The sequence below is a fragment of the Stenella coeruleoalba genome (genome assembly GCF_951394435.1).
Source record: "Stenella coeruleoalba genome assembly, chromosome: X".
In the NCBI taxonomy this organism is placed as follows: domain Eukaryota; kingdom Metazoa; phylum Chordata; class Mammalia; order Artiodactyla; family Delphinidae; genus Stenella; species Stenella coeruleoalba.
In genome coordinates this window covers 93,366,980-93,655,337 of record NC_137152.1, presented here as the reverse complement: position 1 = coordinate 93,655,337, position 288,358 = coordinate 93,366,980, and the positions used below count along the sequence as shown (strand labels likewise).

At 37.5% G+C, this 288,358-nt stretch overlaps 2 protein-coding genes across 7 annotated transcripts; one reads left to right on the top strand and one right to left on the bottom strand.

The window, feature by feature from the left end:
* Positions 1–72,476: 72,476 nt before the first annotated feature.
* Positions 72,477–169,130, bottom strand: LUZP4 (leucine zipper protein 4). 3 transcript variants are annotated; one of them, XM_079909660.1, is made up of 7 exons: positions 169,006–169,130; positions 137,576–137,709; positions 91,594–91,722; positions 90,327–90,442; positions 86,027–86,901; positions 83,731–83,812; positions 72,477–72,913 (listed from the first exon to the last, which is right to left on the bottom strand). In XM_079909660.1, exons 3-7 carry the CDS (start codon positions 91,691–91,693, stop codon positions 72,857–72,859), a joined length of 1,230 nt encoding a protein of 409 aa, XP_079765786.1. In that variant the 5' UTR covers positions 91,694–91,722; positions 137,576–137,709; positions 169,006–169,130; the 3' UTR covers positions 72,477–72,856. The 3 variants fall into 3 exon arrangements, with proteins under 3 accessions (XP_079765786.1, XP_079765785.1, XP_079765784.1); XM_079909659.1 differs by lacking the exon at positions 72,477–72,913 and adding an exon at positions 165,542–165,680 and having other exon boundaries at positions 83,590–83,812; positions 169,006–169,129; XM_079909658.1 differs by lacking the exon at positions 72,477–72,913 and having other exon boundaries at positions 83,590–83,812.
* On the top strand, positions 169,086–272,048 carry LRCH2 (leucine rich repeats and calponin homology domain containing 2). Of its 4 annotated transcripts, XM_079909657.1 has the most exons (25): positions 169,086–169,632; positions 202,107–202,251; positions 205,626–205,752; positions 209,496–209,601; positions 209,685–209,821; positions 214,834–214,967; positions 219,030–219,117; positions 219,419–219,530; positions 219,735–219,832; positions 219,926–219,984; positions 221,630–221,737; positions 225,511–225,588; positions 227,408–227,473; positions 235,742–235,790; positions 235,869–235,985; positions 244,858–244,902; positions 247,916–247,966; positions 250,210–250,267; positions 251,029–251,141; positions 251,323–251,460; positions 251,614–251,691; positions 260,861–261,338; positions 262,650–262,711; positions 263,688–263,751; positions 271,921–272,048. In XM_079909657.1, exons 1-22 carry the CDS (start codon positions 169,212–169,214, stop codon positions 260,978–260,980), a joined length of 2,448 nt encoding a protein of 815 aa, XP_079765783.1. In that variant the 5' UTR covers positions 169,086–169,211; the 3' UTR covers positions 260,981–261,338; positions 262,650–262,711; positions 263,688–263,751; positions 271,921–272,048. The 4 variants fall into 4 exon arrangements, with proteins under 4 accessions (XP_079765783.1, XP_079765780.1, XP_079765782.1 ...); XM_079909654.1 differs by lacking the exon at positions 225,511–225,588; XM_079909656.1 differs by lacking the exons at positions 205,626–205,752; positions 209,496–209,601; positions 209,685–209,821; positions 214,834–214,967; positions 225,511–225,588.
* The last annotated feature ends 16,310 nt before the right edge of the window (positions 272,049–288,358 follow it).

Genomic DNA, 288,358 nt, shown 5'->3' with positions numbered 1-288,358 from the left:
GACCAAAAGACAACCCTCAGAATGGGCAAATATTTGCAAATGAAGCAACTGACAAAGGATTAATTTCCAAAATTTACAAGCAGCTCATGCATCTCAATAACAAAAAAACAAACAACCCAATCCAAAAATGGGCAGAAGACCTAAATAGACATTTCTCCAAAGAAGATATACAGATTGCCAACAAACACATGAAAGAATGCTCAACATCATTAATCATTAGAGAAATGCAAATCAAAACTACAATGAGATATCATCTCACACCAGTCAGAATGGCCATCATCAAAAAATCTAGAAACAATAAATGCTGGAGAGGGTGTGGAGAAAAGGGAGCACTCTTGCACTGCTGATGGGAATGTGAATTGGTACAGCCACTATGGAGAACAGTGTGGAGGTTCCTTAAAAAACTACAAATAGAACTACCATATGACCCAGCAATCCCACTACTGGGCATATACCCTGAGAAAACCATAATTCAAAAAGAGTCAAGCACCAAAATGTTCATTGCAGCACTATTTACAATAGCCCGGAGATGGAAGCAACCTAAGTGTCCATCGACAGATGAATGGATAAGGAAGATGTGGCACATATATACAATGGAATATTACTCAGCCATAAAAAGAAACGAAATTGAGTTATTTGTAATGAGGTGGATAGACCTAGAGTCTGTCATACAGAGTGAAGTAAGTCAGAATGAGAAAGGCAAATACCATATGCTAATACATATATATGGAATTTAAGAAAAAAAATGTCATGAAGAACCTAGGGGTAAGACAGGAATAAAGACACAGACCTACTAGAGAACGGACTTGAGGATATGGGGAGGGGGAAGGGTGAACTGTGACAAAGCGAGAGAGAGGCATGGACATATATACACTACTAAACTTAAGGTAGATAGCTAGTGGGAAGCAGCCGCATAGCACAGGAAGATCAGCTCGGTGCTTTGTGACCCCCTGGAGGGGTGGGATAGGGAGGGTGGGAGGGAGGGAGACGCAAGAGGGAAGAGATATGGGAACATATGTATAACTGATTCACTTTGTTATAAAGCAGAAACTAACACACCATTGTAAAGCAATTATACCCCAATAAAGATGTTTAAAAATAAATAAATAAATAAATAAATAAATAAATAAATAAATATGAGAGTTCCTGAGGCTGGGGCGAAGGCACTGATATCTAGAAGGCATTTAAGAAATGTTTCTGGAATAAAGGCATAAAGGGAGGAAATACACAAACAGCTCGTAAAACTCAATATGAAAATCAAACCCAATCAAAAATTGGGCAGAAGACCTAAATAGACATTTTTCTAAAGAAGACATACAGATGTCCAATGGGCACATGAAAGGATGCTCAACATTGCTATTAGAGAAATGCAAATCAAAACCACAGTGAGGTATCACCTCACACCAGTCAGAATGGCCATCATGAAAAATTTACAAATAACAAACTTTGGCAAGGATGTGGAGGAAAGGGAATCCTTGTACACTGATGGTGGGAATGTAAATTGCTGCAGCCACTATGGAAAACAGTATGGAGGTTCCTTAAACTGAAAAATAGAGTTACCATATGATCCAGCAATTCCACTCCTGGGCATATATCCAAAGAAAACAAAAACACTAATTCGAAAAGATACATGCACCCAATGTTCATAGCAACACTATTTACAATAGCCAAGACCTGGAAGCAACTCAAGTGCCCATCAATAGATGATTGGATTACGAAAATATACATGTATATATGTGATATATATATCACATGGAATGGACAGTGGACTATTACTCAGCCATAAAAAGTGAAATATTGCCATTTGCAGCAATATGGATGGATCTAGAGAATATTATGCTTAGTGAAATAAGACACAGAAAGACAAATACTGTATGATATCACTTATACATGGAATCTAAAAGATAATACAAATGAATCTATATACAAAACAGAAGCAGACTCACAGACATAGAAAACAAACTTATGGTTACCAAAGGGGAAAGGGATGGGAGTAAGGATAAATTAGGAGTGTGGGATTAACAGATACAAACTACTATACGTAAAATAGATTAGCAATAAGGATTTACTGTATAGCAAGGGAATTATACTCAATATCTTATAATAACCTATAATGGAATATAATCAGAAAAATAATAACTGAATCACTATGCTTACACCTGAAACTAACACAATATTGTAACTCAATTATACTTCAGTTAATAACAGTAAAGGGAGGAATGAATGAACAAATGAATATTTAACAACCAAGTTGCAGTCATTCCAGCCTGGCCTCCAATTCTTCGGTTTCTGAGGGCTTTGCAGGTCTAAGAGGTTCTAATCCTATGAATCCATATGTCTTCCAACGCAACCACAAAATAATGACACCAGAGCTACCAGGATAGCACTTTCTATTTACTCCAAACCCCATACTAGCTGATCCGATAAAGAATTTGAATAGTTGAAGCTCTGGAAATGTAAGAAATATGATGCTTTCTGCCTAACAAGGAAGAAAAAGTCAAACAAGGGGAATTTTCAGATATATTTCATCTTGGTGAGTTGGGGGTTGCACAAGGGGCCAGCATGGTCATACTGCCTGGAGGCAGCTTGCAGTGTCTCCAGACAGAAAAGGAAATGACAACAGCTTTTGACGAGAATAGAAGGACAAATAAAGATCTTATTGAGAAGCAGGTAAATTGGCTGGGCTCAGGAAGCCTGTAATGACTCAGAGCTGGCAAGGGTCCTGTCTGGCAGCCCACCTCTCCCTTACAGCTGAGCTCAGTGGATTCCACGTTGCTTCCTTACCCTGGACCTTCACGTGCAGCATGGGCTTGGGATTGAGCCTGAACATGAAGGGCCTCTTTGTTCTACCACTTTCTCCTCTACGTAGGCCACATGGCCTTAGGAAGCATTGATGACCCGACAGCAAAACAAGGCTTCAGTTCTGTGTATTTTTAAAGTTCAAGAAAACAATATTGAAACCAATGCAACACCACGCATATCTAAACCTGCCTTTCTATTTGCACATCACAGCTTTAGTGACATAAATAAATCATACTGGGAAGAAGTCTTCAAGATATTAAGGAAGCTCAGAGAGAGAAAAATATTATCGGGTTGGCCAAAAAGTTCGTTCAGGTTTTCCATAAGATGTTACAGAAAAACCCAAACTAACTTTTTGGCCAGCCCAATATTTTGAACTCCCTTGTTTCTACTCCTCATTCTGATAATAAATGGGCATGAAGTTACAGTAAAGACTTAGAAGTAAAGGACATGGTTTCTTTATTTTTTTTATTTTTAAATAAAAGTTTCATGAATCAATATTTAAGAGATACAAACATGACGTTTCGGTATACATATACATAGTGAAATGGTTACTACAGTCAAGCTCATTAAGAGAAAATGGTTTCTGAGTCTGATAGCTCTGCATGCAGAGTAACAGCTTCGCTACTTACTAGCTGTGTAACCCTGGGCAAGCCACTTAAACTCTCCAAACCTCAGTCTACTCATATCTAAAATGGGGTTTGACCAGATATTATGTATTTTGAGTGTCTAGCAGAGTCCTGACACGTAGTAAGCATTTGGAAATGTTTGTTAAAAGAATTAAGGTACTATCACAGAGTCCTCTAGTTGTATGCAAGGCATTAAGACCATGTCAACAATGGACCCCTATTCCTGCTTCAGTGGCATAACCAGGCTTTTTACCCTCTGTGTTTCGAAGGGCACCAAGGAGAATTGGTTAGTCAACATTCACTACGAGCCAGTGTGCGGGGGAGGGAAAAGCCGAAACAAATACAAAAGAAAGATCTGATGCTGTGTGTCCTCAAGGATGCTTTTAAAGACTCAGAGCTGCAAAGCAAGACATTTTTATTTCTTAGGACAGCTTCTCTGATTCTTTGCCATTATTTCCACTTGTGCTAATACCACAGCCTCTTTTCCAGACATGCTCCCCCTAGAGAACACAGCAGTAGACATTTGTGTATTACAAAACTATTCTACTTTAGTGGTAAGAACTTCTTAGGGAATAAACTCTTGTAGTATCTGCAATTATAGGTTCAGAAAAATGGACAAAATAATTGGACTATAATAAGATCTCCTATTTATAGACTACTTATTGTGTCAGGCTCCATGCTAAGTTCTTTACATATATTATTTCATTTATCTTCACATTATCACCACTTTACAGATGGCATTTAGACTCAGAGAGGTTATTTCTCTAAGGACATCACATGGCTAGGAAATAGAGCCAAGATTCACATTCATGAAGGTCTGACTTCACTTTTGTGCTCTATTATTTTTTAGCCTTTATTATTATTTTTTAAATTGTTTATTTATTCATTTATTTAATTTTTGGCTGCATTGGGTCTTCGCTGCTACACACAGGTTTTCTCTAGTTGCCGAGAGCGGGGGCTACTCTTTGTTGTGGTGCGCGGGCTTCTCATTGTAGCGGCTTCTCTTGTTGGGGAGCACGGGCTCTAGGCTCACGGGCTTCAGTAGTTGTGACACACGGGCTTAGTTGCTCTGCGGCATGTGGGATCTTTCAGGACCAGGGCTCGAACCCGTGTCCCCTGCATTGGCAGGCAGAGTCTTAACCACTGCGCCATCAGGGAAGCCCTAGCCTTTATTATTTATAAAAATGTTCAGACATAAAAAAGTAGATAATATAGTGTAACGAATCACCATGTGTTCATCACCCAGCCTCAACAATTACCAACTCATAGCCAATCTTGTTTCATCCATACCCTACCCAGCCCCTATCCAACACACACACAGAATTTCATCTTTTCATTTGTAAACATTTCAATATATATCTTCAAAAGAAATGGACTCTTTTTAGAAAAATAACAATACCTATAACAATCATTTCTTAGCACCATCAAATGTCCTGTCCATGTTCATATTTCCCCAATTGTCTCATAATTTTTTTCCCACAGTACGTTATTTGAACCATGACCCAAATAAGATCTATGTCAGAAACTGGCATTTGGTTAATACATCTCTTAAGTCTCTTTTTTAATCTGTAGGTTTCTCCTCTCTTTTTTTCTTGCCATTTGTAAAAAGAAATTGAAAGCCTCTGCTCTTAATCACATAATGTAGCACCTTATGTCCATTTTTGCAGCTATGCGTTTGGAGGGAATGCCCTTCTCCCAAACATATTTCCTGTATTTAAGTGTGACTCCCTCTTTTCCTGTACAATAGAAGGTAATCAAAAGTTTAAAATGGATCTTAGAATTGTTTCAATATTCATTGGAAACACTGATCAAAAAACCACTTGTTTTGAGATGTCCCCGGTGGTCCAGTGGTTAAGACTCCATGCTCCCAATGCAGGGGGCCCAGGTTCGATCCCTGGTCAGGGAACTAGATCCGCATGCCGCAACTAAAGATCCCGCAAGCCACAAAGAAGATCCCGCATGCCGCAACTAAGACCCAGCACAGCCAAATAAATAAATAAGTATTAAAAACTTTTTAAAAAACCCACTTGTTTTGTAGGTGTTTATTAAATTATATAGCCTGAGGGCAGAAAAGCCAGCTCTCAAAAAATAACTCCTGTCCCACCTCCCACAGGGCTTGAACTACCATCAGTAAAGATGTCCCTTCTCTTCAACAAGTGGTGCTGGGAAAACTGGACAGCCACATGTAAAACAATGAAATTAGAACATTCCCTCATACCATATACAAAAATAAACTCAAAATGGTTTAAAGACCTAAATGTAGGACACGAAACCATAAAATTCCTAGAAGAGGATGCAGCCAAAACACTCTTTGACATACATTGTAGCAATATTTTCTTGGATCAATTCCCTAAGGCAAAAGAAACAAAAACAAAAATAAACAAATGGGACATAAGTAAACTTGAAAGCTTTTGTACAGCAAAGGAAACAATGAACAAAATGAAAAGATAACCTATGGAATGGGAGGAAATATTTGCAAATGACATGACCAGCAAGGGGTTAATATCTAAAACATACAAACAGCTCATACAACTCAATATCAAAAAACCCAATAAAAAATGGGCAGAAGACTTGAATAGACATTTCTCCAAAGAAGACATATACATGGCTAACAGGTACATGAAAAGATGTTCAACATCACTAATTATTAGAGAAATGCAAATCAAAACCACGATGAGGTATCACCTCACACTGGTCAGAATGGCTATCATCAAAAAGTCTACAAATAATAAATGCTAGAGAGGGTGTGGAGAAAAGGGAACCCTCCTACACTGTTGGTGGGAATGTAAATTGCTGCAGCCACTATGGGAAACAGTATGGAGTTTCCTCAAAAAAAAAAAAAAACAACTAAAATTAGAGCTTCCATATGATCTAGCAATTCCATTTCTGGGTATATATACAAAGAAAACAAAAACATTAAATTCGGAAAGATACATGCACCCCAATGTTCATAGCAGCACTATTTACAACAGCCTAGACATGGAAGCAACTCAAGGGCCCATCAATAGTCGATTGCATTAAGAAGATGTGGTATATGTGTACACAGTGGAATATTACTCAGCCATAAAAGTGAATGAAATACTGCCATTTGCAGCAACGTGGATGGAGCTAGAGAATATTATGTTTATTGAAATAAGTCAGACAGGGAAAGACAAATACTGTATGATATCATATACGTGGAATCTAAATACAAATGAATGTATATGCAAAGTAGAAACAGACTCACAGACATAGAAACCAAACTTATGGTTACCAAAGGGGAAAAGGAAAGGGGAGGCACAAATTAGGAGTATAAGATTAACAGATACAAACTAGTATACATTAAATAGATAAGCAACAAGGATTTACTGTGTAGCACAGGGAATTATAGCCATTATCTTGTAATAACCTATAATGGAATATAATATGCAAAAATACTGAATCACTATGCTGTACACCTGAAACTAACACAGTTCTGTAAATCAACTATACTTCAAAAGAAAATTAAATTTAAAAAATTAAAGCAAAAAATTTCAGTAGGATTAGATTACATTGAACGGAGTGATGGGAAATCTTTTCCACAGTCAGGATCCTTCTACTCAAATAATTAAGCATTTGTAGACTTTGTTCATATAAAGAGCTCAAGAAAGTGACAATAAAGAGAAAAGTCATAATGCTAAAAAGAGAGAATACATTTTTTGAAAAAGTGGTCCCTAAGACCTGGTATCTTTAAACACCATAAGTAACACTCACCAGTCACTAACAGTTTCAAAAGTCAGCCTCTGACAGCTTAAATAAGTGTGTACGGTACAAGGAAGAGAAGAAAACCCTGAGGAGATCTAGCCCAGATATTACCCTGAAGTGAAGTGAAGTGAAGGATACTGTCGGGGGTAAGGGGTGGCAGGGACCATGAGGAAGCAGATACCTATTCAGGGGATGGAGCCCCCACTGTGGGGGAAAAGACAAGTGATAGGATCTACTTCACAGTTGTGCTGTTGGCTTGTCTTTATTATAAGTCTGGATGATATTAAAAATATTTAAGAAGCGGTATGATATATTGTGGCTAAACTCAAGGGGAGAGCTGGCCAGCAGTGGACAAACACCTTGTTGGCAGGGAAGGCGCAGCTGAGAAATGCACATTTGTACTATAAGGTGCCAGTCCTGCTGCTCGGGGTACTGTTTCCCATCTAATTGGTGCTATCTCAGCTCTGGTCATCTGGATGCATACAGATGGGAGCCTGCACAAGGGAGCTGGCAGGCACCAGGGCAGCCACATCCCAGAGGAACTCCCCCATGCTGGTGCAACCTGGGAAACCATTGGAAGGGCTCAAGGCAGCAGCTCTTTACCAACCAGTGCATCAGTATTTCAAGCTTTTAACAACTACTGTTGTCTAATCTAAGGCTGCATGAAAGCTCTGTCATAAGCAACATCTCTGCTTTTCTGAAAAAAGATTGGCAGTGCTACATTCCACAGAAAACTGAGTCTCGGCTTAACCACCAACTTGGGCAAGTCACTCAACCTCTTTGAGCCTCAGTTGCATCCAAAATGGGGAGAAAACTCTCTGTCTACTTCCCAGGCCTTGTGTTAAACATGTATAGATATGAAAGCTAAGAAAGTAAATCATAAGAGTTCTCATCACAAGGGAAAATTATTTTTTTTATTTTGTATTTATGAGATGATAGATACGTTATTATGGTAACAATTTCATGATGTGTATACAAATCAACTAATTATGCTGTACACCTTAAACTTATACAGTGCTGTATGTCAATTATATCAATAAAACTGGAAGAAAAAATGTTTCTAAACAAAAAGAAAAAATAAACAAGAACATGTATGTGCAAGGGTTGCATAACCGATCACACCTTAGACTTGCAAAGTGTTATATCATTCATAATTTATTATTATTTTTTATTATTAAAGCCCTAACTATAACATGGCAACGAATGCACAAAGGGAGCTGATGGGTTTTTAATTTCCCTTTTCTTGGACAAAGTATCATGGTAATTAAATCACCCCAGGACAATTTGAGCAAACATGAGGTTAACACGACAACTAGTGCCAGAAGTAAACAAAAGCGCAACGTGGAGAAACGGATATACTTTGAAAAGTCTAACCTGGTCCCAGAGTCTTGCAGTTGATGTTTTCCTACTCCACTGTTTAACTTGAACAGTGTGGCTGAACTTTCCCATTCTGACTAGAGCTTCCTCAGGCCAGAAACAAAGGCAAGTCAGTTCTGAGGCTGAGATTCAAATAAACATATCACGGGACAGCTGCAAACTGGAAAGCAAATGAGACAGCTACCGGAGTAACCAGACTAATAAAGGCCCTCCCCACAAACACCCTAGAGGCCAAGAGTAAGAAAGCCTCTTCCTTTTTGGAAAACAGTTCCTGGTGAACAACTGGAAGGAGGCGGCTCTGTTTATGACTCCCTTTGAACTCCTGTTTTTCCCCCCGAGTAGTCACTGATTAAGGAGGAGGGGAATTTTTTTAAAAGCTAAAAGAATGTTTCTGTTGTTTTTTTGACAAGGCTGTCACACATAATGATGATTATTCAAAATGAACAGAGATTTACATTCTTTTCATAAACAAGACCCATTCCCCAAACATTCTTGTTAAAGAACTGGAATCGATTTCCGAGATTTTTAATGGGAGGAGGTGACTGCTATGGGGCTAAGACTGGAGTTCAACAGCGGCTCCCAATTCCCTTCCCTGTCGGCACTATTTCCTTAGATTCTCAGGGGAAGGAGAGCTTGAGATATCAAGAGATGGCCCAGCTGTGGAAATGGAGTTAGTCTGGACTCTGTAGACCGTAATTAGTTTTTTACCCCTACTTAGTAGGGTAGACAAATAAATATCAACCCAACAGGAGACATAGAAGTTGTCCTGTCTTTAAAGCCATTCAAACGAAGGGATAAAGTCATAGGCACTTGATCAGCTTGGTGAGTTTCATGGTTTTTAGAGCTGGGAAGGGCACTAGGGATCTTATCCAACTCTCCTCTTTCACAGATAAGGCAAGGGGAATTGACTTGCCTAAATTTACACAGTGAATGAATGGATTAACTTTTGCTCACCTAAACTACAGCATCCTGGGGATTAGGTGAGCAATGGATTGTCAATGTCCACACTCCCTCTTCTTCCTCGAATGGGCTCTCAAATTCCTCACCATTCACATATTCTCCTCTACTATAGTTGCCCACACCGCTTACCCGTCCACTGTCCAGTCTTTTCTTAATATCTCCAATTACAACTCTGCTACTCTTTCCACCACTGTACTCACTGTCAACTTTTCTAAGAGGAAAGAGTCTTTTGCCCACTGGTGTTGCATGTGTTTTCTTAGGTTCTCCAAAGGTATGTGATTCTTTTTTTTTTTTTTTTTGGCTGCATTGGGTCTCGTTGCTGCACGCAGGCTTTCTCTAGTTGTGGCCAGCAGGGGTTCCTCTTCGTTGCGGTGCGCGGGCTTCTCATTGCGGTGGCTTCCCTTGTTGCGGAACTTGGGCTCTAGCTGCACGGGCTTCAGTAGTTGTGGCTCACGGGCTCTAGAGTGCAGGCTCAGTAGTGGCGCACGGGCTTAGGTGCTCCGCAGCATGTGGGATCTTCCTGGACCAGGGCTTGAACCTGTGTCCCCTGCATTGGCAGGTAGATTCTTAACCACTGCACCACCAGTGAAGACCCTGATACGTGATTCTCATATAGTTCCATCAGGCATGGAACCCGGGAGAACCATCCTGGGGCTGGGCCAAAAAGGAAGGGTCAGCAAACTACAACTTGTGGACCAAGTCTGGCCTACTGTGTTTTTATACAGCACACAATCCAAGTATGTTTTCTTTTATTTTTAATTGTGGTTAAAAAAAAACATGACATAAAATTTACCATCTTAACCATTTTCAAGTGTGCAGTTCAGTAGTGTTGAGTATATTCATATTGTTGTGCAACAGATGTCCAGAATTTTTTCATCTTGAAAAACTGAACTCTATACCCATTAAACAACTCTCCATTTCCCCTTTCACCCAGCTCCTAGTAACCACCATTCTACTTTGTATGAATTTGACTACTTCATATACCTCATAAGTAGAATCATTAACTGTCCTTTTGTGACTGGCGTATTTCACTTAGCATACTGTCCTCAATTTTCATCCATGTTGTACATGACAGGATTTCCTTCCTTTTAAAAAGGTGAATAATATTCCGTTGCATGTATACACCAAACCTTTTATCCATTCATTCATCCATGGACATTTGGGTTGCTTCCACTACTTGGCTATTGTGAATAATGCTGCTATGAACATGGGTGTGCAACTATCTCTTTGAGACTCTGATTTCAATTATTTTGGGAATGTACCCAGATGTGGGATTGCTAGATCATATGGTAGTTCTATTTTTAATTTTTTGAGGAACCACCATACTGTTTTCCATAGTAGTTGCACCATTTTACATTCCCATCAGCAGTGCACAATGATTACAATTTCTCCACATCCTGGTCAACATATTATTTTCTGGGTTTTTTTTTTCTTCTGATAGTAGCCATCCTAATAGATGTGAGGTGATATTATGGTTTTGGTTTGCATTTATCTAATGATTAGTGGTGTTGTACATCTTTTCACATGCTTGTTACCCATTTGTATATCATCTTTGGAGAAATGTCTACTCAAGTCTGCTGCCCATTTTTTAATTGGTTTTTTTGTTGTTGTTGAGTTGTTGACACTTTTTACATTTTCTGGATATTAACCCCTTATCATATATGATTTGCAAATATTTTCTCCCATTCCATAGGTTGCCTTTTCACCCTGTTGATTGTGTCCTTTGATGCACAGAAATTTAGTTTGATGTAGTCCTATTTGCCTATATACATATACTTTTGCTGCCTGCCCTTTTGGTGTCATGTCTAAGAAATCACTGTCAACTTCAATGTCATAAACTTTTCCATTATGTTTTCTTCTAGTAAGGTTTTAAATATTTTTAAATGGTTGAAAATCAAAGAAATATTTCCTGACATGTAAAAATTTTGAAATTTAAATTTCAATGCCCATAAATAAAATTATACTAGAACACAGGCACACTCATTTGTGCATTGTCTATGGTTGCTTTCGAGCTATAACAGCAGAGCTGAGTAGTTGCAACAAAGACCAAATGTGGTTCTCTCACCTCTGCACACTGTTGCTTAGTGCACTATAAATCCTATAAATCACAGTGACACATTTATAACTCTATGGCACTTAAAGCGTTATGCCTATCTTCATACTGCACCTTGTAAAAAAATTACCAAGGGAATTCTACTTCACATCGTTGTACAGTAGAAACTAACACAACATTGTAAAACAACTATATCCCAATTAAAAAGAAAAAGAAAAAAGATTACCAGTGCATACTCATGTCAAAATGAGAAAAGGAAAGTGATCTTTTTTTTTTTTAACTTTTAAATATTTATTTATTTATTTATTTGGCTGTGTCGGGTCTTACTTGCAGCATGAGTGTGCTCTAGTTGCCCCATAGCAGGTGGGATCTTAATTCCCTGACCAGGGGAAGCTGCAGCCCCTGCATTGGAAGGTGGATTCTTAACCACTGGACCACTAGGGAAGTCCAAGGAAAGTGATCTGATTGTTATGGTCTTAAGGCACACTGGAGTTATCTAGTTAGATGGTGTATCAGTCAGCTCGGGCTACCATAACAAAACATGATAAGATGTGTGGCTTAAACAAGAAAAATTAATTTCTCACAGCTCTGGAGGCTGGAAAGCCCAGGATTAAGGTGCCAGCAGGGTCAGTGTCTGCTGCGAGCTTTCCTTGGGTTGCAGATGGCTGCCTTCCATGTCTTCACATGGCCTTTACTCTATGTATGCATGTGAAGAGAAAGATCTCCCTCTCAGTTCTTCTTAGAAGGCCAACAATCTTATAGGATTAGGACCTCACCTTTATAACCTCCTTAATTGCCTCCTAAAAGCCCGGATCTCCAAATACAATCACATTAGGGGTTAGAGATGCAATATATGAATTTTGGAGCAATGCAATACAGTCCATAGCGGATAGCAAAGTATTGTATTTATTGTGCATTGACACTAGAGCTGTGCTAAAAGAATAAAACATGTCATCATTACCAGACTAAACACTCATTACAATATTCCCAACTCACAGGAAAGCAATGGTCAGAAAAATTGGAACATTTAAAATGGAATATCTCATCACAGCAGAATTTCTTCACAAAAATAATAAATAAAAACAAGGCTGCCAAAGTAAGTTGCCAAGTGGCTCACTTCTTAGCCAAGCAAAGAAAGCCATTTACTGATGGTGGCTTAATTAAATGTTTGATTGCAGTAGCTAAAGAAATGTGTCTAGAGAAAATAAACTTGTTTAAAACTATTAGCCTTTTGGTGAGAACAGATGCTCAGAGTTGAGGACAGTGGGAGCAACACCAATAGTCAATTAAAAACAAGCAAATGATTTTGAGTGGTTTTCCTTGGTTCTTGATGAGTTGACAGATGTCATCAATACTGCTTAATTGTTCATTTGAGGAGGCTAAGTTTGAAATGTTTGAAGAATTAGGCCCTATGAATAGTCTGCGTGGAACAGCTACAGAAGAGTATTTTCAAAGAGTATTTCTCAAAGTTGAGAAAACACTAATTCAGTACAACTTGAAGTAGAATATGCTAAGATGTGTTACAACTGATAAAGATACATGTGAAACAGAAAAAACAGCTTAGTTGAAATTTTCAAGACTTATGAAAATGTAAGGTGCTTATAGCCTATGGTCATTCATTGCATTATTTATCAGAAGGTACTTTGCGGAAAATATGCAAGTCTAATCATGTGTTATTGAACCAGTAGTGTCAGTGGTGAACTTCCTCTCCTGGACTTAGCCATTGACAATACCATGAATTTTTTTCAAAAGTAGAAACAATATCCTGACTGCCCTATGACACTGAAGTTCTATGGCTTGACAGTGGTAAAGTTTTATTGAAATGTTTGAGTTTGGGCCAAGATTGGAATTTTTCTGAATGAGAAGATCTGCCCTCAGTCACTATTATTGAATACTGAATGTGTGAAAATTTGTTCTTTATTATAAACACCTACATAATATCCTCAATTTCATCTCTAGGCACCCAAAGCCCTAAATATTTACTATCTGGCCACTTACAGAAAAAGCTTGCCAACCCCTATCATAGGTATTTGAATGACAGCCACTTGGATCTTACTGGAAAACAATCCCTGCAAATGAAACTCAATGTCTGTGACAAGGCTCCCTAACCCTAATCTATTTTGGGGCTTCTTGATCATTCTCGACACTACTCTCCACGTTCCCTAAGGTGGGGCAACTATGGTCACATTCCTTTGTTTAAGGGTCTTAATCTCCGTGTCACAGGAACCTACTGTCAGTCAAAAAGTCATCTTCTGTTTTATTCCGAAGAGGCCTGATGGGTACTAACTTGAATAGGATTCTTGGCTCTCAGCACTGATGCTCCAGATTTTCTGAGGCTAGCTATGCATTTCAGGGGCCCTCACTAGACAGACAGCACCCAAGCTTCCTATCATGCAAGCCAGAGACCTTGTTACTACCTTCTGCTACTGTCACCTTTTTATTCCCGTATCAAGTTACATGATATAAAGAATCCCCATAAATATAACACCCAGTGGTGAACTGGAATAGACAACCGTCTAGAGAGCTGTTAGATTGTCGCCTCCAGTTATCTCTGTGTTTGTTTATAAGAGCAGTAATTTAGAAATTGCAGATGTGCTGAGTTACTAAATACTCTTTGGGGGAGTATAAACTTACTAATTCAGCAGTATCTAATTTAGTAACTATGCTACTCTAAGACCACTTTGGTGAAAGTGATTTTAGTGGACCTAGAAAGGGCAAATAATTTGCTTTTAATAAGCTTTAGTGGCTTGAAATGACACATGAGCTTCATGTGTAGCAAATTACTTTTCATCCTTACTGCTTATATAATGCTTACATATCCTTACTCTACTATTTGTATTCATGGCTAAAAAACAGAAATAAATGCTACAAATGACTTTAAAACAAAGAGGAAGCTTAGAACCTATTTGTGACCAGGAAACAAAGGCAGATAATTAGTCTCCAGAGTGCATACTGTTGAAAAAACAAAAACCTTCCAAAAGAAAAATTCAGATTTTTCTTCTTTTGCAAAACATAGACTCAGTGATAGAGAATTTATGGCTTCATACTTGTAGGGATAGTTGTTTATTTTGATTAGCCTTCTATAGTGGTCATTAAACTGACCCTTAATGGGGTCAGTCATTTGCGAGTTACCCAAGCTTTTTGAAAAATAAAGTTTCACTCCCCAGCCCAACTGCAACAACTCTTGCCGAGAAACCACCTGCTTCATTAAATGATGTTTTATTTTTGTATTCTTCACATGGACTCCCCTTTTTTAATTACAAATGACACACCAATATCCATGTTGACTTCTAGATAAAGTGAGCTTATCTTCCAGAAAATTTAAGTGATGTCGAATATGTGATGATTTTGCCACCCAGTCATTACCAGGATGTGAGTGCCCTCCATTTTGCCCTCTTTTATACAGTATGGGAAAAATGCCAAATTCTTAGTTGAATGGCTAATCTGATAAAATTGAGTCATTCAAGTCTTGATAACCTATCTGATTCATAAGCACACTTATAAGCAAAGAACTGTTAAAAGATAAACTGAGGTGTATTAAACATTTTAAGAGTTTATTTGAGCAAAACTCAATCCGAATTGGGCAGTGTCAAACCATAAAAAGTGGTTAGGAGCGCTCCACTGACAGGAGCAAAGGAAAAGACTTTTATAGAGAAAAGGTGGAAGCGTAACCGAGCAGGAAGACCCTATGGGGCCTTCGCAGAACAGAAACCCCGCCCCCCAATATCCTCCACCTGCCTCTTGTCTGTAGAAAAACATTACCTCCTAGGCCTTCCTCAAGTTCCAAAGAGTAAATTTAATCAGAGAAGTGAGAAAATGCAGAAAGAAAGGAAAACAGTCAAGCAAGACAACATAATAATAGTTTGGCCATTAAACAAAGTCAAGGACCTTTAGCTCCTCCTTATGGGCTAGAGATAATATTCTGAGCCTTGTCCTCTGAGCTGTTTTGCAGATACGGAAACCCCCACCAGGTGGAAGAAGTTAACTGTACGCCGCCCACAAGCACGGAGACCCCAGACTGGTTGGAACCAGAAGGCTGATGATGCTGACTCCCGATGACCTCACCGCCAACCAATCAGAAGAATGTTCACGAGCTGGTCACGCACCTCACAACTCCCCTCCCCCACCCTGTCTTTAAAAACCTTTCCCTGAGAGCCTTAGGCGGAGTTCAGGGCTCTTAAGCACTGGCTACCTGGGTTCCTTGCTTTGGCACCCTGCGATAAGCACTGCACCTTCTTTCACCACAACCCAGGCTAGATTGACTTTGCTGCATGCGGGCAAAGGGACCTAAGTTCCGTTCGGTAACAGAAGCAAAGCAAGGAAATTACTTGAGTAGCTATAACTTAAGTGTTTGCCTTATTTGGAAAAGCCTCATTGGCTGGTTGTGATTGGTTGCCCTTAGGTTCTGATTTCTTAACCTTGAGGCATTTACAGGCTTAGGTTTTGGTTTGCTTACATCGGCTGCTAAGGTATTAGAGCCTCCTCAGTCTAACAGGCTCTTTGTTTAACTTAACACAATTGATAATCCATATATTAGTGCTTTCTAATTTTTCTATAAAGAATTTAGTTGAAATGTAACAACCACGTAAGGATTTTAGTCATTTTTCTCCAAAACATCCTTTAAAAAAGTACACTTCCTTATGTAAACCATACAGATGGGGTTCGTTTGGCACATTTGGGGCGGGGTGGATATTATCTAAAAATAGAGCCAAATTTCTTCAAAGACTGTTCAATTAAAATGGTTTCTACATTAGAAATAAACCCAGTTTTCCACTGTATACCACATCAATTTAAAAACAAAGCAATAGGTTCAGTCAACATTTCCTTGGTTTTGAAGTGTCCCTCTACATTTTTTTTAAACTGTAGTAATGGCCTATACCTAAAGTCATGACCTTCATTTTTGCTGACGATATGTAAGTGGGGAACAACCCTGTATTAATTTCCTATGGCAGCTGTAACAAATTATCAGAAACCTGGTGACTTAAAACAACGCACATTTATGCTCTTACAGTTTTGAAAAACAGAAATCCAAAATCAGTTTCACTGGGCTGAAATCAAGGCACTGGCAAGGCCGTGCTCCCTGGAAGTTCTAGGTGGAGAATGTTTCCTTACCTTTTTCAGCTTCTAGAGCTGCATTCCTTGGCTTGTGTCTCCTTCCTCCATCTACAGTGACTGTAACGTAGTATCTTCAAATATCTCTCCTTCTGCCTGTGTCTGTCTCTCACCCTCTGCTGAGGTCGTCACCTTGCCTTTCTTCTTCTATGTCAAATCTCCTTTTGCTTCCCTTTTATAAGGATACATGTGATTGTATCTAGGGCCCACCTGGATAATCCAGGCTACTCTCCCCACCTCGAGTCTTAATTTAATCACACCTGCAGAGTATTTTATGCCATATAAGCTAACATTCACACATTCCAGAGATTAGGACCTGGATATTTTAGGGGCCATTATACAGCCGATCACAGCCTACAAATTTGCCATTCAACATTTACTTTACAACCTGTAGGCCAATTACTAACCAATTGTGGAATTATTTCTAGGACTCCAAAAATTTTATTTAAATAAATAATATCTTACATGTACAACTACTACCATTTACAAATTCATGTACATGCCATTGTTATTAATAAAACGCAAATTCACTTCATAAAGAGATCTAAAGGGTCTACTTCAGACAAGTTATTTATAAATAAAACACTTTTAGTATAGCATTCATCCCTTTTCAACAAAAACTATCTGTATGAAATGATAATTTATATGCTTTATAAATATATAACATATATAAGTTATAGTGTATATAGCAGAGCATCTGCTATATAATAAGAATTTAATAAATGTCAGCAACTATTATTGTGTTGGGTATTCTGCAAGCAGAATGGAAGTATTTTAACACTAAAAATCTAATAGTAGTAGGCTTTTCTCATTTTGCAGGAAAAAGAAAGCAAAAAGATTGAATTCAATCACTTTTTTTTTTGGCTCATAATTTTTGTTTAAAACTTTGATACCTGTTAGGGCTACACTGTTAGTGAATGCTAACAGATGACAGAACAAGAAGCCAAAGAATATTAGGGGGAAACTGGGAACCAGCCAATCATGTTTAGTTCAAAAGTTTGTTTTGGTTACATGTGCTCAGGGCTGTGCTTTTATATTTTATACTCAAACCACAGTAGTTTCTTTGCCACTAAATTGTTCTTCATTTACATGAATCAATCAAATACATCCATATTTTATAGTGCTCTTCAAAGAGCACCATAACTTGCAGATATACCAACATCTGAACAAGTTTGAGGGCTGCTAATGGAAAACATTCTCTATTATAAAGGAGCTTACTTTCATGATGGACTAAAATTGTGGTTCTCGACACTGGCTGCACATTAAGATCTCCTGGGGAGCTTTTAAAAATCCCCATCTCCAGGCTGCAGCTAGGACCAACTAGATAAGAATTTTGGGGGTGGGGCCCAGGCATCAGCATTTTTAAAGCTCCCCAGGTAATTCCAGTGGTTGAGAATAGTAGGCTAAGAGAACACATGACCCAACGACCAGTACAAATAATGAGGTCTAAATTTTTCATGGTCATGATCAGGAATGCAATGTGAACTCAGTGTCTTGATTAGTTAAAGGAGGGAGGAAATGGGAAATGAACTGAGCCTGAAAACTGGGCTGTAAAGAGGGAAAGGGCAAAAGAGAGGCTGACAGTAAATATTGAGGATAAAAAAGCTTCTAGGATAGGGGAAAATAAAAAGTCTGAAAACTTTCACTATGGGGTTAAAAAAAAAACTGGTGGTGAAGGGAAGATATTTTCTAGCCTATTTTTTACTGGATTTTCCCCTCCCAACCCACCCAGGCTTTAACATCTCTACGTAATTAGCATTAAACACCTGAATGAATTATTGAGGGCGACACATACTTTTTAATCTAGAAACAAAGGAATCAAGATAAGCAGAATACTGAAATACGTAGTAGAAATGTGTTCAGACTCAGCATCTTTGAATAAAACGGCAACTTTATAGTCTGAATATATATGTGTGTAAATCACATATTTTTTTTATGAAGACCAGTTCCTATCTACAAACACTACCAACACACCTCCCCAACAATAGAGAAAAAATAGTCTACATTTAAGCATTGCAGGAAACTCTTGAAAAACTACCAGCTTACTTTCCTATAAACATTGCAAAACAATCTAGTTCTGGCAATTGAAGCAACCTGAAACTTGCTTATCAAGCTTGGGACTTTTAGTCATTGATAACACATTAGTTCTTTCAACTGCAGGCATATCATAATGGCTCTATAGCAACTTGTCATGCAATGATCATGATCCAGTATTAAGCAATGCAGGGCCCTGGAATTAATCAATGAGAAAGGAAAGATTTATATGTAGCTAATGCTTATATAGCACTTACTATCTGCCAGGCCCTCTTTTAAGGGTTATATATATATATATACTATCTTTACTCCTCGCAAGGGCCTAATAAGGTGCATACTATTTTTATTCCCATTTTACAGATGAGGTTATCGGTGTACAGAGAAGTTAAGCTGCTGACTGAAGATTATAGTTAAGTAAGTGGTGGAGCTGGAATAGTCTGGTTTCAGAGTCCACACTTTTTAAAACATTTTGCTATAATGATTCTTAATTATAATAACATTGATTAATTTTCTTCATTAAAGTATTTTCTGGAGAGAACACCACTAAGCTCTTCTATTTCTTTTATCAATTTTTCTATGCATTGAAGTTAAAATATGTAAAAGTGATCCATTTTCACTTTTAATTTGCTTAAATTATTTTTGTCAGAATCAGTTTCTTCATAATGGTTATAATCAAATTTATTTTTGTGCATATGTAGTTTTACTTTTATGGCCGTTGTTTCTACACAGTCCGGTTTGTCTGGGTCATACTTTATAGATCTATATTTTACAATATTTCATTCTCTTCGATTTGAAGTTAATGACATATTTTTCTTAGTGTGTTTTTATCCATTTTCCATTTTATTTCTTTTGTCTTGATAAGTTCTACCAAGTCTTAATTTATCAGGTCAATTTTTTCACTTTGTCACTGAAAAGATGTTATTCTTAGTTTTCATCTATAATAATTTTTAATCAAGTACAGTTAGTGCCTTTTTCAGCTTTATTTTATGCTAGTTTTTACCAGTAATATTTAATATGAATTGGATAAAAAGGAAAGTTTTATATTTACTTGTGATTTAATCTGTGAGAAATTATGAAATTAGATATTCCAGGACTACTCTCAGGGTCAAAATGATGACTTCACAATGTTCTGTTCTGATGAGAGTGGGAATCATGACTTCAGTTTTACAGATGTACCTTAAAAACTTAAATAGCTTGCCTGAGATAAATGTTAAAGCCAAGATTGGAAGTAATACAGTGGAATAGAATGGTTTTTGGAGTCACCGACCTGGATTGGATCCATACTCAGCCACTTACAGCTGTGTGACCTTGGGCAAATAACCTAACCTTCAAGACCCAATGCCTCCATCTGTAAAATAGGGATAATATTAGTACCTAATTCATCTGTTATTTACAGAACTGAAGGAGATAAAGCATGTAAAAGCACTTTAATATACTGCCTGGCTTATGGTAACAAATCAATAAATGTTAGTAGTTCAGCATCATAATCCATAGCCTTTGTTCTTCCATTACACTCTACACTGTACTAGGCAATGAAGGGGACGCAAAGTTTTCAAAGAGCTTAGAATATTCTTAGTGAGATAAAACAAATGCATGTGAAAATAGTTATAGAAATACTTTTGTTAACACAGTCTCAGGCACAATGTAAGTGCTGAACGAATGGTCACTATTATTATTTGTATTGCTTCTCAGCAAGCTTTCCCCAGATGAAAGTATATGGTATCCTGTGACAATTTGTTGGGAGTACCATATCTCTATGAAATACCCAGTTATACAAAGCTAATGCCAGCAGCAGCTCCCTAATTATTTCAGTCCCTAAGTGGGTTTAGCGGACAAATTGAAGACCTAGTTTTGGGGGCCACTGGAGTGCAATTTCCAAAGATCCTGATGGGGCCTGGGTCTCTCAAATTCTTTTGCCACTTTGCTTCTTTGAGGGATCTGAAATGACTCCTCAAGACATTTATGCCTTTGGATTAAGTCTAAGGTATATTTAAAATACAAATTCATCCCGGCATGGAAGTTACAAAACTTACAACTTATACCTTATCAAACACCCTTCATTTTCCAGATACTATATATATAGTGATATTATATATATAGTGACATTATATATATAATATATATACTGATATATATATGTAGTGATGTTATATATAATATATAGTGATATTATATATATATATTATATATATAATTTAATCTCACAAGATATCTTCCAGAAGTAGGTATTATTAACTCCACTTTTAAATGAGAAAATGGAGGGTAGGAGCTTGGCTATCTTGTCCAAACTCAGGTCTTATGATACTAAAGCCCTTTTTCTTTCTGCTATATTACTTTCCTCCTATGCTAGGCACCAAGTAGACACTTGTTGAATTGTCCTGTACTATAAGTTTCTTGGAGATAAGAAAGGGAACTATAATTCTGAATCACTTGTCTTAGTGAATCAATAGCTTTAAAAAATTGTGCTATGTAGTTATCCCCATCCACCCTCTAAACAGAGGCAGAATATGAATAAATTAACTGTTTCCTATGTTTATATCCCTTTTATTCCTATTTGAAGTTAGACCAAGGCTTAGCAAACTAAACCCAAAAGGGCAGACATGTCCTTGAAAATATAGATGAAGGTCTGGATCTAATAAGGGCCAAGTATTTGGCTTTTTAACTGATGGAATTTCTTAGGGAAATAAAGGATTTATAGGTCTGAGCAAATGGCCATATTGAAGTCAGCAGGGTTATGGGCATGCACAGATTTTGACCTTAAAACAGAAACCCTGTGGCACTGAGTCATTACTCCTGGTTGAGAGGGACTGGTCTCGGTTCCATCGCCTACTGGACTGCTTTTACGGCTGTCTCAGGGTGCCTCAAAGGGTCTTCAACAACCTTTTAGTCCTGAACTCCTCCCTTTTCTTACTCTCAGTGAGCTTAGTGTTGCATTCTTTTGTGCACATATGTGTATGGGAGTGTATGTGTGCATGTGAATGTGTTGGCAGGGAAGGCTGGGGCTGGGGAGGTGGTGGTATAGAGGCAAAGGAAGAGACTGAATTGACTGGGGGAGTTTTAATTGCTTTTTATTTCAAAGTAAGAGAAAAATCCTCCAATTTTTCTGAGCCTACACTAACTTGCCACCTCCAGTGTTTGGCTCTTTTTTTTCCCCCCCTGTGGTATCTACTTGCCTCTACCTTGCCCTTTGTTCACCATCTACAGATTTAAATCAGATTCCTATGTATCCCAAATCAGAGGCCAAAAGGCTAACCCAAAGCATATCCTACAAATACCTAGGCACTTGATGAAATCTTAATCTGATCAAAGGTGACAAGCTTTTTCCCAAAGCCAGATGGGGGCAGAGAGGGCCCCTCACCACAGTAGATCACTCCTGCAGTCTGAGGGCAGATGGAGATGCAATAGTGACACCTTGCTTGTCCCAGGTGCTGACAGAATCATTTGCCATTGCTTGGAGACTGCAAGGACGTGAACATGCCTCACTGGAGCCATATGCATGTATAGGTAAATGGTTTAGAATGATTTTAGTTTTAAAGCTAGTTTTCATGCTGATGACTTGTAGAGTATTATGATTTAGAATTCTCCTTTTTCTTTTTTAATTGAAAATTGGTAAATTGACTCTAAATTTCACTGGGAGGTGTAAATGATCAAGAATATTCCAGAATTATTTTGCACCCCCACCCAGGTTTATTGAGATATAATTGACATATAACATTGTATAAGTTTAAGTTGTACATATGTTGATTTGATACACATATATAGCAAAATGATTACCATCATAGCCTTAGCCAATACTTCCATCACATAACATAATAACCATTTCTTTTTTGTTGTAAGAACATTTAAGATCTGGTCTCTTAGCAACTTTCAAGTATACCATACAATATTATTAACTATAATCACAACCCAGTCTTATTCATCTTATAACTGGATGTTTGTACCCTTTAACCAATATTTCCCCATTTCCCCCACCCCCAGCCCCTGGTATCCACCATTCTACTTTCTGTTTCTATGAGCTCGACATTTTTAGATTCCAAAATTATCCTGGTTTTAAGAAAACACTTAGGGGTGATGGCCTAGAAGAGTGGCTCCAATAGGTGATGTATAGCTGAGTAAAGTAACTTAAGTATTTATTGAACTTACTTTCTGCAAAACCTTCTGCCAGGTGTTCCCAACATGTTTGGCCCTGGCCCTCTGCTCTTTCTTTGTATATTCTTTCTTAAAATGTCATCCAGCTTCCTTTTTCTTGATTAATTTTTTTATTCAGTTATCTATTTAATTTTTGGCTGCATTGGGTCTTAGTTGCAGCATGCGGGATCTTCATTGCAGCATGCAGGATCCTCTGCTGCAGTGTGCAGGTTTCTCTCTAGTTGTGGTGTGCGGGCTGCAGAGCGCATGGGCTCTGTAGTTGTGGCATGCAGGCTCTCTAGTTGTGGCCCGTGTGCTCAGTAGTTACGGCATGCGGGCTTAGTTGCCCCACAGCATGTGGGATCTTACTTCCCTGACCAGGGATCGAAAACCGTGTCCCCTGTCTTCCAATGAAGGCAGAGTCTTAACCACTGGACCACCAGGGAAGTCCCTGATTAATTTTTTTTAAAAAGAATTAAAAGTTACACACAGCAAACTCTTTTGAATCCAGAATTAGATGCATTCTAATCCTAGGTCTGCCCCTTAATTAGTTGTATGACCCTGGGGAAAATCACCTATGGTAGGGAAAATTTTAAAGATGTTTCCCTAACATTTCAATCCACTGGTTATTTAAGCAAACATTAATCTCAGTACAGCTGTGTAGGGACTTTGCAGGTGTAACTAAGTTGCTAATCAGCTGACCCTAAAATAGGGAGATCTGGAGGAAACCTTGGGAGGTGATGACTATGTCTGTATGGTGGTGATGGTTTCATGGGTATAGTATACTTATCCCCAAACTCATCAAGTTGTATATATTAATTATGTACAGCTTTTTACATGTCAATCATACCTCAGCAAAGTGGTTTTAAAAAAAGTTCATCAACAGAGGAATGGATAAAGAAGATGTGGTACATATATACAATGGAATATTACTCAGCCATAAAACGGAACAAAATTGGGTCATTTGTAGAGACGTGGATGGACCTAGAGAGTGTCATACTGAGTGAAGTAAGTCAGAAAGAAAAAAAAACAAATATTGTATATTAATGCATATATGCAGAATCTAGAAAAATGGTATAGATGACCTTATTTGCAAAGCAGAAAGAGAGACACAGATGTAGAAAGCAAATGTATGGATACCAAGGGGGAAAGGGGTGGGGTGGGAAGAATTGGGAGATTGGGATTGACACATATACACTATTGATACTATGTATAAAATAGACAACTGAGGGGAACATACTGTATAGCACACGGAACTCTACTTAATGCACTGTGGTGACCTAAATGGGAAGGAAATCCAAAAAAGAGGGGATATATGTATATGTATAGCTGATTCATTTTGCTGTGCAGTAGAAGCTAACACAACATTGTAAAGCAACTATACTCCAATAAAAATTAATTAAAAAAAGAAAGCAGAGAATAGATCACATTTCCCCCCTGAATTTCAGTTCCCTCATTTGTAAAATGGAGACAGTACAGATTCAAGAGGTTCCTGTGAGGCTTAGCTAGAATGTATGTAATATTACTTTAGCACAGCACCTGATACATACTAAGTGGTAAATCGTATTGCTTCCTACTGCCTCTGCCACCACCTTGGCTGATGACCCCCAAACTGATATCTCCAGCCCAGCTCTTTCATTTAAAGTCTGTTTCTCAGGGCCCCAAAGGGATGTTGAGTCAAAGAGACTGTAGATGAGAGTCCTGGCAAGAGAAAAGTTACTTGGACCTTGGGTTTCACTGTACACTGAGCCTGCTGTACTATGCCATATACCACAGGAAAAGTGTTTAGAACAATATATACTGAGATGTTAATAGTGATTATCCCTGGGAGATAGGACTTTTGTTTTCTCCCTCATGTTTTTCTGATATTCCAGATTTTTATATAGGAACATGTGTTGTTTTTGTAATAATAAAACAATAATCTATCTTTGAATTTTTAAAAATACCATATGTAGCCTGAGAACTACCCCAGTTCAGGATGTAAATGGACAGTTCATGATCCTGGAACTTTCCATTGTATTCTGGGGCTGCTAGTAATATTCTTGTTACAAATTTAAGTTTACCTGTGATTGAAATCAGGAATCATTTCTGGATGAGCAAAGGTGACAGTAAGAATTTTATTAAATTAGGCTGACCCAACTGCCAATCCCATTCACTTTCTTTCTTTTCTTTTTTTTTTTTAAATAGAGCATTTCTTTTTTTTTAGATGTTGGGGGTAGGAGTTTATTAATTAATTTATTTATTTTTGGCTGTGTTGGGTCTTCGTTTCTGTGCGAGGGCTTTCTCTAGTTGTGGTGAGCGGGGGCCACTCTTCATCGCGGTGTGCGGGCCTCTCACTATCGTGGCCTCTCTCGTTGCAGAGCACAGGCTCCAGATGCGCAGGCTCAGTAGTTGTGGCTCACAGGCCTAGTCGCTCCGCGGCATGTGGGATCCTCCCAGACCAGGGCTCGAACCCGTGTCCCCTGCATTAGCAGGCAGACTCTCAACCACTGCGCCACCAGGGAAGCCCCACCTTCTTTCTTGATGCCTTACACTAAAGAGGCTGGAAAAGTGAATTACACACTTTTCCAACCTAATATGTAGCTAGGGTCATTCACATGAAAAAGTCTGACAAGTTAGACATAAATGATAACATTACTATGTGGTTTTGAGAAAGATCATGCATCCTTGATACACAGGGTAAATATAGTTTACCCTGCTGATTCTGCTTATTCTTGTCTCCTGAGTGAGTGATGTGATATAAGAGCTGGAGCTGGAGCAGCAGTATTGCAACATGAAGGAAAAGACAGAAATGCTGGCTCTGACAATGCTGAGCCATTTAAGCAACACTAAAACTGCTTATTTCCATAGCCTTGCTATGTGAAAATAACAAACTAGAAAAGAAAAAAAGAAAAAAAAAGTTTTATTAAATTAATGAAGGGTGATGCCATGCAGTCAGCTGGTCCCCATTTGACCTAGTGCTAGATAATGAATTGCCAAGAGAAGAAAGCCACTTCTGGTGAACCTCAGAACCTAAGCCTAGCTGTGGAGCAGCTAAACCCATGCGCCACAACTACTGAGCCTGCGCTCTAGAGCCCGCGAGCCACAACTTCTGAAGCCCGTGCGCCTAGAGCCTGTGCTCCACAGCAAGAGAAGCCACCGCAATGAGAAGCCCGCGTGCCGCAACAAAGAGTAGCCCCCGTTTGCCGCAACTAGAGAAAGCTCACCCGCAGCAACAAAGACCCAAAGCAGCCAAAAATAAATAAAATTAAAAGAAAAAAAAGAACCTAAGCCTCAGCATGCTCTAAGATTTATCCAAACTTCCTTTTATTTTCTTGGGAGTCCACACTTGTTCGCTCTGAACTCTTCCTGTGTAGCTGTTTAAGTTGTCCTCTTATCTGTCCTGAGGCCCTAAAATACTGCAAAACTACTGCTTTTAAGACCCCCGGGCCCCATGGTCAATCTTGAGAATTTAGAAGTGCAACAGGTCACAAATTCCAGATTCCAGGCATGGTTTCCCTGGTCAGAACCCTCACTGACAGATCTTGCTTAGGACCCTGACCCACTGAACCTCTAGAACTCTGGAAGCCGACTCTGGTCTTCTCCTTTGGCCTGGGGGGCCTGGTATGTTGCCTTCTGAAAACTTACGGGAACCGTCTCATGGCCTACCTCAGAAGCCCAAGAGATTCTTTGAACTGGAGCGTCCCACTAAGAACCCTCCAAGACTGAGAAAGATAAACAAGTTTCCTGTCTATTTCAAGAGATTGTCTTGAAATAAATATGCCTAAGTAATGAATTATGCAATTAGTCACAGTGTCCTCTGATGCTTCATGAGAGCAGGGCCCATATCGGGGTTCACTGTTATACCCCAGTGCCTAGCACGATACATGGCTCAGAGTAGATAAATAATAAATATGTGCCAATGAATGAACTTATGGGTTAATAAAATAATTGCTCAAATACTTATTTAGTTACAATTTCGATAAGTGCTTTGAATGAAACTTCAGGGTGCAGTGAGAACATATAAGAAGGGACCTAACCCATTTTTGAGTGGTGAGGCAGTCATGGAAAACTGCCTGAAAGTGAACACTGGCCTAAGTGAAGGGAAGATGTTTCAGTTCATATACTCCCTTGAAACTTGGAGCTGAGGGAGGGGAGAGCTCACACAACAGGATGGTAACTGCCTAGGCCTAAGTATGATACCTGAGGAGGGCAGAAGCAGCCCCTAAATGTAATTATCACACCAGGTATTACTCGGTGATACCCTTGAGCCCTTGAGGACTAACCAGCTGTTGATCCTCTCCATAGTTAACCATAGTGTGCTAAGCTTGGACCCTGGGTATTTGTACATTTTCCTTTTCCACCATCAGCATTCGCTTTCACGCCTGGATGTATCCCTTCTTATCTGCTTTTTCACTTTTCACACAATCATCTAGCCACAGAGGGCTTAAGGTGACACACTTTTTACTACCAAGAGAAATTATAGGTCTTTCTGTACATGGCTGTATGCTAGATGATTGGATAAATGGAATATTACTGTATTCTGTTTTACCCTAAAATGCATTGATGTGTTTTTCCACTCTTTCTTCCCTGGAAACAGCCTTGAATTCTACTGAGTATTATGGCTTCCGCTTTGTTGTTCAACTCAAACCCAGTTCTCACTCTTAATCTGGGGAAATTCAGACACTAGGAGGATTATCATCAAAGGAAAGATAGTGTAACTAAAGTACAACTAGCCATCCTGAATGCACAGTACAATTCAACTTTAGGGGATTATGAAGACATAGAGGTGGAGATATAAACATCGCTATCCATTTTCAAGTCCACAACATCCACTGTCTCATTTTTTTTTTTTTCTGAGAAAGAACATTTCAAAGGCATCTCAGCTCCTTTCACTCTCATTCATTCCGGGGAACTTTCAGTCACCACCTTCACCCTCTCGTAACATTTTTTCCCCTCTTTCCTAGGTATATGTGTATGGCGGATAGACAGGATCATTAAGAAATAGAAGAAGAACAAATTAAGAAATAAGTACTTTCAATTCACCTCTAAATGCCTAAGAGGACTTAGAATGATATATTTTCATAAATGGTCATTAAAATGAATTGGCTAGATTATAGCTAAGGCACAAGTACTGTGTAGAGTCAAACCTAACTTAACATAATAATTTTTTTCTGAAAAGAGGAAGGGAATTTAATTTGCCAGTTAAACTATTTCAATTGTGTCAATCTTGCCTATCATTTAAAGGATGAGCATTTGGGGGACTGGGGACATAAGTGGTTCAGGCAAATAGCTGACTGACTGAACTACGTATATATAACTTCCAGCTCTAATATTTTCTGATTTTAATCTTGAATATTAAATATGGATTTTGCCAGAATAAACCAGAAATGTTTAAGAGTAACAAACAGGGGCCTATGAAAGGAAGGTGGTGTGTGGTCCCTTAGGTTTGGAGACAAAAGGTGCAGGAAAGGAGAGAGTGTGGGCATGATGCCTGTATGTGTGTTTATGTACTTTGCACGTTGGGAATTGCTCATATTTCCTAGAAAGGAACAGACTTCTATTAGCCAGACTCCCACTAAAGTCCAATGTAAGTACAGCTCCTTTCTTCAATATGTAGAGTTTTTCTTTTTCCTCAGAGAACAAAGTGTGTACACAGCCTCATGGTAAGAGAAAAAGCTTATACCCACTTTCTTGCCTGAACAATTACTAAGCACCGTAATTCACCTGAACAGTTCTAACCAATAAAAAGCATTTAAAATTGGCCTTTATTTTCTCTAGAATCCAATGCCAGTGATTTGTTCTCATTTAATCTGCATTTGATGTTTTACAAAACATGAAAAGTCAGGGTTAGTAGAACTTCGGGGTAAAGGGCAATTGCATGAAAAAATTTTCATTTCTCCTTTATGTAAGGCTACCAAGCTCACCTAGGAGAGGCTTTTTGCATTCTTTAATTTTTTTGTGTGCTGTTTTCTGAATTTGCACAAAATTTTTTTATTGTTAAAGCCAAGCCAAGTTGAAATTGGAGTCTCCCAGGGAATTAACTGTGGCTCTTTGTTTGACTTTATAGAATTCTAATTCTAGACTAAAGGGCATTCATCAGTAAAAATGGAAGTTAAAAAGTTTTTGCTATCTGCCGATTTTAACTAACTTTTCTTCCTCTCCTCTTTCTCTGATTTTAAATAACTTTCCATCTCCTCTGCTTTCTCTTGCTTAGGATTACTGATTATTATACCTTTGTGTAGCTCCTTTTCTGTTTTGGATCCTTGGCCCTGTCTCCCCCCATCTCTGCTTTCCCTTCTTTTAGCCCCAAAAGGCAACCTGGCTAAGAAATTGAGTTCCAAGATGTAGGGTAGCGATGCATGGAAGCGAACTGCTGAACCTTTGCCTTGTTCACTCTTGATTTATGTGTTTTAAAAAAAATCTCTGGATTTTTAAAAAAGCAAATCTGGAAATGCTGTTGAGGATAGGCTTTGGCACCAGCACTCTCTTCTAATGTGGCGTTTGCGATGACTTCACCCCTTTAAAATGTGGCTCTTATGATAGCACTCACACATGCCTTAGGTCGCTTGAAGGAAACGTCCTCTGATATTCAATAAACAATACAAGCTTTCTCCATCCTTCCATCTCCAGACACTTCTTGGTCAAAACAGTGTTTACAAAAATGGGCTTCAAGAAGAAGGGCTGAGTAGCTGGATTGTTGGGAGGAAAAAGGCAATTAGTATGTGTATGGTTCTTTTTTTTAATTTTTATTTTAGGAACATGCACCAGCAAACAAGACAGCTGTATGGAGACCCATACAGTTGTTCCTTTAACTCTGCAGTATTATCAGTGTATGAAGGTTAATTTGCCAGTTGTTGTAAAGGACGCCAAGCAATTCTGAATGTCTGCTTGGATAACTTACTCTCCCATGTATTTCTGGTTTTCTAAGTGCCATTTTGGCAATTCTGCCAAGCAATATGAGAAAAAAAAAGAGTAAACAAATTAGAACGCAGCAATAATTTTGTGCAAATCTTATTGTCAGCCACAAAGTAATCCATTTTGCGTGTGTCAGTTTCTGCATATGCTATAAAGAAGCACACGGTGTAGGGTAGCCACAACTGCCTAACAAAGTAGAAGCGGTGAAATAATATGAAACTACTATGACTAATAAATGCAGGCAAAAATGTTTATTTTCCAGATCTTAAAAAGCCCTTGCTGTATGGAGACAATTTTAAATAATGATTCTCAAGGGAAAGGCAGAGGGCACTGATATATATTGAGTTACTGCTATGTGCCAAATTCAGGACAAGGTTCTTTGCATATTTAAACTCATTAGAGACTCACAGCAGCGCTGTGAAATTTTAAAGCCAAGTAGACTAAGGCTCAGAGAAGTCAAATATCTTGACCAGGATCACACAGCTAGGAAGCAGTAGAGTTGGGATTCCAACTGATACCTGTCTGTCTGTATATACCTTATCTTTTACATATTTTGACAACATACCTCATGTGTCATTACACAGCAATTCACTGCATCATTATTTTAGTTCTTTTCGTCTATAAAATTTCCAAAACAAGTACAAAGTAAAAGATTATATATGTCAGGGCTCAAGTTCATGAACTGGCTGTCATCACAACCAACAAATTAATAAACTGTACCCCAGTTGACACTTCTGCTCTTAACCTTACTGATTTATTTAATGGCTTCTGTCTTCACCAAGGGCTTCTTAGCATAAAAAAAATGCCCCCACCCCCTATAACCAGTCAGTAACCTTGAGAATGAAAGAATAATGTTTCTCATGGGCCCCGAGTCTTTGATACGTGGTTTTGCGTATACATTCCAACTCACATTATTGCTGCAAAATGGTTCTTTACTCCTTTTTCATACTTCATAAGCTGTACTGTCTGAATGGCACACAGAAAACCAGAGGTGTATAGTAATTATTCTGGTTCCTTCCCTTATCAGCTGTGTGACAAATTACTTAATATTATTAGTCTGTTTCCTCATCTATAAAATGGGGATAATATTAATGCCTACTTCACAGGTTTTAATAATTAATGGGATAAGGAAGGCAAAGTCATTAGCACAGTGGTTGGTAGATAATAAACACTCGAGATGAACTATTAGTATTTATGTAGCTTCAGCTACTAGAAATCAGTGTGTACAGTTGTTTAAAAACCTGGACTTTGGAGTCAGACTACACCAGTTTGAGTCCTAGCTTCACAATTTGATATCTGTGGGACTTTGGTCATGTTATTTAACATTTCTAAAGAGTCAGTTTCTTAAATGTAAAGTGGGACAATAGTATTACTTTCCTTTTTCTCTACTGAGAGCATTAAAAGAGATAATGCACATAAAGTATCCAGTATGTAGTTGATATTCAGTTAGCGTTATTTCCCCTTCTTCTCTCCAAATGTACAAGCAATCACATTTACAAACGCATGAAAGATTATTGTTGTGATAACCTTTAGTGAGGATAATGATCATATATTGACTTTTTGAAAAAAATTAGATACAGGAAATTCTACCACCTTTGTAATATACTAATGCTTTGACATATACTAATTTCCCATGAAGATCAAAGAGCAAGGACATTATTAACAACAAGATCTTTAAGGCCAAAGGAAGATGATACAATTGCAAGGGATATTTCATAATGATTAAAAAATTGTAAACATGATATCCATCAGTATAGAACTATTCAATGTGGATAGAACAAGATAAAAAGATCCCTGGATCTTAATCCTGTCATTTTCATCATTTTACCACATAAGTTTGAGTGATCCTTTTAAACTCTGTCTCAGTTTTCTTTCTCACCAAATTAGGAAAATAAAATGGGTCTTGCCTACTTCACAGGGTTGTTGTGAAGCAACAATGTGGTAAAGTACAAATGTGAGACAAAAGCATGGGCCCTTTATTACACGTGATTCTGGTTATTTATTTCTGTGGCATCCTTATCTTCTCTGCGGGAGAACTGTGTTCAGAGGCAGCCAAAGTTCTGCCTCCCCCGTATCTGTTCAGAAACCATCACCTCACTACTTTGAAGAAAACCCCAACTTTTAAAAATTTAGTATTCAAAGGAAGATGCATTTAATAGAAAAACTTATCCTTGAGATATTTTAAGACAAAAAACTACAGTCTCTTTGATGGATTTATGGATTTTGACTAGCTGGGCAGACAGCTTGTATGAAAGGTACTTATTCTTTGGATCAGAGTAGGGTTTCAATTCCTCTCAAACCAGCTGTCCAGGACCATAGGCTATTATTTTCCCTTTAAACATATCACCTGCTCCAAATGCACTAGTAGGATAACCAAAGCTCAGAGAAGCATTTCTCCTGCTCTCGGCTGAAACCAAAACATCCTCTGTGTAAAGGGATAGAAGCAAGAAATATTTCTGCTTTAGCTCAAATCTGGGCTTATAAACTGAGAAGGATCTCTAGGGGTCTAGAGAAAAGATTATGAAACATATCCCCTTGCTAGCCAGGCAGCTGGGGACAAATCTGGGAGATAACTATTTTCTACAGTTACTGTCTTCTTTTAAGAATAATAGGGTAGGATGGCCTGGTGGCAAAGACTAACTCCTGGGTTCCAGTATTAGTTCTGCCACTTGGTAGGTATATGACCTTGGGCAAACCACTCCAAACCTTTCTAAAGCCCTAGTTTCCTCATCTGTAAAATGGAGGATAATATCAGACTCAAAAGAGTGATTTGATGATTATGTAATTCACATGAATAACTTAGCTCCATACCAGGGTTCAGAAAAATCTTAATTGATTTTAACTGCTCTTTTTTATTATCATCATCATCATTATTTTCACTATTATTATATAATTAGGAGGTTCTCAGTTTTGAATTTGGGTTTGTACCTGGTTAATCTCACAGAAACAAAAGTGTTATTAAATATGCCTTTTTCCTACATCATACCTTTTAGCACATGCATCTCTTTGGAGTCCTTTTGGAGGTGTTCCATCTCTGACCCTCACAAATCACCCTTTTCGTTTCACCAAATATTACTTATTTGGGGCATGAAGTAATTCATCATGCTTAGGCACTGCCTGGAGTCAACTAGTAAGGGGTTGGATTAGACGACCTCTCGGCTTCCTTCCATCCCTGAGAATCTATGATTCTATGAGTCAGTGTTCAGGAAAAAAATGAAGGGCTGTTTAGTGATGAGTGACAGTTCTGTCCTAAAAGAACAAAGAACTTACTCACTATGCCAGAAGCCATGTTGAAGATCACAGGATCATGAATTATAACTCTACTACCCTCTGGCAGGACAGGAAAGGAATCTCATAGACAAATTGCACTGGGAGAGATTATGGATTAAAGGCTCCAATATTCATGACTTCCAACCAGCCAGCCAGCACATAAGACCATATCAAGTGCCAAAGGCCACCCCTGTGCATTTGAAAAAAAATAATGGAAGTCTCCCCAAAGAGAAGCAGGAGAATGAAATTCTGGCCAAGACAGTGTTTCTGAATCTTTCTCCTTTTCTGGCTACAGCTATGATAAAGAGTTCAAGAAACAATAGAAGCCATCATCTGTAAACTTGTGGCTTTGAAGAAAAAAAACCATAATGATGGAATTTAAATGCTACCTTGTCCTATTCCACTTACCATCAACTGGGGGTTGCCCAGCAGGAGAAATGAGATCATTTCCCTCTGAGTGGCTAGCCAAGCTTGCCCACATTCATTCTTCTTCCCACATCATGTTTTAGCAGGCATCAACACGTCAGCAGCTTCTGAAATGTGCCAGATCTAGGGAAGCAAGTCATTGTCACTACTGCACTAAAGAGCTCCCCACCTCGGCAGTGGACTCACACCAGCCACATTTTCTCGTTTGCTTGTCAAATGGTGGGAGGAGGTTAAAGAGGCCCCTCTGGCTTACTGCCTGAAACACAGCTTGGTTAACCTTTGGGGACTGTAGCCCACCAGCCAGCCTTCCTGAGGCCATCTGAAACACTCCATTTCTTCTTTGCATTACTTTTAAACACCTTTTCTCTCGATTTTGTTTCTTAGGTGGCTGTGAGCCTAGAGAAGCTGGTGATCTTGGGACGAGAGAGGAGGAAGCTTCTCAGATTTAATAAACAGTTGTCTTTTTTATAAAAATGAAAAGCATGTTTATTGTTTTTTATATTATACAAGTTAATGCAGGACTAGATTCTCATTGTAAAAATTCACACACTGAACAATCTAGAGGTCAGTGTGAGTCCCTTCATTCTGATCTTATTCTCCATCCCAGATGGAACTGCTGTTAACTGTCCTATATATAACTCTCCAGACCTTTTTATACTTATCTACATATCTGTACATAAACTATATACACCAAACAGATAAGTCTAGGTTTTTGGTATGAGAAGTCTATTCAATGCCACTGCAGTCTTCCCCCAATGTATCTTTGCCAGTTCCACCAATGAACCATTCAGCTGAAATCAGGAGAGGGTGAAAGAGTCCTTATACATTTGACCCTTAAACAACTCGGGTTTGAACCGCGAGGCTCCACTTACACGCGGATTTTTTTTTAAATAGTAAACACCACAGTCTGGTGGATGCGAAACAGTGCTTATGAAGGAACCGCAGATACTGTCTGACTATAAATTATACGCAGATTTTCAACTCGGCAGAGGGTCAGGTCCCTAACCCCGGCATTGTTCAAGGGTCACCTGTACTAGTACACATGTATTTGGATATCTCTATCAGACTTCATTCCAAGAGCAAAGACTATTGTTTCTGGATTATCCATTAAACATAGTATCTACTCCTTTCTTTCCAGCAGGATACACTAAGCTGTGCTGTCTTTTGCACCTTAGGGTGAATGGAGACTCTGGAAATGGTTTCACAGCACTGAGCCAATGAACTGGGGCCATGTTCAGTACACACAGGTTGGACACAAATTGATTTTGAACTGTAGGGGCCTTTAGGGCCCTTTTGGGATTCAGAAGGAGGAGAGGGAGAGTTGAGATGAGAATCCAGGTTTCTTGACTCCTAGTTTATGTTCTTGCTACGTGACCACCTTGACCCACTAAAGTTAGTTTTACCTTCATCACAATATAAATAGGAGGGCAAGTGGAGGGAGACAAGGGTATGGGAGACCTAAGTGGTAAGGAAGCAGACACCATCAAAAGAAGAGAAAGGGACAGCCAAGAGGACGGGCAGCCAGAGGCTTTAGAATCCCAGGTCCTTCAGAGTTTCACACAAGACCATCCATACCTACTGGACCATGTTCAGATTCTCACCTTCCCATTTGAAGCCCTGAATCGAGTTTGTTTAACCTATTCAACCCTTCTGATTGATGATGCTAAAATTAGTATCTCATACCCAGGTATCTCTTGCCAGTCAACTATCTCTAAGTAGTGGATTTTTTTGGCTTATTTAATTGTCAACTCTAAGCCAAATTCATCAAATTCCCACCCTCCAAATGCACCCCATCCCCCAAAAAACAAATAAACAAAACAAAAACAACTTAGCTCCTCTGAATCGCTAAGTTTGTAAACTTTGGGTCATCAGTGAAATTTATTTTATTTATCCCCCATATCTGGCCAGTCCCCAGCCCTGTCTGATTTCCCCATTAAAGATTTCCTTTATCTGTGCAGCTTCTCCATCTTTACTGCCATTGCTCTTCTCCTGGTCCATATGACCTGGATCACTGCCATATCCTCCTCACTGGCATCCCACCCTCCATTCTCACCGCTTTCCAATCCAGCTCTACTTATTCTCATCAGACACATCTTCCTTAAACTTGCCTTTCCTTACGTTGTTCTCCAGCTCAAAAATCTTAAATGATTCTCTATTTCTTGTCACATTTAATCTGGCATGTCAAGTGGAAAAGGATGTCAGCTTATTCTGTGTTATTATCAATAGGAGAAGTAGGGCCAGTGGGCAAAAGTTATAGGAAGGTTTATTTCAGCTGATCAAAGGAAATCCCTCTAAACAATAAGAGCTGTTGCACAATGAAGCCACTTGCTCAAGTACTGAGCTTCCTGGCCCTGGGGAGATGTATAATCAAGAGCTGGGAACTACCTGTCAAGGATGTTGTAAAAAGGATTCCTGCATTAAGAGGTAGGGAAACACTGTTGACAGTAAAGATGGTGATAACTGACCATGTTTGAACATTGGCTCCATGCCAGACACTCTCGTTTTCATATGTTAACGCATTTATACTCCTCACAACTCTGGTTGATACCATTTTAATCCCCTTTTTTTACAGTTGGCTCTACCTTAGTGATTAAATGCATAGAGTAAGCGCAAGGGACACATCTTGGCTCTGGAACTTACTGGATGAATGATTTTGCACAAGATGCATAACCTCTTTTGACGTCATTCTTCACGTCTGTACAATGGAGGGAGTACTAGTACTCACTTCAGTGGGATGTTGTGGGGATTATGTTGTAAGATAACAGGAAAGGCACTATTTGACACATAGTAAGTAGTCAACAGTCACGATTTTTCATCTCCATTAGATGATATACTTTTTGAGGAAAGTGGCTCTATTTCTTCTATAGCTCCCATCTCAACTAGCTCAAACTGACCAGGTAGTACGTCTTCATTCACTATGGACTTGTGGCCAATGATGTGCTGACAGTTCCCCAAAGTTCCTCCATGACCCTTAGCACCTTGCTTCATCACTAACAGCGTACTCCTATTGACTATCGTTTTCAGTCAACCCAGGGTCAGCTTTCTCCCCCTTTCCCTTTCTGAGAACACCACTTTCATTGGTTTCTCTGGGACAGTACGTAGCCCATCATGATGAACCAGTGCCCATTTCTCTACCTGCTATTTTGAAGGTACAGAGGTGCTTGTGCTTCCTTTTTCTCTAATCCCAGTTACCAGTGAAAACATATTCACTGGCAACCTCACCAGGTTGTGAACCAGACCTCCATTATACGGATATTGTGCCACACTAAATGCCTCCCATACTGAACCTCACAAGTTCTGGTCCCAAAGCATTTCCTTAGTATAGCTCATTGTTCACTTTGTTTGAGAAAGTTGCACGAAATAAGACAAAGAGATAACTGTCTTTTGGGAGGCTCTTTTTTTAGAGCCTTTTGATATCATCATCATTTTAGTTTTTAAGCTTTACATGAACGGGGTGGGGAGGGGGAGACTTTCCTTTTCAGCATGAATAAATTGATAGCTGTCCTAGAGAGCACGCTTCTGAAGCCAGGTGCCGCCACTTAGCTTAATGTTTCATGATGTGTCACCCAGCAAATTATGAGTTGTTTGAATTGATTTCCTCCAAACAGCTGAGCTACAGCTTTTGTTCTATTGATGTTCGTCTCAATTTCTGAATGTGTGTTGCTTCCAGACAGAAAAAAATAAATCGCATGTCTTGTAAAGAAATGTCATTAACTCAAGAGCCTAGCCTATAATTAGAAGCTTTGAGGGTATGCTTTTTTCATCCAGTGGAGCTACTCTTGATGGTTGAAACTCTTTTGCCAGTTCTTAACTCTTCTCTACCTCCTTTGAATATAATACATCATGCCATTACCCTCATATCTGTAAAACCAGGTTACATTGAGTTTCAAAAATCAGGATTTATTTTATTTTTATTTTATCTATTTTTTTTTTTTGCGGTACGCGGGCCTCTCACTGTTGTGGCCTCTCCCGTTGTGGAGCACAGGCTCCGGACACGCAGGCTCAGCGGCCATGGCTCACGGGCCCAGCCGCTCTGCGGCATGTGGGATCTTCCCGGATTGGGGCACGAACATCGTTCGTGCATCGGCAGGCAGACTCTCAACCACTGCGCCACCAGGGAAGCCCCAGGATTTATTTTTACATTTAATCATACAAATATTGACTGAGTACTTCCTATGTGTCTCAGTTAAGACCTTTAGGAAATAGAAGCACCATGGATATTGACCTGGCTCTCAGAGAGTTTCTAATCTTTCTGGAGATTCAAGACAAATATTTATAAAACAAAGGCCATCCTGTCTCTAGCTGAATATAATTATATTGAATTACATTTGAATTATTACATCGAATATAATCAAATGCCCCCCAAATAATGTTGGCCTCCAGAGGTTGCTTACTTTGCTAGTGAATAGGGCAACTGGTGTGAAGTGGGCTCTTTCCCTTCCATAAGAGAATAGGGGGGTGGGGGTGGAGGGATAGACTGGGAGTTTGGGATTGACATGTACACACTGCTATATTTAAAACAGAAAACCAACAAGGAGCTAGGGTGTAGACCAGGAAACTCTGCTTAATATTCTGTAATAATCTAAGTGGGAAAAGAATTTGAAAAAGAATAGATACATGTATATGTATAACTGAATCACTTTGCTGTACACCTGAAACTAACACAACATTGTTAATCAACTATACTCCCATATAAAATAAAACTTTTTTAAAAAACTAAAAAAAAACTAAAGAAAAAAAGAGCGTAGGGACTGCTCTGAGCAAGCTGGCCCTCTGCCTCTCTTACAGTGCTCCGTTCAGTGCATGTGGCTAGGTAAGAGCAATTGTACACCAACCTCACCCCAGACACAGAACATACACACACTTATCTAGGCGTTGGAGGTTATGAATATGCATTTTTCTCCTATTATTTCATTAGCATCTTTGACCTTTTCTCAATTGGAGTGTTAAGATTTGGAATGGGTTTTAGGATAGAAAGAGAAGTAAAATGGCCTTTTGGCCTCCTCCCCTTTTTGGGGTTGTTTTGTTTTTTCACAGAAAGGCAAGCTTTATTCCAAAGCAACCTCAAAAGTAACAGTCATTAGCACCACAATTACAAACCAGTAGAAAAGAATAAACACTTACACATACATATTTGATAAGATATCAACAGGAGTCACATCAGTTCCTGTTATTTCTCCTACTCCCCATTCAGCTCCTTTTCTGTTCGAAGATGAAAAGGTAGACTTGAAATTGCTCATGTCTTTTAAACTCAAACATGCATCAATTTCAAGAAAGAAGGCATCTGGCGGTAATTGTTACAGGGAATCAGCTACATTATTAAAATAAATGTCTTCATTACTATGACAGTTAATAATTTAGTAGGTTTCTTGATTTTTTTTAATCTTTTTAAACCAGCTACAGAAGTTTCTCATGTTGAATGTAATGGACACGGTAAAAGTTCCATTACTTAGGAGGCATACTTTCAATTATTAGTCACAATTGCCATGTGGAAGGATTGATCCCTTGTTTTCAGAAGCACTGGCTGGGTGGGCATCTGTACTACAGGCCAAGAAAGTAGGACTCTGGACAGCATACTCTGGTACCGTGTGCATCGGGCAGCTGGGCACTTGTTTTCTTTTTACTTATAAGTCTACCTTACTCCACATACAGAGCTGCTAGATAGTCTCCGGATTGATTTCTGCCTTGCCCTGAAACCACTCCTGCAGAAATGCCACTGTCATTTCCGTACAGCCTGGTGATTTAAGCATTACTGGTTCCTCTCACCAAAGGCCATTCAATGCCATATTAATCCATTCCAAATCCTCAACAGACAACAAATCTTAGGGGATGCAAAGAAGAAATATCAATGAGGACTGGAATGTGTCAGCAAAGACTGCTTGGAAGAGAAGAGGAGGACTTAAAACATCGGTAGGATTTGGCTGAAGAGAAGGGGTGGGCAGGGCAGCCTGCAAATGTGCCAGAACGGGTCAGTGTGTTTGAAATGTAAAAGTTCATGCTTATTGCTAGGATATTACAGAGACTTGGGGCTCCTGTTCTGTTGATACTGAAGTCCAGCCAAGGAAAAGCAAAACTGTGTGTTTTCAACAGCTGAATTTTAACTTATTACTAAAAAAGAAGATGCAGGGCTTCCCTGGTGGTGCAGTGGTTGGGAGTCCGCCTGCCCATGCAGGCGACACGGGTTCGTGCCCCGGTCCAGGAAGATCCCACATGCCACGGAGCGGCTGGGCCCGTGAGCCATGGCCGCTGAGCCTGCGTGTCCGGAGCCTGTGCTCCGCAACGGGAGAGGCCACAACAGTGAGAGGCCTGCGTACTGCAAAAAAAAAAAAAAAGAAGATGCAGACAGAAGTGACAGCATTTAGAAAAGAGAGAATAATGCCCAGGGTTTTTGTTTAAGGGTGCATCCTGCACAAAAGTGTTGGGTGGATGGGCAAGAGGCAGGGAAATACCACTGGCACAGGAGCTTCTGGAAACTGTGCTGTTTTGTAATTGATCCGCTCGCTAAGAGGGGACTCTTTTTTCCCCCCTCAATTTGTCTGCCTACAGGAAGTGACACTTTGTAATTTGCCAGAAGTGTTATATGTGCCAATAGTGGCCCTCGCAACGCTATAGACTTGTAGAAGATTGCTTTAGACAGATTATTCTTGCCTGTCTACAGGCAGGAAAATAAACCATCAGCAATTCTCTTCCCTATTAAAAATTTTCTGTAGAAGACTCTGTGGCTTTATTGGGTAACACATTTCAGCCTTTTAATATTTTTCTCCTCCTTTCATTCTGCTGCGACTAATAATAACAATCACAATAATTAATAACTTATGCCATACTGGTAGAAAAATTAAAGCCAAAATGAAAACTAGGGAACATCCAACGAAAGTCAGTTATGGTCCCAGTAACTGGTTCATATTTAGCAGTTGTACCTCTTATAGAAAGAAGGAAAATTCAAATGTACTACTTCTAGGAACTTGTCAGCTCATACGATGTCAAATCTAAGCAGTGGAATATTTATTGCTGTAATGAGATTCAGAAGATTTGACTTCTAGTGTCAATATTTACTAAGTTTTTTTTTAAGGTCTACAAAAATACTTTATTTAAATATGGTTGTGACAGAGAATCTTAAAACAACAATTTTTTTTAAACTGAGCATACAAATTTAGGATCAAAATAACCTTAATTAAAATTTATTTGATAAACAACAAGGATTTACTGTATAACACAGTGAACTATATTCAATATCTTGTAATAAACTATAATGGAAAATAATCGAAAAAAGAATATAGATATATACATATATATGTATATGTATATATATATATATATATATGTGTGTGTGTGTGTGTATAACATCTTTGAAGCATGCTGTTTCTTTATTCTGGGATTCACACTAACAATAATCCCGTGGTAATAATAATGCTCACCATTTGTAATGCTTTTCTTGTGCTAAGTACATTACATGTATCCTCTCATTTTATCCCAGAGTCCTATGAAGTAGGTGGTTTCATCTTTTTTTTTTTTTGGAGTATATTTGCTTTACAGTGTCATGTTAGTTTCTACTATACAGCAAAGTGAATCAGTTATAGGTAGTATTTACTAAGTTTTGATCTTGGGCAACTCACTTTCTTTTTCTGTGCCTAAGTTTACATGCTATACAATGACTGAGTTATTTCTAATGCTCCTTCTGACTCCAGAATTCTCTAATTCTATTTTATTATTATACCCAATTCACTTGATGCCATAAAATAAAATAGAAATAATCACCTGGTCTAACTATCCTTCAATATATGAAATAAATGCATCCCTGGATTTTTTTTTTTTTGGTAGAGTGACCTTGAAAAAAAGGAATTCTGCTTTATTACTATCTTACATCCTATAGCTGAAGATGTATTCCTGGGACATGACTTTTTTAAAGGCCACATCCTGAGACTTGGAAAAAAGAGCGGCTTTGTTTATAGCCTAGGTGCTTAAAAATCCCAGATAGTTTGGCCATCATACTGGTTTCCCCTTCTGAAACTTCCATTATATTATCAGAGGTGCACATGATAGACCATTCCCCATCCTCTCACCCATAAAGCCCTCAATTATTGTTCTTTGGCCTTGTTCAGGTGGAACTTTCCTCTGGCCAATAGTATCATCACTGTGGATGTCCTCAGTGCAAGCAACATTTGGCAATTCCCACTCCTTTTCCAATAAAACCAGGAAGGAAGAAACAGAAGAAAGTAAGGGAAGGAGGGAGAATAACTGCAAATCTTTGTCCTGGGTTTCTCCTTTTCCCATCATAACTGCCCCTCAGATCTCACCTGAGGCCATAGGAACCACGTATTCCCACTGCTATTCTAGAGTTTGTTTCTATCTATACTTTTGATGGTACCATTAGGTAGGGGGGCTTTGAAGCATTTTGAATGAGCAGTTCTTCAATTAATGTATTTCACATTTATTCCCTACTTTATAAATTATGCTATGGAAAAATGTGGTATTGGAGTTTTCTTATAATGAGGCCTAATTGCACCATCTGGGGTAGAGTGATAGTAAATTACTTGTTCAAGGTCAAGGAAGGTATGATTTGTCCAAAGAAAAGCCAGAAATAGAAGCAAGGTCCGCTGACTTTCAGCTTAGTTTAGCATTCAATAAACCACATTCTCTTTCCTCTGCACATTTTATCTTCAGTGGTTTGCCATGGGCACAGATATTAGACAGTCTGCAAAACTAAACAGTCATAAAATGGTCAGAGATAGTAAAACAGGTTCCACAGGGAACAAAACGTATATGTCATTGTCAGTAACAGAACACAACTATCAAGTTCACGTTCACAGTAGAAGCAGTCTACGTTTACCCTTCCTCGGGTGTCTTTTTCTAACAGAGAACATGATTTTTTTGTTTCAGTCAAAAACATATTTTGAATGAAAAAGTCAGTGTCTTCTGGGGCCTCCCTGGTGGCGCAGTGGTTAAGAATCCGCCTGCCAATGCAGGGGACATGGGTTCAATCCCTGGTCTGGGAAGATCCCATGTGCCGCAGAGCAACTAAGCCCGTGTGCAACAACTACTGAACCTGTGCTCTAGAGCCCGCGAGCCACAACTGCTGAGCCCACGTGCCACAACTACTGAAGCCTGCACGCTTAGAGCCTGTGCTCCACAAGAGAAGCCGCCGCAATGAGAAGCCCGCGCACCGCAACAAAGAGTAGCTCCCGCTCGCCACAACTAGAGAAAGCCCGCGCGCAGCTACGAAGACCCAACACAGCCAAAAATAAATTAAATTAAATCTTTAAAAAAAAAAGTCGTAGTGCCTTTATATTTGTGCCTGCAATTGAGGTAATGAAGTATGGAGTTCATTTGTGAATGTTTTGAATGGCAGCATCTCCTTGAAATTATTTTTGCTGGGAATTCAAATGAATATTCTTTCAAAATAGTCACACTATTGTAATTGGCAAACCTCAGAGTCGGTATCTTGGGAGGGAAACAACATGCATTTGGATAGGAATATAAAATTCATAGACTTGCAACCTGAATTATCCATTTCATCTACCGTATTTTCATGTTAAAACCATCTCCAGATGGAAAGGCAAGATTTTTAATTGTGAAAAACACCTATTAATGTTAGACACTGGAAGACCATTTTTTAAAAAGTTATAATTTCATTACATCTTTATGTGCCTGTATCTTATTACCTGTTATTCAAAATATGTCTCATTGTTTTTATCATAAAACATACTTGACTATTTTTTAAGTTTCTTTAAAAATCTTCTGGAGGAAATAATGGGTTTGTCCCCCACAGGATCATGGCATACTTCTCAGTTGTGGCTCCAGGCCTCAAGTCTATTTAAGGATGCTTGGATTACTAAACCCTAAAATTGCTGCCTAACTCCTGATCAACTCTGGAGATTTTAAGCAATTGATTTCAAAAACTAGACTTATGCCTCATCTTTTAATAACAAATTCACCCTTCTGGGAATAATGTCTTTTAATGATAGAGAGAAGTCTTTCAGTTATAACGGGTAGTGGAAATGAGGTTTACTTCTTAGAATCACTGGCTGTATACAGAAAGATGAACTCTCTGAAAAGAACTTGATTCTAATATGTTCAGTCTTTGCAAATGCTTTTATGTTTTTTTACAAAATGCCATCATTTTCTCAAAAAATAACTTTCTCCTAACCCCTGGAAATATGCCCAGGGGTAATTGCCTGGGTCAGGCTAAGACAACCTAGAGACCAAGTGCTGCTGTGAGTTTTTCTAATCATGCAGGGCTGTAGGAAGAGAGTATGGTTACCTCCACTCAAAGTCAAGTAATGGGGACACGCAAAGTGAGTGCAATTTCATTGGAAAGTTAAATAGAGGGAGTTTTGTTTTTTTCCAGATTAATTTTCCTAACCCAAAGTTCATGAATTGAAATGGGATGCGATGTTTCCACCACAGCTCTAGTGTGTCAAAGACCATGAGACTATTGTTTCCTCATGCTTCAGAGGAAACATGCTTCAGTTCATATCAAACTTAGAAAACAACTTATTCTCAATAATGTGCTCAGTTTTCTCCCTTGAAAACTGAATTCATTGGATAAGCTTCTTGCTTCCAAATTTTATTTTTGATGATTTGTGTCTTCTGTTTCTAATAACACATTTCATCCCAAAGGACCAAAATATTTTCGGTCTGCCAGTCATCATAATATTAACTATGTAAAAAGAAAAAAGGCGCAGGCTGGTCAAATACTTCACCCAGTTTCAACAATTTTAGAAAGGTTGATATAAGAAAGAGTTATGCTACTTGGAAGTATTTCTCAAAGTTTTACTCATTTGGGGCTGCTAGCAGATCAAAAGAAAATTTGTTGAATTTAGCAAATAAATTGTGCTTGCATTTACTCTGATGATCCGTGAACCAAATTCAGTAGGGCTATGATATTTAATGATTCACTGATGAGACAGTTTAATGACAAAGTTAAGAAGAGATATGCCAACAAAACAAGTACTAGATTGTTAATTATCAGTAGATATTAGCTGGAGTTTGCTGACATTAGGTTATTTCTACATACATCGTGGAAGTATATAAGATAATGCATATTCTTCTCTTTTGATTTTTTTCCTTACAGGTCAAAATTACAACCAGATTTCATTTACATATTTTCCTACTCCCTCTTCTCTGCCATCTTTAAATGCCCGTATTGGGCGGAACTTCTTCCTCAGGTATTTCAACCCACCCTTATTATCACATCCAACAAATAGCCATTAAGCATCTCTATGGGCCAGACACTGTGTTTGGTGCTTGACATGCATTAGCTCATTTAATCTTTGCAACAAACCTGCAAAGGATGTTCTACAATTATCCTCATTGTGCAGTTGAGGAAACTGAGTTACAAGGAAGTTAAGCAATAGGTCCAGGGTCACATAACCGGTAAGCGGCAGAGAAGGTTTTAAACCCAGATCTGACTATTTTAAAGACAGCTCTTTCCATCATTGCAGTGTTTCTCTTCTCTTACCTACTGTGGTACCATAATTGGCACTATGCAATTTTATTGTGAACTGTTTTAAAATCATCCTTTGTGTAATTAGTCTTATCTCCCTACCTACATGCTAATCAGATTGAGGAGGGGCACCATATTGAGGAGGGCTAGAAATATAGCAGAGACTCAGTCATGTGTGATTTGATTTTTGTCTTCACCATTCTTTTATAAAATAGTTACTAATGTATCTAATTGTAAAAGTTCCTGTTGTTTTCTTTTGCTGACTTGTTAAAGAGTATTAATTCTTTATGTAAAAGGTGCTTTTTCCATTTCCTTGTGATTAAGGCCAAAATCATTCAACTGGGCCTTCTTAGCTTTCCCATTGACGTAGGTGGTAATGCTAGTGAAGGAAACACTTTGATAAGTAATTACAGTATCTCTGTTTTGGGAAGGGAAGTCTTTTCTCCATGAAAAATGAATTATCAATCATAGAATGTTTAGGCTGAAGGGATCTGCGAGATCATTACATACTTTATCTGTACCTATTTCATGGTTCTTATGCCTGTCTACCTTGTATTTCAGTCCTTTGGGTACATAGCTTTGCTTTCTAGATTTATAATCTTCTCAAGGACAGAAACTCATGTCTGGTTCATGTTTCTATTCCTTAAAGTGTCTTGTACCATGCCTATCATGTATTCAACAACCATCAAAGGTTTGTGAAATGAATGAATCAAATCCACCACCCCTTTGTTTGATAGATGTGCAGATAGATTCATAGCAAGTATTTATATGCCTCTAAGATCATACTGTTAGTTGCCGGCAAAACCAAGTCTAGAACCCTCTGATTGCTAAGCCAATGGTTTTTCCATGACACCTTGTTTCCCATCTGGTTAAAAATGAGTATGGAATTTCTCTGAGTGACCATAATCCATCATTTGCCTTCAGCTAAAACTGTTGACTCCCTATGGATCCATTGGGAATATACCCACTGTGGGAACTAGTGCAAAGAACAAACACAAAGAACAAAGAGAAGGGAGAGTTATTTGTTCCTCTTAATATTCTTGGCCAGGATGGGTTGTATATTTAGTAGTGATAAGACAGATTTAAGCTTAAATACTGGGAGACAAGTCAAATCATAACAGTGTAGGTGTTTGGGACACATATTAAGGAATTAGGTCAGTCTCTGACAAAGCTTGACTTAACTCTATGTGAATGTGTGTAATATTATAGATAATATGAAATATTATTCTGAAAATTAATGGTTAGAAAGATTAAATCAAATAACTAATAACAAAAGCCTTTAGCAAATGCAGAAACGTCTTCTGTAAATTTGATTATGGGCATTAAATGAAAATATTTTAATATTATAAGAAGTGATCATCATCAGTAAGAAACACTTACTGAGTGCCTAATTTGTGCTTGGATACAGGAATTGAAAGACAAGAAGCTAGAGTCCCTGCCCTTATGAATTTATAATCTAGTGTCAGGAACAAGGCATGTCCATAAACAGATAACTACAAAGGAGGACAAAAGGGGTGACTGTGAAGTCAGTATAAAAATTTGGCCTTTAATCTTGGTCAGCGGGGAACATTAAATGCTTTTGAACAGATTTGTGGTGTATGTACATAAAGTGATGTTATAGGAATATTAATCTGACATAGGTGTGCAATGATTGAAGGACAAGAGAAAATAGGTATAGGAATACCAATTTAGAGACTATTGTAATAATCCTTATGAGAGGTGATGAGAATGCAGACTAAGGTGAGAATGAAGGCTATATAAGTAAAGAGCAGACCTGGGAGACATTATTAAGACAGAATCTACGTGACTTGATGACTACATGGCTCTCGAGAGGGAGATGTTTAAGTTGATTCCAAAGAGAGGAGTTAGTTCTTTATAATTGGCTCTATTATATGTTACCCTGATTGATTTGAATCTACTGTAAGGCAGAGACTTTCGCTCATTACCTTTAGATTCCAGTGTCCCAGCACAAGTTAGGAATGTTGCTCATGTGTTTTGGCTTTCACAATAAGAAGTCCTTATTACAAAGAAAGGAAAATGGAGGACTTTATGGTGATAAAAGACCTTAAATGGAACTTGAACTCTCAGCAGTGTGAAGCACAGTGCTGAGTATGTAGTAAATGCTTAACAAGCACTCGAACTGAATTTAATTACTGGTGTGGTAAAAAGATTAAAGTTCTGTTGATTTTATTTCTAGCTCAACCAAGAAATAGTCATATGACCTTGGGAAAGTCACTCAACCTTCCTATAGCTCCATACCCTATTGGCATTAAGGGCATGTAATAATCCTAACTCTCATAGTCTGTAACTTGATTCTAAATTTGACTTCTTCACCAAATACTTTTCTGCACCTATGTATATGCTTCACTTCCAGCTCCTACCCCACTTAGGACCTGGATCTGCAGTGAGCTACCCAGACTGGATTTCCCCTCTATTTCCCCACGCTCCAAAACACTCTCCTCTCTCTTAATTTGGCACCATCTCTCATCCTCCCACCTCTTTAGTTAAAATTCTTTTCTCCTCATTGCTAATCTCAGCTGGGTGTTAAAACAGTAGAGCAACTTGATCCAACAATGTCATAGTAAGATATGAAAGACTGATGACCAGGAAGGTCCTCTAAGATTCATGAACTTTACAAAAGGCATATTATTATCTTGAGATCTCAGGCAAGAGGACAGAATAAAATAATGAAGTTTAAGAGAGAGAAACTTAGCAAGATAGGCTCTTTAATCATATTATATAAACCTGGCCCTGTCATACAGATGGGCTCAGATTCAGGAGTATAGATTTTTATACAAATCATGGAGAGCAGAGTAGAAAGTGTGCAATTTTTTTAATGTTCATTTTAGGCCACCTCCCTGCCCAATTCTCATTTGTCCCACTGCCTGACTTCCATCAACAGTTTAACAAATATTTATTTAGCACCTACTTTATGTTGGTAGTGGTGTTTTAAATATGGGCAGACTACAGTCTCTGCTCTCAAGGACCTTACAATGTATTATGAATGACAGATACCTAAACAGGTAAGTACGTAGACATATATTGGTGGACATTTCGCCCAACTTGGTGGGTTCAGGGAAGGCTTTCTAGAGCTCAAGCCTCACCAAATTTTTTTTTTTTTTTGCTGTATGCGGGCCTCTCACTATTGTGGCCTCTCCCCTTGCAGAGCACAGGCTCCGGACGCGCAGGCCCAGCGGCCATGGCTCACGGGCCCAGCCGCTCCACGGCATGTGGGATCTTCCCGGACCGGGGCACGAACCCGTGTCCCCTGCATCGGCAGGCGGACTCTCAACCACTGCGCCACCAGCGAAGCCCTCACCAATTGTTTTTTTAAAGTTCTATAAACCAGGGCCAGCGCATATCTTCATACCAGTGTATACAGTCAGGATTTCTGAAATGTACATCCTGGACACAAGGCATAGATGATTTTTCCAAACCATACTGTTGCATGTAACTTGCTGATGATTATTTTTAAAATGGTGTATAGGGCTTCCCTGGTGGCGTAGTGGTTAAGAATCCGCCTGCCAATGCAGGGGACACGGGTTCGATCCCTGGCCCAGGAAGATCCCACATGCCATGGAGCAGCTAAGCCCGTGAGCCACAACTACTGAAGTCCACGTGCCTAGGGTCCATGCTCTGCAACAAGAGAAGCCACCGCAATGAGAAGCCCGCGCACCTCAACGAAGAGTAGCCCCCGCTCTCCGCAACTAGAGGAAGCCCATGCACAGCCACGAAGACCCAACACAGCCAAAAATAAAAATAAATAAATAAATTTATTTTTTTAAATGGTGTATATCACTAAAGCCAGTTACTTCATTGTATAACCATGAAGTATGAAAGGATATGCCTTTATTCTCCGTTTCACTGGGTATTTTTAAGAACCTGGCTCTGATAAATAGTTCTGTCCTATTCAGTTTGTCTCCAAAAGGCAAAGCTATTAATTTCCATTAATTCTAGCCTTCTTTTCTGGCCTACTATAAACCCTGGCTTTAGTTCATTCAAACTGTACATTTGTCGAAGAATTAAAGAGATTTTATGGTCTAGTAGAAAAATCCTGAAAGCCTTTTTATTTGGTGGTTGTCTCCCAATTAGGTGCAAAATAATCAGAATGAAAACGTATTTCATGATGTCCTTCTGTTTAAGTGACTAAACTGAACTTTGTCTGTATAAAAAGCTAGTCAAAGTTCAACTGAACTGTGATTTTAAGAAAAGCCTTCGGTGTTTTTGGAGGCTGCAAAATACAAGAAAAAAAATCCTCCAAGTTCAATGTACTCTGCAAGGGACTATCCAATTCCAAGGGTAAAATGTGGGAGCTTCATGTGTACAAAAAGCACAGTAGCCAAAGCAGCTCCTGCAGCCGCCATCGCCCTCTAGCCTAGCAGGACTTGGGTCCAGGCCAAACAGACACTCATTGGGGAATAAATGGTCTGATCTGTGAACAGTTTGCACTATGTAACTGAACCTGTTGAAAGAGAAAGCCAGGAATGGACTTATCCTTCTTACATCATTTTCATGAAACTGCCAGTTACTGAAAGATTTCTATGTGCAAGTGTGTTCTTTAGATGTGCATATGCACCTAATCAAAGACACAAGCCTTTGGACCTCCATATTGATACCACTGCTCCTAGCCTTTTGAATTTTTTAAGTGCTAACTGGCTATAATTGATACCAGACAGTTAGGAATATAAGTATTTTATGTTTGTCAGTGTTTTCCTTTGCACTTCAACCCAGGCTACTTGCTGGTACCTTGACACCTTGTTGGCTGTCTGTCTGTCACATGAGCAGCAAAGGTACAGGTGAATATACCATGAAATGACTTGGGGGCACTGAAGTAGATGTGCCTGTGAGTGTGAGTGACAGTACAGACAGCAGGGAGCAAAGCTTCTGGTAGGTGGGCTGACTCAGGCTGGAATGAAACTGCTTTCCCTGTGAGACATGATGTGTTCCAGAAACTTCTAGATTCTGGACACAGTGCTAGACCCTCCCTGTCTCCCACCATCCCTTCTCAAAAATTCTCTTCTCTTGCTTTCCATCCTCAACCCCCACTCTCACCCAAAATATATTCACATCATTGGTCTCTGTCTTTATCAACTTCTCTCTTTCTCTCTCTTTCTTCCAACCTCTCTCTCTATTCCTCCCACTTCCCTCCAACTCACACAAACCCCTATACCCTAGGGTCTTCAGACATCTAATACACTTCCTATAAATCTACCAACTTTGAAACTCTGCCAAAATCCCCAAATATTACCCATCAGCAAATTCTGCAAAGCCAGTCTCTGGATATAACATCTATAACCAACCACCATGCCATACTGGGCAGCTGACTGAGGCTGTGTCCCCATAGGCCATCCTCATACTCTTAGAGGAGCCTCAGTGTCCTGGTATCTCCATCATCACCGTAATCATCCTTTATCGTGTATGAGATGGAAAAGTTAAATGAGGAATAACAGCATTGCACCACAGTGTTTTGAATGCGCGCTCTGTTATCTACTGACACTGACCAGATTTGTATTCAATTCCATTGAATAATTTTTTAAGAGAGAGAAAAAGTATTGTGTTTGGTGATCAAATGTCTCTTTGCCCTGTGGTGCTGCCACTTGAAGCCCCATGTCTCATCAGGATTCATCTTTTAGTCTGGAAAAGGGACTTAGCTGACTGCCACAATAGTGCCATCTATGGCTCTTCAGAGGCACAGCCATGAAAACCATGGAAATGACTGATTCTAGGCACAAGCCATTCTTTATTAATTGCAGCTCAGCAATGACTCGGGAAAATTGTACTTAACAATAACACTATTACTGCTTACTAGATGCCAGCACTGTTCTAAGTGGTGTACATGTGCTATTTCATTTAATCTTTACAACAACCCTATGAAATATATAGTGATTTTATCTCCATTTTATCAATGAGGAAACTTTTATCAATGAGGCATGGAAAGGTTACATGACTTGCCCAAGGTTACACAGCTAATAATTGGAAGAGGGAGGATTCAGACCCAGGCAGTTTGGCTCCAGAGTAAAGAATCTACCAGCTGTGCTAAAAAATACCTGAGGCTCATGTACATCTATTCTATTTACCTAGAGCTGCCCCATGCCACGTTTGCAAAGTCCCTTTCTTTGGCCATTGGCCCCATGTCTCAGGGACCAGTTTCCAAGATATCCTTATCTTCCAAGGATTCCTTTGATGTTCATTTGACTCCACTTTCATGTGGAAAAGGGATTTTGGAGGGAGAGAGTTCGGGGAGCAAGTGTCCTTTGCCAAAGACAACATCTACTCTCTTCTACCCCCTCATCTCATGGTCCTCTTAAGAATAGCCCTGTTAGCTTTCTTCTATTCCTATGTGAACTTTTAATTAACAGATTATCTATAGAGATTTAAATGAAATATCTGAACAGCTCAGGGCTTATGGATTCACCGTCATCTAAGGTACAGCCCAAAGACCATTTATATCAGAAACATTTGGAGACCTTGTTAAAAATGCAGATTCTGGACACCTATCCCAGACCTACTTTACTTCTGACAGTAAAATCTATAAACCTGCATTTGTGAAATGCTTCCCAGGTGATTCTGATGCACCTGAAAATTTCAGAACCAATAACCCAAACCAGCATGGTTTGGCATATAAAAGGAGTAACAGCCTCAGGAACTGATGACCTAGTGGCTCTGGCTCTACAACTAACTTCCTGTGTGCTTTGAGCACATCAATTAATTTCTTTGGGACTCAGTGTTCTCATCTGTAAAAAGGGACATCTCTCCTTTCCATCCTTTCAAAGTTGCATAGGTCAAATATAAATGTGTGTGAAAGTTCTTTGGAGTTTTATAAAAATAACACACATTATTATTATTATGGGTGGGGTCAGGGAGAAAACACTGGAGAAAGAATGCTGTTGGCAAGGACTGAAGGGAGGAGAATTCAGTTTCTTTCTTTTTCCCATCAGAGTCCAGACAATGGAATTTCAAGGTTCTTTCCAACTCACAACTTCCCCCCACTCCTTCATGTGTTCACAGTTTACTGTTAACAGCAAAGAAGGCTCCTCCCTTCCAAAACATTCCTTTAGGTAAAAAACCTATCTGAGCAGGTTGAGGTCGGCACTGTCAGTCAATAAGTCACTGGATCTTTCCCCTTAGTTATTAGGGGCAAAGGTAATTAAATAATAGTTATCTACATATTTGCAGAGATGGAGAAACAAAGCAGATATATTTGCGTTCATTCATAATTAGGCTTAGAATGGTACATACCTGTCATCTTAAAAGACACAGAAAATATTGTTCATTCTTCACGTGTAATGAGTCCAAACATTTGTTTTGTTTCTGATATAAATGGGTGATCTATTTATTTTCAAGGTGAATTACCCTACTTAGGCCCCCTTCCTTACCATCCACTCTCTGAAGTTTTAGTCAAAGGATTTCAACACTTCTAAGATTCAAATTGGATCTAGGGTTTTGTCCAAACATCTGGCTTTCAATTTCTGAATGCCTAGGTCATTCCTGCCTTTTGGAAAAGAATGTCTGCCCATTCTTGTCCATTCCCACTGAGTGACTTTCCTCTCTGCTATTTTGACTTTCCAACCAGGAAATGGATTTCATTAACTTTAGCTTGCAGAGCAGAGGCTGTACCTGAGGTGACCCCAAAAGTCATTCAAATATTTCATCCAAAGGCAGGCAAATGCTGTGTGGGAAATCACACAGAGGAGGAAAAAAAGAGAGAGGGAGAGAAGAGATGAAATCAGGCTTTGATGAGCATTTCAGCCAGGCCAGCCCCTTGGAAAGGTGCCAGCGTTGGTGAAGCAGCAGCAGCTCTGGGTTTCACAGGCAGTCTGGAATGCACTGCAATACAGCCCAGCCTCCCTCTCGTTAGAGGCCTAGCGTTTGATGATTCAGCTGCTTCCCGGCTGCCAGGAGAGATTTGGCCAACTGTTTGAAAAACACTGTCTGCCCCAGACCACACTTGTTTTTATTCTCTGCCTGTTGTCAGGGGCCTCTTCTGAAATGGAACACCTCAGGAAATCAGACCCAAACTCTGAGGAGTTTATGCTGCCTCTTATACCCCCTTTTCAAAGGCAATTATACCAAAATAGGGATTGTTTGTAGCAAAGTGCTTTCCTAGTGATGTTGAAAGCAGACAATGTATTATCAGGAAATGATCTCTCATTAGATCTTCTTCAGATCAAATGGAAAACAGTGTGCTAGCAGACTCATCAGACATTAAAGGCACAGCTGAATGTGCCACTACTGAACTCCGCATATATCAGTTTGTTCAAAGATGCAGGTTAAAGGGTAATGGAGACATGCATTTGGGGAAGGAATTGAGCAAGAGCCTCCGCTGAAGGCTGGACTCTTGAACTCTGCTGTTTGCTTCTGAGAAGTCCCCTAGAGCTACAGGTCCACCTTTCTAACAAAGGAAGCTGATCCTCAAAGTGGATTGGGCTGCCTCATTCAGAAATGAACTTATTACCTTCAATACAGCTTAGCGATTAAGAGGATGGTCTTTGGCGTTGGACTGCCAGAATGTGTAACCCAGGCTACATTAGTTTTGTGAATGTAAGAAATTTAGTTCTCCATGCCTCGCTTTTCTTATCTGTAAAATAATAGTACCTTCTTTATGAGGTTGTGAGATTTAGAGGATAAATGAGTTGATACATGTAGAGAGTTTAGAATAGGGCCTAACATATGGTAAGCCCTCAATAACAGTGTTAACTATTAATATTATTAAGGCCCTGAAAGTATTCAAGCCAATATCTCTCATGTACTGTGTAGCACAGTGATTGAGAACACACCTTTTTAAAGTAAGACTGTCTTGGGTTTGGGACTTCCCTGGTGGTCCAGTGGCTAAGACTCCGTGCTCCCAATGCAGGGGGCCCGGGTTCGATCCCTGGTCAGGGAACTAGATCCTACGTGCCACAACTAAAGATCCTGCATGCCACAATTAAAGATCCCGCATGCCGCAACTAAGACCTGAGGCAGCCAAATAAATTAATTAATTAATTAAAAAAAGACAGTCTTGGGTTTGAATCCTAGTTCCACCACTTCCTAGCTGGACTTGGGTAAGTTATCTAATCTCTGTAAGCCTCAGTTTCCCCATCTGTAAAATGGGGATAATAACTGTAGCTACTTCATAGAGTTATTGTGATGATTAATAGATGATGTAAAATGCTTATTGCAGTGGCTGGCCCATAGTAAGTGCTCAATAAATGATAATCATATAATACGCCAAAGACTCTGGCTCTAGAAAGCCCACAACTTTTTTTTCTAGTCTTGGCTCTATTTAAATATTAGATAATATTTTAAAGATTCACTCTCTGCTAAGAGGTCCTTATATTCAAGATAAAATAGCGATGGTGTCTTAATTAGCTCCTTGCTTAGGAGGAAACAGAGTTATCCAAGCCAGTAGGAAATGAAAAATCAAACTCCTCGCTCCTCAACTCTTAGATGCTTTAATGATCTCAATAGTCACTTGAGCCAGTCAGCTGAAAAGGGAACCAGCTGGAAGCAAAACCAGGGTAAATTGGCAATTACCAAACTCCTTCATTTTATGAAAATGGCCTGGTTATTTGTCAGACTTTTAGCCCACTCAGGATCTCTCAATCTCTCCTTTATTCCTCTTGAATGGTGAAAAACTGGGTGAGAAGGATGGCAAGGGAGAGAAACAAATCCCTGGCCCTCAAAACCTCACCTGTGGCTTGGCATGGAAAGTGGGCTTGCCTTTCCAGAGAAGACAGTGTGGCTTTGCTGAGAAAAGAAGCCAGTCCAAACAGTTGCAATGATTCTTTACTTCGCTCACGCTCCAGCTTGTTCCTCAGCTGTGAAACATCATGCTTTAGAAGAAAAAACACGATGCTTCCTTTCTCTTGCACTTACTGTGTGAACACGCAGAAGGTCCCATGTTCTTCCCTGTTCTTCGAATATACTGAATTTGCGGAAGACAGCATTGCTTTAGCTCCATCTTGGGGCATGAAAAGAAACTAGATCTAAACCGACAGATTCTCAAAGAACGATTTAATGTATCACTGGAGAACTTGTCTCCGCAGTATTGTAACCTGACTTTTTGACTGAATCTACAGAATTGTACGTATAAATCCTGGCAAGGAACACCCTTGCATGTGGCTATGGTTCTGCAAAGTCCAAACCACTTCTCTCCTTTCTCTTCCTTGATTTCTAGTGTGGTTTCAGAGTAGCTTCAGGGGAATTCCTGATGTCTGAGTAACTATGCTGCCCTCAGGCCCTCCTCAACCCTCTTGCCTCCACCCCTTTCATCTTGAGCATCTTCACCAGGTCTGAGAAGATAGAGGCACACACAGTTAAAACCTTTTGGAAGTTTTGCCTTGCTTCCTACAGACACAGTCATGAACAACCACGGTTTTTAATTTTCAAGAAGGAAACAAAAATATATGCAGGAGCCATTTTCTATTACTGTATAAGAACAGTAAAATACTATAAAGTGGATTCTCAGCATTTTAACAATAAAAGGCAGTGAACAATACTTTAATAGTCACTATAAAGAGCAGCCCACTGGACTGTAATTCTTAATAGTTATTTATTGGGCACAACAGAATATAGAACAGACTGTTCTGGTTGAGGGATTTCTATAAGAGTCAATTCCAAAAACCAATCTGGGGTGCAAAGTAAAGCTTGCTGGGCTGTGGTAGAACAGCAGAAGCAGGTCCTGTTGGCAGTGGTTTAAGGGAGAGCAAGGCTGGATAGGGGCTTTATAGATGGTCACACTAGTCCACATGGAGTGGGAGAAGAGGAGATTGGTTCTCAAAGGTGAAGTGTCTTCTCTCTCAGCTCTTGTGGGTCCAAAACCTTGAGAGTCAACTTACTCAAGGACGACTGAGTTCCAGATGACTGGCTTATACCATTCCAGATCTGAACTGTACCAAAATCCAAGCCTGAACTGCCTGTTTTTTTGCATAGGGTATCTCCTTGGTCAGGAGATCTATTCAGAGAAACAACTTACTGGATAGATTTTATGTCACAGTACAATTTAATGATGTAAAATCAGAATAAAGAAACCATGGTAGCTCTAAGAGGTCTTGTCATCTCCCTAATGGAACAACCTCTACTGCCTAAATATTCCTTGCCAGAGCTGTGCCCAGTTATCTGAAGTCAGAACATCCTGTCCCGGGAGAGTGCTGGAGATACTTGATGCAAAGAGACGTATAGTAACTAAGCAAAGGGGGATCCCTTTTTGAGCTTATGCCTACCTCGACTTGAGAAGTAGGCAAAGATGAAAGGACCGGTAGGGACTTGTGAGAGAGCGACAGCTTTATAAGAGGAGCTGGAAGTGTCCAGCCCATCTCAGTACTGCGTATGCAATAGGTCTTTCTTTGACTTTGGGTGGACTGGTCAATGAGTTGACCTACTAATTAATTCCTTTCTAAACCATTTCTACCCCAACCACATTTTATTCATCATTTCTTATCACCCCTTTTTCTTCCTCAGATATTTATTAACGATAGAATTAGGCGCTATTTTAATTACTCATTTGTGAATCCAGAGGTTTGTAAGCATCTTTTTGTCTTACTATTTCCGACTCTGTTTATGTCTTTTTAAGCCAATGCACACCCTAGGTCTGAACTTGGCTCTTTTCCAAGAGACATCAATCTTTTTACATCACAGAAGGACCTTTTCCTCAAGACTATTTAAGTGAACACACTTGTACTGTATTGCAGCTTCTCAAGATGTCTAACATACTCTCCCAACGTTCCTTAGAACAGTTAGTATGGCCACCTCGATACTACGGAAATGTGAATTTCAAATCAATGGAGTATAAAATTTATTACACCAAAACATTAAGACTTTAAAACAGCATTATCAGATAAGGAGCCCAAATAAAATTATTAAATCAGAAAGACAAACATAATTTATCTAATTCACATGAGGGAGGAACTAGATTCTTCTGCTTAGGTAGCCAGACGTGATGGAAAGAGAACTAAAAGTAGAAGTGGAAAGGGAAAGAGACATCAATATAATTCATTACCTATCCATTATGTTCCATGTCCTTTAATTTATTAATTTCCACATGAAGGCTGATATTTGGCTGGGTAGCAATTATGCATCAGTATGGTCAAGCCAGTTGTTTTCAGCAGGTGTTTCTCTGATTGGGCAGTGCCCATGCTCTACCAGTTGTTAAATACTTGGACTATCATTTAAAACCACACCAAGCCTCCAAGATAGGTATTAATCCTACAAAGTAGTTATTTTTGTCTATATTTCAAATAAAGTCTCAGGAAAACTAAGAGAATCGACAGCAAACAGTGGAGCTTTATGTGAATTATCTCATTTACTCCTTTCTGAACGCCCCTTATGAGGTATTGTACCAGTTTTACAGATGAGGAAGCTGAGGCTCAGAGAGATTAAGTAAACTGCCCCCAGGCTGCACAGGTGGAAGAGCAAGAGCTCCAATTCAAGTCTAGATCTATCTGACTCAGAGGTCCATTCATTTCATTATACCACGCTGCCTTCAAAGGTCTTTTCCTAAATTGCCACTGAGCCAGCTCTATGTCCATAGGTAAAATGTTCTGGGTTCCTAGTCTTGCATTGTTGGTCTCGGTGATCTCTAAGTTTCCTTCCAGTTATAAGCATGTATGCAAATGTCGAAGTTACGGTCTTTGTGTAAGGATTCAACAGGCATTTGTGTATACTCTAGTCATTCGGATATAGAGAGTGCTTCCATTAGATAGTCAGCTGCATCATTTTCCTTGACAAGTTCTCTCTTGTACAAAGAGAGGAAAATCGGCTCAACAACTCTGGCTGGGTATGTACAAGTTTGGCCTGCAGGAATTGAACTTCCCAGGATGCCAGGGACCTTTCTGGCTTCAGTGTTTACGGTGCACACCATCCCTTCTGAAGAACTTTTCTCTGTTGCTGTTTTTTTTCACTAGAACCAAATCTTGAGAAGTCTTGTCATATAGTGGAACGGAGACTGGATAAGCAATCCACACGAGAAGACCTGGGTTCCAGGCACAGTCCTATTACCTAGCTGCGGATGCCCAGGCAAGCGTTTCCCCTTCTCTTGATCTTTCATTCTTTAACCCTCATAGGGTTACTTTGGATATCAAATGAGAGAATGATGTCAAAGTGGTTTTTAAGCTATTTTCCTTCAGAAATACATTATGGCATTCAACATTTGACTAGTTGCAGGATTCCTTTAAAACCACAGAACTGTAGCATGGAAATAGGTCTTAGATATCTACTTCAGTGATTAAAAAAGTATTTTATAAATAAAACCCTTATTTCAATAGAAACCTTATTATAAACAGCAATAAATAAAAGCAGGATTTAGCAGCTCTAGTTAAGCAAAGGTGCATGTTCTCAATTCTGCTCTTCTTGACCCTCATAAAGTCCCATGAGACCCCTGCTCAAAAACCTAGGTTCCCACAGAAACTCCATTTGAAAATCATTTATATGACCACACCTTCATGTTCAGATGGGCCTGAGGTCCAGAGAAGGAAAAGGACTTGCCTAGTGCCATCCAACTCTTAGGAGGGAAAGCTGGGACTAGAAAGCAAACAACACACATATAACATGGCAATGTATTTTTTCTTATGTAGTGGTAATTTCAATCAGAACATAAGCAAGGATATTGTATCGGACATAAAGTATCTGAATTAGGGTAAATACACTTTAAGTAGGTTGTGTAGATTCAGGTATTTTGATGTGAAAATATTTTGGCCATAAGAACAAACAAGTGAACAAAAACCTTTCAGCTTAAATAAAATATTGGTCGAGCAGTTTTCCCAAGGCTTACTTCATCCCAAACCCTAGTTGTATCAAATAGCTGGTCAAAATGGAAATAGAAAATGTTAGGTTCTCATTTTTTGAAGTCAGTTTCATATTTTATTAATTTTCTATGAACTTTATCAAAGTAAGCTCAAAGTATAATAATATATGCACACAGTAATAAATCAAGGCATGCAGAAGAATTTGTGATGAAAAGCAAGTCTCCCTTGGGCTTCCCTGGTGGCACAGTGGTTAAGAATCTGGCTGCCAATGCAGGGGACATGGGTTCGAGCCCTGGTCTGGGAAGATCCTACATGCCGTGGAGCAACTAAGTCCATGCGCCACAACTACTGAGCCTGTGCTCTAGAGCCCGTGAGCCACAACTACTGAAGCCCGTGCACCTAGAGCCTGTGCTCCGCAACAAGAGAAGCCACCACAATGAGAAGTCCATGCACTGCAACGAAGAGTAGCCCCTGCTCGCGGCAACTAGAGAAAGCCTGCGTGCAGCAACGAAGGCCCAATGCAGCCAAAAATAAATAAATAAAATAAATAAATTTATTTTTAAAAAAAAGTCAGTCTCCCTTCCCATTCCCCAGTGCCACTCCCCAGAAGCAATTTATTTAACAGTTTCCATTTGTATTTCCTGGATGGAGCCAAGTTCACAGCATTCATTACGCGCTGGAATAGAAGGGCTTACAAGCAACAGTCACCAGCTATATTTACCATAGTGCTCTTCCTGTTTATACCTCTCTCTGGTCTCCCAAGATTGAGATCCTTGAGGTTGAAGCTGTGGTCCTCTGTAATACTCGAAGAAGAGCCCCACCTTAATCCTTGAGAGGCAACAGTTGAACTAAGTCCTGGACTGTCTTATTTATTCTTAGATTCTGAGGACTTAGCACATAGTTCTCAATAAATGTTGAGAATTTAATTGATTAATTGATGAGTTAACCAGCAAAGGTCTTAAGAAAATAGTACACTATCACTTCACTAAAGTATGTGCCTCAATTCCATGACTGCAGCTCTGTTGGCAACAACTGGGAGTGACCAAGACAGAGTAGTCATATATTATCATTCCTATGGCCCTAAGCAACTAGCCTGAAAGGAAAGACATAGAAACCTGTGTGTGGGGGTAGGTATTGACACTGGCCTTGGCTAAATCCAGAAATCAATCAACAAGTAATAACTGCTATAACAACATTCATTTATTGAGTGTCTAACACAGCACATACAGGATCTGGGATAAGCATTTTATGTGTGTTACTGACTCCTATCCACAACTCTGTGAGATAGGTACTATTGTTATTCCCATCACTGATGAGGAAACTAGATGCAGACAAAGAATGGATCCTGAGCAAGGTAATACAGTTAGTATAAGTGATGGAGGGTGGGGGGTGGGTTCAAGTCTAGACAGTTGGAATCCGGAGCCTATGTTCTTTATGTTTTAAGAGCACATACCATAGTGTCTTTCACATAGTAGATGATAAATATATGTTAATTCTCTTCTGGTCTTACTGGAAACAGGAAATATTTGGACAATTATAAGTCAGGGAGGTAAAGAAAGGGGAGGAACTCAAACACTTAAACACAGAATCAGATCATACTGAGGGGAATACATGTTGTTAATATTACTATTTTTAGTCACCTTCCCCACTTGCCACTCTCCTTAGCATACCCCTCCACTCTTGAAAGTCATCCAGTTTGATCGTCACGTCAGTGTCCTAGACTGGCTGGCTGCCTTCCTGCCATAGGACTTCATCCAAATCTACACCCACACAAGCCATGTGTCTACTCCCTCCTGTATCTTATTAAAGGCCATGCTGATGATCCAAAGAGAATGGTAAAATTATGTTTTGGAGAGAAGACTGCCTGGATATACTTGGCTAGGGCAGAACTTGTCTGTCTGCAGAAGTTTTCTGAGTCTCCTTCCAGTAAAACAGTGAATTCTGCTTCCTATCCTCTCAGGATATAATCTGTAATAAAGCTGCATTTTGTTGCACTTTATACTCTCTAATGAACTTTTGCAGATGTTATCGCATGTGATCCTCACAAGAGCAAGAACACAGAACACAGAACACAGAACATTCATTCAGTAAGTATCTAATTCATCCTACTATGTGCCAGGCCTTAGGCTAGGCCTTGGTGTAAGCATATGAATAAGGTTAACTCCTAGTCACGCTTCCAGTCTCAACATAAATGTCATATTTTTCAGAGAGGACTTCGCTTTTTTCCCCCCACTATCATCATATCCTGCTTGTATCCATCATAGGACTTAACACAATTTAGCTATAGATTTATTTATTTATTGTCTGTTTTCCCTACTTGCATCACAAGCTTCAAGAGGGTTGAGATTTTGTCATGTTCCTCTAGTGAAGCTTCACACATAGCACAGTGGGAAAGAGTTCACATTCTGGTAAAGGGAAACAGACAAGTGCACACATAATCATAATAAACTAGTGCTGATGCCTTGGGAAAAGTCTGTTTAGAGTAGGGGCCTAACAACAAGAGGAACAAATTCTATTTCTATGTCAGAAAAAGCTTCCCTGATGGGGTTACACTTAAGCTGAATGTTGAAAGATTATAAGGAACCCATGATGAGTAAGTATCCCCCCCAAAGAGAAAGCAACATAGACAGTAGCTTGGAGAGATAAAACAGCACACCACATTATAGGAACTATAAGTATTTTGGTAATTTCTAGAGCAAGTGAGAGTGAAGTGAAGGGTGTGAGTTGGTGAGAGGTGAGCTTGAAGAAGTCAGCAGGAGAGAGATTAGCAAGAGGACCCTAAATGCTATACTACCCAATTTGAACTTTTTTCCATTCACAATAACAGCTACCATTTGTTGACTACTTCCAGTCACAATAATAGCTACTACTGATTGACTACTAACTTTGAGCTGCGTACTTTACACATTTTTTTAAAAAAACCCTTTGTTATGAAAATTTTCACACATATATGAAATAGCATGATATAATGAACTTCCATGTACCCATTATCCAGCTTCAACAATTATCAGCTCATGCCAGTCTCTCTGGTTATCTGTTACTGAATAAAAAACTACCCTCCACACCTAGTGCCATAAAATAACACCCATTTGATTATATCCCATGATTTGGGGGGCCAGGAATTTGGGCAGGGCGATTCTGCCCTTTATAGCACTGACTGAGGCCCCTCAGTAGTACTCACCGGTGGATTTGCTGATCTGGAGGGTCCAAGACAGCTTCACTCCTATGTTTGGTGGCTTGATGGGAATGGCTGGAAGGCTGAGATGAGCTAGAATGTGGACTGGAGTATGTAAATGTAGCCTCTCTTGTATGGTGATCTCAGGGTAGTCAGACTTCTTGCTGGTTTCTCCCTGAGCAAGTATCTCAAAAGAACTAGGTGAGGGCTTCCCTGGTGGCGCAGTGGTTGAGAGTCCGCCTGCCGATGCCGGGGACGCGGGTTCGTGCCCTGGTCGGGGAAGATCCCACATGGCGGAGCGGCTGGGCCCATGAGCCATGGCCGCTGAGCCTGCGCGTCCGGAGCCTGTGCTCCACAACGGGAGAGGCCGCAATAGTGAGAGGCCTGCGTACCGCAAAAAAAAAAAAAAAGAATGGGCAGAGGGCTTCCCTGGTGGCGCAGTGGTTGAGAGTCCGCCTGCCGATGCAGAGGACACGAGTTTGTGCCCCGATCCGGGAGTATCAGATGTGCCGCGGAGCGGCTGGGCCTGTGAAACATGGCCGCTGAGCCTGCGCGTCCGGAGCCTGTGCTCCGCAGAGGGAGAGGCCACAACAGTGAGAGGCCCGTGTACCGCAAAAAAAAAAAGAACTAGGTGAAAGCTTCAAGACCTCTTCTGACTTTACCTTAGAAGTCACACAGCATCACTTCTGCCATGTTGGTTATCAGTGAGTTATAAGGTTATAAGCGCTAAGATTCAAGGGAAGTAGAATTAGATTCAATCTCTTAAATGTTGCCTCTGGCAACCACCAATCTGCTTTCTGTTTCTACATTTTTACCTAATCTGGATAGTTCATATAAAGGAATCATGCGACCTTTTGTGTCTGGCTTCTTTCACTTAGCATAATGTTTTCAAGATTCATCCATCTTGTAGGTGTATCAAGTTATTTATTTCTTGTTATGGCTGAATAATATTCCATTGTATGGGTATACCGTACATTTTGCGTATCCATTCATCAGTTGATGGACATTTGAGTGGTTTTTTTCCCACTTTTTGGTTATTATGAATAATGCGACTATGAATGTTCCTGTATAATTTTTTGGTAACCTTTTGTGTCTGGCTTCTTTCACTTAGCATAATGTTTTCAAGATTCCATGAGTGTTTGTTTAGGCTCTCATTTTAAAGTGGGGAGATATCAAAGACACATGTAGAAGAGCATGTGGGATGGGAGATACTGTTGCAGCCACATTTTGAAAACACAATCTGCCACTCCAGTCTTGTTTCATTTGCATCCCCGCCACACCCTCCCCACTGTCATGGACTATTCAGAACTAAATCCCAGACATCACATTTTCATCTGCAAAAATTTCTGCATATATGGACTAAGTTAATCCTCACCCGGCCCCTATGAGATTAGACATTTTTATTGCCATTTTATGAATGGAGAAACTGAGACCAAGAGAAGTTTGAATCACTTGTCAAAAATCACAAAACTTGTAGGTGGTTCAAGCAAGACATGCCTATTTCATAAGAGGGAGGAATTTAATATAGGGAAGTAATATAATCAGCTTGGCCTATTGAAAAGATCTTCCTAGTTGCAATGTGGAGGCGGATTGGAAAGGGCCACCCACAGCTGAGACAGAGAAACCAGCTAAAAAGCTCTAATTAGCTTAGGTCACTGCTTCTCATATTTTAATGTACATGTGAGTACCTAAAGAACTTGTTAAAATGCAGGTTCTGTTTTGGTAGATTTGGAGTGTAGCCCACGATTCTGCATTTCTAGCAAGCTGCTGCTTTGCTGCAGACCATATTTTGAGTAGCAAGGGCATCATAGGCTAAGGATGATAAAAGCATTGAACTAGGGAAGTGATACTGGATCACTTCCAGTAGCAGAGGTAGCAGAGAAAAGAAAATAGAATCTACAGAGATTGTTTATCAACAGGTATACCATCCTTATTTTCCAACTGATTCATAGGGAGGGTTAAGGTAGCTCACAAATCGTATACCTAGTTAGCAACTAAAATTATGACCAGAACCCAAGCCTGCTGACTTCTCATCACATTGATTTGGCCCCAAGGAAAGCCACACAATACAGGTACAAAGCATTAGTGTTCCAAGTAAAATCAAACAATGAAGTTCTTTTACTAATGCATTACACACAAAATGTAGTTCACATTTGCTCCATTTAAAACTTATCTCCCTTGTGGGATAGGGAGGGTGGGAGGGAGGGAGACACAAGAGGGAAGAGATATGGGAACATATGTATATGTATAACTGATTCACGTTGTTATAAAGCAGAAACTAACACATCATTGTAAAACAATTATACCCCAATAAAGATATTTTAAAAAACCAAAAAACAAAAAGAAAAAACTTATCTCCCTTAAAATGATGTATTTAACTATATTAATTGAAAATATAGCAGCATTTATGGTGTTTAGTTAAGAGTACTATGATATCCAGGAGTTATGTTACTGGGTCACTGGGCACTTCTATCCTGAATTTGATTGAGGGAAGACTTTATAGAGGGGTGAGATTTAACCTGGATCTCACAGGATGGGAAGGATCTAGACAGATGAAAAGAATGAAAATAATTTGGTATGTGTATATATATATATTTTTTTTTTTTCCCTGCGGTACGCGGGCCTCTCACTGCTGTGGCCTCTCCCGTTGCGGAGCACAGGCTCAGCGGCCATGGCTCACGGGCCCAGCCACTCCGCGGCATGTGGGATCTTCCTGGACGGGGGCACGAGCCCGTGTCCCCTGCCTCGGCAGGTGGACTCTCAACCACTGCGCCACCAGGGAAGCCCTGGTATATATATTCTTAAAGAGAAGTAGTAAGATACAGCAAAACACAAACAAACAAGCATAAAATCTACACTGGACTGAAGGTTGGGGCCTAGGCCTAGTTTCACTCAGCTCTGCCACTGGTCACGGGGAAGTTGTTTAAGCCCTTAGTCTCAGATTTCTTTCTCCAAGAAAGAAAAAACGAGATTTTATGACTTTATAACATTGAAATTCTGTGACTATTCAAATTCCTCTGGGGATGACCAAGTTTTAAAAGGGGACAAGTGTTTAATGTACCTCAGTTACCTGACAAAGGGAAGTAATTTTGAGGAGCATTAGTTAGAGCTGCAGGGATGGGAGAGTAATGGTTCAGAGGTCTTAAAATTACTCTTTGAAAGCAGCTGCCACAGAAGGCTGGTCTTGACTACAGCTACCAAGTGTGACTCCGGGAAATGTAAAATTATGCCATCATTCCTCTTCAGGATAGCTGTTTAAATAGCCTGAAGATCATCTTTCTGAATTAAATTGGGAAACTGTGCTGTAAGGATAAAATGTTTTCCAGCTTCAAACAAATGTTCATTTTCTGAACTATCCAAACACTACAGAACTTCTTTAACCGTAAAGGTGCCTCCCTCCCCCCATTTCCTTTCTCTCTCTCTGTCTCTCTTTTTCTCTGGGGTTTGCAAGTTAGTGAAAGGCTATTTTTTGACTACAAGTTGAATGCTGCCATCTGCTGGTTGAGAGGGCAACACTCAGCTGGAGCAAGGAAATTTTTCTGCCAGATTTACAACCAAAAAAACACACACAACTACAGGTACCAGATATACAAACCGAAAACAACTTAAACATTTTTATGACTTATTATTTTACCCATGAATGTATTTTTTATGATATAGCTAAAATGTGATTATTTTAGAAAATTTGTAAAATCTGGAAAAGTGGATGTAGGAAAACACCAATTTCCTGTAGTTCCCAAATTCTAACACATGATAACGCATTTTTGCCAACTTTGTTTAATGCATTTTTTACACTATTCTGATTTTCATTCAAAATGCATTTTTTTCCATGACGCTGACTTTCATTCAACAAATATTTATTAGCACCTTCTATATACCAAGTATTTTGTTAGGCACTGGAGTGAGGGGAAAAAAAGAAAGTCCTTGCCCTGTCCCTTGTGCTTACATTTAAAGGTAAGGGTGACAATAAACAAATGACGATATAATTAAGTGTTAGATAACGATAAATTGTGTGAAGAAAAAGCAAATATGATAAGGGGACAGAGTGATTGCAATGTTATTTTAGATAGGGTAGTCATGGAAGGTCCCTCTGAGATGGTGGAAGAAGTGACTTTTGAACTGAAACCTGAATGACCAGAGGGAGGAAGCCATGCAAATGTCTAGGGGGAAGAGTCTTCTAGGCGGAAAAGTGTTCTAGGCTGATGGAAAGGCAAGTGCAAATGCTCTGAGGGGGAGCATACCTACACTGTTAGAGGCATAACAAGGAAGCGAGTGTGGCTGGAATGGTGTGTAGGAAAAGAAAACTGAAAGGAAGGAAGATAAGAGCATAGCCAGGGATCAAATCACAAAGAGGTGAAATCATGTATAGACAGCTTTGTAGTGTTTTCCCTCATTTAAGCCCATTTAACGTGACAGAGCTGCAGTTTGAAGAATGGGCAGAATCCACAGTCAGCAAAGGAGCAAAAGAACATCCCAAAAGAGACAATAATATTGAAGCAAAGACCTGAACGATAAGGAGGTTAAGAGTATGGGCCCTGCAACTTGAGAGATCTGGGTTCAAATGCAGCTCTGCCACTTCTAGTTCTACCATAATTCCCCCTTCCTCAACCAATAGACTGTAATCAGTTGGTACATCCCAGGCTCCATCTCTCAGAAACCTGAGATCAGATGAAGGTGGCTGCATTAATAGAGCGCTGTAGATGCAGCCCAGCAGAGGGTCCTCCAGCATCTACTATTATATGCTGGATAGAGTATTAGAGTGGACATGTAGAGGGGAGAGAGAGAGGGTGTTTGACATATGTAGAAAGTAAAAAGCAGAAAGACTGAAACAGAGGGAGAGAGGGAGATGGGGATAGGCTCTATAATTTCACCTGTTCTTCAGTAGGAACTTTAGTTACCACTAAGGAGTGGTATACTGTACAACCTGAAACTTTAGCATGCATCACAGATTGCTGGGGCCCACACCCAGAGTTTCTGATTTAATAGGTCTGGGGTGAGGCATGAAAATTTGCAAGTTCCTCCTTTTTGCAAGTTAATACTATGGTTGGCGCCAAATGGGGCAAAAATGGAAAATTCAGTCAGCCTCTTTCTTTGTTCATGCACTGACAAATAGCTAGAGTGTTATTCTCTTAGCATTGATCAAACTGGTTGTTTATGCTCCTGTACTTCAATGTTACTCAAGGTAGAGAGGGAGAGAGTTGTGAGTTATACAGCTGCTGTGTAATATAGAAAAGAGACCATTTGGTTCTTAGAAAACATTGCTAGGTTCATTGGCTTATGCTGTTTCTCTTTACCCATTATTATTCATCATTAAGCAAGACACTGAAAACAGTATATATCTAGCCCATATTCTCTGTTGATAAGGGTATGAGAAGACAAGACTTTTCCTATTCTGTACATATTCTGTACAGCAATTTATCAATATGTATAACATTCTAAATAAGTACTATTTTGTTTAGCAATTCCACTTCTAGAAAATGATCATATGGAACGAATTGGGATGTATTGCAAAGATATAGGTACATGGATGCTCATCACAAGTTTAATTTATAAAAATTCAAACTAGAAACAGCCTAAATGTCTAGCAATTGGGAACTGGACCGACACTGTGGAAAGCTTTACTGTGGAAGAAATCTTAGTGTCAAGAAAAGAAACATGGAGGTAGATATTACAGCTGTTACATGTATTTTGGGTATTTTGTGTTTTCTAAAATTTCTTCAATGAACATGTATTGGTTTTGTGATCAGAAGAAACATTCTTTCTCCAAATCACTTAATACAAATTACATTACAAAGGTTGTACATTGTCATTCTCTATATTCAAAATTAGGAATTTGCAGCAAAACTACAGCAAAGTATACCCACTTTAAATCAAACTGATGATTGTTTTGTTTCCCAACATAATGTCATTAGTAAGAGAATCTTTACCATCTGCTAATTTGGTTCAGAAAGCAATGCTATAAATGAGCCAGATTAGAACCCAACTTCTTCTATATTTCTATACTGTATTTCATTTTCCTTGCATAAACAACTATTAAATACGAAGACAGACTTTATGAAATTAAGCTAAAACCCACCAACATAATTATAAATACCAAATAATTATAAACCAATTTTTCAGTGTACTATAGCAATAGGCTTAACTGGACACAGATGGGGTTCAAATTACACTTTGATAATCTGTACCAAGATCATTATTACTTTGGACCCAAGCATCAGTGAACAGGAAAAAGGTCACATTTTAATTTAAACTTTATTGACTTTAATGTGTTCACAAAAAATGACAGTAGGACAGTTTAAAATTCTTACAAATGTTTGTCGAATGTAAAAGCATAAATTCCTAGAAAAATGTATAAGCTCAGGTACAAATTTATCATTTTAAAAATCATTTTTAAATGATTATTTTAAATCATTATCATTTTAAAATTTAAAAAGAGTAGAATTTAATCTTACTGACTGACTTTTGAGGCACAGAATATTTAGTTAAAAAAGATATCAATTACTTTGCTCTACTGTCAAAATAGTCTACTTAGGTGTCATATGTGGGTTCTAGAGCTCAAAGAATAAATCAAACCAAAGCAAGAAATTCTCTAATGTTAAAAAGACATGTAATTCTGAAAAAATAGCTGTTTTCCTAAAATCTCTCACTGTAAATCACCTTCCTTCTTGCTCACCTGTCTGTTCTTTTATGCAAACAAAGCTAAACATTTTTTCTTTTATGTAGACACTTAGTTTTGACAGATTACTCACATCAAAGCTTACCTAAGGAAAAATACATCAACAAAAGCAATAAAAAGTTAAATATTGAAAAAATATGTATGCTCTTGCATAAAATTCACTACAATATCTGTTAACAGCAAATCTTTAAAAGGAAACAATACTTTGGTCTTCAAAACTGACAACTGTTCCTGGTGTTTTGTTCCTTTTCAGCAAAGAGAATCTCTCATCGAGTGAAAGCCTAGTCTGTGAAGGAGAGAAAAGCTGTATGACCTCAGGACGTTAACAATGTTACAAAATACTCATGAAACATGGTTACTAAAAGTAGACAGGGGATGGTTGGAGAAGACTGTGAGTGACAGAAGGAAGAGTGAATTTGAAGAAACTGCACAGAGCTCTTTTCTGTGATCCCGGAAGCAGGAAGTAGTTTGATCAATGGTATATCACTGAGGCCACCTCTTGGTCTAACAGTGGCATCAAAGAGCTTTAATTGAAGAGGTATGGAAGAAAGCATACTATTACCCCACAGAATAAGTGGGTAAGCTTCCACAGAGGAATGAGGGTCAGGTTTACTTCTATGGAGTGGAGATTAAATGCCTCAACTATGCCCAGGAATTTGGTAATCTGCCTTGTGAAGGTACCCCTATGCCCAAGTGATTTCCAATTGGTGTTATTTAGTCTATAACCAGATAAAATATCTCAAAGATCTCCCAAGACTTAACTTCTAGTTTCATCCTTTTATAGACTGCCACTGAGCCTAAGTTTCTTTCTCCATCTTCAAGAAATATCCTTTTCAATACCACCCCAAAACCTAAGTCAGAAACCAGATTGATACTGCTCTGAGGCCCAAGTGGGCTATATCCATTACTCTATACTGCCTATTTTACATTTATAGGTCATATACTTTTATGCAAAACACAATTAATCTGAATGTGTATGGAATAGGATGCTCTGGTTAATTTAACCTGTTGCTAACTGAAGGCTGGCAGATAACTCTTTTGGTTTCAACCCCCACTGTGAAAATCACTAAAAATACATTAGTATATTATTTTGCTTTAGTACGTAGCCTGGTAAACATGGTTGTCTTCTTGGCAAGCGAGAACCATGTTGAGCCTGAAGGCCACCACAGACGTAAACATATAGTACATTGAGCTAAATCCATGTGTAACTTGAAGTTCATTTAAAAAATAAGTAATTGAGGTTGGCTTATTTCATTGACCTCTGTGTCTTTTACGAAGATGGAATACAGGGAAGAAATTTCTTGTGTATTGGGGGCTCCAAATAGGCTCTGGTTAAACACATTTTTTCCTATACATAAAAGATACCCTTGGATATACCTAAAAGAGACATGAATTCTTTACCATCTCATGAACAACATTATCGTGCAACTCTATTATATTTACCTGATGACAGATTTTGTTGAAGTTATATTTCAGGTGTATTTCTTTGGTCCAGTAATGAGGACTCTTGGTTGTAGCATAGTTAGTCTTTAGGAATGAAGCTTTAATCTCATGTCTCATGAGTCTGTCAATTAAGCATAATGTTTCAATTAAAATATATTTGACAGCCATTAATTAGCTGAGTAATGTTAAGCCATTCAATTTAACGTCTCTAGGTGTCATTTTCACCAGCTATAAAATTAAGAAAGTATATCCAAGAAACTTCAAGGTTCCTTTTAATAGTATTAAGATTACAAGTACTGAATCTGGACTATAGCATTCAAGAGGATCACATGTAGGCATTAATCTAGCCTTTTTCATATTGTCACTTCAAAACCACTAGATGAGGTTTTCTGCTGTTTAAATGCCAAAGCAGTTTTGCTATTATTTAAGTACGGTCATGCCTATAGGCATTTTGGAACAAAAGTAGCCAGTGCCTCCATATACAGAGAAAATGGATTAGTAGTTACCTTGGGCAGGGGGGCAGAAAGGGAAGGGAGTGAAGGGGGAGTAACTATTAATGGGTACAAAGAGTTTCTTTTGGGGATAATGAAAATGTTCTAAAATTAGATTATGGTGATGGTGCTACAATTCTGTTAATATACTAAAAGCCACTGAATTGTATACTTTGAATGGCTGCTAGTGGGTGTGGTTTCTGCTTTGTATTATTATAACAGCTGTTCATGTAAATAAACAGTACAGAAGTTTTTGGTTTTTAATGGATGGCTAAATAGTTCAAGGGGAAGTGTTTACCACATGTAATGTCTTAGTTTTTTGGGGCTGATATCACAAAATACATAGACTGGTGGTGGTGGTGGGTTATAAACAACAGAAATTTATTCCTCACGGTTCTGGAGGCTGGGAAGTCCAAGATCAGGGTGCCAGCACGGTCAGGTTCTGATGAATGCCCTCTTCCAGATCGCAGACTGCCAGCTTCTAGCTGTCTCCTCACAGGGTGGAGTGGGCAAGGGAGCTCTGTGGGGGTCTCTTTTATAAAAGCACTCATCCCATTGGCTCCACTCTTACGACCTATTCACCTCCCAAAGGCCCTACCTTCTAACACCATCACATATGAATTTTGGAGGGACACAAACATTCAAACCATGGCATGTAGTCACATTCTATCAGAGGTAGAGAACAAAAGCCCAAATGCTATGTGGTTATCTCGATAGTGCCAGCTAAGTTGCTGTGATCGGTGGCCTTAAATAAGGCAAGTATTTTTTCACTGTTGCTTTTTTTTCTGATTATAAATACTGCTCCTACTAGGACCCAACTGGACCAAAAATAGTGTTTGATTTGGAAAAAAGAGAGTGCTCTGAGTGATTAAATAAACATTGGTTTCCTAATTAACTTTTAATTATAATTTCTCTTTCCCTTTCTTTACTTTTTGGATAGCATATCATAGAATGTGTGCATGTTTTTTGACTTATTGAACAAAATAGGTTGCATTCTTAATTTTAAAACCAGGTAAGTGTAACATTCTGGATGTGGTAGGCAGAATTCTAAAAATGGCCCCCAAAGAGTTCTCTCAGGACTGTGAATATGATAGCACATGCATGAATATAATACCTTATCTGGCAAAAGAGATCTTATAATTTGTAAAATTACTAATAAATTGACTTTAGGTAGATTATGCTAGGTTATCCGGGTTGGCCTAATCTAATCACATAACAAAAACAGAAGAGGGGGCAAAAGAGGAAGTCGGAATAATTCAAAGAGTGAACCAAACATGACATGCTGTTGGTGGTTTGAAGATGGAGGAGGCCCCACGTGAAAGGGAATTCAGGCTGCCTCTAGAAGCAGAGGGGCTGCTGGCTGACAGCAGCAAGGAGATAGAAACCTTATGCCCACAACCTCAAGGAAATGAATTTCCCCAACAACTAGAATAAGCTTGGAAGCAGATTCTTTCCCAGAGCTTCCACATAAGAGAGCAAGCCAGGGCCACAACTTTGTTTTCACCTCCGTAAGACCTTAGGTAGAAAACCAGCCAAGCATACCTGGATATCTGAACTATAGAACTGTGAGATAATAAATGGGTGCTGCTTTAATCTGCTGTTTGTGGTAATTTATTTAAGCAGTAGTAAAAAACTAATACTCTAGGCTTTTAAAGAATTTAACCTCATCTTGTACTTGTAGAGAGACAGTATCGTAGAATAGAAAGCCCACAGGTTTTGTAGCCACACAAGCCAAATTTGAACGTATTATTCAAAATTTGAATTATATTATTAGTTGTATGACTTCAAGAAAATCAGTACACTCTATTGAGCTTATTTTATTCATCTGTAATATGGAAATGTTCATACCTGCTTCACAGGATTGTTGGGGATTAAATTAAATCACAAATGTAAAAGTGCTTAGCACAGTGCCTAGCACATAACAGGCACTCAGTAAATGCTAGCTATTATTATTAATCTGCTTCTATGTCCACAGCTCTTTCAACCCTTCCACAGATGCCTTTGGTTGGACCCATTTTAAAAGGAGTGTAATAGCATTCTTCCCTTCCCTGTTGTAGTTCTGAAAGGATACAGAAATGCTCCTAATAATCAATCACTGGCCAAAGTTCTCCATGATTAAAGGTAAGATCATTTGGAATATTGAAATTTACTTAATATATATTATTATTAAAGAGCAGAAGGATTTTAATCTTAAGATTGAAAATGAGGAATGGCACCAAATTCTTCCAGGTGACAATTCTTGCATGCCTTAAGTAGAAAGGGCACAACATCAAGACATTTATACTCACCATAGGAAAATGATGCAGGGGAATCTCAAACGTAAAGGCAAAATCGAGCCAGAATTTTCTGGTTCTACATTAGGATTGTTTACAGAAATGTTATGGATTGTTCAGAATCAGATTCTAGAGGCCCCTACTAGAAGTTATATTTATTCATTTTTGTTTCATTTTTCTCCTAAAACGAATTAAAGTTAGTAGTACAGATGTCTGTCTGCAATTACCTTTCAAGTCTTCGAAAACTTTCAAAGGTGATGTACTCATTTTCCAGTGATATCTAAATGGGAAAGGTTGAAACCGATCATGCCAAAGCTTTCTTTACTCAGCATAGGTGCTTATTTTCTATACTTTAAATTGACTAACATTTCAGTGACAGTAGTCTTTTTGCTTGATCCTCAATCTAACATTCAATTTCAGATTTTTCTCCCCTATTCACAGATGCAAGAATGTCAAAGACAGTGGACCCTTAGAGATCAAGCAGTCCAACCCCCTTACATAATAAATAAGGAAACAGAGATTCAGAAAGATCAAATGACATCTAGTAGTGACCCAGAAGAAAACTCTCAAGATCTAGATATAGCCTGGATACACACACTACTTGTCTGCATCAAGGAGAAACATAATGACTGTAGATAAAATCCACAAGGTGTCCTTATAATCTTTACATAATAGACTTGTGACCTTGAGTGTACTCAAGATAGCTAAGTGAGATGGAGAACTGTATTATCCTAACAACTTAATTTTAGAAAGTCTCACTTCTACCCCAACAGACTTCTCAAGTGAAAGTTAGGATTTTTTTTTCAATAATTAACTTAAATCCCTCATTCCTGTAATTACTTTGTGACAACATAGTTTACACCTACGTGTGGTCAATGAGAAAAACCAAAGCATAATCAAAACATTCCATTCAAATGTTAATTGGCCCAGTTCACTCCATAACTAAACTGGTTTCAGTGCATCCAGTTATATATATCTGGTATTTGGTGGTCCAGCTGTTTTTATATGAAGTCCTAACCACAGTTACAGTTTGGACGTGGATTTGGTATTAAGAGCCTTACAAATAATACAGCAGCCAAGAAATCTGTAGAGCCAGTAGATTATAAAAGCAGAATAACACATGGAGGTATTCTTAAAAGTTAATGTTTACAGAGCAAATATTTTCTTGTTATTTTCTTGTTAGAAAGTTCATGTTTATGTTGGAAGCAGATATGTTTACTTGTAAACATGCTACTGAAGGCAGCCTTGAATTCAAGACGCATGTGTGTCTAATGACAATGACTCCATGAGTTAAACAGAGCCTCACATACCCTTACCCCATACTCTACTGGCAACACTAGTTAACAGGGTCCTTGCCAAGAACTTAAGAAAGATAAGAATGCCACTAGAATGGATGTATAATGTATATGGAAACCAGTAGTAATCATGGCAGATTATCCAAGAGCTTAAACTAGGTGGTAGAGAGGCCAAAGTTGGAGAAGTGAGAATAGGAGCCATGGAAATACAGAAAAAAAGGGTAGGAATTAGAATTGGAAACTACTGGGAGAGATATTAGCTAATGTGATTATTTCTAAAATAAGTTGGTCAATGCCATTTCCTTCCTTAAAGTCCCCCAGTAGTTCTGCATTGCGCTCTGTATAGAATCCCTACTCTAGCATGGCCCATGCTCCATGATCTGGCTCCTGACTCTACCTCTCCACTCTCACCCCTCAACAGTTCTGCCCACACACTCTACACTTGAGCTCAATGAGTTTCAAACTAATTTTTAAAGTGAAAGAATCCCTAGTTCCAACAAAATCTTACTTGGTATCCCAATATGTAAAATACTGAAAAGCAAAACTGCCTTCTTTGGCTCCTGAGGCACCTCTTCACAACCTCTAGAACCCTGAAGTACAAAGTTTAAAAACCACTGCAGTCTGGCCAAACTAAACTAATTGCAGTTTACAAAATATGCCATGCTTTCTTTCACTCCTATACCTTTACATATGATGTTTCCTCTGACTGGAATGCCTTTTCCACCTTTGCTGCTTTGCTTACTCCTACTCAGCCTCTAGGACTCAACTCAAACACTATCTCCTCTACGATGTTCCTTGACTTCCCTAGCTGGTTTGGGATTCTCTCCCCCATGCTGCCATAGTACCTTGGGCATACCTCTAAGTATTTATACTATGCTGCTCTCTCTCTCTCGCTCTCTCTCTCTCTCTCCCCCTTCCTTCCTTTCTTTCTTACTTTCTTATAAAGATTCTTTCTCAAGTATATAGCATATATCTGGCAAATAATAAGAGCTCAATAAATGCTGAATGAAGAAATGAAATACTACAAAGAACTAGAGGAAGAAGGGGACTGAGAAAAGGCCATTGAATTTGACAAGAAAGTAATAAATTTTTTTTAACATCTTTATTGGGGTATAATTGCTTTACAATGGTGTGTTAGTTTCTGCTTTATAACAAAGTGAATCAGTTATACATATACATATGTTCCCATATCTCTTCCCTCTTGCGTCTCCCTCCCTCCCACCCTCCTTATCCCACCCCTCCAGGCGGTCACAAAGCACCGAGCTGATCTCCCTGTGCTATGTGGCTGCTTCCCACTAGCTATCTACCTTACGTTTGGTAGTGTATATATGTCCATGCCGCTCTCTCGCTTTGTCACAGCTCACCATTCCCCCTCTCCATATCCTCAAGTCCATTCTCTAGTAGGTCTGTGTCTTTATTCCTGTCTTACCCCTAGGTTCTTCATGACATTATTTTTTCTTAAATTCCATATATATGTGTTAGCATACAGTATTTGCCTTTCTCATTCTGACTTACTTCACTCTGTATGACAGACTCTAGGTCTATCCACCTCATTAGATATAGCTCAATTTCGTTTCTTTTTATGGCTGAGTAATATTCCATTGTATATATGTGCCACATCTTCTTTAGACATTCATCCGAAGATGGGCACTTAGGTTGTTTCCATCTCCGGGCTATTGTAAATAGAGCTGCAATGAACGTTTTGGTACATGACTCTTTTTGAATTATGGTTTTCACAGGGTATATGCCCAGTAGTGGGATTGCTGGGTCATATGGTAGTTCTATTTGTAGTTTTTTGAGGAACCTCCATACAGTTCTCCATAGTGGCTGTACCAATTCACATTCCCACCAGCAGTGCAAGAGTGTTCCTTTTTCTCTACACCCTCTCCAGCATTTATTGTTTGTAGATTTTTTGATGATGGCCATTCTGACTGGTGTGAGATGATATCTCATTGTAGTTTTGATTTGCATTTCTCTAATGATTAATGATGTTGAGCATTCTTTCATGTGTTTGTTGGTAGTCTATATATCTTCTTTCAAGAAATGTCTATTTAGGTCTTCTGCCCATTTTTGGATTGGGTTGTTTGTTTTTTTGTTATTGAGCTGCATGAGCTGCTTGTAAATTTTGGAGATTAATCCTTTGTCAGTTGATTCATTTGCAAATATTTTCTCCCATTCTGAGGGTTGTCTTTTGGTTTTGTGTATGGTTTCCTTTGCTGTGCAAAAGCTTTGAAGTTTCATTAGGTCCCATTTGTTTATTTTTATTTCCATTTCTCTAGGAGGTGGGTCAGAAAGGATCTTGCTGTGATTTATGACATAGAGTGTTCTGCCTACGTTTTCCTCTAAGAGTTTGATAGTTTCTGGCCTTACATTTAGGTCTTTAATCCATTTTGAGTTTATTTTTGTGTATGGTGTTAGGGAGTGATCTAATCTCATACTTTTACATGTACCTGTCCAGTTTTCCCAGCACCACTTATTGAAGAGGCTGTCCTTTCTCCACTGTACATTCCTGCCACCTTTATCAAAGATAAGGTGACCATATGTGCGTGGGTTTATCTCTGGGCTTTCTATCCTGTTCCATTGATCTATATTTCTGTTTTTGTGCCAGTACCATACTGTCTTGATTACTGTAGCTTTGTAGTATAGTCTGAAGTCAGGGAGCCTGATTCCTCCAGCTCCGTTTTTCATTCTCAAGATTTCTTCGGCTATTAGGGGTCTTTTGTGTTTCCATACAAATTGTGAAAGTTTTTGTTTTAGTTCTGTGAAAAATGCCATTGGTAGTTTGATAGGGATTGCATTGAATCTGTAGATTGCTTTGGGTAGTAGAGTCATTTTCACAATGTTGATTCTTCCAATCCAAGAACATGGTATATCTCTCCATCTATTTGTATCATCTTTAATTTCTTTCATCAGTGTCTTATAATTTTCTGCATACACATCTTTTGTCTCCTTAGGTAGGTTTATTCCTAGATATTTTATTCTTTTTGTTGCAATTGTAAATGGGAGTGTTTTCTTGATTTCACTTTCAGATTTTTCATCATTAGTGTATAGGAATGCAAGAGATTTCTGTGCATTAATTTTGTATCCTGCTACTTTACCAAATTCATTAATTAGCTCTAGGAGTTTTCTGGTAGCACCTTTAGGATTCTCTATGTATAGTATCGTGTCATCTGCAAACAGTGACAGCTTTACTTCTTCTTTTCTGATTTGGATTCCTTTTATTTCCTTTTCTTCTCTGATTGCTGTGGCTAAAACTCCCAAAACTATGTTGAATAAGAGCGGTGAGAGTGGGCAACCTTGTCTTGTTCCTGATCTTAGTGGAAATGCTTTCAGTTTTTCACCATTGAGGATGATGTTGACTGTGGCTTTGTCATATATGGCCTTTATTATGTTGAGGAAAATTCCCTCTATGCCTACTTTCTGCAGGGTTTTTATCATAAATGGGTGTTGAATTTTGTCAAAAGCTTTCTCTTCATCTATTGAGATGCTCATATGTTTTTTCTTCTTCAGTTTGTTAATATGGTGTATCACGTTGACTGATTTGCGTATACTGAAGAATCCTCGCATTCCTGGAATAAACCCCACTTGATCATGGTGTATGATCTGTTTAATGTGCTGTTGGATTCTGTTTGCTAGTATTTTGTTGAGGATTTTTGCATCTATGTTCATCAGTGATATTGGCCTGTAGTTTTCTTTCTTTGTGACATCCTTGCCTGGTTTTGATCTCAGGGTGATGGTGGCCTAGTAGAATGAGTTTGGGAGTGTTCCTCCCTCTGCTCTATTTTGGAAGAGTTTGAGAAGGATAGGTGTTAGCTCTTCTCTAAATGTTTGATAGAATTCGCCTGTGAAGCCATCTGGTCCTGGGCTTTTGTTTGTTGGAAGATTTTTAATCACAGTTTCAATTTCAGTGCTTGTGATTGGTCTGTTCATATTTTCTATTTCTTCCTGATTCAGTATTAGCAGGTTGTGCATTTCTAAGCATTTGTCCATTTCTTCCAGGTTGTCCATTTTATTGGCATAGAGTTGCTTGTAGTAATCTCTCATGATCTTTTGTATTTCTGCAGTGTCAGTTGTTACTTCTCCTTTTTCATTTCTAATTCTATTGAGTTGAGTCTTCTCCCTTTTTTTCTTGATGAGTCTGGCTAATGGTTTATCAATTTTGTTTATCTTCTCAAAGAACCAGCTTTTAGTTTTATTGATCTTTGTTATCATTTCCTTCATTTCTTTTTAATTTATTTCTGATCTGATTTTTATGATTTCTTTCCTTCTGCTAACTTTGGGGGTTTTTTGTTCTTCTTTCTCTAATTGCTTTAGGTGCAAGGTTAGGTTGTTTATTCGAGATGTTTCCTGTTTCTTAAGGTGGGCTTGTATTGCTATAAACATCCCTCTTAGAACTGCTTTTGTTGCATCCCATTGATTTTGGGTCGTTGTGTCTCCATTGTCATTTGTCTCTAGGTATTTTTTTATTTCCTCTTTGATTTCTTCAGCGATCACTTCGTTATTAAGTAGTGCATTGTTTAGCCTCCATGTGTTTGTATTTTTTACAGATCTTTTCCTGTAATTGATATGTAGTGTCATAGCATTGTGCTCAGAAAAGATACTTGACACATTTTCAATTTTCCTAAATTTACCAAGACTTGATTTGTGACCCAGGATATTATCTATCCTGGAGAATGTTCCATGAGCACTTGAGAAAAATGTGTATTCTGTTGTTTTTGGATGGAGTGTCCTATAAAATCAATTAAGTCCATCTTGTTTAATGTATCATTTAAAGCTTGTGTTTCCTTATTTATTTTCATTTTGGATGATCTGTCCATTGGTGAAAGTGGGGTGTTAAAGTCCCCTACTATGAATGTGTTACTGTCGATTTCCCCTTTTATGGCTGTTAGTATTTGCCTTATGTGTTGAGGTGCTCCTATGTTGGGTGCATAAATATTTACAATTGTTATATCTTCTTCTTGGATCGGTCCCTTGATCATTATGTAGTGTTCTTCTTTGTCTCTTCTAATAGTCTTTATTTTAAAGTCTATTTTGTCTGATATGAGAATTGCTACTCCAGCTTTCTTTTGGTTTCCATTTGCATGGAATATCTTTTTCCACCCCCTTACTTTCAGTCTGTATGTGTCTCTAGGTCTGATGTTGGTCTCTTGTAGACAGCATATATATGGGTCTTGTTTTTGTATCCATTCAGCCAATCTGTGTCTTTTGGTGGGAGCATTTAGTCCATTTACATTGAAGGTAATTATTGATATGTATGTTCCTATTCCCATTTTCTAAATTGTTTTGGGTTCATTATTGTAGGTGTTTTCCTTCTCTTGTGTTTCTTGCCTAGAGAAGTTCCTTTAGCATTTGTTGTAAAGCTGGTTTGGTCGTGCTGAACTCTCTCAACTTTTGCTTGTCTGCAAAGTTTTTAATTTCTCCATCAAATCTGAATGAGATCCTTGCTGGGTAGAGTAATCTTGGTTGCAGGTTTTTCTCCTTCATCACTTTAAATATGTCCTGTCACTCCCTTCTGGCTTGCAGAGTTTCTGCTGAAAGATCAGCTGTTAACCTTATGGGGATTCCCTTGTGTGTTATTTGTTGTTTTTCCCTTGCTGCTTTTAATATGCTTTCTCTGTATTTCATTTTTGACAGTTTGATTAATATGTGTCTTGGTGTATTTCTCCTTGGATTTATCCTGTATGGGACTCTCTGTGCTTCCTGGACTTGATTAACTATTTCCTTTCCCATATTAGGGATGTTTTCAACTATAATCTCTTCAAATATTTTCTCAGTCCCTTTCTTTTTCTCTTCTTCTTCTGGGACCCCTATAATTCGAATGTTGGTGCATTTAATGTTGTCCCAGAGGTCTCTGAGGCTGTCCTCAGTTCTTTTCTTTTTTTTTTTTTTTTTTTTTTTTTTTTGCTTTATTCTGCTCTGCAGTAGTTATTTCCACTATTTTATCTTCCAGGTCACTTATCCATTCTTCTGCCTCAGTTATTCTGCTATTGATCCCTTCTAGAGTATTTTTAATTTCATTTATTGTGTTGTTCATCATTGCTTGTTTCCTCTTTAGTTCTTCTAGGTCCCTGTTAAATGTTTCTTGCATTTGGTCTATTCTATTTCCAAGATTTTGGATCATCTTTACTATCATTATTCTGACTTCTTTTTCAGGTAGACTGCCTATTTCCTCTTCATTTGTTTGGTCTGGTGGGTTTTTATCTTGCTCCTTCATCTGCGGTGTGTTTTTCTGTCTTCTCATTTTGCTTATCTTACTGTGTTTGGGGTCTCCTTTTTGCAGGCTGCAGGTTCGTAGTTCCCGTTGTTTTTGGTGTCTGTCCCCAGTGGCTAAGGTTGGTTCAGTGGGTTGTGTAGGCTTCCTGGTAGAGGGGACTAGTGCCTGTGTTCTGGTGGATGAGGCTGGATCTTGTCTCTCTGGTGGGTAGGTCCACGTCTGGTGGTGTGTTTTGGGGTGTCTGTGGACTTATTATGATTTTAGACAGCCTCTCTGCTAATGGGTGGGGTTGTGTTCCTGTTTTGCTAGTTGTTTGGCATAGGGTGTCCAGCACTGTAGCTTGATGGTCATTGAGTGAAGCTGGGTGCTGGTGTTGAGATGGAGATCTCTGGGAGATTTTCGCCGTTTGATATTATGTGGAGCTGGGAGGTCTCCTGTGGACCAGTGTCCTGAAGTTGGCTCTCCCACTTCAGAGGCAGAGCCCTGACTCCTGGCTGGAGCACCAAGAGCCTTTCTTCCACAGCTCAGAATAAAAGGGAGAAAAAGTAGAGAGAAAGAATTAGTAGAAGTAGGAAGAAGGAAAGAAAGAAGGAAAGAAAGGAAGGAAGGAAGGAAGAAAGAAAGAAGAAAAGAAGGAAAGAAGGAAAGAAAGAAAGAAAGGAAGGAGGGAGGGAGGGAGGGAGGGATGGTGGGAGGAAGGAAGGAAGGAAGGAGGGAAGGAAGGAAAAAAGAAAGAAAGAAGGAAGATAAAGTAAAATGAAATAGAGTAAAATATAATAAAGTTATTAAATTAAAAAATAATTAGTAAGAAAACAAAAATATCAAAAAAAAAAGAAAAAAAACACAAAAAACGGACGGATAGAACCTTAGGACAAATGGTGGAAGCAAAGCTATACAGACAAAATCTCACACAGAAGCATACACATACACACTCACAAAAAGAGGAAAAGGGGAAAAAATCATAAATCTTCCTCTCAAAGTCCAGCACCTTAATTTGGGATGGTTCGTTGTCTATTCATGTACTCCACAGATGCAGGGTACATCAAGTTAATTGTGGAGCTTTAATCTGCATTTCCCTTTCTCTTCTTTGTTCTCACAGCTCCCAGGGGCTCAGCTTTGGATTTGGCCCTGCCTCTGCGTGTAGGTCGCCAGAGGGCGTCTGTTTTTCGCTCAGACAGGACGGGGTTAAACGAGCCGCTGATTCGGAGGCTCTGGCTCACTCAGGCCGTGGGGGAGGGAGGAGCACAGAGTGCGGGTCGAGTCTGCGGAGGCAGAGGCCGGCGTGACGTTGCACCAGCCTGAGGCGCGCCGTTGCACCAGCCTGAGGCGCGCCGTGCGTTCTCCCGGGGAAGTTGTCCCTGGATCCCGGGAACCCGGCAGTGGCGGGCTCCCCGGAAGGGAGGTGTGGATAGTGACCTGTGCTCGCCCACAGGCTTCTTGGCAGTGGCGGCAGCAGCCTTAGCGTCTCCTGCCTGTCTCTGGGGTCCGCGCTTTTAGCCGCGACTCGCGCCCGTCTCTGGAGCTCCTTTAAGCAGCGCGCTTAATCCCCTCTCCTCGCGCCCCAGGAATCAAAGAGGGAAGAAAAAGTCTCTTGCCTCTTCGGCAGCTCCAGACCTTTTCCCGGACTCCCTCCCGGCTAGCCGTGGTGCACTAACCCCTTCAGGCTGTGTTCACGACGCCAACCCCAGTCCTCTCCCTGCGCTCCGACCAAAGCCCGAGCCTCAGCTCGCAGCCCCGCCCGCCCCGGCGGGTGAGCAGACACGCCTCTTGGGCTGCTGAGTGCCAGTCGGCACCGATCCTCTGTGCGGGAATCTCCCCGCTTTGCCCTCTGCACCCCTGTTGCTGCGCTCTCCTCCGCAGCTCCGAAGATGCCCCGAAAGTAATAAATTTTTGATAGTAAAATTTAATAGAAAGGTAGGAACTGAAGTCAGATTCAAGAAATGAATGGACAAATAGAAACACCTGTGAGGTTTTAACTGTATCTGGAAGCCTGTTAGAGGTTTTGTTCCTATTTAAAGAATATTCGTATTTGCCCCTATATTCCAGTGGGGATTTCTCACTTCACATTGAAAATCCCTTCAATAATGAATGAGTGTGTATACATACATATATATGTATGTGTGTATATATACATGTGTGTATATATATATTTATATATATATTGAATCACATAAAATTAATTAGAATGTAAGAACTTTTATGGTTATCATGTTAATATTGCCACAATGAACACTGAAGGAATGATTATAATAAGTTTATATAATCATCATCATAGTAATGATAAAATAATAGGAATTCCAATGTATAGAATACTTACCACAATCCTGTTTCTAGCCTAAAATGTTTACATATATTTCAATTAATCATCACAACAACCTAAGAGGCCAATATTGTTCCCATTTTGTAGCTGAGAAAATAGGCTCAAAGGAACTTGACCAAGGTTCCTCAGCCACCATGTTTCATCAAATCTAAGATACCATGATTGTAACATGTACTGTTATTTTATGTACCACTAAAAAGATTTTAAGTTTTCAATTTAACTATACCATTAAATGCAAGACATTTCCTGATTTCAGAGATATTGAAAATTGAAAAAAAAGCATGTCTTAGAATTGATTAAATATGAAATTAAGTGGTAGAAACATGATTCTATCCAAGTGTGAATCGGAAGCCCCTGTCATTAGCTACTAGACCATAATACTTAGATTTCTTTAACCATCTCATAGATATCTTTCATTCTAATCTCATTCACAGGGGAACAAAACTAAGATTTACAAAAGGGGAGGTGACTTGCTCATGGTCATCCACACAGCTACTAAGGGGATTAGCCAGGCAGGGAAGCCAACTCTCTGAGACCCAGACTAGACCGCTTTACAGTATATCACATTACTATTTAAGCTAGCCTGTCTTTTCCTGCAGGTAGAAGTACTGGAAGAAATACCAGAGTGTCATGTGTAGGGATAAATATTAGGTGTTTCAGGTAGGAGCTACATCTACTCAATTTCATCTAAACACTTATGTCAAACACACATGTTCTGTATTAAAGATGAAAGTTGCCAGCAAAATGGACTTAATTGGCTTGCTCAATATACTATTTACTTCATTTCTTGTAATTGCTGTTCATAGATCTTCAGTAAAATAAAGACAATATCCTGAGGATTCAACGGTTGTAAAAGATTGTTTAAAATATTAAGTACGTGCTACAGGTAAGTTTTATTTGTATCATTCTTTCTCACTTTTATCTAGTGAGAAAGAATGATACAAATAAAACTTTTGTATCATCTCACTTTTGTCTAGTGCCCACTTAGAAGCTAAATAATGTAAGGTAGGATGGGGGGTAATGGAAGAGGAGCAGGAAACTTTTTTGTGCAAGCAATTATCCAAAAGGCTGGAAACACTTGACTCATGAAGACATGTATGACATATGTGGCTTCTTCCTACATTTGATGTTGGTAAACAGGTTTTAAAATATATTAATCATCAATGTAAGTAGATGCCAACAAAGACACAGGAAGAAAGCCTATTCAAATGAAAATCTGTAAAATCACACAGTTTCTCTGCTATATATTTGAAAGTGCTGATACTTACACTTGGACTCATGTTCATTGTATCATTTCTTTGCTGCATCTGTTTCTGTAAGTATTCACTCCAATTTTTCTTTGCAAAAGTCCTGATATGAATCATAAATGGTGATATTTTAAAAAGCAATCATTTATTTTGAAAGATCCAAAGATCTGATTTGTTGATTATAATCAGATTTGAATTTACTTCAAGAATTACTTTGAATGATGTAGTGGTAATGAGATATATCAGTTATCACTCTATAATTGGAGTTTAAACGGCAAGCACTCCAAAACTAAGCACCTCATTTTCTCTGAAGCTATTTTCTGTGTTTAGAAAAGCTTTCATCAGGTAGACAGCCCAGCTAATGCAAAGATATACAGATTTTGCCACTCATTTCTTGTAAGCTACTTAGCTGAGGTTACGAAGAAGTTTTTCTTTTGTTAAGCTTTACTATTTACATATTACTCTAGCCAAGGAAAACATCTGACTGTGGATATAATTACCAAATCAGGAAAAAGGAGCAAAAGCTGAAATTGTTATCAGGTATCTTGGGGGCGTTAAAAATACAAATTCACACCTTGTTTACAATAATAAATCCTCTTTAGAATTTTAAAGAATCATACTGGTTTTTCAAAATTGAAAAAAGTCATTGTAAGTCCCCATAAATAAATAATATTCCGAATATGCTACCATATTTTATTCCAGATGCTTGCCTAGTTACCTGTCTTTTGTTCAGACCACATTGGGCTTCTACATTGGTGACTTATTTTTTTTTTTAAGGTAGAAATGCCTTAAAAATTAAGGCAGAAGTTTAGCATTTCTGGTTTGTCTTTTGGTGAAGCTAGCCTGAGTGGTGCATAAGCCAACTCCAGGTCTTAAGGATATTATTAAACCTAACTGGTCAACATATATATATATATATATATATATATATATATATATATTAGAATGGAAAGTTATGGAGTAGAAGAATTAATCTCCAAGGGATCAATTATCAAAGTATATTAATTTTCTGTACTTTATGTGTTCTTTAGTAAGAGTTCTACATTTGATAACTTTAACCAAGCAAGAATTACTTACTTGTGCTAAGGATACAAAAAAAATTATAATAATAGAAGATAAAGGAGAAAAAACTGAGCAGAATTGTTCATTATATTTTAAAATGCACTTGTAAAATGACAGAATATGTCATTGGAAAACAGTAAGTGGAATTTCAGTGCCTTAGTGGAAGTGTTATACCACTTGACAAACAAAAATGGATGTGTAAAATGAAGCAAAACATGAAAATCCCTGATAAATGTAGAAATAATTGCTTACCATCAGTGTTAAACATATGTTAATTTTTTTATAGGAAACTGTTTGTATACTGCTAATATAAGTAGGGTGGGGCCTTTAGCATTAAAACGGTGCCTACATCAGACATTGTCTATATACACAATAACCCACATATACATTGTGGAAATAATTTTTTTAGCTGAAAACTGCAACTCTATGCAGTTAATATGACCTAAAGTATTTGACTAGACATTTATAGGCAATGCAAAATGAAGGCAATCACTGAGAAATTTAAATTAAAAATAATGTTTTTACTCAATTACCTAGCCAATTACAATAAAAATGTCTTGAGGTTTTTAAAACTCAAACAATCTGCAATACTATTAAATTTCTCTGGTCCTTTTGTTAGGGCGGACAGACCTAGCCTAACAGTTTTATAAGGCAATAGTGAATATACACAATATTCAAAATATATTTAGGTTAGGGTTGCAACTATGCATAAGCTAGACCTCTCCTATGTTCTGATTTGTGGAAAGCAGAAAAGTTCAGCTGCCCGAAGATACACCTATTATTTGTCTGCTGAGGGCTCCCTGAAGACTCTTTAGAAAGGAGGTAGAGGAGGGAAACAGAGGAATTCATTATCAGAGATTATATATTATCAATCTAGCATAGTTCATTGTTAGATTAGCTAGCCTAGCAGGTTGGAAGGTTCAAAGAGAATGGGACACTGAGTCAATATACTTTGATTGTGGGAAAGGCTCAGTAGGAAAGATTGAGTACATTGGAGCTCTTCCAGGGAAGCTGACCTAGATGGAACAACTTAATTAGGGTAATTAGGAAACTGGATGATAGCTAGAGGGCATCAGTAAGTTGAAAGAATATTGATGCCATGAATACATCACCTCTATTCTATTAATATCTTTGTCCCAGTTCAATTCTGTTTCAACAAATACATATTTAGCCATTAAAATATAGATATATAAAGCATGCCTTTACATTTCCATATCACTCAACACATTAATAGTTAAGTACTCATTGTTTTTACCTGTTAAATTCAATTTCTACTGATGAGTATCTTTTATATCTCCGTGATTGGTCATGAGATCTCTCTGATTGACCATGAAATCTCCCTGTTTGGCCATAAGATCTCCCTGATAGGACATTAGATATCTTTGAATCGTCATGAGATCTCTCTGAGTGACTGTGGAATCTCTCAGAGCAGTCAGGCGATCTCTCCGACTGGTCATGAGATCTTTCTGTATAGCTACGAGATCTCTTTAATTGGCCATGAGATCTCTTTGATTGACCATGAAATCTCTCTGATCGGCCATGAGATCTTGCTGATCGACCACGAGATCTTTCTGATCGACCACGAGATCTCTCTGATTGGCCACGAGCTCTTTCTGATTGACCACGAGATCTTTCTGATTGACCACGAGATCTTTCTGATTGACCATGAGATCTCTCTGATTGGCTACAAGATCTTTCTGATTGACAATGAGATCTCTCTGCTTGGCCATGAGATCTTTCTGATTGACGATGAGATCTCTCTAATTGGCCATGAGATCTTTCTGATTGACGATGAGATCTCTCTTTTTGACCACGAGATCTTTCTGATTGACGATGAGATCTGTCTGATTGGCTACGAGATCTTTCTGATTGACGATGAGAACTCTCTGCTTGGCCATGAGATCTTTCTGATTGATGATGAGATCTCTCTTTTCGGCCATGAGATCTTTCTGATTGACGATGAGATCTCTCTGCTTGGCCATGAGATCTCTTTGAGTGGCCTCGAGATCTCTCTGAATAGTGTTGATTTTCTTCTGATTGGCCTTGAGATCCTTCTGATTGATGTTGGTTCCTCTCTGATTGGCCTTGATTCATCACTGCTTGGGCTTTAGAATTTTCATTGCACTTCTCCTGCAAAGAACCGCAATTTTGAAAAACAAATGAAACATATACCCTATTGATTTCATTAACTCATAATGATATTTTATTAAGCCCATTTCTATGGGAAACTCTTTTTTTAGAATTCCACTGCCTCTACTTTTTTTTTTCTTTTTTGCGGTATGCGGGCCTCTCACTGTGGTGGCCTCTCCCGTTGCAGAGCACAGGCTCCGGACACGCAGGCTCAGCAGCCATGGCTCATGGGCCCAGCTGCTCCGTGGCATGTGGGATCTTCCCGGACTGGGGCACGAACCCGTGTCCCCTGCATCGGCAGGCAGACTCTTAACCACTGCACCACCAGGGAAGCCCCACTGCCCCTACTTTTAAAGACTAAACAGTTTTCAGGACTAATATGTAGAAAGCTCTGATCTCTCATGGCATTGGCACAAAGAATATTATGCATATAAAACTTTAATAAAATGTTTTAAATATGGAAAATTAACTGCTTTGTGAATTTGAATATATTCCAAGGTCATACTCTACCTACCATTTTCTGGATCTGTGTTTTACCTAAAGAAACAACCAATTCTTTGACTTTATAGTTGAGAGACAGAATATTTAATATTTTGTAGCACAAATCCTTAGAACCACAAGAAAGTGTTCAAAATCATACTATTTATTCTTCACCTGTTCAGAATCAGGTGAAAAAGAAACTATCAACTAACACAATATTGTAAATCAACTATACTTCAATTTTAAAAAACTTACAATAAATTATCTATCTCTTCTATATAAATTAATACTTAATTCTAGAGGGAAAGACAAATAAGTGAGGGGATAGGTAGCTATAAAGAAAGCAGAAGGTAGGCTTAATACTGTTAAAGTAAACTGGCCTGACAACAACTCAGTCTTTCTACCTTTTCACTTTTTAAATCAAAAGGGCAGTGGAGTGAATCAGTCAAATGGAAGTAATGAAACCCTTGACAAATCTCTATGATGCTACATAAATGTAAGTGGACAAAGTCATATGGACCATGCTAAGAAATCAAGCTTTCCACTAGCAAATAGTGCCTGGCAAACAAAATATGCCCTAGCTCTGACATTGTGACTTTGTAGTATAACACTACCAGAAGCTGAATGCAACTATTAAAAGGAAGGGGAGGTATTGGTATAAAGAATATTATTCACATAAAACTTTAGTAAAATAAAAAATATGACAAATCTGCTGCTTTGCTAAAGCATAAAGCCATAGTCACACTCCAGATTTTCTACTGTAAAACATAAATAAGGAGATTGGGTGGAATGCACATGTACATTTTCTTTTCTAAGTGACTAGTGTTGGGAACACAGTGGGTCAGCAGGAAGGATTGAGACCTATCTCTTAAAGACCCATATGCATCCAAGTACCTTTCCAAAGGAACTTGTGGTCTTTTTGCAAATGTTTATATAAAAACTAATTTCGTCAAATTGGATACCACAGATTTCTACCTTTAGAAAACAACAGAAATTATCAAAAACAGAAACTTTCCTTATAAACAACAGAAACTATCAAAAAGAGTTGTGTTGAATAAATACAATCGTGTTTTACTGATATTAGGATTAAATCTTGTGAAATACAAAGCTAGCTTATTAGAATTTCAAAGCATGATTGAAAGCTGTAATTGTTATTCAATTTATTAGTAGAATAATTATGTTTACATTTTATCACATTTCTATATTGCAGAGTACTTTTTTCCAGTGAGTTCTGCTATAATGACAGTCTCAAATGTCTGAAAAGTATGAGAAATAGAAAGATGCTTTCAGGGCTTCCCTGGTGGCGCAGTGGTTGAGAGTCCGCCTGCCGACGCAGGGGACATGGGTTCGTGCCCCGGTCCAGGAAGATCCCACATGCCGCAGAGCGGCTAAGCCCGTGAGCCATGGCCGCGGAGCCTGTGTGTCCAGAGCCTGTGCTCCACAACGGTAGAGGCCACAACAGTGAGAGGTCCGCATACCATAAAAAACAAACAAACAAACAAAAAAACCTCTAAAAGAAAGATGCTTTCAATTTGAAAATACTATTTTACGATATTCTTAGTTCATTTATGCGTTTCATACTGTAACGTAAGCTCATGTCCTTCTTTCCAAACTTTATCAAAAACTTTCTCACCTTACAGATTAAATACCATCTCCTCCGTCAAACTTTCACAAATCCCCTTAATCAGAATGAATTGCTGCATCCCCACAATATATAACTTATAACCCTGTTAGAACATGTATTGTAAACTGCCTGGCATTAAATTTCTTTCTTATCTTTCTTTCCCACCACCACATATAATATTTGAAGCAGGGCTGTTCTGGTACCTTGCATAGTGCCTAGAATAGACATTTAATTAACATTTGCTAAATCAATCCTCTAAATATTTGAATATGCAACATGTTCTCCTTCCCCCCAAATTTGCATTTATATAATTTGGCAAAAATGGTTTAAGCTCCCAGAATCAACATTTTTTACTAAATGACCACATAACACTTTAAGAAGAATCACTTTATAGGGCAAGCTGAAACCGTAGTATCAATGTTAACTTATGAATCTGGATATGAGCGCCTCTAAAATTTCTGTCCAGTGACTGGCTCATCTATACAAGTTTAGAGGTGATGGATTTACCACCATAAAATGTACAACTATAGTAAGTCCCATCTGTTGGTTCCAGAGTTTATGTCATACACTAATGTCATCTGACTTTTAGTTTTTACAATTCTTTCACAAGTCTACTAAAACTGTTTTTATACTAAAACTTAAGATCAACAACTCTTATTATATAAGGACAAAAATGAGAATGATTATACAAGACAAATCATGAAAACAGTCATCTCTTTTGGCATTTTATAAATTCAAAATTTCTAGCAGTGATTGAAAATAGCAAAAATAAATGTTTATTAAAACAGTTACAGGGGCTTCCCTGGTGGCGCAATGGTTAAGAATCTGCCTGCCAATGCAGGGGACACGGGTTTGAGCCCTGGTCTGGGAAGATCCCACATGCTGCAGAGCAACTAAGCCCGTGTGCCACAACTACTGAGCCTGTGCTCTAGAGCCCGCGAGCCACAACTACTGAGCCCATGTGCCACAACTGCTGAAGCCCGCGTGCCTACAGCCTGTGTTCTGCAACGAGAGAATCCACTGCAATGAGAAGCCCACTCACTGCAACGAAGAGTAGCCCCTGCTCACCACAACTAGAGAAAGCCCGCACACAGCAACAAAGACCCCACACAGCCAAAAATAAATAAATAACTTAATAAAAAAAAACAGTTACAGAGGAAAAATCAATTAACAAATATTGAAGTTAAATTATGCTTCAGGCAGCATGGGGGAGTACTAAGAAACAATCCCCGCTCTTAATAGAATTTTAAATAATCCTTAATATTAAGAAATATATTAAATTTAGGACCTTTATATTGGTTAATTCTTGGTATTTATTTACCTGCTTCTTTAAAGGCTGCCTGTTTAAAGAGCTTTGTCCAGACTTGAATCCAAAAGTTTCTCCGTTTGGCTTTTCATCATTTCTTTCCTCAACGTTGTTTATGAATCTTGAGTATCCTTTAAAAAATAATTATTTTCTGTATTTTCAGTCAGTAAATTCAACATATCTTTCAGAAGTAATACCTGTGATCTCATTGTTCTCAAGCTATGCACTGGTATTTGCAAAACTTTTGATATATCATTAATCTGATATCACCTGAGAGTCTCGGTGAACTCTAGAACAGTCTTTGCCATACTATTTCTATTTGTATACCTTAATATAGTAGTCTTCTCTGTATACAGCACCTCAAATTTGGTTTCATATGCCACCAAAGTTGGACATATTATCTGAAATTCATTGAAAGAATACTCTAATAGAATAAAGAGAGATGCAGAGAAACTGTTTTGTATTAATCATGTGAATATTTGCCTCAACCATCTGCTTTGATCTGGGTGTAAAGACAGCTTAAGGAATGATCAGAGAATATAGTTCTCCAAAGGCTCACGAAGATCAATTTTATGTTTAGTCAGAAACATGAGATTGGCCCCCTTACCATTCTTAGCAGCTTTGCCCCTATAATAACCACCATCCCTCCTTTTCTCAGAAACTGCTAAGCCACTGAAGGATTCAAACAAATACTGTAAGGAACATGGGTAGACAGCTGGAAGGGGCTCAGAGTACACACAATGTCAAGACGGTTCCAACCTGTTCACTAGACCATGGAGATCATTAATTGTTGAAAAGAATTCTCTACTATGGCGATACACAGCACGTTCACATTAAAATATGCACACTGCATTGACCAATGTGATTAGGGATACAAAAGTCTTTCTTCATGTTCTTCTGCACTCTCTTTGTCCTACAGCATTTATTTTTTCAAAATGTGGATGCCATGGTGCTCAGGCTATTAACCATACTCTTAACCCTTCTGTATTGCCTCCTTAAAGTGGAACTGGACCATCTAGACACGCTTGGGAACAAGTACAAAACATTTCTCATTCTTATCCTGCTCTCTCTTAAGGAAGTAACTCATATAAATTAAAAATTTTGTTTTCATTTGTCATGGCATAAATTTTTACCAATCCTGTATGCATACATTTCCAGGAAAGATAAAACTAGCAACACAGTGCAACTTTAGAACACATTCCAAATTTGTGAGTTTGCTTTCCCAGTTACTCACAAATATTTCAGACTCTTTTTACCACGTGTGATTTTTTGTATACTTTACCTCTCTGCTGGTGATGCTTATCAGCATTTGATTGCTGTCTTGAAACTGAGGTATTTTTTTTATCGTTCTGTGTCTCATTCTTTATTTCTTCAGTGTCCATACCTATCTTTCTAAGTATTATAATGTCATCTGTATTAGAAAACACAGAAAAAAATAAAGACAATGAAAAAAGCTGAATTACAACAATGTGTCTCAAGAGAATAATCTATATTCTTACCTCATCGTATTTTAGAATATTTAAAAAATTGGTAGCCCTGAAAAATAACACTATAATAATAATGAACTTGTAAAACCATAACAAAGATCAAACAATGCAGACATTTTAGGGTTAGTTTCCTGGAACAATAAAGAGAAAAATTCCTGTTAAACAGATTTATAGTAACTTCATTTATGCAAAAATAAAATGCTCTCAGAATATAGTAGCTTAAGGGGGAAATCATTTAAATAAATGATTTTACTAAACGTTATTTTAGTTTCAGAGAAATGTAGAGCAGTAGTGTCATCCCTATATGTAAGATGACACTTTTGTAAGACTATATGTAAGAGCTAGATAATTAGTTGCATTTATTTTCTTGAAAAGTAAGAAGGAAAACAAGGGCAATGGACATTCACATTAGTTACCAAAGAGGTGAGGAACCAAGATTAGTGTAATAGTAGGAAGCAATCAGATTTTACTTTGCAGTCAGGCATGTTCTTATGCACTCATGTGAAGAGCACTTACATGGCATGATTTGAAGGATGAGAGACAGGTACCACCTGCTCTAAAGTATCTCTCCTAAACTCTGGGATAGAAAGGTCTAAAGGTTGGATGTTTTATCGGTGGATCAAAGCTTACTTAGGTCAAGGTATCTTTAGAAATAAGCACAAGTTAGGCATTTGGAAGGACCCAGTGAAACTAGAAGAAAGAGGGGGAGCTGAGATGGGTGCAAAGAGGAAACAGATACCAAAGATTAACCACTCCTTTATTATTTTGCTTAATACTAGTCCTACCTCAGGTCTCCAAAAACCTGATTCTGATTTTCTTTGAAATAGTTGATACTTCCAAAGGTAAAAATCAGGGTAAAGCCCAATAATCAACTGAGTATCATTTCTTGACTATCCTATTTTAAGCCTTTGTTCTGTCTGTCTCTCAGCAGCCATCGGCTGTAATATTTCCTGCAGACATAGTCTTTAATTTTCTGTTCCTTGTATTCTTTTTTTTTAATTTATTTATTTTTTATTTATTTGTTTTTGGCCAAGTTGGGTCTTCGTTGATGCGCATGGGCTTTCTCTAGTTGCAGCGAGTGGGGTCTACTCTTCATTGTGGTGCTCAGGCTTTTCATTGTGGTGGCTTCTCTTGTTGCAGAGCAAGGGCTCTAGGCACACGGGCTTCAGTAGTTATGGCACGTGGGCTCAACAGTTATGGCCCAAGGGCTCTAGAGAGAAGGCTCAGTAGGTGTGGCGCACGGGCTTAGTTGCTCCATGGCATGTGGGATCTTCCCAGAGCAGGGATCGAACCCGTGTCCCCTGTATTGGCAGGCAGATTCTTAACCCCTGTGCCACCAGGGAAGTCCCTGTTCCTTGTATTTTTTATGCATTCTCTTTTCTTTTTAATTTTTCTTCTGTTGTTTCTCCTGTATTCTACATTTAAAATCTGTACAAACCTCTGTATAGACTTTTTTCTCATTACCTTACAGTCGACCCTTTATCAACATGAGGGTTAGGGGTGCTGACTCTCCCTGCAGTTGAAAATCTGCATATAACTTATAGCCGTCCCTCCCTATACATGGTTCTTCTGTATCCATGGTTCCTTCATATCTGTGGCTCCGCCTCTGTGGATTCAATCAACCAGAGATGGTGTAGACTATAGTATTTACCATTAAAACAAATCCAAGTATAAATTGTGAACAAAGAATGTTGCCTGCCATATCAGTAAACAAAGGATGTTGCTGCCAACTAGCCATCAGCTACTGCAGCCTCCCTGTGCACCCTGAGGGGATCCAGGATAGAAAACAACCCCAGATACTGGCCCTAGATAGTTAAGGTGCATATCAAAGGAATCACTTCAATGAGCTCAGATTCTTGCATCTTCCCATATATAGAAAAGTGCTAAATTCATTAACAGCAGATGGCTGGTTTTCTTTAATTAACTTTATTATCTTTTGATTAATTTAATTATCTTAATTAGATAATTGAATTAATTATCTTTTGAGTTTCCGACTGCCTGTTTTTTCCATATATCCAGGCTCCTCCCTTACCTCTTTGTTACCAAGTCCAAGCTCCCTCTGCTTCCCGCACAACAGGCCAATAAATCGGGAGACAAGGTGCTGAGGCAAGGAATAGCGACTTTATTTGGAAAGCCGGCAGACCAAGAAGATGGCGGACTAGGGTCCCCAAAAAGCCATCTTATCTGGATCTGAATGCCAGTTTCTTTTATAGAACAGAGAGGGAGAGGAGGTGAGGAAGTAAAGTAAAAAAGCCATTTATCTTGCAAAATAGGAGGGGATGTGTAATTTCTTCTTTTCTGCAGCCATTCACAGGTGGGCAGGGTCACAATGTCTCTCTGTTGAACAAAGGGCTTTTAGTCTAACAGTCAGGCAGAGGGGCAGGGTTCCCTATGGCAGGTCATTATGTATGCTTACAGCTATAGAGAGTGATTATAATAACAAAAGCAACAAAAAGCAAAGGTTAAAGTATAAGAAACAGATTCAACATGGAGTCAGAATTGGCTCTTCCCTGTTACATCTTCAGAGCAGTCCCTCAGAGCTATCTGAGAGGCTGTCTTCTGGGCTTAAGTCCTCAGAAAGTCTGCCAAATTAAACCTAATTCTCAACTTTTAGGTTGTGCGTTTTTTTTTCAGTCAACAAAGTAGACTCGCATAGTTCAAACCTGTGTTGTTCAAGGGTCAACTGTATAAGGGAGTGCACTGTCAGAACATTTTACAGGACACCACAGGAAGATTTTTGAATCTCCAACCCTTCTCCCTCACCAGCCCTGAAACAATCACTACCCAGCCTACAGAGACCCAATGAGATAGGTGACTTCCCATATAGGAAAGCAAAACTTCCAGAGAGGAGAAAATGAAGCACTGGTATCTTTCACAATGAAGTAAGTGCTTTCACATGAGGGAGTGCTCTGCCTTGTGGCACTCAAACACAATTTGCAGTGCCTTTAAACTTTTCCTGTCCTCAGAGTGACCAAAATTAACATCAAGCTCTGTCTTAGAATTGCATAAGGATTAAACAAAATAGAAAATTTCTCAAGGCTCATGCTGACCTACAGCTACAGTTGAGAAATATTTATCCAATGCTTTATGACAGGGATGGCTCAATGGGTAAACCATGTGGATTAATAATAACACTTTTAAGGGAGTTCACTGGTGGCCTATTGGTTAGGATTCCGGGCTTTCACTGCCTTGGCCCATGTTCATCCCTGGTTGGGGAACTGAGATCCCACAAGCTGCACAGTATCACCAAAAATTTTTTTTAAATAAAATAACACCTTTAAATTGAATAACACTTTAAAGTTTACAGAGCATTTCCACATAAAAGCTCTTGGCACAGTACCTGGCATATATGAGACACTCAATAAATAAGAAAATAAATGAACAAACAATTACTAAGTGTCTGATATATACTGTGCCCCCACACTTAAAGGTCAGCAGAGATTAGCCTCACTTTTAACGAAGAAAACAGGAATTTCCTGGTTGTCCAGTGGTTAGGACTGTGCACTCTCACTGCCGAGGGCTCGGGTTCAGTCCCTGGTAGGGGAACCAAAATCCCACAAACCATGTGGCATGGCCCAAAAGAAGAAGAAAACAGGCTCAGGAAGATTGCATGACTTACTTGAGGGCAGAAAATTATTCTGTTAACAAGCTAGGACAGATTCTAGTCCAAGACCCTTGCCACTACATTACACTTCCTCCTTTGAAAGCTCAGCTATTCCCCAGAATTAAAACAGCAGCACCGAGGCTAGTGACCATTCATTTGAATGTGGTATTCCTACTAAAATAGCATTTTCCTTTCAATTCTATTTGAAATTAATTGCACAAAGTCAAGTTTAGCATTCAATTAGTGTAACAGCAACCTCTAATCCAGTATTCAAGCACCCATTTTGCCCTGTCCCCCTGATTCCTTCAGTCTAAGATTTGGTATGCAACCATTTGGTATGCTTGTTTTGAACCACAGAGTGCTATACAGGAAAACTATGGCATGGCTTTAAATCCTGTCTGTGGTCTTATTTGCCCAAAAGGACTTCAGCCATTTGAGCTTTGAATCAAACCACCCTGCAACTCACATAATTCTTATAAACTCATGAGCGAAGTACATAAAATGGCTCTGGAAATACCTAGAGTCCTCTTCCCCTAAATTCAAATCCTTCTCCATTAGTTTAGCTTACACATAACATTATAAAGACTTCAGTTTTAAGGTCATCCTGAGAGTGCTACATTAATCCCACAGGATTTTTTGAATCCTTTCCTTTTGAATATATTACTGTATGGAAGCATTTTCCCGTCTCAGTTTGACTCAATCCAAATGTCATATAACTCCTTAGTAATATGAATGAACAAACGTCAGAGAAAGAGTAGCGAATAGCAGTAGTAATACAGAAAGCAAAAAGTTGTACATTTCATACAAGACGGGATTTTTATAAAAATGTCATTCGCAAATAGGCTTTACAGAGATTGTCAAAGTTCAACAAATGTGTATAAGTTTCATATCTGCTACCTGGCCAACAGCATCAAGATATTTTGACTCATGGTAACTGTTTTAGAAGAGAGAAGGTAGAAATATGCTCTGGTATCCATCCAAATCTACAATAAGGAGACTCTTTGAGTCAATAATACATTATTTTCCCACTTATTTAGCCATACCTTAAGGCCATTCATTGCCCTAGACTACAAAGGATTTTGTTATGGTGTTGACATTTAAATTTTCTTAAAAATGGTCACTGCTTTCATCTAATTTAGACTCATAAGTGATAGTACTGGCTTCTCTTTAAAATATAAGCAGCCCTGTAATATGGGTTCGGGTTTAATGACTACACCCACAGCTGCTATATAAAATTCATTTAACTAATAAGAAATTCAATTTTCTCTTTGTTATTTTTCCATTTTTGTTGTACTTATCCCACAATTGAATTTCACATCAATTGTGCAAAAGGGTCACTTGTACAAGGGAAGATAAGCACACCAAAGTAGAGTACAGGAAAACAAGCTACACAATAGACAGTAGAAATTTGTCCTGACAGTCTGTAACACAGGTAAATGAAACTCTGTTTAAAAGATGAAAAGGGGGGGCTTCCCTGGTGGCGCAGTGGTTGAGAGTCCGCCTGCCGATGCAGGGGACACGAGTTCGTGCCCCGGTCTGGGAAGATCCCACATGCCGCGGAGTGGCTGGGCCCGTGAGCCATGGCCACTGAGTCTGCATGCCCGGAGCCTGTGCTCCTCAATGGGAGAGGCCACAGCAGTGGGAGGCCCGTGTGCCACAAAAAAAAAAAAAGTTTTGCCTGTTCCCACTGAAAAGATCAAAACCCGGACTCATTTGTTGGAGAACCAATCTTTAAGAGCATGAACCAGTGACGTCTTAAATATTTTTTTACAACCCTAAAATTATGAAATTTTACTATCATATGCAGCCTCCAACTAACTTACCATATTCAATTTGACATCTTTCCTCGGCCTTCCAACCATGATTTGAGCCTATCTTTTCCAAATTACATTCTCCAGTATCCCCCTAGCTCTAATCATCTACTGAAATGACAGTGCCTCCTAAATCCGTTGAATCTGCTATTGTCCAAGTTAAACCAAACAAACACCTCCCTCAGTCTCCCAAAGCTTGACATTATCTACCGTTTAAACCCCATCCCTCAACCAAATGATTTTTAATCCCTCTCAAGTTGGCTACATCTCTAAAGTTTGATATCCAAATCCAGAGAGAGAGAGTAGGTAACTACTCCAGCTTCCCAAATTGCTAGCTACCCAAAAGTGAGGCTGTAGGTCCACTTTCTGAAGGACATATAGCCAACATTTACTCAACTTTTTCCACAGGTTTGTGCACATTACCTGTAGTATCTCATTTAATCCTCAACAACTCTATGATGCAGATACTACTCAACTGAGGAAACTCAGGCTCCAAGAGATAAAGAAACTTGCACAAGTTCAAACAACCACTAAATTTGGGGGACCAGGCTGCTCTGCAACTGTGACCCCTAATTCTCTGAATTTTGAGAGAAACTCATTGCTTTGGCTATTTACCAGTTTATATTTTTACCTCTATAAGCATCTGTTAAACACCAATCAATGAAATCAACACAAAGAAAAGTGCAGAAAGCATTTGGATTTACCTAAGTGCTATAAATTGCCCTCAGTTCTGGGATTTTCCCCCCACTCAGAGTCCCTGTGACAGGGCGGGGCCTAGAATAAGGCAAGTGAAGCACTTACCTCAGGCATAAAATTTAAGGACGCTCCAAAAAACTCAGTATGCAAGGTAAAAGTAATATTTAGCACAATATTTTCAAAAATGAAAATCAGTGCAAGAACAATCCCTGATGAACAAAATATCAACAACAAAAAAAGACCATATCAGACCCTGTACTTGAACAACTTTGCCTTACTTGCCTCACTCCAATTCCTTTATTTACAAAAGGAAAATACTGTTTACCAAAATGGGTGACCTACCAGACGGTTGTACCTTGGTTTTTAAAAATATTTCACTAAAATATTATTTATCTTGGGGGGTAGGGTAAATTGGGAGATTGGGATTGACATATACACACTACTATACATGAATTAGATAACTAATAAGAACCTACTGTATAGCACAGGGAACTCTACTCAGTATTCTGTAATGACCTATATGGGAATAGAACCTAAAAAAGAGTGAATATATGTATATGTATAACTGATTCACTTTGCTGTTCAACAGAAACTAACACAACATTGTAAATCAACTATACTCCAATAAACATTAACTTTAAAAATGTTATTTATCTTCATCACTGAAATTTTGGTGCCTCTTTAAATTCTGCACCCTTGGCAAGTGCCTCACTTGCCTGACCATAGTCCCAGCCCTCCCCAGTGACCAAATACTATTTTTTAAAAGTCATTTTAATGCCACAAAATGTTTAGGAACTCATGTTGGAGCTGGGGGTGGGGAGCAAGCAGTAGTGTGGAATCCACAAGGTCTATGTCTTAGAAGAGTAAAGCCTGTTGATACCGATCATGAAATAGATTGTTAGAAACATGTGAAAGCAGAAAAAAAGAAAAACAAGAAAATTTCTTAGGTACTATTCATGGCCATTCCCCCTCAGAAGCAAAGGGGGAGGTAGGAAACTTCCTCAACCTCATAAAAGGCATCTATGAAAAACCCACAGCTAAAATGATGATTAATGGTAAAAGACTGAAAGCTTTGCCTCTGAGATCAGAAACAAGTTAAGGACATTTGCTCTCACCACATCTATTTAACATTTCATTGGAGATTGTAGCCAGGACAGTTAGTCAAGAAAAAGAAATAAAAGGCAACCAGATTTGAAATAAAGAAGTAAAACTATCCCTATTCTCAGATGCCATGATCACGTATAGAGAAAATCCTAAGGATACACACATACACACACACATATTAGAGCTAATAAACGAGTTCAGCAAGGTTGCAGAATACAAGATCCATACACAAAAATAAATTCTATTTCTATACCCTAGCAATGAACTACCCAAAAATGGTTAAGAAAACAATCCCACCAAGAAGACCATTTAATAGGAGAAAGAATAGTCTTTTTAACAAATGAACTGGATATTCACATGTAGGTAGTTAGATCCTACCTCATTCTATCTGCAAAAATTTAACTCAAAATGAATCAAAGATGTGAATGTAAAAGTGCAAACTAGAAAACTCTTAGATGGAAACACAGGAGTAAATCTTCATCATTTCTTAGATATGATACCAAAGCATGAAAAACAGAAGAAAAAAATAAATTGTACTTCATCAAAATTAAAAACCTTTGTGCTTCAAAAGGCACTGTCAAGAAAGTGAAAAAACAACCACAAAATAGGAGAAAATACTTGTAAATCATGTATCTGAGAAGGTTCTAGTATCCACAACATATAAAGAACTCAACAATAAAAAGGCAATCCACTTTCATTTCAAAAGTCCACCTTCCCTGTTTTGCTCTCTCACCCTCCTTATTTCTATGGTTCATTCTGCCTGCTCCCTACCACTTCTGAGGTTTTCCTGGCTGCAATGCTCTGCTCATTTCTGAGGTCTGCCCTCCCCGTTTCCTCTTCCACTCTCTTTCCTAAAGTCCACTGTCCCTACTCCTTGCTCTCCCCACTTTTTTCCTCCCCACTTCTAATGATTGCCCTTACTGCTGCTCCCTGTCTCATATTTTAGGTCTGAACCCCTGTCCTTGCTCCTCATTTCTGAAGTCTGTCATTCATCTCTTTCCTCATTTGTAAGATCAGCCCTCCCTGCTCCGTGCCCTTCCATTTCTAAGTTCCGCCGTCCCTGCTCTGCTCTCCCACCCTCATCTCTAAGGTGAAACCTCTTCTTACTGCTCTTCCCATTTTCAAGTTCGGCCCTCCTTTGCTCCTCCCCTCCATATCAAGTCGGCCCTCACTGCTCTGCTCCTCCCCCTCTCATTTCTAAAGTCCCTGATGCTGTGCTGCTCCTTCCCCCCGCCCATAGCTAAGGTTTTCTCCTCCTCTGCTCTGTGCTGCCCTATCCCCACCCACCGCCAACCCCGCCTCATTTAAGCAGTCCGTCCTCGCTCCCTCCCGCTGCCCATGTTTAAGTGGATGAGAGCGAGTAGAGCTCTGAGGTGAGACACTAGACAGCACCAGCAGAAGGGAAAGGCGGTCTATGCTGAATCGGCACCAGTCAAGCAACCAAATAAACCATCCCTTTGCCCAGTCTGGCTGCTCGACCACCACTCCTCACAAATTAGCCTTAGCCTTAGCCTTGCTCCTCCAACCCCTGGAATCCAGTCCTTTGTGACACCCTGCGAAGAGTGAGGGACTGTGAAAGGGCGGGTAACTTGCTATCATTCCTTAAGAGGGTAAAATATACAGACACAGCCGGCTTTACATTTCCCACACCGGGCCCTTTCCCGCAATCCCTACTCCGTGATTTCTGTCAGCTTTGGCCAGTTTCCCACCTAAGAGGTCAGGGCTAGCCTGAGGCGGTCTGGTCAGGGCTAGCCTGAGGCGGGAAAATGGGAACAGAGAGGTGAGGCAGGGGCCAGCAGGCTGGCCAGGTGCTTTATCTACATGGGGGCGGGTGCTGGCACAGAGGGGAAGCCTCCCCGCCCAGGGGGTGTGCCTCACAGCACCGCTTCCAGCCTGCCTTTCTCCAGTCAGCCCTGACTAGCGGGGGCTGGGGTCCGGGATCTACATACCTAGAGACAAGTCTAGAATGTTCATTTTTTCTCTATTGTTAGTGCCTGTAAGCACCTTTACAGGAGCCAGTTTGGAAACCGAAGCCATCTCCTCAGCGAGACAGCGCTGCACTGTGATCTACTGTGGCGCCCCCTCACGGCTTCCTAAGGCAGGCGAAACTTGTCAGCCAATCACAGTCCTTTGCTTCTCTGTTGCTAACGCCCAGGGGGTAGAGCTTGGAATCTACCAATCAGGAACCTGGCTCACCAGAAAAAAAAAAAAAAAGACCTGTCCATTTCTTTCCCGCGCTTTCTAAAAACTGTCTCTTCTCAGGTGCATCGACCGCTCAGTCAGACACTTTTTTTTTTTTCTGTGACGGCTTGATCCTTGCTTTTCATAGCTCTTAGAAGAACCCCGTTTCTCCTCTTTGAGGTTGGCATTCCTTGCGAATAAAACCTTATGTTTTTGACGTGATGGACTTGTTCCCTGTTTCTCTCAAATTTGAAGAGCTACCACAAATCTAGCAGTTAAGACTCATCCACAGACATACAGTGCCACATACTTTTTCATGACTTCCCTATAGGTGCATCCATGACATTCTTTAAGAAAAATGTAATTGTTGCTCTTATTGCCTAATACTGCTCAGTATACACTACTTTTAAATGTTAGAGGAATCCTGTGTCACTGGTTCTTCAGGGGAAATAAAAATCAAATTAATAATTTTCGAGAGCTGAAAACTTGTTCAAGTTGTTACAGAAACCACAACATAAATGCAGAAGAGATTTAAAATTGTAAATTATTTAATTATTTGTTGTATTTAAGTCATTGCTTAGCACCAGGGTCCTAAAGATTAATAGGTCAGTCTTTTTCTCAAGGCATATACAGTTGCCTGAAAACAATAAATATATGCAAAATATTAATTTAGGTGCTATAATTCAGTCCATACAACAAATACCGAGCTCCTTACTGTGTTAGTTAGGGATACTGGTAGCTACAAAATATATGTATGAGACAAAGGAGAAAATTCACCTTGTGTATCAGGAAAGAATCATTTAAGACTTGAAAAATTAGGGAGTAATTTTAGGGGTGGGAAACGTATTTCCTGGCAGAGGAAGCATCACTACCAGCACACTTCGGAAAGTGCAAGCCATTCCGTGTGGTGAGGTACTGAAAGATGAATCTGAAGAGATCAGCAGAGATTAGATTATGGAGGACTTTTATATTATGTGAAAGATTTGGAACAATTTTTTCCTATCAGATTTATTGAGTTATAGAGCGATAAGGGAAGAGGATCAAAGACAGAACCCCAAGGAAATTACAAAGGAAATTGAATAGAAAATATCAGAGTTATGGGAAAAAACAGGAAAGTGGTATCCAGGAAATAAAGGGAGAATTCCAAGAGGAACTTAATGGTCCACTGGGTCAAGTGTTGCTGGAAGGTCAAATTAGCTAAGAACTGAATTCATTAAATTTAGCAATTAAGAGGTTTTTTTTTTTAACCTTCAGCAGAGTTCTAACAGACTATAAGTTGAGGATTGATCAATTAATTAATTAATTTTTATTTAACAAATACATATAGCATTTACTATCTGCCAGGCACTGTTCTAAGAGCTTTATTAGTCATTCATTTAATCTTCATGATAACCCTGTATCCTAGCAGGACCCCATGAGGACCTTCCCAGGACAGGCCTTCCCCCATATCCTCTGCTTTAGGTCCTCTCTGAAGTACCTAGATAACAGTATTTGATGCACATTTCCTGAGTTGTTTTGCAGATGTAAACCCCCACCACCATCCCCCACCCCCCAACCCCACCCCCCCACCCCCCACCCCCCCCCACCCCCCCCACCCCCCCCCCACAACAAATGGAAGATGTTAAGTACTTGATGACCACGAGCACATAGCCCCAGGCCTCCTGGAGCCTAAGGACTGATGATGTTAACCCCTGTGACACCACCCAGCTGCCTCACCATCAGCCAATCAGAGAATTGTGCACAAGCTGATCACATACCTGGCAACCCCACCCTCACTCACCTGGCTTTTAAAAGTGCTTTGCTGAAGCCCCTTCAGGGATCTCGGGGCTTTTTAGGGCATGAGCCACTGCTTCTCCTTGCAGGGCCTTGCAGTAAAACTTTCTCTGCTCTAAATTCCGAAGTTTCAGTTTGTTTGGCCTCACTGTGCATTGGGCACATGAACTTTCATTAACAATCCTGGAGAGTCAGTCAGGAGATCTTGCCCATGGCAGGTCGACCTCAGCCTGGGGCAGCCCATTCCGAGACCCCAGCAACTCCCGGAGCCCATTTCGCTCTGGGGATCTCAGAGGGATGGTCCCCAACAGGTGCCGGCCACCCATGGCATGAGGCTGTTTGGAGCCAAGAAACGACTGGAGCTGCAGTCCACATTCAGTGTTGTTGGGTAAGTCACTAAAGTTTGTGCAGGCTTGGAATTCTCTCCCCTCCATATGGGTTGTTTCCCTTGTGGGAAGTGAGCTACTTTGCTGGAGGGTAAGTAGCTCTTGTGTGTACAACTGGGAACAGTTTCCCCCCTCAGTTTGGGCTTTCCCTCTATGGGACGAGCCAACTTGTTTTGCATTTGATTGGGGTACCCTGTTGGAGAGGGGAATTGTCAGACTCTACCTGATTTGGGAACTGGTTCATTTCAAGAGCTGGGCCAATTTGTTAGGAGGCCTCCATTTGGGAGTGGAAGTGGAATTCTAGACTACACCTCCACTGATTTTCTGTCTGTGTGACTGTAGCTTAGTTGCTGTTTGTGTTTTTGTGTGTATCATTTTGGGGTGAGCCACTCACGGTCCATTCTTTTTTGGGAGCCAGGCTGCTCTGGAGCCTCAATCTGGGAATGGAGGTGGAATATCTGGGCTATGCCTCATCTGATTCTTTGTTTGTGAGACCATATGTTTGTTGTTTGTATGTGTGTTAATACTTGCATTGACCAGTTGAGATGCCTTTGGTGAATAATGGGACTCGTGTGTGATGACACCAGGGTATCCTTCCCTATTGTGTTTGTTTCACCTGCAGCAGAGCATTGGTTGGGATTTCCTTCCTTTTTGGGGCTAGGGAACTGTGACCCTAAAAGACTGATTTAAATTGCTGTTTGCTTGATATTTGATAACACCGGCTATGAATAATTAAGTATGGATGATCCATCTCTGTTCCATCTTACAGTCCCCTGGGGTACTTTTGCAAAACTAAGAGATCTTTAGCTATGCTCCCTAAATGAAAGAAAATGCCTTAATACTCCCTGAGATCTGGAGGGCAAATGTCCTAATGCCTCGGCTATTATATCAAAGTAGGTCTTTTGCAATTGCTTTTATCTTACAGGTGTATGTGTGTATATGTGAATGAGTGTCTCAGTACTTGAGTCCAAATCCCTTTTTCTCTTCCTGGTTTTGCTGAAAGAGGGGCATATAAATGTGAGCGGGTGATGCGTATTATTTATTGTATTTATATATTACTGTTATTTATTTGTTTAAACTGAAGTGGATATTTGGGAACTGGAAAAAAGAAAGTTCCCTGAAAATAGCCCAAGATGGATGGGTTTTGTATAAGTAGTTAGAAGAGGAATTCGCATTTCTCTTCCTGTGCGTTTGAGATGTAAATGATCTACCTGGGCTCTCTGGAGCTTATCTAATCAATCTGTGTTGCTTGGAACTGAAGAAAAAAGGGATTCAGAAATAACATTAAAAGAACAACCCTCAAAACTTCTGGGAATGCTCCCTCAGCCAAACTGTAATTCATAAGCTTCATAAGGGATCATCAAGAACAAATAGTAAAGCCTTAGTCATCTGAGCAAGCAATTTTAATGTATTCCAACTGTTCTTTGTAAGCTAGTAAGTTTATATTGTAATACCTGATTCATAACTGAGTTTTTTTTTTTAAGTGCAGCTATGAAATCTCTAGTATTGATCTCGGGTGGCCTCAGCCTGAAGCGGCTTGAAGCAAGGTTTCGGTTCCCAGACAGAGACTGAAGTCTGGTCGCAGCAGTGAGAGCACCAAATCCTAGACATTAGATCACAGGTCAGTGACAAGGCCCTGGTTCTTCCACTCTGCAGAAAAAGAATTCCCACAAAGACGGAAAGTAGGGAAACAAGTAAGGTGTTTATTAGGAGGAAAAAGAGTACAGTACGTGTGGATAGGCACGTGGGCAGGCTCAGAGAAAGAGTTGTGCCCTCATGGTAGTTTGAATCACTTTTATGGGGCATTTCTTCTGGGTTTCCTTTGAGTCATCTTGCTTTGCCTGGTTTTGAGTCTGTATTTGGTATATCTCAGGGTCTTCCCCTGTGTGCATGTGCATCTTTTAGCCAAAATGGATTCTAGCAAAGAAGCCTATGGGTAGTTGATGTCACTTACTATGGGGTGGTGCCCCCTCCCTTTTTGACCTCCAAGGAGCCTTTCTGCACATGTAGTCGGGGAAGTCTCCTTGACTTTGAGAATGAGGACTATGCGGTCCTTTATCTCTTATCTGGGCAGGGCCCAGCCTCCTCCATCATCCTGCTTTTATGGAGTTTCTGCTACTATGGAGTTTCTGTTCACAGGGGAGAAACTGTCCAGCCTGGGGCTCATCTATCTCTTGCCTCACTATTGTTTGTTTATATATCTGTGTACACATTATACATATGAGATATCTCTATTTCTGGAAAGTATTACCAAAATTGAATTTATAAACAGCTCTATTTAATTGACTTTAAGTGCTTGCAAATTAAACATTAAAAAAGCTAGACAAGGGGCTTCCCTGGTGGTGCAGTGGTTGAGAATCTGCCTGCTAATGCAGGGGACACGGGTTCGAGCCCTGGTCTGGGAAGATCCCACATGCCGTGGAGCAACTAGGCCCGTGAGCCACAACTACTGAGCCTGCGCGTCTGGAGCCTGTGCTCCGCAACAAGAGAGGCCGCGATAGTGAGAGGCCTGCGCACCACGATGAAGAGTGGCCCCCGCTTGCCACAACTAGAGAAAGCCCTCGCACAGAAATGAAGACCCAACACAGCCCAAAATAAATAAATTAATTAAAAAAAAAAAAGCTAGACAAAATAAGCTTCAAGTTCACGTGAATGGGGAAATACTCTATTAAGTTAATACCTGGTATTAAGGTTAGTTTTTTTGTTGATCTGATCAATATAGCCCTGTCTTTAGAGTCATCAACATTATGTATAATACTTTCACTGCAACTAGGTTTAATAGAAGTTAAACGAAATCTTGTTATATCTGTTTCAAATTTGTCAGCAAGAAAAATAACTTGGTTTGATGAAATTTTTATGAGTGAACTAAATGCAAATGGGATAAGAGCTTTTAGGTAAACTCTATAGGAATAATTACTTTCTGAAAATTATCTAAAATAGTCTCTCCAGATTTTGGTAACTATTACTTGCCTCTTGGTTTTCACTAGAAATTAAGGTTTTTAAGAGTTGGGGATTCTAATTTAAATGTGTAATTAAAGCTACTAAAAATTATAAAGCATTTCACTATACAGCAGGAAAGTGGGATATATATTTTGAGTAAAAAAGGAGTTTTATTCATGGTCAGGCTGAGATTAGCTTAAACTTAATTGGGTAGATGGATTTGTTATTAAAAGTAGACTGGTGCAGGACTAGACTTGGTTCCTCTCTGCTAAGAGAACAAGTTTACTTAGAATGCTGCTTTTGATGACAGATTGTGTGAACTTCCTTGCCTTTCAGTGATCTGTATTTGTTTTTAAATATTCACAGTGACCTATGATTCTATCTGACCAAATGTTTTTTTAAAAAACTTTTTGATATTTTTGATGAACTTCCTATCAAATTCTAATTAAAATTCTTTTGATTTCAGCTAGCTTTGGGATGCTCCAGAGGACCCCTGAGGCACTTCAGAAAAAATATATATACATATTAAACTGACTAGAATTGGTAGGTATGCTAAATTACATGGAAAGCATTGTCAAATGAGTGATAAGCCTCCTCAGATTATACGGTATGAATAAATGTTATTAATATAGACATTCTAAAAATTATATAAAGTTTCTGAAATTTGTATATATCCTGATATAATGTTATAATTTTAGTTGTTATCTTAAAATGTTGCATGTCACAACAACTTGGATAAGCTTCTTTGCTAAGAAGAATTGTAATCAGATCTTTAACCTTGCCTTTTTAAGAACTTTGTCATTCATAGGCAGCTAAGCTGATGTTTTGCAGAACTGCCACATCTTCAAGAAGAGTCATAGAAAGGACGTTTTGACAAAAATAGGTTTCTGATAACTTTTAAATTATATTGCTAAACTAGGTAAGATATTTTAAAAGTCTAATGGAAACCTGATTTCATAAAACTGTTAGTAAAAAAGATTAATTATACAAGACTGAGTAAACTGATGAATATGGTTGTAATTTTTTGATTTTGCCTGAAATATTACTGGCTTTTAATCTGTGTTTATCCAGATGTAAGGAAAGCTTTCCCCCTAAGTATAGTTATGACACAGTCAGAAAGTTAAAATTAATAGATAGGTCCAACTACAAATTAGATAACAACATCGCTAAGGGGTTTAATATTCCCTGCCCAAGGTTGATCAATTCCATTCCACAATCCCTTGTGGAAACCCTTCATCACCCCCATACAGCAGGAAGTAGCCAAGAGTGGTCATCACCCCTTTCCCCACAAGATTGTGGAATGGACGTTGATGGGAATAGTAATAGGGAAGAACAAATCTGACTCCATATTAGACCTGTTTCTTTTACTTTAACCTTTATATTCTATTGTTTTTGCTATAAGTTCATCACTAAAGTGATGTTGCTTATAGCTTAAAGTATACATAAGGCCCATCTCAGGGAACCCTGCCCCCCTGCTTGAACGTTAAACTAAAATACCTTGCTTCAGCTCACAGGGAACATCCTGACCTGGCCCACCTGTGAATGGATGCAGGAAAGAAGAAATTAACACATCCTCTCCCAAGTCTTGCTGAAGTCAGGAGATATTTGCAACAACTTATAACCTATATTGTCTTTTTTGTTGTTTCTTGCTTTAACAAATGTGTGACTGAGCCTCTGATAACATGATAATATATAGTTCCATATGAGATCAACGATTGTAATCATGTAATACTAGATATGGGAAGAAGCAGCAAGAGGGAATATTTTCCTGGATCATAAGAGACTAATAAGATAGATGATCCAGAGATTTTTGCACTGTTAATAAGGTTTAGTCCAGTGATAGCACATTGAGTGGCCTATCAATGAAATCTTCACCAGACCTGGGAATGAGCATTACTAGCACCGTGGGATGAAATGGTCATGAAATGCCCCCAAAACCATGGTCAAATTTATGACCATGAAGGGGCCCTGCTGGCTGAAAATTGGCACTTGCCATCTACCTCTCCACTGCAGCTGCTGACCTTCAACACCCCCTGAAAGGAGTTCAGGGTGGAGATCAGGAATGAGGCACTCTGTGCTCTGGGAAAAACTGGCAGAACAAGGCTTCAGATAGTTAGATATTTTCAGAAGATTTTATTCTGAATTTTATTCTTTTTTTATAAAAAGATATAAAGATTTTTTATAAAAAGATATAAAGATTTTTTATAAAAAGATATAAAATCTTTTTTTATAAAAAGATTTTATTCTGAGCCCAAATTCTTGCACCTTCTCATATCTAGAAAAGCATTAAAATCACTAATAGTGACATCTGCTTTGGCCATTGAGGAGAGAAATGCATTTGGAAGTAAAAATGGAGTAGCTGTGTGAGACTCAGATGCCACCAGCCATTCTCAAAGCAGTGTCTGCTGGAATGTGGGTACCTCTGTCAAGTTTATGGTTAACCTCCTTATCTGAACCTTTATTCCTTTTCTTGTCCAAAACTTGTTCTCCTCAAGATTGAGGAGTACCAAAGAAAAGGGGGGAATTGTAACCCAGCAGGACCCCATGGGCGCCTTCCCAGGACAGTTCGTCCCCCATATCCTCTGCTTTATCTCCTCTCTGAAGTACCTAGATAATAGTATTTGATGCACATTTCCTGAGTTGTTTTGCAGATATAACCACCCCCCCCAACAAATGGAAGAAGTTAACTACTTGATGACCACGAACACATAGCCCCAGGCCTCCTGGAGCCTAAGGACTGATAATGTTAACCCCTGTGACACCACCCTGCTGCCTCAACATCAGCCAATCAGAGAACTGTGAACAAGCTGATCACATACCTGGCAACCCCACCCTCCCTCACCTGGCTTTTAAAAGTGCTTTGCTGAAATCCCTTCGGGGAGCTCCGGGCTTTTTAGGGCATGAGCCACCGTTTCAGTTTGTTTGGCCTCGCTGCGTATCGGGCACACGAACTTACGTTAACAATCCCATAAAGTAAGAGCTAGTATTATTTTTTTTTACAGGTAAGGAAATGAAGGCACAGAGGCATTAAAAAATTTGCCCAAGGACACATGGCTAGTAAATACTGGAGCTACACTCAAACTCATGATTTTAACAGCTACTTCCACAAGGTGAAATAGAGTGTTTCTTGTTGATGGAAAAGATTTAGTTCAACATGTTTTAGGTTATGGGAAAGGAGGTAGGGAAAAGAGAGGCATTAAAAATAAAGGAAAAAGAATAGGAAATAATCAATGGACACATTTCCTATGCTAGAGGAGACAGAAAGAATGGAATTAAGAGTGCAATTGGAAAAATGAGTCTTGAATAAGAGAAGAAGTAAATGTATAATAAAGGTAAAATCTTAACGAATGAAAAACTTTCTGTGTATTACACAAGCTTTCTTAGACCTCACCTTCAGCCTGTGGGTATTAATAAGACTTACATTAATAGCAATAACTCAAATTTCAATGGTTTCTATTTCCGTATATTCTTGAAATATATCCACCTCCCTGAAGAATGTTTCCCTTAATATTTCCTGGAGGGGGGCGTCTTTCATAATGTAACCACAAACAATCCAGTTAGGTGCCATACATAATCTGCTATTTCTTTCTCTTTCTCTTCCTCTGGACTCCTTTTCTTGATGTCTTTCAGTCTCCATCATCTCCTGCTACAAATGAGGAATTTGGAAACCTTAAGAAGTCAAAAACCACATGCTAAAGTGTAGAACTTCTGTCTCTTCTTCTGGGTCACATTTATTAGAGGGATACCAAAGTGATACTTCTAGAACCCCAATGTATTAAAGACTTTTACTGGAACATTTTTTTCCAGTTTTTTTGTTGTTGTTGGCAGTGCTGGTGGTGTTTTGTTTTGTTTTTGTTTTTAAATTTGCCCTCCCCACTCTCTCTATGTTTCAGAATTGAGCCTAGTAGAAATTGGGCCAGGTGACAACGTGAGAGAGACCTCTCATAAAATTACTTTGCATAAAAATTGCTTCTGTCCTCTGACAAGAATGTCATTTAAAAAGCAGAAACTAACACAACATTGTAAAGCAATTATATTCCAATAAAGATGTTAAAAATAATTAATTAATTTAAAAAATAAGAATGTCATTTAATAAGTCTGGCCTTGTGTAACTTTTTCTCTGCTTTCAGTCAAATAGGCTTAGGTTCAAACTAGGTCCCCTGCTACATAAGGATAAATGTACAGTTCTGAATGTTGTTTCTCCAAATCAATTGTAGGACAATTGGGTATTTTTAGTCAAGGATCTTTTGGTTGGAAATAATAGAAGCCTATTTCAGCTAGGTTAAACAAAAAGGAAGATTTATTAGAAGAATCCAGTGGAGGTCAGCAGTATGCAATATAGTTTATCCTCCAAAAAGATTGGAACTGGTTAATTTATTTGATATACCAGAAGTATTTGATGCATCTGATCACTTTTTACTCCTTGAAACGCTTTCTTCGCTTGACTGCTAAGACACCACACTTTCTTGGGTTTCCTCCTACCTTACTGACTGCTCCATTTCAGTTTTCTTTTCTGGTCCCTCCTCATCTCCCTGACCTGTAAACCACTGGTGTTCAAACTTTAGCATATATCAGAGTCACTTGGAAGACTTATTAAAATACAGCTTGCTGGGCTTCACCCCCAGACTTTCTGATTCAGTAGGTCAGGAATAGGGTAGGAAAATGTGCATTTCTAACAAGTTCCCACGTGTTGCTGATGTTGCTGGTCTAGGGACCATACTCTGAGAACAACTGCTTCGAATGGTGGAGCCAGAGCCCAGTCCTTAGACAATTTCTCTATTTACATACACTGCCTCAGTGATTTCATCCAGTTTCATGGTTTTCAAAAGTAGCTATACAACGAATGTCTTCCAAATTTGAATCTCTAGCTCAGACCTCTCCACTGAAAGTTTGTAAAACTGACTATCTACTTGACATCTCTACTCAAATATACAATGGTCATCAGAAATTTAATTTTTCAAGACCAAATTCTTTTTTTTTAAATTTTTTATTGAAGTATAGTTGATTTACAATGTTGTATTTATTACTGCTGTACAGCGAAGTGACTCAGTTATACATATATATACATTTTTTTCTTTTTAATATTTCATTCTTTTTTAATGGCTGTCTATTTATTTATTTATATATTTATTTATTTATTTATTTATGGCTGTGTTGGGTCTTCATTGCTGCTCACAGGCTTTCTCTAGTTGCGGTGAGTGGGGGCTACTCTTCATTGCGGTGCGGGGGCTTCTCATTTCGGTGGCTTCTCTTGTTGCAGAGCATGGGCTCTAGGCGCATGGGCTTCAGGAGTTGTGGCACATGGGCTCAGTAGTTGTGGCACATGGGCTTAGTTGCTCCGCAGCATGTGGGACCTTCCTGGACTAGGGCTTGAACCCATGTCCCCTGAATTGGCAGGTGGATTCTCAGCCACTGCACCACCAGGGAAGCCCTACATTCTTGTTCACATTCTTTTCCATTATGGTTTATTTCAGGATATTGAATATAGTTCCCTGTGCTATAGAGTAGGATGTTGTTGTTTATCCATTCTATATATAATAGTTTTCATCTGCTAATCCCAAACTCCCAGTCCATCCCTCTCCCACCCCTTTCCCCAAGACCAAATTCTTATCTTACTGAAACCAAGCAGGACCCTGTGGGGCCCTCCTGGGCACAAAAACTTTTCTCTGTCCCTGTTTATTGCAGGAAAAAGGCTTCAGTCTCCTAGACCTTCTTGAATATCAAAGGGCAGATTCAAACAGTTGCTAATCAGAGAAGTAAGGGAATGCAGGAACAAAGGAGGAATAATAAAAAAACAATAGTGCAGCAGTTAAAGAAGGGTCCTGGTTCCTCCTCAAGGGATATCCATAACAATATCTTTGCCTTCTGCAGGAACTAAGGCTCCCACCCAGGTGGAGGATGGTAACTTCAGGCTGAGCACAAGATTCCTGGAACACTGCCTTATCACTTCTTCATCAACCAATCAGAAGAAAGTCACACATACTGCAGCCCTCACCCTAAAATTTGCCTATAAAAACTTTTCCCTGAAAACCACCTGGGAGTTCATGGTTTTTGAGCATAAGCCACCATTCTCCTTGCTTGACCCTGGAATAAGCCTTTCTCTGCTCCAAACTCTGATGTTTTGGTTTGTTTCGCCGGAACACAAACTTACGTTTGGTAACGTTACCTTACAAAACCTGCTCCTCCCATGTTCTGCCCCATTTCAATAAATGGCATCTCCATTCGTCTATTTGCTCAGCACAAAAGTTTTGGAGTCATTTTTGACTATTTTCCTTCTATCACACCCTATATCCAGTCCATCTGCAAATCCTGTGAGCTCTACCTTCAAAATATATCCAGAATTTCATCACCATTTCTCACCACCTCTACTACTACCATCTTGATTCAAGCCATCATCATTCCTTGCCTGGATTATTGAAATAGCTTCCTAACCTATTTTCTTACTCTGACCTGGTTTATTGTGTCTAATCTCCACACAGAAGCTAAAATGAGGCTTTTAAAACATAAGTCACCTGTCCAACAAATGAAGCTCCTTCCTGTTTTGGGGGAAATCCTACTTTTAGATTCTTATTGGGAGGCAGATCCTGTCTCCCATTACAGCCGAAGAAAATTCTCAAGAAACTAGAGCAAAAAAATATGACGTAGACTTGGCCTACATGGAATCTGGTATTAGTACAACAAAGAGAGTGTAGAATTCATTATGGCCACAATAGCCAGTTTCTAGGGGCAGCAACGGCAGTGGTGCAAATTTCAGTATCAGTGTATGGCAATGGTGGCCTCATCAGATTAGTTTTGAGGTGTGATTTTAGTTGCAATTCTGATTTTCTAGCCTCTCGTGTTGACTGAAAAAAAAAACGCACAACCTAAATGTTGAGAATTATGTTTTATTCAGGGAAGGCAGCCTCTCATATAGTTCTGAGGGACTGTTCAAAAGAGGTAAGGGAGGAGCCAGGATATATAGGAGTTTTTGCTGAAAAACACACATGTAGTTGGACATCAAAAGATTACTGCTGGAAAAAAAACAATTACTGCTGGGAATTCCCTGGCGTTCCAGTGGTTAGGATTCTGTGCTTTCACTGCTGAGGGTGCGGGTTCAAACCTTGATCGGGGAACTAAGACCCCGCAAGCTGTGCGGTACAGACAAAAAAAAGACAATATCTGAGGTTTAAGCATTTTGGACATACTTCTATACTTAAAAAAAAAGATTACTGCTAATCACAAAAAACAGACATCTCAAGTTAATGATTATATATGGGAAGACGCAAGAGTCTGAGCTCATTGAAATTATTCTTTTGATATACATCTCAACTATCTAGGGCTAGTACCCTGTTTTTCTCCATCCTGAATTCCCCTCAGGGTGTGCCACTGGGGGGCGGCTGCAGCTGCTGATGGCTTTATGGCTTCAACATCCTTTGTTTACTGAAATGGCAGGAGACATTCTTTGTCCACCGTTGATTCCTGCCCTTTTTCTTGAGCCTGGTTCTTTAGAGTCCCCGGCTAGTCCTTTAACTACCCAACTGATGTTCAATAAACTCCTTCCATGCTTAAGACAACTAGAGTTTGTCACATTGAATTAAGAACCCTGTTCCTACTGACATCAATAGAAATATCCAGTATAAGTGTTGTCAAACTCAGGTTCATGTGCCCAATGCACAGTGAGGCCAAACAAAAAGGTTGGAGTTTGGAGCAGAGAAAGGTTTATTGCAAGGGCCAAGCAATGAGTACAGGCAGCTCATGCTCTAAAGATGCAAACTCCCAGGGAAGAGTTTTAAAGGCAAATCTGGGGGGAGGGCTGCAGAGTGTGTGACTTTCTTCTGATTGGTTGGTGGTGAGGTAACATGGTGGTGTTCCAGAAATCTCAGTCATCAGCTTTCAGGTTCCAACCAGTCTGGGGTCCACATGCTTGTGCTCAGCCTGAAGTTACCATTTTCCACCTGGCCAGGGGCCTTAGTTCCTGTAGAAGAACTCAGAGATCTTTACCAGATTGTTAAGTATAGCCCTTGAGGAGGAACCAGGACTTGCTCTTTTGCTGTACTATTGTTTCTTGACTGCTTTTCTTCACTCTGTCACTTCCCTAGTTAGTAACTGAATCTGCCATTGGAACTCAGGGAAGGTCTAAGAGGCTGAAACTTTTTCCCTGCAAACAAGAATGGTGGGGGAATTCCCTGGCCCGGGTTCAATCCCCAGCTGGGGAACTAAAATTCCATAAACCACACAGTGCAGCCAAAAAAAAAAAAAAAAAAAAAACAGAAAGAAAGGGGGGATACAGAAAGAATTTTGTACCTGGGAGGGCTCCGTAAGGTCCTGCTCAGTTTCAATCTCCCTTTTCTTTGATACTTCTCAATCTTGAGGGGAACAGGTGTGGGACAAGAAAGGGAATATAGCTTTGGATAGAGAGGTTAATCATAGACTTGACAGGGAAACTCAGTTTCATAAGGGAAATAAACTTCCATTATAAGGGAAAGTTTTCCTTTACTATTGGCCACCATATATGAACTGATGAACTAGATTGAAACCAGGGAAAATCAACTAGATTTGTGAGGAGATTTAAATCATGTCATGTGAAGCAATATTGAAGAAATTGCAGATGTTTAGCCTATAGAGCAGAAATCTCAGAGGAGCATAATTGTTTTGAAATAATCCTATGGAAGAGGGAGGAATTTATTATTCTGTCTAGTACTAGAGGGCAGCACTAACCCAAGTGGATGAAATTTACAGGAAAATTGATTTCTGCACTGTACAGAGATATTCTAATAATTAAACCACAATAATGGGACAAAACTACAACAGGATAAGTTGCCTTGAATTGAGGTATTGACACTGGAAATATTGAAGCAGAAGCTAGATTACTGACTACTTCAGTGGGTTAGAGTCAGTGACCTCTGAGGTTCATTCTAAATCTGAGGTTAGAGTATAAGGAAAACGAACAGTGGTGACTCCTCTGCCCAATTATTTCAGTCATACAATCTAGAGACCAATATCAGTCTCTCAGGTTTTTAAAGTAGTAAGTAGGCATGATAAGAAAGGAACAAATAGGTAATCATTCCCATCTAGAGAGGTGATAGTAGCATAGAAGATTTTATGTACCTGGAGATTAAGCACTATATTTCAGTAAGAAATTAGGTATTAATTTACATACACTTAGCTATCCATTCTTAGTCAGATTTTCCTGGCAGAGTACCATAACAAATTACCTTGATTTAAAGGTTAAATTCTTTAGGGAAAGAACTCTGTTATACTGTTCGTAGCAGGTACTTTTAGGAATACAGTCATTCTAATTCTAGGTTATATCTTTTTTAACATGAGCATAATTTATTGTTTGGTTGGTAATTAGTTGATCCTTGAGTAACCAAATATATGTCCCAGCAATATTTAAAGCAAGCTCCTATTTCTTCCTTTTTCTTTTTTTTAAAAAAAGTTATTTATTTATTTAATTTCTTTGGCTGCTCCAGGTTTTAGTTGCTGCACACAGGATCTTCGTTGTAGCATGCAGGATCTTTAGTTGCGGCGTGTGGGATCTTTTTTTTTTTTTTCAGTTGGGGCATGCAGGCTCTTTGTTGTGGCATGCAGGATCTAGTTCTCTGATCAGGGATCAAACCTGGGCCCCCTGCATTGGGAGCGTGGAGTCTTTTATTTTTTAATATATTATTTTTTTAAATTAATTTATTTTATTTTATTTATTTTTGACTGCGTTGGGTCTTTGTTGCAGCATGCAGGCTTTCTCTAGTTGCTGTGAGCGGAGGTTACTCTTCTTTGCGGTGCGTAGGCTTCTCCTTGTGGCTTCTCTTGTTGTGGAGCACGGGCGCTAGGTGCACAGGCTCTAGGTGTGCAGGTTTCAGTAGTTGTGGCACACAGGCTCAGTAGTTGTGGCACATGGGCTTAGTTGCTCCACGGCACGTGGGATCTTCCCGGACCAGGGCTCAAACCCATGTCCCCTGAACTGGCAGGCAGATTCTTAACCACTGCGCCACCAGGGAAGCCCGAACATGGAGTCTTAACCACTGGACCACCAGGGAAGTCCCTCCTATTTCTTCCTTTAAAAAAAAAACAACAACAACAACTTTTAAAATTGTACATTTAAATTATTGATTTCATTCATATGTGTGTAGGTAATTTGGAAAACAGAAAAAGTAAGTTGAAAAGAAAAGAAAAATAACTAAATATTCAAAGATAACTCTAAACATTTTGTATATTTCCTTCTAGCTATACTTTCACATAAAAGATTTTTGTGTAGGTAAAACTTACATAGTAAAAGACCGTATATATATACATGGCAGAGAGCAGTTCAGGGTAAGGGAGCCCAGGAGAACTGCTCTGCCACGTGGCTTGAATTCTCAGGTTTTATGGTAATGGAGTTAATTTCCGGATTGTCTCTGGCCAATTATCTTGCTTGGTCCATATTTGGTCTAACTCAGGGTGCTTCCTGGTGGCACATGCATCTCTAAGCCAAGATGGATTCCATCATGAGGGGTTCTGGGAGGTTGGCAGGACATATCATGTCCCTCCTCCTTTTGGTCCCTCCTGAATTCTCTGGGTAGTTTTTGGTTAGTTTTCGGCAGCAGCACCACATTCTTTATCGGAACCTCCTGTTGTGAGACAACTCAGTCAAGCAGTTGTCATCGTTCCTGGCCAAGGCAGGTGGTCAGCAGTTCCCTAACACACACACACACACACACACATAATGTTATTCCTTGCTTTCCCCCAAGGTTGATAAGGGTTTGCTTATGTAACTAAAAAAAATCTTTACATGCATAGTTTTAAATGCCTGCCTAATGTTGTTGCTACTTAACCTCAGGGACACATCCTTAATTTTGTGATTATCACTACAGCCGTAGTAGTTAATATTCTTTTGGGGTAATTTTACCCATATTTTTAAAAACCATTTTATGAGAGGTTTTTGCTTATCATTTACTGATATGATCATGTGACTTTTCTTCTGTAGCCTGCCTGTTTGATGTGGTGGATTACATTAATTGGTTTTTATTTTATTTATTTATTTTTGGCCATGCCACGCAACATGTGGGATCTTAGTTTCCCGACCAGGGATTGAACCCGCACCCCCTGTAGTGGAAGCGCAGAGTCGTAACCACTGGACTGCCAGGGAAGTCCTACATTAATTGATTTTTAAATCATGTGCTTTAATAGAACACAATTCAAATGTTACCGAACATAAGTTTGTGTGCCTGAGGTACAGTGAGGACAAACAAACTGAAACGACATTGTTTGGAGCAGAGAAAGGTTTATTGCAGGGCCACGCAAGGAGAACGTGTGGATCGTGCTCAAAAAATCCGAACTCCCTGATGGTTTCTGGGGAGTTTTTATAGGCAAAATTTGGAGTGAGGGCTTCAGGGTGTGTGACTTTTATCTCATTGGTTGGTGGTGAGGTAATAGGGTGGGGCTCCAGGAGTCTTATCCTCATCCTGCAGTTGCCATCCTCCACCTGTATGGGGGCCTTAGTTCCTGCAGAAGAACTCAAAGATATTGTTATGCACACTCCTTAGGAGGAACCAGGACTGTACCCTAAGGCTGCACTATTGTTTCTTGATTTCTCCTCCTTTGTTTCTGCATCCCCCTTCCATCCCTGATTAGCAACTGTTTGAATCTGCCCTTCGGAACTCAGGGAAGGTCAAGGAGGCTGAATGAAGCCTATTCCTACAAATAGGAAATGGGGGACATAGAAAGGATTTGTACCAGGGAGGGCTCCACAGTGTCCTGCTCGGTTTCACAAACATCCTGCTTTGTTGGAATGATTTCTTTGAACTTAGTTGCTGAATTTTCTGCAAGAAAAAGTACAGGTTATAATCTTATACAAATTATGTTTTGTACATGTTGCTAAAATCTTGGCTCTCTGTGTCCCAATGCCAAACAGAAATACAGAGACAGAGTTATAGAGGAGAAAGAAAGAGTGGCTTTATTTCTTTGCTAGGCAAAGGGGGGACACAGTAGGCTAGTGCCTCAAGAACTGTGCCCTGCTCCCTGGAGAATAGGGAGAGGTGTTATAGTCAGGGCTATAAGGGGTATGCTATAAGGATCAAAGCAGTAACAGTCTTGCATTCTTCTTTCTTCTGCAAGAGTTTCACAACGGTAGGGTAGCTGACAAGATTAGGGTGTGTGCAGGGTCTCAGGTAGTCTCTTAATCTTGATGAGCTTCTCTGGTCCCTTTAATCTTGCCTCAGGTGGTTTCGTGACTGCTCCTCCCTTGATTAGCAACTGTTCAAATCTGCCCTTTGGAACTCAGGGAAGGTCATGGAGCTTGGAGCCTTGCCTACAAGAAATGGGGGACAAAAATGCCTCTGTGCCCAGGAGCCCTACAGGGCCTTGCTCGGCATCATAGATAGGTTTCAAACAGAAGGTTTCTGAGGAGACTTTCATTTAAAGGCTAATATTTCTAACAATTACTAATTATACAGTTAGATTTTTAAAAATACGTTTTCTCATAACTACTCTTTTTTGATACATATTAGGTAGCCTAGCAGGTTTTCAAATATTTAGGTATATGAGTATACAATTGTAGAAGGAGAGGATTACTTAACTTTTTTTTTTTGGCGGTACGCGGGCCTCTCACTGTTGTGGCCTCTCCCGCTGCAGAGCACAGGCTCCGGACGCGCAGGCTCAGCCGCCATGGCTCACGGGCCCAGTCGCTCCGGGGCATGTGGGATCTTCCCGGACCAGGGCACAAACCCGTGTCCCCTGCATCGGCAGGAAGACTCTCAACCACTGCGCCACCAGGGAAGCCCAATTACTTAACTTTTAAAGAAAATAATACAATTTTTATAGTAAACTCTTTGAACTTTTATGAAAGTTCATGTTCACAGTTTTCAAAATTACACAATGAGTGTTTTCCTAGAAAGTAAATCATTTGTTATTTCCTGCTATGTTGCAGTTCTAGGTTACAAGACTGGCTAACGATAGATAGCAAATAGAATAGAAATAAATGGGGCAAACATTTATTACTCTTATAGGTTTTTTTTCTGTTCCAGTTTCTAACTTCTGACATTTTACTGGGGGCATTAGAGGTGGGGGAATTTAAACTCTGAAAAACAAGAGAAATGAAATAATTTATGTAAATATATATAAGTAGAAGTTACAAAAGAATAGAACTCAACATTTACAGATACTTTTTCCCACACAATTGAATTGCATATAACATATACTGAAATGTATAAAGAAATTTGAGGGGGGGAATTTTAGCCAAATTCAATTTGACATTTTCAAGTGTCAGTTGCACTTTTTGGAGCTGCATTTGAGAATGTTGAGTATCACTACCTTTAACTCAAAATGCGAAGCACAGCAAGAATATCTTTGAGGCTAAATACAAAACAAGGGGATTAGTTCATTCATTTATTCATTTAACATTTATTGACTACTTATTATCTCTCTTGTACTTTACTAAATTCTACCATGCAGGTAGTGGAGACACAGTAGGGAGAGAGACAAGTATAAAAATCATAAAAATGACAGTGAATTGTGAAAAGTGATATAACTTAACCAATGAACAATGTGCTGCAGAATCACAGAGGTTGGAATAACAACTCTCTCTTAGGGTATGAAGGTGTAGGGAAACAGTTACAAACACATATGTACCTAGCAACAGAGCCCCCAAATACATGAAACAAAAACTGACAGAACTGAAGTGAGAAATAGACAATTTGACAATGATAGTTGGAAAATTCAATACCACACTTTCAATAATCAATATAACATATACTTTAAGTGGGTGAATTTTATGGTATGTGAATTATGTCTCAACATATTCTTTTTTTAAGGTGTAGAAAGGCTTTGGTAGGGAAGACTTCATAGGGCAAATGTGCATCTAAAAATAACTCAGTTTTTCTGATTTTGTAAAGGAACATTATCACATACATTTTATTTTTAAGTTTTTTAAAATTTATTTTTTATTGACGTATAGTTGAATTACCATGTTGTGTTAGTTGTACAGCAAAGTGATTCAGATGTGTATATATATATATATATATATATTTCTTTTTCAGATTCTTTTCCCAATAGGTTATTACAAAATATTCAGTACAGTTCCCTGTGCTACACAGCTGGTCCTTGTTTTTTATCTACTTTATATATAGAAGTGTGTATGTGTTACTCCCAAATTCCTAATTTGTTCCCCCCATCACGTACATTGAAAAAATGATAAAAGTAAAAAAAAATGATAAAAGTAATAAGTAATATATATTTATATGAGAAAAGTGTATTACACATAATTTTAAAAACCATCCCTTCTACCACCTAGTGGTATCTACTTTTTTAGACACTTGTTGACATTTAATATTCTTGTGTTTTTCGATGCATGTATTTTTGTTTTAAAATAGGTAGTATTTTAGGGACTTCCCTGGTGGCACAGTCATTGGGAATCTGCCTGCCAATGCAGGGGACATGGGTTCGAGCCCTGGTCTGGGAAGATCCCACATGCCACGAGCAACTAAGCTCATGCGCCACAACTACTGAACCTGTGCTCTAGAGGCCACAAGCCACAACTACTGAGCCCACATACCACAACTAGTGAAGCCTGCGTGCCTAGAGTCCGTGCTCTGCGACAAGAGAAGCCACTGCAATGAGAAGCCTGCGTGCAGCAACGAAAACCCAATGCAGCCATAAATAAATAAATAAATAAATAAAAATTTATTAAAGAATAAAATAAAATAGGTAGTAAAGTAGCATAAAATATAATACAGTTTATCTCGTTTCTAAATCTAAACTCCTTGATAATTTCTTAAGCCATTAAATATTCTTTTAAAGCTGTATAGTATTTCATTGCATATGTGTATCAGAATTTATTTAACCATTCCCCTTTGGTTGGTCACTTAGCTTCATTCCAATGTTATGCTGCACAAGGCATAATGCTTTGATAAACAGAGGCATACAAAATTTTTGTGCATGTCTCTATTTATTTCATTAAAATAAATCTCCCCAACTAGGACAACTAGGTTGAAGGATATCCAATATTGTTAATGTCCTTCAGAATATTTTCACCAAAATATACTTAAAAGTATGAATTTTACAGGATTCCCTGGTGGTCCAGTGGTTAAGACTTTGCCTTCCAATGCAGGGGGTGCAGGTTTGATCTTTGGTCGGGGAGCTGGGATCCCACATGCCTTGAAGCCAAAAAACCAAGACATAAAACAGAAGCAATATTGTAACAAATTCAATAAAGACTTTAAAAATGATCCACATCAAAAAAAATCTTTAAAAAAAAAGTATGAATTTTACAACAAATTTCTGTCAACATGACAAAGCTAAGACCATATTTGCATTAAAATTCTTTTTTTTTTATTGCTCTTGAGGCTGATTTTTATTTCATGTCTATTGGCTATTTGCTACTTATCCTTTTGCAAAGTATGTTTATGTACCATACCTGTTTTTCGACTGGGATATTTTTATTTTTTGACTTTAGGAGTTCTCTAAAGGTTATGGATATTAACATTTGATCTATCACGTTACTGGGAGTCCTTTTATGTTCCTTTAATTGTCTACAGAATGATGGAGACTAATAAAGTATGTTACATGAACACTACTTATCTGAGAAGTGGTGAGAAGATTATGATGGGTAGTCCGTGATCTTTCTGATACACATTAGAAACTATTTGGATTTGAATTAATCTTCACCTTTATTACATAGACTTTATACAATATCCAAATTGAAAATCACAACTATCTTCCTATCAGATCACCAGAACTTTATCACTTTCAACTAGTTTGCTTCCTAAAAGGACATTAGTTTGTTTCCATGTTTTTAGGAGGATATATATTCATCAATTTAAATATGCAATGCTTTTTTATCTTAGATAGGATAATTGTTTAAAGATTGACATAATGGCATATCCTTTTTTGTTGTTGTTGTTGCGGCACGCGGGCCTCTCACTGCTGTGGCCTCTCCCGTTGCGGAGCACAGGCTCAGCGGCCATAGTTCACGGGCCCAGCCGCTCCACGGCATGTGGGATCTTCCCAGACCAGGGCACGAACCCGTGTCCCCTGCATCAGCAGGCAGACTCCCAACCACTGCGCCACCAGGGAAGCCCCTCCTTTTTTTTTCTTAATTGAAGTACAGTTGATTTACTGGCATATACTTTACATGGAAGAGCAAAAATAAGATTTTAGAGATTATTCTATATTTCACTCTGTTTAATAAAACAGATTATAAAAACATTGATTTAGAAATGTAAGCTGTTTAATTAATTATTATTATTATAGTAAAAATATTTAACATAAAATTTACCATCTTAAGCATTTTTCAGTACATAGCTCAATAGTGTTAAATGTATTCACATTGTTATTTTTTTCATCCTGCAAATCCGAAACACTATGCCCGTCAAACAACTCCCCTTTTCCCTTTCTCCCCAGTCCCTGGTTATCACCTTTCTACTTTCTGTCTCTATGAATTTGACTGCTCTAGGTACCTCACATAAGTGGAATCATACAGTACTTGTCTTTGTGTGACTGGTTTATTTCCCTTAGATAATGTCCTCAAGGGTCATCCACGTTGCAGCATGTGACAGGATTTCCTTCCTTTTTAAGACAGAATGATAAGCCATTTTATGTATATACCATGGATGTATTTTGTTTATCCATTTATCTGTTGATGGACATTTGGGTTGCTTCCACCTCTTAGCTCTTATGAAAAGTGCTGCGATGGATGGGTGTGCAAATATTTCTTTGAAACTCTGCTTTTAATTCTTTTAGATATATACCTAAAAGTAGGATTGCTGGATCAAATGGTAGTTTTATTTTTAATTTTTTTGGGAAACTCTGTATAGTTTTCTATAGCAGATGCACCATTTTACAATCCTGCCAACAGTGCATAAGGGTTCCAATTTCTCCACAACCTCACCAACACTTGTTATTTTTTGCTCGTTTTTGATAGCAGCATCCTACTGAGTGTGAGGTGATATCTCACTGTAGTTTTTTTTTTTTTTTTTTTTTTTTTTTTTTTTTTTTGCGGTACGCGGGCCTCTCACTGTTGTGGCCTCTCTCGTTGCGGAGCACAGGCTCTGGACGCGCAGGCTCAGCGGCCATGGCTCACGGGCCCAGCCGCTCTGCGGCATGTGGGATCTTCCCGGACCGGGGCACGAACCCGTGTCCCCTGCATCGGCAGGCGGACTGTCAACCACTGCGCCACCGGGGAAGCCCCTCACTGTAGTTTTGATTTGCATTCCCCTCATGATGAGTGATGCTGAGCATCTCCTGTGCCTTTTGGCCATTTGTAAATAAGCTCCTTTATTTTTTAACTCACCATTTTCCAACTCAATATAATTATTTTAAATTAATGTCTTTGATAATACATTAATTAATGTCTTTGATGCCATTGTTTTTCTCCTGGTATGCAGTAAAACCACAAAGTTTTTTCTACTAGTATGCAGTAATGCAGATTTCTGTAGTTAATTTGCAGATGGAATGTTTTTTGCATACCTAGTTTTAAAATTTATTTTGTTTAAAATTTTTATTGTACATGATATAACCCCTTTGCAAGTAAACCATCTTTCACATTAGAAAATATATGTAAAATATATGGTAGAGTACCTAGCATATAAAGAAATACAATAAATATTATTTTCTTATTAATTAGTACTTAACAATTTCATTTATTCTTGAGGATTTTTACAAAATATACCTAATTTTCCACATGAATATTTCCTATGCTTGAATGTTCAAAATAGGGTTAGAAAAAGAAAGACTCTTGTCACAAATAAATATATAGAAATCATATATTGAAGAAAATAAAGTTACGTAGGGCAGAAAAAAGTTTTCTGTGGCCTTCTTAGGATCCCTGGCTGGGTCTGAAAATTAAACTGACAAAGACAAATAAACAGAAGTAAAGCATACCAATTTATTTAATATAAGTTTTACATGACACGGGAGCTTTCATAAGGAAATAAAGACCTAAATACACAGTTAGATCTCAGTAGTTTATGCTAGGTTTAATGAAGAGTGGACAGTCATGGAGGAATATGATAGGTTAGGGAGTATGAGGTGTTAAAAGATAAACTGAGGTATATTAAACATTTTAAGAGTTTTCTGAGCATTTATCCATTCAAATCTGGCAACGCTGAACCTGAAGTGGTTAGGGGAACTCCACCAACAGGAGATAGGGAAAAGATTTATAGAGAGAATCAAAAAAAGGAAATGATTTCATTTGCTGTAGCTTAAAACCTGGTTGGCTATTTGTGATTGGTTGTTCTTAGCATTTTGATTTTGTAACCTTGAGGCATTTACAGGCTTAGATTTTGGTTTGCTTATGTAGGATGCCATGGCATTAGAGCCACCTCAATATAATGGCCTCTCTTTTTAATCAATTTAACAGTAGATAATTGTAGTAAAATGAGGGAAATTTAGCAATATCTGCTTGTTAAGATTCTTGTTGGCATCCCTTTGTCTTTGGAGAAAAGGATTGTTAGGGGAACCACTGACTGAAACTGCCCGCCCTGGCCAGGCACCATAGTAACCACTTGCATGAGTTATCTTACAACAGGAGGTCCTGGTAAGGAATGCGGAACTAACAAGCTACCACCAACTGGAAGAATTCGGGAAAGGTCAAGAGGAGAGAGGAGACTCCAGTCCATATGTCCTACCAACCTCCCAGAATCCTTCTTGCTGGAATCCATCTTGGCTGAGCAGTGTGCGTGCCACCAGGAAGGACCCTGAATCAGAGTGATTGGCCAGAGACAACCTGGAAACTAACCCAATTACCATAAGGCCTGAGACGGCGAGCCACGTGGCAGGGGAGTTCTCCTGTGTTCCCTTACCGTGCTCCTCTCTTGCCCCTTCCCAATAAAGTCTCTTGCTTTGTCAGCACGTGTGTCTCCTCAGACAATTCATTTCTGAGTGTTAGACAAGAGCCCACTCTTGGGCCCTTGAAGGGGTCCCACTTCCTATAACAGTATGGGTCCTTTCCTCTGGGTATAGGGAGGACACAGCCTCATATGAAGGTTTTATGACTTGTTTCAGGGGAGGGGCTGTGGCAGGGAGGGGTGGGGGTGGAGTTCAGAGTGACCTTCGTGTTTCTGCTGTTTTCTCAAACTCCTTCAATTTAAAATATTCAATATGCGAAAAACCTAGAAACAATAAATGCTGGAGAGGGTGTGGAGAAAAGGGAACCCTCTTGCATTGGTTGTGGGAATGTAATTTGATACAGCCACTATGGAGAACTGCATGTAGCTCCTTAAAAAACTAAAAATAGAACTACCATATGACCCAGCAATCCCACTACTGGGCATATACCCTGAGAAAACCATAATTCAAAAATCATATGTACCCCAATGTTCATTGCAGCACTATTTACAATAGCCAGGATATGGAAACAACCTAAATGTCCATTGACTGATGAATGGATAAAGAAAATGTGGTACATATATATATATAATGGAATAGTACTCAGCCATAAAAAGGAACGAAATTGAGTCATTTGTAGAGATGTGGATGGACCTAAAGTCTGTCATACAGAGTGAAGTAAGTCAGAGAGAGAAAAACAAATATTGCATATTAACACATGTATGTGGAATCTAGAAAAATGGTCCTATTTGCAGGGCAGGAATAGAGATGCAAACATAGAGAATGGATGTGCTGACACAGGAGGGGAAGGGGAGGGTGGGATGAATTGGGAGATTAGGTTTGACATAAATACACTACCATTTTTAAAACAGATAGCTAGTGGGAACCTGTTGTATAGCATAGGGAACTCAGCTCAGTCCTCTGTGATGACCTAGATGGGTGGGATGGGGTGGGGAGCGAGGTCCAAGAAGGAGGGGATGTATGTATACATGTAGCTGATTCACTTCTTTGTACAGCAGAAACTAACACAAGATTGTAAAGCAATTATACTCCAATAAAAAAAAAATTCAATATGCCAAGGTGCCATATTTAGGGTAGTGTGTCCTGAATCCCACTGGTTACAAATATTCATTTACAAATACAAACTTACAAAATGGCCTCTTTGTAAATTAGTTCTAACATTGAGGTGTAACACATTTAAGACCTGTTTCTTGGCATTACCCATTTTCATGATGGCAAAGAAGCATTTTTTTAAACCCTGAAATTCAAGTCACAAAAAGCATCAACTTTTCTTTAGATGTCATAATGCTTTTTATACCAAAATACCAGAAAAATATATCCCATGGTGATAACTAAATATCACAAGTGAAGAGTATGGAAGTTTCATCTCATGTGTGACTTTGAAAATGCCCTTTTGCTAGGAACATGGGAAAGCAATTCTGCCTCAAATGGTGCTACTGATAAATATCATATTGGCCATTTAACTGTTTTTAGCAATGTTTTGTACTTGTCAAAGAAGTGACCATTTAGTAAAAGATTTAAAATTAATCTTCTTCAAAATGGAGGCATTTTGAATATTATTAATTGCATTACAAAATAATGTAATTATATGCTATGAAGTAAACAGAAGTTCAAGAAATTATATATCTCTTATGGGCATTTATGTGTATTTGGATAATTCAAGCCTACAATTTTTTTTCCTTGCCTAAATTGATTTTGGTTATCTAACTCATTTTCTTCCAGTCTCTCTTTTGTTCTGTACCAAGTAGGTGCAGCTTAAAAATAGGAATAATAATTTTTAAAAGGTACAGAGTTTTAAAATGGAAAAAGAGGGAATTCCCTGGCAGTCTAGTGGTTAGGACTTGGCACTTTCACTGCCGAAGGCCTGGGTTCAATCCCTGGTTAGGGAACTAAGATCCCACAAGCTGCATGGTGTGGCCAACAACAGCAACAAAAAAAATAAAAAAAAGAAAAAAAAGGAAAAAGAGCCCTGCAGATGGTCCAGTCCAACCCTGTCATTTTAAAGACAAAGAAATCTAGCTCCAGGGAGGTTAGCTCTTTGTCTCACAACACACAGCTAGGAAGGAACTGGCAGAATAAGACTGGAGAACTAGTTTCCTGAATCACATTATACTGCCTATCAAGGTAACCTTTTGAGAGTGTTACTGAGTCCAAGCTCTCTCTGCTCGTGGCACAACAGGCCAATAAATTGGAGACAAGGTGTTGAGGCAAGGAATAACGACTTTATTCGGAAAGCTGGGCATCTGAGAAGATGGTGGACTAGGGTCCTAAAATATCATCTTATCAGGGTCTGGATGCTAGTTGCTTTTATAGAAGAGAGAGGGGGAGGAGGTGAGGAAGTAAAGTAAAAAGGCTATAAGTCTTGCAAAATATCTCCTGGTTTTGGCCAGCTTTGGGGAGGGGATGTGTTAATTTCTTCTTTTCTGCAGCCATTCAAAGGTGGGCAAGGTCATGGTGTTTCCCTGTAAGCTGAACAAAGGCACTTAAGTTTAACATTTAGGCAGAGGGGCAGGGTTACCCGAGGCAGATCCTTATGTATGTCTATAGCTATAGACAGAACTAAAGTAATGGAAATCAAAGGTCAAAGTAGAAGAAACAGATCCAACATGGAGTCAGGTTTTCTTCCCTGTTACAAGAGGAAGGTGGTGGGATATTTTATTTTTCTTTTTCAATTGTCAAAACATACCTAGAGCATCTTAAAACTTAGAAAAGTTAGCCAAGTTGTTTAAATTTAGTTTGATAATTTTGCTAACATTTTGAAATACCTACCCTCAAATAAATGCGAGGTGAAAATAAATGCATCCAAAAAATGAAATTGGGTAAATAATCAGTTAAGCTTGTTCCTTTTCTTATCCCTTGTATTTTATTCTGTGGCATTAAAAATATCCATTTCAGGGCTTCCCTGGTGGTGCAGTGGTTAAGAATCCGCCTGCCAATTCAGGGGACATGGGTTTGAGCCCTGGTTCGGGAAGATCCCAGATGCCGTGGAGCAACTAAACCTGTGTGCCACAACTACTGAGCCTGCACTCTAGAGCCCATGAGTCACAACTACTGAGTGCGAGTGCCACAACTACTGAAGTCTGCGGGCCTAGAGCCCATGCTCTGCAACCAGAGAAGACACCGCAATGAGAAGCCCATGCATCACAATGAAGAGTAGCCCCCGCTGGCTGCAACTAGAGGAAGCCCACGTGCAGCAATGAAGACCCAACCCAGCCATAAATAAATAAATAAATAAAATTAAAAACAAAACCAAAAAAATATCCGTTTCATAATTGTATTTGCTAGATTAACTCACAAATCTTCACAAAGTAGTGGTAAGGTTTTTCATGAGCAACATGCTTCGCATGTTCTCATCTGTTTAAAGCTATTGTCTTCACTTCTTTTCTCTTTCCACTACATTGGACATGATATCTCCTCCCTCACCCCTGGCTTTTTTTTCTCATTAAGATTGCAGGTTCATGAGTTCCATTATTTAAGCTCAGACAAAGAAAAGATGTAATTGAGATCCTTCCTGAAGAGTAGAGCTCAGACAAATATGCATTTCTTTTCTTTCTTTCTTTCTTTTTTTTTTTTTTGGTCTCTCATCTTTTCCATGTGATGAATAGGAATAGTTTGTGGCAGATCCCCCTGTGCTCACACTCTGATACACAGCTGGTGAATTGTTTAGCACTCGGCATGTGGCCTGACCTGCACCAACACCCAGAGCTGGGGCCAGGGCACATAGCTTCTGTCATAGCTGCATGCAGAAAACACACAAAGCTTAATTTGGAAAGTGAGACAAAGGATAAAAATATCTAAGTATCAAATATTCAAATTTCTTTCTATCAACCTGCTTTCTTTATATATGGGAAATCTTACATTCCCATTATCTACCTAACTACAATTTCCAATTGATTAAGTAGGTTATTTTGCATTTTCATAAAAAAATGAAACATCACAATAACTCTCCTGTCTGAGGGTTTTTTTATTTTCCTATTTTTTGAAAATAGGAAAACACAAGTAAACACACAAATTCACCTTCTCTATCTAGACTACTGGAGAGTGATTATTTTTCAAAATGACAATCTGAAAATGTACCACATGTTCAAGCATAAAAAAATAGCTTGTTTTGGTATTCATTAATCTAATACAATTGAATTTGGTTTCATTAATATTCTTTAGAATATTCTTATTCAACAAAAATTTGAACAAAAATGAATTTAGCTACATTTCATAAGAAAATCAATTTGGTGAAGACATCCTTATTCCCTGAGCATTTGGTTCAGTTTTCATAGTTTACTATCTATCCCTGAAGCTATCTTTCAGACATGGCATTTTAAAAGTTTCATTCCTATAAAATTCAAAGAAACATATTTTTTAAATAGGAAAGCTATTTTTCAGTTCTGCCATATTTTCAACTGTGATATCAAATAGCTTATGTTTTGGGGGTAAAAGAATGCATTCAGTGAGATATCTACACCCCTCATTAATGTGACTGTTTCATTTTCTGGACTGTATCCTGTCTGTTACTCTTCTGCATTCAGATATTCAGATAAATTATCTATTTTCACAAGCTCAGTGAAGAATTATTAGTTGTATATTTAGGCATATTCAGCAACTCTGAAATATCCTTAGGCACATATGAGCTCTTTGTTAAGAACCTTCTGCAGATGAATAGGAGGGAACAGTTTTGGTTTGTCTACTATCGTACAAAATACCACATAATAATAATCACAATGATCAATTATCTCTTTTTTTCATTAAACATTTCACTGAAAATATATTCATGATCAAGTACTTTTGTTGAGTAGCATTGACCATTTGTTCTGATTTTTAATTCAAAAAGGGTTTGCCATAATTGCTGCCTTATATACCAAACTGATGTTTTAAAATAGATGTAGCATCTTCCGTTTTTCATTTTTCAGAACACAGAAACAAGTAAGAAATAAAGGAACTGCAACACCTTCAAAGGATATCAAATTAGCACATTCACATTTAGCTTTTGAATTTAGCTATAAGGGCCCTTGGGCTTATTCTTTGGTTTCGATAAGAGCCGATGCTTGCTTTCCAGATGTTGCTATTGCTTTACTTTCATGACTCATAATTCTGCAGTAGCATGTGTAATGCTATTTGTGCACATACTTTGGTGATAGTACTACCTAACTAGTAAATGGGGATACTGTCACTAGGACACAGCAAACTACTACTAACTCCTCTCACCTGCAAAGATTTCCTACAGGCTTCCCTTTCCCTTAAAAACTGGTGGATTGCTTACAGCTACTGTAGGGGAGGAAAAAATAATTTTCCCTCTACCCTTCCGAGTTCTTGGATGAGACCTTCCCCCACGTAATAAAAGACAGATTAACAAAAGAAGAACAAACAGAACTTTATTAACATGTATATTTCATGTATACATGGGAGATACCCGGGAAAACTGAGTAACTCCCCAAGACGGCCAAGTCATCACCTTCAATAAATACCATCTTCAGTTAAAGACAAAAGAAAGATGTTGGGTGTGGGGTGAACCAGTTATGGGAGGTGACCAGGAAAAGCACAGTAAACAAGGGTAAGGTTTGTTATGCAGATTTAAGTAGGCACCTTTTCCATTGATAAGATCCTGTTGTGATTTAGTCTTTCTTCCTTTCTTGGTACAGAAAGGGAGACACTTACAAGTGGAGATTTACTCTATAAATGTAAATTTCCCTTAGAAAAGAGCAGCTTCTCTGTTTTCAGAGCATCTCCTGTGTCTGCTGTTTGTCAAAATAATTAGCTCAAAATAATTTATATGCCAAAGAGGCATATTTTGGGGTGGCATGTTCTGCTACACTTCACTACCTTAGTTCCTGTGGGAGAATTCGGAGTCTATTTAACTCTACATGTAGAATTTGACTAGTCTCTGAAATGAATACTCAATTTAAAATATGTTACAAAATGTTCAAATGAAAAGCCTGTATACACGTACACAATCACTATATGTATACCAGGTGTTTCAGTGATAAAAGAAAAAAATTAGTGATAGAACTGCACCCCATGAACAGAAATTCAGCTCTCAGACCGCTCCATTTCTCCTTATCGGGAAGTAACAGAGAGCAGGTTCTCTGGGTGTGTACACTTAGGAATAAGAAGGAATCATTGGCACAGATTCCTCTCTATGGCACACTTGTAAAGCTACTGTTGACTTAAAAAAATGCACAGTGTGAGAGCTGTGAGTTAAGTTTTATTTGGGGCAAAGTGAGGACTTCAGCCCAGGACACAGCATCCCAGATAGCTCTGAGAAACTGATCCAAAGAAGCAGTGGGGAAGGTCAGTATATATGTGATTTTGGTCAAGGAGGAGTACATGCAATTGAACAGATATTTTTTTGCAGAAGATTTCTGCTAGTCACCAAGAGCAGTCATCACCATGAATGATTTTAGTGTTTTTCTGGATATGAGGAGATACAAGAATTGGGCTCATAAAATCGGCTCCTAAAAACATCTAACTATCTGAAAACCTGTTCTGCCAGTTTTTCCCAGAGCACAGAGTGCCTCATTTCTGCTCTCCCCCTGAACTCCTTTCAGGGGGTGTTGAAAATCAGCATCTGCTGTAGCACCTGATTTAATCCTTGTAGAGGTAGATGGTGAGTGCCAATGGCGAGTGCCAAATTGTAGTTGACAGGGCTCCCTCATGGTCATAAATTTGACAATGCTTTGGGAGGTATTTCATGACCATTTCATCCCACGGTGCTAGGAAGGCTCATTCCTAGGTCTGGCGAAGATAGGCCACTCAGTGTGCTATTACTGGACTAGGTCTTATAAACAATTGCTAAAGGTAGCTCTGGACCACCTGCTTTACTAATCTGTTATAGTCCAAGAAAAATTCCCTCTTGTTGTATCTTTCCATATCCAGAGTTACACTATTACAAGCATTGATCTCATATAAAACTATGTATTTTTGTTGGAGGCTCAGTCACACATTTGGTAATGCCAGAAACAACAATCTTGTAAAACAAGCAAAATACAAATAACATAGCTAGCAGTATTATTAAAGTCATAAGTAAGAATTAAGCCAAGAACTTCCATTAGGCGCAGCCCAGTATATCCTCAGGTCGTCTGACTTAGTCTGTTCTGTACCAATCCTTATCTTTCAGGAAAATTATATTTTGACACGGTCCATAATGCTCCCAGCCCAATTTCCTAGTGTTGCTAGGCTGGTTATCCTTAGTATAATTTGATTGTTCCCAAGATAAAGGGGGGCGTTAAAACTTAAATGACCGCAGCCTGTTGTTAACACATAAATCCATCCCATAATTTTGGGAGGTTTTATTCCTTGGCTGAAATATTGCTTGTTGCTCTGATTGAGCTTGAGTAACTTTAGAGGAAAATTCATTTTTTATGGCCAGGGTCAGAGCAGGTATTATTAATTGGCTAGGTGAGGGAATCTGCTGAACAGGACTATAATTTCTTTCCTCTAGAATAAATTTCCTAAGGGTCATCCAGTTAGAGCCCTGGAGGGGAGAAATCCACCAAGATAACCCAAAAGTACTAGACACAGGTAATTGGCTGCAAAACCAACAATTGGATTGATTTTTTTTAACATCTTTATTGGAGTATAATTGCTTTACAATGGTGTGTTAGTTTCTGCTTTATAACAAAGTGAATCAGCTATACATATACATATATCCCCATATCTCCTCCCTCTTGCGTCTCCCTCCCACCCTCCCTATCCCACCCCTCTAGGTGGTCAAAAAGCACCAAGTTGATCTCCCTGAGCTATGTGGCTGCTTCCTACTAGCTATCTATTTTACATTTGGTAGTGTATATATGTCCATGCCACTCTCTCACTTCGTCCCAGCTTACCCTTCCCCCTCCCCAAGTCCTCAAGTCCATTCTCTACGTCTGCATCTTTATTCCTGTCCTGCTCCTAGGTTCTTCAGAACGATTTTTTTTTTTTAAGATTCCATATATATGTGTTAGCATACGGTATTTGTCCCTCTCTTTCTGACCCACTTCTCTCTGTATGACAAACTCTAGGTCCATCCACCTCACTACAAATAACTCAGTTTCGTTTCTTTTTATGACTGAGAAACACTCCATTGTATATATGTGCCACAACTTCTTTATCCATTCATCTGTCAATGGACACTTAGGTTGCTTCCATGTCCTGGCTATTATAAATAGAGCTGTAATGAACATTGTGGTACATGACTCTTTTTGAATTATGGTTTTCTCAGGGTATATACCTAGTAGTGCGGATTGACTTTTAAAATTAGCATAGGATCGTGCCCATGATAGGAAAACATTTGATTCGTATACAAAGCTCTAAGAAGTCAAGAAAATATTGTAAATGATCCTACAAGTCAGGTCTAGGATCTTGGGCAACCTGTCTACTTCTGATGTGATCTTCTTCTTGTCCTAGTGTGAGTGTAATTTCCCCTCTGATAAGTGTCCTTTCATCTAGGTTGGAGATAGTCCTTTAGATTACGTCTCTTCCAGTATGCATAATCCCCTGGTTGCAAGTCATGGGGATTCTGATTTTCCTCCAAAGGTAGATTACTGAGATAAGCTTCAGAAACAAACTTAGAGTGTCCTTTTAATAATTCAATTTAACTTTACATCAATATAACATAACAGCAAGGAACTATCTGGGAAGTTAGTAAATACAGACCTCCATTAACAAAACTGGGATTTAACATTCATTGAAACATCTTTTTCTCTCTAAAATTACCCTCATTTCTACCAAATATAACCAAATTAAGACTAATTTGTTTGCAAAATAAATCTGGTCTAATAAACTTGGCCTGATGATTTATATAACTATAATTGATCATATAGGCTTTTTGCTTGCTGAAACTGTTATAAGGAGTCTCAAACTGGACTTTTAAAAGACCTCTCAGGGCTAGGAAAGTCACACCAAGGGCTTATCACAGATTTCACCTAACAAATCTAGGTGAATTCTTCCCTTTTCAAGGTCCCCAAAATACCTTGAGATTTCTATACCTACTAGTGAGGTAGCCTTCCTAATTTATCTGATAAAGCTGATGGGAACCTAAGAGTTTCCAGTGTCTGGAGGGAACAGATAAAAAAGATAAATGTTTCAATTCTGCTTACAAAGGTATAATTTACCAATTACTGTAAGTCATAATTAGTTTGAGGGGAAGGTTTACCTTACACCTGGAAAACACAGATTTAAACCAGTAATTTTTCAGATAGAAACCATAAAATTTATAACCATACTCACCAGTTCACCCAGTCCTATGTAACTAATACTTTTTGTTAACAGCTTTATGAAGCCATCAGGTTTTTCATTAGAATTCTTTAGTTTCCTACCCAGTTCAGCATTATGGTCTGAAAGTCAGAAACTTGTATTTATTCAAAAGCCCTTTCTATAAATCTTCTTGAAGAGGAAGCATTTTTGCCAAGGCATCAGAGTGAAACCGTGTCTAGAATGACAAAAGACTTAAGGCATGTTTAAAATCTGCTTACAATGCAATGCAACTGACAAAGCAACTTGGTTAATGCTGTGACGTACAACACTTTAAGATAATAACTAGAATTATGACTGATAACATTTTACCAGGACATGTCAGAATTTTAGGAACTGCATATAATTTCTAGAATATCTATAATAATAACATTTACCTTACACTAAAACCTAAGAAGATTTATTACTCATTTGACAATACTTCCCATGTAACAATGTACCAAATGAACCTATTTTATAATCTCTCTTTGGGATGTTTCAGGGGCACTTTGAAGCATCCTAAAGTTAGCTAGAGGTCAAAAGGACTTCATTAGAATTTGATTTAGGAAGTTTTGTCAAAAAATATCAAAAAGGATTTAGAACACTCAGTCAGGTAGGATCACAGGTCACTGTGAAACAATAGTTATTCACTTAGCCAAAGTAACAATAAAAGATTTCAAAGGCAAATACAGAACAGATCACTTAAAAGGTAAAAAAACTTGAAATCTGTTATCAAAGGCAGTTCAACATTTTAAGAAATCTTGTCCTCTTAAGAGAGAGAGAAGCCACATTCAAGTTTTGCACCATCTTACTTTTAAAATTAATTTACTCAATTAAATTTATTTTAAACTTAGTTAATCCTGACCATGCACAAAACTCTTTTCTCAGGGTCCTCTTTCCACAAACCCTTTGTCACTTTCTATATCCAGCATTTTATTTTCCCATTCAGAAACAGCCACCTGTAAGTCAGACCTACTTCCTTTTCCCTTAATAAAATGTAATTCCATTCTTCATGCCTTCTTTACTGAAAACACACATCTTACTTTCCTTAAGCAATTACGAACTGTCTTTTATGTTAGCTTTCTGTAGATTGGTGAACATAAATACCAGTGATATTTTCTAAAAACACTTGCTTTCTTTAGATAAAGTGGCACCAAACATATTCATTAATAGTCCTAAATACCTTTTGTTTCTCTGTAAAAGTAAGCCAATGTTCAGTAATTAATGTTTCAGTATCTTATTTTACTTGGGAATGACCTAGCTATTCAATAAGCTTCCATCACTTAATTTAGCACAACTCTAGAACTGCAAGTTACCAGAATCTGGAGACACTATTGTAGATACACATTCCTAAAGCAAAATTATTCTTAATAGAGTTTATCTGAAAGCTCTTATCTCATTTACGTTTTCTTTCCTTAACAAGTTTCTTCACATCAAGTTACTCTCCTTGCTGACAAATTTGTAACAGATATAACAAGATTTTATTTAGTTTATATTACACCTAGGCATAATAAAAGTATTATACTTAATGCTGATGACTCTAGAAACATGTCTATATTAATTAGATCAACAAACTTAGACATTAATACCAAATATTAATTTAATACTGAATATTTCCCAGTTCATGTGAACCTGAAATTTATTTAGCTTAATTTCTCTTGTGTTTAGAATTGTTTGATTTGTAAGCGCTTACTTTTCTTTAAGCCAATTAAATAGAGCTCATTTACAAATTCACCACAGCAATATTATCCAAAGACACAGACACATACTGAGACATACATATATCCAGACAGACACAAGAGATCTAGCTGCATTTTCTATACTTAGTCATGAATCAGGTATCATAATATAAAACTCACTGGTTTATAAATAACAGTTGGAATAAGAAACAATTTTAAAAGGCTTCTTCCAGTCTTTTTTTCTTCTCAATCTCAGGAATTAGAGATGGTCTAGATAAGACAAGTGTTCCTGAGACCTCTGGTCTCAAGGCACAGGGAGAGAAAATCAGGTTCTCCTAGTAGGACTTATTCCCTTAGGGTCAGAATTCTGAAGAGAATTTTTCTTTTCCTTCAAGCTAGCTTTCTCTACTGGTTGGGAATTAAATGGGGGTCGGTTAAACTTCGACTGGCATTGTGTACTTAATTGGTGCAATTGAAGGTTCATAATTTTCGTAGATACCTCCTTTTCTTTCTTTTTAATGGTTTTGAAAAGTTGGTCTGATATAGTTTTCAAGTAATTAATTATTGGTATCCTGCAAAGAAGTTACTCTATCATTTCCTCTTTTAGAAGCTTCTAGATACCAGTCAAAGTAAGCATTCCATTCAGTCTCTTTGATCTTACATCTGGCTTTATTTTTTTCCTGTGTGTGCAAAAATATTAATTTTGGAATATCAAAAGAACCCCAATTTGGTTTTTTTAGGTTGAGATCTCCTTTAGTATAAGTTCCCCAATTAAGTAGGTACTTGCAAGTATGAGTTTTTGTACATACATAAACCTGGCTGGAGTGTTAGTCAGAGGCTGGCTTTCTGACGCCCCTTGTTTCTGTGTTTGAGAGGCTCTATTTCCTAGCTTAAAGTTGAATTTGTCAGGGATAAAATTTACTAATAAAGTTGTGTGGTGGGCCAGGGTGCTGCTTGTGAGCTTAACTCCTCTAGGCATCACCCCAGAGTCGTTTCAGCCCTCTTACTTGTCTCAGTTTCTCCCTTTGGCGGTCTAAGACCACCGCGGGTGCTCGGATCGCTGAGTGGCTCATTCTTATCTGCAACCTCTGGACGAGCAAGTGTTTAATTAATGAATGGGTTTCCCTATGGGACCACTGCACGGTATGAGGACTCTGCCTCCACCATTCCTGTAAATTTCTCAGTCACCTGAGAAAGCTGTAACCGGCCGGGAGGAGTCTTGTCCCTTTTCTTGGTAGCAAAGCTCTCATGTAATATCTTCATTTCTATCCCGACAAATTCTATTAAGGCAGCTGAATTGAGGAAAAGCATCAGATCAGCCTCTTACCTAACCACTCAGCACAGACCACTCAAGTCTCCTACAACTGAGCAAACCCTGATGTCTTTCAACCCTCCCCCATTATCTTTCACCTGGGTGCATATTCCCTGGTATCTTTCAACCAAGCCCTACCCAGTATTTTTCCACTGGGTATTTCCCTGGTATCTTTCAACCAGGGGCCCCCCAATATCTTTCAACTGGGAGGAGGCAGGTACCTGCTATACCGCCAAATAAAACTCAGGGTCATCAACCAATACGGGAGATCTGAGAACCAGGAGAGACTTACCCAAATTTGTCTGGACTCTCCAAGGAGGCAGATGGGCACAAGTAGCCTCTGCTGGTACCAAGGCTCCGGTTCCTCGTAGAGTTCAGGTGAAGGAGAGATGTCCACTCTGGGTCCCTTCGTGGTCGCCATAATAACTGTCAACATAAAAAAAATGCACAACGTGAGAGTTGCAAGTTAAGGTTTATTTGGGGCAAAATGAGGACTGCAGCCTGGGAGATGGCATCCCAGATAGCTCTGAGAAACTGTTCCAAAGAGGCAGTGGGGAAGGTCAGTATATATGTGATTTTGGTGAGGGGGGAGTACCTGCAATCGAGTGCATATTTTTTTGCAGAAGATTTCTGCTAGTCACCAAGAGCAGTCATCACCATGAATGATTTTAGTGTTTTTCTGGATATGAGAAGATACAAGAATTGGGCTCATCAAATTGGCTCCTAAAAATATCTAACTATCTGAAAACCTGTTCTGCCAGTTTTTCCCAGAGCACAGAGTACCTCATTTCTGCTCTCCCCCTTGAACTTTCAGGGGTTGTTGAAAATCAGCATCTGCTGCAGCACCTGATTTAATCCTTGTAGAGGTAGATGGCAAGTGCCAATGGCGAGTGCCAATTTGTAGTTGACACTACAATTGCACATTTATTTAATTTGTTATTGTTAATATAGGAAGGCAAAATATAGGACCAGGTAGTTCTGTAAAGATAGAAGTCAGCACTTTGGGTTGCCATCAGAAGCAAGTATGTGAACTGAGTTCATTATAGTTCACAGTTGTTAGATGCTCCCATGGTCAATGCCTAAAAGCAATCAAGCTGCTGTGTCTGGTGTTATTGGAAACTTTTAGACACTTTTCAGGAATATGCTTAAGAATAATGCCTAGTGGTAGAGGGAAAGAACAACCCAGAGAATATTTCCATATTAACATATGTGGAAAGGAGTGCTCCTAGTCAGAAGCATCATCTCACGTGCTTCATTCATTCATTAACTTATTCAATAAACACATACTGAGCCAGATACTGTTCTAGGTTGTGTGAATACAGCAGTGAATAAAGAACACAAAAATCCCTGCCCTCATGGAGCTTACATTCTAGTGAGGGAAGATGGACCATAAACAAAATAAGTAAGTAAAATAAATAGTATAAGTGATAAGTGCTATGGAGAAAAAAAAATATGAAGGGGGATAAGAAGTTGTGTTTATGGAGGTTGTAATATTAAATAGGATGGTCAGGAAATGCCTTTATGAGAAGTGACATTTGAGCAAAGGCATGAAGGGGATGAGGGCATCAGCTATGGAGAAAGCTGGTGGAAAAGTGTCATAGGGAGAGAAAACCAAATACAAAGGCTTTGAGGTTGGGAGAGTGGCTGGTGCCTTAGTGAACAGGAGGCCAGAGTATTAAAGGTTGGGGGCGGGGAGGTGGGAAAATTGTGCATGGCTAGGAAGGAGCTATCATTAAAATTTTGGCTTTTTATGTGACTAAGATGGGAAGCCACTTGCAGGGTTATGAACAGAGGAGTGAAGTGGTGATCTGACTTATTTTTTATTTTTTTGGCTGCGTCGGGTCTTAGTTGCGGCACGCAGGATCTTTCATTGAGACATGAGGGATCTTTTATTCATTGCAGTGTGTGGGCTTTTCGTTGCAGCACTCGGGCTTCTTTCTAGTTGTGGTGTGCAGGTCTTCTCTCTCTAGTTGTGGCGTGTGGGCTCCAGGGTGCCGGGCTCTGTAGTTTGTGGCTCGCAGGCTCTCTTGTTGAGGTGAGTGATCTCAGTAGTTGTGGTGCGCGGGCTTAGTTGCCCTGCAGCATGTGGGATCTTACTTCCTGGACCAGGGATTTAACCCACGTCCCCTGCATTGGAAGGCAGATTCTTAACCATTGAACCACCGGGTAAGACCCTGGCTTATGTTTTATATATGAATCACTCTGGTTGCTGTTTTGAGAAAAGACAGTAGAGGGCAAGAGTGGAAGCAGGAAATAGGGAGACCCGTTATGCTGGTGATAGATGATGGTTGCTTGGAACAGTATAGTGTAAAGGTGTAAAGTGGTTGGATTTGGAGTATATATTGAATGAGCAAAATTGGAGGTGGAGTGTGAGAGAAATGGAAATATCAAAATCGTCAAATATTCTACATAGTTCTTAAGTTATTCCTCACTTTAAGTGTTAGAAACATTTCTAAAAAGTTGCATATATAACTGATTCACATTTGAAATCTATCAGAGCAATTTATTGTTTACAATAAACGCATAATGAATCTATAATAAAAAGACTTTTAAAATAATTTATGGATTCCCTAATTTCTGTTTTTGGTGTCATTGCTTATATATATTATTGATTTTTCATACATAAAATGTAAGATCCATTTATTTATTTAATTTTTCTAGCTTTATTGAAGTATGATTGACAAATAAAAATTGTATATATTTATGTTGTACAATGTGGTTTTTTAAAAGATGTACAACATGGTGATTTAATATACATATACATTGTGAAACAATTACCAAAATGACATTAATTAACACATCCATCACCTTACTTAAGATCTACTGTCTTAGCAAATTTCTGGTAATACAGTATAGTACTATTAACTATAATCATCATACTGTACATTAAATCTCCAGAAATTATTCATCTTATAACTGGAAGTTTGTACCCTTTGACCAACATCTACCCATATCCCGCACTCCCTAGCCTTTGGCAACCACTGTTCTACTCTCTTGTTCTATGAGTTCAACTTTTTTAGATTATACATATAAGTGTCATCATACAGTATTTGTCTTTCTGTGTCTGGCTTATTCACTTAGCACAACGTCCTCCAGGTCCATCCATGTTGTCATAAGTGGCAGAATTTCCTTCTTTTTTATGAATAATATTCCATTGTATATATATATATCATATTTTTTTTATCCATTCATCTGTCGACAGACACTTAGGTTGTTTCCATATCTTGGCTATTGTGAATAATACTTCAGTGAACATGGGTGTGTAGATATCTTTTGGAGATAGTGATTTCATTTCCTTTGGATATATACCCAGAAGTGGGGGTGTTGCTGGATCATATGGTGGTTCTATTTTATTTTTTTGCGGTGCATGGGCCTCTCACTGCTGTGGCCTCTCCCGCTGCGGAGCACAGGCTCCGGACACGTAGGCTCAGCGGCCATGGCTCACGGGCCCAGCCGCTCCGCGGCATGTGGGATCTTCCCGGACCGGGGCACGAACCCACGTCCCCTGAATCGGCAGGCGGACTCTCAACCACTGTGCCACGAGGGAAGCCCTGTAAGATACTTTTAATTTCTTTAATACCTTTTGAAAATAAGGACTATCTTTCTCGAGTGGAGTTATAGAAGTCTATTCTCAATGACAGAGCAACAATTCAAATATATCTATGTTTTATATAAGATGGCACAGAAAGAGGCTAGCTGGCTGCTAAGGCTATATCTTACAGGATGTCTATACATGGTAGGCGGGTGGAGAGTCTTAGTGCTTATAGAGTCTTCTTATCAGGGACTTGAGAGGCAATGTTCACAATGAAAAATATGCTAGACAAAAGTCTCCTTTGGGGGACTTCCCTGGTGGCACAGTGGTTAAGAATCCGCCTGCCAATGCAGGGGACACGGGTTCGAGCCCTGATCCGGGAAGATCTCACATGCCAAGGAGCAACTAAGCCCGTGTGCCGCAACTACTGAAGCCCACGTGCCTAGAACTGGTGCTCCACAACAAGAGAAGCCCGCACACCGCAACGAAGAGTAGCCCCTGCTCGCCGCAACTAGAGAGACACGGTGTGCAGCAGCCAAATAAGTAAGTAAATAAATTTATACCTATTAAAAAAAGTCTCCTTTCTTATTAAGGAAGCATGAAGGACTGAATTATCTTAATGGGCTAGTGTAATCCAATTATAATAATTAGACGCATCCATTGCTTCTATAGGGATGGAGCTGTCAAGAAGAATGGAATCCTCCTTCAATCCTCTCAATTGCATGGCACTGGGGAAATGGGCAAATTGCTATACTCCAAGTACCTTACTTTAATATATCTCCTTATCAGTCACCAAGACTTTTCTTCCATTTCAAATTTCCTCATGAAAGAAAAGTTTAAATGGCCTTGATTATAGTTCATTGTTATATTTAAAATTGACACCTTGTTTTATTTATTTATTTTTTTAAATTTTTGGCTGCGTTGGGTCTTCGTTGCAGTGTGCAGGCCTCTCATTGCAGTGGCTTCTCTTGTTGCAGAGCAGGGACTCTAGGCACGCGGGCCTCAGCAGTTGTGGCACGTGGGCTCAGTAGTTGTGGCTCGCGGGCTCTAGAGCACAGGCTCAGTAGCATGTGGGATCTTCCCAGACCAGGGCTCGAACCCATGTCCCCTGCCTTGGCAGGTGATTCTTAACCACTGCACCACCAGGGAAGTCCCAACACCTTCTTTTGAAGGGGTTGCTTCTGACTTAGGGAACTTCTAGTCCAATGTCAACATGCTCAGAAGTCATTTCTTACATGGGCATTTTCCTGAGACTATTTTCCCAGGTGATTAATCTTATCCATTTGGTTTCAATTATTTTAATTTTCTCATCAGACCACAACATTCCTGACCTCATCTAAAAATGTTGGGGGTATATTGTATTTGGAGCCTATAGTTCTTTTGACTGAGTACAGTTCCCATGGAGACATTTATTTATTTTTAATGTATATAATGCATTTCAAACCACTAAAGGATTAAGACTTTCACATTCTTAATTTTAGCTAAATACATCCTGAGTTACTGCCAGGTCTTACCCACACTAAGGTATATTCAAAAGCTGTTCCTCTGGGATTAGTCACGTCTCACTGACTTCGCTTACTGATTAACAGGCTGAGTAAAGGTCAGTTGCTTTTGAGCAGGCCAATGAAGTATTTCCATGCATTTAAGCAATTTCTCAAATTGTAATATGAAACCTGCCAAAGAAAGATTATACGTGGGAACCAAGACAGATTTCTTTAGTTTCAATTCGCTACATTAAATCCTGTCTTGTCTCAATTTAGTTAGATTTTTAGTGCTGAAAGGATAACCAAAATGTTAGAAGTTTTGAAGTTAAAAATACAACCACTTTAGATTCCTCTAAAATAAAGAACACAAAACAAAATGGCCATTTGAGGACATCAATAGAAGTACTTTCCCATATTTCTTTATTAACATTTCTAAGATTACAGCTTATATATACCACTTATATTTTGTGAGACTATTTTAGATTTCCAAATGCTCTCATATTTTTATCTTTTCTGTACTATAACCACCAGCTATACTTTGTAGTACTTGAAAAATTATACTATTGTTGTGGATTTTAAAAATTGGGTAGTTTTTATATATAGATTCCTCTGATAATATGTTCCTAAAGGTGTAGAATGATTCAAACTTGTTTTGAAGTTCAGAAACTGAACATTACCTGAGTACTATGGCTGATCCATTATATTTTAATGTGCAAGCCTTTTAATGATGAATTTCCAAACCACTCTATGGGAGTTACCATGGACACTAAGAGGCACTCCACTGCCAAATCAGATAGATAGAAAAACGGTTCTTTTAATATATTTCAGGTATCTGCAGCCTCCCAGAACGGGTTCTGTCACAAATAAATCGGACTTAGCCTTAATTTACCAGAGATTTTCTGACAGCATTTCAGCTACACATATTTGTTTCATTCTCTTCTGCATTCTGCCTCAGTTCGTATTTTATCTTTGTGAGAGGTATTACAGTAAAGACGCATGATAATTTCCTAAATGTTAGTTAGCTGAGACAGTAAGACCTGTTTTCAGCATTGGACTGGCAGATAAGGAAAGGAGAGATTTGTTTAGTGTGACTCCTCCACAGGGAGATCTATTGAATCTTGGAGAGAAAGACTTATTTCTGCCTATACCCTTTCATTTGGTAAGTGTAATCCTGCATGCATTCTTCTTGTTGTAATTTTGTGGTTGTTGCTATATATACTCCAAAATCATGAATTTAAAATCTATTCATGTTCTTCACAGGATCTTCTTTGATAGGGATTCATTATGTAATCCAGTTGATAGACTTATGAAGCCTATTCTTCCCTGAAGAAGTTTGATATATTGAGGGAATATCATTGTTATTATTTTTAACATAACATGTATTTTGCTTTCTAAAAATCTCTTTTAATTAAATGTAATGTAATAAATGAGGACAAAATAGGGTTGGCTCTCTACTTGTTATACAATAGTGAGATATTTTCATATATTATCAAATACTTCTCAAATATTTTAATAAATTTATATTCATGTATTACAATTTTGCTTCTATAGTAGTGTTCTAAAGCTGATCTATGATGTTGAGTTAATCAAGGCACTGACAAAAATTTATGTCTTTTCCTCAGTCTAGTCATTTAATTATTTTTATCTTTAGACAAACTAAAATTTTTATTACTATTAGGCCTACACAAATTTAAATCCCATCTCTATGAACCACTCTATGTCTCTTTTAGAGATTATGACCTTAAACATACCTAATTCAGCAAAGTGTTATGTAGCATTATTCTTTGCCTTACCATATCAATTATGTTTATTTAGGCCACTTGTTCAGAATTTCACCTATATTGGCAAGACTATTGCTTGTTTTCATTTCTTCGGCATTACTGTACCAACGGATACGTTAGGAAGATAGGCAGACAGCTGGCGAACAGACTCATTCCCTGCCTCGGGGCTTACAAAGCAATTCACCAAATTTATCTTTCCCTAGTTCGTTTCACATCATCACTGTTTCCAAATTGCCTGCTTTTGCCCTCTAAGGATTTGAGGATGTCTAATATATAAAAGCAGTTGAAAGTAAACTTGTACTTCATCAGTTTTGATATGAGTTGACAGGGTTTTCTTTTACGAAATTCTGTACTATGCTTCCTTGTTTTTGATTGACTCATCTTCCTTTTAGTTTTAATTATATCATACAACTCTAATTTCAAAGATTATTATTATGAAGGTTGTAAACAACATATTTCCTAATACTCTGAATTATATATTTTCAGCATTAATGTCAATACAACATTAGAATTTTTTAAATGGCCTTTTAATTAATCTTTTTGGTTTGTGTGAAATCAGAATCACAGTTACAGAAATAGAGAGAATGTTGAAATCATTACCAAGTGTTGAGGCAACTGGCGATCTCATGCAAAGGAGGAGAAAAGCCAGGGTCAGTGGTATCGAGCCACAACTGTAAATTACATTAGAGTAGGGAGATAAGGTGATGCTTTAGAGCCAAGAGCAACAAAGCCTCATGATAATAATGACAGCCACTATTTGTGGACCCTCACTATGTTCCAGGTATTATACTCATTATATAGTTATCCCTTTTAGCACTAACAGTGGGATAGGTATGTGCCAGAGTCCCCATTTTGTGGATTTATTGTTCAGTCAACAAATATTAACTGAGTAATAAAGATGTGCCAGGTTCTAGTGAACAAGACTTTTGTCCTCATGGAGCTTATGATCTAGTGGTGATGAACCACTTACTGAGTCTTAGGCTGTATAACTAGCTTAAGATCAGTCTGTGTGGATCCACATCCACATATTGTATTTACCTTCTATCAATAGTTTATATTATGGTGGCTATGAGGTAGTAATCAGAAACCAGGTGGTAGTAACAGGAAACTTTGTGCCAGAGATCAAAGCCAGTTGGACACTGGATAAGCAGGTAAGTTTGCAGAACATTGCTGTTGAAAGTCAGAGCAAAAGACTGTTCTGTGTACTAAGGAATGGTTTTTTGTATACTGAATATTTGATCATATTATTTCCTGTATTAGAACCCTTCAATGGTTCCACGTTGCCTTTGGGGTAAAAGCCAAACTTTTAATAATAATCTATGTGGCTCAGAGAGGTTGGACACTGTATACCATTTCAGTCCATTTTGTATCTCCTGCTCTAGCCATTCTGAACTACCTTCATTTCCTTGAATGGGCGTGCTGTCTCTTGCCCCCTGCAATTTGCACAAGCTCTTCCCTCCCTTGCCTTGCTAACTCCTGCTAATCATTGAGTTCTCAGCTTAGATAGTACCTCTTCCAGAAAGCTTTCCCTGACTCCCAAGTCCAATTAGGTACCCTTTCTCTATGTCCCCTTAGCACCTTATATTCCTCCACCACAGCACTTACCACTCTGTAACTGTTGCAGGAAGGGGGACCCCTTCCAGCCCCCAAGAGTGGGCTTTTGTCTAACACTCGGAAATGAATTGCCTGAGGAGACACATGAGCTGACAAAGCAAGAGACTTTATTCAGAAGGGGCACCCAGGTGGAGAGCAGGAGGGTAAGGGAACCCAGGAGGATTGCTCTGCCACATGGCTCACAGTCTTGGGTTTTATGGTGATGGGATTAGTTTCTGGGTTGTCTCTGGCCAATCACTCTGACTCAGGGTCCTTCCTGGTGGTATGTGCATCACTCAGCAAAGATGGATTCCAGCAAGAAGGATTCTAGGATGTTGGTAGGACATATGGACTCGTGCCTTCTCTGTCCTTTTTACCTTTCCCGAATTCTTCCAGTTGTTAGTGGTTGTTAGTTCCACATTCCTTACCAGGACCTCCTGTTGCAAGGTAACTCATGCAAATGGTTACTGTGGTGCCTGGCCAGGGTAGGTGGTTTCAGTCAGTGGTTCCCCTAACAAATCCCCCCTGAGAGACTTCATACTCAAGATACTTCTTGGGAATTGGGGTGGAGGTCTCTTTCTTCTGTAACTACTTCCTGCTGAGAGTGGGCGTAGTCCTGCCTAGTAGAGTAGAAGTCTCTTTCCACCTGATCTAAATTGAGGTATTCTGTTCCCGAAACTGACTTTCACCCTCATAGTAACAACAATTTAGCCTGAAAATGTTGGACTCTGTCAGAGATGAACCTGGTAAGCAGTTGAAACAGACAAAGGCCAAACAGGAGGCTAACAGGATGGTCATCACTGGGCCCAGAAAAGGAAGGCAAAATTTGGGGTGAGGGCTGCAGGGTGTGTGACTTTTTTCTGATTGGTTGGTAGTGAGGTAATAGGATGGTGCTCCAGGAATCTTGCCCTCAACCTGAAGTTACAATCCTCCACCTGGGTGGGGGCCTTAGTTCCTGCAAAAGAACTCAAAGATACTGTTATGCATACTCCTTGAGGAGGAACCAGCACCCTGCCTCAAGGCTGTACCCCACTTGACTGCTCCTCCCCCGTTTCTGTATCCCCTCCCTTCGCTGATTAGCAACTATTTGAATCTGACCTTTGGAACTCAAGGAAGGTCAAGGAGGCTGAATGAAGTCTATATGCTACAAACAAGAAACAGGGGACACAGAAAGTATTTGAACTCCAGAGCCCCACAGAGTCCTGTTCAGTTTCAATTCAGGGAACTGGGCAATGATGGCTCTGGCCACTTCCTGTTAAAATGGGGCATGGTCCTGCCTCAAATTGGAAAATTGACACTGAATTGGAAATATTTCCGAGTTCCAAGTCCTGGATCTGAGTCTTGTATGATTAAAATCTCAATCCCTTGGTCTGCTATTTTGGTGTAACAGACCCAATTAGAAGTAGTTGGAGGAGTGACAAGGGAATTTTAAGAGGCAAAATAAACCTCACTTCTTTTCAGGAGAATAAGCCTGAAACCCAGTCTGGACCTGGCACTGTGGGGAGACTTTTACTCAGTTGTCTAGTTTTATCTAAGTAGGTTTTAACTTTTAATGTGGTATTAACACATAGATAACAGGTGCTATTGGTTATCATACATGTCTCTTCTTTTTGTTAATGTACGATCTAAACCAATTTCATCGTCTAAAAATGTAATAGTTACAAGAGGAGACATTTAAAAAGTAAGGTTGCAGTTACCAGCTGCCGGCAGGCATTGTTTTGAGAATGGCTGGTGGCATCCAAGTCTGACAGAGCTCAGAAAACTCAGGTTGTTAGCAATACAAAGACTTGTCCAAAATCTCACCCATAGTGTCACCTAGTTATTTCCTTGGATGTCTGAACCATAGCTACTCCATTTTGACTTTCAATTGCATTGCTCTCCTTAATAGCCAAAGCAGATATCACCAATAATGATTTTAGTGCTTTTCTGGATATAAGAAGATGCAAGAATTTGGGCACATAAAATCTTCTGAAAATATTTAACTATCTAAAGGCCTGTTCTGCCAGTTTTTCTCAGAGCACAGAGTACCTCATTCCTGATCTCCACCCTGAACTCCTTTCAGGGGGTGTTGAAGGTCAGTGGCCACAATGGCCATTGACTTAATCTTTGCAGAGGCAGATGGCAAGTGCCAATTTTCAGTTGTCAGGGCCCCTTCAGCGTCTTAAATTCAACCATGGTTTGGGAGGCTTTTCATGACCATTTCATCCCATGGTGCTAGGAATGTTCATTCCCAGGTCTGGAAAGGATTCTGCTGATAGGTCACTCAATGTGCTATTACTGGACTAGGCCTTATTAAAAATAGCCAAAAGTCTCTGGACCACCTGTCTTACTAGTCTCTTATGGTCCAGGAAAATTGTCCCTCTTGTTGCTTCTTCCCAAATCTAGAGTTACACTATTACAATCATTGATCTCCTATGGAACTATATATCATCATTTTATCAGAGGTTCAGTCACACATTTGGTAATGCAAGAAACATCAATTTTGTAAAACAGGCAATATAAAAATGTAATATAGCTAGCAGTATTAGTAAGGTCATGAGTAAGAATTTAAGTCAAGAACTTCCGGTAGGGGACTTCCCCGGTGGTGCAGTAGTTAAGAATCTGCCTGCCAATGCAGGAGACATGGGTTTGAGTCCTAGTCCAGGAAGATCCCACATGCTGCGGAGCAACTAAGTCCATGCACCACAACTACTGAGCCTGCGCTCTGGAGCCTGTCAACCACAACTACTGAGCCCATGTGCCACAACTACTGAAGCCCGTGCGCCTACAGCCCGTGCTCCACAACAACAGAAGCCAGCACAATGAGAAGCCTGCACACCACATCAAAGAGTAGCCTCCACTTGCCACAACTAGAGAAAGCCCGTGCACAGCAATGAAGACCCAACACAGCAAAAATAAATAAATTAAATAAATAAATATTTTCTAAAAAAAGGAAGAAAGAAAACCAAAGCTTAGAAGCATAACATTTGAAAACAAAAAAACTTCCATTAGGTGCAGCCCTGTATATCCCAGGTCGTCTCACTCCATCTATTCTGTACCAATCCTTATCTTTAAGGGAAATTATATATTGGCACTGTCCATAAGACACCCAACCTGGTTTCCTAGTGTTACTAGACTGATTATCTTTAGTATGATTTAATTTTTCCCAACATAGAGGAGCCTTTAAACTTAAATTACCATAGCCTGTTGTTATCTACATAAATGCATCCCATAATTGTGGGAGATTTTATTCCTTGGCTGAAATTTTGCTTGTTGCTCTGATTGGGCTTGAGTAATAGAAGAAAGCTCATATTTATGGCCAGGGTCAGAGCAGGCATTATTAATTGGCCAGGTGAGGAGATTCCATCTAGTAATATCAATAGTGACCTAAACATGACTATAATTTTTCTTTCAAAGTAAATTTCTCAGGGCCAACCAATTAGAGCCTTGGCGTGGAGAAATTCCCCAAGGTAACCAAGAAGTACTGGTAATTGGCTGCAAACCCAACAAGTGGATTGATTTTTAAAACTAGCATAGAATCATGCCTATGATAGAAAAACATTTGATTCATAGGCAAAGGTCCAAGAAGTCAAAGAAACATTATAAGTGATCATACGAGTCAGGACGAGGATATTGGACAAGTTGTCTATTTCTTATGTTGTCTTCTTCTTGTCCTAGTGTGAGTGTAGTTTCTCCCCTGTTTGAGCATTGTTTTAAGGTGATTTTGAGGTCAGCCATCCTCTCTATAGGCCAGTTCAGTGCAGGGGCTCTTTGTGAGTGGAAATTAATCCAAGAGTCAATTCCCTTCAGTTTCAGTGTGCATAAACTACTTAAGAGTACCTAATAAGGGTTCTTCCCTCCAGGTTGGAGATAGTCCTTTAAATTATGTCTTTTCCAGTATGCATAATCCCCTGGTTGCAAGTCGTGGGGCATCTGATCTTCATCCAAAGATATATTACTGAGATAAGCTTCAGCAACAAACTTAAAGTGTCCTTTTAATAATTCAATTAAACTTTACAACAATATAACATAACAGCAAGGAACTATCTGAGAAGTGAGTCTTAATGAATACAGACCTCAGTAAACAGAATTAGATTTTGACGACCATTGAAACATCTCTTTCTCTCTAAAATTACCCTCATTTTTTATCAAATATAGTCAAATCAAGATTAATTTGTCCACAAATTAAGTCTGATTAATTGATAAAAGGCCTCCCTGGGCCAGAAAAGCCACGCCACAGGCTTCTCACAGATTTCACCTTACAAATTTAGGTGAATTCCTCCTTTTTCAAGGTCCTGAAAATACCTTGAGATTTCTGTACCTGTTAGTGAGGTAGCCCTCCTAATTTATCTGATAAATCTGCTGGGAATCTAAGAGTTTCCAATCTCTGGAGGGAGCAGATAGAGAGAAAAGATAAATGTTTCAATTCCGCTTACAACGGTATAATTTATCAAATTACTGTAAGTCATAATTAGTTTGAGGGGAAGGTTTTCCTTGCACCTGGAAAACACAGATTTAAATCAGTAATATTTTAGATAGAAACCACAAAAATTATAACCATATTCACCAGTTCACTCAGTCCTATGTAACTAATACTTTTTGTTAACAGCTTTATGAAGCCATCAGTTTCTCCATTAGAATTCTTCAATTTCTTACCTAGTTCAGCACTATGGTCTGAAAGTCAGAAACCTGTATTCAAAAGTCCTTTCTTTAAATCTTACAAAAGACTTAAGAAGGCATGTTTAAAATTGATTACAATGCAATTGACAAAGAAACTTGGTTACTGCTGTGACATACAACACTTGAAGATAATAACTAGAATTATGACTGATAACATTTCAAAAAGGGTTTAGAACACTCGGTCAGATAGGATCATAGGTCACTGTGAAACAATAGCTATTCATTTACCCAAAGTAACAATAAAAGATTTCAAAGACAAATGCAGAACAGATCACTTAAAATGTAAAGAAACTTAAAATCTCTTATCAAAGGCAGTTCAACATTTTAAGAAAACTTGTACTCTTAACAGAGAGAAAAGCCAAATTCAAGTTTTGTACCAGCTTACTTTTAAAATTCATTTACTCAATTAAACTTATTTTAAACTTAGTCCTGACCATGCACAAAACTCTTTTCTCGGGGTCTACTTTCCACAAGCCTTCTACCACTTAACTTATTTTAGCACAATTCTAATTTTCAAGTTGTCAAATATCTGGAGAGATTATTTTTAGGTAGACATTCCTAAGATATAATTATTTTGAAAAGTTCAACAAAAGCTGTTATCTCATTTACATTTCTTTCCTTAAAAGTTTCTTCACTTCGCGTTACTTTCCTTGCTGACAAATTTGTAACAGATATAACAAGGTTTTATTTAGCTTATATTAAACCTAGGCACAATATAGCTATTACACTTAATGTTGATGACTCTAAAGACATGTCTATATTAATTAGATTAACAAACTTAAATTAAATTTAATACCAGATATTAATTTAATACTGAATATTTCCCAGTTCACATGAACCTGAAATTAATTCTGGCCAGTTATATTCTGTATTTTTCAGAATTTATATAAGCACTTAACTTCCTCTAAGCCAATTAAGTAGAGCTCATTGACAAATTTTGATAATACCATCCAAATGTAAGGACATATATATAATGCACACAGACATATAGACAAACACAACCAGAGATCTCATAGCTTAATGGAACCAGAATTTCCCATTTCACAAGGCAGAATGGCCATCACAAATCACAACACAGAACACAAAGTATAAAACACAGGCCTGGCTGTCCTAATCAGACACTCCCTTAAATACAAGATTGCAGTCTCTCAGAAAGCCTTCTACAGAGACAAAGAACTTCAGATCCAAGTACTAACAGAGTAACTGGAAATATCTTGGGTCTTCAAAGATTTCAAAGGGAGGAAAGGAGGCCAGGTTGAAGGAAGAGGGGAAGGAGGGGGGACAAAAGGGGTGGCCTTATGGACGTCTCCTGCCACCTGCAGATGCCCAGGTGTTATGGGACTTTTCCCTGGGCTTCCAGGAAGGGAGGACGGGAACTCGGCCCTACCAGAAACCAGAGACCAGATAACAGACCAGAACCAGAATTCAAGTTCTCTGCCCACTGGAGGTGATCAGGCTCCGACCCTCAGATCAGGCTGAGGCCCTTCAACCAGACTCCTGCATCCAGGACCAGGACAGAAGAAAAAAGATTAGGATAAGAGGGGCTGAAAAGAGGAAAGAGAGAGGGAAGGTGAAAGAGGTCAATAAAGTTCCCTACCCGGTTGGGGAACCCTGGCCAGTCGTCCACGTCAGAAGGAGACCAGGGATAAAAGGGTCCCAGTTGTGGCCACTGGGTCTGGTCTGTAGGTGGGAGAGCTTGTCCCCGAGTACTCCGAGTGGTGAGAATGTCAGTCATAGTGAAGAAGAGGCCCCACCAGAGTTGCCATTTGTTGCAAGAAGGGGGACCCCTTTCACAGCCCCAGAGCGGGCTCTTGTCTAACACTCGGAGATGAATTGTCCGAGGAGACACACGTGCTGACAAAGCAAGAGACTTTATTGGGAAGGGGCAAGAGAGGAGCACGGTAAGGGAACACAGGAGAACTCCCCTGCCACGTGGCTCGCAGTCTCAGGTTTTATGGTAGTGGGGTTAGTTTCCAGGTTCTCTCTGGCCAATCACTCTGACTCAGGGTCCTTCCTGGTGGCATGCACATCACTCAGCCAAGATGGGTTTCAGCGAGAAGGATTCTGGGAGGTCAGTAGGACATATGGACTGGAGTCTCCTTTGTCCTTTTTACCTTTCCCGAATTCTTCTGGTTGGTGGTGGCTTGTTAGTTCCACGTTCCTTACCAGGACCTCCTGTCGCAAGATAACTCATGCAAATGGTTACTGTGGTACCTCGCCAGGGTGGGCGGTTTCAGTCAGTGGTTCCCCTAACGTAACTGTACTTTTACCATTTACTCATGACACTATAAATTCCATGAAGACAGGGACACTGCTGCCTGTTGACCATTGTATCTCTACAACCTAGCACAGTGTTCAGCACATAGTAGTTGCTTATAAATGAATGCTAAATGAAGGAAATATCAAAGAGACCAGGAATATCAACTTTGGAGGCCATGACATAATTTTAATGATTTGAAGTGTTTTGTATAAATTCATCAAACGTATGAGCTAGAAGAGACTCAAGAAGTCACTTTGCTCAACTTCCTACTCAATGTGAGAATTCCTACTACATCATCCCTTAAAGAGAACTCTCTATCCTCTATATATGAACACTTCCAGGGGTAAAAATTCACTATTTTGCAGGACAGTTACTACTTCTATTGATGGCTATATCTAATTGCTTTAAAAATAACTTCCTTATATTTGGACTTTCCTACTATAGCTTTCATCCATAGTATAAGTTCTTCCTTCTTGAACATCACAAAACTAATCTTTTACTTTCTTGAGAAACTCAAATTTAATCTTTTCCTTTTCCTAGAAGAACCCTTACAAATAGTTGAAAGCCATTATTATGTACTTTGTAAATCACTAGTTCTCAAGCTTTAATACGCAAAATAATTGTCTAGGGAGCATGTTAAAAATCTATATCACCTAGTCCTATCCCCAGGGACTCTGATTCAATAGGTCTGGGATAGATCTTAGGAATCTGAAAATTTAACAAGCATCCCATATAATTTTGATGCAGATAGTCTACAGACTACTCATCAAGAAACACTGTCCAGGAAAATATATTTAAAACTTTTCCCAATGAATGGTGTTTGTAACACTTGATTTTCAAACTCACTGGACATTTCTGTTTATTCTCTTCAAGTGTAGCTCTCATGCTGGAACCAAATATTCAGTTGTATTTTGATTAACAAGAAGTAAAGTGAAGATAATATCTCCTTTAACCTGATTCATATACTTCTATTGAAATAGTACACAATTGTGTCACCAATTTTCAGTAGATGTGTCATATTATTGACTGTGACTCTGTTGTTAACTAAAACCTGCTAGGGCAGGAATGAATTACACGGAAAGGATGACCCAAAGTCACAGAAAAGAAAGAAAGAGGGAATGGGATAAGATGACAGTAGACGAAGGCATATCTTTAAGAGGGGTAGCAATATATAGTATTTCCACCAAAGGTGGCACACTGACTCCTCAAAAACTCCAGTTTCCCTCTCCGACAGCACATGAGATTTCCTACTGCCAGTCACGTATAAGAGCTGTTGCTCACTGTCACCTACTGATACTCTCTCTGAAGTCAGCAGATAAGCAGTCTGTTTTGCTCCTTATTAGAAAGCTGGTAGACCTGCTTAGCCTACAATAAGAATCAGCATTCTGTAATCAGAAGGAGTTGGACCTTGGCACACTTCTTTGGAAACATTTTTGATCTCTAACAGACTACTGAGGGTACCTTGGCATATTTGTTGAAGATTATCTAAAACTCTAAAAATAGCTATGAGCACAAGTCTCCCACATGCATACAATTTGAATAGGTCTGGCAAGATACTTTTAACCTCATAAAAGTGTCATATAATGTTATGAATTGGATTTACATGCTTCGATACACCCGGTGTACAGATTAGCACTTTCTGTTATGACACCCAGGCTCTGTGCCCTCTACTCCAAACAGCAGGAAAAATTTATGAGCCAGAAAACCTTTCTTGGAATCGGCCTTAGGGCAGTAAGCAGTGGAATTTAGTTGCTCACAAGGCTGGAGTCTGAGAATGTACCCAGGACTGAAAATAACAAATCGTTGAAACATGGCAACTTTGTGTTAAATGCAAGGATAGAGAGCCGATCCCAACTATGATGTGGAAAGAGGCGAGTTTAGAACATGATTCTGAGAAAAAAAGGATCATTCTATTACAGATGTTAAGATTAAATGATTTCAATTCTCATACACATATGTGTGTGCCTCAAAAGGTGTTGGGATCACACTCTTTTATGTGGTACCCAGGAGTCAAATATAAGGTGTTTATCCTAAGACTTATATGGTAGTCATCTTTGCATTTCTCTATTCTGGAATAAATATTTTTGAGTATCTACTATGTGCCAGAACACACATATGAATTTGACACAGTCCCTGCCTTTTAGGAGTTCACATCTGAGTGAAAGGAAACAAGACAAAAAGGTGATAATGTGTAATAACTAATATGATAGAGAGAAGCACAGAGTGCTTTGAGAACACAGTGAACTGGAGGGAAGGCAACAGATGAGAAGTTGAAGAAAAGCTTTTTGGAAAAGTGATGCCTAAACTGAATCCTGAAGGATGAGAAGAGTTACTCAGAGGAAAGAGTTTGGGGAGGTCATTTATGTCAAGAGGAACAGCATGGTGTATGGCAGGAAATGTAAATGATTTAGAATGGCTAGACTAGAGCATAAAGTAGAAAGCAAGTGAGTGGTGAGAGATGAGACTGGAGAAATAGGCAGGAACCAAATCATGAAAGGCCCTATATGCCATACTAAGGGAGCTGGACTTTCTTCTGTAGGCAGTAGGGAAGCTGGTAAGTGACCTTTTTTTTTTAATAAATTTATTTTATTTATTTATTTTTGGCTGCGTTGGGTCTTCGTTGCTGCGTGTGGCCTTTCTCTAGTTGCGGCAATCAGGGGCTACTCATTGTGGTGGCTTCTTCTGTTGCAGAGCTCGGGCTCTAGGTGCGTAGGCTTCAGTAGTTGTGGCACGTGGGCTCAGTAGTTGTGGCTCGCGGGCTCTAGAGCACAGGCTCAGTAGTTGTGGCGCACGGGCTTAGTTGCTCCGCAGCATGTGGGATCTTCCTGGACCAGGGCTTGAACCCGTGTCCCCTGCACTGGCAGGTGGATTCTTAACCACTGCGCCACCAGGGAAGCCCGTAAGTGACCATTTTTGATAAGTCACTCTGGCAGCAGTGTGGAGAATAGAAAGGACCAGAGGCAAGGCCAGAAGCAGGGAGACTAGTTAGGTAGCTGTTGTAACAGTCCAAGAGAGAGATGACTAGGGTCTGAACAAAGGGGATGCATCGGGGATTGCAGGAAAGAGATGGGCTTGAGTTTGAGACTGTCGAAGAAGAGTTTTGTTGTTGTTCTTGTTTTGTTTTGATCCAAGACTGAGTTTGACCTTGAGGTCAAAGTGGTTGATGTGGTGGTAGTAGAAAGAGGGTAATGGGATGGTGTGATGCAGCATCATTAAAGCTTATTTCAGATAAGATATTTGTTGAAAATTTCTTCTGAAAGTGTTATTTTCAAAAAATACTCTTTTCTGCTCAACTTTCAAGGTAACCATTTGCTGGAGATTGGATGCTTAGCCTGTTGGGGGTTAATAACTCATGTGGTTTATCCTGCTCTAGGCTAAATTGTGCAGTGGGAATAAAGAAAGTTAGGGTCAGAATGAGGGAGAGAGGCTCTGCCAGCTGTCTCTTTTTCCTCTCTCCCAAAGCACAAATACCCTCTAAGCAATCTCACAAAAAAAGAAGCTTTCTGTGCCAGAAATGTTTATTTTGCAAAGGAAGAGTCCAGAAGACCATATGGAATGCAACTGATGATAATATTCAGTTCAGAAGTGTACAAGAACAGTAAGAAGAAATAACTAGAATAAATAGTAAATTATTAGTGCATAATGCTGAATCACAGAGAATTAAGTTTAAAATACTAAACAAACTTTATAAAGATAAGGATTGATATATCCATTTAAAAATGAATCTTGTGTACAAAGAAAATCAGAATAAACTGTGTATCAGATTATGAAATAAGGTTATGATAGAACACAATTATACATTAATGAAAGTGAACTCAGAATTATTAATACTGAATAAATTAGTCCGGAAGAATTAGATGATATATTATGCTTGAATAAGAAGAGAAAAGATCCCAGGCTTAGATTACATAAATGTGACTATGTAATTATTCTTGAATATAGTTGTGAAAGGAGATGTAAACGTTAAATTAACTCTAGATATCAATCAAATGTCAAGGAATAGAACTAGTGATGTGAGGGAATAAAGGTCTAATATGTCTCCAAGTCCTGTTGAGTCCTCCTATAAAATCTCTCTTAAATTTGTCTCCTAAACATTTCTAATACCTCTACTTTAGTCTAACGTAACAGTTAATCTCCCCCACTCCAGTTGCCCTCTGCTTAAACTCATGGAATATATGATGATGCCAGATCCTCTCTGAGAAATTTATCTAATGAATCCAATCTAATCACTTCTTTCTGACTTCAAGACCAACCATAACCCAGTTCCATCTTACCTATGCAAGCTTATTTTCTATTCTCCCCAACATGCCCCCTTTGCTCTGGTCAGGCCACGCTGAATACTGTTCCTAAAACACCATGTGCTCATTTCTGTGTTTGTCCCTTCCTGAGATGTCTTATCCCTCTGCTCTGTCTAGGTCATCATTCTTCAAGGCTCAGATCAAGTTCCAACCCCTCCATAAAGATTTCCTTAACTCTATTCTCTGATTTCCCCGTACAAGTATAAATGGGATCACATATTCTCTAATTTAATTTTTATTTAACTATTTATTATATGCAAGTCTTTCTTCTACAACTACATTGCAAACTCATCGAGGGGATATAATTCACAATTACCTCAATTATCATTGGGGCTAGGCCATTTTTATTCTAACATTTTGGGCCATTTTGATACAGTAGATATTTGGACTCTAAGGACATGTTGATTTCCTAATTATGTACAAATATATATATATATATTTTTATAAACTAGTTCTTCCACAAGATGGACTATAATGCAGCCTTTTATTAATTAATTAATTTATTTTTGCTGTGTTGGGTCTTCGCTTCTGTGCGAGGGCTCTCCCCAGTTGTGGCAAGCGGGGTCCACTCTTCATCGCGATGCGCGGGCCTCTCACTATCACAGCCTCTCTTGTTGCGGAGCACAGGCTCCAGATGCGCAGGCTCAGCAGCTGTGGCTCACGGGCCTAGTTGCTCCGCGGCATGTGGGATCTTCCCAGACTAGGGCCCAAACCCGTGTCCCCTGCATTAGCAGGCAGATTCTCAACCACTGCGCCACCAGGGAAGCTCTGTACAAATATTTGATTCAGAATTACATTCCACTATTTTTGTCAAGAAAGCATATTAGGAGTAAACTCAGCTCATCCAATTTACTTCTTTGATCAATTTATATTAACTGCTATCAAAGCCTTTAAATATTTTTTGCATTAATTTTTATTTTACTGAAATTTTAATCTTAAAAAATCTTTTCCATGTTCATTTTACAATGAATAATTTGTCAATTTTAACATTTTTATAGAGGTTTAATTGACATACAAAAAACTGCACATATGGAAAGTGTCAATTTGATAAATTTTGGCATATATATATACCCATGCAACCATCACCACGATTAAGATAGTGAATACACCTATCATCTCCAAGAGTTTTCTTGTGCCCCTTTGTGATTTCTCTTCCCATGCTCCCAACCTCTACATGCCCCCAGGAAACCACTAATCTGGTTTCTGTCCATATAGATTAGTTTGCACTTTTTGAGTTTTATGTAAATGGAATCATACATTATGTACTCTTTTTTTTCTGGCTTTTTTCATTCAGCATATTTATTCTGAGATTCATCCACATTGTTATGTTGTATCAATAGTTCATTCTGTTTATAACTAAAAGGTATTCCATTGTATGGACATAATCCAATTTGTTTGTCCATTCTCCTATTGATGTACATTTGGGTTGTTTTCAGTTTTTGGCTACTCCAAATAAATATTCTATTAACATTCATGTGTAAGTCTTTGTACATATATGAGCTTTCTTTTCTCTTGAGTAAATACCTAGGAGTGGAATAGCTGAATCATATGGTAGGTGTATGTTGAACACTTCAAGAAATTGCCATACTGTTTCCAAAGTGGTTTTACCATTTTTACATTTCCAACAGCAGAGTATGAGGGTTCCAGTTTTTCCACATCCTTGTCAACACTTGGTATGGTTAATTTTTTTTTTAATATTAACAATTCTAATAGATGTGTAGTAGTGTCTCATAGTTTTATTTTTCATTCAGTAATGACTAATGATGTTGAACATCTTTTCATGTGCTTGTTGGCCATCCAGATATTTTCTTTGGTGAAGTGTTCAAATCTTTTGCTCATTTTTTTTGGATGTTTGCTTTCTTTTTATTACTTAGGACTCTTATTACCCTGGAGAGTTATATACATGGTGTAAATGCAAGTCTTTATCTTACATATGGTTTGAAAATATTTTCTCTCATTCTGTGGTTTGTCTTTTCATTCCATTAACAGTGTCTTTCAAATAGCAAAGGTTTATAATTTTGATGAAGTCCAATTTATCATTTTTTTCTTTTATGGATTGTGCTATTGGTGTCATATTTGAGAAATCTTTGTCTAAATCAAAGCCAGAAATATTTCCTCCTATGTTTTAAGTTTTAGGTTTTGCATAAGTCTATGACATACTACTGGTAAATTTTTATATGTGATGTGAGGTATGGATCCAACTTTGTATTTTTTTTTTTCTTTTGTGGTGCGCGGGCCTCTCACTGCTGTGGCCTCTCCCGTTGCGGAGCACAGACTCCGGACGCGCAGGCTCAGCGGCCATGGCTCACGGGCCTAGCCGCTCTGCGGCATGTGGGATCTTCCCAGACCGGGGCACGAACCCATGTCCCCTGCATCGGCAGGCGGACTCTCAACCACTGCGCCACCAGGGAAGCCCCCAACTTTGTATTTTTGCATATGGATATTCAATTGTGCTAGCAGTATTTGTTGAAATTGTCTTTTTTCCACTGACTTGTCTTTACACATTTGTCAAAAGTCATTTGTCCATAAGTAGGAGTTTATTTCTGGATTTTCTATTCTGTGCTATTGATCTATTTCTCTATCTTCACACCAGTACCACACTGTCTTGATTAGTGTAGCTTTGTAGTAAGTCTTGAGTTTTCATAGTCTTAGTCTTCCAACTTTGTTTTCTTTTTCCAACTTTTTCCACTCTTCTAGATGTTTTGCATTTTCACATGCAAAAAAAAAAACTAGCTTGTCAATTTCTCCAAAAAAGACCTGCTGAGGCTTTGGGGAAAACTGGCATCATAACGATATTGTCTTCCAGCCCATGAAGATGATATATCTCTCCATTTATTTATGTCTTATTTAATTTCTTTTAGCAATGGTCTGTAGTTTTCAGTGTACAGGTCTTCACATCTTTATCAGATTTTCTATCCTGCAACTTTGCCAAACTCACTTATTTGTTCTTGTAGCGTTATTATAGATTCCATTTATTTTCTACACAGATGATCATATCTGTGAATAAAGACTCCTTTCCAATCTGGATCCTTGCCTGCCTGCCTGCTTCCCTTCCTCCTTCCTTCCCCACTTCCCTCCCACCCTCCTAGCTCCCCCTTCCCTCTTTTCTCTCCTTTCTCTCTCTTTCTTTCTTTCTTTCTCTCTTGCCTTCTCATTTTGTCTGGAAACTTTAGTAAAATGTTCAATGAATTAGTGAGAGTGGACACCCTTGTCTTGTTCCTGATCTTAGAGAGAAAGTATTCAGTCCTCCACCATCAGGATTATTGTTAGCTGTAGGTGTTTCATAGATACTCTTTTTTCTAGCTGAAGAAGTTTCTGGAAACTCTCTCAAAGCACTAAGATTGGGCATTTGCAGGTCTTACTTCTTTTGTGTCTCATACCCCAGTTATTACTGTTTTTGTTGACTGATATTCAGTGTTTTGAAAGCCATAGTTCTATATACATTGTCCAAATTTTTGGTTGTTTCAGGTGGGAGGGTAAGTCTGGTTCCTTCAGGCCACGTTGGCCTAAAGTAGAAGAACCAACATTCTCTTTTGTGTCATATATAATATAGTAATGATATTTAAGAACTGAACGTCCTTAATACTGGCAAAAATATTCTTACTTAAGTAATTCCCTGGTGATCCCATGATTAGGACTCTGTGCTTTCACTGTTGAGGGTGCGGGTTCAATCGCTGGTCTGGGAACTAAGATTCCACAAGCTTTGTGGTGCAGCCAAAAAAAAAATTCTTACTTATATTATTACTGACAGTGTAAATTAGTACAAACCTTTTGGGAAGCAATTGGCAATGTTTATTAAGAGAATTAAGATATTTCTACCCTATGATTGAATACATGAATTTCTTGGAATTTAATATAAGGAAATAATAAATAAGAAAAGTGTTTTATTAATAATAATATTAATAGAAAGCTTATGTATAATAAAGGAATATTGGTAAGAATCTAATTATCCCATAACAGATGTACATATCAAGTAGTATGTGGTTATATAATATAGAGTACTATATAATATATAGTATACAGTTATAATATCTGTAAAGAGTATGTAATGATAAAAATGCTTATATGATTTTATAAAATAAATAAATGTTATAAATATTTATAAATGAAATAAATAATGAATAAAATAAAAATTTGTGCTAGTAGGAAAGCCTGGAAACAAATACGTAAAAATCTTATCACTAAATACATCCCTTTGGCTGTCTTTGTGAATTGGGACTATGGGTAAATTTTCATAATGAGAAAAAAACCTTTAAAAATGCCATTGTAATAATTTGGGTTTACGGTATTTTGAAAAAGAAGCCAGTAAATATAAGTCCATATAAGAAAATAGGCCATCATCAAAAAGTCTACAAATAATAAATGCTGGAGAGGGTGTGGAGAAAAGGGAACCCTCCTACGCTGTTGGTAGGAATGTAAATTGGTGCAGTCACTATAGAAAACAGTATGGATGTTCCTTAAGAAACCAAAAATAGAGTTCATATGATCCAGCAATCCCACTCCTGGGCATATATCTGGACAAAACTATAATTGGAAAAGATACATACACCCCAATGTTCATAGAAGCACTATTTACAATAGCCAAAACATGGAAGAAATGTAAATGTCCATCGACAGATGAATAAAGAAGATGTGGTATATATATATATATATATATATATATATATATATATATATATATATATGATGGAATATTACTCCGCCATAAAAAAGAATGAAATAATGACATTTGCAGCAACATGGGTGAACTTAGAAATTATCATACTAAGTGAAGTAAGTCAGAGAAAGATAAATGATATGATATCACTTGTATGCGGAATCTAAAAAAATGATACAAATGAAGTTATTTACAAAACAGAAATAGACTCACAGGCATAGAAAACAACTTTATGGTTACCAAAGGGGAAAGGGAAGGGGGATGGATAAATTAGGAGTTTGGGATTAACAGATACACACTAGTATATACAAAATAGTTAAACAGTAAGGACCTACTGTATAGCACAGGGAACTATATTCAATATCTTGTATAATGGAAAAGAGTCTGAAAAAGAATATATATATATACATATGTATGTATATGTATAAAACTCAATCACTTTGCTGTACACCTGAAACATTGTAAATCAACTATACTCCAATTAAAAAAAAAGTAGGTTGATTTGAAAGTCGATGAAAGGTGTTAATGAATAAATTTAATGATTTTATGTAAGCTAAACAGGCAGCACTTAGCAACTGGTAATCACTGTTTTATGGAGATAGTTTAGAGGGAGTTAGCAGCTAAGAATTTTTGGACTGAGAAAAGATACTAAGTCAGATAGATTACTGCCAGAAGTTACAGTGATTAAGAGCCTTGGTTTAGCACTCAGGCATACTTCTATTCAAATTTTTACTGTGCCATTTCTCAACTGAGACCTTGAACAAGTTACTTAATTTCTCTGGACCATAGTTTCCTCACAAATAAAATGGGGATAATAATAATGTCCGCTGCACAGGACTCTTGTGCAATTAAGAGAGATAATTTACCTTTCACTGCTAGATATTATTAGCCAGTGGAGTATGTTAATGATAACGATAATGACAATGATACCAGCTAAAGTTCTTTAAGTTCTTACTATGTACTAGACATGTATTAAGTAATTCTAATCCTCACAATATCCCTATAAGGTAGGTAGTATTATCCCTATTTTTCAGATGAGAAAATGGAGGCACAAAGAAGCTAAGGTACTTGCCCAAGGCCACATAATTATTAAGTGGTAGAGGGGTGGAAGCAGAAAATCCAGTTAGGAGGCTACTGTAGTAGTCCAGAGAAAATAGTGACTTGAGTTAAGGTTATGGCAGTGGAGACGATGCTAGTAGTCAAACAGTACGGTGTGTTTATATCTTTGGTTTTGGCAACTTATCAAAAGTCTACTGCCTATGACCAGTAGGAGAAGTCATAGCCAGCTAAGGAAATTTTAAAGTTCTCTGGAGCTTTATGTATGTGTCCTGGAAAAAAAGGATTTATTCTAAGTAGAGGTACGTATTTAAGATGATTTTATTAAGGAGTGTTTAAGAAATACAAAATGGAAGAACTGGATGAAGTTATCAAGGATAACCTAATTGTTTACTAATTAGTACCTTAGAATTATCTACTCCATTATTTAATGACTACGGTTAGCTGTTTTTTTTTTTTTTTTTTTTTTTTTTGCGGTACGCGGGCCTCTCACTGTTGTGGCCTCTCCTGTTGCGGAGCACAGGCTCCGGACGCACAGGCTCAGCGGCCATGGCTCACAGGCCCAGCCGCTCTGCGGCATGTGGGATCTTCCCAGACCGGGGCACGAACCCGTGTGCCCTGCATCGGCAGGCGGACCCTCAACCACTGCGCCACCAGGGAAGCCCTGGTTAGCTGTTTTAATAAAGAGACTTTTAAAACCACAAAAGAGTGGCAAAGTATGTTAGTTTCCTACATTAATATGCCTGTTAATGCCTGGAAGTGTGAAACATGAGGTCATCTCAACCAATATATTTTCTCCTACTTTGTGGAATCATACCATAATTGTAGACAAAGTACTTAAGCAGATGTAAATATCTTCTTGAGGGTCAGCATTGCCAACCTAAACTTATAATGTAAGTGGATGTTGAAATTTCTGACTGCCTCACCAAAGCAAAACACATCTAAAATATCCTGCAATATTTGATCACACTCTCTTGTTTAGGGAACAGAGCTTTGACCCTTCCTTCTGACAACTCACAAATAGGCTAACTGGGGTCATGTTCATGACCATGGTTAAGAAGAAATAGTCTTGTTGCCACACAGAGAGAAGCATTGGATTTTAGGGTCACATGTGATCCAGTTATCACTTGAGAGCTTCAGGTTTACAGATTCAGTCTTTAAAAGATTTCATCATCAATCAAAAAAAACCCTTATAATCTGGGTACACTGCCACCAGGCTCAGAGTCATTTCAATCACAGTCCCACAGAGATTTACATCATACGTTTATTTGATTGAGAGAAACAAAAACCCATAAACCTGTAACAACCACACTTTGCCATATATAGTGATGAAGATTTGAAGCAAAATTTAAGCAAAAATTAAGGAAAACAAATATAGACTTTGGTAGATGCCCAACTTGATTCTTCATCATTTCATTCCAACCTCCGTTTTAGACACAGATTTTGGTCCAAATGTTTCTATTTCATTCCGTTTAAGGAAATACAGAATCTAAACCGTTTTGGGATTTATCTTTTCTCCTGGGGTTTTAATCTATCTTGATACGGTAATTCCTTTAACAGGCTTTACTGAAATGCCATTAACATTGGATTTTTTTTTTTTCTCTCACAGGTATAGCCTGCTTAGAGGTAACACGATAGTTGCCTAGGTTTTCCTTTTAGGAATTTGGATTTTGCTTGAAAAGGCCCTATTTGATCATTTTCTCTCACATACTGCAAGAAGAGGAAAATAATTATTGTAAGACAAGCTTGCCCAAAAGGCATATGGCATGTTTCCATGTTTACCTATAAAGAGGAGACTTTCCAATGTAATACTAAAGAAGACTAAAAACTCTTCCTCAACCTTATATTTTCTAACTGGACGTAACAGGTTTAATAATTTTATGTCATGTTTTATTTACTTTCCTTTGGCCAAGGTAAACTAAGCAAAATTCAGCAATCTGTATCTTTTACATACTACTGTAATAAAAACTCTTCAGGACTTTTAACAGACCTGTGTTGCTTACACAAAGCAAAACATCTAAGATATATTTTTTAAGAAGGATTTGGAACAGATATTTAAATGGATTTCATGATATCAGGTAAACATACTAGAAACACAGAGGTCAAAAGCTGGGATTGCATTAGAGACAGTAAGCAAGAATTGGAATCAAGTTACTGGATCATATAGTGAAAACACAAGAGTTAGGAGAGGCAGAAACATGGGGTGAGTCAATAAGGATGTAAGTTCAAGAGCAGCACAGAGGAAAATGTCTATTAGTGCTGGTAGCACAATAGTACAGAGGAATTTAAGAACTGCTATGCTGATAATTCATGGTTCACTCAGCTCAGTGTTCTATCGGTAAAGTGAACCTAGAAAAAACAAACTGTTATAATATACTATGTGTTTTATGTAAATATCTCATGTAATCCTCACTACAATCTTATGAGATAGCTAATAATGTTATGATCCCTTGGTTATAGATGAGAAATCTGAGAGTTTGAGAGCTTTAACGACCTATCTTGCATCTTGTAAGTATCATAGCAGGGATTCTAACCAAGAGAGAACATAATAGTGCTTATTGTCATCAACATTGAAGATTAGGCATGTAATAGCTTCTTTTAAGTAATAGTTATCATTCATACATTTGTCCAAATCCCTCTTGAGTTAATAAATATTAACTTTGGGATTAATGAGTTTGTTAGGATTGGTTAAAGCAATGCAAAGGGGGAATTCCCTGGTGGTCCAATAGTTAGGACTCCATGCTTCCACTGCCGGGGCCTGGGTTTGATCACTGGGTGTGGCCTAAAAAAAGAAAAAAGAAAAAAAAAGACAGGGGAAGGAGGATCAGGGATGTCATATATAGTGTGCTATAAATTATGCTAAAATAAGTTAATATATACTACTCTGAAGGTTCCATGCCAGAACAGGGATTTTGGAAGGGACTGAAGATCAAGTTACCAGAGAGATGAAGGCCAAGTAAATTTCTCCTTCCATCATTTCTCTAATCATTTTAGGTGTACTTCTTAGGGCTTTCTCTAATTCAGGACTTGTGCTGAGAGTGGAGTGAGCAGAACTTCACATCACATTCCAGCAGCAGCTGTGGAATAGTTCAGTAAGATGTAAATTAATATTTTTCAGGGTTTCTGGTATATGTCTTGATGATACTCAACATTTCATTGTCCCCCCCCTCCACACCCCCGAGGTTAGTATTTAACTAATGTGAAATACTGATGCTTTCAGGAAACAAACTGCAGAGACTCCCATGGCTTTTTTCCTGGATCCTGCTCAGGATTAAAAAAAAATTCATATTATAGTTTGATCTAGTTAATCCCCAAGTTCGTTGCCTTGTTCTAGATTCTGAGATAAAACATATCTCACTTTTGATTTATTTATAGGCTGGCAAGAACATCCTGTAGTCTATCCCAATAATCTTGATCTCTAATAGAAGAATTTGGAGCTTTGGACTGTGACTTTACTTCTCTATATTATTTAAAAATGTTGAGTAGGGGCTTTCCTGGTGGCGCAGTGGTTGAGAGTCCGCCTGCCGATGCAGGGGACGTGGGTTTGTGCCCCGGTCCGGGAAGATCCCACATGCCGCGGGGCGGCTAGGTCCGTGAGCCATGGCCGCTGAGCTTGCGCGTCCAGAGCCTGTGCTCCGCAACGGGAGAAGCCACAACAGTGAGAGGCCCGCGTACCGCAAAAAAAAAAAAAAAATGTTGAGTAACTACCAATTTGCTTGGGATAGCACTGACTATAAACTGACCTGGAATTTCAGAAGTCCCCTCTAGAGTTCTCTTGAATACAAATCACGTTTGTAGTTGGCCAATGCTTTATTTAATAGAGGCTGAATATTTTGTTCAAAACCCCTTGTTTTCCTTCTATAATCTTTGATACATGTCATCTAGTCCTGGTGATTTGTCAACATTCAATTTTTAAGTTTGGCTTGGATAATTCTGAGTATTGTCTGTAATTTAACCAATTACCAATGTGTTCACATAGAGAATAACATCAAAGTGGTAATCACTGTAAAAATATCCTCTCGTATAGACTGAAACAAAAAATTTATGCAATATGTCAAATATCTTTCTGCCCACAATTACCAAGGAATTAACTGATTTCTTCCTTGGCTTTCTCCATTTTGTATATTTTTTATTATTTTATTTTCTTTCATGAGGGATTCACGGGTGTAGTAGAGAAATTAACATTTATTGAGCACCTAATTCTATACTGTTACTTGCACAGAGAATAGTTCCTTGCACAGAGTAATCACTCAATAAATGTTTACTAAATGAATGAATGCCAGGTATTGCAGTGTCACTTTACGTATGTGATCGTATTTATTCTTACAACAATCCTATGTGAGGTATATGCTATTTTTCTTCATCCATAAAATGGAAGAATAATAGTACCTATTTTACAGGATTGTTATGAAGATTGAATGACTTTATATAAAGCAATTAGAACAGTTCCTGGTAAATAGTAAGCACTATTTATATATTATTATTATTATTATTATAAGTATGATTGTTATTTTCCAGTGTTCCCTATGAGGAAACTGAAGTACAGAGATTTTAGGTCACTTTTCTGAGTATTACACTGGCAGTTAAAGGGTTGGAACAAATTTCTAAATTTCATGCTCTTTCTTCTAAACCTTTTACCTCCTGCTAAATTAATTAAACAAGAAGACCATTAGACTGAGATGGCTCTAATGCCATGGTGGCCTACATAAGCAAACCAAAATCTAAGCCTATAAAAGCCTCAAGGTTAGGAAATCAAAATTCTAAGGACAACCAATCACAAATAGCCAACTAGGCTTTAAGCTACAGCCAATCAAATAATTTCTTTTTTTTGCTTCCTCACTTTCTTTATATAAGTCTTTCCCTTGGCTCCTGTTGGTGAGTACTCTTAACCACTTCCTGTTTGGTACTGCCCAATTCCAATAGATAAATGCTCAAACTCTTAAAATTTTAATATGCCTCAGTTTATCTTTTAACACTCCTTATGGCCTTGGTGTTCTTGTCAAAGAGCTCTAGAATGTGTTATTTTGTCAGATTTTCATGTATATCTAACCTATTTTGTAGGCTTCCTATTTTTCCTACTTAGATTATCTTTTAAATTCTTTGAAAGATTACTTTCCTTCTTAAATTTGGTTGTACATGGCCTTTTTCACTTGACAGGTGTCCTGATCCAGAGGACATACTTTTCCTGGAGTCCAATACGTTGTTTTAAATAATTACTAAATTTTTTACTGGCTAGTTATTAAACATTCTTTTCCTAATCTTTTCTCTACCTAATAAATTTAGTTTCCCTTTCCACCCCTCTTGAATTGAGAACTTCTGGAAGTTCTCAATTAATACCTGATTTGATTTGCGATGTAAGAAAGATGAGATATAAGGTACAACTTTCTCTTCTGACACCAGTGGGTTTAAATAATTTGATTTCACTTGCTAATTCATTGTGGAGGTCTGATTCTCAGTTCTGTTCCTTCTGTGGGTCATGCATATGGCAAATGTAATTTCTTGCAACATAATTATCTCAGTTAACCTATACGGCTACAAAGCATTTTAGACAAGTTGTAATTCTTTCCCGTACTTTTTTTCCAAAGCAGAATTTTTTGTGGAGCTTTCTCCAAGAAAATGAGACAGATTGCTTAAACTGAAATGGATGTAAAAGAGATGCGCAGGATATTCAAATTAATGATAACTGAATATGACCAAGCATTCTGATAGTTTTCTTGTGTAACTTTTCTATTAGTGAAAAACATTTGAATAACTCTGAGTGGGAGTGGAGGGATGGCAGTGGCCTGTGTGGTTGCGTTCATGTTCTAAGAATGAACTCCTAAAATGCAAGATTGATTAGCTTCATATCCACAGTGTTAAATCTTCAGAATTCTACCTAAAACCAAAACCTGTATTTCAAAAATAAACTTTAAGGCGTTTGATGATCAAAGAGTTTTACATCAGCCATGCTGACATGATGAGAAGAAACTCGAGATATTTTGGAGATCTTGGCACAACTTCAAAGACTTAGAGGACAGAATGCCGAGAACTTTTCCAAGTTTTGGAAGGCAGCAGTTTGGCTGAGACCCACACGCACTGAAACGAGAGGCTTCCTTGAAAACACTTTAAAAGTCTTTTCCTATTTTGGAATTCTGAATTATGGCAAAATTCATATAGGCTTAAAACTCAATTCTGCACCCATTTTCCTCCCCAAAGTTTCTCTCCGTGTTAACACTGCTAAAGGATTCCTAAGGCATTTGCCGTAAGCATTTCAGTCAGGTCCCTGATAGTCCTTCTAAACGCTGTTTCAAAATATTCTGAAATGAATCCCTTTCATCTCTATCTAATATATTTACCTTTGTTTTGCAGACGCAAAAGGTGAAGCAACACGGAGATTTGGGGGCATATCGCCAAATGACTTACAGTCAAGCTGGTGTCGCTTCGCAAGATTTTGGTACCCAAAGCAGCGGAACCGGGATTCAGCATCCTTCCTCTGATCACACGTTTCTTAAAGCAAGCATTCTGCGCGTTTGAACAGCGCCTCTTCATCCCCAACACCTCCTCCCAGCCCGCCCCCTAGTTCCTTCCCACCCTCTACCTCGCCCCCCCACCCCGCCCCCAGCCTGCGCATGCGTCCTAAGAACCCCCTACACTCGCGGCACAAGCTGAGAGTATTGTCGGGGGCTATTCTCTCTCCCAGGAACATGGCGGCGAGTCAGGGAGGTGGTGGTAACAGTGGGGGCGGCGGTTGTGGTGGAGGTGGAAGTAGCGGTGGCTGTGGCGCGGCCGGAGGGGGAGGTGGCGGAGCCGGAGTGGGAGGCGGCGGCGGCGGGACCCTGGTGGTGCCCATCCCGGTACCGACTCTTTTCGGTCAGCCGTTCCCCAACGGGCCGCAGTGGAACCCGGGGAGCCTACAGCCTCAACACACCGTGAGGAGCCTGGACCGGGCCCTGGAGGAGGCGGGCAACTCCGGCATCCTGAGCCTCAGTGGTAGGAAACTCCGAGACTTCCCGGGCAGCGGCTACGACCTGACGGACACCACCCAAGCAGGTGACAGGACGGGGAGGGGGAGGGGAAGCTGGGCTGAGAAGGAGGAGGTGGGGGGAGTGGGTGGCTGCGTGGCTGCGTTGTTGGACTCTGCTGGTCTGGGCGGGTGCGCGGGGGCGGCGAGACTGACAAAGTCAGAGCAGCCAGTTCTGAATGTGAGGGGAAGAGCAGGGAAAGGTGGGGGCGGGGGCGGGAATGCTGACTGAAGGGTGTATGGAAATCGGGTGGGATGTGAGGGGTGAAAGAGCATTATTGTTAAAGCGAGTTTCCCCAGTAAGGGAGGTATTGACACCTTCCTGAATGCACTGCTAACTCTCGTGGATGTTCCCATCTTTCCCGGAGGAAAAAAAGGCAATACATAACATCATAATCTATACATATTCTTTAAAGCCATACGTGCCTGCAAGAATGGTATATCCCTTTTCCTAGTACAGCAGCAGTATTGCCACGGTTTTTCTGTGTTTTTATTTTGTGTGTGTTTTAATCATCCTAGAATATTCTTGCCTTCTTGTCACATATGCCTTTAAAGACTGAGATTTGTCATTTTCCTGGTGTTGAGATAGTGGTGGTTAAATTAGTATTTGCTGCAGTGGAAAATTAAATCATCAATCACTTATGTGTCTGGTTTACTAGGGGAAAGAGTCCTTGTTCTGAGTTATGTTGGAGTCTTAATTTTTATTGCAGATATAACCAGAAATTTTAAGGGCATTTTTGAGAAACAAAATGAACTCCATTCTTCTTGGAGTTGTGGGTTAATGGTTTATCATTTTGGACAAGAAGTTGGCTATTGTAATGTTCTTCATATACTCTCTGGTACTCTTTGTTGTGGATGGCATTTTTTGTTATGAACACACTCTCTTTCCCCTCTGCCTTATAAGCCAATGCCGATTATTTTAGGTGTGTTTTGGTTTGATGAAGGATTTTTTACTTTTTGTAATCTTTAAATTTGTTATTTATGTGTCTGTTTTTATTTGCTTTGCTGAAAGAAATCATGGACAGATTGATTTTAATAGATTTAGTGATTTTGAAGCAATATAGTAAGTAAATTCACTCATAATGAGAAGCAATAAAAGACCTCTTATTTTCAGAATAACACTGTTTCATTGTATTACGTTTCTAGATATTAGATCAAGGTGTGTGTTTGGGTGAGGGTGGGGAGAGGAGGAAAACCTAAAATTGAAGCCTTCTACCCAATTATTCTCTTAGGAATTATCCTAAGAACTAGAAATGTGTAATTGATCAGTGATTTTGTATTTTGGAAAGCATGTTTGAGTATTTACTCCTTCACTCTGAACAAACAATATGTTCACATATTCATGATACATTGGCAAGATATTATACTACTTGGTATGTTCTTCAAAGGCATGAAGAAAAATGGTTTCAGACTGCATCATTATAGAGATATGTTGTTTTACTTGTTACCTATAAAAGATTTCTTTATCTATAGGACAAAGTTGAAGCATCCTCTCTTGGCATTCAGGGCTTTCACTGCCTGGCTCCAATTTATTATTGCAACCGTAACTCTTCAAATGCTCCTACATAGAACCCTCTGTTCCAACTAGGTCAGCTCTCTGTCCCTCAAATATAGTTTATGAATATTTGCCTTATCTTTGTAGAAGGTCATCCACATGCACGAGATTTCCTTCTTTTCTCCACCTATTTAATTTTGTTCAAGCTCCAGCTTTTCCAAGATGCTGTCTCCAACTCCCTTAGTCCACAGTAGTCTCCTGTTTCTTTGAATTCCTGTGGTACTTATAGTCTTTACCACTTACCTGCTAGTGCTGGCTTTATTTTCTTTTTATGTTTTGCTTTCCCTGAGAAGATGGAGAGCTCCTTAAAGGCAGGGAAAGAGTCATATACTTGTTCAGTTTTCTCATTATATATTGCTTATATTGTACTTAATAATATTTTTCATAAATATGAATATCATCTTATGTGGTTATAACCACTGGCTTTTAAGGCTTCAGTTTGTTTTCTGAGGCAAGTTTTAACACAAACCAGAACCATATTTGTTCTTGGTAAAATTCATTCATCATAAACTTTATCAGTGCCTACAGTAACAGAGGACTTTTTGAGATAATTCCACCGCATTTTACTTTTTTAAAAATTGAATATATGTTCCTTGTGGGAACACTTCAAAATTTAAATGAGAAATCTGTGAGTGACTCATTTGCCATTCATTTTTGACCAAATTCAGCCATGAACTAGTTAGGGACAATAATCTTATATGTAAAGAGACTAGTATCCATTATATATAAATGGAACTGAAGACAAACAGAGCACGTTTGAGATTATACATACATGCCGTACATACATACACATATACATACAGACATACAAATATGTATATACAGTATATTCTCTGCTTGATGAAAACAGTTCTGTTTGTTGATATTGTTATACTTAAAATGACTCTCAGTGGGATACTGTTTCAGTACCAAATTGATTAGACAGCAGTGGTTTATTGGGTTGGGTAGAAATTGAAAGAAGGGAAAATAGGTAGAAAGCTATTTGTTAATCTAGGTGTGAGGTGGTGAGAACCTAGGTTGAAACAAAATTGGATTAGAAGGGGAAATTGATAAATTTCAAAGGAAGGGAGAGGGCTTTTCACATTATTTTGCTGTTCCTTACATATACATAAGATGAAATAGACCTGTGGTTTACCATCTTGCCTGCATGTTAAAATCACAAGGGAGTGTGTTTTATTTTTTAAACCTATGCCTGGGCCCCACCCTAGACCAATTTAATCAGTCTCAGGGGCAAAGAGAGGGTTTTTTTGTTTGTTGGTTTGTTTTGTTTTTTAAGAATTCCCAGGTGATTCTAATGTGCAGTCAGGGTTGGGAAACTCTAAAATAGCTCAGTTTTTAGGCACTCAAGATATATTTATTGTTTGAGTGAATGAGAACATTGATAAAAGTTTGGTGACTAACCTAAAGCTACTTGTCAAGAGGGTCAAAACCAAAGCTAGGAACCAAGTGTTCACGTTCTAGTTCAGTATTCTTTTTGATAGACTTGAGTAAAGCAGACCCATTTTTTTCATCATATTATGTCTGTAGTGACTAGAAACTTACCAGGAAACTATAATTTCTCCAGTTCCCTACTGTTGGATAAATTTGCGTTAAGAAAAGAATGCCCCTAGAATATGTAGCAGCAAAATCTTGTTTTGTCTATTAATAGTCTTCCTGTGAGGGAAAGTGGATAATAGGTTGCTGATGGCAAAGTTTATCTTTGGTACCTTTTTATTTCTCTTTGTATTTCTGGTGTCTGTTCTTCTTCACCTGTCCCCTCTCTCCTGCCGCCCTCCTTATTTCTTTTTCCGTCTTCAACCTCACTCCTCTTCCTTTGCTGGGATGGAGCTCAACGCTAAATAATTATGGCAGCCTTTCCAGGCAATTAACATTTAAAAGGGAGAGTTTGCCAATTTACTTGAATCTCCATTTGGTGGTTTGTGCTTGTGACCTTTTTTGAATTGATATGCCTTGCAGATACTTTTTTTTTTTTTTTGGCCACGCGGCATGTGGGATCTTAGTTCCCGTGGAGTCTTAACCACTGGACGGCCAGGGAAGTCCCTCCAGATACTTCTTGATTAAAATCCTCACCCATATAAAAACATAAAAATAGGGATCAGAAAGTTGGTTACCCATTTCAGGAAAGTAGCTAACTCTGGTTGTAATGTCTTATCTTTGCTGGTCTGTGGGTAGATTTGGCAAGACAAAGGGAAATTGCCTAGAACTTTAAAAAGTCTGTCTGGATACTGTGATAATTTGTTGACTTTAAGAGAGCTTGGAAGTGATTTTAACGGCTACCCAAACAAATCCTGAAACTTTTCATATTTGACTTTGTCACCAGTGCTACAAATAAGTCTCAGTCTACTTGCAGCTGCTCCCTCTGCTTCTTCATACTTCTTTATGTCCATAAACAATAGGTCTGTGAAACAGATTTAGGAATTCTTTACATACATCAGATTGTGCTGTGTCCTGGTTAATCACGTGTTTTCCTGTAAACCTGGAGTCAACTCTAGTATTTCCTACATGTGCTGGTTCACCTCTTCAACTGTGGGGCATGGTGCATTGTATCGGCTTGTAAAATGGAGCCAGTTAAACTGTGCAGCATCTGATTTTGTAACATAGGTGAAGGCCATCTTAGTGCATTCAGTGGAATAACCTTGTGATTTTGTGGCCTGATTCAAATATCTGCCTTGCTTTATGTAATAAATATCTTACTGAAAAATTGAATGTGAAGGACACTTTTGACGGTTGACTCATATTTTAATTGCTTCAGATTGAATTTGAATTGCTGAACCTTGCAGTGATTTATTTTATTCAGTGATGAATTCTTCTATAGCATAAATAGTTGCCCCTTAATTTCTTTCTTTTGCAAGTTCACACTTTAAAATAAAATGTTATCTTAAATTGGAGGGTACGTTTATCATTAAAATAATACGATTTATACAGCTCTTTATAAATTCTGAGCACTTTAATATATATTACCCTATTGTATCCTAATAATAACCCTTTGAGCTTTGTAGAGTGCATAGTAATTACTCTTTGTTGTTGAGAGAGGTTAAGTGATTTGCCAGAAGTTAAATGGCTAGTGTATGGCAGAGTGTGGGTCAGAGGCTAGGTTTTCCAACTCTAGCACTATTCCAGTGTTATTTCCATTGCAACACTTTCTCTTCTTATAACAAAGCTACTATTAAAATAAACACTGTGCTAATAAATAGGTTATTTAATCTGAAAGATGAATGCTTATTTAGTTTCATAGATTATATAGTTTTTGTTTGTGGTGCAGTGTGTTTTGTTTTGTGCATGGTATTTGCATAGCTTGTCTTCATGCCCCTCTGTTGGTTTTAGAATAGATTCATTAAGCAAGCTTTTATTGAACTCTAACTTTGGAAACATGATCCTCGAAGGGTTTACAAACTAGGTGAATGTGTACAGTAATATATGTAACAATTAGAAAAGAGTTATATAATGTTCAAAATTGTATGTTTTAATAAACTGTACAATTAAGTGATATGGAACTGGGGCATGAGGCTTAATTTTATTGGGGGTTAAGTTAGTTTGAGAAAGTTTGAGAAAGTTTCCTATAGAGTTAGATATAGCTGAATCTTGAGGTAAATGATCAGTATGGGATCAAGTTATGATTAAGCAGGAGGGACAGTTGCAGACTGTCAGGGGAGAAATTGCACTGATACGGAGTTGAGAATGACATTGCATGTTAAGGGCAGATGTTAACTGCAGGTTCACTCTATATTTTCTCAAACATACTTGGAGGCTGAAAGGAGGGAACTAGTAGAGAGTTCAGTGTTAAAATGCAAGAGGGGGAGGGGGGATCTTCATGGAGTGGGTGGAAATTTGTTAGCAATGGAAGGGAGGAGTTACCTGACTTTTGCTAAGGTGAAGGGGAAGGTAGATGTCTGGGGAAATTATTGTCTTAAATTTTAATCTTAAGTGAGGCAGTGTTATCTGGGAGAACAAAGTTACAAGCATAGGAATAAGTACTCAATAGAGCAAAATGCTTTAAGGAGTCATTATGGAGAGTAAGCCATAGTTTAGAATTAGGACTGTGTTAAGCAGCTAAATTAGTTGCTTTTGAACAATATGAGCTTACGATGTTTTATGAAAAAAATTATATATACTGCATGACAGGTAAAAGAACAGAAATGGTTGATTGGGATATTTTTGAATTGGGGTTATAGTGACACTTGATTAAGTTTAAAATTTAATATTTTGATTTAGATTATTTGTAACATAAACTCTGAAGCATTTATTTATCATCAAAAGCATAAAGATGTACAAGATCCAGAACCTCATTGACAGCATGAGAGATGATGTTAAGGACACTTCACAAATAAAAATAATTGAATACTTAGAGCATATTGATTTCCTGGGAGGTGATATTTAAGTTCCAAGGCATACAGTGAAACTTTGCAAAAGGGCATATCACTCTCCTAGTCTATCCCAGCAGTACACTCTAAGGGATACTTAAACTGTATGATGCCCACCCCCATCGTACAGAGGCTGTTCATCATCATGATGTAGAAGGGGAAACCTTTTTCTTTTCTCTACACTTTGTGTGTATTTAGGTAGTTCTTGAAGCATTGTAACACTCTTATAATCAGTTTTCTGAAAAGTTTCAGAAAGTTTTCTCTGCTTCCCTTTTATAGGAAAAAATACCTTATACTCCAGGGAACCATTTAATGTAATAAAAGAAAACTGTACAAGTGAGTTTTATAACAATAATTTAAATTTGTGTTTAGTCTCACTTTAAACTAGTGTATTCAGTCTGCTAAAGGTCTAACTTTTAATCTTTACATTTCTCCTGTTTCAAATAAATTATAAATTGATAGCATTCCACTTACAGAATACTAGTCAATGGACTGTAATGGATAATTAAACAATGGATATTGTCTCATATATTTTTTGACCGCAAAATTTTTTTAAAGTTTTTTTTCCAAATAAGAAAGTAAGTTCTTCCCTATTTGTGGACGTTGTTAATCTGTGTACTCTTATAATTTGTGACAGAGATTGTTGTCACTTTTAAATTAACTGTTTAAGTTCCTTTCAGTGGAATTTTATGTATAATATTAGGGATTCAAGGTGACAAGAAACAGAAATAAAATAACTGTGCCATAAAATTTTATTTGAACTCTATTGATACTAACCAATTCTAGAGCATTTGTGTATCTGGATTTCATTCAGAAATGACTTCTCTACATTATTATGTCCCTGAGAGACTCTAGAATGTGCAGCATAGAAATTTTCCCCTCTTAAAAAAGTAATTACAATATATAAATCCTTAATACTTTGAGCTAATTGGTTGGGGATGTCTGTGTCAATGAGAAATCAATTACTTTTAAAGATATTTATACATTAAAAATAGTAAATTGAACATAGCTATCTCCTTAATTTACCTTGATTAGTATGTAAGAATGGATTTGTCATATCTATTTTATATAAATGGACAGGGTGATAAAGTTGCTGCCTTTAAGGAACTTATGATTTCCTAGTGCTATAAAATAAGTACTCAGGTATCTATTATATAGGCTAGATCAAGGTTTCAAGGAGTGGGGGAACTTGCCCCCAGGAGATATTTGGTAATGTCCGGGGACATTTTTGACTGTCACAACTTGGGGATACTACTGATATCTAGTGGGTAGAAGCCAGGGATGCTGCTAAGCATCCTACAATGAACAAGACTGCCCACACAACAGAGAGTTACCTGGTCCAAAATGTCAGTGGTGATAGAGATTGAGCAGTGCTGGGCTAGAGTAAGATAAATGTCTTAAGTGAAAACAGAGTGATGTGCAAGTTTGAAGAGGGAGCGGTGACATGATTGTGTTGGTAGAACATCAGAGGGGGCTTTATAATGGAGATGGAGGATGGGCTTTGAAGGGGGAAGGATCAGATTTTATACTTAATCATAAAAAGAGGATACTATATGAATATTGACTTCCTAGAGTCTCTTCAAACTCAAAATGTCAAAAAAAGATCAACTTTTGTTATTGACCCTAGGCCCCCTGATCTCCCAGACCAGAAAGTTGGGAATTATTCTTGACTCTTCACTGTCCCTCACCCTCTATATCTGGTTAGGACCTAAGACCTCTTGATCATAACTGTTTGAATAGCTTTCAGATCTGTTTCCTTCCTGTCTGTTCTCACTGCCATTGTTGTTGTTCAGGTCCTCCTCTCCTCACCTTTAACTGGACCTATCAACAGTTTTCCCAAATGATCTCTCTGCCTCATGTTGAGTTTGCTTCAAGTCCAATTAGTCTTTCACACTGTAGCTGGAGCACTCTAATATGCAAATCTGATTGTCACTTGTTGCTACTAAAACACCTTCGATCCAGTAAGCCAGCTCCTTAATAATACGTTGCTTATTCCTTGTTTTGAACTTTACAAAAATGTGAAAAAGCTAATACACAACTCTGCTTTATATAACTGGTAATTTTTATATTACATTACTTAATATTAAGTTGCTCAGATTCATCCAAATTGTTGTATGAAGCTGTAGTTCATTCTGTTTTTTTAAAAATTATATATTTATTTATTTTATTTATGGCTGCGTTGGGTCTTCGTTGCCGCACACAGGCTTTTCTCTGGTTGTGGCGAGTGGGGGCTACTCTTCATTGCGGTGTGCGGGTTTCTCATTGCGGTGGCTTCTCTTGTTGTGGAGCACGGTCTCTAGGTGTGCAGGCTTCAGTAGTTGTGGCGCACGGGCTTAAGTTGCTCCACGGCATGTGGCATCTTCCCGGACCAGGGCTTGAACCTGTGTCCCCTGCATTGGCAGGCGGATTCTTAACCACTGCGCCTCCAGGGAAGTCCCTGTAGTTCATTCTTTTTGGTGGCTCCATTATCTTTCATTGTGTGACTATAGTATAGTTTATCCACTGTCTCACTCCTGGCCATTTGGATTGTTAACATATTTTTGCTCTTGTGAGCAGTGCTGCTATAAGCGTTATTATACATGTCTTCTGTTGTGCACGTGCAAGAATTTCTCTTGTGTTTATTCTTGGGAGTGGAATAGCTGGATTGTATGGTATGTTAATGTTCAAATTAAGGAGATAATGCCAACTGGTTTACAGTTTACCTTTCCATCAACCTCTGTAAGAGATCCTGTGAATTCGTATCTCCTCCAACACATAGTATTGTCAGATTTAAACGTTTTGGCCAAACGAGTTTATTATTTTTAATTTTTTTGGCTGCACTGAGACATGCGAGATCTTAGTTGACCGACCAGGAATTGAACCCGCACCCCCTGCAGTGGAAGCGCGGAATCCTAACCACTGGACTGCTAGGGAATTCCCCCAAACGAGTTTAAAATGGTAGTTCAATGACGTCTTTTTTTTTTGTAGTATGAAACTATTTTTTTAATTGAAGTATAGTTGATTTACAATGCTGTGTTAGTTTCAGGTGTACAGCAAAGTGACTCAGTTATTTATATATGTGTGTGTGTGTGTGTGTATATATATATTTTTTTCAGATTCTTTTCCATTATAGGTTATTACAAGATATTGAATATAGTTCCCAGTGCTATACAGTAAGTCCTTGTTGTTTATCTATTTTATATATAGTATCTGTTAATCCCAAACTCCTAATTTATCCCTCCCCCCTCCTTTCTCCTTTGGTAACCATAAGTTTGTCTTCTATATCTGTGAGTCTGTTTCTGTTTTATAAATAAGATCATTTGTGTCGATTTTAAAAGATTCCACATATAAGTGATATCATATAACATTTGTCTTTCTCTGTCTAATTTACTTCATTTAGTATGATAATCTAGATCCATCCATGTGGCTGCAAATGGCATTATTTCATTCTTTTTTAAGACTGAGTAATATTCCATTGTATATACATCTTTATCCATTCATCTGTTGATGGACACTTAGGTTGCTTCCATGTCCTGGCTACTGTAAACAGAGCTGCAGTGAACATTGTGGTACATGACTCTTTTTGAATTATGGTTTTCTTAGGGTATATACCCAGTAGCGGGATTGCTGGGTCATATGGTAGTTCTGTTTTTAGTTTCTTAAGGAACCTCCATACTGTTCTCCATAGTGGCTGTATCAATTTACATTCCCACCAACAGTGCAAGAGGGCTCCATTTTCTCCACACCCTCTCCAGCATTTATTGCTTGTAGACTTTTTGATGGTGGCCATTCTGACTGGTTCGAGGTGATACCTTTCTTGGTTTATATTTCCCTGATCACCAGTTTCATTAACATATCTTCAAATGTCTTACCTACTTGGCCATATATGTTTCCTGTACTGTGAAATAATTTATTTTGCCCCAAATACTAATACTATACTAATCATTTGTCAGTTTTGTATATTGTATTTTCTCCTAGTTTGTAACTTGTCTTTTTTGCTTTTTAAGGAGTCATTTGCTGAACAAATGTTCTACATTTTAATACAGTCAAATTTATCAGTCTTTTATAGTCACTATTTTTTGTGTCTTGTTTAAGAATGTGTAAAATATATTCATGTATTTTTTTACTAAAGGTTTTAAAGGTTTGTTTTTGGTGTTTCAGTTCCTCATCAATGTGGAGTTGATTTTTATGTATAGTGTGAGGTAGAGGTCCTATTTTGTGTTTTAGTACATGGACCATCTTTTTCCAGATATATCCCTGCCTACTTCTTTTCTTTTTAACATTTTACTGAGATATAATTCACATGCCAAAAATTCACTCATTTAAAGTATATAGTTTATTGGTTGTTAGTTGTACACTCATCACTGCAGTCTAATTTTGGGATATTTTTATCACTTCAAAAAGAAACCCCATACCCATTAGCATATCCCCCCACCCCGCCACCAATCCAGACCTAGGCAACCTCTAACTTATTTTTTGTATTTATAGATTTGTTGATTCTGAACATTTTATATAAATAGATTCTTACAGTATGTGGCCCTTTGTGATAGTCTTCTTTCGTTTATCATGTTTTAAAATTCATTTATGTTGTAGCATATATCAGTACTTCATTCCGTTTTATATCTGAATAATATTCTATTGTACATTTTGTTTGTCCATTCATCAGTTGATGGACAGTTGGGTTGTTTCCATTCTTTGGCTATTATAAATAATATTGCTATGAATATTATGTAAAAGTTGGGTAGATGTATGTTTTCATTTCTCTTATACATGTAGGAGTAGAATTGCTGGATCATATGTTTTTTTTTTTTTAACATCTTTATTGGGGTATAATTGCTTTACAATGGTGTGTTAGTTTCTGCTTTATAACAAAGTGAATCAGTTATACATATACATATGTTCCCATATCTCTTCCCTCTTGCGTCTTGGATCATATGTTAATTCTATGTTTGACATTTTGAGGAAATGCTAAATTGTTTTCCAAAGTGGCTGCACCATATTACATTTCCAGTAGCAGTGTATGAGGATTCCAGTTTCTTCATATCTTCAACAACACTTGTTGCTATCTGTATTTTTGTTTACAGTCATCCTAGTAAGTGTGAAGTATAATCTCATTATGGTTTTGATTTGCATTTTGCGAATGACTAATGATGTTGACCTCCTTTCATGTGTTTATTGTCCATTTGTATATCTTCCTAAGGGAATGTCTGTTTAGATTCTGTCCACTTTCTAATTGGGTTGTCTTTTCCTTATTACTGAGTTATAAGAATTTTTTTTCTTTTTCTTCTATACATAAAACCCTTACCCAAGTATATAGCTTGCAAATGTTTCTTTCCTAGTCTGTGGGTCGTCTGCTTTGAAACACAAAATTTGAAAATTTTGATGAAGCCCATTTTATCTTTTTTTTTCTTATGTTGCTTGTGCTTTCTGTGTCATATCTAAGGAGCCATTGCCTAACCCAGGGTTATGAAGATTTACTCTTTTGTTTTCTTTTGGTTTTATAGTTTTAGCACTTACATTAGACATATTATCCATCTTGAGTTCTTTTGTTTGTTTGTTTGTTTTTCAATTATAACTTTTTTCTTACCAGTAAATACTGTATTTTACCCCTCAGGTGTGTTGGTACTTTTTTGTTTTTCGGTACGCGGGCCTCTCACTGTTGTGGCCTCTCCCGTTGCGGAGCACAGGCTCCGGACGTGCAGGCTCAGCGGCCGTGGCTCACAGGCCCAACCGCTCCGCGTCATGTGGGGTCTTCCTGGACCGGGGCACGAACCCACGTCCCCTGCATCGGCAGGCCAACTCTCAACCACTGCACCACCAGGGAAGCCCGGTACTTTTTTTTTAAATTAATTTTTTTTATTGGAGTATAGTTGATTTACAACGTTGTGTTAGTTTCTGCTGTACAGCAAACTGAATCAGCCGTGCATATACATATATTCACTCTCTTCTAGACTCCATTCCCATATAGGTCATTACAGAGCACCTAATAGAGTTCCCTGTGCTATACAGTAGGTTCTTATTAGTTATCTTTTATATGTAGTAGTGTGTATATGTCAATCACAATCCCCCAGTTTATCTCCCCCCTTTCCCCTTGGTAGCCATAAGTTGGTTTTCTACATCTGTGACTCTTTCTGTTTTGTAAATAGTTTCATTTGTATCATTTTTTTAGATTCCACATATAAGCGATATCATATGATATTTGTCTTTCTCTGTCTGACTTTCTCTGTCTTTCTCTGTCTGACTCAGTATAACAATCTCTAGGTCCCTCTATGTCGCTACAGATGGCATTATTTCATTCTTTTTTATGGCTGAATAATATTCCATGGTATATATATACCACATCTTCTTTATCCATTCCTCCATTGATGGACATTTAGGTTGCTTCCATGTCCTGGCTATTGCAAATAGTGCTGCAATGAATATTGGGATGCATGTATCCTTTCGAATTATGGTTTTCTCTGGATATATGCACAGGAGTGGGATTACTGGGTCATATGGTAGTTCTATTTTTAGTTTTTTAAGGAACCTCCATACTGTTATCCATAATGGCTTTGCCAATTTACATTCCCACCAACAGTGCAAGAGGGTTCCCTTTTCTCCACACCCTCTCCAGCATTTGTTGTTTATAGATTTTTTGATGATGGCCATTCTGACTGGTGTGAGGTGATACCTCATTATAGTTTTGATTTGCATTTCTCTAATAATTAGTGATGTTGAACATCTTTTCATGTGCCTCTTGGCTATCTGTCCATCTTGAGTTCTTTATGTATGGTGTGAGATCAGGGTCCAACTTTGTTCTTTTGCATATGTATATCTAGTTGTCCCAGCACCATTTCCGGAAAATACCTTTCTTTCCTCATCCAGTTTTCTTGTTACCCTTGTCGAAAATCAACTGACCATAAATGTGAACATTTATTTCTGGACTCTCAATTCTATTCCATTGATTTGTATATCTGTTCTTTTTTTTTTTTTTTTTTTTTTTTTTGCGGTACGCGGGCCTCTCACTGTTGTGGCCTTTCCTTCCTGTTGTGGAGCACAGGCTCCAGACGCGCAGGCTCAGCGGCCATGGCTCACGGGCCTAGCTGCTCTGCGGCATGTGGGATCTTCCTGGACCGGGGCACAAAGCCGTGTCCCCTGCATCGGCAGGCAGACTCTCAACCACTGCGCCACCAGGGAAGCCCTGTATATCTGTTCTTATCCTGGTACCACTCTATCTTGATTTCTGTAGCTCTGTATTAAGTTTTGTAATCAGGAGGTGTGAGTCTTCTTCCAACATTGTTCTTTTTCAAGATTGCTTTGGCTGTTTCGAGACCAATATGAATTTTAGGATCAGCTTGTCAATTTCTTCAGAAAATGCAGTTTGGGATTTTGATAGGGGTCGTGTTGAATCTGTAGGTCAATTTGGGGAAATTTTACCATCTTAACAATATTAAGTTTTCCAGTCCATGAATATGGGATGTCTTTTGATTTATTTGTATCTTTAGTTTCTTTCAATAATATTTTGTTGTTTTCCTCAGTCTTTATTTTCTGACATACTATCATATAGAAAAAATAGAATTTTTTCTTAATTTCATTTTTGGGATATTCATTGCTAGTTTATTGAAATACGTTTTTTTTTTGGTTTTTTTTTTTGTGGCTGCACCACGTGGCTTGTGGAATCTTAGTTCCCTGACCAGGGATTGAACCTGGGCCCTAGGCAGTGAAAGTACGGAGTCCTAACCACTGGACCCAAATATAATTGACGTTTTTTTTTAGTAGACTTTATTTATTATTATTATTTTTAGTATTTATTTATTTATCTATTTATTTAGTTGGCTGTGTCAGGTGTTCGTTGTGGCATGTGGGATCTTCATTGTGGCACGTGGGATCTTTCATTGCAGTGCTCGTTGCGGTGCACGGGCTCTTTGTTGCAGCACACAGGCTTCTCTCTAGTTGTGGCGTGTGGGTTTCCTCTTCTCTAGTTGTGTCGTGGGCTCCAGAATGCATGGGCTCTGTACTTTGCGGCATGCAGGCTCTCTAGTTGAGGCACACAAGCTCAGTAGTTGTGGCACACAGGCTTAGTTGCCCCACAGCATGTGGGATCTTAGTTCCCTGACCAGGGATTGAACCTGTGTCCCCTGCATTGGAAGGCGGATTCTTTACCACTGGACCACCAGGGAAGTCCCTATAATTGACTTTTACATAGTGGTCTTTTATCTTGCAACCTTGCTGAACTTGTTTCTTCATTCTAATAGTCTTTTAATGGATTCATTAGCATTTTCTGTATGTACGATCATGTCATCTGCAAATAGAGATAGTTATACTTCCTTTCGAATCTGGATGCCTTTTATTTCAGTTTCTTGCCTAATCATCCTGGCTAGAACTTCTAGTACAGTGTTGAGTGGATATGGTGAGAGTGGACATTCTTGTCTTATTCCTGAATTTAGGAGGAATGCATTCAGTCTTTCACCATTAAATATGATATTAGCTCTGGTGTTTTTCATAGATGCCCTTTTTCAGGTTGAAGAAATTCCTTTTTATATCTAGTTTTTTGTCTTTTATTGCATTAATATGGTATATTACATTGATAGGCTTTTAGCTGTTATATCCTTCTTGCATTCCTGGCCTACCTGCTTTTCAGTTTAGTCTCATAGTGTCCCAAAACTCTACATTCCAGCCTGCCAAATTCCATGCTGTTCCTTGAAAGTATCATGCTATTCCATGTTTTCATGTTATTTTTGCCCTTACTGTTGATGTCCTTCTTCTCCCTCTTTTCTGCCTTGTGAACTCCTGTTGATCTTTTGTATCCAAGATCAGGCCTTTCTTTATTACCTTTTCCCTTTCCTGCATCCTCTACATATAGGGATTACTCTATCCCTCTAATGTAGCTGCTGTGATCCTTTATTGCAATTAATATATTTCCCCTATTGTAACATTCATTATCAATTTAATAACTTTTCCAGAAAAAGAGAAACACTACCACAATAAGCACATACATGGATTTTAGAAATGTTAACATTAGACGAAAATGTGCATTGTAAGATCAAAGAAATATGGTATTTGTTTACATTTCTCTTTTTATTGATTTTGGAGGTTTTGAGTATAGTTGCTTTGTTGCCATTCCAACATTTAGTATAGTGTGTGGTACACAGTAGATGTTTAGCACATTTGTTCAATTTAGCCTGCTTCTTACCCTGGGTGCCTTTTCAGGTCCCTCCACAGTTTGTCTCTTTCCTTTTCCACCATGTTTTCCAAATACTTCTCATGTATGTACCTGTTCTTCAGTCAGATTGGACTTCTTACTGTCTCTGATTTTTGTTTTTATTGTTTTGTTATATTATTTAAAAAAAGAAAAGCTATCAGAAAGCAAAAAGAAATAACAGCTTATTAATTGCTTCATAAGCAGAGATATGATTATTAAACTTTAACAGTTGCAAATTAGCTATAGTTTTTATATAGTTATATTGTATCACTGAATATGTTTTTATTTTAGAATAGTTGACTGCTTTTAAATATTTAGGTTAATTAATAAAATTGATTTGTAAGTAATGTTTATGACATTAAATAACGTTTGGCATTAAAATTATTATAAAATGTTTTGAGCATTAATCTGTTGTTTTAACTAATCCCATCTTGAAAATCATATTTGTAGATGAAGTCCAGGAAAAATTGTGAGATGAATGCCTATTTTGGCTTGGGTTTAGCAGATTTTCCAGTAGTATAGCTCTAAATTGTTTAAAATTATTTTCATGTGTCTTGGTCTAGTTTTCTCTTCTTACATTGGTCTACTGTCCTCCATTTGCCATAAGCTCTCAGAAATAATTGCTGTATATATTTTCACTGCTTCTCTTGTAAAAAACCTCATCAACTCATGACTGAATGTTTTCTCAACATTAATTTATGTAATGTTGTTGCCTTAAAAGTCTTTCCATTATAGTCTGTTGTATACTTTTCTTCCAAATTGTTCTTCTGAGAGTTTTGTTTATGCCACTGTTCCACTGAAGAAAAATGCTTTATAACATGATTTTTAACGACTGCCTAATAGTCTATTGTATGTATGCACCATATTTGATTTAATCATTCCTCTATTGTTAGTTGTTTAAGTTACTATTTAATATCAGTACATAGCCAGGTGCAGTTGTGCTCTTAGCTTTACATTGCTTCCCTCAAGAGGAGTTTAAACTCTTTGAGGGCAGATAACACTTTCTATACAAAAATACCCTATAGTGTTTGGTTGACTGCAGTGTCTCTCTGCAACAGTTGATAGTAAATGCTTGTCAAATTTCTAAACTTAAAATTATGGGACGAGCATGATAATTTTATGTACTGACTTCTTATTCTATTTGTATGACTATAAACTAGAGGAATGGCTTTGCCATGGTATCTTGGTGATCTTGCACATCTCCACATAGGTAAGGCTGAACCACAGTCTGACTCAAATCTTGGGGAAAGACTCTCTGATCCTCCCTGGTACATGGCAAGATAGATGACATAAGGTCATTTTGTGTCCACCTCCCTATCTTGTGGGAGGCTGCCTCAAGGCAGTTTATTATCTCTTTCCCTCATTCTGGTGAGACATGGGACATTCTTTCAGATACAGTTGTGAGTATAAAATTGCAAAGCTGCAGTCTAGAGTTGGCTTCTCCATGACAGAGCAACCCTCCGTGCATGTTGTCTGTTATTTGGTCCTTCCCTCCAGTTTGGTTTTGTCCTGTGGGACTAGGGACATGGGGAAGTGACACCATACAGATCATGCTTTCTCTGTCTGTGTTAGTAATAAACTGTCTGAATCCATTTGGTCTTATTGGTAGCTGCCAGTGTGCTGCTGTGTAGGAGCCACTTGAACATTTAAGATATACTAATGGGGTTTTCTTTGGCCTGGTTTGTGGAATTTGTCATTTCTTTGTAATTAGTTTACTGTAACTTGCTTTTAATTTCAGCATCCAATATTTAGTGCCTTGTTAAATAGTTCAAGTAAGGATGATCCTTGCTCCGTAAATAGTTGTTTTTTTTTTCGGTACGCGGGCCTCTCACTATTGTGGCCTCTACCGTTGCGGAGCACAGGCTCTGGACGCGCAGGCTCAGCGGCCATGGCTCACGGGCCCAGCCGCTCTGTGGCATGTGGGATCCTCCCAGACCAGGGCACGAACCCGTGTCCCCTGCATCGGCAGGAGGACTCTCAACCACTGCGCCACCAGGGAAGCCCAATACAGTATTTTTTTAAGGGGCACAGTACACCGGCTGTAAAATTTGTCTTAATCTGGATACATCAAAGATGAAGCAGTTAGTTTTGTTTAGCATAGTAGCTTGCACTTGGGTTTTTTTGTTTTGTTTTGTTTTGTTGTTTTTTTTTACCCTCCTCCAGGACTGCTTTTGTTTTGGAATCCAAAGCCTACTAGAGTTATATTGGGAAGTCAGTTTGACATAGACTGTTCTTATGTTACATTAGACTTTCCTTTCTCATGCAGTAGAAATGTACTAAGGTAGCATAATTAATGCAAATAAAAAGTATACTGTGTGCTTGTCCCTCAGTATCCATGGGGGATTGGTTCTAGGACCCCAGCGAATACCAAAATCCACAGATGCTCAAGTCCCTTATGTAAAATGGCCTAGTACAATTGGCCCTCCATATCTGTGGGTTCCCCATCTGTAGATAAGGAGGGCCTCCTGTATAAACAGATCCATTTGATTTTCAGTGACTAGTTGACATTGACCTAGGCAGAAAGTACATCAACGTTAGATTAATCATGCATCAGTTCAGATATCTTAAAGATGGTCAAGGTGACATGTTTTGTTATCGCTTACTTCATTATCAGACTAATTATAACAATTCAAATTGTATAGTTTTGGGGGTTTCCTTTATGAAAATAATTTACATGAAAGCATGATTTTCGACATTAAAACTTGCATACTTTCATAGTAATTTGCATTTTAAAAATTATGACATATAATATTGGATTAGCAATAAAACATGACAGCACAGTGATGATGTTTGGTAGCGGGCCAAGATGTGCCCCATAAAAACAAAATAATTGTATATAATACCAACTTATAATTAGCCTATAGCTGTCTGGATACATCATTCTTATGAATGGAATATATATGGTTAGAATTCAGTTTACATTCTGAAATATAATACTTTTAAAGTAGTATAATATTAATAGTGTTTCCTTATAACAGAAGCATGTTTGCTTATTGTAGAAAATTTAGAATATTAAAAGCATAAAGAAGAAAATACAAAACGCTCCTTATTCTACCAACCTTGAGTAAGCATTAACATTTTGGTGTATTTCCTTCATACCCCCACACTCATCACCTTGTACATACATACCTGTCGGTCTTTGTATGTGTATATACTGAGTGTATAAAATGTACATTTTAAAAGGAAACAATTGGCTCATACTGTGTATATAGTTTAATATTTTGAGTGTTCTAGTTTTTACCCTCTGAGCATTCTTATTTCCATATTAAGGAATCAAGTCTATAATATTATTTTTAAAGGTTGCGGGATATTTCACTTTGAGGGTATACTGTATTTTATTTAGCCTTTACCTATTGTTGGACATTGAAGTTGTTTCTAATTTCCTACTCTATTAAATAACTGAAATGTACATCGTTTTTTATGCATCTTTATTTGGTTTTAAAAATTGCTAGAGATTGAATTCTTGGATCAATGGGTATGAACATTTTTAAGGCTCTTGATTCATATTGGCAAATTTCCTTCTAGACAGGTTACCTCATTTTGAATTTCCATCAGTGGTATATGGGGAAGTGCCCAATTCAAACTAGCCTTGCCAACATTGGGTAATATCTTTGAAAACTTTTAAATTTGATGGGTGAATTATAGTGTCTTATTCTTTACATTTCTTTTAATTAACAGTGAGGTTGAATATATTTTCATATACATCTTGGTCATTGATACTTTTCATTTTTGAATCTGTTTATGTCCTTGGGCCAGGCTTTATCTATGAGTTGTTGTTATCATTTTGCTTTTTGATAGACTGCAGTTTTCCTTTTTATGTAGCTAAATCTAGAAATCTTTTCATTTGTGAATTATTTCTTTATTTGATGCTTTGAAAGTCCATCCCTCATTCTAGAATTGAGTGACTATTCACTAGAATGTTTTGCTAGTTTTTTATGATTCATTTTTCATGTTTATCTTTTTCTTCCATCTGGAATTTATTTTAGTGAAAGTTATGTGATGAGGCTCTAACATTTGTCTTTTGAAAATAAAAGTTTTTCAAGAACCACTTAATAAATAATACTACATGAATTCAAAATGCCAAATTTATAGTCTAATAAATTTTATAGGGGTTGAAGTATAGTGTCATTCTCAAATATCACTTTGATGTTTGAATGTCATTATACTGCATTATTTCTTGGTGAAATTGAAACACTTTGTAGAATTTCCTACAGACAACTGTGCATAGAGCTGCCCCTCCCCCCTTAAAAAAAATAAAGTCTTGTCCTTCCACGTGGCTTAATAGTTGTATGACTCACAGTCCTTTTCTCACTGAGCATGCATATAATCTACCCTCTGGTTAGCAGCTGTGGTTTCTCCTTGCAGCATCTGTTTTTGTTTGCCCCCTTGCTTCTCAAAGTGCCTGTGCTCAAAAGGAGCCTTCCATTATTGGTTGCTGCAGGTCACTAAGGTCTGCTTGTTATTGTTTCTCATAACTGTTGGCTTTAAAGCATTTTTTTCTTCACTTTTTATAATATCTACTTCATACTTTTTTTCCCTCTCCACTGTACTTATGGTTAATATTTTAACATCATGGAGTAGCTTAGAAATTCTTGAGCTCTACATCTTATTCAACAAGGCTTTAATGTTATAGACTGACTTTTCATTATCTTTTCCTGAATGACAGCACAATACCCTTCTAGGGAATACTGAATCAAGAAATCACCTGTCTTTGCTGAGGGCATCTGTTGAAAGCAGATGCCAGAGCCATGGGGTTGTCATTTCCCATCAGGTTCCAACATCAGAGTCTAATACTTCAAAGACACTCTCCATTCTTGCATTGACAGACAGCTGTGGTGCCTCCTGTTTTCTTGTTGCTTTTGTTTCTAGTCCTAACACTTCTTTTAGATGGAAAAGTAGGTAAGGAAGCATTAGTATTTGAGAGCGTATTAATCAGATTTTACGTGCTGTAACTGCTCACATTTGAGTAATATCAGTTACTGAAGAGCACAGAAAATTTTTTTCATTTTCATGTTAGGAAATAAGTATTTTAGTTAGTTGATTTTATGCACTCTCCTAAAGACATAATTCTAGCATATATTTTCCGTGTAATAAGAACTGAATATAATTGTCAATTTCCATCATTTTATTTTAGATCTTTATGAACATTATATATCATTAGGTACAAATTGATAATTTTCCTGTCGTTTCTTTTACTTACTTCCTCTAAGGATTTTAGGTTGTTACAGAATGTTTACTCATTTTCAGTAGCTCTGAGATAATGAGTAGTAGTAATTAAGTGATTTTGGCGATCTTTTATAGGTAATCATCAGTAGAATTAGAATGTAATTCAGATACAGTCTAGTGCTCATCTACTAAATAACAGTTATACCTCATTTTTCAGTCTGTAGGACTTCTGTAAACTGTGAGATACACCCCAAGGATTATGAAGTATTGGTCCCATCACAACAGCTTTGTAAAAAATCATACTTTTAGTTGAACTAAGTGGGGGTGATTTTTTTTTTCATAGTTCCTTTCACTGAAGTGCTATTATCTGAGCCGATAATATTTGGTGCTAGGGTGGAACAATAATTGGGATTGCTTAGACTTGGTGTCTGACTGGCTCTTAAGCTACCCTAACACGTAGTACCTAATTCATGGTGCTTAATGGAATTTTGAATGAGTGGCACAACCTATGAGTCAAGTTAGAATGCTGCCTGGGAAATAAGAATGAGACTTGGAAGGTGAGAATCAGGACTTGCCTGCCTCTGTCCCAGACTCTAAGGGCAGAACCACAGAGAATTTGATGCTTATGATATTTAATTATTTTACCTTGTGTATTTTCTGTGGTGAGGCTGCAACTTCTGATCCTTGATCAATAAGGAATGTACACCTTGGGAGATAATTTTCCGTGGGTCTCATGTTTCGGCATATCTTGGGAGTGAGGCACTAACTGCCCTTTGTTCAGGACTATCTTTTGGAAGAAAGGACAATCATGCTTATTATCCAGTAAAATAATGTCTCCCTTCGAACAAAGTACAGGCATGTGTACTGTCTATTATAAAAGATTTGGGTTCCCTCAGCTTAGACTTTCTCTCCTTTAATGTGATGTATTGTATGTGCAGGTATCCATCTATACCCATATATGTTGCCCCTGTGAGATTTGGTGGGCAAGAGGAACTGATACAGACTTGCTGCTCATGCCACTTGCCGTGCTGTGAGTAATAAAGTCCTCTGACACGCAGGAGTCTCATGCCTTCTGCCAGCCTCCATTCAACTGTGGTAGGCTAGCTTGTTGGCTGACAAGTAGGCTAAAGTCTCAGATCCTTTAGAGTTCTTGACAGGTACTCAGCCTATAAAATGTTACGAATCTTTTGAAGAAACTCCTTTACTTTTTCATTTTCTTTTTAATCTTTGTTTATTGAGTTGGTTAAAATATTGAAAAATTAATAAGGGTCCATTCTTTAAGGAGCCAAGAAAGCTATGTTTTGGCTCAGACTAAACAGTCCTGAAATGGTAAATTGGGAACAGCTGAGAGCTTTATAATGGTGTTCATTATTTTCTTAACTAAAAATTGGGACTTGAAGTAAGATATATGTTCTGCTTCTTATTGCAAGAAGAAATCTAGGATATGAATGTAGTTAGGAGATTTAGAATTTCTCTGACCCTGCTTTGTGGTTCCAGTGGAACAGAATATTTGAAATCTGGGACAGGAAGTCACAATAGTGTGTTGGAGGAGTGGAAAAGCACACATAGAACATGGACTTAGAAGTCATATCTGAGTTTGGAACCCCTCTGCTGTCAGTTATTACTAGTTTTTTAACATTATAGTCATGCCATTCAATATGTCTTTGATTCATATGTATAATGAGGAATAGTGGCTACCTCATAAGGTTGTTATGAGGATTAGAAATGATTATGCAAAGCCTATAGCCTTCTGACCTAGCATATGTGGAGGGTGCGTGTGCGCGCACACACGCGCACACATGAGACAGTTGCTTCAGTTCCACTTAGGTTATTGTTGATGTGAATTTAAAGTTCTGACTTCAAATTATTTCTCTCCTTAACTGTCATGTTTCTTTAAGCAGAAAATTCTCTATCTCTGTTACTGATGAGTGTTTTCTAAAACACACATCATTGTTAGAAGTTTTTCCATAGGTGAAAATGTGACAGATTTTCAAACATAATCTGGCATTTTTTTAAAATAAGAGGGACTATAGCAATCTATATTATTATCACCCAGAGAAGACTCATGTATCTTAGTTCGTTTTAACAATGTGTGACAAAAGTCATACAGCCTTTTGAACACTGAGTAAAATAAAACTATAATTAGTACAGTATAATAGTATACTTTCTGAAAGTCATTTTCTATATTTTGGCAGAAATGCTAGCTGGTGGGCCAAGAAATGCACTGGGTGACAGATGGACCCGTCTGTGGCTCTTGTGGCTGCAGCCTGGGAGGCAGCAAACAGATTTTCATTCCATCTGACTCCTCTCTTCCCTTCTCTAGCTTCTTTGACCTCTGAAGCTCAAGAGTGATACAGAACATAATTTAGATCAGATTATTTAAAATGATCTATTAACGTCTAACAGGCTCCCAGCCGTTTTACAAGGAGCGATTTGAAGGAGGCAGGAAACAGTACACAGCAGTCTGTCTACTGTTGAGTTATTGCCAATACTGCTTGATATGATTTTATAATAAAAACCAAGACAAAAGAAAACTAGTTCAGTGGTTATAAAGGCACTTATCCTCAAGGATACTGAGATATCACCTTACTGTTTAAGAAAAAAAATGTACAACTATTTAATTAAAAAATTTTTTGCAGGCATTCTTTCATTAATTCTGATTTTTGAGAAATCTGTTTATTTTCTGTGGCTGCTGTAACTAGTGACTACAAACTTGGTGGTTTGAAACAACAGAAATTTATTCTCTTATAGTTCTTGAGACCAGAAGTCCAAAATAAGTCTTTTGAAGCTAAAATCAAGGTTTCAGCAGGACCGTAAATCCTCTGGAGGCTCTAGCAGAGAATCCATTCCTTGCCTCTTCCAGCTTCTGGTGACTGCTGGCATTCCTAAGCCACATCACTCCAATGCCTGCCTCCATCTTCACATGGCCTTTTCCTCAATGTGTCTGTCTCATTTCCCTCTGTCTTCCTCCTATAAAGATAATGTGATGGCATTTAGGGCCCAGCTGGGTGATGCAGGATAATATCCATTGCAGGATACTTAATTATATCTGCAAAAATTTTTACCCTATAAGCCAACATTCACAGGTTCCAGGAATTAGGACCTGATATCTTTGAGGGGCACCATTCAGCTTACTGCAGGAAGATAAGGAGCAAATTTTAATTTCCTTTTTTGTGTGTGTGGGAAAGGTGAAACATCTTTATAATTGTCTTTTCCCAAGTCCTACTTGTCCCCTAAGAAGGCAGACTTTAAAGCTGTTGTGAAATGAATCTCCCCATAAGGAGTAAATTAACAGTTTGTTTTCCATCTTTAGATGGAACCATATTAAATAAAATACCAATTTTGCATGTACTTCTTGAGTATGAATATGTTCTTTTTTAGTCATGTTATTCTAGTTGCCCCAGTGCACGTGTTCATTAAATGATTTTTAATGTTATAAAAACTTCCTTATGGTTTAATTGTACATCACAAGATAAAAATTTAAATCAGAGTTAAATTTTATCCATTATATCTATGTAAACGTTAATTTTCACTTTTTTGAAGGAAAATATGAGATGCTGTTAGTGTGAGATCAAGAAATTAAAATACAGTTTTGTGTTATTGCTTATCTTTGCCTCTATGGTTGTATTTTTCTTTTGCCACTCTTTTTCTGTTTACCCAATTCTTAGAAAAGATGTTTATACATATTTAAAATCTGAAAAAGTCTAGAACAAGATTTCCTTATTTAGAGGCTTTGTAATGGCTTCAGTTTTAATTTTAACTTCATTATGCTTTACTCAATTAAATTAGAATAATAATTAATTGTAATTTTAAGTGGTATTTACTAAATAAATATACTACCTCATTCAGAAAATAGTTTATGAATTTAATTAAATTCCCTAAGGGAACTCATAATATTATTATTATTTTTTATTTTTTTATACAGTAGGTTCTTATTAGTTATCTATTTTATACACATCACTGTATACATGTCAATCCCAATCTCCCAATTCATCACCCCACCCCACCCCACCCCCCGCCACTTTCCTCCCTTGGTGTCCATACATTTGTTCTCTACATCTGTGTCTCTATTTCTGGCTTGCAAACCGGTTCATCTGTACCATTTTCTAGGTTCCACATATATGCATTAATATATGATACTTGTTTTTCTCTTTCTGACTTACTTCACTCTGTATGACAGTCTCCAGATTCATCCACATCTCTACAAATGACCCAATTCCGTTCCTTTTTATGGCTGAGTAATATTCCATTGTATATATGTACCACATCTTCTTCATCCATTCATCTGTCAATGGGCATTTAGATTGCTTCCATGTCCTGGCTATTGTAAATAGTGCTTCAATGAATATTGGGGTGCATGTGTCTTTTTGAATTATGGTTTTCCCTGGGTATATGCCCAGTAGTGGGATTGCTGGGTCATATGATAATTCTATTTTTAGCTTTTTAAGGAACCTCCATACTGTTCTCCATAGTGGCTGTATCAATTTACATTCCCACCAACAGTGCAAGAGGGTTCCCTTTTCTCCAGACCCTCTCCAGCATTTGTTGTTTGTAGATTTTCTGAGGATACCCATTCTAACTGGTGTGAGGTGATATCTCATTGTAGTTTTGATTTGCATTTCTCTAATGATTAGTTATGTTGAGCAGCTTTTCATGTGCTTCTTGGCCATCTGTATGTCTTCTTTGGAGAAATGTCTATTTAGGTCTTCTGCCCATTTTTGGATTGGGTTGTTTGTTTTTTTAATACTGAGCTGCATGAGCTGTTTATATACTTTGGAGATTAATCCTTTGTCCATTGATTCGTTTGCAAATATTTTCTCCCATTCGGAGGGTTGTCTTTTCGTCTGGTTTGTAGTTTCCTTTGCTCTGCAAAAGCTTTGAAAGTTTCATTAGGTCCCATTTGTTTATTTTTGTTTTTATTTCCATTACTCTAGGAGGTGGATCAAAAAAGATCTTGCTGTGATTTATGTCAAAGAGTGTTCTTCCTATGTTTTCTTCTAAGAGTTTTATAGTGTCCGGTCTTACATTTAGGTCTCTAATCAATTTTGAGTTCATTTTTGTGTATGGTGCTAGGGAATGTTCTAATTTCATTCTTTTACATGTAGCTGTCCAGTTTTCCCAGCACCACTTATTGAAGAGACTGTCTTTTCTCCTTTGTATATCCTTGCCTCCTTTGTCATAGATTAGTTGACCATAGGTGCGTGGGTTTATCTCTGGGCTTTCTATCCTGTTCCATTGATCTATGTTTCTGTTTTTGTGCCAGTACCATATTATCTTGATTACTATAGCTTTGTAGTGTAGTCTGAAGTCAGGGAGTCTGATTCCTCCAGCTCCGTTTCTTTCCCTCAGGACTGCTTTGGCTATTCGGGGTCTTTTGTGTCTCCATACAGATTTTAAGATTTTTTGTTCTAGTTCTGTAAAAAATGCTATTGGTAATTTGATAGGAATTGCATTGAATCTGTAGATTGCTTTGGGTAGTATAGTCATTTTCGCAATATTGATTCTTCCAATCCGAGAACATGGTATATCTCTCCATTTGTTTGTATCATCTTTAATTTCTTTCATCAGTGTCTTATAGTTTTCTGCATACAGATCTTTTGTCTCCCTAGGTAGGTTTATTCCTAGGTATTTTATTCTTTTTGTTGCAGTGGTAAATGGGAGTGTTTCCTTAATTTCTGTTTCAGATTTTTCATCATTAGTGTATAGGAATGCAAGAGATTTCTGTGCATTAATTTTGTATCCTGCAACTTTACCAAATTCATTGATTAGCTCTAGTAGTGTTCTGGGGACATCGTTAGGATTCCCTATGTATAGTATCATGTCATCTGCAAACAGTGACAGTTTTACTACTTCTTTTCCAATTTGTATTCCTTTTATTTCATTTTCTTCTCTGATTGCCTTGGCTAGGACTTCCAAAACTATGTTGAATAATAGTGGTGAGAGCGGACATCCTTGCCTTGTTCCTGATCTTAGAGGAAATGCTTTCAGTTTTTCACCATTGAGAATAATGTTTGCTGTGGGTTTGTCGTATATGGCCTTTATTATGTTGAGGTAGCTTCCCTCTATGCCTACTTTCTGAAGAGTTTTTATCATAAATGGGTGTTGAATTTTGTGAAAAGCTTTTTCTGCATCTATTGAGATGATCATATGGTTTTGCTTCTTCAATTTGTTAATATGGTGTGTCACATTGATTGATTTGCGTATATTGAAGAATCCTTGCATCCCTGGGATAAATCCCATTTGATCATGGTGTATGATCCTTTCAGTGTGTTGTTGGATTCTGTTTGCTAGTATTTTGTTGGGTATTTTTGCATCTATATTCATGAGTGATATTGGTCTGTAATTTTCTTTTTTTGTAGTATCTTTGTCTGGTTTTGGTATCAGGGTGATGGTGGCTTCGTAAAATGAGTTTGGGAGTGTTCCTTCCTCTGCAGTTTTTTGGAAGAGTTTGAGAAGGACGGGTGTTAACTCTCCTCTAAATGTTTGATAGAATTCACCTGTGATGCCATCTGGTCTTGGACTTTTGTTTGTTGGAAGATTTGTAACCACAGTTTCAATTTCATTACTTGTGATTGGTCCATTCATATTTTCTATTTCTTCCTGGTTCAGTCATGGAAGGCTATACCTTTCTAAGAATTTGTCCATTTCTTCCAGGTTGTCCATTTTATTGGCATAGAGTTGCTTGTAATAGTCTCTTAGGATGCTTTGTATTTCTGCATTATCTGTTGTAACTTCTCCTTTTTCAGCTCTAATTTTATTGATTTGCGTCCTCTCCTTCTTTTTCTTGATGAGTCTGGCTAATGGTTTATCAATTTTTTTAATCTTCTCAATGGACCAGCTTTTAGTTTTATTGATCTTTGCTATTGTTTTCTTTGTTTCTATTTCATTTATTTCTGCTCTGATCTTTATGATTTCTTTCCTTCTACTAACTTTGGGTTTTTTTTTTTTCTTTCTCTAGTTCCTTTAGATGTAAGGTTAGATTGTTTATTTGAGATTTTTCTTGTTTCTTGAGGTAGGATTGTATTGCTATAAACTTCCCTCTTAGAACTGCTTTTGCTGCATCCCATAGGTTTTGGACTGTCGTGTTTTCATTGTCATTTGTCTCTAGATATTCTTTGATTTCCTCTTTGATTTCTTCAGTGATCTCTTGGGTATTTAGTAACGTATTGTTTAGCTTCCATGTGTTTGTGTTTTTTACATTTTTTTCCCATGTAATTGATTTCTAATCTCATAACATTGTGGTCAGAAAAGATGCTTGATATGATTTCAATTTTCTTAAATTTACTGAGGCTTGATTTGTGAACCAAGATGTGATCTATCCTGGAGAATGTTCTGTGTGCACTTCAGAAGAAAGTGTAATCTGCTGTTTTTGGATGGAATGTCCTATAAATATTAATTAAATCTATCTGGTCTATTGTGTCATTTAAAGCTCGTGTTTCCTTATTAATTTTCTGTTTGGATGATCTGTCCTTTGGTGTAAGTGAGGTGTTAAAGTCCCCCACTATTGTTGTGTTACCGTCGATTTCCTCTTTTATAGCTGTTAGCATTTGCCTTACGTATTGAGATGCTCCTTTTTTTTTTTTTTTTTTTTTTTTTTTTTTGTGGTACACGGACCTCTCACTGTTGTGGCCTCTACCGTTGTGGAGCACAGGCCCCGGACGCGCAGACTCTGGACGCACAGGTTCAGCGGCCATGGCTCACGGGCCCAGCTGCTCCGCGGCATGTGGGATCTTCATGGACTTGGGCACGAACCCATGTCCCCTGCATCGCCAGGCAGACTCTCAACCACTGCGCCACCAGGGAAGCCCTGAGATGCTCCTTTGTTGGGTGCATATATATTTATAATTGTTATATCTTCTTGGATTGATCCTTTGGTTGTTATATAGTGTCCTTCCTTGTCTCTTGTAACATTCTTTATTTGTAAGTCTATTTTATCTGATATGAGTATTGCTACTCCAGCATTCTTTTGATTTCCATTTGCATGGAATATCTTTTTCCATTCCCCTCACTTTCACTCTGTATGTGTCCTTATGTCTGAAGTGGGTCTCTTGTAGACAGCATATATATGGGTCTTGTTTTTGTATCCATTCAGCAAGCCTGTGTCTTTTGGTTGGAGCATTTAATCCATTCACGTTTAAAGTAATTATTGATATGTATGTTCCTATTACCATTTTCTTAATTGTTTTGGGTTTGTTTTTGTAGGTCCCTTTCTCCTCTTGTGTTTCCCACTTAGAGAAGTTCCTTTAGCATTTGTTGTAGAGCTGGTTTGGTGGTGTTGAATTCTCTTAGCTTTTGCTTATCTGGAAAGCTTTTGATTTCTCTATCGAATGTGAATGAGATCCTTGCTAGGTAGAGTAATCTTGGTTGTAGGTTCTTCCCTTTCATCACTTTAAGTATATCATGCCACTCCCTTCTGGCTTGTAGAGTTTCTGCTGAGAAATCAGCTGTTAACCTTATGGGAGTTCCCTTGTATGTTATTTGTCGTTTTTCCCTTGCTGCTTTCAATAATTTTTCTTTGTCTTTAATTTTTGCCAATTTGATTACTATGTGTCTCAGTGTGTTTCCCCTTGGGTTTATCCTGTACGGGTCTCTCTGCACTTCCTGGAATTAGGTGGCTATTTCCTTTCCCATGTTAGGGAAGTTGTCGAGTATAATCTCTTCAAATATTTTCTTGGGTCCTTTCTCTCTCTCTTCTCCTTTGGGACCCCTGTAGTGCAAATGTTGCTGCGTTTAATGTTGTCCCAGAGGTCTCTTAGGCTGTCTTCAGTTCTTTTCATTGTTTTTTCTTTATTCTGTTCCACAGCAGTGAATTCTACCATTGTGTCTTCTAGGTCACTTATCTGTTCTTCTGCCTCAGTTATTCTGCTGTTGATTCCTTCTAGTGTAGTTTTCATTTCAGTTATTTTATTGTTCATCTGTGTTTGTTTGTTCTTTAATTCTTGTAGGTCTTTGTTAAACATTTCTTGCATCTTCTCGATCTTTGCCTTCATTCTTTTTCCGAGGTCCTGGGTCATCTTCACTATCATTATTCTGAATTCTTTTTCTGGGAGGTTGCCTATCTCCACTTCATTTAGTTGTTTTTCTGGGATTTTATCTTGTTCCTTCATCTGGTACATAGCCCTCTGCCTTTTCATCTTGTCTGTCTTTCTGTGAATGTGGTTTTTGTTCCACAGGCTTCAGCATTGTAGCTATGTTGTAATTTAACTAAATAATCTTGCTTTTGGAGGGGAAAGAACATGAAGCCTCATACAATAATATATAAATTATTAAAATAATATCCTGATATTATTTAAATTATTAATACTGATATTTTGTCTTTTTCTCTGGTTACTTCTTTGAACACTGTCTTTATTGTGATTTTTGTGTTTTCTCTTGACTATTATTTTCAGTCTTCTCTGCTTGTTGTGTTTTTACTGCTCAACTTATAAGTCTTGGTCTTCTGGATGGCCCAGTCTTGAACTTCCTTTCTGACTCAGTACTCTGATTTTAGGTGATGTCTTCCATTTCTATGATTTTAGAGTACTAACCATATTCCCACAACTTTCAGTTTAATATATCCATCCCAGACCTCATGTCTGAGATCCAGAATGATCTGATTAACTGTCCATTTCACAGTCCCCTGTGGGATATCTTTCAGTTATCTCAGTTTGTACAAATATAAAATTGAACCCTTGATTCTAACCTCTGTTTCAAAAAACAAAACAAAACCCTACCAGCAAAAACAAGAACAAAAATCCTGTTCCACTTCTCACTCATCTATTAAGTAGCATCATTTAGTTGCCTAGGCCAGAATTCTGGGTGCCATCCTCGATTACTACCTCTTATTTATCCCACATAAACAATCACTTGCCCAATTCTTGGAAGTACTAATATCAAATATATTTCAAATTCTATCTACTTTTTTTAATCCCTATTCTTGGAGTCTCAATGCAAGCTACCATCATCTGTTTCTAGGGCCAGTGTATTATTTATGAGTACTTACTAGATATACAGAATAACAAACTGGGCATAATTTTGTTTTTAGTATTTCAAATTAACTGTAATCAGTAATTTTCAACTCCCAACTCCCAGGATTCTTTTGGTGTTTTTTTTTTTTTTTTTGGCTGTGTTTGGTCTTCATTGCTGCACATGGGCTTTCTCTCATTGCAGTGAGTGGGTGCTACTCTTTGTTGCAGTGCACGGGCTTATTGCGTTGGCTTCTCTTATTGTGGAGCACGGGCTCTAGGTGCGCGGGCTTCAGTAGTTGTGGTGCGTGGGCTTAGTAGTCGTGGCTTGTGGGCTCTAGAGCACAGGCTCAATAGTTGTGGCACACGGGCTTAGTTGCTCCACAGCATGTGGGATCTTCCCGGACCAGGGCTCGAACCTGTGCCCCCTGCATTGGCAGGCGGATTCTTAACCACTGCACCGCCAGGGAAGCCCAACTCCCAGGATTCTGAAGTTACAAGAATAAGAGGTAAAAGTCAACTGTAAAAGAAACATTCTAAACTAAAAAAAAAAAAAAAAAAAAGACTTAATTTTTCCCCCTAAATAGAATTGCACGATGCTTGGGTGCTCAGAGGAGGTGAGCCAGGAAAATGAAAGTTCAGAATTTGGTTTCTAATAATTCTGTCTATCCTTTTATTTAGTTATTCAGAATCTTATGGTGGGAGGAAGAAGAATCCAAATTAATCTTTATATTATATAATCATAACTAAAGTTTTCTTTCGCCAATTATGAAGTTTTGCATTAGGTGAGTGTGTGTGTATGCACACATACATAAAAACATATTAATACATGTATATTAATATTCTGAATAGGGAATTTATTATACTGCTAAATATGTAGGTCTCATCCCTCAGAGTGAGGAAGTTGAGTGTTGGTAGGAAGCTGTTCTTATGAGGGCATACCATATGCTAAGTGAGGTACAGTGGGCTAAAATACACTATAGATGTTCTTCTTGACAGAGGTGAATGATAGTCTTATGTTTTTAACCAAATAAGTATAATGAAGTTGTGTAAGCAAAGTATATTCCTACTGTAAGGTAGCTAATTTGATAGTTGTTCAGGCAGTGGTCCTCAACAGGGGTAGGAGGGTTTGTACTCCAGGGGACATTTTTTGGCTTTCATGACTAGAGGGTGTTACTAGCATCTAGTAGGTAGTTGTCAGGGGTGCTGCTAAATATCCTACCATGCCCAGGATAGCCTCTTACAACAAATAGTTATACAGCCCAAAAGGTCAATCGTACTTTGGTTGAGAAACGCTTTTAGGGTATTTTTTTTCAACCTGCCACATGATATCCTAAATATTTTTCAAATTTTCACTTAACAAATAAACTCTCAATAGAGGTATAATAGTTATAATAATTCCATGATTTTATTTTTATGAAAACTTAAATGCATAGAAGTATATTTGTGTGTACCTGGAATAATTTAGGAGAGGAAGGAATCAAGGGCGAACAAGTTTGTGGTTTGAGCAGCTCGTGAGCAGGATATTGGTGACATTATCTAAGATGAGAGAAAGAGATATGTGGAAGAAGATCTTCAGTTCCGATTTTACACTTGGAGAGTTTGAGGTGCCTGAGAGATATCCAGAGGAAGTCCTAAAGATTAGAACATAGGTGTTCAAACATATATTTAATTTGAAATTTGTCAATATATGAATACTAACCCCGGTTTTGGATAAAATCACCTAATAGAGTATATATCTTAAGGAAAGAGTACCTTATGTCACAGCCCTTAGGAACACTAATATTCACAGTATGGGTAGAGAAGAATCTAGCAAGAGACTAAGAAGTAGCCAGGGAGATAATAGGAAATGATCCAGAAATGTAGTCTTCCAAGCCAAGGGAAGAGAAATATTTCCAGATGGCTGACTGGTGGTTGATAATGGAGGCTGTTGGTGACCTTGGTGGGCATGAGAATGAATAGAAAGCAAATTACAGTGGGTTGAGAAGTCCATGGTAAATTAGACAGTTATGTTGTAGATTTATGTAAATTTGGCTATAAAGGAGGCAGAGGTGGATGGAGGCTCATGTGGGATCAGGGGAGGTTTTTTTCGTGTTTTTAAATATCAGAGAGAATTCCTCACTGATACTTCAAAAGATAATGTTTAAAGATAGTGAAGTATATAAAGTACGGTTTGTTAATGAACAGACTTTCCATGAGGTCAATATTTGAAATAGTTGCTTGGATTCTAAGTGATTCAGCAAGTGTGAAAATAGTTCTGTTAATTCCATAAATACAGGTGTATGTTTGACACTCAAACATTACTTTTATTTTTCAGATCTTTCAAGAAATCGTTTTACAGAAATTCCTTCTGATGTCTGGTTATTTGCACCTCTTGAAACGTTAAATTTATATCATAATTGCATCAAAACCATTCCTGAAGCCATTAAAAACCTACAGATGTTAACATACCTTAATATTAGGTAAGGAAACAATTTTGGGGGGGTAGATTTTGTTTTTTATTACAGTTCTGATTCTTTTTAGTTGAAAAGGAATGTATTTGGTTTGGCTATGTAGCCTATATCTCAGGAGTATCTTATTTATATTTTTTATATATCCACATTATAGGCTTTTGGTCTTGTTCTTGACAGCAGTGCTTCTCAAACTTTACTGTGCACAGGAATCAGATGCAGATTCTGATTCCATAGGTCTGCATTGGGGCCAGCATTTCTAACAGCTCCCTGGTAATGCCCATGCCTGCTGGTCCTTACATCACTTTGAGTACCAAGGCTTTAGATCAGAAATATTTTACTGAAATCATAGCACCACAACACAGATTTATTTATATGCATCCTCAGTTAAAGTGGAACATTATAAAGAAACAGTTCTTGATTTATATTTTTCACTCTCGTGACTTCTTGTTGCTACTTCAAGGATGGATAGATTGGCATGGGAGTGTTGGAAGGTTAGGAAGCGGGTAATTGATGTTAATAATAAGTGCTTACTGTGTGCCAAGCAGTGTTACAAATACTTTACCCATATTACCTCATCACATCTTCACAACAGCATTTTGAGATACGTGGTTAATTATCCCTGCACTGCAGATGAGGAAACTGAAGCACAGAGAGAGGTTAACTATTTGCCCAAAATTATATATATCGCAAGTGGTAGAGCCAAGATTCAAATCAAAGCAGCAGTATGGCTATAGAACTCTCATTCTTAGCTATTACCCTATATTTATAATAGAGTGAACATTGAATAAGTATAAGAAAAAATTGCCCTATCAAATGAGTGACATTGAATGGAAACTGGTATATTGTGACTTAACTTTAGAATCTTTTTCTTATTTTTCTTTTATGTTTCTAGTTATAAGGAATAATTTCTTCCCCCTTCCTTAACAAAGTTACTTGTCTAAATTCTCATATAGGGAAATAGTAAATATAATTAATATACATAAATAATAGCATTTCTTTCTCTCTGTGATACATTATTTATGTCTCCCCCAGTGGTGTAACCTGTCAGTACATACTATAACTGAATATAATACTTTAACTGAAACCATTTTACACCTTAAAATGTGTGAGAGGAATTTCCTTTCATAGAGGTTGGTCATTTGGGTTGTTCCTTTCTCTAATTGGGTACATAATCTCCTTGGCCTCGCTTGGGAAAGGTTTGAGGAAAGTGAGGTATTTTTAAGTTTTTTGTCTTTTTTTTATTTTGTTCTTTTATGGAAAAAGTGATTTGTCAAAATTGAATTGCATTTCTGTATTAACATGTATGGTAGATCTTAGAATAGTTCTGCTAAAACTTTCTGTGATTCTTTCCTGTTTTGATCTCTAAAAGTTGACTCCTGGTTTTTGTTTACAGTTGGAGAAATTTTTGGATACACTGTATTAAAATAACATTTGTTCTAGTGACTGACTTCCTTTGACTATCTCTAAAACGTGTGGCAAAAAAGTGAAGATTGATGACTTATTAGCTGTGTATAAAGAAATGGAAAGCTGACTGCTAACTCGATAAACCTGCTTCTTAAGGGAAGAAAAGAAGCCAATTTTTAAACTTTCTTGGTGTGAGGGAGATTAGAATGAGTTTGTATGTGCCATTCTTTTTCCTGTTTAGTTTTTATTTTGGTGAGAAGATCTTGAGAAACTTGTAAGATAATTTTTTAGCTCTTTCTTTCTTCCTGGATTCTACTCTCCTTTTCAGTGGAATCCTCAGGAAGATCCCTGTGTGCTCTAGACAGACCACTTTCCCAAGCATCCTACTTGATCCTTAAAGTGCAAGGGTTGTGACAAGCACCTGGCATATTTGACATTCCACCAGTCCGCTAGGATTGCTGGTCTTGGGGCATTATCCTTTTTTATTAAAGTCTGTGCCATGTGATTGAAGCTAGTCTAGTGTTTCTGGACATCTTCTGCGGGCATAAAATGAGGTGAAAGGTCTTGAAGTCCCCCCAATGGGGTAACATTGGGCTTTTGTTGCCTGCATGTTACACAAAATGCTAGGTACAAGTCTATAAATATCACTTTGAAAAGCAGGAAAAATAATAGCAAATTGCTAATGAATGCTTGGTAGTATGTAAATATAATGATGCACTTTATATATTTTGGTAGTAGCATTGTCTTAGTCTGTTCTCGTGGTGCTGTAACAGAATACCATAGACTGGGTGGCTTATAAACAACAGAAATTTATTTTTCACAGTTCTGGGGGCTGGGAAGTTCAAGTTCAAAGTGCCAGCAGATTCGTGTCTGGAGAAGACTTGCTTCCTGGTTCATATAGATGGCTGGCTTCTAGCTGAGTCCTCACATGGCGTAAAGAGCAAGGGAGCTCTCTGGGATCTCTTTTTAAGGCCACTGATCCACCTCCCTAAGGCCTCACCTCCAAATACCATCACATTGGGGATTAGGTTTCAACATTATAGTTTTGAATGGGGAGGACACAAACAGTCTACAGCAGGGATTGTTTGGGTCAGTCTGCATTGGCATGTAAATTTGACCAAAATTAGTTTGAGGGTAAGGGACCCAGAGCCAAATTGCCTGGATTTGAATCCTGACTCTTCCACTTACCAGCTCTGTGACTTTGAGCAGTTTACTTAATCTCTTTTAGACTTTTTCTTCATCTGTAAAATGGGCATCATGAAAGTGTCTATCTTCCTAAAGTAGGTTGTTTTGAGGGTTAGTCAAGTTAATTCATGTGAGGTGCTCTGAACATGGCCTGCCGCATAGTAAGCACTCAATAAATGTTAGTTGTCCTTATATTTAAATGTATGCACAGAGACAGGAATGTTGTATCAACTTTGAACTGAGATAAAGGTGCTAGTAGACTGTTCTACCATAAACCCATAACAAAAGCGAATGGGTTAGGGTTACTACATGTTTTTAAAGATATAATTCTATTCATTCTTTCATAAATTTGAACACAGCACATGCAAATTTATCCTTGGAGCCTTTCCCTAGGGGTGTAGAGGTATTGAATATAGTGAAATTATGCCAGAGAGCAAGGTTCTAGCAATTTCTAGCTCAGAAGAATAATTCTAGGTTTTGAGGGCTGGTGGTGTGTAGGACAATATCATAGGTAACAGCACAGGCTTTGCAGTCTGTTGTGCCTGGGCAAGTCACTTAAGCAATTTTAACCTTCATTTTTACTTGTATAATGGAGATAATAGTCTTGTGGGGTTACTATGAGGATTAAGTGAGATAGTGCATGTAAAGATTTTAGCCTGTTACAAAGTAAGCACTCATTAAATGATAGTTACTATTTAGTGAAAATTTACTTTTGAGGTGATCTGTTCTTTTTCAACATAACATGTCAAGTTTCAGACATATTTCTCATAATGAGACTTTCTTATTCTTTTCAGTCGAAATCTTTTATCAACATTGCCAAAATACCTATTTGATCTTCCCCTTAAAGTTTTGGTCCTCAGTAATAATAAACTGGTATCCATTCCAGAAGAAATCGGGAAGTTAAAAGATTTAATGGAATTGGTGAGTAAAATAGTTGCATCGATTGTATATAATATGCATAATACATACCTTTATATTTCTGAAGATTAATTCCTTTATGGAATTTCACTGTAATTAAAAAAAATAACTTGATATATGCCTAAGTTCACTTTAGTGAAATTTTGAGATACCATTGCTTATGTCTGATTTTAGCTCACAGCTACAATAAAAGCCTGGTTGTTCCTCAGTCCTAGTGAGGTTAGAAGGCTTGATTACAAGTCTTAAATGCTTTCAAACAAATAAGCATTTGTCTATCCATCTTGTGGACAGTAGAGGTCTTTAGACCAGGAAGAGATAAGGTGGGTTTTTTTTTTAAGGTTTTACAGGGCTTCTATGAAAGCGTCAGAGAGAGGAGAGTACAGTGCCTACAAACAGTAGAATTAATAAAATGACCTTCCTCTCCTATATCCTTGTGTGATTTTATGACACCAAGATAAATGGAACCAAGATAAATGGAAAGAGGACATTTATATAATTGATTATAGAAATTGATATAATTGATTATAGAAACATAGGAATAATTTAAAGTAATTACTTTGAACGTACCATTGTAGGTATTAAAGGACATTGAACTCTGAGAGAAACATAATCAAATCTTCAAAGCACTGAGCTGTTTTCACATTTTTCTGTTACTTCTACCTCATACAATATACCATGCTGTTTATTTTTATTTTCTGTTTGATCTTGAGTAATGCTTTCCCAATACATAGATTCTTTTAAAAAGTGTTCATAAATATGACTTTTTAATGTGTGGAGGGCCAAAAGTTTTCTTGAGGAATGTATATACAGTTTTATAATGGGAAATTAATGTGCAAATAGAATGTAAGGAAGAGAAATTTCAGGAATGTCTTTTCTTTTTTATTCATTAGAGAATACCTACGTGTGCAATTGTAATGCAAAGAAACTTCCTTGAACTTAGTCTTGTTATGTTGTAGAACCACAGAATTTTAATATTGTAAGAGATCTTATAAGTGATCAGATATAACCACTTCCTAACACAGGAATCCCTGACACATCTAGTTGTATATTTTCAATGGTGGACAAATCTTCGCGTGTGTGTATCTGAGGCAGCCCTAATTCTCTTTTGCAGAACTTTGTTATCTTTCTTACTTTGAATTAAGATACATGCCCCATCACTTTTATCCATTGGTCCTGGGACTACCATGTGAAGAAGTATATAGATAATGACAACTTTTCTTCCCTTCGGATATTTGTAATCTGTTGTATGTCTGCTCTCCATTTTACCAAACTCTAAGACCTGTTTTTCTGTAGCTTAAACATCTTTATTTTATTCCTTTTCATATTTTCTATATTTCTATTTTTTATTACTTTTTATCTTTAGCTATGTCTATACTGGTAATGCTCCCTTTTATTAAGGTCTCTTTTAATGTTACACTCACAAATGAACAGAAGATGTGATCTAACTTGTGGTCTAACAAATTCATATTACAAGGGACCCATTACTTTCTTTGCCCTGCACACTGTTAACGTTTTTAAAGATTTTATATATATATTCTACTTTAAGATTCTGTGGCTCTGTAATTTCTTTTTCATTCAGTTTTTGGCCCTATGTTCTAAATTGTATTACATGAGATAGTTTTTGGATAAATGAAATTTCAAAAATATTTAGGATTTTTAGATTTAGTGTAGTATTTTTATTTAAATAGAATGTGAAAAAATATTAACCATTATTTTAGTAGGCACTATAAAATTATTGTGCTTTAAACTCTCAAAATTAGTAATGGTGGGTAGGTTGCATTAGGCTGGCTAATTGACAGTTTTAAATCACACAGTGAATTTGTGGGTATTACCTGTCATTGGAATGTTTTCCCAGGACACTATTCCATAAGAGTGTGGTAGCCAGCTATAGTGAAGTTCTGTCATTAGATCTAGGAAATACTCTCAGGCCTTCAATCCCCAGCAGAGTATTTTGTAGAGTACCCATTGGTGAGTGGGTCAGTATCCTGTGCCTGGGTTTATTTCTTCTGGGAAGTGGCAGCTACCTATCAAATTCTTATGGATTTTTTTGTATGGAAATCTTCAGTATTAGGCACCTTCGGGAGGAAGCCATAGTATTTGCTTTAATGGGCATTTTCCCAAAATTTTATTATCCATCATTTGGACAATAGCCTATCTTCAACACAACAGCTAAGGTGATCCTGTCAAAACATAAGTGAGATCATGTCATACCTCTGTTTAAAAGTTTCTGGTACCTGCCCATGTCTCTGAGTAAAAGCCGAAGTCTTACCCCTCCCTCCATCCTAGCTTTCCCCTTGCCCACTTCCCTCTAGCTACATGGGATTCCTTGCTGTTCTTAGTACATGTCACACATGCTTTGCCTAAGAGCCTTTACATTTATTGTTCCTTCTGTCTGGAATATTCCTTTCTTATGTATTGGCATGGCTCATACTCTCACCTCTGATAATGTTGCTCAAATATCAGCTTCTTTATGAAACAGTCTAAATTGCTAATATCCCTCCCCACTATTACTAGTACTGCCATTTTCCTTTACCCTGCTCTGTTTTTTTCTTCCATAGCACTTATCACCTTCTAGCATATTGTATAATCTACTCCCCTTGTTAGAATGCAAGTTCCATAAGGAGCTGTGAAGGCAGGAATTTTTGTTTGTTTTATTCATTGATGTGTCCCCAGCACCTACAACAGTGCCTAACAAATAGTTTGTATTTGATAAATATTTGTTGTTGAATGAAGATGCCTTAGATATAGTTGGAAAGAATTATGTAGGATACATTTTTTAAATCATCTGTGGGTTAGATGATTAGATATTATTTAATATTCTTTATCTTCTTTTGAATTTACCCTCCTGCCTTTTTTACTTTTGATAAAACAATATATGTATGTGCCACTCCTCTCCCTCCAAGCTAATGTCAGTTCCAGAAAGTTGGAAATTGGGGGCAGTTGCAGTACAACATGAATTTCATTTGCAGTGTGTCTGGAATGACTGCTGCCTGAGATCTTGTTGCAGATTTTTCTTCCCTTTTTTTTGATGTGATAGTAAGAAAGGGGAGGGAGAGGGACCACAAGTAAATAATTTAAGCTGTGCCTTTATCCTCATATTATGGAAAGGTGGTATTGTTTACTTTTAAATTGGGGTTTGCATTTTAACCTAACCCTGAGATATTTCTGATTAGATCTCCTAGAATGCCTTCTGGTTATGACGTGAGCCACAAAATTTTGAGCTTGTAATCCCTCATGTTTTGTATCCCTTTGAGAAATAGGTTTAGTTAAATCGATTCTGACCATGGTCTTTGGTTCTTCAGCTCACATCTGTAAATCCTTGACTTTCTCAGCTTCTGCCCAACCAAGTATCTCAAAACAACTACTATAATTGACAAATTATCACAATGATTGATAGTTGTCTTTCATTTTTACCTATGAATGAAGAGCACCTGGATCATCCTTACTTCTGTTTTTAGTTGGTAAGAGTGGTCTTTAGTTGAGATTTTCAAAAGGCTGACTTATGTACTACTTATGTAGTACTAAGTTGTAACCTTACATTTTTGCACAGAAAAATGTATGTTAACTGTGCTGAGTTGATTTCTCGATGTAATATAAATGGAAATCTGCCTGATAATCAATGTTTAGAGAAATGACATTAGAGGTGACTTTTACTAGCTATTAGCCATGTACTTTAATTTAAAAGTTGAAATACATCTCTATTTCTCTGTTAGTTTGTTATAATTTTATTTTCTTGTTTTCCTTAGGATATTAGCTGCAATGAGATTCAGGTTCTTCCCCAACAAATGGGAAAATTACAATCACTTAGAGAGCTAAATATAAGAAGAAATAATCTTCATGTATTGCCAGATGGTAAGATGCTCACTGTTCTTACTCACGTGAATAAGAGAGTACCTATGTAGAATTTAATTTAATTATTTTTTATTCCTGAACAGAATTAGGAGATCTTCCCTTAGTCAAGCTGGATTTCTCTTGTAATAAAGTGACCGAAATTCCAGTTTGTTACAGGAAGCTGCATCATTTACAAGTAATAATTTTGGATAACAATCCATTGCAAGTACCACCAGCGCAGGTTTGTAATTTTAAACAATGATACTTGTTTCTTCTATTTTTATTAAGAATTATATCTGTTACTGGTAAATCAAAAAGCATCAGAATTAAGAGTCAATTTGTTTTTGAGGTATTGTCTCAAAGAGTTTTTCTGAGAAGTGACTTTTTCACTTTGGCAGGAGGTTTAGCGTACTTTCTAGAGATTAGGATTTGGATCACCCAGATATCAACTTTCTGCTTGTGAACTGATAATTCTGGTTGTCTATGTTATTTTAAAAGGATAGACTATGGAGTCTCTACCTCTGTCCTACTCAGGTATATATCTACTTGAGATTTGTTGTGTGATTGATTGGAATACATTTTTAGCACTGATAGGTGGAATCATAACAGAAAGAAAAATATACAAGTGGAAAAGTTTTAATTCATACTTTTAGTTTGAGAATTAAATCCACATGGAATCCACTAAAATGATAGCATAGGAATCCACTAAGCTGTAAACCCACGAGGACAAAGAACGAGACAGAAGAGGACAGCAGGGGAGAGATGGCAACAGAATGTTGGAAAATGGAAAATAAGTGAAATAGTGGTAACTAGGATCTCTACTTACACGGCACAAGAGTATCTGGCTGAGGAGGCACATGGTAGTGAAATGCCAGCCTGCACTCTATTTCTAACCTACATGCCCTGGCACTGGGTTTGTATACATCCAGAAGACAGGTTGCCTTTTTCTTCCTACAAAGGTGCATTCCACTCATTGCAAAGGAGGTGCCTTTTTAGGCTGGCTGGGGTCCTGGTAGTAGCTGCCCTAGCAGGACGGGGAAAGCTGAAACTGTGTCTGCTGTGGGAGAAGGCAACAAGAAGCAAGTTGATTTTACTGTGTTAAACCTGGGAATGGCTTGACTGTTTCTTTTGTGATTATTGAAGGAATCATGTAACTACAAATATAGGTATGAAAGACTGAAAACATGAAGGGCTGTAGAATATCTAAGGCTTTGATATCCAGTAAACTTTCTGAATGATTGGAGTGTTCTATAACATGTGATGTCTAATACCATAGCCACCTGCTATTGAGTACTTGAAATATGGCTAGTGCGACTAAGGAACCAAATTTTCAATTTAATTTCATTTTGATTAATTGAAAGTTAAATAGGTTTACATGACTAGTGGTTAACATATTTGATACTACAGGTCTAGGTTGACACTCTGATTCTTGTCCTTAGCTCCACAGCTACATGACTTCCCCTCCCTTGCCTTAGCAGAAGCCTAGGGTTTACTCTGAGGAGTAGGTGGATTCTCTCAGATTCTCCTCCTCAGCTCAGCAGCCAAATGAGTATAGTTCCTTGCCTCAATATAAGCCTGGAGTTTACTCTTTAGAGCAGCACTGTCTATTAGAACTTTCTGTGATGATGGAAATGTTCTAAACCTGCAGTGTGGTAGCCACAAGTGGCTAATGAGCACTTGAGAGTACATAGTGTGACTGAAGAATTACATTTTTAGTTTTATTTAGATTAAATTTAAATTTAAATAGCCACATGTGGCTAGTGACTACTGTATTGGACAGCACAGCTATAGAGAGACTCAACCAGAGTCAGGGGCTCCAGGTACAGCTGTGGGTAGGGGTGAGACCCCATACTGGAAACAGTGAATGCTTACATACTGAATGCTGGGACTCTCCAGTAGATGTCTCTTGCTTGGCTCCCAGAATACTTGCAGCCTCTCTTATATATCTCAGGCAGAGTTGGTGGATTTCTCTCTTGGTAAACTGACTGAACTAGGAGAAAAGACCTATAGATATACTGATCGTTGGCAGGCCCCTGAAGAAGTGTGCAGTCACTGTCTGAAATCTAGACAGTGAGGCTCACCGTTGACAAACTTCTCCCTCATACATAGAGCTTCCATTTGACTTCTTATTGTTTCACTTTGAAAATGAACAGACAGCAATGGATCACTAGATATTGCAGAAATAATTTCTAACATGAAAGACCAAAAACACTGAAAGGCTTCCATTGAAACAAAATGGGTCACATTCATAGCGGTGGTAATCAGAATGACTTCTCAGCAGCAGCATGGGAAGCTAGAAGATGTTAGAATGATGCCTTCAAAGACTGAGGAAATATCTCCAACTTTATAAAGTCAAACTATCAGTTAAATGTAAGATAGAAAAAAGTTTCAAACATGAAAGATCTCAGAAATTTTAGCTCTCCTGCACCCTTTACTAGGAAGCTAGCAGAGGATATACTATATCAAAATGAGGGAGTAAATTAAGAAAGAATTCATGTCCAAGATAAACAGGTATGCATAGACCTAGAGAGCAACAAGTCAGTTTGGAATAGGGGGGTTGTCTCCAAAAAGAAAATAGAAAAAGAAGAAAGAAATTGATACCTGACTTGATGTGTTTGTCAATATGGAGCGATGTTTTACAGTTCTGTCAGAGTCAGGAATGAATTAGTAATAGGCATACAGAAAATTATGCAGAGGAAAAAAATGGGACAAGTAGTCATTTTAGGGAAAAAAAAACTTACAGGAGAAAGGAAGTGTAATCTAACTAACCTGTGTAGCTCATCTGTGAATATTTTCTTGGTCATAATATTGTACATACTGGATTTTGATTTAATGAAAAATTGTGACATAGTTATAATAATAGCAGAGATTTATATGGCACTTACCATGCTCCAGGCACTGTTGAAAATGCTTTACATGCATTAATTCATTTCTTATAGCAACCCTATAAAACAGGTACTGTCATTATACCTCATTTTATATAGGAGGAAACAGAGGCATAGATGTTTAGTGACTTGTCCAAGGTCACACGGCTAGCATATGGTGGAGCCTGGTTTCAGACCAAGGTAGTCTGACTCCAGAATCCATGCTCTAACCACTATGTTATGCTTCTGAAGAGGGAGGAAGTATGTTTATATGAGTTGGTAGGGATTGGGGATGGGAGGAAGGTGGTTTGATGATATGTGATAGTGGTGGTGATCTTGTGGAGACAGCAGTGAGCGATGGCTTGAGGTGAGATCTTAATTCCCTGCCCAGGAATTGAACCTGGGTAGACTGGGTGAAAACCAGGAATCCTAGCCACTAGACCACCAGGGGCTAGAGGCTAGAAACAAAGTTTCCCTGGCTCTTGCCACGTTTGAAAGCAAGAATGTTTCAAGGAGGCAAAAACTGTAAAAACAGGTACAAAGTTTAGAGACACAGCACAAGTGGGAGAGCACACAGAGAAACTAAGACAGAAGCAAAGCTGAGATACACACCTGGAGAGAAAGGGTGTGGGCGTCCTCCTTAATGAGCAGGAGGGCACCAGAGAGGTGATTCAAATCACTTATATAGGGCAGTTCTTCCGGGTTCCTCTGGCCAATCATCTCACTTTGCCTGGCTCTGAGTCCATATTTGGTTTAACTCAGGGTCCTCTCCTGTGTGCGCATGCCTCTTTCAGCCAGATGGATTCCAGTGCAAGGATTTCTGGGAAGTTAACCAAACATATTATGGTCTGGCGCCCCCTCCCTTCTCTGACCTCTGAGGAACCTTTCTGCGCATGTGTAGTTGGGGAGGTCTCCTTGACCTCAAGAATGAGAAATACATGGTCTCTTTATCTTTCATCCAAGCAGGACTCAGCTCCTCCTTGCTCCTGCCATTATCTTTATCTTGGAATATCTGTCCACAGGGGACAGGTTCCAGCTGCTCAGCCAGGAGCCCATCTATCTCATGCCTCAGTGGTAGTGGTAACATAAGGAATCTAAGTCCTCATCTTCCTTAGTAAGACCTCAATAAATAAAATATATAATTGAAAAATAAAAAAATAGCATTAGACCCATGTTATTTATAAATATGAAGGTAAAAAGCAGAAACCAACTGAAAGAGTTGAATGTGAGGACTGGGTCTTAGAGATTGAAAGGGGTGGAATGGGGGATTAAGTTTTTGTTATCAGTTTTGTAATTCACTTTGATTTTTAAAACTATGTACATGAATTATTATGATATAAATTAAATTTACAAAAGAAAGTAATTTGCCATCATTTAATTTGGAAATAGATAATTTTTAAAAATAATTTGGACAGATAATAGGATACATTTTAATTGGTAATGTATTTATATTCTAATAGCTCAGATGTTTTAAATTTTCCTCTTAAATGAAGTTTTTCAGTGGTCAGGTCAGATCTGGTATCTATTAGGTTTATCCTTTCTACGTGGAATGATAATTACATTCTAATGTACTTTTCTTACTGTTTTCTTTGTTCATTGTTTTGTGTGTTGCTAGGTTATGTGTGCCCATAAAACAAAACATTTTTTATTCTAATTTTTGAGAAATATTTATTCGATAACACTTATGGTGACTGTAGTTAACCTTTGTAAAGCTGACTTACTGTTTCCCTACTGTGCATTGTCTATCTTTTTTATATAGAATATTTTCTTTCACATAGTATTTTTCCCTTCATTATTCCTTTTCTTTATCACCAATGAAAATAACTTTTCAGGATATTGTCTTAGTTGAATTGGCCATTTAAAGCTTTATTTTATTCTAACTGGCCTACCGTCACACCTTTCAACAAATTCATTTTTCCTATATTTACATTCTTTTGATTAGCTTTCTTCCAGTGTTTAGCCCAAATGACTTAGTGATTCTGATGAGATTACTTTAAAGAATTACATGGATTATTATTTTCTGTTCTCACCACTACAATGAATATATTTCTTTTCATTTTTTCGAATAAAGGCAACTTTCATGAATTATAAATTTTATATTGTTTAGTGGTTTGTACATTGTGCTTTTAACAAAAAACCCAGTGAAATACAGAAAAATTAACTTATTTTTTCTAATAAGAACAGAGACCGCAATAGAATTTTAGTTGGTATCAGTGTTGTCAGATTTTTTTCACCTAGTGTCAGAAGTACAAATTATTTAAATATGCAAAGTATCTCTCATGATTGTTATGTCTCCGAATAATTTGAGATTATTAAAATTTATCAATAAATTGGTAGATGACATTTATATTTGGACCTATATAATTAAATCTTTGTTATTTACTGACAGATATGTTTAAAAGGTAAAGTACACATATTTAAATACTTAAATATCCAAGCATGTTGCAGAATGGATAAGAAACCAGATTCTCTGGATCTTCCATCATTGAGTAAAAGAATGCCCTCCCAACCTCTCACAGACAGGTAATGTAATATTCTGACAGTCTCATTTCATGATGATTGTGTCTTCTTTCTATATAAAAGATATTTATTAATCTCAGGTATACTGAATATACTTAGACTGATTGGCCCAGTGTTAAATAATTGGCTGAAGTGAAATATCACCATCATAGAATGAACTTTTGGTATACTAGAATACATTTGGAATTTTCTCAAAAATTTATTATTAAAGCTTTTAGTAGTAAAATGTAAAGATTTGACATTATAGTACAGAAACACTAATTTCTCAGCACTTGACAACTGTTAATTTACTCCTGTGATCACTCTGTTGTACGTTTCAAATAACAAGTAGAATTTGACTTTGAACTGAGGTTAGTGGAAGAGCAAGACATTTCGGGATACCTTTCACCTTCATATTCTTTATGTCTGGATCAAAGTTGAGTTACCATTGATGTTCTCTATGATATTGGTGTTTTTCTACTCATGAGATTTTGAAATGTTAGATTTGATATTTTGTTTTTAATTCATCCTTTCGAGATGTAGATTGGTCTGAACAATTTTATGAAAACATAATTCCGTCTAGTAGCATGGAAAATAATTTGGAGTTGGATGAGAGTATACTGTTGTTAACAGTGCAAGTTCTTGAATTCACAAATAGGACTTTTTCTTGAATATTTTTGTTGCCTCAGTAGAATTAAATATCAGAACATTAAATTTAGTTCCCAAAGATTATTTTGTTTAATATTATAAAAGATAGTAGACCAAACAATTCTATAAAAATTAGAATTAATTCATATACTAATCTCTATTAGTATGCTTTATATTTATTTAAAAATTACTTTAGTAACAGCATTCATTGTATTAGTCATTTATTTATTTTAAAAATATCAGTTGGGGCTTCCCTGGTGGTGCAGTGGTTGAGAGTCCGCCTGCCGATGCAGGGGACACGGGTTCATGCCCCGGTCCGGGAAGATCCCACATGCCGCGGAGCGGCTGGGCCCGTGAGCCATAGCCGCTTGAGCCTGCGTGTCCGGAGCCTGTGCTCTGCAACGGGAGAGGCCATAACAGTGAGAAGCCCGCGTACTGCAAAAATAAATAAATAAATAAATAAATAAATAAATAAATAAATAAAATCAGTTGAATGCCTACCGGCAGGTTCAGGGTATGTTTTATTTAATTATATACACATTGGCCTTGGCTCTCATGAAGCTCACATTCTAGTGGAGGATGTCAGTCAGTAAATAAAGCAAGAACACACACACACACACACATATAATTTCAAATTGTGGTGACTGCTTTGAAAGAAAGGAACAGGTTTCAGGAGTGTGGTCAGGGAATGTCTCTGAGAAGGTGAGGTTTTAAGTCAAGACGTGGAAGGAGAAAAGCAAGCTAGCTGTGGCAAGAGTGGGGGGAAGAGCATTTCAGGCAGAAATAATGCCATGTGCAAAGGCGTTAAGTTAGGAAGAAACTTGCTGTGTTAAAAAGCTGAAAGGAGGCCAGCATTGTGGTACAAGTTGATTTTGGAGAGGTAGTCAGGGCTGAAGTCATGTGGGGGCTTTGGAGGCTGTGGTAAGGAGTTTGAATTTTATTTAAAGTACAGTGGGAAGTCATTGGACAGTTATAAACAGGAGAATAACATGATCTGAATTATGTTAAAAAAAACTATTTTGGCTCTTACAGAGAGAATACATTGGAAGTATACAAGAGTAGAAGTACAGGGACTAGTTAGGTTGTTGTGGTACTGCCAAGAGATCAAGGGGTCTTGAATAGGGTTATTGCAGTAGAGATTAAAAGGAGTGGACAGAATTGAGATATATTTTGGAGATGTTCTCTAGCAGTGCCGTCCAATAGAAAGGCAATGTGAGCCACGTAAGTAATTTTAAATTTTCTTGTAGCCCACTTAAAAGTAATAAGCAGGTGAAATTAATTTTAATAATGTATGTTACTTAACCCAATATATCATGTCATTTCAACTTATAATTAAATGTAAAAAATTAGTAAGTTATTTCACATTCTTTTTCTTCCTTTTAAATCTTTGAAATCTAGTATGTATTTTACATTTATAGCATGTCTCAATTTGGACTAGTCACATTTCAGATGCTCAATAGCCATATATGACTGGTGGCTACTGTATTGGACAGTGCAGGTCAATAGAGTTTATTTATGAGTTGGCTTTTGAGTGTGCTTATCTCTCACTCACAGTTCTCGTACTTTGAGTTTCACACTCATGTTCTTGGCTATATGGTTCTTACTACTTTCTGTGCCTTGACTATTTTGTAAACTCTTTATTTTACATAGGCATTACAGTAGCTATACTTATCATCAGCTTTTGGAGTCAGACATAATATGCCTGTGAAGCTCTTCTCCGACCCTTAATAACTGTATGTCCTTGTGTCATGATATCTCTGGTTCTCAGCTTTATTATATATGAAAAGGGAAATAACCATATGGATGCTGTCAGGATTAAATGAAATAATGTATATAGAGTACTTAACACAATGTCTTATCCATAATAATTCCTCAACAAATAGCTTATTATTATCATTATCGTCTATTACGAATACACCAATGTATTTTAGTATAGTACATGGATGCATTATTGTGCAGTGCAGTCAGATGGATTTCAGTTCTAATCATGGTTTAACCTCTCTCTTAATTCCTCTGTGGGCTGTGTAAATTATTTAATCTCTCTGAGCCTGTTTCTTTATTTAAAATGTTAGCAATACACACTTCATAAGCTTGTTGTGAGAATTAAATGTGTGCTTGGCAACTAGTTCAATGAATAATATTCAGTAAATGTCATAATTTTTCCCCTTGGGAAGTTAACTTTTATAAGCTGTATTATCTTCATTTGTAAAAAGAAATAATGCGTAAATTGTATAATGTAAGGATTATAAATAAAATATGATGTGTACCTGGCATAGTATCTAACACAATGTAGACGCTCAACAAATGCTAGCAATTGTTGCCTCTTTTCATCCTTCAAGATTCATCTCAAATGCCACTTTCTTGGATGAGGCCTTTCCTAACCTTACCAAGGAGAATTAGTTAATCTCTCTTTTCTCACAGCACTTTATATTTACCTTTGTCATATTCTTCAAAACATATAAACATACTCCCTTCCCCTCTGGGCTGAGAGCCCTTTGAAGCCAAACATTTTAAAATTCATCTCATCTCAGGTGTTCAGCATAGTGCCTTGACACTTGGTAATTGCTTCCCTAAGTTTGTTGATATACTTTTGAAAAGTATAAAATCAGTATTTGGGGAGGGAGTATAGCATAGTGATTAAGATTAGGGACTTTAGTGTTAGATAATCTTGGGAACAAATTTAGACTGCCATTTGCAAGTTGCGTGTCATTGGGCAATTTTTTCAACCCCTCCTGGCCTCACTTTCCTCTTCCATGAAATGAAAAAGCACCACTAACCTGCTAGAGTTTTCACAAGGAATGTATAAGGTATTACCTTTAAAGCACCTAGCCCAATTCTTGGCACATAATCAGTGGTCACTGTAGAGTGTATAGTAAATTTGCAAATTAAAGTGAAAAATATTTTGCAACCTGGGTGGCATACTGTAATTCAGAAATTTGCAAGGACAGCTCTATCCTCACACCAAAACAATTGCTTATTCAATGAGTCACAGACTTTTTTTTGCCTTTTTTCTCTTTTCTTAATTACTAAATGGGCCTTATTTACAAATCTAAAATATATTTTTAAAGATAATGAAGAAAAAACTATGAATTAAAGTTAAAAAACATTTCAGCATTCTGTGGTGAAATTTGTCAAACTGATAAAAATAGGTCTTTATCAAGATGATTTTCTAGCAGGGCTGTCTGCTTTTCTGAATCTCTCAGGAGAAATAATAAGCTATTGTTAAGTTTTTACAACAGAGCACATGAAAGAAAAATATTACATGAGGGACATGAATAAAGTGTTTTGTATGATCTGATATTTTTCTCCTCATGTCTTTAAGGATCCTACATATCAAAAATGTGTAAGACTGTATTATCTAGGGAGATTTTAGGTCAATTATGTATTATCTATTTAAGAAGAAAACCCTAACTGCCCTTAGAATTTGTATTTCCATAGTATGGAAGATTTTTATCCAAATAAAAATCATGGCCCTGACTCTGGAATTGGAAGTGATAACGGAGAGAAACGATTGTCTACAACGGAAGTGAGTCTTCTCTATTGCTGAACTGTTTTATTTTAAAATTTTATTAGAGCTTTGAAATAGACACTTGCACACACTTGATTTCTTTTGCTTAAAAATATGATCATCATGCATTTTATGACTTCAAATGAAAAAAAGACATGCACATTTTAAAAAGCAGAACAGTAAACCTCATATTAATTTTTGGTTTGAAAACTGGAGATTTAAATCAGATGTTCTATACTTAAGATGTGATATTAAAGCAACTTAATCCTTATCATATGTTTAAAACGCCTCATTTTTACTTTTTGCTTATTCTGTTCAGCCATCAGATGACGACACAATCAGCCTTCATTCTCAAGTCTCGGAATCAAATAGAGAGCAGACATCAAGAAATGACAGTCACTCAGTAGGAAGTAAACCTGATTCTCAGAAAGGTAATTCATATGGTGTCTGCTATTTTTATATCATGTACATAGGTCTTATTAAAAATGAATATTTTATTTAAAATGGCCTTTAAAAAATTATAGTATCTTTGGCCAACTCTTTTATTGGGAAAATATACTTTTTTCTAAGCACTGCAGTGTCAGAGAATACTGTTTACTATTCATATTTTCTAATAAATATTAATCTATACTTAGACCAGGAGGTGTATGATTTTACTGACCCCAACACAGATGATGTAGCAGTTCCTGAACAGGGAGATGCACCTATTGGATCATTTGTCACTTTCCTTAAGGTAAAGAAAACTTTGAACAAGTATTAATAACATGTTCTCCTTAATCTCACAAAAGTGAACAATACATTTTAAAATAACTTTCTTTTATATAAGGGAAAAGAAAAAGGCCCTGAAAAATCTCAGAAAAATGAAGAATTGGGAGATGAAAAAAGGTAAGCACACACTAATTCTCAAATTGAAATGTTACTTACTAATACTTGAAATATTCTTTAGATATTTCTACTTGAACGAATATTTTTTTTGTTCATTTACCTGTTAAGTTCAGATAGTTAATTTGTGAATATTTCATCTGTCTGCATTCCTCAATTAAACTGAAAATTATACTGAACATATTAAGTTGAGTGTAGTATATACTCTGTTTTCCCCTATAAGTGTAATTATAATATCACCCATTATTATTACTGAAGAATACTGTACCTTCCCATACATTGCCTCATTTGAGCTATCTAACAACTCTTTAAAACAGATGGTATTGGCATAATTTAACCAATAAGGATACTGAGGCTTGGAGTTTCAAATGTCTGGAACTCAGGTGTTCTGACTCTTGGTCTAATACACTTTCTGTTTCATCAGACTGGTTATGGTAATTTTAAGGGTATTTACTTCTCTATTTTATTAAAATAATTGTACTTTGGATCTTTTCTGTATCATTTATCTTATGAAATGATGGAATATGACCTACCACATTTTTCAGTCACTCCTTCAAGTTACTTCATAGCTGCAGGAAGGAAGGAGCATTTGTTGAATACCTACCATATACCAGGATCTGTGCTATGTGCTTTGCCATGTTTCTTAATCTTCACTAAATCCTGTGGGATCGATATTGTCCACATTTTTACAGATGAGGAAGGTGAAGCTCGGAGACTGAAGTTTCTTGTCTAGAACTACTTAGCTAGTGTCCACTAGAACCTCGGGTGTGAACCTAGCTCTCTCTCTCTGATCCCCAAGTTTTTCTCTTTTCTCTGCATTGTGCTTCCCCCAAATGACCTCATTGGTAACTTTTTAACAGTCATTAATTAATCATCTCTGGTACCCCATAGGGAGATACAGTGCTTTGTCTTGTACTCTATATTTCGTTCATCTCTTACTTTCTCACCTTATCTCATGAGGACAGTTGCCTATACTTGAGTCTCCAGTGGCATGCAAGATATGGTAAAGATACAGAGTCTTAGGCTTGGTACTATTTTTTAAATGAAATACCTTTGGGGTAAAATTACTAGACTTTGGAGGACAATTTTAAAATTTCTTTGTTCTGTTTGAATGATAAAACTATATATTTTAATGAGTGTTTTTTGGCAAATTGCCAGTCTGTCAATCTATTTTGCATTTCTACTACTTAAACATCTTACATAGAGATTTTGAAAATCAAAATGAATAAACTGATAAGAGTAGAGTGGCTTGATAAAATGAGAGATTTTCATAACATTTTCTATCTCTAAAGATAGGCCAAATAGAGCTCTGTGGTCTTTATTACACTCAAGATGGAGAATATGCATTGTTAAATTACTATGGCCATTACACATTTCAGAAATTACAAAATGGTGGTACAGTTTACCTGTTAGCCATTAATTATATTAATATAACCAGTATGCCACGTTGCCTATTGAGAGGATAGATATGTTTTTATATTCCTTAAATATTCTTTATTTCTTATTTTAACATTTTAAATACAAGGACGTTATAGGGCTTTAGCTTTCACATGCTATTAAAAATAAAAAATGGTTTCTACATTTGGAAGCTGGCATAAAATATCATCTGCCTTACTTTTTGGATAACCGTGTTTGTGTCACCTTTCAGACTTGGGAAAGAGCAATTACTTGCCGAGGAAGAAGATGATGGTTTGAAAGAAGTAACGGATTTGAGGAAAATAGCTGCTCAGTTATTGCAGCAAGAGCAGAAGAACAGGTATCTTTTTCAATAATGAGATTTAAGTGGGCAACTTTTATAATCATTAAATCTGAGTATTTAAAGATTATCAAATAAACGGTAAATAATAGGACCATCTTAAGATCTATTTCAAGGGACTAACTACTAAAAGACAATAGGAAATTCTTAGGAGAGAAATAGAAAGTTACATATACAATTAACAGAATACTTTATACTCATCTAGTCATTATATTTAATTATTGCTTTGATATCTCTTTTTTATTCCTGGTGCTAAATAATAATAATTGTTGATATTCACCTTAGCTCACAGTAGCATTAAATATGTTATGAGCATTTTTTTCCAAGTACGTGTCACAAGTATATAGTGTGCTTTTTATCAGATTTTGAGTTACTTGGGATATGTGTAAACTCCTTAAAATTGAACTGAATTATATAATCGTTGATTAAATCAGTGTGACGATTTGAGAGTCACAGGTTCACTTTAGTCTGTTTCTTGGTCAAGGAGCATTTCTCCCTCTGGCTGGGCTTTCTCCAAATGCGTGTTATTGGCAATGAGGAGGACATTGTGTTAATGAGTGTAAAATCAGTGCAGGTCCATTTTTAATACAGAAAAAGTTCTATGTGCTGCTGAGGGTCAGCTTTATTGCCATCTTCATGTACTGAGAGTACTGAATTTATAGTTTTGAAATAATAAAGCAGATCTGAGATTTTTTTTGTTTTGAGAAAATTAAAAGAATAATTTTGGTGCACTTAACATGGATAACTACTAAGCATTTTACTTATTCAAAGCAATAAATGTTTATGGATCACATGACCATGTTTTGGGAAGCTTAAAAAAGTATACTGGCATTTCAAAGATGCTTTGAAAAATAATTACTATTAAAACTTATTCAATGACAGATGTGTGGTTTTAGGGGCCACTATTTTTAAAAAATAATCACTCAGTATCTTTTTTTTGCACTGCTACTGCATTTATAGAATTGAAAACCATGCTAGAAAATATCACTCATCTTTATCCCTTCTATATCTATATCTAATGTATCCTCACTCTCAATTGACGTTTTTCTTCTGCCATAACTTTCTGTCACCCTTTTCTGTGAATCTTATCTTCTAATCTTTTCCTATGATTCATTTTTAACTGGGCTTTTTAAAAATTGGCTACTTATGAGGTTGTGTGTGTTTTCCCCCTTCAGTATAATTAAAGTATTGATCTCCCCATTGGTTTAAGAGGTTTGATGAAGCAAGCCACCACCTGCTCTGTGTAGCTTAAAAAATAGTTGAGTTTCTACCTCCTCTACCTAGCAGGTGAAAAAATTGCATTTATCATTATGGACAGAGAATACTGATTTTATAAGAACCCACAACAATATCAATTTCTCTCATTGTGTTAAGAATAGCATTTGAGTGCATAATTTTAGATTTTAACATTGCCACATATAACATTTCTATATTTTCAATTTTCTCCTATTGTATTAGTTTTTCATCTATCCCTCTGACAAATTATTCTTTCTAGCCTAGATACAACATCAAATGATGTTTCATAGGTCTTGTTTTTGTGATAGTTTTGTAATCAGAACAAAACAGCGCCTAGCACTGTACATAGTAGGTACTCAGTAATACTGTTACTGGTTAAATAATTGCTTGAAAATGAGATCAACAAATTTAAAGCTAATAGGAACCATTAATTTAGTTAATTTGTTCTCTCTACATAATTTCTGTTATTTTTTGAGATTTATACAAAATTAATTCCTCTCTCTCTGAGCTGTTTCTCTACTTCATCCTCCTTTTCAGATGTTAGTGCATACAAACATAAGAGCTTTTTGGATTAAATATTAATATACAGTGACATTAATGTTATAAATATGTCTAATTTTTGAAGGCATTAAAATTTTATAATATCTGTTCATAAAGTAAGGAGTACATTTTACTTTTAAAATTTGTAATCTGTAGACAATTTAAATTAGATCCCAGAATTTTTTTATGCTGAATTTGTTTTCTCCATTAAATGATCTCATCCTTCCTTCTAAAATATGTTGCTATTGCTTATATGTCTTAGATGTAGATAATTAAAATTTTTTGTTTACTGTTACAATACTAAAATTTGAGTGAGTCCAAAAAGTCAAAAGTAATCTTGTATAAGAATATATGCCTTAGAGGATGTGAGTTTGTATACCTTCTCTGGTTGTAGTTTTTCCCTTTCACACTGTATTGTTTTAGATTCCAACTTTATTAATGAAGAATCTGAAATGCTATTTAAAATTGCAAGTCAACCAGGAGTTGTAAAATTTCTTTTTAAGTTTTAACATAATCATTGTAATGTTTTTGTTTGTTTATTGTTAGTCTTGATTTAAAATAGTTTATCTGGGGTAAGATTATCTTTGTATATCAGGAAGTACCACTTAAGACTCCTACTTTGACTGTATGCTTACTATTTAACTGCTCTTTAGCTAGCTACTAGTCAAAGGTAAATGCAGTGTTAACTCTCAGCTAAAAGAAGCCATGCTTGTACTCCAAAATTAGAGGCAATTTAAAAATTGCTTATGTTGAGTTTAGTGATGATTTTCTTAGAGCAGCTTTGCCACTTGTTTAGTTTGCACTGTTTTTTAAAATATCTGTGATTCTTAAAGAAGGTTTATACTAGTACTCGGTGGATGAAACTGTCCTAGGAAAGTAACAAGAAGATATCACACAGAATTAATGATCAAAAAGGGTGGGGAAAAGGATCACCAAATAAACCATCAAGTAGATAACTCATGAGTGTTCAAAGTCTGAAGCCTAGTTATTTAGAAGACTGCCCCTTCTTTGTCTGAGATGCATAGATTAAACTACTTTGTATTGACAGTTTATTGTTAAATTTTTAAAAACTAATCTTTATCCCCTTTGTCAAACTATTGGATTATTTCTACTGGTGTTTGAGTGTATTGAAGTCCCCCTGAATCAATGACTTTGTCTATATTAAAATAGCTGTTCCACAAATCATAATTTTATCTCCACAAATCATAATTTTATCTTCACTATAATTTGGGAAGCTAAATAAAAAACTATTGTCTTAAAAATTCATTATTTTAAAATAATGTTGCTCTGTAAATTACTTAGCCAATTCTTCAAATTTCCACCAACTCTACTTATGTATGTTAACATTAGAGAAGTGGCTACTGCTCTTCTTATACTGATTTTCTTATTACATGGCTGATTAAGTAGATGTTTAACTGGCTTCTTAAAATTTGTTTGATTATAATCCTAAAGAAAGGATTATAATACATGCAAGCAATGAATAGCTTCAGTTGACTGGTTCCCATTGCATGTTCATTCCTTCTAACTTATTCTGTAGTATTTTCTATTACGTCTTTACTTTTAATAATTATTTTATTTGCTTTTAGGTGTGTCCTGAGAATTTTTACTTACTGTACAAACATGTGCTTCTGAGTGCTATGTGATATAGCTAAATTTAAAAAAGTAATTATGAAAAGTTATATTGAAGTATAATTAATTAAGGATCATGGAAAGCAAAATCAGATTTTGAGCAGTTTATTATTTTGGTTTAGAATTATAGAAATTATGTACATTACCTTTTCATGTGTTTTTTTTTTTCTGATCACGTGAACTCTAATTTGAGGAGCATCATGTTAATCTCCAGCTTGTTATAACTAATCAGGTAGTTCTCTCAACCCTTAAAATCTATCCATTCTTTCTTTTCTGCTTGCTTTACTAATGACTTCCCTATCCTCTCCCAAAACATCTTACTTCTTCCATCTTTTGGTTTGGTTGATGTACGTGAAATGTGAATACAGACGGAGACCTTTATGTTATAGAGCATCATTCAGTGAAAAACTCTTCCAGAGGACCAGAGCAGCAGGACGTGCATCAAGGTATCTAGAGTTTGTGGACGCCTTAAGTATTAAGGGGCCAGGTTGATGCAGCTGAATTATATAGAATTAAATAGTCTTTTACTTAAAACTCAGTACTGGTACCTGGATTGGGGAAGTGTCTTAATAATCTAGAAGAGGTATTCAGATAAAACAGACACTTATTTTAACTTTGAGTATCACAGAGTAAAATATTAAATATTGATTATACACAAAATTTTTCATAGGAGAATTTTCAAGTACGTAAAATATATTTTATAGGTAAGTAGTTCTCAACTTTTTTTCTTTCTGCTCCAATATGACTTATACACATAAATAATCACAACACTAGTGAGTATGGTATGGGGAGAATTCAGAACTTACTGCAGTGAAGGGCACTGTAGTTTGACCTCCCCTTCCCAGGGAATAATTCTGACATTGCCCCCCCGGATATTTCACACTGCTATATCTCCTTTTTAAATTAAGATATTTTTCTCTTTCAGTTTTATTGAGATACAGTTGACATACAGCATTGTATAAGTTTAAGGTGTTTGGTATAATGATTTGACTTACATACATCATGAAGTGATTATCACAAGCAGTTTAGTGAACATCCATCATCTCATATAGATACAGAACTAAAGAAATAGAAAAAAAATTTTTCCTTGTGAAGAGAACTCTTAGGATTTACTTCCTTTTTTAAAAATCACTCTTTAATGATGTAATTTTTCCTCATAGTCTTAGATAATTTATTATCTAAATTCTTCTGTATTTGGGGATTCAGTACAATTTTAGTGCCTGCCCACACAAAGGTGTCAGTAATCTCGAAATTGTTTGGTGCAAAGCTACACTGCTTTGCTTGTGATAGTTGACCTTTGCCCCTCACTGGGACTTCTTCCTGGTGAGGCTCTACTAGATCTAAGCTAGTGAGGAAACTGGGGTAATGGAAATTGGTTTCTTTATGTTAACCATCTTTCTGGAATTACCCACTTATATTTATTTCATTATGTGTTTTAATAGTTAATATGTAGCTTTAATTTGGAATTTCTTTTCTCCTGTGTATTCTTTTGATAGTTGACATCGGATGATATTATTTTGAATAAAAGGCAGATATTCTACTCCTTATAAAACTAAACTTAAAAATTAAGATAACATTTATATCTATAGTAAATGGGTAAATATTAAGAACTCTTAAATATGTTACTTATATTAAAGAAAGATAGTTAATAATTCATTACTTTTGACTTTGAGATTAACACTTAGAATTACATAAAATTATGGACAAATAGTTCTCTCATACAGTGGTTTATCATTCTTTATTTTTCTTTTTTTTTTTTGGTTTTCTTCGAAGACTGTTTCATTTGGTTATTAAAAGTTTAGTAAACTTGTGGAGTTTTTTTTAAAGAATTGAACTTTAGCACTGGCTTTGCATTTTGAATTAAGTTTTATTGGCATTAGGCAAAATGATATTACATCAGCATGATCCTGTCATTTGCTATCCTGGGAAAACTAAATCAGTTGTGATGGTACCTAAACAATCTGCATCTCTTTATCTTCTGTCTCAGCCAAAAGTTAGATATGCACAGGGAAATAGCATGGCTTGAAGATATCCAAGCCTTGAGAAAGGGTTTATAAGAGAAGATGCATGGAAGAGTTGGTGAACTTCATTCCTTCATAATAGCCAGTGCGCTTATGAGCATCTGATCGAAATAACATTTAAATATTGTTTTCTAGCAAAGATCTTCATGGACCAGATGCAGTTATTTATGGACATCTTTTATATCATGTATATACACTATTCTCTTTAATATACTATGGAATTAATGTGTTGATTTACTTCTAGGATTCTTAATCATTCAACTTCTGTCACAAGAAACAAGCCAAAACAAACTGTGGAATGCGAAAAGAGGTATAAAAATATCTTAGTACTTATAGTTAATATTTTATAATGAAAGTTGATCCTTTAACAGTAATGTTCCTATATGTGGGCTTTAATTGAATAATTGATATCAATTTAATATAACTAGATAATTTAGAGAAGAAGTGTGCTTTTTTTTTTAAAGAAATGTGTTATACAGCACAGGTTTAATTGACTTTTGATTTAAACAAATCCAAAAATGCTGATTTGATCTTTTTGTACTCATACCTGCATTTTGTCTTGATGACAGATTCATTTATCCATTTAGCAAACATATATCGTATTACTGTTACTGTCAAGAATAATGTGTTTCTTCATCATTGATTGTGTTTATTCTCTATGTATTGTTCACTTTTTTCTTTTTTTTAATTAATTTTTATTGGAGTATGGTTGCTTTACACTGTTGTTTTAGCCTCCAAGGCACAACAAAATGAATCAGCCATACACATACAGATATCCCCTCCCTTTTGGACTTCCCTTCCATTTAGGTTACCTCAGTGCATTAGGTAGAGTTCCCTGTGCTATACAGTATGTTCCCATCAGTTGTCTATTTTATACATAGTATCAATAATGTATATTTGTCAATCCCAGTCTCCCAATTCCTCGCACCCCACCCCTTTCCCCCTGGGTATCCATACATTTGTTCTCTACGTCTGTGTCTCTATTTCTGCTTTGCAAATAAGATCATCTATACCATATTTCTAGACTCCGCATATATGCGTTGCTATACTGTCTTTGCTTTTCTCTTTCTAGCTTCACTCTGTATGACACTCTCTAGGTCCATCCATGTCTCTACAAATGACCCAATTTTATTCCTTTTTATGGCTGAGTAATATTCCATTGTGTATATGTACGACATCTTTATTCGTTCATCTGTCGATGGGCATTTAAGTTGCATCCATGACGTGGCTATTGTAAATAGTGTTTCAATGAACATTGGGGTGCATGTGTCTTTTTGAATTATGGTTTTCTCTGGGTATGCCCAGGAGTGGGATTGCTGGATCATATGGTAGTTCTATTTTTAGTCTTTTAAAGAACATCCATACTGTTCACCATAGCGGCTGGCTGTAACAATTCACATTCCCACCAACAGTGCAAGAGGATTCCCTTTTCTCCACACCCTCTCCAGCATTTACTGTAGATTTTTTGATCATGGCCATTCTGACTGGTATGAGGTGATACCTCATTGTAGTTTTGATTTGCATTTCTCTAATGATTAGTGATGTTGAGCATCCTTTCATGTGTTGGTTGGCAATCTGTATATCTTCCTTGGAGAAATGTCTATTTAGGTCTTCTGCCCATTTTGGGATTGGGTTGTTTGTTTTTTTGATATTGAGCTGCATGAGCTGCTTGTATATTTTGGAGATTAATCCTTTGTCAGTTGCTTCATTTGCTAATATTTTCTCCCATTCTGAGGGTTGTCTTTTCGTCTTGTTTATGGTTTCCTTTGCTGTGCAAAAGATTTTAAGTTTCATTAGGTCCCATTTGTTTATTTTTGTTCTTATTTCCATTTGTCTAGGAGGTGGGTCAAAAAGGATCTTGCTGTGCTGTGATTTATGTCATAGAGTGTTCTGCCTAGGTTTTCCTCTAAGAGTTTTATAGTGTCTGGCCTTACATTTAGGACTTTAATCCATTTTGAATTTATTTTTGTGTATGGTGTTAGAGAGTGTTCTAACTTCATTCTTTTACATGTACCTGTCCAGTTTTCTCAGCACCACTTATTGAAGAGGCTGTCTTTTCTCCATTGTATATTCTTGCCTCCTTTATCAAAAATAAGGTGACCTTATGTGCATGGGTTTATCTGTGGGCTTTCTATCCTGTTCCATTGATCTGTATTTCCATTTTTGTGCCAGTACCATACTGTCTTAATTACTGTAGCTTTGTAGGATAGTCTGAAGTCCAGGAGCCTGATTCCTGCAGCTCCGTTTTTCTTTCTCAATATTGCTTTGGCTGTCCGGGGTCTTTTGTGGCTCCAATACAAATTGTAAAATTTTTTGTCCCAGTCCTGTGAAAAATGCCATTGGTAATTTGATACGGATTGCATTGAATCTGTAGATTGATTTGGGCAGTATAGTCATTTTCACAATGTTGATTCTTCCAATCCAAGAACATGGTATATCTCTCCACCTGTTTGTGTCGTCTTTGATTTCTTTCAGTCTTATAGTTTTCTGCATACACGTCTTTTGTCTCCTTATGTAGGTTTATTCCTAGGTATTTTATTCTTTTTGTTGCAGTGGTAAATGGGATTGTTTCCTTAATTTCTCTTTCTGTCCTTTGTTGTTAGTGTATAGGAATGCAAGAGATTTCTGTTTATTAATTTTGTATCCTACAACTTTACCAAATTCATTGATTAACTCTAGTTTTCTTGTGGCATCTTTAGGATTTTCTATGTATGGTATTATGTCATCTGCAGTGACAGTTTTACTTCTTCTTTTCCAATTTGGATTCCTTTTATTTCTTTTTCTCTGATTGCCGTGGCTAGGACTTCCAAAACTATGTTGAATAATAGTGGTGAGAGCGGACATCCTTGCCTTGTTTCTGATCTTAGAGGAAATGCTTTCAGTTTTTCACCATTGAGAATAATGTTTGCTGTGGGTTTGTCATATATGGCCTTTATTATGTTGAGGTAGGTTCTCTCTATGCCCACTTTCTGGAGAGTTTTTATCTTAAATGGGTGTTGAATTTTGTCAAAAGCTTTTTCTGCATCTATTGAGATGATCATATGGTTTTATTCTTTAATTTTTTAATATGGTGTATCACATTGATTGATTTTCATATATTGAAGAATCCTTCCATCCCTGGAATAAATCCCACTTGATCATGGTGTATGATCCTTTTAATGTGTTGTTGGATTCTGTTTGCAAGTGTTTTGTGGAGGATTTTTGCGCCTGTGTTCATCAGTGATATTGGCCTGTAGTTTTCTTTTTTGTGTGATATATTTGTCTGGTTTTGGTATCAGGGTGATGGTAGCCTTGTAGAATGAGTTTGGGAGTGTTCCACCCTCTGCAGTTTTTTGGAAGAGTTTGAGAAGGATAGGTGTTCACTGTTCTCTACATGTTTGATAGAATTCACCTGTGAAACCATGGTCCTGGACTTTTGTTTGTTGGAAGATTTTTAACCACAGTTTCAATTTCATTACTTGTGATTGGTCTGTTCATATTTTCTATTTCTTCAGTCTTGGAAGGTTGTAATTTTCTAAGAATTTTTCCATTTCCTTCAGGTTGTCCATTTAGTTGGCATATAGTTGCTTGTAGTACTCTCTTACGATCATTTGTATTTCTGTGGTGTCAGTTGTAACTTCTCCATTTTCATTTCCACTTTTACTGATTTGAGTCCTCTCCCTTTTTTTCTTAATGAATCTGGCTAAAGATTTATCAATTTTGTTTAAAGAAGAACCAGCTCAAAGAACCAGCTTTTAGTTTTATTGATCTTTGCTATTATTTTCTTCATTTCTGTTTCATTTTTTTCTCCTCTGATGTTTATGATTTCTCTCCTTCTACTAACTTTGGATTTTGTTTGTTCTTTCTATAGTTGCTTTTGGTGTAAGGTTACGTTGTTTATTTGAGATTTTTCTCGTTTCTTGAGGTAGGATTGTATTGCTCTAAACTACCCTCTTAGAACTGCTTTTGTTGTATCCCATCGGTTTTGGGTCATTTTTATTTCCTTTCAATCGGGTTTTATTAAATTCTTCTATATGAATATGTAGTCTAATCCACTTATATGAATTCCAGAGAACTAGAAGACATCAAAAGTTTCTATTTATTCTTTTTGGTGGTTTGAAAATTTGCATCAGACTCAACTCCTGAGTCATTCCTCTGGAAGTAAAAAAGTCCAAGGCTAGGGCGTAGGTACAGAAGAACACACAGAGAGAATTAACATTTGTTGAATGCTTGTTAATATGTATACCATTTTTAGTGCTTTAGATGTATGATGTAATTTAATCCTCATAATAACTCTATGAAAAACAATAACTCTGAGTTATTGTTACTATTGTCATCCCCATTTTATAGGTGAGAAACTGAGGCTCAGAAATTACCTTAGCTTGTTCAAGGTCACACAGCTGGTAAATGGTACAGTGAGAATTTAAAACCAGGTTGTCTGGCTCCAGAACCCCAAGTCTTAATATATGGCAACAAGAGCACTTTGCTTGCTCCAGATGCATACATTTCACTGATATGTTTTCCTAACTACCTCACAGTCTAAACTGGACTTACTTTTCCCAAATCTGTTTATTCTCTTGTATAGTTTGCCTGAGTGAATGTGCCACTATTTATATAGTCAACTTTGGAATAATTGGAAATTCCTTTCTCTTATGCACCCTTCCCAATCCATTCAGTCACAGAAAACTATAGCGTCTTAACATTATTTGCGTCTGTCCCAATCTCTCCATTCCTATTACGGTTGTGTTGGTTCAGCCCCCGTCTTTTCCACCTGGATCACTGCAACAGGCCCCAGACATACCTCCTTTCTTGAATTTGGCCTACCTTTAAATCTGTTTTCTGTACTGGTGGTATAAGAGTGATGGTTCTAAAACACAAGCCTGACTATGTGACTCCCATTTATTATCTTCTAATAGTTCTTTCTAACTTTTAGGATAAAGCTTAAAACGTTTGGCTTAACCCACCAGATTGAAGTGAATTTCTGCCTAGCTTGAGAGCCTCATCCAATGTACTGTTCCACTGGCACCTTTTCTGGCTAGGAATAGTAGTACTCCTTTCTTTATTACAAAATAGTTTCACATCTCTGTGTTCTATATCCTGGTATCTCTGCTGGGATTACCCTTTCTTCTTCCATTTTTCACTTAGGCTTTTAGAATTCAGTTCAGGCATAAGATAACTTTTCATACCCAAGTCTAGAAATATTCATCTCTGTCAAATTTCATTTAACTGGATTTAACCCACTCTCTCCCTTTTTGAATACTGATTCTTTATCTTACATATTTTGTTGTCCTTGAACTTTCTGTTATTACCTTCTTTCTCAGTTCCTTTCATTTCTGTCTTAAGCTTTCTCACCAGGTTTATAACATTCTCTTGAGAAAGCCCCAGCTACCCAAACTTCAAAACTGTGATATTCAATCCTGGCCTTTTTTTTTTTTTTTTTTACAGAATTATTACTTCCACTTTTCTCATTTTCAGAACAATCACCAATTTCTTCTTTAAAAAAAATGAAAAATCTTTTAGTTTTTTCCTGATTATAAGAATAATGTAGCTTTATTGTTAAAAACAATAGGAAAATTTTATCACAAAGAAAAAATAAATACCATCTTTTATCCTACTCCCCAGAGATGAGAAATCTTAATATTTTGGTATTTTCCCCTTTAAACCAATTTTCTATATATGTGCATGAACATTTGCATGTACATGTGTGTATGTATGTACATACACGTACACACTGCAGAGTTGTATTACCTGTTACCTACTCAGCACCTCCACTTGGATGTATGATAGGCATATGAAACTTAACTTTCCAAAATAACACTCTTAATCTTTCTCTTTGTACCTCTAAACTTGCTCTTCCTGCCTTTTTCCCCATTTCAGAAAATGTCAACTCCATCTTTCTAGTTGCTCAGCTCAAAAACCTCAGAGTCATCCTTAACTTGTAATTTTCTTTCACACCCCATAACTAATCCTTTAGCAAATCTTGTTGACTCTGCCTTCAAAATATGCCCAGAATCTAATCATGTCTTACCACCTCCATGCCTACCACCCTAGCCCTAGCAATCTCTTATTTCAGTTATAACAGCCTGGTAACAGGTCTCCTTTCTGTCCTTGCTTTCCTTTAGTCTGTTTTCAAAAAAATATATCAGATTGGTATTTTAAAAATGTAAATCAGATCATGTCATTCTTCAGAATTCTCTAATGACCTCCCATTTCATTCAGAGTAAAAACTAGAGTCCTTTAAGGACTTGTGAACCTCTACATCATTTGGCTCCCTACTGTATTCCTCTTCCTACGCTCTTCCTGCTGTTTAGCTCTTCTCTAGTTATACTGGCCTCCTTGCTGACTCCCAATACTCCAAGCATTTCCCACCCCTTCAAAGCTTTTGCCTCTGCCTGGAATGATTTCCTCTCAGATAACCATATGGCTTATTCCCCTGTCTTCACATTTCTGTTCAGATTTCACTTCATCAGCAAGGGATTACCTGAACAACTTATATAAAAGAGCATGTCTCCTCCACTCCTTTGTCCCTTTTCCCAGACCCTGCTTTATTTTTCTCCACAGAACTTAATTCCGTCTGACATTGTAAATATATACTTTTTTACCATCTGACATTCTCAATATATACTTCTTTATTTGTTCATTTCTTGTCTTTACCACCCCAGCACCACCTGGGCGCACTACAATGTTGGTTTTATCAGTTATTAAGAGAAGACTATTTGAAATCTCCAACACTAATTGTGGATTTGTCTTTCTCTTTAAAGTTCTTTCATTTTTCCTTTATATATTCTGAAGCTGTTATTAGATGCATAAATGTTTAGGATTGTAATGTCCTTTTGGTGAATTTACACCTTTGTCATTATAAAATGACTTTTTAAATATTCTTGGTTATATTCTTTGCTCTGAAGTGTACTTTTTTGATATTATATAGTCACCTCAGCTTTCTTTTTTTTTTTTTTTTTTTTTTTTTTTTTTTGTGGTACGCGGGCCTCTCACTGCTGTGGCCTCTCCTGTTGTGGAGCACAGGCTCTGGACGCGCAGGCTCAGCGGCCATGGCTCACGGGCCCAGCCGCTCCACGGCATGTGGGATCTTCCCAGACCGGGGCACGAACCCGCGTCCCCTGCATCGGCAGGTGGACTCTCAACCACTGCGCCACCAGGGAAGCCCCTCAGCTTTCTTTTGATTAGTGTCAACATGATATATCTTTCTTCTTCCTTTTATTTTTAACCTATTTGTGTCTTTATGGAGAAAGTGGGTTTCTTGTTAGCATATGGTAGTATCTTCCTTTTCTATCAAATCTGACAATCTGACTTTTAATTGTGGTGTTCAGATTGTTAATATTTAATTGAAACTATTGGTATTCATGGATTTAAATCTGCTGTACTATTGTGTGTTTAATTTTTATCTTATCCATTCTTTGTAGCCATTTTTCCTCTTTTTCTCCTGTCTTTAGAATTAAATTTTAAAATTCCTATTTATCTCCTTTGTGGGCTTATTTAGCTACAACTTGTTGTTATGTTAGTGATTGTTCTGGGTTTAAAGTATAATATTTAGCTTATCACAGTCTACCTTCAAGTGCTATTATGTCATTTTATATGTCCTATAAGAACCTTACAAGAGTATACTTCTGTTTCTTCCCTCCTGGCCTTTGTGGTATTGTTGCCATACATTTTACTTCTGTGTTACATATTACATTGTTATTATTCTGGCTCTAAATAGTCAATTGTTTCTTTAAAGAGATTTAAATAATCCGAATAATGTCTTTTATCTTTACCCCTTTAGTTACCATCTCCAGTGCCCTTTGTTCCTTTGTATAGCTCTGTATTTCCATGTATATCATTTTCCTTCTACCTGAAAGAGATATTTTAACATTACTTTTACTGCTGTTCTGATGTTGAATCCTTTCAGTTTCTGTAATGTTTAAAAAAGTCTTTGGGGTTCCCTGGTGATCCAGTGGTTAGGACTTGGCGCTTTCACTGCTGTGCCCCTGGGTTCAATCCCTGGTCAGAGAACTCAGATCCCACAAGCTGTGCAGCACAGCCAAAATTTTTAAAAAAGTCTTTATTTCACCTTCATATTTGAAAGATATCTTTGCTAGTATAAAATTCTAGGTTGATACTTTTGTTTTCTTTTGGTACCTTAAAGAGGTTTTTCTACTGTCTTCTGGATTGCGTTGTTTCCTGTGAGAACTCTGTTGTCAGTATTCGTTTCACTGGACCTATTGTGTCTTTTTTCTCTGGCTGCTTTTTACATTTTCTCTTTATCATTTGCTTTTAATTTGATTATGATTATTGTTGTAGTTTTCTTCATATTTCTTTTGCTTGGAGTTCATTGAGCTTCTCAAGTTTGTGGGTTTATTGTTTTCATGAAATTTGAAAATTTGTGGTCTTTATTTATCTTTAAATATCTTTTCTGTCACCTGAGTTATATTATTCTGGAACCACAATTATATGTATATTAGGCCACTTGAAGTTTCATACAGATCATCTAAAGAAATTATTATTATTTTTTTAGTTTTTGGTAATTATTTTAATATAATAAATATCCTGTGTTTTGACTATGTCTTAAGATATACATATTAAGGCATCTTTAATTTTTTAGTGTCTCAGCAGATGAAGTTAATTCACCATTATCACCCCTCACATGGCAGGTAAGAAGAAATTAAATTACTGTTATATCTAATATTTTGTTCTCATTTATTTAGTTAAAAGAAATTATTTTATTACAGCCCTTAGAAAGTCAAAAGGATCAAATAGATGAACAACAGTGGCCAGAATCTCAGCCTATAATCTGGCAGAGTGAAGAAAGGAGGCGGAGCAAACAGATTAGAAAAGAATATTTCAAGGTACTTTATTAAGTTTTAAAATTTACTCTGTAATTATTAGTTTTGACTTTATCCATTTTGTTTTACATTAATATGACAGAATATAACTCTCTAGTTAGGTATAGTAGATGTGTTATTTTATCTTGATTTCCTACATGTATGTGGTATACATATATGAGCCAGTTATTTCCATAAAATTTCAGTAATTCAAAATAATTAAGAGTAGATCAGTGTGAATTGTGATTTGCCAGATACTTTACAAGAAACATGAATGTTTGCTACACTGCTAGTTGTAGCAATATGTAATAGTATTTTAAAAGAATTGCCCAAAAAAGGTCTTTCATTGGATCTGTTTCAGTAAAGAGTTGACACATTTTTACAATTAGCATTTAACTGTTTCTATGTAAATAAATGCTATTTACATGATTCTAAAAATGCCTGAAAGCATTTTCCCCCATTTTCTTTTCTTATTACCTTAATATATTTCTTAGGATGGCATTTTATCTTAGATAAATTAAAAGCTCAGACCATCTGAATTATCTCAAATTTCTAGTTAGAAGGGTTTTAATGAAATTTCATTGTGTACACCTTTGTAAATATTGTAATATTGTCTAATTTGTGATTAAGGTCTGCTGTATTTGTAGTGGCCAGTCATTAGAACTGGAGTAATCTTCAATACTAGTTAGAATTTGTTATTGGAATTTCTGACTCAGTGCAACCAAGCTCCTGCTCTATGCATAGCAAATTTTATTGTTTTTGTGGACCTTTTCTGTTTCCCAAAACCTAATTTTTATCTAATAATAAATACATAAATACATAGTTCTAGGTTAAATTATAGGTAATTTGAAGTTTATATCACTAATAAATAGGATTATATTTCATGCTTTTCTCAGTTTGGTAAAAGTGTGTCTCTATGCACATTGATCAGTTTCCTTATTACGGGAGTGTAACATACATTTGGAAGTAGTATCATATGACCAAAGCAAAAATGTTATATGTCTTAGTCTGTGATAAGTTTACTCCTTCAACAAATAATTACTGAATCCTTTTAATGAGCCTTATGTTACCTGGTCAATATGAGAGATAATGAAGAAATAAAAGACATAGGGAAAAAAGGAAAGACATTCTTAGCAGAATCCTGGTCAGTACCCTTTACAAATCTTCAGTTATATTTGCATTCTGGCATTTATTAATTTGTAAGTCTCCTCTTTTAGTTTATGGCACTTGAACAAACTCACTAAAGAAAATTTGTTAACAGATAAAACTTGATGAATAACTGATGATGTGGTAGAAATTTTAGTATTTCTAACTAATAAAAGAGATTTGATATTTATTTGATCTATTAATATAGTAAAAGCATACAAATTCTGACTGTTTTTCAAAATACTTGCATGGCACTTAGTAAGAAGTAAGTGCATTTATTGTCATTCCTATTTTATAGATGGGGAAATTAAGGCACAAAGAGGCTAAGTAAAATGCTCCAAGCCACTTAGCTAATAAGCAGCTGAGTCAAGACTTGAACCGAGAACCTATGCTATGCTGCCTGTTGATCTGCTGTGGATAGCCTAATATCAAATGAACACACTTTCAGATAAATACAGTTTTATTGTCTTTTAAATATTTTATTGTAACTCAAGTAAACTTCTCAGTAAAGTCTTAATAGAAGCCTCAGTGAACCTTTAAAAAATAGTTATTTGATTTAATAGTATCATTTGTTGATAAATATTTTATTTTTTATGGCTTAAGTATACCTTCCATAATATTGCTATTTTTTAAGTTGCTAAGAGATCAAAGGAGATAATATCTGAAGAGTCCATAATCATCATTCAACAAATGTTAATTTCTACTATAGTTAATAAAGTAGGTGCAAAGATAAGCTTCAGTAACTGGGAAATATTTTAAGGAGACATGTAGTTCTCCTCAATAGTCAGAAGATGTCAGTGTTAGGACACTGTAAAAAAATAAAGTCAACAGTTTTTTCCAAAGGTGTTAAAAAAAAATTATAAAACTGAGATACTACTCTCTAAGTGAAGTCAAAATGGTTATTCAGATTTGCCAGTATTTTCATGATTAAAATATTATCTATGAAGTGTCTTTCTTTCAAAAAGAAATTTCTCTTAATCACTTATCTCAAGAATAAAAAGGCTTATTCATAAGATAATAGTATTGAACTTAATTTGGATTTATAGTTGAAGTATACTACTCTAGAGATATATATCAGATTATCACTAAGCTCACTCAGTGATGGCTCCTTTAGCTTTGCTTTGTTATGAAACATACAGACCTTTTGTGCAACTTTATCCTAACATATATAAATGACTGAACCACAGGATTTCTTTGTTTGTGTCCCATGGTAAATTATTCATGATGCTGTTATTTAGAAGATTTATTGAAAGTGTGTGTGTGTGTGTGTGTGTGTGTGTGTGTGTGTGTGTGTGTGTGTGAAATCTAGCTCTCCAGTTTCATAGTTGCTAGGACTGATTTTGGGAGGTATGTTTTTCAGGTAAGCCCCTGAAACTAAATTTTGAAAAGTTTCAACATAATTGGCCAGAGTATGTGAGTAAGAAGATAATTTAGGTCAGATTATATAAGTAAATCATTGTAGGAGAGTTATATTAACTCTTTTAGACTCCCAGCCGCTCTTGTGTAGATTACTATTCTAGTAAATAAAATTTAATGTCATTGTTGCTGAAGTAAAATCACTGAATTTCTCAGAGTGAAAGTATTCCAGAAAATACATTGCTTTATTAAAAATTGTAAGGCCAGCAGGTCCGGGGAAGGGCCCAGGGAGCCAGACGGAACCCCCGCCAAAGTGGCTGATGCAACCGACACCTGACATTGCCACACCACTCGGCCCCGGTCTTCCCGCTCCCCGAGGGGCGGAACCAACGGCTCTGAGGCTGATGCAACCGATACCTGACATTGCCACAACACCCGAGAGATTACCAAAAAAGGGCTACTTCACACAGCAAGCACCTCCCCTGCGTCCGCCCCTATAAATTTTGTTCGTGCCCACACCTGGGCGCGACTTCTCTGGCCCCTTTCTTTCGGACCAGTGAACCTTGCCCGGGAGCGTTCCCAAATAAAGCTTGTTTAAGCTCTCCTCTGTTTTTGGTGCCGTTCCTTACAAAAATCTTTTACAGAAATTTATTAATATCATTTGAATAAGATATACAACAAAGTATGAAAATCTAACCTTTTTTCGACAATGTTCAATGTAAATTAGTAGCTTTAATTTCTTGTAAGAATGACAACACAAATTTCTAAATGCATTTGATGATTCATTTCTAAATAAAGTTTAAAAAAATCAGAATAACTATACCAAATTAGTTTTAAGGCTTATTTGATTTATTTAAATGCCATATATATTTGTCATCAAATGTATCTCACTACTTTTGTGATAAAACATTATAATGACTCTTAAAATACATATCTGATTTCATAAATATAGTACAATATTTTAACTTAATGGCTAACCCCAAGGAAAATATTTTTGTATATTTTCTCTGACCATGGTTAATTTTATACCGGAATAGGGAAGCCAACTGGGCTTCTGAAATAACCTGATTTGTTCTGAGTCAGAGTTTGTGCACAAGTACTGTCCCTTCTGTGAAATTAATATAAGCTTCAGAGATGAACTGATCTTTGTGTTTCTGAACAGGCCTTTATTGTAGTATTTGAATTTAGATATAATAAAACTTCAGTTATTCCAACTAATGTTAACTGACAGCTGAGTTGAATTAGTAAGAAGTTGGACTTATAGAATATTTAAAAATCTATGTATATATTCTGATTTGGATTTTAGGACCTTTAAATATGTGCAGTAATGTAAAACTAAGTATCTTCCTAAGTTTTCATGTATAATGGATATTTTAAATTAGAATAGCAGTTGAGTAATAATAATACAAGTCTCATTATCTAAGTTCTCGACTGTATCATCCTCTGTTTCTTTCCTTTATCAATTATCCGTTCACTCTTCTATGTCGTTTCTCTTTACCTTCCATCTTACAAATGTGCTCAGACCTCTACCATTATCCCTGATTCCCCTTTCAGCTGTTGCCTTATCTCTTTGTTTTCTTCTAGGGCCAAACTTGCCATTTCTAGATCTGCAGTTTCTGATCACTCCTTAACCCACTGCAGTCTGTCTTTTACCTCCATTTCTCCATGGAAATAGCCCCTCACTAGAGCCTAACATGTACCTACTAATGGCAAAATCTAGTGTAGCATTTGACAGTGATGACCACATCTTTCTTCTCAAAACTCCTTGCTTGGTTTCTGCCTCATTTTCCTTCCTTGATTCTTCTTTTTTCTTTTTGATGCTCCTGGCTAACTTTTCTTCTGATTTTTCTTCTGCTTGTTTTTAGGGGTCTCATCTTTTGTTACTCTCTCTGAAGCTTTTATGATTCCAGATGTCTCGTATTCTCCTGGGTCTAAAGTTACATCTCATAACTTTTTTTTCCTGTTCTCTGTACCTGTATTTCTAATTGTCTGGATGCCATGTATTTCAAATCAATATGTCTCCCCCTCCTGCCGCACCACCATGGAACTTGCTCCTCCTCTCTGTTCTTTATTTTAGTTAGTAGTAGTATTACCCACCCAGTTCTCTAAGCTCTATACGTCAGTCCTCCTTGATTTTGCTTTCTTTCTTTCTTCTTACCTTATTGGTCATCAGGATGCTAATTATGCATCTTTCTCCAATTCATTACCTCATCTCCATATCTACTGCCCTTGCTTTTGTTGGAACCCTCATTCTTTCTTGTCTGGGCATTTGTAATAACTTCTTAATGGTCCCCCTTTCTCTAGTTTCACAGTCCTTAGAGAAATCCCTGGCTTAAAATTCTTTATGGGCTCCCCATTATAACTTACATAAAATTTGGACTTTTAAAAAACTTCACGGCCATCCTTACCTACATCTTTAAGTTTTATTACCTGCCACAATTCACTCATTACTAGCTACTCTTTTTTACATAGGCTGAGCTTTTTTATTCCTTTGTGCTTTCCTTCTTCTGAGCATGCCCATTCTTTTATTCCTGAAAAATCCCTACTAATCATTTAAGATTTAGGGATGAGAGTATAGCATAGTAGTTAAGAGCTTTGACCTCAGAAATCAAACCACTTTGGTTCCAGTCCTTACTTAGATATCTACTAACTGAGTGACTTTGGCAAATTATCTAATCTTGCTGAGCTTATTATTTTTTTTTTTATCTTCAGATGACTCTAATAGTATCTTCCTTCATAGGATTATTATAACTACTGAATTATTTAATAATATAAAGTGCTTAGAACAGCACTTGCCACAGAGTATACACTAATAAATATTAGCTTATTATTCACTAAAATGTCATTCTTTTGTTTTTTTGTTTTTCTACCAGTCATCTTTTTTTTAAATAAATTAATTTATTTTATTTATTTATTTTTGGCTGTGTTGGGTCTTCGTTGCTATGCACGGGCTTTCTCTAGTTGTGGCGAGTGGGGGCTACTCACTGAGGTGGCTTCTCATTGCAGAACATGAGCTATTGGTGCCTGGGCTTCAGTAGTTGTGGCACATGGGCTCAGTAGTTGTGGCTCGTGGGCTCTAGAGTGTAGGCTCAGTGGTTGTGGCACACGGGCTTAGTTGCTCCGTGGCATGTGGGATCTTCCCGGACCAGGGCTCGAACCCGTGTCCCCTGCACTGGCAGGCGAATTCTTAACCACTGCACCACCAGGGAAGTCCCTACCAGTCATCTTTTTTCAGATGTTAATTCTCAATTAGGATATGAAAGGACTCAGCAAAGATCAGGGCTGCTGGGCAAAGAAGGTCATGGTCAGGAATGCAGACTGCGTCCTCCTTTTCAGTGGTACTTGCATAACTGCTCATGTTTGAGTTCCTTGTAAGAAAGGCAGTAGTTGAAAAGCACATAAGCATGGAAAGTCCAGTGAAATACTTGTAATACTCATAGTAACCTCTTTGAAGCTCTCCAGCAGTGCCTTTAGGGGTGAAATCCTGCATCAGTATCAAGCTTGGGCAGCTCCCCTGTTTTGACATCCATGAGTTTCTTCGCCTTCACTAGTATGCCTGATGCCATCTTGGGGTCCTGGTGTCCAACTGTCTAAATGTCACTTTTTTGTTGAAGTAGAACAAGAACAAGTGTCGTCAGTGACATTGTGCCTAAGGATGGCAAATAGGTTTATTCACACATGTCAACTCTATTCAGTGGCTATCTGGAACATTGGATTGAAAGTATATTGAGGCTATGTCTGGAATCAGCTGTAAAGAGCACCTTGGTAGATTAGTGATAGTTGTCATAAGTCATAGGAGAGACAGTGGAGGAATTTAGGTCTTGTATTTGTCATCCCTAATGCTCCTCATCCTCCAGTTTGTGGTTGAGCTATCAGGTAGGTTATCTATTTTTCCAAGAGTTATGGAAGATAATGCTGCGTAAGTAAAGGGGGCTATTAACTAGAACCTTGAATGCCAGGCAGAGAAATTTGGACATAATCTGAAAGTTAGGTTTTTTCAACAGAAGAGTCATGAGTTGCACGTAGTATTTTGAAAAGGTCAATCTGCCACTGATTTGCAGGATAATTACTGGCGAGGAGGAATCAGAAGAACTTTAGTGGTTGTCATAACTGTATTTCCTTGATTCCTGCTCCTAAAAACAAGCACTGTTTTACATTCTAGAATTTGTGATATTAAGCATATTACCTCTGTGCCTTAGTATAAAATGGAGATAATACTGGGTTGGCCGAAAAGTGCCTTTGGTTTTTAATTTTAAAAAAAAGACACAGTTTTCATTTTCTCCAAGAACTTTATTGAACAACATATTCACTCTTTTGTTCCACTACTTTTTCCAATTTTTCAGGCAACTTCATAATTCCATCGTCCCAGAACTTTTTGTCTTTTTGAGCAAAGAACTGTTCCAGGTGCCTTTTACAGTTTTCCAGGGATTTGAAATTTTTTTCGTTAAGAGAATTTTGTAAAGACCTAAATAAATGGAAACCCAAAGGTGCAATGTCTGAATATGGCGGATGAATCAGAACTTCCCAGCCAAGCTGTAACAGTTTTCGCCTGGTCATCAAAGAAACATGGGGTCTTGCGATATCCTGATGGAAGATTATGCGTTTTCTGTTGACTAATTCTGGACGCTTTTCATTGAGTGCTGCTTTCAGTTGGTCTAAGTGGGAGCAGTACTTGTTGGAATTAATCGTTTGGTTTTCCGGAAGGAGCTCATAATAGAGGACTCCCTTCCAGTCCCACCATATACACAACATCACCTTCTTTGGTTGAAGACCAGCCTTTGGCATGGTTGGTGGTGTTTCATTTTGCTTGCCCCACGATCTCTTCCATTCCACATTATTATACAGTATCCACTTTTTATCTCCTGTCACAATTTGTTTTAAAAACAGAACATTTTCGTTACGTTTAAGTAGAGAATCGCCTGCAGAAATACGGTCAAGAAGGTTTTTTTCACTTAACTTACGTGGAACCCAAACATCAAAGCGATTAACATAACCAAGTTGGTGCAAATGATTTTCAACACTTGATTTGGATATTTTGAGTATGTCAGCTATCTCCTGCGTGGTATAACGTTGAGTGTTCTCGGTTAATGTCTCAATTTGATGGCTATCAACTCCAATTGGCCTACCCGACTGTGGAGCATAGTCCAGCAAGAAATCTCCAGCACAAAACTTCGCAAACCGCTTTTGACACGTTCGATCAGTCACAGCACCTTGTCCATACACTGCACAAACCTTTTTATGCATTTTGGTTGCGTTTTTACCTTTCTTGAAATAACAAAGCATAATATGCTGAAAATGTTGCTCTTTTGTTCCATCTTTTTGTTTTTTTTTTTTTTTTTGCGGTATACGGGCCTCTCACTGTTGTAGCCTCTCCCGTTGCGGAGCACAGGCTCCAGACGCACAGGCTCGGCGGCCATGGCTCACGGGCCCAGCCGCTCTGCGGCATGTGGGATCTTCTCGGACCAGGGCACGAACCCGTGTCCCCTGCATCGGCAGGCGGACTCTCAACCACTGTGCTACCAGGGAAGCCCTGTTTCATCTTTAATATTAAAATGGCTATACAAAAATTTACCAATTTTGATAAGTCTTTTTTAAAATGCAAGCTGATATGACAGCTGTCACATACAATCTAACAAAACTGTTTTGAATGAAGTTAAAGACAACTAAGTGCTGCTAGAGCCATCTTACAGAAAAAACTGAATGAACCTTTTGGCCAACCCAATACTATTTACCTCAGGGTTAAGAATATTAAATGGGTTCATACATGTAACACACTTCAATCAGTGTGCGGTGTATAGTAAGCACTGGTATAAGTGTTATTATCACTGTTACTGTTATTGTATGGTCAATATATCCACTTAATATAGTATTTTTTTAACCTAACATCAGTAGGTTTCTTAAAAATGGATGACATTTTTGACTGGTGAGATTATAGGCTAGGCGTGAGATAGTGGGGCCTAGAATAGAATAATATTTGAGAGAATTCAGAAGAAGTAAGTCTGAGAGAGATTACAGAAAGAATTGACTTCTTGATGTTTTGTAAATAGTGGATTAAGAAAAAGGAGGATTTAAGACAGCACTCAGATAGCAAACCTGAATGAATGGGAAATGGATTGGTTTAGGAAGGAAATGTTACTTGATGTATGTACTTAGAACAATGCCTTGCACATAGAAAGTACTGTTTTGTGTTAGCTATTAGTAAGTAGTAGGACTGTTTAAACTGGTTATGTAATTAAACAGTTTATTTATCTTTACATATAATTTACATTTTATATATAATTTAGATAATTTAATAAAAGTACCAAAATGTGAATAAACCTCATATATAATTTACTAGTTAGAGAATTTATTTGTTCAAGGAAAAATAAAATAATGTGATTTAAATATTTTTCAGTATAAATCATCAAGGAAGAGTTCAAGTGGCAATGAAAACGATGAGGTGAGAAAACAGGGTAATATTAGCAATTGTTTAAAATATTTACTTTCACATGTAGTTGGCTCAATCAGAGTAAAATATAATTCATCTTTCAGTTTGTTATTGATTTAATGCACAAGTTTTTTCCAATAATAAAAACTGAGCATTGTTAGACAATTATTAATTTAATCATGTAATTTCCATCTGTCCTTTGTAGTTCAGCTTTAGAATTTTATTAACATTCATCTTGAAACTAATTAATTTAAAATTTTTACATTTTCCTATATTTTATCTTCTTAAATCAACCTGGTGGTCAATTGAGATTTTTCCTTTGGAATTTGTTAATCTCTTTTCACAGCTCTGTATACTATTTCAACACTTAAAATCAGATTTCTACCGTTTGTGCATTACTATAAATTTTTCTACCTCATCATTTTAAGCTGTACAGCAGCCTGGCATTTTTGAAATGATACAGTCTCATCACCATGAATACTTAAGCTTTGTGTATTTTTGTTTGGAAGGATTGGTAATTCATTTGATGTTGGATACTTGGCAGGGTTTCTGAAAACTCCTTTAATTTTAGGAAATGGAATCACCAAAAAAACGTTTGTTGTACCTGAGCTAGAAGTTCAGCTTGGATATTTTCCCTGTCCCTTTATATATTATATCCACTTTGATCCTGCCTGCTTCAATATCTAATCAGTTACCAAAACCTTTTTTTTTTGATACAGAAATATTCTGAATACATTCCCCACCTGCATTTCTGCTCTGGCACAGGCCCTCCTCATTTCTTGCCTGTATTACTGCAATAGCATCCTTGATCTTCTCCCTCTCTCCAGTCCATTCACCTCTCTGCTGCAAATGACTGTTTCAAAGAACACAAATATGATCAGGCCATTCCCTTGCTTAGAAACCTTCACTGTCTCCTCATCACTTAGAAGGTAAATTCAAGGTCCTTCTTCATTAAGCTCCTGCTTACCACATCAGCCTCAACTCACAATTTGCCTTCCTTTCACCATACTGTCCAAAAATGTGGAATTACAAGGTTTTCTGCACTCATCCTTACATTTATTGCTTTTTTTAAAACATTTTTATTGGAGTATAATTGCTTTACAATGTTGTGTTAATTTCTGCTGTACAACAAAGTGAATCAGCTATACATATACATATATCCCCATATCCCCTCCCTCTTGGGCCTCCCTCCCACCCTCCCTATCCCACCCCTCTAGGTGGGCACAAAGCACCAAGCTGATCTCCCTGTGCTGTACAGCAGCTTCTCACTAGCTATCCATTTTACATTTGGTAGTGTATATATGTCAGTGCTACTCTCTCACTTCATCCCAGCCTCCCCTTCCCCTTCCCTATGTCCTCAAGTCCATTCTCTACGTCTGCATCTTTATTCCTGTCCTGCCTCTAGGTTCTAAAGAAACATTTTTTTTTATTCCATATATACGTGTTAACATACGGCATTTGTTTTTCTCTTTCTGACTTACTTCACTCTGTATGACAGATTCTAGGTCCATCCACCTCACTACAAATATCTCAATTTCGTTTCTTTTTATGGCTGAGTAATATTCCATTGTATATATGTGTCACATCTTCTTTATCCATTCATCTGATGATGGACACTTAGGTTGTTTCCATCTCTGGGCTATTGTAAATAGTGCTGCAATGAACATTGGGGTACATATGATTTTTGAATTATGGTTTTCTCAGGGTATATGCCCAGTAGTGGGATTGCTGGGTCATATGGTAGTTCTATGTGTAGTTTTTTAAGGAACCTCCATACTGTTCTCCACAGTGGCTGTATCAATATACATTCGCACCAACAGTGCAAGAGTGTTCCTCATGACATTTTTTTTCTTATATTCCATATATATGTGTTAGCATATGGTATTTGTCTTTCTCTTTCTGACTTACTTCACTCTGTATGACAGACTCTAGGTCCATCCACCTCAGTACAGATAACTCAATTTCATTTCTTTTTATGGCTGAGTAATATTCCATTGTATATATATGCCACATCTTCTTTATCCATTCATCTGTCAATGGACATTTAGGTTGCTTCCATGTCCTGGCTGTTATTACTTCTGTGCCTTTGTCCTTGTTGTCCTCTCATCTTGGAATATTGTTAAACATCTACTCAGTTTTTTAGTTTCTCAGGAAACTTGATTTTATCCACCACCCCCACTGTTTCCCCAAGTGCCCCTTATCTGTGCCTCATAATATATCATGCATAGCTCTATCCTTATACTGAGAAGGTTGTACTACCCATGTAAATGAATCTGTTTTCCCCCTAGACTGAGAGATCCTTGAGTGGATGATATTTTACCAAATTTCAGTGTTCCCAGTGTCTAGCACCAGTGTCTGACATATAGTAGATAGTAATCATTTGTTGATGATGAATACATGTCGTCTGTGGTATGCATATTCAAGATTAAATGTTAAGAATTTTGTATTTGTTTAGTAGTAATCATTGAAAAAACATGGACCATTTAGTAGTATTTTATGCAATTCAATTAATTCTTTGTCATTATTTCTAAGCCTATGTTAGATACACATAATTTTCCAGGTAAATGTTATTATTTGGCGTGATGGAATTTTTGCATGCTTCCATGTACCTGTCTCAGATTGTAACATATTGTTGCCATTTCCCATCAGGAATTAATCTTAACACATGGCTATTTTCTATAGAAAGGTTTTTCATTTGTGATATTTAAAGGAAATATATTTATAAGAAAATATTTGATGTAAGTAGATACTACTTCTAAAACTTTAAAGGGCTTATGAATCACCTGAAATACAGATTCTGATTCAGTAGGTCTTGGGTGGGGCCTGGGATTCTGCATTTCTAACAAGCTCCCAGAGGATGCTGATGCTACTGGTCCACAGACCACACTTTGGCAAGGTGGTAGATGGCATTTTCCAGATTCTTCCTTTAGTAGTTAATCAAAAAATTTTCAGTTTTCCTTTTATATGTCTAAATCATCATTCATATTTTAATTTCATCTTTCATCTTCTTGTTTTTATATTTTAGCAAGACAGTGATAATGCTAATATGTCACCACAATCTCCAGTATCATCTGAGGTACAAGTTCTGTTTTTAAATGTGTTTACATAGGTTTCTTTGTCTCTTCTCTCTAACCTCATCTTTCTTTTTTTTAAGTGTAATTTATTCACCCATATTTAAAAATCCATAGTAGGTTAATTTATACAAACCTAGCCTATAAAAAATTCTAAGAACACTATATTTTTGAACAAATATTCGTAATCAATATCACTTAAATTAGTTATTGAAAAATGCCTATAGATCACAGAAAATAATTCACTTTATACATTTTTTTAGGTTTTATAATTCATCCATATTTTGAAATCAATGATAAGAACAGCTTTCAGATTTTAAATTTGAAAAAAGTACTTCAGCATTGTGCAATGGCCTTTGGTTTTTCTCATAACCAGTTAGGTCTGAAAGCAATGCAAGAAAAACTTCCTTTTTCCACGAGAAACATCCCTGTAGTGGGTTGTTCCTATCGACAGGAGGGTACACCTTTCCTAGTATCTTAGACCTAAGGAGGAGCATGGGGAGAAGGGGTAGATGAAAGTTAGAGTTTCTGAGATCTCAATCAAATACTTTGGTGGTTTGAATGATTAACTCTTCTAATTTAGTTAAACCTATTGCTTCACAATAAGAGAGAAATTTAAAAAATTCTAAACAGTATCTCTTCTACTTCAGATTACTTTAGTATTCTAAAAGTGTATTGGCATTAGTAAATAGATGATTATGTGTTTATTTGGTGAATTCAGAACTTTGTCTAAACGTTTGGATGATCCAAATTCACCATATAACTTTGGTTAATTAGCCAGTATTTCATCTTATATAGGTGATGTTAATTTTTTAAAAAGCCAGGATTCTTTGTCTATTGTTTTGGGTGAGTTGCATTATAAAACTGTTAAATGGACGTGGACATTAATTTTATAAATATGTTTCTAAATTATTTATATGGCAGGAAAATGGTTTGCATTCTTTTAGAAAATAATTTAAATTAGGATATCCTAAAATTAGTCTTTGTCACATGCTTTTGTAAATCCTTTTTTTACTTTCAGTTATAACAAATGTAAGTGCTGCCTTATTTAACTAGGTACTTTATGATTTTATGATCTGTGCTCATGGGGAGAGTATCAGTGCCAGTTTTCTCAAATAAATTATATTGCTTTTATAATACATTTTTCCTTACATTTGGATAAGTGAAAATTTTGTCTGGAAATTCATAACACTTTAACCAAAGTAATCAAGACAAACTGAGGCTTGTAGAGGGATAGGGTGGTGAGCATGTATTTTAGTAGCTCAACTGACTTTCAACTTGAATTGCTTATCATATGTTAATCAGAAAATTAAGAGAGTCAACAGAATTCTGATTGTTTTAGTTTCATCTGTGAAAGGAAAATGATAAAAACAATTAATATAGTGCTTTACTATTAACAAAGTGCTTGCCTATACATTTAAACCTAAGAGCAGTCCCATGAGCTGGGTAGTATCCTCATTATTTTACAGCTGCAGAGACTGATAACTTTTCCTAAAGACTCCAGTCGATAAATGGTAGAGAAGTGACTGAAGCCCAAACTCTGGCTACTTCAGTTGTTGTACAGATTAAATAAGATGCTGCTAAAATTACATTATCTTTCCATCTTATAATTTACAAAGTGTTTTCTTTTAGTTATCTCACTTAATCTTTACAACATCCCATTTTAAAGATGAAGGAACAGTTACAGAGAAATTAAATGTTTTGCTCAAGGCTTAGCCTAAACTTTCTGACTCTAAGTTCAGATTTTTAAAATATACCACAGTTCTTTCCAAAGCACACTACTGTGTGAAAGCACTTTGAAACAATGTGCATTCAGATAGAAGAAATAATACTTTATTATCTATCACTCTGCAGCCCCTATTAGTATGAATGTGTATATTTGCCTCAGATTATCCACTAAGGGTCAAGTCCATAGTAGGTACTGAGTAAGTTTTACTAATTTCACTTATCTTTTCATTGAAGCTTTTTTTCATTTTGGGGGAGACTTTAATCTGGTTCTTCATTCAAAAAATATCTATTTTATATGCTTCAATAATTTTCATTTTCCTTATACTATGAGGGAGAAGTCAATTAGCAAATATTTATAGACCTTTTAAAAGTGAAATATATCAATTTGAATTGAAATGCAGTTTACCTTTCTCTACTACACTAATCATGGAAAAAAATACTTCTCAAAATTGGAATGGATATGAATAACTACCTTGATTATTTTGAAAGAAAAGAGGTTTTATTTGTTTTTTGTTTTTAGGATTATGATAGAACTGATGCTTTTTCACATGGTCCCTTTGGCTTGAAGCCTAGATCAGGTAAATATATATTCTGCAAATAAAATTTATTGGCTATATATGAAACGAGTTTCTCAGCTTAAATGGGATTGATTCCATAGTTTTAAGTACACATAGATTCTTTCCCCTCTCCTAAAAGTAATTTTCTCTTAACCTTATTTGTCTTTCCAATTCCCATTCCCCATTTCTTTCTTCCTCTTTACTTTCAAGCTCCTGAAACCTCAGCTTTTTGCCTTAGATATACTGCAGTCTTATTTCTACTCTACTGTGACTGCTATTAGAATGACCACTCTGCCAGCAGACCAAACACTGTTTGAAATTATAGCACTCCATTATATTGTGGTTTTAAAAAGGGATCTTTTCGCATTTGGCAAGCCCAAAAGAAAATGGATCCATGTTACTTGGCAAGGTATTGAATTATAGTTTTTATTCGTGAATAACTGTATTGACCTTCAAGAATAATTTCCTTTTTCTTTAAAGATAATAAAGGCTGATTTGTGTTCAGTAATAATTCTTAACCTGGATCATAAGTTTCTAATAATATATGTTTAAGTAAGAACATGTATAGGTGGTAGAAATTGTTACACTTGTCTTCCCTGTTACTTTCAATTATGCAAATAAGCAGATTTCAGTTATATTCTGTAAAAAATATTTAGAATTTGTTAATAATAATAGTGTTTTATGTCATTTTGTTCTGGTTCTTTTTATCATGTCTCTTTCCCCACCGATGGTTGATCCTTCCTGTTAGCTTTGTAATAAGCTAGGAAATTTCTGTTTTATAGCTTTTAGCCGCTCATCTCGTCAGGAATATGGGGCAGCAGATCCAGGTTTTACAATGAGAAGAAAGATGGAACATCTACGGGAAGAACGAGAGCAAATACGACAACTTCGCAATGTAAGTCATATTGACCTTTCAGGTCTCCTTTATAGAAATGGGTTTAATGTGGAAAATTAACAAGGTATATTTTATTTTCAGTACTCTTTAAAATTTTAGATTATATAATGATTAGTTGCATAAATATATAACATATATGTTTAGATAGAATATCTGTGATTTATACCCGTTTCTTTTGTAGAATCTCGAATCCAGGTTAAAAGTAATTTTGCCTGATGACATTGGAGCTGCACTGATGGATGGGGTTGTTCTTTGCCATTTAGCCAATCACATAAGGCCACGCTCTGTAGCTAGTATTCATGTGCCATCACCAGCAGTGGTAAGTTTTGTCTGCAATTTGTTAGTTCTCTAAAGGAAGATAGAGCTTCTTGAAACAATCTTTAAATAATATACTTCAATAAATTTAATTTTCAGTTTTTATTAATTTTGTATAAATATACCTGAAAATATACCTTTTTTTCTTACTTTACAGCCTAAACTTAGCATGGCAAAATGTCGAAGAAATGTAGAAAATTTTCTTGATGCTTGTAAAAAGCTGGGTGTCTCACAGGTAATTATTTTTCTAACAAAATGATCATTTAATTATTAATTTATTGCATGCAAACTGGATTCTTCTTCACAGTAGGAATGAGTAATGCTTTCTGAACATGAAAATGAATACCTTCCCTTGGTACCTTCTACTGAGTCCCAGCTTCAACTGTAACAGCTATCTAATGAATGATTTTAAGCTGCTTTTAAAGTAATTGTAGAAATAGTTCCAGTTTTTCACCATTGAGGGTGATGTTGGCTGTGGGTTTGTCATATATGGCCTTTATTATGTTGAGGAAAGTTCCCTCTATGCCTACTTTCTGCAGGGTTTTTATCATAAATCGGTGTTGAATTTTGTCGAAAGCTTTCTCTCCATCTATTGAGATGATCATATAGTTTTTCTCCTTCAATTTGTTAATATGGTGTATCACATTGATTGATTTGCGTATATTGAAGAATCCTCGCATTCCTAGGATAAACCCCACTTGATCATGGTGTATGATCCTTTTAATGTGCTGTTGCATTCAGTTTGCTAGTATTTTGTGGAGGATTTTTGCATCTATGTTCATCAGTGATATTGGCCTGTAGTTTTCTTCCTTTGTGACATCTTTGTCTGGTTTTGGTATCAGGGTGATGGTGGCCTCATAGAATGAGTTTGGGAGTGTTCCTCCCTCTGCTATATTTTGGAAGAGTTTGAGAAGGATAGGTGTTATCTCTTCTCTAAATGTTTGATAGAATTCGCCTGTGAAGCCATCTGGTCCTGGGCTTTTGTTTGTTGGAAGATTTTTTTTTTTTTTTTTTTTACGGTACGCGGGCCTCTCACTGTTGTGGCCTCTCCCATTGCGGACCACAGGCTCCGGACGCGCAGGCTCAGCGGCCATGGCTCACGGGCCTAGCCACTCCATGGCACGTGGGATCTTCCTGGACCGGGGCACGAACCCGTGTCACCTGCATTGGCAGGCAGACTCTCAACCACTGCGCCACCAGGGAAGCCCTGTTGGAAGATTTTTAATCACAGTTTCAATTTCAGTGCTTGTGATTGGTCTCTTCATATTTTCTATTTCTTCCTGGTTCAGTCTTGGCAGGTTGTGCATTTCTAAGAATTTGTCCATTTCTTCCAGGTTGTCCATTTTATTGGCATATAGTTGCTTATAGTAATCTCTCATGATCCTTTGTATTTCTGCAGTGTCAGTTTTTACGTCCCCGTTTTCATTTCTAATTCTATTGATTTGAGTCTTCTCCCTTTTTTTCTTGATGAGTCTGGCTAATGGTTTATCAATTTTGTTTGTCTTCTCAAAGAACCAGCTTTTAGTTTTATTGATCTTTGGTATTGTTTCCTTCATTTCTTTTTCATTTATTTCTGATCTGATTTTTATTTCTTTCCTTCTGCTAACTTTGGGGTTTTTTGTTCTTCTTTCTCTAATTGCTTTAGGTGTAAGGTTAGGTTGTTTATTTGAGATATTTCTTGTTTCTTAAGGTAGGATTGTATTACCCTAAACTTCCCTCTTACAACTGCTTTTGCTGCATCCCATAGGTGTTGGGTGGTTGTGTTTCCATTGTCATTTGTTTCTAGGTGTTTTTTGAGTTCCTCTTTGATTTCTTCAGTGATCTCTTGGTTATTAAGTAGTGTATTGTTTAGCCTCCAAGTGTTTGTATTTTTTACAGATTTTTTCCTGTAATTGATATCTAGTCTCATAGCGTTGTGGTCAGAAAAGATACTTGACACGATTTCGATTTTCTTAAATTTACCAAGGCTTGATATGTGATCCAAGATATGATCTGTCCTGGAGAATGTTCTGTGAGCACTTGAAAAGAGTGTGTATTTTGTTGTTTTTGGATGGAATGTCCTATAAATATCAATTAAGTCCATCTTGTTTAATGTACCAAATAAAGCTTGTGTTTCCTTATTTATTTTCATTTTGGATGCTCTGTCCATTGGTGAAAGTGGGGTGTTAAAGTCCCCCACTATGATTGTGTTACTATCGATTTCCCCTTTTATGTCTGTTAGCATTTGCCTTATGTATTGAGGTGCTCCTATGTTGGGTGCATAAATATTTACAATTGTTATATCTTCTTCTTGGATCGATCCCTTGATCATTATGTAGTGTCCTTCTTTGTCTCTTGTAATAGTCTTTGTTTTAAAGTCTATTTTGTCTGATATGAGAATTGCTACTCCAGCTTTCTTCTGATTTCCATTTGCATGGAATATCTTTTCCATACCCTCACTGTCCGTCTGTATGTGTCCCTAGGTCTGAAGTGGGTCTCTTGTAGACAACATATATACGGGTCTTGTTTTTGTATCCATTCAACCAGTCTATGTCTTTTGGTGGGAGCATTTAGTCCATTGACATTTAAGGTAATTATTGATATGTATGTTCCTATTACCATTTTCTTAATTGTTTTGGGTTTGTTATTGTAGGTCTTTTCTTTCTCTTGTGTTTCCTGCCTAGAGAAGTTCCTCTAGCATTTGTTGTAAAGCTGGTTTGGTGGTGCTGAATTCTCTTAGCTTTTGCTTGTCTCTAAAGGTTTTAATTTCTCCATCAAATCTGAATGAGATCCTTGCTGTGTAGAGTAATCTTGGTTCTAGATTTTCCTCCTTCATCACTTTAAATATGTCCTGCCACGCCCTTCTGGCTTGCAGAGTTTCTGCTGAAAGATCAGCTGGTAACCTTATGGGGATTCCCTTGTGTGTTATTTGTTGCTTTTCTGTTGCTGCTTTTAATATTTTTTCTTTGTATTTAATTTTTGATAGTTTGATTAATATGTGTCTTGGTGTGTTTCTCCTTGGATTTATCCTGAATGGGACTCTCTGTGCTTCCTCGACTTGATTAACTATTTCCTTTCCCATATTAAGGAAGTTTTCAACTATAATCTCTTCAAAGATTTTCTCAGTCCCTTTGTTTTTCTCCTCTTCTTCTGGGACGCCTGTAATTCGAATGTTGGTGCCTATAATGTTGTCCCAGAGGTCTCTGAGACTGTCCTCAATTCCTTTCATTCTTTTTTCTTTATTTTGCTCTGTAGTAGTTATTTCCACTGTTTTATCTTCCAGGTCACTTATCCATTCTTCTGCCTCAGTTATTCTGCTGTTGATCCCTTCTAGAGAATTTTTAATTTCATTTATTGTGTTTTTCATCACTGTTTGTTTGCTCTTTAGTTCTTCTAGGTCCCTGTTAAATGTTTCTTGCATTTTGTCTGTTCTATTTCCAAGATTTTGCACCATCTTTACTATCATTATTCTCAATTCTTTTTCAGGTAGACTGCCTATTTCCTCTTCATTTGTTAGGTCTGGTGGGTTTTTATCTTGCTCCTTCATCGGCTGTGTGTTTTTCTGTCTTCTCGTTTTGCTTATCTTACTGTGTTTGGAGTCTCCTTTTTGTAGGCTGTAGGTTCATAGTTCCCGTTTTTTTTGGTGTCTGTCCCCAGTGGCTAAGGTTGGTTCAGTGGGTTGTGTAGGCTTCCTGGTAGACAGGACTAGTGCCTCTGTTCTGGTGGATGAGGCTGGATCTTGTCTTTCTGGTGGGCAGGTCCATGTCTGGTGGTGTGTTTTGGGGTGTCTGTGGCCTTATTATGATTTTAGGAAGCCTCTCTGCTAATGAGTGGGGTTGTGTTCCTGTCTTGCTAGTTGTTTGGCATAGGGTGTCCAGCACTGTAGCTTGCTGGTCGTTGAGTGAAGCTGGGTCTTGGTGTTGAGATGGAGACCTCTGGGAGATTTTTGCCGTTTGATATTACGTGGAGCTGGGAGGTCTCTTGTAGACCAGTGTCCTGAACTTGGCTCTCCCACCTCAGAGGCACAGACCTGAGGCGTGGCTGGGGCACTAAGAGCCTGTCATCAACATGGTACGAAACTCCAGAACTCCACACTCCTGAGGCCCCTGTCTGGATGTGCCACCTCTCCCCTTCTGTGCAGGTCCAGTTAATTTTTATATGTGTTGAAAAGTATGGATTGAAGTTATCTTTTTTTAGGCCTGGGATTGGTTACACACATTTTTTTTAAACATTATTATTGAGATATAATTAACATACCATAAAATTCACCCATTTAAAGTATATAATTCAATGATTTTTAGTATATTCACAGAGTTGGGCAGCAGTCTAAGTGTAGAATATTTTTTTGTTTTTTGCATTTTTGAGTGTTTTATTTATATGAAACTGGATAAAATGTGTTTATTTCTCAGACAGAAAAAAGACATGTGGAGGTAGAAATGTACCTTTCAACTATTCATGGGTACACAGGTACACTGGGGAGATTGTAAAAGTGCAGATTGTGATTCAGTAGGTCTGGTGGGCTTGAGTTCTAGTTTTTTCACAAGCTCATTTTTTTGTTTAACATCTTTATTGGAGTATAATTGCTTTACAATGGTGTGTTAGTTTCTGCTTTATAACAAAACGAATCAGTTATACATATACATATGTTCCCACATATCTTGCCTCTTGCGTCTCCCTCCCTCCCACCCTTCCTATCCCACCCCTCTAGGTGGTCACAAAGCACCGAGCTGATCTCCTTGTGCTATGCGGCTGCTTCCCACTAGCTATCTATTTTACATTTGGTAGTGTATATATGTCCATGCCACTCTCTCACTTTGTCACAGCTTACCCTTCCCCCTCCCCATATCCTCAAGTCCATTCTCTAGTAGGTCTGTGTCTTTATTCCCATCTTACCCCTTGGTTCTTCATGACATTTTTTTTTCTTAGATTCCATATATATGTGTTAGCATACGGTATTTGTCTTTCTCTTTCTGACTTACTTCACTCTGTATGACAGACTCTAGGTCCATCCACCTCACTACAAATAACTCAATTTCGTTTCTTTTTATGGCTGAGTGATATTCCATTGTATATATGTGCCACATCTTCTTTATCCATTCATACGATGATGGACACTTAGGTTGCTTCCATCTCCTGGCTATTGTAAACAGAGCTGCAATGAACATTTTGGTACATGACTCTTTTTGAATTATGGCTTTCTCAGGGTATATGCCTAGTAGTAGGATTGCTGGGTCATATGGTAGTTCTATTTGTAGTTTTTTAAGGAACCTCCATACTGTTCTCCATAGTGGCTATGCCAATTCACATTCCCTAAGTGTAGAATATTTTTATCACCCCAGAAAGAAACCTCTTACGTGTTAACAGTCCCTCTCCTGTTCTATCTCTATGAATTTTCCTATTCTGGACATCACATATTAATGACATCATATGTTATGGGGTCTTTTGTGTCTGGCTTCTTTCATTTAGCATAATACTCTCAAGGTTCATCCATGTTGTAGCATAAAGCAGTACAGACATACCCAGTTTTATTGCACTTCACTTTATTGTGCTTCACAGATACTGCATTTTTTACGAATTGAAGGTTTGTGGCAACCCTGCATTGTCAGATGATGATTAGAATTTTTTAGCAAGAAAGTATTTTATAATTAAGGTTTGTTTTAAGACAGTGTTATTGCACACTAATAGATTGCAGTATAATGTAAACATAACTTTTGTATTCACTAGGAAACAGAAGTTCATGTGACTTACTTTATTGTAATATTTGCTTTATTTTGGTGATCTAGAACTGGAGTCTCTATCTCTGAAATATGGCTCTACCTCATTTTTTAGGGCTCTATGTATATACCACAGTTTGTTTACCATTCATCAGTTGATGGATATTAGGGCTGTTTCCACTCATTGTTTATTATGAATAATGCTGCTATGCACATTCATGAACACGTTTTTGTTTGAAAATGTTTTAATTCTCTTAGTTAACTACGTTATATGGTAGTTTATATGGTTGCTCTATGCTGGATTATATGGTAGCTCTATGTTTACCTTTCTGAGGAACTTCTAAGTTATTTTCTGATTTACATTACCACCAGCAATGTATGAGGGTTCTAATTTCTCTGAATCCTCACCAACAATTATTATTGTCTACCTTTTTTTTTTTTTTTGCGGTACACGGGCCTCTCACTGTTGTGGTCTCTCCCGTTGCGGAGCACAGGCTCTGGACGCGCAGGTTCAGCGGCCATGGCTCACGGCCCCAGCCGCTCCGTGGCATGTGGGATTTTCCCGGACCGGGGCACAAACGCGTGTCCTCTGCATTGGCAGGCGGACTCGCAACCACTGCGCCACCAGGGAAGCCCTTGTCTACCTTTTTGATTCTAGTCATACTAGTGGGTCTGAAGTGGTCTCATTGTGGGTTTTTTTAAAAAATATTTATTTATTTATTTGGCTGCACCAGGTCTTAGTTGCAGCATGCAGGATCTAGTTCCCTGACCGGGGATCGAACCCGGGTCCCCTGCATTGGGAGCACGGAGTATTAACCGCTGGACTACCAGGGAAGCCCCATTGTGGTTTTGATTAGCATTTCCTTAATGATTAATGATGTTGGGCATCTTTTTGTGTGCCTATTGACTATTTGTATATATTCTTTTGAGAAATGTCTTTTCAAATCCTGTGCTCATTTGTTAATTGAATTAGTCTCCTTTTTATTATTAACTTCTGTATATATTCCAGATACAGGTTCCTTATGAGAAATATGATTCTAGTTTTCTGAGAGTTCTTACCACAAATGGATGTTGTTGTGTCAAGTGCTTTTTCTACATCTGCTGAGTTAACATATTTTTTCTTTCACAGCATTGTGAATTACATTGGTTGATTTTCAGATATTAACTCAAACCTGGACTGCTGGGATAAACCCTACTTGGTCATGATGGATTTTGTTGTTGTTATTTTTATATTGTTGGATTCAATTTGCTAAAATTTTGTTTAGCCCTTTTGCATCTATGTTAGTGGGGTTATTAGTCTTCTGTTTTCTTTCTTTTAATGGTTTTGCCTGGTTTTGGTGTCCAGGAATGCTGACCTCATGGAACATGTTAGGAAGTATTCCCTGCTGTTCACTTTTCTTGAAGATTTTGGGTAGAATTGCTATTATTTCTTTATTTAGTCAAATTCATTATTGAACCTTGAAGCCATCTAGACAAGGGGTTTTCTTTGTGGGAAAGTATTTAACTACAATTCAATTTCTTTATTAGATATAGGGCTATTCTATTTTTCTGTTTGTTCTTGTATGAGCTTTGGTATACTGTATCTTTCAAAGAATTTGTCCATTTCATGTAGTTTGTCAAACTTATTGTTATAATGTTTATAATGTCCCCCTTATTATCATTTTAGTATTTGTAGACTCTCTTGTGGTGTCACTTCTTTTATTCCTGATATTGGTAATTCTTGTATTTTCTCTCTTTTTTGTGATTAATCTAGCTAGGGATTTATGAATTTGAAAAAATTTTCTCAATGAACTAATGTTTGGTTTCATTGATTTTTTTTTTGCTATTATTTTCTGTTTTTTAATTTTATTGTTTTCCTCTCTCACCTTCATTATTTCCTTCTTTATGCTTACCATTGGTTTACTTTGCTTTTCTTTTTCTAGTTTCTAAGATGAGAGTTGAGGTCATTGATGTGACACCTGTTTTTCTTTTCTAATATATATTTTAGTGATTTTTTGAATAAATAAGCAAAATATTAGGAGGGCAACAAATGTTGCAGTGAAAATGGAGTGAGAAGATAGTTTTTGAGAACTCTTGATAAATGAGATATTATCAGTAGTATTTGGTGATTGACTTACGGGAGTAAGGAGGAAAGAGACTACTATGATTCCCAGGTTTATGTTGAGAGAGATTGAATAGTGTATTACTCACTGAGGTATAGAATACAGAGGAGAAGTTAATTTAGTAAGAAGTAGTTCTGTTGTGGACATATTGATTTTGATTTGTCTGTTGGATATCCATTTGGCTGTATCAAGTTGACATTTGTATCTGGAGCTCAATAGAGAGATCTTGGCAGGAAATAAAGATTTGAAAGTTATCAGGATGGAAAATATAGTTGTTACTATTTGGGAATAAGGGCCCTGTCTTGCCAAGGCTTCCAATGTTTCTAGAAACACTGAATTAAAAAAAAAAAGTGGGCTTCCCTGGTGACGCAGTGGTTGAGAGTCCACCTGCCGATGCAGGGGACACGGGTTCGTGCCCCGGTCCGGGAAGATCCCACATGCCGCGGAGTGGCTAGGCCCGTGAGCCATGGCCGCTGAGCCTGCGCGTCCGGAGCCTGTGCTCCGCAACGGGAGAGGCCACAACAGTGAGAGGCCCATGTACTGCAAAAAAAAAAGTAATGTTTCTAGATTTTTAAAACACTGTGGTAGCTAACTAAAACAAATTATGGACCAGATGGGACCTGTAGATGGTCTGTTTGCCACCCAATGTATCCATTCTTATTTTCCTGAGATGAGCGAGTGTCCCACCTGAAGCAGTAGAATGCATTGTTTCTTCAAAAATGCTACCAAATTTATTTGTTGTGCACATGCATGCAGACCTTCAGTTAAAACCCTTGTAGTTTTGATGAGGCTTTGAGAATACCAAGGAGAGGATATAGTTTGAAAAGAGAAGAGAGTGAAGACAGAACCGTTGGAAACATTAAGATTGTTAGAAGAGGATCGGTGAAGGCTAATGAAACCTAATGCAAAGTTGTCTCTGAACCCTCTTTCTCATAGAGTTGTGAATATCAAATGACACACGTGATGACTTAGAAGAGAAGGCAGTTGTTATTTATTAAATTCTAGACTATTGGAACTAAGAAGCAACACATCACTAGAAGCTGGAGGGAAGTAACCTTAAGACAAAAAAAAGTACTGAAGTGCTGTATACATCACAGACCATGGAACCTCAGAACTGATAGAAAGAACCAGAGTGGCTAGTTTTGTATAGGACTGAACAGTTTACAAAGTGGTTCTGTATATAGACTGCTCTGTTTGTTTCTCACACAGTTCCATTTTCAGGTTGAAGAAACAGAGTCTCAGGGAATTTTAGTACCTTTAGTACTTCATATGGCCCTTAGATCCCTTGGCTGGAAATGTAGTGCTCTTTCTGCTGTAGCATGAAAGCTTAGGGAACATTTAGCACCACTGTCTCACTTTAAAATATTTGCTTATTGTGTGTATCAGATCAACTTCAGGTCAAAATACAACCTGTAAAATAGAATTCCATACCATAAAAATGTATTGAAACAGACATTTTAAAATTAGATTTTAATCTAATTAGAATTGTGTACTTTTAACTTGAAGTTTCATAAAAAGCATGTTTTAAAAACCTAGTTCTGACTTTTTCAGGTTTTGCTACACTATTAAAAAGCAAATGTTCAGATATCATTTGGTTTTTTTTTTTCAGGAAAGACTCTGTTTGCCTCATCATATTTTGGAAGAAAGAGGTCTTGTGAAAGTTGGTGTCACAGTTCAGGCTCTTCTTGAATTACCTACAACCAAGGCATCTCAGCTTTCTACGGCTTGATTATAACATTTAAAAATCATAAGTGTCTAGTTTCATTTGAAGTGATTTCAAATATCTCAAATTTATGAATAAGGATGTCTAATCAAAAATAATTTTATTACATCAAGCCTTAGGTTTAATAAATATTATGTTAAAACATTAAAATTCAATTTTGCATTGCCCAAACTTCTTTTGGGGGAAAACTGGATCAACTTAAGAGTTTCTGATAAATTCAAATTCTCTTTTTACTAAGTCAGCTGATAACCTTGATTATTTTTCAATAATCAGATTAATACTAAATTTAAAATGTGGTTTCAATTCAATAATCACATTAGGTTTAATTTTTTTATCATAGCATACTGGTGAACATGTGGATAAGGTAATCATTTTTTACCAATTTAAAACAATTCTATATTTGAGTTATTTAATATGCTTGTAATTCTAGTTTATACATAATTTCTTCAATCTTTGGTCTTAGTTTTCTAGAAAAAAGTGAGTAGAAATTATAGAACTCTGGCTTTATATTAAATTCTTTTAGTATTATAGGTTGGTGCCAAAATATTTTCAGTTGTACTGTAGATTGTTTACATGTGAAGTGCCTGTGTAATTGATGACTCTTATATAGTCTTAAGCATTTTTGCAATTTCTTTTTATGTATTAATGGAATCAATGGAATTTTAAAATATTTTAGTAGATTTTGTAAGTTCAGTAATATGTGAGGATAAATGTGCCTCACATTGTGACATTTGTGTTTTTTATTTAGTCCATTGCAGTTTTCGTAAATTGGTTATTTCATGTTGTCAGAAAAACAATGTTAATATGCTTAATTTATGCTATTTAATTTTGCAAAACTTAATCATCTTTTAAAATGTATTATTTGAAGAGTATTTTATTTCTGTATTGAAAATGTTACACAAAGCAGTAGGGTTTTTGCAAATTAGCAGAGTAATTAATTGTCAAGGACATTTTGATAAAACTGCCGAAGTTTGGATTTATATCTTGACTTTCAGGAACGTTATTACATCAGTGTGCTGCCTTTGGTTACATTCAGATTCAGAGAGCAGCAATTGAGGAATAGGTTTTTATTAGAAAATATGTCCATTTGTGGAACCTGTAAATCTGAATTGATCCTCAACATGATGTTGAAATAAACACAAACCATTCTATAAATCTTTTCATAAGTATACTGTTACATAAAGTCCTTGTTTAATTTAGAAATGGATAAATTTGCGTTGGTAGTAGTGCAGGAATTTTTCAAAACCATTACTGTGATGAATAACTCAGTTTGCTATAGAAAAACCTTAGTATAATTATAATTACTTTTGTAGTAGTCAAGCAAGTATCATATGTTAAATATGTGATTATTTGCACTTGTTACCTCTTAATATGGATGCAACTTACTAAAAATGTTGGCCTGGGTATTTCAAAGGTATATATAAAAGGTAAAAACCATTGTGCCAAATGGTATAGTAAGGGTTGGTTTAGGAACAACTCTACTTTTTTGATCGATCGGCATGAAGCCATATGATTAAGTTTTGGCTTTAGGATACAGATGTGTTCTTTACATTCCCCAAGGGTCAAATTGAAGCTTTTAAAGAATTAAAGCTTCTTATGACTAAAAGGTTTAAAAATTAAATTATTAGTAATTTATTACTTTAAATATTTGAGCTAATTAGTTATTATTTTTCAGTTGGATCTTAAAAAACGGCATTGACATAATCAATCTCTCTAGTGAAAACTTGGGTAATAAAGGTAAGAAATGACAAATACCTTAGTTGTTAGTTTTTAATGTAAAAATTTGACAGTGTTACAAATAAAGCGATCATTAAAAGCTACAGCAATCATTCATACTGCTTTCATAGTTATCATGCTGTAGAATTCCTCTTGTTAATCAATCTAGATGTTAATTATTTTACAAGTATCTTCATGTTTCATATCATTGAAATATTAGTGAAATTATAGGCCATTTCCTTATTGCATTTCACTTACTTGTCAATTAGTTATTACTTTAAAGAGAAAATACACCAGAACCTTTGTAGCATTCTTTACTGCAAAGCAGAATTCCATTTAAGATGGGTCTATCTGAGGTCCATACCATGGCAGTTTATTTACTGTAGTGGCAAAAGGCAACATCACCTCTATGGCAGTTTCACAGCATAGTCCCCAAGCACACATTATACCAAGGCTCTGATGTATTTCTTTTAGTATTTTTGAGTAAGTGTAAAGTTATTCTAAATGGTCTTTATGGTTATTATATATTTACTTCATCAGTTATTGAATTAAGAATAATTATCATTATTTGAATTGGATTTGTGATTTGAAGAAGGTTAAATAATCAAACTAAAATATTTTATTAGGACCTAAAACATGCAGTAGATAGCTGCTTCTGCTAAATTTTATTCCTGTATCACACAAGAAAGAGGTGATGTCAGATATGTTAGAATTGAAATGAGGAGTAAAAATACATTACCATTTGTTTCATAATTATCTTTACAGAATGCTAGTTTATTGACTTTTCTAACTGAATTTTTTGAAGAATTCAGAAATGTTTGTATTGGTCACAGATCTATTATGATTGATTTTCTGATGCATTTAAAAATAAATGGAACACTAAATGTATATTACTGATGCAAACTGTGGATAAAGTTGAACAAAAAAATTAAAGTCTGAGATTTCTTTTCTCCCTTTCTACCTCTTCTCTTAACATCACAGCATTCATTTTTTGTAGGTATTTGATAGCTTGTGTCTAAGTTCTCTAGTATGGAAAAATAGACTTCAAGAGGATATTCAAAGTAAGTTGAGTCTAGATTTTCTTTACATCATATTTTTAGTAGACAATGTTTTCTTTAAAAAAACAATGATTTCCTCAGATATCTTCACAAAATGATGTCACCTTAAGATAGATTGGATATAACATAAATGTCAGATAAACCTTTACATAAAATAAAAGGTAGGACACTCCCTTCTGGCCTGCAGAGTTTCTGCTGAAAAATCAGTTGATAACCTTATGGGGATTCCCTTGTATGTTATTTGTTGCTTTTCCCTTGTTACTTTTCAGGTTTTTTCTTTATCTTTAATTTTTGTCAATTTGATTACTTTGTGTCTCGGTGTGTTCCTCCTTGGGTTAATCCTGTATGGAGTCTCTGCATTTCCTGTCATTTAAAGTTAGGAATAGATTGATTTTTACTGTGCTCCATTAATATGCATCAAGTAGCTACCTAAGTAGATGAGAAATGCATTAGGTATGTACATAAAGAGAAATAGATTTTTTAGTTAGCAAATTGAATTTTCTAGAACTTTGTTGTTCAGATATCTCAGTCACTTCTATTGCAAAGAAATACAAAGTAATGCTGTATAATTTATAAAGTAGTAATTAAAATTATACCTTAGGGCAGTGATTCTTTTCTTTTATTATATAAGTTTCAGGTATACAGCATTATAATTCGACATCTATATATATACACTACAAAGTGGTCACCACCACAAGCCTAGTTACCATCCATCACCATACAGTTTACCCTCTTCACCTGTTTTGCCCTTCCCCAACCCCCTTCCCCTCTGGTAACCACTAGTCTGATCTCTGTATCTATCAGTTTGTTTTTGTTTTATTTTCTTTGTTTGTTTGTTTTTTAGATTTCACTTAGCATAATACCTTCAAGGTCCATCCATGTTGTTGCAAATGGCAGAATTTCTTCTCTTTTATGCCTGAGTAGTATTTCATTGTGTATATAAACCATATCTTCTTTATCCATTCATCCATCATGGGTGCTTAGCTTATTTCCTTATATTGGCTATTGTAAATAATGTTGCAATGAACATACGGGTGCATATATATTTTCAAGTTAGTGTTTTTGTGTTCTTTCGATAAATACCCAGAAGTGGAATAGCTGGGTCATATGGTAGTTCTTTTCTTAATTTTTTGAGGAATCTCCATACTGTTTCCATAGTGGCTGCATCAATGTACTATCCCACCAACAGTGTACAAGGATTCCCTTTTCTCCACATCCTCACCAATACTTGTTATTTCTTGTCTTTTCAATATAGCCATTCTAACAGGCAGGTGATATCTCATTGTGGTTTTGATATGCATTTCCCTAATAATTAGTGATGTTGAACATTTTTTCATGTACTTGTTGGCCATTTGTATGTCTCCTTTGGAAAAATGTCTATTTAGATCCTCTGCACATTTTTAATTCAGTTTTTTTTTGTTATTGTTGTTGAGTTATATGAGATCTTTATATATTTTGGATATTAACCCCTTATCAGATTTGTGATTTGCAAATATCTTCTCCCATTCAGCAGGTTGCCATTTTGTTTTGATTATGGTTTCCTTTGCTGTGTGGAAGCTTTTTAGTTTGATGTAGTCTCATTTGTTTATTTTTGCTTTTGTTTCCCTTACCTGGAGTCACATCCACAAAAACATCGCTAAGGCTGATGTCAGTGAGGTTACCACCTATTAAAATTTATCGTTTTTCCTGCTCATATTTTGCAAGCTAATTTTTAAAATTTACCTCTCAGTACTACATTTGTCACTGAATATTCATTTCTGCTAGTTGGTCCCAACAATCATGTTTCTTTGAAAAGCAATTCTGTTTATTTTGAATGATTGTACATCACATTTGCATGGAGGAAGTTAATATATCCATTCCACAGATTTGTAAAATAGTCTATGTAGAAAATGGTGTATTTCCTAAAATTTTATATTTTTCTGGAATAATTTATTTCTAAAGCAATTAGCTTTGAAATCTTTCTCTGTGTTAAGTTTTAGAATAATTCATGTTAGTTTAAATGTAATGTTTTTATGTTTATGGTTCTATTGTAGATATAACATAAATATAACTCAAGTTCTGGTAATTTTGGCCTATGGAAATGTTAAAAGTATTTTTTTAAACAAATTATAAAGTACTAGGAAATTTTTCACTGTTTTCTATACTCATTTCTAGGTGCTTTTGATATTATTTGAAAATCTTATTGGTAATATTTATATCAGTAGGGATCTAATTCTTTAACTGATCTTTTATTTATTTGACTTGTCAGTTATTTCCAAATTGTTTTCTCTTTCTTTCTATGGCAAAGTTGCAAGTGATAAATGCAAATGGAAATGGTTTTCTTTCTGCTAGATCTTTTCTTAAACCAAGGTGTCTCTTTAAAAGTGCTTCTGTACTTTCAGCCTGGTTAATCTACAGGAATGAAAGAAGAGACTACCACAAATGATCCTGTTTTGCCCTTAGGCCTAGACCCACGTGTTTTCTAGCCAGACTTGATAAAATAAGGTTTTGTTGATAAAGGGATAAGGTAGGACTCTAAATAGTAAGATCTAATATTTAGTGAGTTCTTAACTATGTGCATAGCATTGTACTGAATGTTTTCAAGCATTATGTAATGTAATTCTCAGAATAACCCTATGAGATGGGTACTGTAATTATCCTAGTTTTACAGATGAGGAAAATTAGACCAGAGGTTAAGTGATTTACCCAAGTTTACCCATTTCATAGGTGGAAAATCTAGGATTCTAATTCTATCCAACATCAAAGAAACTTTATTTTACCACATCACCTGCAGGAAATAAAGTTCTTTAGTCCTCCTAAGGAATTAATTGTTATGAATCCTTCACTTGCTTATTTTTGTAGTTTAGACTATATTTTTTCTGTGGTATATGTATATATCTATTTTCTGTATAGTCCTACACAAAATATTAGTCCATATACATGTTTGAATTTTAGTTATTTTTCTTGTATTGGAGAAATTTAATGAGAAATTTGAAATAATAACAGGCACCGTGGCATGTCTCAACACTTGAGTTTTAAATCACTCAGGAAATACTCAGTATCTATTACTTGCCAAGCATTGTGTCCTGGGTGCCAGGTATGCACTGATGAATAAGACAGATACCTATACCTTGAAGGGGCTCACAATCGCAGTATTCTATATAGAGTGCCTTAAGAGTTCTGTTTTCTAAGCCTTCTGTGACTCTTAGAAATATAAAGACAGAGTTTATCACTTACTATTTGATTTATACCTCAGCCTACTCTTAAAAATAATATGACGGTTTGCAATAAAAGTAATCAATAAAAACTGTCATGTATCCAGTTAATAGAGAATAAGAGCCAAGTAATGAATAGGATGGTAGAACAATTATAGATAGAAAATCCAGACTCAAGTCAGTTACTACAATTTTATTCAAAACTTAGCTCTGAGCCTCCTGCCAGATAAGAAAATACATGAATATATCAAGAATGTTGTTTCCTTAGGCTTTGGAGATCAGTCAACACTGCATTCACTGAACCTTAAGTGTAGTAATCTCTGTTATGTGTTGAGCACAGGCTTTGCAGGACAGACCGTTTAATTCCCAATTCCTTTAGTAGCTGTGGAACTTTGTATGTGCTAACTTCATTTGTCTGTGTGGCTACTGCATAGAGTTGAGTAGATGAAATGAGAATTGTGTAGATTGCCTACCACAGCACCTCATGCGAAGTAGGTTTCCTCCATTTGGATATTAAACATGTAGATAAAGATTTTGTTGTGGAAATTATTGTATCCTAATTCAGATGGAAACCTTATATTGGTTGGCCACAGGATTACCTGTAGGTAGGTACCAAAATTCTTTTATGAATGAGTATCATCTATTTGAAAGTCTAACAATTGCTCAGTTGAAATTCCAGATACCCGTCATAAAGCAGAAGAGATGGCTTTAAGCCAGGAGTTACTAATTATCTTCCATAGCAACAAATTGAGTTTAATACAGTTCCTACAGATCACTTGAGTTTTGAGCTGGAATGCTATCTCAGTGAGCCAACCAGAAGTAATGTATATCCTTTCTTCAAATTTATTCCCACAGTCTCTCAGTTGATTAATCTGTTTTAATACTTCATTGAGAAAATAGAAACCATCAACTGGGGACTCTATAATCTTTCCACTTGTAATCTTAGCTGCCCTTACACCTATTAGATTATTCAATACTGTTACAGTGGAATATGTGTCTTTCTACTTATCAAAGGCCACATATTCTCTGGGATAAAAAACCCTCTTTTGTACTTCACTTTTTTGGTTGATAATTCTTCGTGCATTTTTGATTTCTGCCCCTCTACCTTGATTGTTACCATCGACATAAAAGCATATGCTAGTTTCATTTGAAAACAACCGTAAAACTCCCACAATACTCCCAGCAACTGACCTTTTTTCTGCTTGGCTAAAAACCTAGATCTCTTAGAAGAGTACTCTATGCTGTCTCCACTTCCTCACCTTTCACTCATTCTTCAATCCACCCTATTCTAGCTTCTTACCTGATCTCTTCACTGACGTTGATTGCTCTTATCAAAATTACCATGATTTCCATATTGCAAGATAACGTCAGTTCTTTGTTCCCATCTCTTTTGATCTTTCACCTGCTTTCATCATAGTTGGCCCCTCCCTCCTTGATACATTGTCCTCTCTCACCTCTTTATAACATTATATCCTTCCAGTTTGCCTTCTATCCTCCTGGCTACTCCAGCCCTACTTCCAAACGAATGGTTCTCAAACTTTAGTGTACTTTAAAATAGCTTTGAAAGCTTGTTAAAATGCAGATTCTTGGACTTCATTCTCCCAAGTTCTTTTTTAACACCTCTGAATTAAGCCTAAGAATCTATAGATTTTTTTTTTTGCGGTACGCGGGCCTCTGACTGTTGTGGCCTCTCCCGTTGCAGAGCACAGGCTCCGGATGCACAGGCTCAGCGGCCATGGCTCACGGGCCCAGCCGCTCCGCGGCATGTGGAATCTTCCCGGACCGGGGCATGAACCCGTGTCCCCTGCATCGGCAGGTGGACTCTCAACCACTGCGCCACCAGGGAAGGCCCAGAATCTATAGCTTTAACCAGTACCCTAAAAGGTTATGATGTAGATGGCTCATGAATCTCAATTTGAAAACCTTTGCTCCTTAGGTCTCATTCCTGTGCCTCCCTTCTGTCTACACTTTCTCCTTTGGAGAGCTAATCCATTCCTATCTATATGTCAATGCTTCTCAGCCCTAACTGCATAAAGAATCACCTAGGGAGCTTTTGAAAAATGTTAATGCCCATTCCAGACCAATTAAATCAGAAATTCTGGAGATGGAACCTGGGCTTTAGTATTTTTAAAAGCTTCCCACGTTATTCCCATTTGTAGCCAGGGTTGAGAACCACTGTTCTACAGACGTATAACTTTTATCTTTAGCTCAACCCTTTCCACAGAGTTTCATATGTATGTATTCAATTGCCTACTTAACTGTATCTCAGATGTCTCAATCCTAGAATGACCAATAAAGAACTATTTATTCTGCACCCTGGCCTCAAACACATTCATACCCATAGAAGTATAAATGTTAATATCATTGATTCAGTTGCTTATGACAAGAAAGAGGGAGTCATTGTCAATTTTTTAACTTTATTTTTCATGTTCAAGTCATTCATAAGACTTGTCACTTTTACTCTTCAGAATACATATCAACTTTGTCTCATGCTTTCTATCTACACTGCCAGGACTGTAGCCCAAGCCACCATCATGCCTTGTCTGGACTGCTGCAATAGACTCCTAATTGGCTTCCACACTTGCTTCTCCAGTTCATACTCCATATTGCAAACTCAAGTGACCCATTAAAGCCATAAATTATCATGTCATCCCCGTACTTAAAACATCTCACTTATAATAAACCCTGGGTTACCTCTCCAACATCAACTCCACTACCTCTCTTCTTACAACTCCCCATGCTCCAGCCACATGGGTCTCCTTTCTGTTTATTGATCTCTCCAGTGTATCAAGGCCTTTGTATGCTGCCTGAAATGCAATTTCCCCATGGCTGCTGCTTATTATTCAGCTTGAAAGTCTCCTCCTCAGAAAGTTCTCCCTTATTATTTTATAACATAACACGCTGTTTCTTTCTTTCATAGTACTTCTCAATGTGACATTTTATTTTATGTGTTAATAATACTTCCCTATAAGACTGTAAGATTCATTAAGGCAGGGATCTATTTGATATGTCTTGTTCATTACTGTATCTTTAGCTGGTAACACAGTGCCTGGCACGTAGTAGGAACTCAGTATAAACTTGAGTTATGAATAAATCAATTAATATCCCCAGATAACTAAATGAAATGACTTCGTGAACCTCTCCTCCCTACTCACTGAACTTGACAAATCCCAAGTCATCATTTAGGTGCAGGATTTCTTAAGGCTCCCTTTGTCAACTGCCCCCCCCCATTAGTTTAAGCTCCTTTTTTACACACTCTCATACATGATGTTAAAAATTATTTCCCTAGTATTTGTTCAGTCAATGAATTATATATCAAAATAATCTAAGACTACATAAAATTACTTAGAGATGGGGTCATTCTTACCTATTCCAATTTCAAGATAGTTTTAGAATAAAGGCTGTGAAGAAATATTAAATCCTGGGAACTATATCTAGATCATATAGCATAGTTCATAGATGGCTCCAATCTATATATTCACAGGTCAAAAGTTTTTCATTAAATTATGTAAAATTCTTATGTAGTTAAGTCCTCAATTGTGTGAAAATAGGGAGTTAAGTAATAGTTAAAAGGAGGCCATTTGTGTTTTTTAAAGAGCATTTTTGAGAGATGGGGAGAGAAAGGAGGGAGGAGGAGAGGACAATTTTGAGGAGATATTTAGAAAATTGATGAATTGTAATCTTGGAGAGAGAAGGCTTTAAGAAATGAGATAAACGGTACTTTGATCCCATCCTGCCTAAATTATGTCTGAGAATTTAGAGTAAAATGTTTTCCGAAGATTGGAATTTCCAATGATTCAAATAATTCTTATGACAGATCTTCCTAGGGTTTTTAAACTTTAGCACAAAGTTTTAAAGGATTTCAACTTTAAACTTAAAGTAGTTAATAAAATGAACTGTAACTGGTAGAATGATTAGTTTTCTCATAGAGATAATTCTGGAATCTAAAACATAGGGCTTATAAACCTAGGAGAAATAGCTCCCAGTCTCCATTAGGCACTGGTGTCTCTCACTGAATGAGATCAAGGGAAATGTAATCACAGTAATGATAAATAGAAAAGGAATAATTACTAATAATTTTTGTCATTTGACTAAAAATGTGAGTGAGCTCCTATCTTGACCTATCCGACAGATTATCCATCATATGACAAGATTAAGTTGTGATTAGATATATATGATCGAGCATGCATCTACATGTTTGGTTTTTTTTTAATTTGGAAGCTTGGTAAGGCATCAAAGAAGTATTTTGTTCACTTCTCTTCATTAAAATAATATACTCTACAAGCAATTGACAATAGATACTCTATTCAAAAATATTAACGGATGGTAGTACATAGAGCTTGCAGGTGCTGTAATAAAAGTTGTGAGATTGTAAGGGGGCTGATTTGCTTATTGCATGTAGTGGTGCCAAAGCAGAAATATTACTTGGCCTTGTACTGTAGTTATGTTTAAAACGCCTTATATTTAACATGCTTTTTAAATGTGTTGTGATTGGGGACATATTATTATTATTATTATGTTTTTATAAAGACAATTTCTGTAGAAAAGGAAAGATTATTGGTCAGAGTAGATCTGTTTTGACTACAGGGACATACTTGAGAGACAGAGACTTTAAGATTGCAACACAATGGCAATAGTCTTTTTTTTTCTTCATATTGAGCGTATGTTTTCTCAACACCACCTTCTAAATAATCCATAATTTTTCCTTTGATTTGTGGTACCACTTTTATCATATTTCAAATTCTCATATATATGTGTATCTATCTCTGGGCTCTCTATTTTGTTCTATAGGTCTATTTGTTGAAACAATATTAGTTTTTTAAAAGTAAAAATAGGTACTTAAAAATCATTTATGCCCCCTGGATTCAGCACTCAAGCAGGCCATGCTAACAGAGCAATGCAATTAACCTTTCCTATAAATTAAATGTGCAAATGTTCTGTGGAGCACTTGCTTAGAATAATTTTCTATCATTTGCAGAATGTGGTAGAAAAATTTTCTACCAATGGCTAGGTGGTTTGAAGATTAATTACAGGAGGACCTTCAAGGTGGTGGAGGAATAAGACGTGGAGATCACCTTCCTCCCCACACATACATCAAAAACACATCTACATTTGGAACAACTCCTACAGAACACCTACTGAACGCTGGCAGAAGACCTCAGACCTCCCAAAAGGCAAGAAACTTCCCATGTACCTGGGTAGGGCAAAAGAAAAAAGAAAAAACAGAGACAAAAGAATAGGGATGGGACCTGCACGTCTGGGAGGGAGCTGTGAAAGAGGAAAAGTTTCCACACACTAGGAAGCCCCTTCACTGGCAGAGACGGGGTGGGCAGGGGGAAGCTTCAGAGCCATGGAGGAGAACACAGGAACAGGGGTGCAGAGGGCAAAGCAGAGAGATTCCCACACAGAGGATTGGTGCCAACTGGCACTCACCAGCCTGAGAGCCTTGTCTGCTCACCTGTTGGTCTGGGTGGGGGCTGGGAGCTGACAATCGGACGTCAGAGGTCAGATCCCAGGGAGAGGACTGGGGTTGGCTGCATGATCACAGCCTGAAGGGGGCTAGTGCACCACAGCTAACCGGGAGGGAATCCGGGAAAAAGTCTGGAACTGCCTAGGAGTCAAGAGACCATTGTTTTGGGGGTGCGCGAGGAGAGGGGATTCAGAGTACCACCTAAACGGGCTGCAGAGAAGGGCGTGAGCTGTAGCTCTCAGCGTGGACATCAGAGACAGGCATAAAATGCTAATGCTGCTGCTGCAGCCACCAAGAATCCTGTGTGCAAGCACAGGTTACTATCTACACCTCCCCTCCCGGGAGCCTGTGCAACCCACCACTGCCAGGGTCCCGTGATCCAGGGACAACTTCCCTGGGAGAACACATGGAATGCCTCAGGCTGTTGCAGTGTCATACTGGCCTTTGCGACTGCAGGCTTGCCCCACATTCCATACCCCTTCCTCCCCACCAGCCTGAGTGATCCAGAGTCCCCTAATCAGCTGCTCCTTTAACCCCCTCCTGTCTGGGTGAAGAAAAGATGCCAGAGGGTGACCTACATGCAGAGGTGGGGCCAAAACCAAAGTGAACCCCAGGAGCTGTGCAAACAAAGAAGAGAAAGGGAAATTTCTCCATGCAGCCTCAGAAGCAGTGGATTAAAACTCCACAATCAACTTGATGTACCCTGCATCTGAATAGACAATGAATCATCCCAAAATTGAGGTGGTGGACATTGTCAGCAACTGTAGACTTGGGGTTTGCTGTATGCGACTGACTAGTTTCTGATTTATATGATGATCTTAGTTTAGATTTTAGCGCTTGTTATCATTGGTGGATTCGTTTAATGGTTTGGTTGCTCGTTTTTTTTAATTACTTTTTTATTTTAATAACTATTTTATTGTACTATTTTTTCTTTCTTTCTTTTTTTCCTCCCGTTTCTTCTGAGCTGTGTGGCTGACAGGGTATGGTGCTCTGGCCATGTGTCAGGCCTGGGCCTCTGAGTGGGAGAGCCGAGTTCAGGACATTGGACCACCAGAGACCTCCTGGCCCCATGTAATATCAATTGGTGAGAGCTTTCCCAGAGGTCTCTGTCTCAACGCTAAGACCCAGCTCCACTCAATGACCAAAAAGCTCCAGAGCTGGACAACTCATGACAAACAACTAGCAAGACAGGAACACAACCCCACCCATTAGCAGAGAGGCTGCCTAAAATCATAATAAGGACACAGACACCCCAAAACACGCCACCAGACATGGTCCTGCCCACCAGAAAGACAAGATCCAGCCTCATCCACCAGAACACAGGCACCAGTTGCCTCCACCAAGAAGCTTACACAACTGACTGAACCAACCTTACCCACTGGGGGCAGACAACAAAAACAACGGGAACTACGAACCTGCAGCCTGTGAAAAGGAGAACCCAAACACAGTAAGTGAAGCAAAATGAGAAGATAGAGAAACACACAGCAGATGAGGGAGCAAGGTAAAAACCAACCAGACCAAACAAGTGAAGAGGAAATAGGCAGTCTACCTGAAAAAGAATTCAGAGTAATGATAGTAAAGATGATCCCAAATCTTGGAAATAGAATGGAGAAAATACAAGAAACGTTTAACAAGGACCTAGAAGAACTAAAGAGCAAAAAGAAATGATAAACAACACAGTAGACGAAATTAAAAATTCTCTAGAAGGAATCAATAGCAGAATAACTGAGGCAGAAGAATGGATAAGTGACCTGGAAGGTAAAATAGTGGAAATAACTACTGCAGAGCAGAATAAAGAAAAAAGAATGAAAAGAATTGAGGACAGTCTCAGAGACCTCTGGGACAACATTAAAGGCACCAACATTCGAATTATAGGGGTTCCAGAAGAAGAAGAGAAAAAGAAAGGGACTGAGAAAATCTTTGAAGAGATTATAGTTGAAAACTTCCCTAATATGGGAAAGGAAATAGTTAATCAAGTCCAGGAAGCGTAGAGAATCCCATTCATGATAAATCCAAGGAGAAACACACCAAGACACATACTAATCAAACTATCAAAGAAAAAACTTTCAAAGCAGCAAGGGGAAAGCAACAAATAACATGCAGGGGAATCCCCATAAGGTTAACACCTGATCTTTCAGCAGAAACTCTGCAAGCCAGAAGGGATTGGCAGGACATGGTTAAAGTGATGAAAGGGAAAAGCCTACAACCAAGATTACTCTACCCAGCAAGATCTCATTCAGATTTCACGGAGAAATTAAAACCTTTATGGACAAGCAAAAGCTAAGAGAATTCAGCACCACCAAACCAGCTTTATGACAAATGCTAAAGACACTTTTCTAGGCAGGAAACATAAGGAAAAGACCTACAATAACAAACCCAAATCAATTAAGAAAATGGTAATAGGAACATACATATTGATAATTACCTTAAATGTAAATGTATTAAATGCTCCTGCCAAAAGACAAAGACTGGCTGAATAGATACAAAAACAAGACCCATATATATGCTGTCTACAAGAGACCCACTTCAGACCTAGGGACACATACAGACTGAAAGTGAGGGGATGGAAAGAGATATTCCATGCAAATGGAAATCAGAAGAAAGCTGGAGTAGCAATTCTCATATCAGACAAAATAGACTTAAAGACTATTACAAGAGACAAAGGAGGACACTACATAATGATCAAAGGATCGATCCAAGAAGAAGATATAACAATTGTAAATATTTATGCATCCAACATAGGAGCACCTCAATACATAAGGCAAATGCTAACAGACATAAAAGGGGAAATCAACAGTAACACAATCATAGTAGGGGACTTTAACACCCCTCTTTCACCAATGGACAAATCAACCAAAATTAAAATAAATAAGGAAACTCAAGCTTTAAATGATACATTAAACAAGATGGACTTAATTGATATTTATAGGACATTCCATCCAAAAACAACAGAATACACTTTCTTCTCAAGTGCTGATGGAACATTCTCCAGGATAGATCATATCTTGAGTCACAAATCAAGCCTTGGTAACTTTCAGAAAATTGAAATCATATCAGGTATCTTTTCTGACCACAATGCTATGAGACTAAATGTCAATTACAGGAAAAAGAAATGTAAAAAATACAAACACATGGAGGCTAAACAATACGCTACTAAATAACCAAGAGATCACTGAGGAAATCAAAGAGGAACTCAAAAAATACCTAGAAACAAATGATAACGAAAACATGACAGTCCAAAACCTATGGGATGCAGCAAAAGCAGTGCTAAGAGGGAAGTTTATAGCAATACAATCCTACCTCAAGAAACAAGAAACATCACAAATAAACAACCTAACCCTACACCTAAATCAATTAGAGAAAGAACCAAAAAAACCCAAAGTTAGCAGAAGGAAAGAAATCATAAAGATCAGATCAGAATTAAATGCAAAAGAGATGAAGGAAACAATAGCAAAGATCAATAAAACTAAAAGCTGGTTCTTTTAGATGATAAACAAAATTGATAAACCATCAGCCAGACTGCAAGAAAAAAAGGGAGAAGACTCAAATGAATAGTATTAGAAATGAAAAAGGAGAAGTAACAACTGACGCTGCAGAAATACAAAGGATCATGAGAGATTACTACATGCAACTATATGCCAATAAAATGGATGACCTGGAAGAAATGGGCAAATTCATAGAATAGCACAACCTTCTGAGATTGAACCAGGAAGAAATAGAAAATATAAATAGACCAATCACAAGCACTGAAATTGAAACTGTGATTAAAAATCTTCCAACAAACAAAAGCCCAGGACCAGAGGGCTTCACAGGCGAATTCTATCAAACATTTAGAGAAGAGCTAACACCTATCCTTCTCAAACTCTTCCAAAATATAGCAGAGGGAGGAACACTCCCAAACTCATTCTATGAGGCCTCCATCCCCCTGATGCCAAAACCAGACAAAGATGTCACAAGAAAAGAAAACCACAGGCCAATATCACTGATGAACATAGACGCAGCACATCCAAAGGATCATGCACCATGATCAAGTGGGGTTTATCCCAGGAATGCAAGGATTCTTCAATATAAGTAAATCAATCAGTGTGGTACACCATATTAACAAATTGAAGGATAAAAGCATATGATAATCTCAACAGATTCAGAAAGAGATTTTGACAAAATTCAACAGCCATTGATGGTAAAAACCCCCCAGAAAGTACGTATAGAGAGAACTTACCTCAACATAATAAAGACCATATATGACAAACCCACAGCCAACATCATTCTCAATGGTGAAAAACTGAAACCATTTCTACTAAGATCAGGAATAAAACAAGGTTGCCCACTCAGCACTATTATTCAACATAGTTTTGAAAGTTATAGCCACAGCAATCAGAGATGAAAAAGAAATAAAAGGAATCCAAATCATAGAAGAAGTAGTAAAACTGTTACTGTTTGCAGATTACAGGATACTGTACATGGAGAATCCTAAAGATGCTACCAGAAAACTACTAGAGCTAATCAATGAATTTGGTAAAGTGTCAGGATACAAAATGAATGCACAGAAATCGCTTGCATTCCTATACACTAACAATGAAAGATCAGAAAGAGAAATTAAGGAAACAATCCCATTCACCATTGCAACAAAAAGAATAAAATACCTAGAAATAAACCTACATATAGAGGTAAAAGACCTGTACTCGGAAAACAGTAAGACAGTGATGAAAGAAATCAAAGATGACACAAACAGATGCAGAGATATACCATGTTCTTGGGTTGGAAGAATCAACATTGTGAAAATGCCTGTACTACCCAAAGCAATCTATGGGTTCAGTGCAATCCCTATCAAACTACCAATGGCACTTTTCACAAAACTAGAACGAAAAATTTCACAATTTATATGGAAACACAAAAAAACCCTCATAGCCAAAGCAATCTTGAGGAAGAAAAGCAGAGCTGAAGTAATCAGGCTCCCTGACTTCAGACTATGTTACAAAGCTACAGTAGTCAAGACAGTATGGTACTGGCACAAAAAAAGAAATATAGATAAATGGAACAGGATAGAAAGCCCTGAGATATACCCACACACATATGGTCACCTTATTTTTGATAAAGGAGGCAAGAATATACAATGGAGAAAAGGCAGCCTCTTCAATAAGTGGTGCTGGGAAAACTGGACAGCTACATGTAAAAGAATGAAACTGGAACACTCCCTAACACCATACAGAAAAATAAACTCAAAATGGATTAAAGTCCTAAATGTAAGGCCAAACACTATAAAACTCTTAGAGGAAAGCCTGGGCAGAACACTCTATGATATAAATCACAGCAAGATCCTTTTTGGCCCACCTCCTGGAGAAATGGAAATAAAAACAAAAATAAACAAATGGGACCTAATGAAACTTAAAAGCTTTTTCACAGCAAAAGAAACCATAAACAAGACCAAAAGACAACCCTCAGAATGGGAGAAAATATTTGCAAATGAAGCAACTGACAAAGGATTAATGTCCAAAATTTACAAGCAGCTCAATATCAGAAAAACCAACAACGCAATCCAAAAATGGGCAGAAGACCTAAATGGACATTTCTCCAAAGAAGATAGATTGGCTACAAACACATGAAAGGATGCTCAACGTCACTAATCATTAGAGAAATGCAAATCAAAGCTACAATGAGGTATCACCTCACACCAGCCAGAATGGCCATCATCAAAAAAATCTACAAACAATAAATGCTGGAGAGGGTGTGGAGAAAAGGGAACCCTCTTGCACTGTTGGTGGGAATATAAATCGATACCGCCACTATGGAGAACAGTATGGAGGTTCCTTACAACCTAAAAATAGAACTACCGTAGGAACCAGCAATCCCACTGCTGGCCATACACCCTGAGAAAACCATAATTCAAAAAGAGTCATGTACCACAATGTTCATTGCAGCTCTATTTAGAATAGCCAGGATATGGAAGCAACCTAAGTGTCCATCAACAGATGAATGGATAAAGAAGATGTGGCATATATATATATATATATATATATATATATAATATTACTGAGCCATAAAAAGAAACAATTGAGTTATTTGTAGTGAGGTGGATGGACCTAGAGTCTGACATATAGAGTGAAGTAAGTCAGAAAGAAAAAAAACAAATGCCACATGCTAACACATATATATGGAATCTTAAAAAAAGTTTCTGAAGAACATAGGGGCAGGACAGGAATAAAGACGCAGACATAGAGAATGGAGTTGAGGACACAGGGAGGGGGAAGTGTAAGCTGGGATGATGTGAGAGAATGGCATGGACATGTATACACTACCAAATGTAAAATCGATAGCTAGTGGGAAGCAGCTGCATAGCACAGGGAGATCACCTCGGTGCTTTGTGCCCACCTAGAGAGGTGGGATAGGGAGGATGGGAGGGAGACACAAGAGGGAGGAGATATGGGGATATATGTATATATATAGCTGATTCACTTTGTTATAAAGCAGAAACTGACACACCATTGTATAGCAATTATATTACAATAAACATGTTAATAAAAAAGCTCATAAATAAATGAAAAAGAAGGAAATGATAGCAAAGAGCTGTAATACTAAAAACAGATGTCTCTTCTTTTCCTTACTGTTCCCCTCACTGCTGCCTCCAACTAACTTTTGTACCAGACTTCGGTCCCTTTCACATATTCACAGGGCATTTTCAAGGATTTTCAAAATTAGTTTTGAGGGCTCTGTGTTTACCTGTATAGCTTCTCTAAAATTAATTTTGGGAAGAAAGGTAGTAATTGTGCTCATTTTCCGTCATTGACATGATCTTTGGAAGTCTTGCTTATGTATTTTATATATGAACTAGTATTAAACCAGAGTCCCCTCTTCTGTATTTGTCCAATTTTTTGAACCTTTACATTTCTTCTCAATATATTTTATATTTTATTTGTTAGTTGTCAGACCTTTCCAAAATATTTTTGAGTCTTGATTCTGCCATCTACACGTTAACAATTATCACCTCCAAATTTTATAAGCACACCATTTATGTCTTCATCTAAGTGTTTATACATTGTGGTGTTCAGCGTTTTATCAATGTGGTGTTCTGCTTGAGACCTTATTCACTATTGATAGCAATCAACCCTATGAGTATTGTTTGTCAACCAGCTATGAACCTACCAGAATCATCTAGGCCACTGCTTCTCAAACTTTAATGTGCATAAAAATTACCTGGGAATCTTGTTAAAATGAAGATTCTGATTTAGTTGGTTTGTGGAAAAGCCTGAGATTTTGCATTTATAACAAGCTTTTATGTGAGGTTGTTGCTGATGGTCCATGGAACAGACTTTGAGTAGCGAGGATCTAGGCACATTTCTTAATCACAAATAAAATAATCATGAGCAGTTTTATAAATAACTTTTTCAGGAATAAGATACATTAAGAATAAGGGGGCTTCCCTGGTGGCGCAGTGGTTGAGAGTCCGCCTGCCAATGCAGGGGACACGGGATCGTGCCCCAGTCCGGGAAGATCCCAGATGCTGCGGAGCAGCTGGGCCCATGAGCCATGGCTGCTGAGCCTGCGCGTCCGGAGCCTGTGCTCCACAACGGGAGAGGCCACAGTAGTGAGAGGCCCACATACTGAAAAAAAAAAAAAAAAAGAATAAGGTTTTCCCTGACTTGCCTACCTGGTAAGACCAATAAAAAGACATTAAATTTGCTCTATAAACTGCCACAAGAAGCTGCCTGCTAGTCTCTCTGTACATTGCCCAGCATCCTGAAAACACTGAAGGTACAATTTTTGGTAACAATGATATTAATAATGAGTACTATTTTGGACGAGCTTGGTTTCTGCCAAGTCTTCAGCATAGTCAGACAGACTGACAAATTAGACCAAAATACTTTGTAATTCTCATTCACTTCTTTCCATCTATTTACCTGCATGTTTCTAGGCTCCTGGTTATGATGAAAATGTGGAGGAATGCTTGATATACAGATATGATTGATTTAAAATCATCTAGATAATGGTAAGTAGGTGTTTTCTAAAGTGTTTTAGGGTGCTTGTAAATACTTTCTATGTATTTTAGGTATGCCATGAAAGGCTCCTTTTGCTTAGCTTAATTCATTTCAATTATGTATGAAAAAAATTGTTAAGCAAAAATAGAACAATCAGAATTTTGTCTGGAATATTGGTATCAGTGCAATTCAAAATTTTTAATGATATTTAGATGTTTAGAACAGTACTTCAAGATATCTGTTTCCTATGTTATTATAAGAGAAATAACATTAGAACCATCCACCTCCTTAAAAGTGCTGGATTAAATATATATATATAACAAAAAGTGGTAAAGTAGCCATCCTCCAAAATAAAGTTATAAAGGGATCATACTACAAAAAATAAAATAAAATATATATTGCTGAAAACTTTGCTGAGCTGATAATAAGGCATCCGTAAGTGCAGATCAGCCTGATAGTTTCTGACAAAATTTCTGTTTTGACAGTTGCATGGGACTTAAGGATAGGAGATAAAATTTGACATTTTTCAAAGTTGGCATTCCAAAAGCCAACAAAAGGAGAATGTGGCATGAGGCTTCAAAGGGTTGTCTGATGTACAAAAAAGGAAGAGGAAACTTTCCTGGCTTGACTTTGACATTGAGTGGAAAAGAAAAAAAAAAAAAACTCTCATAAGTATTAATAACCTCAAATTAACCATCTCCAGCATGGGCTTGTGACTTATTGCACATTTTTTTGTGTATATTCCCAAAACCTCAAGCATAGAATTTAATTAAATTATACTCTGATTGTTGGTGTTTCCAGGTAACTGAACAAAGCAAAAGAGTATCTTTTCTAGAGGAGTGTATCTTCAATCTCAAATTCCCACAGATAGGGATCTATAGAATATGAGCTCACAATCAGATTTCAAAAACAACCCGCAAGAAAACAAGGGTTCAGCAGACATAATAGAAAACAGACTAAGACATGAAAATACTTTAGATATTGGAATTATTGGACATGGAATATAAAATAAGATTTTTGAAAATGTTTGAAGAAATTAAAAATGGAAATTGACAGTATGAGTAAAGTACCAAAGACTATAAAATGGGCCAAGCAGATTTTTCAAAAAGTATCAAAATGATCTAGAAATAAAGTTATCACTGAATTTAAAAACCCAGTGAACAGATTTTGAGCATATTGGAAGTAGCTGAAGAGAGAATGAAGAAGAAATTACCTGGAATTCATCATAGTGAGAAAAAGAGAAATTTAGACATGGAAGATAAAAGGGGAAAGATCTAAGCTCTATGTAATGGGGTTTCCAAAAGGAGTGGTGAAAGAAAATGGGTGAGAGGGAACATTTGAGTAGATGAAACCTGAAATTTTCCAAAATGGATAAAAGACAACAATTCTTAGATTAAAGAGCCCAGCAAATCTCAAGCAAAGTAAATAGAGATCCACTCATACAAATCTTGTGATAAAATACAGAATACCAGAGGGAAAGCAAAAGATGAAGCACCTAGAGTGAAAAGAGCTACAAAGCATCAGTGACTATGCTGATTGCTTATTTCTCTAAAATAACAATGAAAGCTAGAAGACAATAGAATAATATCCTGAGTATCTGATAGAAAATCATTATCAACCTAGATTTGTATAGTCAGTGAGACTATTTTTTAAAAACTAGAACAAAATAATATTTATAGATGTGTAACAACTAATATTGTTTACCACCCATAGAATCACATTAATGAAAACTTTAAAGGAAGCACTTTGGGCAGAAGGAAAATGACCCAAGATCATCTGAGATTCAAGAACAAATGATAAATAAGAGTAAAGGTGAATATATGGGTAAATCAAAACTAACATTGACTCTATTAAATGATAACAACAATGGCTAATTTAAAGACTATATAGGATAAAATTAAAATACCAGACCATACTTAACATACCTTGAGAGGGAGGTGTGATTGGAGCTAATGTTCTGTGATGCTTGTCTTTTCAGGAAAAGGTAAGTTTTTTTTTTTAACTTTAGACTTTAAGCATGCATGAGAAAATGCCTAGAGTAAAAGCTAAAAGATTAAAGAAAAATATTCTAAAATAAGAGGAGGAAGTTGTATGAGAAAGAAAGTCAGTCAAAATGGAAGGATGATGAGAGAAGCACTTCCACATTGGTGGAGTGAGGACCTCTGAAAATCCATTCCTTCACAGAGGAAATAAGAATACAGCAGAAAGTGTCAAAATTAGCTTTTTCACAGCTCTGAAAGTTTACCAAAGGCTTGTAAAAATCCAAGGAGCATTTATTTTTTAAAAAACAGCTGAATCTCAGTAAAACAACACTGTGAAGTTTTGACTTTCCCTATTCCCATCCTCCTTTCCTGAGTTCTGGGGTAGCCTTAAAAACCAGCAGTCTCAGGACCATGTGTAGCTGTGAATAACTGTAGCCTAGCAGACACAGAAGGGGGAAGATTGGATTTCGAGCTCCCCAAAGAGCCTCATACCCAGAGAAATGTCAGCATTTGACCTTTTTGGCAGTTCCCTGGGAAATCCTCATTATCAGGACTGGCTTTTGTTTGACCCAACTGTTGGCTTGCTCGATGAGGAAAACCTTATCCTTAGGACATTTTTCATTAAAAAAAAAAATTAGAGGCAATTGTCTAATATCACAGTCTCCTGAGGGGACCATTAATAGTTGGGGCAAACAGACAGCAGGCCAAAAACCTTAAAAATCTGGGGAATGAAATGTCCATAGGGATCTTTGAAAAGTTCTGACATATCCCTGAGGATCTAGGTGGCCATGAACATGTGCACATCTGAGCAAATACCCAAGAAAGAACTGAGAAGACCCTAATCTCTTATCTGACTGACCTTGAAGCTCTGTAAAAAACAGGAAGTAAAGGCTAAGGCGGGGTTGTAAACTGCCAGTATTGAAGGCATTTTTCAACAAACAGCACCTCAGCAAAGGGTGGGAAGCTTACTAGTTTGAGGTGATGGAGGTAATCTGTGTTCAATCATTAGCTAACCATTCAGCTATCTGAACAGAGACTTCAATGGCCACAAAAGCCAAAGAATATAGACTCTAAAGAATTAGTTAGAGTTAGTTAGGGAAGTCACTAAACAATAATCAACAAGAAACCCTGGGGAAGGAAGATCTGATTTCCAGAGTTGCCACATTATATTATTTAAAACATCCAATTTTCAATAACAAAAAATTAGAAGACACACAAACAGGAAAGTATGGTGCATATACATAAAAATTGTAGTCAATAGAAATTATCCCTGAGGAAGCCCTGAATTTTGATATACTACTCAATGAATATAAATAAGCAATTATAAATATGTTCAAAGAATTAAAGGAAACCATGTCTCAAGAGTTGAAGTATGAGAATGATGTTCACCAAATAGAGAATATCAATAAAGAGATAGAATTTATAAGACAGAACCAAATAGAAATTTCACAGTTGGAAAGTGCATTTCATTAGGGTCAGGCTCAAAAACAGATTTGAGCTAGCAGAAAAAATAATCAGAATTCTTGAAGATTGGACAATTGGGATTATCCAGTGTGAGGAACAGGAAAAAAAAAAGATGAAAAAAATGAATAGAAACCCGTGGGACACCATCAAACACACTTACTTACACATAAAACTCCCAAATTTGACAAAAACATTGGTCTACACACCCAAGAAGCTTAACAAACTTTAAGTAGGATAAACTCAAAGAGATCTACTCCAAGACAAATCATGGTCAAACTGTCAAAAGACAATGAGGGAAACTTGAAAATCGCAAGAGGGGCACTAGGAGGCTGATCTCTGCTTGTGAGAACAAGGGCTGCTTCTTGCTCCCTCCATGCCTGTTTGCATTCTTGAGGAGCCCCTAACAAGATGGAGCAGATCTCAGAGGTGACTTCAGGAGAACAGGAGGGTGAAAAGGTCAAGCTGAAGGCTAAGGGAAGGGATAGAAACAGAGATAACCTGTCCACCATCTTCTTAAGTCCCAGGGCCCTTTGAAAACTCTGCAAGAAAAGGGAGTTCTGTTATTCTGCCTTGATCTCCAGTACCTCACTCAGTACCTAACACAGTGGGAGACACATAGACCTTTCTCTTTAGACACAGGGAGTAGCCAATTTCCTAGGCGAGGTGGGGAGAAAGTCCTACTCCTTTCAGAATGGATCAAAGGAAACATTCAGGGGTTAGTATGCAACAAAATTTGAATACCTACTATGTGCCAGACGTAATCTCCCACTCCTGCTACTACCCTTCTGTTACTTCAAGGGCCTCTCTCAGGAAACTGTCCATTTCTGGTAAATTGATCTGGAAATCTCATCCAGGGAAACACATCCAACCCAGCCCCTTTCCAACTCTGCATACCTCTTCTACTTTTACCATCTTTAACCCACAGACATGTCTACAAACTTGCTTATTGTAGTCTTGGGAGACTGAGCAGGCTCTACTTTTTGTTTAGTTCAGTCACCAAGGTTTCAGTAGTCATAGCAACATTTACACCTCCAACAATGAGCCTAGGCCTAGGAGTTGATTGGTCACCTGGACTGTTGCCCTGGAGACCTGAAGGGAATCCTGGTTCTCCAGACTTCTATTAATGACACAGGCAATTCTATGAGCAAGGACCACAGTCGCATTTTAGGATTTCTTCTTTTGTGGTCCCAAGGAGTATCTGTATGGTTCTAGGTCCAGGGAGCATATCACATGCCTGTTTTACTAAAGAACAACTATAAAGGAATGAATCGTATGCTTCATTTTTTAATTGTTCATTTTATTAAATAGTTTATTATATAAAGTCAGACCAATTGGTCTGACCATAAAAAAGAAAAAAGAACACAGCAAGAAAAAAGTGACTGATTATGTACAAGGGATGCTTAATAAGATTCACAGCTGATTTCTCATCAGAAAGAGTGGAAGCCAGAAGGCAGTGAAATGACGAAGTGCTAAAAGAAAGATTCAATTAAAAATTCTATAACTAGCAAAATTATTCTTCCAAAGTGAAGGAGAAATTAAGATACTCTGAGATTAAAAACATAGAATTTGTCACTAGCTGACCTGCCCTACAAGAAATACTAAAACCTGAAGTGAAAGGACACTAGATAGGAGCTTGAATCCACATGAGATAAAGAGCACCCTAAAGGTAAGTACATAGATAAATATAGAAGTCAGTGTAAATGCAATTTTGTTTGTAACTCTTCTATCTGACATAAAAGACTTCTGTGTAAAACAGTAATTAGAAAACTGCACTCATGTGCTTATAATGTATAAAGATGTAATTTGTATGACAATGATAGAAAAAAAGATGGGGGAGGGGCAGAGAAATATTGGAGCAAAGTGTTTGAATACTACTGAAATTAAGTTGGTACTAATCTGAACTATATTGGTTTAATGTTAGATATTAATTGTAACTCTCATGACCATCACTAAGAAAATAACTAAAAAGAGATTAAAAGAAACAAGGGAATGAAATGGTATACTACAAAATATCTATTTAAGAGAAAAGAAGACAGTAATTGAGGAATAGAGGAACCAAAAAGACATAAGATATATAGAAAACATTGCATTTACATTTACATTTATAAATACAAAACCATAATAAGGTACCACTTCACACCCACTAGGGTAGCTATAATCAAAAGGACAGATAATAACACGTGTTGGTGCAGGTGTGGAGAAATTGGAACCATCGTATATTGCTGACGGGAACATAAAATATTGCAGATACTTTGGAAAATAGTCTGACAGTTTCTCAAATGGCTAAACATAGAATTACTATATTACCCAGCAATTCTATTTCTAAGTATATGCCCAAGAGAAATGAAAACATGTCCACAACAAAACCTTGTACATGGATGTTTATAGTAGCATTATTTATAATAACCAAAAAGCAGAAACAACCCAGATGCCTATTAAATGATGAATGAATAAGCAAAAAGTTGTATATTCATACAATGTAATGTTATTAGGCAGTGAAAAGGAATGATGAACTGATTCAGGCCACAGCATGGATAAACCTTGAAAAAATGCCAGGAAGGCAGTGACTAAAGACCATACGTTATATGATTCCAATTACATGAAATGTCCAGGATAGACAAACCTATGGAACATAGGTTAGTGGTTTCATAGGACTGACAGGGTGAAAAAGGGGGTTGGGTGTACATACTACTGCATGTGGGGGTTTCTTTTTGTGGTGATGAATATATTCTAAAATTCATGGTATTGATGGCTGCACAACTCTGTATCTATATTAAAATCTATTAAACTGTACACTTTAAAAGGGTGGATTTTATCATGTGTGATTATATCTCAATAATGCTGTTATTTTAAAAGACAAAATATGGAGAAAAGCAAGACAAAAAGTAGAAAATAATTTTAGACAATAAATGTAAACGAAGCTATATTTCCAGTTAAAGGCACAGATTGTCAGATTGAATCAATATATAAAAGAAAAAAGATAGACAATTATATGCTGTCTGTAAGATACACTGAGAGGGAATTCCCCAGTGGTCCAGTGGTTAGGACTCTGAGCTTTCACTGCTGAGGGCCCGGGTTCATCAGGGAACTGAGATCCCACAGGCTGCACGGCATGCCACCCCCCCCCCCAAAAAAAGATACACTGATGTTGAACACTGAGGTCATAAAATCATGGTAAAGTTAGCAGGCAACTTTTAACAATAAAGAGCTTATGTATTATACTGAGGCAAAATAGACAATAAGTATGACACAGTCCTAGCAACAGTTAACACATTATAAAATTCTCAACTTGGGGCTTCCCTGGTGGCGCAGTGGTTGAGAGTTCGCCTGCCAATGCAGGGGACACGGGTTCGTGCCCCAGTCCGGAAGGATCCCACGTGCCGCGGAGCGGCTAGGCCCGTGAGCCATGGCCGCTGAGCCTGCGCTCCGCAACGGGAAAGGCCACAACAGTGAGAGGCCCGCATACGGCAAAAAAAAAAAAAAAAGTCTCAACTTACCATGAAGGTATAGTAAGTCCAAATTTGTGTGTACCCAGTATCTTAGCCTTAATGTATATAAGCAAAATCTCTAGATAGAAAATTTAAAAATTAACAAATCTACCATCGTATTTTAATATATCTTTCTTAGTGTTTGATTCATTAAGAAGACCCCTCAAAAATGACTAAAGAATAGAGAAAATTTTGACAGCACAATTAACATATCTGATTAAAATCACTTTTATATAGAATGGTGCACCAGGCAAGTGTAAGGCCACAAAACATGGGAGTTGAGGATACTGACAACAGAAGGTTGAAGTGATAGATAGAACATGAAATCTAAATTTGATAGGGAAGAAAAGCAAAGATATTGGTAGGGTGAGAATCCTGAAAATATTCTCAAATGGTATGGTGACCAAATTTATTTCAGAAGTAATTAGTTCTGGGTGACTACAAGGTCCAGAGTGTTGCCATGGAAGTATATGGCTGAAATGGGGTAGAAGTCATGGGAGGTAGAGATTAAGGTACTGAAAGTTCAGAATGATGGATATGTCATTAACATAGATTTGAAATACCCTAAAATGTCAGGACTTGAAGTGGAAAAGTGTTCTGAACTAACCATAAGTCAAATCTTCATTGAATGGAGGAATATTAGCAGGAATTGGTAGTTCCACAACCAAAGAAGGTGTGGTTAGAGCTAGATGGCATAAACCAGGGTTTTCACAGGCAACTAGATGTGTGAGGCTCTAAAAGTAATATGAAATGAAGAGAACACTGGTCCCATCACTTACCCAGAGCTAAACTGACTGTGGGAGAAATAGCAGCCTCTACCTGGCTGTATAGTAAGAGAAGTATTATCCAGAGATAAACCTGTTTAAATTAAGGTTAGAGAAGGAAATTGCAGTCAGTGAAGGAGCTTAAATTGCATCACAGTTTGTTAAAATATTTTGGAGGTTTAAAAGGAGAGGTAAGAGATTAAAGAGACCAGTGGTAGATTCAGTCAGGGGAAAATAATTGTTAGAAGGAGAATGGACAGCTGAATGAACTTATA

Bases quoted from the DNA above. Each gene is read 5' to 3' on its own strand.
- LUZP4 (XM_079909658.1), bottom strand. From the start codon at position 91,693: ATGGACACTGAAGAAATAAAGAATGAGACACAGAACGATAAAAAAAAT. The intron at 86,902-90,326 runs GTAAATAAATAC...GGTTCTTTGCAG, and splicing joins GGCAGCCTTTAAAGAAGCAG to GAGAAGTGCAATGAAAATTC. The intron at 83,813-86,026 runs GTAAAAACAATG...GATTCATATCAG, and splicing joins GTAGAAATTGAATTTAACAG to GACTTTTGCAAAGAAAAATT.
- LRCH2 (XM_079909657.1), top strand. From the start codon at position 169,212: ATGCGTCCTAAGAACCCCCTACACTCGCGGCACAAGCTGAGAGTATTG. The intron at 221,738-225,510 runs GTATCTTTTTCA...ATGTGAATACAG, and splicing joins CAGCAAGAGCAGAAGAACAG to ACGGAGACCTTTATGTTATA. The intron at 247,967-250,209 runs GTACAAGTTCTG...TTTTGTTTTTAG, and splicing joins AATCTCCAGTATCATCTGAG to GATTATGATAGAACTGATGC.